At 47.6% G+C, this 235,144-nt stretch overlaps 6 protein-coding genes across 39 annotated transcripts; 4 read left to right on the plus strand and 2 right to left on the minus strand.

Annotated features, from left to right (window-relative positions):
• Window positions 1–6,382: 6,382 nt before the first annotated feature.
• On the plus strand, window positions 6,383–85,014 carry TOP6BL (TOP6B like initiator of meiotic double strand breaks). Of its 12 annotated transcripts, none has more exons than XM_060404106.1 (16): window positions 6,383–6,442; window positions 8,944–9,085; window positions 17,480–17,533; window positions 37,658–37,767; window positions 49,289–49,372; window positions 53,686–53,741; window positions 54,621–54,692; window positions 56,202–56,396; window positions 59,124–59,275; window positions 63,860–64,006; window positions 68,755–68,876; window positions 70,358–70,468; window positions 72,264–72,362; window positions 80,982–81,057; window positions 84,592–84,773; window positions 84,859–85,014. In XM_060404106.1, the coding sequence occupies exons 1-16, from the start codon at window positions 6,413–6,415 to the stop codon at window positions 84,922–84,924; spliced, it is 1,698 nt and encodes a 565-aa protein (XP_060260089.1). In that variant the 5' UTR covers window positions 6,383–6,412; the 3' UTR covers window positions 84,925–85,014. The 12 variants fall into 12 exon arrangements, with proteins under 12 accessions (XP_060260089.1, XP_060260093.1, XP_060260092.1 ...); XM_060404110.1 differs by lacking the exon at window positions 8,944–9,085 and adding an exon at window positions 11,822–11,919 and having other exon boundaries at window positions 80,979–81,057; XM_060404109.1 differs by lacking the exon at window positions 63,860–64,006 and having other exon boundaries at window positions 80,979–81,057.
• Window positions 11,188–85,047, minus strand: LOC114110099 (uncharacterized). Of its 3 annotated transcripts, none has more exons than XM_060404119.1 (7): window positions 85,016–85,047; window positions 80,963–81,095; window positions 56,184–56,402; window positions 54,896–54,940; window positions 54,688–54,808; window positions 32,194–44,463; window positions 11,188–17,596 (listed from the first exon to the last, which is right to left on the minus strand). In XM_060404119.1, the coding sequence occupies exon 6, from the start codon at window positions 43,627–43,629 to the stop codon at window positions 42,055–42,057; it is 1,575 nt and encodes a 524-aa protein (XP_060260102.1). In that variant the 5' UTR covers window positions 43,630–44,463; window positions 54,688–54,808; window positions 54,896–54,940; window positions 56,184–56,402; window positions 80,963–81,095; window positions 85,016–85,047; the 3' UTR covers window positions 11,188–17,596; window positions 32,194–42,054. The 3 variants fall into 3 exon arrangements, 2 of the variants coding, with proteins under 2 accessions (XP_060260102.1, XP_060260101.1); XM_060404118.1 differs by adding an exon at window positions 80,175–80,315 and having other exon boundaries at window positions 54,896–56,402; XR_009597855.1 differs by having other exon boundaries at window positions 54,896–56,402; window positions 84,958–85,047.
• An 83-nt stretch (window positions 85,048–85,130) lies between these two features.
• On the plus strand, window positions 85,131–88,212 carry RCE1 (Ras converting CAAX endopeptidase 1). 3 transcript variants are annotated; one of them, XM_027959703.3, is made up of 8 exons: window positions 85,131–85,338; window positions 85,474–85,576; window positions 85,669–85,752; window positions 86,006–86,084; window positions 86,573–86,740; window positions 86,869–86,940; window positions 87,199–87,261; window positions 87,559–88,212. In XM_027959703.3, exons 1-8 carry the CDS (start codon window positions 85,154–85,156, stop codon window positions 87,792–87,794), a joined length of 990 nt encoding a protein of 329 aa, XP_027815504.1. In that variant the 5' UTR covers window positions 85,131–85,153; the 3' UTR covers window positions 87,795–88,212. The 3 variants fall into 3 exon arrangements, with proteins under 3 accessions (XP_027815504.1, XP_027815506.1, XP_027815505.1); XM_027959705.3 differs by having other exon boundaries at window positions 85,673–85,752; XM_027959704.3 differs by lacking the exon at window positions 87,199–87,261.
• A 1,883-nt stretch (window positions 88,213–90,095) lies between these two features.
• PC (pyruvate carboxylase) lies at window positions 90,096–191,266 on the minus strand. Of its 17 annotated transcripts, none has more exons than XM_042237676.2 (24): window positions 191,209–191,266; window positions 190,678–190,817; window positions 186,573–186,610; window positions 116,612–116,763; window positions 111,179–111,314; window positions 110,890–111,074; window positions 110,336–110,501; window positions 110,104–110,249; window positions 109,873–109,990; window positions 109,446–109,597; window positions 107,944–108,062; window positions 105,695–105,857; window positions 103,547–103,729; window positions 94,735–94,879; window positions 94,318–94,407; window positions 94,009–94,230; window positions 93,347–93,503; window positions 92,597–92,837; window positions 92,225–92,474; window positions 91,814–92,058; window positions 91,553–91,732; window positions 91,218–91,466; window positions 90,807–90,947; window positions 90,096–90,729 (listed from the first exon to the last, which is right to left on the minus strand). In XM_042237676.2, the coding sequence occupies exons 5-24, from the start codon at window positions 111,312–111,314 to the stop codon at window positions 90,481–90,483; spliced, it is 3,537 nt and encodes a 1,178-aa protein (XP_042093610.1). In that variant the 5' UTR covers window positions 116,612–116,763; window positions 186,573–186,610; window positions 190,678–190,817; window positions 191,209–191,266; the 3' UTR covers window positions 90,096–90,480. The 17 variants fall into 17 exon arrangements, with proteins under 17 accessions (XP_042093610.1, XP_042093609.1, XP_042093619.1 ...); XM_042237675.2 differs by lacking the exon at window positions 116,612–116,763 and adding an exon at window positions 122,294–122,478; XM_042237685.2 differs by lacking the exon at window positions 116,612–116,763 and adding an exon at window positions 145,246–145,331.
• Window positions 98,246–101,687, plus strand: LRFN4 (leucine rich repeat and fibronectin type III domain containing 4). 2 transcript variants are annotated; one of them, XM_027959896.3, is made up of 3 exons: window positions 98,246–98,499; window positions 98,932–100,290; window positions 100,865–101,687. In XM_027959896.3, the coding sequence occupies exons 2-3, from the start codon at window positions 98,942–98,944 to the stop codon at window positions 101,424–101,426; spliced, it is 1,911 nt and encodes a 636-aa protein (XP_027815697.2). In that variant the 5' UTR covers window positions 98,246–98,499; window positions 98,932–98,941; the 3' UTR covers window positions 101,427–101,687. The 2 variants fall into 2 exon arrangements, with proteins under 2 accessions (XP_027815697.2, XP_042093622.1); XM_042237688.2 differs by lacking the exon at window positions 98,246–98,499 and having other exon boundaries at window positions 98,600–100,290.
• A 14,696-nt stretch (window positions 191,267–205,962) lies between the features above and the next one.
• Window positions 205,963–207,429, plus strand: C21H11orf86 (chromosome 21 C11orf86 homolog). 2 transcript variants are annotated; one of them, XM_004019711.5, is made up of 2 exons: window positions 205,963–206,290; window positions 206,849–207,429. In XM_004019711.5, the coding sequence occupies exons 1-2, from the start codon at window positions 206,021–206,023 to the stop codon at window positions 206,945–206,947; spliced, it is 369 nt and encodes a 122-aa protein (XP_004019760.2). In that variant the 5' UTR covers window positions 205,963–206,020; the 3' UTR covers window positions 206,948–207,429. The 2 variants fall into 2 exon arrangements, with proteins under 2 accessions (XP_004019760.2, XP_042093624.1); XM_042237690.1 differs by having other exon boundaries at window positions 206,852–207,429.
• Window positions 207,430–235,144: the final 27,715 nt, after the last annotated feature.

The raw sequence follows: 235,144 nt of genomic DNA on the forward strand, positions 1-235,144 counted from the left end.
CTCCGTGCATGGGATTTCCCAGGCAAGAATACTGGAGTGGGTTGCCATTTCCTTCTCCAGGATATCTTCCTGACCCAGGGATTGAACCCATGTCTCTTGCATTGGCAGGTGAATGCTTTACCAACTGAGCCACCTGGGAACAAAACTAGTAGAGGTGATATAATTCCAGCTGAGCTATTTCAAATCCTAAAAGATTATGATGTTAAAGTGCTGCATTCAGTAAGTCAATACATTTGCAAAACTTTGTGGTCACAAGACTGGAAAAGGTCAGTTTTCATTCCAATACCAAAGAAAGGCAATGGCAAAAAATGTTCAAACTACTGGATAATCGCACTCATTTCACATGCTAGCAAGTTAATGCTCAAAACCCTTCAAGCTAGGCTTCAGCAGTATGTGAACTGAGTGTGTCCAGATGTACAAGCTGAGTTTAGAAAAGGCAGAGGAACCAGAGATCAAATTGCCAACATCTGTTGGATCATAGAAAAAGCAAGAGAATTTCAGAAAAGCATCTACTTCTGTTTCATTGACTATGCTAAAGCCTTTGACTGTGTGGATCACAACAAACAATGAAAAATTCTTAAAGAGATGGGAATACCAGACCATCTTACCTGCCTCTTGAGAAATCTGTATGCAGGTCAAGAAGCAACAGGTAGAACCAGACATGAAACAATGGACTGGTTCAAAATTGAGAAAGGAGTACGTCAAGGCTGTATATTGTCACCCTGTTTATTTAACTTATATACAGAGAACATCATGTGGAATGCTGGGCTGGATGAAGCACAAGCTGGAACCAAGATTGCCAGGAGAAATAGCAATAACCTCGGGTATGCAGATGATACCACCCTTATGGCAGAAAGTGAAGAGAAACTAAAGAGCCTCTTGATCAAGGTGAATGAGGAGAGTGAAAAAGCTGGCTGAAAACTCAACATTCAAAAAACTAAGATCGTGGCATCTGGTCCCATCACTTCGTGGCAACATATGGGGAAAAAATGGAAACAGCAACAGACTTTATTTTCTCGGGCTCCAAACTCACTGCAGATGGGGATTGCAGCCATGAAATTAAAAGACACTTGCTCCTTGGAAGGAAAGCTATGACCCACCTAGCTGCTAAGTCGCTTCAGTAGTATCCGACTCTGTGCGACCCCAAAGACAGCAGCCACCAGGCTCCCCTGTCCCTGGGATTCTCCAGGCAAGAACACTGGAGTGGGTTGCCATTGCCTTCTCCGATGACCAACCTAGACAGCATATTAAAAAGCAGAGCTGTCACTTGCTGACAAAGGGCCATACAGTCAAAGCCGTAGTTTTTGCAGTAGTCATGTACAGATGTGCAGTCCATGGGGTTGCAGAGTTGAACATGACTGAGTGACTGAACAACAATTGTAATCATACAACTAAACCAAGACTGAACATATGGAATCAGTGTCCTCTTTTAACGAAGTGCCTAGAAGAAGAATCTTTGACCTGGTCAACCTACACGTCTTTCAAATAAAGCTGATCATCTGGCCTTTGAACCAATAAGTTTACTTTGGCCATACGTGACCAGATCACATGGCTGTTTCCATTCCGAAGTCTTCTGTTATACAAAGACTACTTCCCTTGCAGTGGACACCAGCTGGCAGGACAAAGGCAGCCTTGCCTAGAGAGAAAGTAAAAAGCCAGTTACTAGAGGAGAACTACTTTGTGACATAGATTTCATTGGTTACCTAGGAAGTGGAGAAACTGGACACTAACAGGAAAGGAATGCTACCTCCTGGGCTGGCCACAGAACCTGCTACTAGTAGATGAGAAATCAGTGCTAAGGGTGATTGTCAGCCAGAAAAAGCAGGAAGCTACCTAGTATCACAGTCAGTCATTCTAGGAAGGAGAGGAAGAAAACATAAGGGTGGGGGGTGAAGAAATACTCTAGTTATACAAACACTGATACTGTCTTGGGGGGAGAATCTTTCCTTTGCTGTAGTCCAAGAATTGGCACAAAAGGCAGCATGCCTATGGCCTCCAGTGCCCTCCATAACCTAACCTGCCTCTGCAAGAACATCCCTGTGTGACCCCTGAGAGGGAAGCAGAGGGAGGTGAGTCGTGAAGCTGCCCCAGATTCTGTGCTCCGGGTGGAGAAGGCCTCAAGAAGGTGAAGGGATGAGCTAATCTGAGCTTCCTGGCCCCATTTCCAAGGAAGTGATTAGTGGAGAGGCACCTGGGACCTGCTCCATTTCAGGAAACCCGGTTATGGGAACTGGTGGGGCACAGACTTGACTCAGGACCCGAGAGAAGCAGTTAACCCTTCTCTATTGCCTGCATGAGAAATAGGCTTTCTTAACTGTTTCCCTGGGGGAAAGAAACTGTTCAAGGGGGTTTAGTTTTGCAACAGCCTGAGAAGGAGGACCTCAGGGACATTTTGCACTTAAGCGCCCAGGGTCATTCCTTTAGGGGAGCCTGGGAACAAGGTGGTTGCCGTTCAGTCCATAAGTCATGTCTGATTCTTTGCAACCCCATGGACTTCAGCACGTGAGCCTTCCCCATCCTTTGCTATCTCCTGGAGTTTGCTCAGACTCATGTCCATTGAGTTGGTGATGCCATCCAAGAGGGTGGGAACAAGTTAGTTCCTAAGTATCCAGGAATGATATACCCAGAGAGGGCACACTCAAAAGGGAAAGGCAGCGCCACAGTTCCTGAAATATCACTGTCCACCTGGTAGCATTTCCTTGGGTGTTCTGGCTCTACTCAAATCCTTGGGTTTGGGTCCGAATCAATCCAGGGCTCTTCAGATGGGGTCTCTTTGGCCAGACTGGGGATTTCTTCTCAGAATAAACAGCATGTGTAAAGTGGGCATGCAACAGTGATCCAAATCCTGAGGTAAGTAGATGAATGCACGCAGTCAATATGCCACTAAGTCTAAGGACTGATTGTTGCTGGGTCATAAAGAAGACTGAGTGCTGAAGAATCGATGCTTTCAAATTGTAGTGCTGACGAAGACTCTTAAGAGTCCCTTGAACTGCAAGGAGATCCAATCAGTCAATCATAAAGGAAGTCAATCCTGAATATTCATTAAAAGGACTGATGCTGAAGCTGAAGCTCCAATACATTGGTCATCTGATTCAAAGAGCTGACTCACTGGAAAAGACCCTGATGCTGGGAAAGATTGAAGGCAAAAGGAGAAGAGGGGTGGGCAGAAGATGAGATGGTTGGATGGCATCACCTACTCAATGGACACGAATTTGAGCAAACTCCAGGAGATAGTGAAGGACAGAGGAGCCTGGTGTGCTGCAGGCCATGGGGTTGCAAAGAGTTGGACACAACTTAGCCACTTAAAGACAACAACGACTAAGGACTGGGGAGAACTGGCCCCCTGGAGACACTGCTCATAAGACTGAGCATGTTCAGAGCAGCATCCAAAAGCTCCTTCATTGACCTGGTTGACTCAAATGAACTTAACCTCACACAGACAATTTCATTTCTTTGGGCTTCAATTTTTTCATCTGTTGGGTATCACTGATAACCTCTACAATCCTTTCTGGCTCTAAAACTCCACTAGTTTGAGGATGAATTGAATTTTTGAATTGAAGTTGCTCAGTCATGTCCAACTCTTTGCGACGCCATGGGCTGTAGCCTATCAGGCCCCTCCATCCATGGGATTCTCCAGACAAGAGTACTGGAGTGGGTTGCCATTTCCTTCTCTAGTTTGAGGATGGGCTCTGAGTGAATACAGTTTTAATAATGTGGAGTCAGTCCAATAGTATGTAAGGTTCTAGACCCCAAACGGAATGGGGGCACACACTGACGGGTGACATAAGGGTGGAAGCTGTGGCTTATTCAAGCCTTAGTTTGTAGGGAGCTGAATGTATCTGAGGTCATTGTCTTAGCTTTTGCACAGAGGGGGTTGGCTTCTCCTGGTCGTGTTGATGTCCCTATACTGCAGAACCCTGAGACAAGCAGTTAGGCAGGTCACATCCATGTGAGAGATGCACTGCATAGCTGTACGGAAGTGGAAGGAGTGGTTAAGAGATTTTTATTTCAGGGGTTTCCCCGGTGGTCCAGTGGTTAAGAAACTGCTTTGCAATGCAGGGGATGCACGTGCAACCCCTGGTTGAGGAACTAAGAGTCCACATGCCATGGATGATGCAACTAAGACCCAATGCAGCCAATAAATAAATAGTTTATTATTTCATATTCTGGCTCTGCCATTTACAAACTCAGTGTCATACAACCTCCTCTTGGAACCTCAGTTTCATCATTTGTAAAACAACTATAACAATATCTCCCTTACAAGGTTGGGAGGACTACTGAAGATAAATGAAAGGGGAAGGCCACTTAGCACAGCAAGTCCCCATCAAACTTTGCTGACTACAGTGGTTTATATGGCAGCAATCCTGATGGCAGGCCCTCAGATCACAGGCTCCCTTCCCCACTTCTGCCTGTGTCTGGTCCCTGGCTACCTCTGTTAGGCATTCGTTAACTCTAGGATGATGCTGGATGTTCCAGTGCCTGTTTACCCCTGAAGTTCACTCCAAGGACAAGGGCTTGAAGACCAACTCATCTGAAGTACTTCTACACTGGCACTGTTTCTCCACCCTTCCTGAGAATCCCAGTATCATTCTCAAGGTGGGGCATTTTCTGCCGAGCCAACACTTGCCATAGGATATATTTTAAATAGCCATCTTGCCATAGGAAATATTTTAAATAGCCATCTTCAGTACCTTGGTTTCTCACCCATCAAATAGTGAAGATAACAATGATCTCACAAGGTACTTGTGAGAGTAAAATAAAAATGTATGTAAAGAGCCAGTGCTATCTGACAACAGGCTGTCCTGCCAGTCATTCAATCTTAGCTCCCTTCCCCTTGCAATCACCTTCCTAAAGGGGACACCTGAGAGAGAAGAGAGTGAGGGAGAGGAAGGCACCAATGATTTCCCAAATGTCAGCTCTCTTAGCAAGTCCCAGACAGTATTATGATGAACTTTCCATAAATATAATGAAAGCCATTTTTCTCCAGTAAGTCTACCTGTGAGCAATAGAGGTGGGGAGCATGGTCCACAGCACTGAACAAAGATGAAGAAGGCTATGATCCAGGTCTCAGTAGACATACACTTTGGAGCAGCACCAAAGCTGTGTATGGGACAGGCACTCTGCCAGCTCCTCTGCCGGTTTTGCCCAGTCCTGGCTTCTTGGAGCTGGGGTGGAAGAATTTTCCAAGGAAAGCAGCCAACACCCTGCCCCACCCTCCTTCTTGGGCAACTCTGCCAGGCAGGACTCTCTCACGAGTTTTCTTTTGGATGTCTGAGGAACCAGCTGCCAAATTATCAGTTTGGGCTCAAGCCCCTCTTACCTGCCCCTCCCTGACCAGCCCTGAGCTCACTGGCTAGAGTCTGGAGGACTACCTTCTTTCCCATCAGCTGGGAATGCTCTCCCGGAGCTTCTCCCGTGAGCTAGAGACTAAGAAACACTGGTCCTGTCATTGGCATATTTAATGCACAAACATGGGGGGCTTGTTCCTTTCCAAATCCTGACTATCGCTGGCTGGGCACCCCGGGATTAAGCTGGGGACCTGCTCGGGACAGGTTGCCAGACAAAATACAAGTCTTGAATTTCAAAAGTCCAGTTTTGAATTTCAGATGAACCAATGACCCCATGGCTCCTCCCTCCATGGGATTCTCTAGGCAAGAGTACTGGAGTGGGTTGCCATTTCCTTCTCCAGGGGATCTTCCCGACCCAGGGATCGAACCTAGTCTCCCGCATTCCAGGCAGACGCTTTAACCTCTGAGCCACCAGGAAAGCCCTTTTTAGTACATTTATGTCCCAAATGTTGCATAGGATACAGGTATGATTAAAATATTTTTAAAACCTGAAATTAACATGTAACTTTTTTATTTGCTAAAGTCTGGGAATCAGAGGCTGGCTTGGGGCACCTGGAGCAGCCCCACCAGGAGGTAAGACTGTTCGGAGGTCAGGCACCGGCTTGGGTATCCCGTATCCGGCACTTCAGTCCCTCTCCAGGCGGAGGCAAACGGCTGAGGGCTGCACCTCGCGGCGGGACCGTGGGAAAGTTCTTTCGGGAGAAAGGAGTCGTGGCCTGGCCTCATTCCTGCTCGCCCACAGCCTCGGCTGCCACCCGCGGGCTCTCCCCATCGCCGGCGCGCGCCCAGCCATCCGCCCACGGCCCGCCGCCGCCACTGCAGGGCCCTCCCGGCCACGCCAGGCAGGTCCCGGCGGCTCTCCGTGTCTGGGGGAAGGGGCCCGAGTGCGCAGGCGCAGCGGGCCGGTGGGCGGGGCGCGCGCGCGCGGGGGCGGGGGAAGGGGAAGGGACAGCGTCCGGCTGCCAGCCGAGGGTGTGGGCGTGGGCGTGGGCGTGGGCGTGGGCGGAGGTCGTAGCCCCCGCGGGCGCCCGGCCACTGGGCGTGGTTGCTGCTCCCGGTGCGGAATGGAGGGGCCGGCCGTGGCAGTTTGCGAGGTGATGCCGGGAAGGGAGAGAAAACAAAGGAGGACACTCTGAGGAGACGGGTCTTGTGAGGAGGCCGAGAAGTTTGGGCAGAGGGGTCTGGCGTTGCCTGAGGGAGAAGGAAGGTTCGGGAATGGTAGGATTCGGTTCAAGTCAGCCTGTCCCTCGCGGGGTTGTGAGGTGCAGATGAGACGCGAGGCGTGGGAGCGCCTGGGCAGTCAAACCTGGGGGGCGCTCAGAAGTATTTAGTCAGTGTGTGTGGGGAGGGGCATGGCCGTCCGCTGAGCGCGGGTGTCGCCCCCGTCTGACGCCCAAGAAAGCTGCTCAGGAAGCTCAAGGGTTTGCCACACCTCAGCGGACGCTAGGGTTCGAGCTCGGATGGCATCCCGCGCCGGGAGAGCGCGCGGACAACAGGGATGGGCGCGCTGGGCGGGGGGCAGGGGGAGTCGACGCCAACTTGTGCTAAAGTGGGGGCGAGGGAAAGCCGGGTCAGGCCCGCGGGTCACCAGAGGTGTGAAGGGGATTCCTGGGTCAGGGCCCGGAGCAGCGAGGTGATGAGAACCTGAGGTTCGAACGCCTCAGTAACCCAGTTCAGATTACCGTGGACCCGAGATGCTCTGGAGGGTGGGACTGAACACCTCGCACAGAGTGGCCGCTTTCGTTCATTCGTGACAGTTTCCACAGCCTTACCTGATTGAATTCTTAACTACTGACCTGGTAGTTAACTGTAAACCGTAGACGGATTAATTACTAGGCATTCAGTTCAGTCGCTCAGTCGCTCAGTCGTGTCCGACTCTGCGACCCATGGACTGCAGCAGCCAGGCCTCCCTGTTCATCGCCAAGTCCCGGAGCTTGCTGAAACTTCATGTTCATCCGGTCGGTGATGCCATCCAACCATCTCATCCTCTGTCGTCCCCTTTTCCTCCTGCCTTCGCTCTTTCCCAGCATCAGGATCTTATTCCAATGAGTCAGTTATTCACAGAAGCAGAACTCATAAGGTGTGGGTTCTGTCCTAGATTCTGTCATCTGTAAAATCTAAACCTCCAACTTTCTTTGACAACAAAGAAGGCAGGAAGATTGGGAAAACTTCTACTACTAGCTAGTACTTAATTACTTGTTTGTTGTTTAATCACTGAGTCATTTCGGGCTCTCTTGCGACCCTATGGACTGTGGCCAGCCAGGCTCCTCTGTCCATGGAATTTCCCAGGCAAGAATACTGAAGTGGGTTGCCATGCCTTCCTTCAGGGGATCTTCCTGACCCGGAGGTGGAACCCAGGTCTCCTGCCTTGGCAGGCGGATTCTTTACCACAGAAACAGATCAAATAGAACCATAGGCTACAAGAGGTTAACCTAAAGGCACCTTGAGTTTTCCCAATTTTCCTGCCTTTGTTGTCAAAGTTGGAGGTTTAGATTTTACAGATGACAGAACCTTGGATAGAACCCAGAGCTTCTGACTCACAGGCTAGTGTTCTTTTCCCTACTGCTCTCTCATTATGGATAAAGAAACTGCGGGAAAATCTGAATAGAGGGAGCACAGTAAGTCAGAGGATGTGTGAGGGAAAGTGTTAGACTGTAGAAAAGCCTGAAAACCATCCTTACAAACTGGTACAAATTAGGATCTTAGTTCCCATGTTCTCATGCTGAGTTCTTTCTGCCTTTAAAAAAGGGGGGGTAATAATTTTTGCTACAGGTACCTCAGTTTGGAAGTGAGAGTCTACTTTCATAAATAATCATGGAAATTAAATACAATATATGTTATTTTAAAATTATCAAGATTGAATGTTTTACCAAGATACCTTGGAGACCTGTTCAACTTAGAATATTGTGTGCAGATGACTTTATTAGAAATAATAGCTAATATTTATTAAGCATTTACTATCTGCCAGGCACTGTGTTAAACATTTTGAATGTATTGTTTTGCTTACGTTCAGCAGCCGTCATATGTGGTAATTTGTCCTCATTTTTATAAGTGAGGAAGCAGTGCTACAGAGAAGTTAAGCAACTTGCACAAGGTCACGTGATAGTATTTGACTCATCAGGGTTTCAAACCCAGGTATCTGCTTCCAAAGTCAGTGCTCTTAACTAGTATTCTGACCCTGGGAAATGTTGATACAATGAAAAGTAAAGATTCACAAGCAGATGCCATTATTATTCATAATCTTCATGTTGACTTATATTTGGAAAGAAAAAAAGAAACAGGAGAAACAAACTCCCACTTAATTTTTCCAACTTATTATTTCCAGATGAATTTATCCTTTGAATAAAGCAATTTGTTGTCTTCATTTCCTGTTTTGGACATTGTGTTGAATTTCACTGTCCCTTTTTATGTCACTCATTTAGCTATTTCTTCTGTTTAGACACAATGCTTTGTTCTTAACAAATGTAAATCTGACATTTTGCAAGAAAGAATATTATTTTTTTGGATATCAGAATTATTAACTGTATCATACAAGTTTATTATTACCATGATTTTTAAAGAAGATTGTGGTTTCTTTGAATTGTGCCCTTTCCAGATTTTGAAATATTTAATAATTTACCAGAGGTGTGAAACAGCAGGAGTATCAAAGGGAGCGTTGCTAGAAGGACAGCTAGTGATTTCCATAGAAGCATTAAATTCTAAGCACCAAGCAAATACTCTTCACTGTGTAACAACTAGTAAGTGGAGGAAGAAAAAATATTAATTTCAATCTGTTTTGTCATATTTTATGTTATATTTTATTTAAAATTTTCAATTACTGTTTTATCAGCTCCAGTATTGTTCCATAATTAAACTCAAATTGTTCCATAATTAAACTTAAATGATTATGAAATAAGTATCTGGTGATAGATTTACAAATCTGTCATACAGGAAAGGTGAGTAGAATGACTTATCAGAAGATTATTTATTTTACTGGTTTAAATTCCAATTACTCAGAAACCATCTGACTCTTGCTCTTGGTTTTAACTTCCTTTTTCACAGCTAAATTACATTACGTTGAATTTTATCTCTTTTATACCCAGCTTTTGGTAGTTGGAAAAGAGCCAAAAAACGAAAAGAAATGAAATGATGAATGGTGCATACTTTGATAATCCTAACTTGCAGTTAATTTGAAAATATATGTTTCTTCCATTTGCCTCTTATTGTCATTTTTTGCCTGTATTCTTGGAAAGCTGATGCGTTGAGTGTCCCTGATAACTAATTTTCTTGAATTTGTGAAGTGGAAACTTTTTTGTCTTGCTTTTTTGGTGTGTGTGTATAAGTTTATTGAAGGATATTTTGGAATTAAGTTGTCCTGTTAGCCTTAGAGAAGTCACCCTGAGTCCCAGTTGAGATTGGATAGTAGGTTAGGCACTACAAGACATTTCACACTTGAACCGAATGACCTGTCTTCTCTTTGTGTACCTAGCAGTAAACATCTTTAAGAAGGGTGTGATAGTTTGGTTTGCTGTTAACTCTGCGTGAACTCCCTTCTGACTGGACAGAGTCCCCACCATTCCTGAAGGAGGTAGTTAGCTACACGGCGAGAGTGATGTTTTTCTGCATATGGTTGTATTAGCTTGTGCACTGATCATGATCAAATAAACTGTGGTCAGAGTGGCAGGGTGATTTCACTCCAAGCAAAGGACTTGAGCCACACAGCTTTTGGCAAGAAACTGAATTACATAGACATTTTGAGCCTAATGGACCGCTTCAGTCCATCTAGTATAAGGAGCATTTCTCTTCTGTTTATTGTCTCTGATCTTTATATTTTTATTCTTTTTGGCAGGAGGAAAGGTGATATGTGCTTGTCATGAAACATTATAACATTATAGAAACATATACTATGGATGGGGGCTTCCCTCATAGCTCAGTTGGTAAAGAATCCACCTGCAATGCAGGAGACTCCAGTTCGATTCCTGGATTGGGAAGATCCACTGGAGAAGGGATAGGCTACCCACTTCAGTATTCTTGGGCTCTCCTTGTGGTTCAGCTGGTAAAGAATCTGCCTGCAGTACGGGAGACCTGGGTTTGATCCCTGGGTTGGGAAGATTCCCTGGAGAACGGAAAGGCTACTCACTCTAGTATTCTGGCCTGGAGAATTCCATGGACTATATAGTCCATGGGATCGCAAAGAGTCAGACATGACTGAATGATTTTCACTTCACTTCAGTTCATATTATGGAAAGTGAGACTCTTCAGTAATCTCACTGCATGAGATAATGATTAACATGCAATATGTATTCTTCCAGATTTTTCTATGCATATGTTCAGAGTCTCTCACCAAGTGGATAAAAACCAGATTGCCAGCATTCTGGAATTTGAGAGATCGGGGATGGGAGGTTGTGTCTTAGCATTTAGTGTTTATGTTCACTCAGTCCATTTGTTTTTAATAGTACAACTTAAGTTCCCAGCCCAGAGACCCTCGCTTCTATCTTTTCACAGAATAACTTCTCCCCAACCCCTTACCAAATTTAGGAGGGACCAGTCCTTAGAAGGCTGAGTGGAGAAGGGAATTTAAAGATTTGCCTACTTCTTAAATTCATTTTTTCACCTGACTCCTTATTATGGATCCCACCTCTACTTCTAGAGGTTCCTGATACAGCCAGTTTTGAGTTTGGGGGGATTTTTTTGTATATTTGGTATTGTTTCTTCATCTTCGCCTTTTTTTGCTTATAACTCAGTTTTTTGATTCTTGAGACCTAAGTCCTTTCCCACTAGTTCTCTGGCTTTTCTGTTTCTATTAGGTTGGTGCAAGTGTAATTGCAGTTTTGGACCATGAATTTTAAATCCTTACAACTAGGCTCAAACATCTTTATTAATCGAAATCGGAACCATTACAATCAACAGATTTCTGCCAAATGAGAAATAAGTTTGTTTATTCCTATAGTGTAAAAATCTGTGCTTCGGGCTTCGATTAACTTTTGGAAAGCATTTTCTTCCTCCTGATGGTTGTGGAGGCGTTTTCCCTGCAAAAACTTGTCAAGATGCTTGAAGAGGTGGTAGTTGATTGGCAAGAGGTCAGGTGAATATGGTTGGAGAAGGCACCCCACTCCAGTACTCTTGCCTGGAGAATCCCAGGGACGGGGGAACCTGGTGGGCTGTAGTGCATGGGGTTGCACAGAGTCGGACATGACTGAAGCAACTTAGCAGCAGCAGCAGCAGGTGAATATGGTGGATGAGGCAAAATGTGGTGGCCCAGTTCATTCACCTTTTGAAGCATTTGTTGTGAGACGTGTAGTTGGGCTTTGTCATGGAGAAGAATTGGGCCCTTTTTGTTGACCAATGTGGGCTGCAGGTGTTGCAGTTTTCAGTGCATCTCATTGGTTTGCTGAGCATACTTCTCAGATGTAAGGGTTTTTGCTGGGGTTCAGAAGGGATTGTCCCAACCCAGGGATCAAACCAATGTCTCTTAATGTCTCCTTCATTGGCAGGCGGATTCTTTACCACTAGCACCACCTGGGAAGCCCCAAGAAAGCTGCCGTGGATCAGATCGGCAGCAGACCACCGGTGACTGTGACCTTTTTTTGTTGTAAGTTTAGCTTTGGGAAGTGCTTTGGAGCTTCTCAGTTCAGACACTGAGCTGGTTGTCATATAAAATCCATTTTTCGTTGCACATCACAATTTGATCGAGAAATGATTCATTGTTGCATAGAATAAGAGAAGACGACCCTTCAAAATGACAATTTTTAAAAATTTTGGTCAGCTCATGAAGCACCCATTTATCAAGCTGCTTCTTTGTTCCAATTTGCTTCAAATGCCAAGCAATCATAGAATGGATGACATTGAGTTCTTTGGCAACTTCTGTAGTTGTAAGAGGATCAGCTTTGATGATGACTCTCAATTGGTTGTTGTCAACTTCTGATGGCCGGCCACTATAGTCCTTTTCTTCAAGGCTCTTGTCTCCTTTGCAGAACTTCTTGAACCACCACTGCACTGTCCATTCATTTGCAGTTCCTGGGCCACATGCATTGTTGATGTCGTGAGTTGTCTTCATTGCTTTACAATCCATTTTGAACTCAAGAAAATCGCTTGAATTTGCTTTTTGTCTAACATCATTTCCATAGTCTCAAATAAATATAAAATAAACAGCAAGTAATGTCATTAGGAAAAAACCAAACCAAGAAATGAGCATTAAAACAATGTATAACATAACTTCATTTATTTAAAAATGTATCCCAGTATCAGATGGTAAAGAATCTGCCTGCAATGCAGAAGACTCAGGTTGATTCCTGGGTCCAGAAGATTCCCTGGAGAAGGGAATAGCTACCAATCCAGTATTCTTGCCCGGAAAATTCTATGGACAGAGGAGCCTGGTGGGCTACATCTGTGGGGTCGCAAAGGGTTGTTGGATATGACCAAGCAACTAACATTTTCACTTTTTTTTCCTTTCCAATATCAAATGACAAATGGCAACAGTGCAAACCTGCAATAGCTTTTGCACCAACCTAATACAATTTCATTAAAGTCATCTCTCTTTTTCTGTATCTTTGTAGGTTTATTACTTCTAAAAATATTCCTTTTCTATTGTTTTACTGAGATTTCAGGAGGGAGTGAAAGTAGATATGTATGTTCAATCTGCCATCTTTATCTGAAAGTGAGTGATGTCATTGGCCTGAAATCTCTGATGATGAAGAATAACATATTCATTACCTAGTGTTGCTGTAACAAAGTACCACAAACTGGGTGGCTTAAATTTATTGTCTTATAGTTATGAAGGCCAGAAGTCCACAGTCAAGATAGCAGTAGGGTTGATTCCTTCTGGAGGCTCTGAGGGAGAAATCGATTGCTTAGCTCCCTCCTACCTTCTGGTAGTTGCCAGCAAGCCCTCGGTGTTCCTTGACTTGCAGATACATTGCTCCAGCCTCCATCTCTGTCTTCATGTAATGTTCTCCCTTGTGTATATCTGTGTTTTCACGTGGCCTTCTTATAAGGACATCAGTTGGATTTAGAGCCACCTTAATCCAGTATGACTTCATCTTAAGTTGATAACGTCTATGAAGACCCTCACCCCACTCCAGTACTCTTGCCTGGAAAATCCCATGGATGGAGGAGCCTAGTAGGCTGCAGTCCATGGGGTCGCTAAGAGTCAGATACAACTGAGCAACTTCACTTTCACTTTTCACTTTCATGCATTGGAGAAGGAAATGGCAACCCACTCCAGTGTTTTTGCCTGGAAAATCCCAGGGACAGGGGAGCCTGGTGGGCTCCTGTCTATGGGGTTGCACAGAGTCGGACCCGACTAAAGTGGCTTAGCAGCAGCGTGAAGACTCTATTTCCAAATAAGGTCATATTCACAAGTGTTGGGCCTTAGGTCTTCAAAATCTCTTTCAGAGGCACATCATGAAACTCACAACAAATCAGAAAATTTCATTGCTGGAATGATCCATCTGTGAGAAGCTGAGAAATGACTATATATAGTTTTTCCTGTCATTGTTGAAGGCTTTAACAATTCCAGTGTTTTCCAAAATGTGTGTTACAGGATGTTTATATGAATTTTGAGAAAGAAGTTATGCAGTTCTCTAAACTTGGGGTTGCTGGTTAAAATCAAATGAATTTTGTTATTTTAGATCTCAGAACTTTTAATATGCCAGCACGGACTGTGAATCTTTAAAAATGGGCTCTAGTATATAGCATTTCCCAAACATATGTAACCTTGTAGTTTTTTTAATCATCTTTTTTTGTTTGTTTTTATAACCTGACTTTAAAAAAAAGTTTTCTTTAATTTTTTGATGTTCTGGGTCTTCATTGCTGCGTGGGCTTTTCTCTAGTTGCAGAAGGCGGAGGCTACTCTCCAGTTGCAGTACACGGGCTTCTTGCAGTGGCTTCTTTTGTTGTGGAGCATGGGCTCTAGGGTGCGCAGGCTTCAGCAATGAGCTCGGTAGTTGCAGCTGCCAGGCTCTAGAGCACAGGCTCAATAGGTGTGGTGCGTAGGCTTAGTTGCTCCAAGCCAGGTGGGATCTTCCCAGATCAGGGATTGAATCTGTGTGTTCTGCATTGGCAGGCGGATTCTTTACCACTGAACCACCAGGGAAGCCCTTAAGTCATCTTGTGTTCTATAAAGAGAATTTGGGGCAATGTTGTTACTTAAAAATACCTGTTCTGTCATCTTTGCATTTGAAGGATAGCACTTTATTACTTTAGTACAGAAAGATTGGAAGCATAGCTGAAAATCTGTGAAGCAGGCAGGATGATTGTTCTCCCTGCACGTGTTCACCCCAGGTGATCTGTTTCCAACAATTTGTTGATAGGATACTCGTTAAAACTAAGAAAGGATGTTAGAGGATACTGAGATGTGCAGTGAAGAAGCATCATGGGCACACTGTGAGGCACGCAGCTTGTGGTTTGTTTCTTGTAAATGTCCTAGCCCCTCACTGATCTCTAGTGCCAGCCTGCCAGCAGCTTCCCAATCCCCGTCCCAGTGGCAAGTCACCCACTCCTTTAAGTCAGAACTAGCGTATGCCTGTGTAGAACACTAAGTTTAAAAATGCTTTTTGTTAAATCAAAAAATTGTTAAATTTTTGTTAAAGGAATTTTTCATTTAACTAAATTGAAATAGCCTCATGTAGTAATAGCTAGTAGCTACTGTATTGGGCTTCCCAGGTGGCGCTAGTGATAAAAAGCTAGCAGGAGACTTAAGCCGCTGGATTTGATCCCTGGGTTGAGAAGATCCTTTGGAGGAGGGCACAGCAGCCCACTCCAGGATTCTTGCCTGGAGAATCCCATGGACAGAGGAGCCTGGCGGGCTGCAGTCCATACGGTTGCAAAGAGTTGGACACAACTGAGTGACTTAGCATGCATGCACGCACAGCTACTGTATTGGACAGCACACATTTGGAGAATGATATTGCCTCTTACTCTAGATCTAGATTCTCAACCTTTTTTCCCTGCCAGAAGAATACATATTTCTTGAGGTATAGATACATTTCCATTGGTTCTTACGGCAGTGATTCTTAGATTCTTAACTATGGGGTCACATCACTTGGGAAAAAAGCCTCCAGGTGGTTGTGATCTTCCTCACCCTCTTAGGGGCCTGTTTCCTCACTTACCTTCTTTCCCTGAAGAATTATTGTTCTAGGTGTTCTAATGTTCTGATTTAGAACTCTGAGTACAGAAAATTCTTACCTGATAGGCTGGTAAAGAGTAAATTTACTAAAGACTGAATTGGTTAAAAGAAAGACCAAAAATGTTAATTGAATCTTATACTGGAATATGACTTATTGGCATGAGATACTCTGGTTATTAGCCACAGTTCGCAGTCTTCCTGTGATTTTTTTTTCTATCAGGAATAGTAATATCCAAGAGGCAGCCCTGGTATTTAATATGGGTAAAGGAGTTGCTGTTTGGTTCTCCTCTCTAAGAAGTTATTCTGCCCCTGAACAGTTGGAGCCTCCAGTACTTCTTTGGTGCTTTTTGTTAGTTGTTCAGTCACTAAGTCGTGGCCAACTCTTTGCGACCCCATGGACTGCGGCATGCCAGGCTTCCCTGTCCTTCACTATCTCCCAAAGTTTGCTCAGATTCATGTCTATTGAGTTGGTAATGCCATCTAACCATCTTATCCTCTGCTGCCGCCTTCTTCTTTTGCCTTCAATCTTCCCCAGCATCAGGGTCTTTTCCAATGAGTCAGCTCTTTGCCTCAGGTAACTAGAGTATTGGAGCTTCAGCTTCAGCCCTTTCAATGAATATTCAGGATTGATTTCCTTGCAGTCCTAGGGACCCTCAAGAGTCTTCTCCAGCACCACAATTTGAAAGCATCAGTTCTTCAGCATTCAGTCTTCTTTTGGTCCAACTCTCACATCCATACTTGACTACTGGAAAAACTATAGCTTTGACTGTACGGACCTTTGTCGACAAAGTAATATCTTTGCTTTTTAATACACTGTCTAGGTTTGTTACAGCTTTTATTGCAAGGAGCAAGCGTCTTTTAATTTCACAACTGCAGTCATCGTCTGCAATGACTTTGGAGCCCAAGGAAATCTGTCATGGTTTCCACTTTTCCCCTTTCTATTTGCCATGAAATGGTGGGACCTGTAGGGAAAGAGCAAATTAGCCAAGAAAGCGATGGTCAAGCCCTCTGCCCCATGGACTCTCCTGCTCCCCACCCCACGTTCTCTAAATACATGGTTACGTAACAGCTGAGATCACTTGTAAGAGCTCTGCGCATGCACGTCACAATGTACTGGCTTGGCCACAGGCCACTTTTGTTCTGTAAACATATATAAGCCCCATCTGAAACACCATTGTGTCCACATTATGGCTGTGTCGTGGCCCAGTTACGCTGTGTCCGCTGGGTCAACTGTGAGTGACCGCAGCATGTCTGCTGCTGCCATGGCTGCCGTGCCAGTCAGGAGAGAATAAACATGGTTGCAGTTCCTACGGCTCCTTGAGTTTTCTTGCAGCTTCCTGGCTCATGCCTCAGCGAACAGTGAGATACAGCAAGACAGGACCTGATGCCAGGATCTTAGTTTTTTGAATATTCAGTTTTAATCAGCCTTTTCACTCCTCTTTCACCCTCATCAAGAGGCTCTTTAGTTTCTCTTCACTTCCTGCCATTAGAGTGGTATCATCTGCATATCTGAGGTTGTTGTTATTTCTCCCGGCAATCCTGCTTGATTCTAGTTGGTGAGTCATCCAGGCCAGCATTCTGCATGATGTACTCTGCAAAGAAGTTAAATAAGCAGGGTGACAATATACAGCCTTGACGTATTCCTTTCTCAATTTTGAACTGGTCAGTTGTTCCATGTCCTGTTCTAATTGTTGCTTCTTGGCCCAAATATTAGTTTCTCAGGAGACAGCTAAGGTGGTCTAATAGTCCTGTGTCTTTTAAGAATTTTCCACCGTTAGTTGTGATTCACACAGTCAAGGGCTTTAGTGTAGTCAGTGAAGCAGATGTAGATGTTTTTCAGGAATTCCCTTGCTTTCTTTGTAATCCATGAAATTCCCTTGCTTTCTCTATGATGGTCATTATTAGTGACCATCTTTTAAATATTCTGTATCTATCAATAGTGATTTCAGGCTCCCATATGATTCTTTAGATAAAATCCATTTACTTGCTTCATTTGTGATACTTCTTTGTGTTCTGTTTCTTGCAGTTGCTGCTGCAGGAAGCATTTATGGTGGTTTGGTCCTCAAGAAGCTCCTTAAAGGTAAAGAATTATACCCAGCTTCCACAAGATTAAATCTCTTCCAGTCAATAAATTTGGTATTTTCTGAAACAAACAATATATACTGAAAGATAGGGTTGTCAGATACAGCAAATAAAACTATGACTCCCACTTAAATTAGAATTTCAGATAAACAGTGAATACCTTTTTAGTATACAAATGTTTTATGCAATAGTTTATCCTGTAGTTTATCTGGAATACTACTGAAAGATCTATAAAATTGTATAGATACAGGAAAAAAATTGTCTAGGCCTAAGACAAGATACCTAGGTCACTGTTCTCTGAATACTTTCCATACAACCTCAAGCAAAGTTTTCTCAGATGTGAAATACAATCTTTAGTAAAGTATTTGTTTCCATCTATCTCAGAGAAATAGTATATGGAAAATGCTTTACTATAAATCATTTTGGCCAGTTTTAACATTGTTTTACACATGTCAAAGTTGGTATGGTTTAGGCATTTTCAGTGACCTTGATTTTAGAAGTTTTTTTTCCTTTGACTTGAGAATAATCTACAACCAAAGGACATGCATTAGTTTAAGGAGACCAGAATGATTGGAGAACCACTGTGCTTCCCCTTTTATCTTTTATGGCTGTGTGGTTTGTAACTATTATCCAATGGGCTTGTCTTTTCCTAATGAGTGCTAAATTTACAACTTTTACAAAATAATTTTTTAAAAGAAACTTTTCCCAGTTAAATCTGAAGTATAAGTAGATTGTAGTGTTTTTTTAAGCTTATGTTGTCATTCTTTAAGAAAATATGCCGTGTATTAAATATAGAAACAACCCAAAAGCTACATTAGAAGGATATAATGTTATAAAATAAATGTTTGTGAAATGTATAACCATTGGACTTTTTAAAATGGAATGGTTTCTTAATGCTTTTTAAGATACAATCAATTTAAAATTTTAATTTATACCTAGATTTCCAGCAGTTCAATCACCTAAAACCAAAGTACCTGCCTTAATCTTGGTCATATCAAAGAAAAAAAAATACCATATGTATTTTTTGTAACTCACAGTATGAAAGACTAAAGACATAAACATATAGGAAACAGTTCTGCCTTTTGAAACTTCTTTTTTGAAGTAATTTTTAGTTTAACCATGGGGATTTAAAAGTGTTTGCTTATTAATTTAAGGGTCATCAGGTATATTCCCATTTGCCTTTGAAATTTTCTTGGCCCTCTGAATCTATTGATATTTTCCAGCTGTCTGTATCCTTCAGCTTTTTGCTGTGTGGTTTTAATTTGTTTATATTCTGCTTGGTGTACACACATTTAAAAGCAGTAATTATTAAGGACATGTAATAAAACAAAAAATAAATTGAGACTTGTTCTTCACTCTGTAGGAGATATTCTGTGGGAGCTTGGGTAGAATTTTCTCCCTGTGGTGACAATCAAAACGATGATTTCTTGAGTATTTACTGTTTACTTAGCTTTGTGCTTGACATAGAGGGGTTGCACTGGTAAACATGATATATTTGGTTTCTCCCCTTAATCCCGAATTTAAGATATCTTAATTATTTAATTATACTGCCTCCCAAAGCCAGTGCCTGGAAGAAAGAGAGAATTGGCTTACTGTCCTGGAGAGTTTGCTGCAATTCTAAGACTTTTAGAAAATCTGAATTCAACTTTAAGAATCATGAATTGACTGCCTCAAAATCATCCAGTCCATTTATCAATCTTTTAGTTCTCTGCTTTTTTGGATTATGCCATTGAGATGATGCAAAGAGTGGAAAGATCATTCTTAATGCTGCTGCTCCATTTAAGTGTGTGAAAGTGCTTTGAAAGAAATGAAAATTCATAAAAATAAAAGAGAATATGTCATTAACACCAGGGAGGAGAAAGACTATTTCCTGCAACATAAACCTGTATGGCACAATGAGTGGTTAGATCATACATAATGTATGGTCTTTGACTAATCTTTGACTAATATTTGTGAAAGTGCTTTGAAAAAAGTGAAGAGCCATCTAAGTACAAGGAAGTGGTTAACACTAGGGAGAAGGTGTTGAGCATAGTTTATGGAATAACCGTCTATTTATTATGCTAATACAAACTTTGGACAGTTTGTGTCTTTTTGACTTAATTTGTTATTTTAACAAATTTTGTGCATATTTATTTAAACTATTTTCATATCCTTGTGATAAAGTCGAGGTGGCTAACATTTGTATAAAGAGGAAGTACTGCACATCAAGTACACAATAAAAGTTGAGTCATTTGCTCATTGTCAGTCACATTTAGTGGCCAACTTTAGCCCGTCTTCTCTCCAGCTGTTAGGCCTCATAATATTAGCTTCCACTTGATAATGCTATTTATTCTTACTAATTAGTAACAAAAATAACTCAGTAAAGCTCACAAAGGAAATTGTCCAAGATGATTTGAATCCCTTAGCTCTCTGGTTTATGTACCATTAATTATGCCTTTATTACTATTGTTATTCAGCATTCCTATAACATTAGCAAACTGCTTTAAATTGGTCCTTTCGCAAATCTTTTCATTATTAATTAACTTCATCAGTATGTCTCTGGTGGCTGATGGATTAACCATCAAATTTCCTGGTGATAAAGAATCACATACCTGTACAAAATTAATAGTATGCCTCTGAATTCAATTTGTTAGCTGTTAAATCTTTTTCATTGCTCAGATGATTTCTATCCGTGTCCAAAATAAGGACTCCCCTCTCTCTAGGGGAACTTTTCCTCTGGCTCTTGAATACTTCAGATCAATTCCTATACAAACAGCCTTATATTTCTGGGTGTTTTCTTTATGCTGGATTAATAAACAACAGATGAGATGATTAGATAGCATCACTGACTCAATGGACATGAATTTGAGCAAGCTCCAGGAGATAGTGGAAGACAGAGGAGCCTGATGTGCTGCAATCCACGGGGTTGCGAAGAGTCGGACACAGCTTAGTGACTGAACAACAGCAACAGCAATAAACCAAGATACTCTCCCTGGTTCCCTACATCTCTAATAGTTTACATTCTTTTAAAATTTTCTTTCTTCTCTGTCCCTAATGATCTATCTGAACTTTTGTCCAGTAAACCTTTATTGAATCTCGGCCTTGCCACAAGGACAAGTGAAAATACACATTGTGTGGTGAGTACTATGTAGTGCTTCTCTGGTAACACAGAGGGTATTCCCTAAAGTTCAGTCACCAATATGCCTTTCTTCCCTTCATTATTATTCATCATTATTCTACGTTTACTTCAGATATCTTCTACTTTTAAGGCTTTAACTGTCATTTCTGTGTTGATGAGGCTTATTTTTTCTCTCTCTCTAATGTGTTTCCAACTTTGATTATCAATTAAATTATTCCGTTTGAGGGTTCCTCTGAAATATCATATGCAGCATATCTAAAACAGGGTTCATTTTCTTTCACTTGCTGTGTAATCTCCATTGATGTTAGTATCTCCAGTGATACTAATATTTTCATGATTCTCCAGGCTGAAAATTTTCAGCTTTTTGTTTTTGAGGGGTGGGGGAGGCTTCTCCTTTTCTTTTGTCCATTATCTAACATAATTGAATTTTGGTTAATTCTGCTTTTATAGTGTAGCATTATTTATTAAATTATATATTAATTTAAACATAGCTTTATGTCCCTCCCTTGTGCTGTTCTGTGCCCAATTGCTCAGTCAGTGTCTTTGGGATCCTTTGGACTGTAGCTTGACAGGCTCCTCTGCCCATGGGATTTTTCGGGAAAGAATACTGGAGTACGTAGCCATTTCCTCTTCCAGGGGATCTTCCTGACTCAGGGATCTAACCCACATCTCCTGTGTCTTCTGCATTGTAGGTAGATTCTTTACTGCTGAGCCATCAGGGAAGCCCCGTGTTCCTCTCTTAATGACTCCCAATTGCTTATTAAAATAAAATACGTCAGACTCTATTTGAGGTTCTCTGTCAATTAGAATAATCTTCTGTACTTTGAAGGATGATGCTCATTACGATAAATTCTTATGTGTTTAAAAATTCATATCCTTTCATATCAATATATGTACTACTATTCTTCATAGTTATCCATTTATGTAGAAATCATTTATATATTCCTTTATGAGTATACTTATCCATGTATGTAGAATTAATTCTATCATAAATATCTATTTTGTGAAACATGATAGTTTTAACTCATTCTTGCCCAGATCTAGAAACTACTTCCTAACAAGTCCTTAGTGAAGAAAAGAAGGAAAAGAAAGGTAGAAGAAAATGATGAGATGGAGGAATAGGAAAAAAAGGCATATAAAAAGTTATTTATTTCACTGTCTCTTCTAAGCATATTATTTTTACTTGTTTTTTAATCTTATTTTAAATATTTTATCACTCTTATGTTTATTGACATAATTTAGCTTTTTGCTAAAATATAGTTTGGCCAGTTATTTTTAAAAAAAGTTCATATATTTTTCCCAGGTAAGAAAATTTACAGCTGTTTTTTTTTCCCCCTTTCAAAAGACTAGATAGGAATACCAGCTCTTGAAAGCAGGGAAGATGACTTTGCTGTTGATGTATGGTTATATGGTTATGATAGTTCAGCTTTTGCCTCTTTACTGCATTCCACCATTTGGGCATCAGGGAGAAGACTTCAGTTTTGTCTTCTTTTGTTAATTTGTTGGGAATGGAGGTGAGGAGTTGTGCTTTTCATACATTAGAGATGCTGATGTGTCCAGGCTTGCTCAATGTTGAGTGAGAAACTCACAGTGGTGAACTCTTAAATGTCTGGCTTAATATATATTTTTAAAATCCAAGGTTCCCATATTCAAAAATTTAAAGTCTATTATAATTTTATATCTTACAAGATATATAATTTTATATCTTACAACAGCTCTAAATATCACTACTTATCTAACACTTTTTCTCCCACATATGTGTTCTGTAGACATGACCTCATTCTCGAGAGACACGTCAGACATAAGTTGTCACCATTTCTATTTCAGAGATGAGGAAACTGCGACTTACCTCAGTCTCTGATATTAAGTTTAGAAGTCAGGGAAGGGTTTGTGGACTTAGGTCATTGTTTATCCTGTGAGTCCACACTTAATCTTCAAGTTTTTGATACATTCTAAATAGTCTCTTGATGCTAAATTTGCATAACACATGGCAAGATTTTATAAAGAAAAGATTGAAGATCAAAAGAAGTTAGAATAAATGAATTTCTCTTGTTTCTTTAATATTTAAATATGCCCTTTAATTGGCTTGAGGAAGTTCTCTTTTAGTCCTAGCTTGCTGAGTTTTTATTAGGAATGGATGTGGGCCTTTATCAAATATTTGTATGCATTTATTGAGAAGATCATATGATTTTTCTTCTAGAGTGTTGATATGCTGAATTACATTGATTTTCAAATGTTAAACCAACTTTGCATTTCTGGGATACATCCCAGTTGGCCATGATGCATTATGTATCCTTTTTATGTATTGTTGGATTTGATTTGCTGACATTTTAAAAATAATTTTTCCATCTGTGTTCATAAGAGATACTTGTGGTCTTCTTGTAATGACCTTGTCTTATTTTGGTATCAGAGTAATAATGACTTCATGGAGTCAGTTGAGATTTATTCTCTGGTCTTCAATTGTCTAGAAGAATTTGTGTGGAAAGTATTATTTCTTCTTTAAGTATTTGGGACAATTCATCAAATGAAGCTATCTGAGCTTGATTTTTCCTTTGTGGGAAACATTTTAACTACAAATTCAATTTCTTAGATAATTCTAGGTCTATGGAGGTTATTTATTTATTTTGAGTCAGTGTGGGTAGTGTTTACCTTTCAAGGAATTTGCTCATTTCATCTAAGTTGTTATATTTATTGGCATAAAATTGTTCATGAAATACCCTTATTATCCTTCTATCCTTCTAACACTTATAGAATATCACCTTTCTTACTTCTGGCGTTGGTATTTTATTTTTGTTCTCTCTCTTCCTCGTTTTCTCTTTCCTTAGCCAGTCTGGCTAGAACCATATTCTTTCTGTTGTGCTCTGTTTCATTGATTTTCACTCTGATCTTTTATTCTTTCCTTTCTTCTGCTTGTTTTGGATTTCTTTTGCTTTTCTGTTACTTGTTTTTTAAAGTGGAAGCTGTAATCATTGATTTGAGATAATTGCTTTTTACACTGAAGTCATGATACTCCAAAATTCAAAGTTTAAATAGTTCCAAAGTTTTAAAATTGTATTTTTTATTATTATTATGGTTAATCTGGAGTTTATTTTAATTTATGATACAAGTTAAGAATCTAATTTAAATCTTTTCCTTTCCCCAATAATTTGTGTTATTTTTCTGTCATAAACCAGGGCTCTGTATATGCTTGGATTTGTTTCTGGGTGTTCTAGTGTTTATGTCTGTCCCTAGGGAGAAATATCAATAACCTCAGATATGCAGATGACACCACCCTTATCGCAGAAAGTGAAGAGGAACTAAAAAGCCTCTCGATGAAAGTGAAAGTGGAGAGTGAAAAAGTTGGCTTAAAGCTCAACATTCAGAAAACGAAGATCATGGCATCTGGTCCCATCACTTCATGGCAAATAGATGGGGAAACAGTGTCAGACTTTGTTTTTTGGGGCTCCAAAATCATTGCAGATGGTGACTGCAGCCATGAAATTAAAAGACGCTTACTCCTTGGAAGAAAAGTTATGACTAACCTAGATAGCATATTCAAAAGCAGAGACATTACTTTGCCAACAAAGGTCCATCTAGTCAAGGCTACGGTTTTTCCAGTGGTCATGTATGGATGTGAGAGTTGGACTGTGAAGAAAGCTGAGTGCCGAAGAGTTGATGTTTTTGAACTGTGGTGTTGGAGAAGACTCTTGAGAGTCCCTTGGACTGCAAGGAGATCCAACCAGTCCATCCTATAGGAGATCAGTCCGGGGTGTTCATTGGAAGGAATGATGCTGAAGCTGAAACTCTAGTACTTTGGCCACCTCATGCAAAGAGTTGACTCATTGGAAAAGACTCTGATGCTAGCAGGGATTGGGGGCAGGAGGAGAAGGGGATGACAGAGGATGAGATGGCTGGATGGCATCACCGACTCAATGGACATGGGTTTGGGTGAACTCCTGGAGTTGGTAATGGACAGGGAGGCCTGGCGTGCTGCAATTCATGGGGTCACAAAGAGCTGGACATGACTGAGTGACTGAACTGAACTGAACCCTGTAAAAAAAATTTGAACCTGGTATTTTGGGGTGGGAAGAGGCGAAAAAGGAATTCCTTTTGATAATGAACATGTTTTCATGTTGCTGCTAAGTTACTTCAGTTGTTTCTGACTTTGTGCCACCCCATAGATGGCAGCCCACCAGGCTCCTCCATCCCTGGGATTCTCCAGGTAAGAATACTGAAGTGGGTTGCCATTTCCTTCTCCAGTGCGTGAAAGTGAAAAATGAGAGTGAAGTCACTCAGTCGTGTCTGACTCGTAGCGACCCCATGGACTGCAGCCCACCAGGCTACTAGGGTGGGTTGCCATTTGCCTTCTCTGGTTTTCAGGATAAGTTTTCTCTTTCTCCCAGAGTCAATTTTGGAGGTATAGTTGGTCCTTGAACAACGTGGAGGTTGTGGTGCCTTCATACTATTATCTCTGCTTCAAAAACAGATGAATGGATAAATGACTCATTCAAGGACAGGAAGCTGAAACGGTTTAGATAGAATTAGGACTCAAACCCTAGTTCTTCTGATTCCACATATTGCAATTGCTAGTCAGATACAGTCTTTTCCCCACACTTAAGTAATGACCTGTAAAATGACAATGCAGATACTATAGTTATTGAAAAAAATAGGTGTGTGAGTGGGCCCACACAGTTCAAATGCATGTTGTTCAATGATCAACTGTGTATATATTTCTTTTTAAAAATGCATGCTTGCACACATATATTTTATTCTTTTCATTCATTATTCATTCATTCATCCAGTACATATTTATTGAGCACCTGCTATGCTTGAGAAACCTATATGCAGGTCAGGAAGCAACAGTTAGAACTGGACATGGAACAACAGACTGGTTCCAAATAGGAAAAGGAGTACGTCAAGGCTGTATATTGTCCCCCTGCTTATTTAACTTATATGCAGAGTACATTATGAGAAACGCTGGGCTGGAAGAAGCACAAGCTGGAATCAAGATTGCCGGGAGAAATATCAATAACTTCAGATATGCAGATGACACCACCCTTATGGCAGAGAGTGAAGAGGAACTAAAAGCCTCTTGATGAAAGTGAAAGTGGAGAGCGAGAAAGTTGGCTTAAATCTCAACATTTAGAAACGAAGATCATGGCATCTGGTCCCATCACTTCATGGCAAATAGATGGGGAAACAGTGGAAACAGTGTCAGACTTCATTTTTGGGGGCTCCAAAATCACTGCAGATGGTGACTGCAGCCATGAAATTAAAAGACGCTTACTCCTTGGAAGAAAAGTTATGACTAACCTAAATAGCATATTCAAAAGCAGAGACATTACTTTGCCAACAAAGGTCCATCTAGTCAAGGCTACGGTTTTTCCAGTGGTCATGTATGGATGTGAGAGTTGGACTGTGAAGAAGGCTGAGCACCGAAGAATTGATGTTTTTGAACTGTGGTGTTGGAGCAGTCTCTTGAGAGTCCCTTGGACTGCAAGGAGATCCAGCCAGTCCATTCTGAAAGAGATCAGCCCTGGGATTTCTTTGGAAGGAATGATGCTGAAGCTGAAACTCCAGTACTTTGGCCACCTCATGCAAAGAGTTGACTCATTGGAAAAGACTCTGATGCTGGGAGGGATTAGGGGAAGGAGTAGAAGGGGACGGCAGAAGATGAGATGGCTGGATGGCATCACTGACTCGATGGACGTGAGTCTGAGTGAACTCCTGGAGTTGGTGATGGACAGGGAGGCCTGGCGTGCTGCGATTCTTGGGGTTGCAAAGAGTTGGGCACGACTGAGTGACTGAACTGACTGACTGACTGACTGCTATATGTTAGGTATTTCATCTTAATTTTCAAATTAATTGATATTATTTATAGTATTCCTTTTTTATTTAAAAATGTGTACTCATCTCTTTGGGGTTCTTATCTTGGTTTTTGTGGGGTTTTTGCCTTCTCTTTCTCTTGATGGTGGTAATATAACACTGCTGCTGCTGCTGCTAAGTCGCTTCAGTCATGTCCTACTCTGTGCGACCCCATAGACGGCAGCCCACCAGGCTCCCCCGTCCCTGGGATTCTCCAGGCAAGAACTCTGGAGTGGGTTGCCATTTCCTTCTCCAATGCATGAAAGTGAAAAGTGAAAGTGAAGTCGCTCAGTCCTGTCCGACTCTTAGTGACCCCATGGACTGCAGCCCACCAGGCTCCTCCATCCATAGGATTTTCCAGGCAAGAGTACTGGAGTGGGGTGCCATTGCCTTCTCTGAATATAACGCTAATAGCAAATATTTCAAGACCTGTTCAAAGTCACAAATCAAGTAAGTGATTGAGTGGGATATATGAGCCTAGACAGACTGGGTCCAGAGGCTTTGTCTTAGGCACTGTTCTGTAGTATTTTGGTCTGTTTTACAGTATACTGTTTTGCTAGAAGTTTGACTACTATATTAGCTTTTCAGATAATCAACTCTGTTTATGCTCAACAAATGAATAGATATTAATTTCTCTTTTCCTTTGACAACTTCTCACTTCATTCTCATATCACTTGAAATCTACAGCTTGGGTCATATTTGGTGGTTGAGTTTTCAAGGTTATGTGAAGAGGCACGTGTAAGCTTGGAAGAATGATCATGTTTTCCTCCCATTTTCAATCTGCATCTTTTTGTTTGGAGTAGTGTGAGGCTTAGGTGCATATTCTTTTGCTAAGGACTTGAGTGAGCACATCCTTGTTGACTCATTTGCTTGTTGGTGAGCCAACAGGTTATGCTGCGACAGCTCTTCATCTCTGCTTTTTGAGGGAGTTAATGAAGATTTGACACTATTTCTGAAAGTTTGCTGATTCTCTGTTAAAGTGTCCTGCTTTCCATTTCCTTCTTTAAAGCATGTCCGGAATTGTTTCCCAATGTGGAAATAATTAGCCAATTTAACTAATGACAAGCCACAGAGCCAACCAAAGAACTTTTCATCTTTTGGCTTAATTCACCTAATTTCTTTAAAATGTTTGGTATTACTACTTTGTTCATTGGTTAAAGGCGAGAAAACCAAATAGTTACTCGTCTGCTGAGTCTCTTGGGAAATAACAATGATAAACAACCAAATCTTAACTTTTGCCATCATCAGAGAAATTATTTTTAAGTGGAACTTTTTGTTACAGAGCAACATAGCCCATTTTAGAAAATTAGGGGAAAATAGGGAAAAGGTAAAAACTTCTCATAAACTTCCATCGCATGCATTTTTAATACAGCTGTCATCACAATACATACACAATTTTGTCCTACTACTTTTTTCCACTTAACATGTAAGCATTTTTCATGTTATGACAGTCTCCTAGTAATTATTTTTAGTGGATAAGTTGTCCATAAGAAGATAAATCATTAATTAATTAACCATTTTATACTTTTAAGCTTTTAGGCTTGTTCTTTCTTTTTTACCATTATTATGAATATCTGTATATTGTCATGATTAAGAACTGATACTGTATGTCCTTGAGCAAGTTATTTGATCTTTGAAAGTACCTACCTCATAAAGCTGTTTTGAGGATTACATGAGATAATATACATAATGCATGTAACATAGTGATTATTCTGAGTACATAGTTTTCAATAAGTGATAATTAATGTTAATGTCCCTGGGATAAGCATCTTAATGCATACAGCTTTTTGCTTAATTGAAAAATTTAGGATTAATTTCCCAAAGTAGATTTAACTTGATCAAAGTCTTTATTTTTATGGCTCTTGAAATGGCTTTTAAAAGGGTTGCATCATGTAATAGCATTTGTAAATGAGATACTGGGCTTCCCCAGTATCTCAGTAGTAAAGAATCTGCCTGTAATGCAGGAGACGTGGGTTTGATCCCTGGGTTGGGAAGATTTCCTAGAGAAGGAACTGGCTACCCACTCCAGTATTCTTGCCTGGGAAATTCCATGGACAGAAGAGCTTGGTGGGCTGCAGTTCATAGGGTCACAAAAGAGTCCAACACAACTTAGCAACTAAACAGCAGCAATATGAGATATTAACTTCCTGTACTTTGCTAGCATTAGGAATTTCAATGACTTAAAACTATTTTAGCCAGTTTACTAGTTAATGAACAAGTATATAGTTTTGTAAAATATTTACTTGGTTGTGCCACATCTTATTTGAGGCATGCAGGATCTTTTAGTTGGGGCATGTGGGATGTGTTCCCTGACCAGGGATCGAACAGAGGCCCCCTGCATTGGGAATGCAAAGTCTTAGCTACTGGACCATCAGAGAAATCTCTATAGTTTTAATTTGTATATTTTTTGAAACTTTTTATGTGTTTACTATCTATTCTTTCTTTTTTTCTGAACTTTTCCCATATTTTTAGGGAAAAACTTCTAGTCTAAAATAAATTCAGTCATTGTCTGTGTGCTATGGTTTGAATGTTTGTGTCCCCCTTAAATTCATTTGTTGAAATCCTAATGGCCAATGTGATGGTATTAGGAGATGTGACCTATGGGAGTAGCTTAAGTCATGAGAGTGGAGCCCTCACAAATGGGATTAGTGCACTTAGAAAAAAGACTTGATAGAATTCCCTAGGTTCTTCTGCCATGTAAGAATACAATGAGAAGTCTGCAATCCAAAAAAGAAAGCCCAGAACCTGCCCATGCTGGTGCTATGATCTTGGACTTCCAGACTCCAGAACTGTGAGAAATAAATTTTTGTTGTTTATAAGCCATTCAGTCTGTGGCATTTCATTATAGCAGCACAAATGGAATAAGATACTGTGTAAGTTGTATTTTTAGGCTTGACACCATACTGTACAAATCATTCAGATTCACTGTTATATTGCCATTTTGCACAGTTGGCTATGGAATAATAGAGCTAATGTAATGACTTCCTAAATCTCATTTTCTTCTAATACTTTACTGATATATGAATATCACTGTGGATGTTCTTGAAGAATCGGAATATTATCTAAAAATGTCCTTTAAATCAGCGGTCCCCAGCCTTTTTGGCACCAGGGACTGGTTTCATGAAAGACAGTTTTTCCATGGACCAGGGGAGAGGAGATGGTTTCAGGATGATTCACATGCATTACGTTTATTATGTACTTTATTTCTCTTATTATTATATCAGCACCACCTCAGATCATCAGACATTAGATCCTCGAGGTTGGGGACCCCTGCTTTAAACAAAGCTATTTGTTTGATGATGTTCTTTTCCAAATGAAAACTGTCTATACATATATACTGAATGTCTCTCTCTACATAATATTCATAGAATTTAATTCACTCTAAATAGGCATATATATAGTGATTAAAAACAAAAGCTTTAGACTCAGGCAGCCTTATTCTTAAATCTCAACTTTTACACACTATTTAAAATAGTTCTGTTTGTAATAGCATCAAAATACATGAAACACATAGGGATAGATTTAACATTAAAAATAAAGAATCTCTGCTGAGAACTGTAAAACATTGCTAAGAGAAATTAAACAGTATTTGGAGAGATATATCATGTTTATAGATTGGAAAGTTCAGTATTGCTAAGATGTCAGGCATAGGAGAAAGGGAAAGATATACCCAGTTGAATGCAGAGTTCCAAAGAATAGCAAGGAGAGGCAAAACCTTCTGCCGTAAGTGAACAATGTGAAGAAATAAAGGAAAACAATAGAATGGGAAAGACTAGAGATCTCTTCATGAAAATTAAAGATACCAAGGGAACATTTCATGCGAAGATATGCACAATAAAGGACAGAAACACTAACGACCTAACAGAACCAGAAGAGATTAAGAAGAGGTGGCAAGAATACACAAAAGTGTACAAAAAAGGCCTTAATGACTTGGTCAACTGCAGTAGTGTGGCCGCTTACCTGGAGCCAGACATCCTGGAGTGTGAAGTCAAGTGGGCCTTACTACGAACAAAGCTAATGCAGGTGATGGAATTCCAGCTGAGCCATTTCAGATCCAAAAAGATGATGCCCTTAAAACTGCTCTTAATATGCTAGTGAATTTGGAAAACTCAGCAGTGGCCACAGGACTGGAAAAGGTCAGTTTTCATTTCAATCCCAAAGAAGATCAGTGCCAAAGAATGTTCAGACTGCCATACTGTTGTGCTCATTTCACATGCTAGCAAAATACTGCTCAAAATCCTTCAGGGTAGGCTTCAACAGTACATGAATTGAGAACTTCCAGATGTAGAGACTGGATTTAGAAAAGGCAGAGGAACCAGAAATTAAATTGTCAGCATCCGTTGGATCATAGAAAAAGCAAGAGAATTCCAGAAAAACATTTGCTTCATTGACTATGCTAAAGCCTTTGTGTGGATCTCAACAAACTGGAAAATTCTTAGAGATGGAAGTACCAGACCACCTTACCTGCCTTCTGAGAAACCTGTATTTGGGTCAAGAAGCAACAGTTAGAAACGGATGTGAAACACTGGACTGGTTCAAAACTGGAAAGAGTATGTCAAGGCTGTATACTGTCACTCTGCTTATTTAACTTATATGCAGAGTACATCATGCATAATGCCAGACTGGATGAATCACAAGTGGGAATCAAGATTGCCAAGGGAAATATCAATAACCTCAGATATACAGATGACACCACCCTTATGGCAAAGCAAAGAGAAATTAAAGAGCTTCTTGATAAAGGTGAAAGAGGAGAATGAAAAAACTGGCTTAAAACTCAACATTCAAAAAATGAAAATCATGGCATCTGGTCCTATCACTTCATGGAAAATGGAAAAAATGGAAACGGTGACTTGGGGAAAAAATGGAAACAGTGACAGATTTTATTTTCTTGGGCTCCAAAATCAGTGCAGACGGTGACTGCAGCCATGAAATTAAAAGATGCTTGCTCCTTGGAAGACAAATTATGACAAAACTAGACAGGGTATTAAAAACCAGAGAAATCACTTTGCTGACAAATGTCCGTTCAAAGCTATGGGTTTTCTAGTAGTCATGCACAGATGTGGAGAAGGAAATGGCAACCCACTCCAGTACTCTTGCCTGGAAAATCCCATGGACAGAGGAGCCTGGTAGGCTACAGTCCCTGGGGTCTCGAAGAGTCAGACATGACTGAGCAACTTCACTTTCACTTTTCACTTTCATGCATTGGAGAAGGAAATGGCAACCCACTCCAGTATTCTTGCCTGGAGAATCCCAGGGATGGAGGAGTGTGGTGGACTGCCGTCTGTGGGGTCGGACACGACTGAAGCGACATAGCAGCAGCAGCAGCATGCATAGATGTAAGAGCTGGACCATAAAGAAGGCTGAGCACTGAAGAATTGATGCTTTTGAACTGTGGTGCTGGAGAAGACTCTTGAGAGTCTCTTCCACAGCAAGGAGATCAAACCAGTCACTCCTAAAGGAAATCAACCTTGAATGTGCATTAGAAGGACTGATGTTGAAGCTGAAGCTCCAATACTTTGGCCACCTGATGTGAAGAGCCAACTCATTGGAAAAGACCCTCATGCACGGCTTCCCAGGTGGCTCAGTGGGTAAATAATCTGCCTGCCAATACAGGACACATAAGAGACACTGGTTCAATGCCTGGGTCCCGAAGATCCCCTGGAGAAGGAAATGGCAACCCACTCGAGTATTCTTACCTGGAGAATTCCATGGACAAAGGAGCCTGTTGGTCTGCATTCCACGGGGTCACTAAGAGTCAGACACAGCTGAGCAACCAACAACAACTGATGCTGGAAAAGATTAAAGGCAGGAGGAGAAGGGGTGACAGAGTATGAGATGGCTGGATGGCATCATCGACTCAGTGGAAATGAGTTTGAGCAAACTCCAGGAGATTGTGAAGGGCAGGGAAGCCTAATGTGCTGCAGTCCATGGGATCACAAAGAATCGGACACAACTGAGTGACTGAACAACAATAACAGCTGGTGGCTCAGATAGTAAAGAATCTACCTGCAGTGTGAAAGACCCAGGTTTGATCCCTGGATCAGGAAGATCCCCTGGATAAGGGAATGGCTACCTACTCCAGTATTCTTGCCTGGAGAAGTCCATGGACACAGGAGCCTGGCAGGCTACATAGTCCATGGGGTCGTGAAGAGTCAGATGTAACTGGGTGACCAACACTTAGTGTAAATAGAATTTTTATATGCCCTGGGAAGGCAAAAAATTTGTGTGACTCACTTATTGAGATTTTTTTTAATTGACATTTTCTGAAACCAAACTTGCAAAATATCCAAGGTATGCCTGTAATTCGTTTCTTTTTATATCTGGTGGGCTGCCACCTATGGGGTCACACAAAGTCGGACAGGACTGAAGTGACTTAGCAGCAGCAGCAGCAGCATTCCATTACATGTATACACTCATCTTATCCATTCTGTTGTTGGCATTTGGATTTTTCCAGTTTTTGTCTATTTTTAATAAAGCTGCTATGAACAGCTGTTGTAAATCTTGTTTTGGACACATACTTTCATTTCTCTTGGGTAAATACCTGGAAATGAAATTGATGGGTCATGGCATAGGTGTGACCTGTGTCATGGGTTTCTTATGACAGTTTCATAAGAAGCTGTCAGTTTTCCAAAGTAGTTGCACCATTTTATACTCCCACCAGCATTATATCAGAGTTCTGATTGTTCTGTATCTTTGCTAACTAACATCTGGTGTTTTTTAATTTTAGCTATTCTGATGGATTGTGAATTTAATTTACATTCTCTGGTGACTGATGATGTTAAGCACTTCTTCATGTGCTTAATGGCCACTCAGATATCTTCTTTTGTGAAGTGTCTATTCAAGTCTTTGGCCCACTAAGAAAATAATGGCTTTATTGAAATCTAATTCATGTTTCATACAATTTATTCATTTAAAATACAAAATTCAGTGGCTTGGGGGTATATTATTAGTTTTTAAGTTGTGGCAAAATACACATCTGACATAAATTTGCCACTTTAACTATCTTAAAGTATACAATTCAGCGTCACTAATTATACTCACAAGGTTGTACAACCAACACCATTATTTCTAAAACACTTCATCATTCCAAACGGAAACTCTGCAACTATTCTCTGGTAACCTCTAATCTACTTTCTGTTGCTGTGAACTTGCCTAGTCTAGATAGTTCATATTTGTAGAGTCATATAATATTTGTCCTTTATATGGCATATTTCACTTAGCATAATGTTTTCAAGGTTGATCCATGTTATAACATATCAGAACTTTATTACTTTTCATAGCTGAATAATATTCACATATATATCACAGGCTTCCCTGGTGGCTCATCAATAAAGAGTCCACCTGCAATGCATGAGATGCAAGTTTGATCCCTGGGTCAGAAATTTCCCCTGGAGGAGGGCATGGCATCTCACTCTAGTATTCTTGCTGGGAAAACCGCATGGACAGGAGCCTGGCAGGCTACAGTCAGTCCATGGGGTCACAAAGAGTCAGACATGACTGAAGCAGCTGAACAGGCATATCACAGTTTGTTTATTTATTCATAAGTTGATGGACACTGGGTTGCTTCCACTGTTGGATTATTGTGAATAATGCTGCAGTGAAAATTGGTGTACAAGTATTTTAAATCTCTGCTTTCAACACCTTTAGGCATATCTGTAGAAGTCAAATTGTTGTATGGCAATTCTGTGTTTAGCTTTTTGAGGAACTCAAACTTTTTTCCATTATTTTACATTCCCATCAAAAACGTTCAGGGGTTCCAGTTTCACCACATACTTGTCAACCTTTGCTATTTTCATTATTATTTCATTGAAGGATAGTTGACATACAGTTATTAGTTTCAGGCATACAACATAGTGATTTGAATTTATATACATTACAAATTGATCACAATATGTCTACTAATATTCTGTTACCATACAAAGTTATTACAATATTTTAACTATTTTCCTATACTGTGCATTACATTCCTGTGACTTATCTTATAAGTAAGGCTTGTATTTCTTAATCCCCTTCACTTATTCCACCCACTTCCCATCCTCCTCCCATCATCATCATCACCATCCTAGTACGTGTGTAATGTTTGGCCCTCCTTGTCTTTTTTCTAAATCAGGATGTTTTTTATTATTAGGCTTTAGAAGCCGTTTTTATATTAAGGATGAAATCCTGTTGCCCAACATATTTTGCAAGTATTTTCTTACAGCCTGGCTAAGTTACTCATTTCCTAACAATCTTTTGATGAGCAAAAGTTTGTTTTTTTTTAAATTTTGATGAAGTTTATAAAATTTTTTCTTTTATAGTTACTTATTTATATGCCCTAAGATCTTTGCTTGCTCCTAAGTTAAAGGATATTCTCCTTTCTTCAAGAATCTTCTTAGCTTTTATTTTTAGGTCTATCTTCCATCTCTAATTTTTGTGTGGGATCTATAAGAGATGTCAAGATTCCTTTTCTTCCTTTATAGACATCTGGTCATTCTAGGAACATTTTTTGGAGATTTTCTTTTCCTCATTGGATTGTTTTCTTGCTTTTATTTAAAAAAACACAAATGACCATGTAAGTGTGAACCTGTTTCTGACTCCTTCTCATTTCCATATATTTTCCTATTAAAAAAAAAAACACCATTATTTTCTAAAGTGGTTTGAGGGGAAAGTTGAGGGGAAGTACAAAAAATTCTCATAAGCCCGTATTCCCATTTTTGGACTTAAGTTTTCAATTCATTTGGGTAAGTACCAAGAAGCATGATTATTGGATCATATATTTTCATATAAAAATGCAAAACTGTTTTCCATAGTGGTTGCAGCAGTGAATGAGAGTTCCTATTGCTCCACATCTTTGTCAGCATTTGTTGTCAATGTCGTCAGTGGGTTTCGGCTCTTCTGATAGATGTGCAGTGGTACTTTGTTTTAACTTCCATGTCTCTAATGACATTATAATGTGAAGCATTTTTTCATATGCTTACTTGCCCTCTGTATATCTTCTTTGGTGAGGTGCCTGTTCATGTCTTCTACTCATTTTTTAAAAACGGGGGTGTTTTCTTATTGTTGAATTTTAAGAGCTTGTATATTTTAGATAAGTCCTTTATCAGATAACGTCTTTCGCAAATATTTCCACTCTGACTTGCCTTGAGATTGTCTTCCATAGAGCAGAACTTTTTAATTTTAATGAGGCCCAGTTTATCAATTATTTCTTTCATGGATCATGTCTTTGATGTTGTAGCTAACATGTTATTCTGTTACATTGATCTATTTCTCTATTTTTTCAGCAACACCACACTGTCCTGATTACTATAGATTTATAATCTTTACATCAAGTAGTGTCAGTCTTCTGACTTTGTTCTTCTCCTTTAATATGGATTTGGCTACTTTAGTTCTTCTGCTGCTCCACATAAACTTCAGAGTAAGCTTGTTGATATTCACAAAATAACTTGCTGGAATTTTTATTCAGATTGTATTGGATCTAAAGATCAAGTTGGGAAGGACTGACATCTTGACAACATTTATTTAATCTTCCTATCCATGACATGGAACATCTCTCCATTCAGTTCTACTCTCTTTCATCAGAGCTTTATAGTTTTCCTCATATAGCTCTTACACATAGGTTTTGTGTTGTTTTTTTTTTGTTTTGTTTTGTTTTTGCCTTATATCTAAGTATTAATATTTTGGTTTTTTATAGTGCTAATGTAAATGGTAATGTGTTTTTAATTTAAAATTCCACTTGTTCATTGCTTGCATACAGAAAACCAATTGATTTCTGTGTATTGTGTCCTGCAAGCTTGCTATAACTGCTTATTAGTTCATGTAAATTTTTTAAACCAGTTTGCTAATATCTACAAAAAGTCTCCTGATATTATGATTATGTTGACTCCAAAGGTCAATTTAGGGAGAATGGTTTTGTTGTTGTTGTTCAGTTGCTCAGTCCTGTCTGATTCTTTGTGACCCCATGGACTGCAGCACACCAGGCTTCCCTGTCCTTCACTGTCTCCTGGAAGTTGCTCAAACTCATGTCCATTGATTTGGTGATGCATCCAACCATCTCATACTTTGTTGCCCCCTTCTTCTCCTGCCCTTAATCTTTCCCAGCTTTTCCAATGAGTCAGCTCTTCGCATCAGGTGGCCAAAGTATTAGAGCTTCAGCTTCAGCATCAGTCCTTCCAATGCACATTCAAGGTTGATTTCCTTTAGGAGTGACTGGTTTGATCTCCTTGCTGTGCAAGGGACTCTCAAGAGTCTTCTCTAACACTACAGTTCAAAAGCATCAATTCTTTGGCACTCAACCTTCTTTATGGTCCAGCTCTCACATCCGTACACGACTACTGGAAAAACCATAGCTTTGACTATATGCACCTTTGTTGGCAAAGTAATGTCTCTGCTTTTTAATACCCTGTCTGGGTTTGTCATGTATGGATGTGAGAGTTGGACTGTGAAGAAAGCTAAGCACCAGAGAATTGATGCTTTTGAACTGTGGTGTTGGAGAAGACTCTTGAGAGTCCCTTGGACTGCAAGGAGATCCAGCCAGTCCATTCTAAAGGAGATCAGCCCTGGGATTTCTTTGGAAGGAATGATGCTGAACCTTAAACTCCAGTACTTTGGCCACCTCATGCAAAGAGTTGACTCATTGGAAAAGACTCTGATGCTGGGAGGGATTGGGGGCAGGAGGAAAAGGGGACAACAGAGGATGAGATGGCTGGATGGCATCAGCGACTTGATGGACATGAGTTTGGGTGAACTCCTGGAGTTGGTGATGGACAGGGAGGCCTGGCGTGCTGTGATTCATGGGGTCGCAAAGAGTTGGACACGACTGAGCAACTGAACTGAACTGATTTATTAAAAACTATAAGATCATCAGTTAGAACTAGCAGCTCAGAAGATTTCTGGCATTGGATATGACCTTGTGGAAATGAACTGAAAATAAATTGATTTAGTGAATTTTCAATTGGTGTAAAATTGAAAACATGAGATTAAATGTCTTAACCCCGTAAGGTAATTCTAAATGTTCCTCAGTTTGCTGATTCATAGCCATTTCCAGTTGTATTTAAAATTCTGCAGATTATCTTGTCATCAGGGAAAAGCCTACTTGGTTCATCAGTTTAATGGACAACTCCAGTATCTCTGGTGCTTATCCAAACTGCTTGTTCTCTGTTGTTGCCATTTGTCTTCATACAGATATGCAATCCATACTGCCTGGATTCTTTGCGAACCTGAATTGGACTTCAGAGGAGGCCGGCCATTCTCAGGATGCATCAGGGCTAAGACCCTTCCAGATGATTTTTGAGGCAAGTTTTGCTGTGGTTCTATAAATTAATGGTGTTTTGATTCTTATTTTTCTACAAATGTAATAACAGGAAAGAAAAGCTTAGGTCCTTTATAGAACAAAGTTGAAATAAGGCGTTGGTTCCCAGACTTCCCTGAACAGATTTTAAATCACTTGGAAGCTTTGAAAATAGTGATGTTTGTGTTCTACTCTAAGAGGTTGTGATGTAATTGGTCTTGGCTGTTGCATTAGTCTGCTTGGGCTGCCATAAAAAAAAAATACCACGTGTTGGGTGGCTTAAACAACAGAAACTTATTTTCTCATGCTTCTTCATGAAGTTAGAAGTCCAAGTTCAAGGTATCGTGTCACCATTTGCTCACATGATCTTTCCTCTGTACATATGTGGAGCGAGAGCTTTCTGGTGTCTCTTCCTCTTCTTACATGGACAGTCCTACCAGATTAGAGGTCCGCACTTATGACCTCATTTAACCTTATGACATCCCTAAGGCCCTGTCTCCAAATAAGTCAAAATGGTGGCTAAGGCTGCAATAGATGAATTTAGGGGAATACAATCTGGTCCATAAGAGGTGTGGCCTGGGCTTTGGAATATTTTTAGAATCCCGGATAATTCCTAATGTGCAGGTGAATTTGAGAACCACTGAAATAAACCATTGTTTGATTTTGGACCTCCTGAAGAAGAAAGCAAGAATGGATGCCCAGTGCGGATCCTATTTAAATATTTTTATTAGGTTGGTTTAAAGATTTTTATTGATTTATTTGTAGCCCAGATTTGTGAGAGTGACAATTGAGTCCTCCATTCCCATTATCAATTCTCTGATCTTCCCTTTCTTTGAACTGGTGGAGACAAAGAATACATTAAACACTCTCCCCAAAAGCACGTGGGAGGCTGTTCTCCATGTTGGAACAATTATATCCTTCTTCTAAAAGGAAATGAACATGGTATCAGGACAATAGATATCCCTGGATGTGCCATATCGTGTTTAGGGGAATGAAGGGTAAACAATTTGGAGCAGTTAATGGTTAGTCAAACAGAGGCAAAAGGAGAATGGGGCAGCAGAGGATGGGATGATTGACTAGCATCACTGACTCAATGGACATGTTGTTGTCCAGTCCCTCAGTCGTGTCCAACTCTTTGCAGTCCCATGGACTGCAGCATTCTAGGTTTCTCTTTCCTTCACTTCCTCCTGGAGTTTGCTCAAACTCATGTCCATTGAGTCAGTGATGCCATCCAACCATCTCATCCTCTGTCACCCCCTTCTTCTCCTGCTTCCAGTCTTTCCCAGCATCAGGGTCTTTCTCAGTGAGTCAGTTCTTCCCATCAGGTGACCAAAGTATTGGAGCTTCAGCATCAGTCCTTCCAATGCATATTCAGGTTTGATTTCCTCTAGGATTGACTGGGTTGATCTCCTTGCTGTCCAAGAGACTCTCAAGAGTCTTCTCCAGCACCACAGTTCAAAAGCATCAGCTCAGCCTTTTTTATGGTCCAACTCTCACATACATACATGACTGCTGGAAAAACCATTGCTTTGCCTATATGGACCTGTGTTGGCAAAGTGATGTCTCTGCTTTTTCGCACACTGTATAGATTTGTCATAGCTCTTCTTCCAAGGAGCTTTTAATTTCTCTTAATTTCATGGCTGCAGTCACCATCTGCAGTGGTTTTGGAGCGCAAGAAAATAAAGTCTATGTTTCCCCATCTATTTGCCATGAAGTGATGGGACTGGATGCCATGATCTTTGTTTTTTTGAATATTGAGTTTTAAGTCACCTTTTTTACTCCCTTTCACTTTCATCAAGAGGCTCTTTAGTCCCTTTTCACTTTCTGCCATTAGGGTGGTGTTATCTGCATATCTGAGGTTGTTGGTATTTCTCCTGGCAGTCTTGATTCCAGTTTGTGATTCATCCAGCCCCGCATTTCATGTGATATCCTCTGCCTGTAAGTTAAATAAGCAGGATGACAGCAGACAGTCTTGACATACTCCTTTCCCAATTTGAACCAGTCCATTGTTCCATGTCTGGTTCTAACTGTTGCTTCTTGACCCAAATACAGGTTTCTCAGGAGATAGGTAAGGTGGTCTGGTATTCCCATCTCTTTAAGAATTTTCCACAGTTTGTTGTGATTTAGCATAGTCTTTAGCATAGTCAATGAAGCAGAAGTAGATGTTTTTCTGGAATTCCCTTGCTCTCTCCGTGTTCCAAAGGATGTTGGCAGTTTGATCTCTGATTCCTCTGCCTTTTCTAAATCCAGCTTGTACATCTAGAAGTTCTCAGTTCATGTACTGTTGAAGCCTAGCTTGAAGGATTTTGAGCATTACCTTGCTAGCATGTGAAATGAGCACAATTGTATGGTAGTTCAAACATTCTTGGGTTTCCCTTGTGACTCAGGTGGTGAAGAATCTGCCTGCAATGCGGGAGACCTGGGTTCGATCCCTGGGTTGGGACGATCCCCTGGAGAAGGTAAAGGCTACTGCTCCAGTATTCTGACTTGGAGAATTCCATGGACTGTATAGTCCATGGGGTGGCAGAGTCAGGGACTTTCACTGTAACTTTTGCTTGAACATTCTTTGGCATTGTCCTTCTTTGGGAGTGGAATGAAAACCGACCTTTTCAGTCCAGTGGCCACTGCTTAGTTTTCCAAACTTGCTAGCATATTGAGTGTAGCACTTTAGCAGTGTCATCTTTTAGGATCTGAAATATCTCAGCTGGAATTCCATCACCTCCACTAGCTTTGTTTGTAGTAACGCTTCCTAAGGCCTGCTTGACCTCACACTGCAGATGAATGACCACACCATCGTAGTCATCCAGGTCATTAAGACCTTTTCTGTACTGTTCTTCTGTGTTTTCTTGCCACCTCTTAATATCTTCTGCTTCTGTTAAGTCCTTGATGTTTCTGTCCTTTTTTGTGCCCATATTTGCATGAAATATTCCCTTGGTATCTGTAGTTTTCTTGAAGAGATCCCTCGTCTTTCCCATTCTATTGTTTTCCTCTATTTCTTTGCACTGTTCACTTAAGAAGGCTTTTTATCTCTCCTTGCTATTCTTTGGAACTCTGCATTCAGATGAATATATCTTTCTCTTTCTCCTTTGCATTTTGATTCTCTTCTTTTCTCGGCTATTTGTAAGGCCCCCTCAGAAAACTACTTTGCCTTATTGCATTTCTTGAATCTGAGCAAATTCTGGGAGATAGTGGAGGACAGAGGAACCTGGCATGATGCAGTCCATGGGGTTGCAAAGAATCGGAGAGGACTTAGTGACTGAAGAAGGACAACAACAGTTATAAAACTATTATTGTCAGTTCAGTTCAGTTCAGTCGCTCAGTCGTGTCCGACTCTTTGCGACCCCATGAATCGCAGCACGCCAGGCCTCCCTGTCCATCACCATCTCCCAGAGTTCACCCAGACTCACATCCATCGAGTCCGTGATGCCATCCAGCCATCTCATCCTCGGTCGTTCCCTTCTCCTGCCCCCAATCCCTCCCAGCATCAGAGTCTTTTCCAATGAGTCAACTCTTTGCATGAGGTGGCCAGAGTACTGGAGTTTCAGCTTTAGCATCATTCCCTCCAAAGAAATCCCAGGGTTGATCTCTTTCAGAATGGACTGGTTGGATCTCCTTGCAGTCCAAGGGACTCTCAAGAGTCTTCTCCAACACCACAGTTCAAAAACATCAATTCTTCGGCGCTCAGCCTTCTTCACAGTCCAACTCTCACATCCATACATGACCACTGGAAAAACCATAGCCTTGACTCGTCGAACCTTAGTCGGCAAAGTAATGTCTCTGCTTTTGAATATTCTATTTAGGTTGGTCATAACTTTTCTCCCAAGGAGTAAGCATCTTTTAATTTCATGGCTGCAATCACCATCTGTAGTGATTTTGGAGCCCCCCAAAATAAAGTCTGACACTGTTTCCACTGTTTCCTCATCTATTTGCCGTGAAGTGATGGGACCAGATGCCATGATCTTCGTTTTCTGAATGTTGAGCTTTAGGCCAACTTTTTCGCTCTCCTCTTTCACTTTCATCAAGAGGCTTTTTAGTTCCTCTTCACTTTCTGCCATAAGGGTGGTGTCATCTGCATATCTGAAGTTATTGATATTTCTCCCGGCAATCTTGATTCCAGCTTGTGTTTCTTCCAGTCCAGTGTTTCTCGTGATGTACTCTGCATATAAGTTAAAGCAGGGGGACAATATATAGCCTTGACGTACTCCTTTTCCTATTTGGAACCAGTCTGTTGTTCCATGTCCAGTTCTAACTGTTGCTTCCTGACCTGCATACAGATTTCTTAAGAGGCAGGTCAGGTGGCCTGTATTCCCATCTCTTTCAGAATTTTCCACAGTTTATTGTGATCCACACAGTCAAAGGCTTTGGCATAGTCAATAAAGCAGAAATAGATGTTTTTCTGGAACGCTCTTGCTTTTTCCATGATCCAGTGGATGTTGGCAATTTGATCTCTGGTTCCTCTGCCTTTTCTAAAACCAGCTTGAACATCAGGGAGTTCACAGTTCATGTATTGCTGAAGCCTGGCTTGGAGAATTTTCAGCATTACTTTACTAGCATGTGGGATGAGTGCAATTGTGTGGTAGTTTGAGCATTCTTTGGCATTGCCTTTCTTTGGGATTGGAATGAAAACTGACCTTTTCCAGTCTTGTGGCCACTGCTGAGTTTTCCATATTTGCTGGCATATTGAGTGCAGCACTTTCACAGCATCATCTTTCAGGATTTGAAACAGCTCAATTGGAATTCCATCACCTCCACTAGCTTTGTTCGTAGTGATGCTTTCTAAGGCCCACTTGACTTCACATTCCAAGATGTCTAGATTAGTGATCACATCATCATGATTATCTGAGTCGTGAAGATCTTTTTTGTACAGTTCTTCCGTGTATTCTTGGCACCTCTTCTTAATATCTTCTGCTTCTGTTAGGTCCATACCATTTCTGTCCCTTATCGAGCCCATCTTTGCATGAAATGTTCCCTTGGTATCTCTGATTTTCTTGAAGAGATCTCTAGTCTTTCCCAATCTGTTGTTTTCGTCTATTTCTTTGCATTGATCGCTGAAGAAGGCTTTCTTATCTCTTCTTGCTATTCTTTGGAACTCTGCTTTTAGATGCCTGTATCTTTCCTTTCCTCCTTTGCTTTTGGCCTCTCTTCTCTTCACAGGTATTTGTAAGGCCTCCCCAGACAGCCATTTTGCTTTTTTGCATTTCTTTTCCATGGGGATGGTCTTGATCCCTGTCTCCTGCACAGTGTCACGAACTTCATTCCATAGTTCATTAGGCACTCTGTCTATCAGATCTAGGCCCTTAAATCTATTTCTCACTTCCACTGTATAATCATAAGGGATTTGATTTAGGTCATACCTGAATGGTCTAGCGGTTTTCCCTACTTTCTTCAATTTAAGTCTGAATTTGGCAATAAGGAGTTCATGATCTGAGCCACAGTCAGCTCCTGGTCTTGTTTTTGTTGACTGTATAGAGCTTTTCCATCTTTTGCTGCATAGAATATAATCAATCTGATTTTGGTGTTGACCGTCTGGTGATGTCCATGTGTAGAGTCTTCTCTTGTATTGTTGGAAGAGAGTGTTTGCTATGACCAGTGCATTTTCTTGGCAAAACTCTTTTAGTCTTTGCCCTGCTTCATTCCACATTCCAATGCCAAATTTGCCTGTTACTCCAGGTGTTTCTTGACTTCCTACTTTTGCATTCCAGTCCTCTATAATGAAAAGGACATCTTTTTTGGGTGTTAGTTCTAAAAGGTCTTGTAGGTCTTCATAAAACCATTCAACTTCAGCTTCTTCAGCATTACTGGTTGGGGCATAGACTTGGATAACTGTGATATTGAATGGTTTGCCTTGGAGATGAACAGAGATCATTCTGTCATTTTGTTATTGCATCCTAGTACTGCATTTTGGACTCTTTTGTTGACCATGATGGCTACTCCATTTCGTCTGAGGGATTCCTGCCCGCAGAAGTAGATATAATGGTCATCTGAGTTAAATTCACCCATTCCAGTCCATTTTAGTTCTCTGATTCTTAGAATGTCAACGTTCACCCTTACCATCTCTTGTTTGACCACTTCCAATTTGCCTTGATTCATGGACCTGACATTCCAGGTTCCTATGCAATATTGCTCTTTACAGCATCGGATCTTGCTTCTATCACCAGTCACATCCACAACTGGGTATTGTTTTTGCTTTGGCTCCATCCCTTCGTTCTTCCTGTAGTTATTTCTCCTCTGATCTCCAGTAGCATATTGGGCACCTAATGACCTGGGGAGTTCCTCTTTTGGTATCCTATCATATTGCCTTTTCATACTGTTCATGGGGTTCTCAAGGCAAGAACACTGAAGTGGCTTGCCATTCCCTTCTCCAGTGGACCACTTTCTGTCAGACCTCTCCACCATGACCCGCCCATCTTGGGTTGCCCTGCAGGCATGGCTTGGTTTCATTGAGTTAGACAAGGCTGTGGTCCTAGTGTGATTAGATTGACTAGTTTTCTGTGAGTATGGTTTCAGTGTGTCTGCCCTCTGATGCCCTCTTGCAACACCTACCATCTTACTTGGGTTTCTCTTACCTTGGACGTGGGGGTATCTCTTCACGGCTGCTCCAGCAAAGCACAGCCGCTGCTCCTTACCTTGGATGAGGGGTATCTCCTTACCACCACCGTTCCTGACCTTCAATGTGGGATAGCTCCTCTAGGCCCTCCTCCTGCGCAGCCAGGAGTTCAGAGATGAAAGAATAAAAAATTATCATCAGAGTGATAAAATTTCTTTCTTTTTTTTTTCCCTATTGCAAAAGCAGTGTTTCTCTCAAGAAAGTCAAAGTGTACATTGAGAGCACAGATAATTTGACTTAATCAAGGTGCATGTCTGGGTTCATATCTTTCCACATAAGAGTGGGACGTTTCAGTTTAAGGTTTCCAGAATGGTACACCTCCAGTCTGGCTGTGGAAATTGGTGATTGGAAATAAGTAGAGGTCAAGGTCATTGGAGTTGAGGAGGTCAGAGAATTTTGGAACTAAGTTCTCACTTAGACTGGTCATCTGCTTGGATGTGGAAGTCAACCAAGATGATGACAGGACTTAGAGTACAGAGGACAGTTGCGCTTAGTGCCAGTTAATCAGTCGGTGGGGAGAAGTAAGAGTAGTATAACCTCGGAGGACCAAGGATTCCTGAAAGCATTTGTTCTGTTCTGTCTCATTGTCTTCGATACTGTGCAGCTTTTAGACAGATACCAGAATGAAGAGAATGGGGAGAGGAAAAGGGGAGGTCGTGAAAAGATTTCATCATACGTGTATACTTCAGGTGGGGAGAAGGGTCAGGTAGCAAGGTTTACAGCAAAGGCTGGTGAATGGAGACATCTGTGAAAAGGCAGCAACAAGTGATCCACTGCTTTGGGCATGTGGGGAAAGCTAATTCCAGGGAAGACTGAGGGAAAACTTCATTTAAGAAAGATGCTGGACTTCCCTGGTGGTCCAGTGGTGAAAACGCTGCACTTCCAGTGCTCCCACTGCAGGGGCCGTGCATTGAATCCCTGGTCTGGAAACTGAGATCCCACATGCAGTGCCAGGTGGTCAAAAAAAAGGTTGCTGGGTTTTGTGTTTGTGCTCAGTCCTGCACCTTGGAGTCCATTAGGCTGGGTAATACGTCCTTCCAAAAACAATTTGATTTTGCATGGTCTTGACAGATTTATCCATTTTTGTATTCATTTTTGTTATAATAGTAAATGATACAATGACTATATATATATATATATATATATATATATACATAAAAACATATCTATCTCTTTTTTTCTTATTATCCATCATCTGAGTACTTACCTATTTAAGCAAAGAAAGAGACACTGACATTCTCTTATAAAGTCATATAGAGCCCATAACTGCATCAGTTCAGTTCAGTCACTCAGTCGTGTCCGACTCTTTGCCACCCCATGAATCACAGCACGCCAGGCCTCCCTGTCCATCACCATCTCCCGGAGTTCACTCAAACTCATGTCCATCGAGTCCCTGATGCCATCCATCCGTCTTATCCTCTGTCGTCCCCTTCTCCTCCTGCCCCCAATCCCTCCCAGCATCAGGGTCTTTTCCAATGAGTCAACTCTTCGCACGAGGTGGCCAAAGTACTGGAGTTTCAGCTTCAGCATCAGTCCTTCCAATGAACACCCAGGACTGGTCTCCTTTAGGATGGACTGGTTGGATCTCCTTGCAGCCCAAGGGACTCTCAAGAGTCTTCTCCAACACCACAGTTCAAAAACATCAATTCTTCGGCATGCAGCTTTCTTCACAGTCCAACTCTCACATCAATACATGACCACTGGAAAAACCATAGCCTTGACTAGAAGGACCTTTGTTGGCAAAGTAGTATCTCGGCTTTTCAACACGCTATCTAGGTTGGTCATAACTTTCCTTCCAAGGAGTAAGTGTCTTTTAATTTCATGGCTGCAGTCACCATCTGCAGTGATTTTGGAGCCCCAAAAAGTAAAGTCTGACACTGTTTCCACTGTTTGCCCATCTATTTGCCATGAAGTGATGGGACCAGATGCCATGATCTTCGTTTTCTGAATGTTGAGCTTTAAGCCAACTTTTTCACTCTCCATTTTCACTTTCATCAAGAGGCTTTTAGTTCCTCTTCACTTTCTGCGATAAGGGTGGTGTCATCTGCATATCTGAGGTTATTGGTATTTCTCCCGGCAGTCTTGATTCCAGATTGTGTTTCTTCCAGTCTAGTGTTTCTCATGATGTACTCTGCATATAAGTTAAATAAGCAGGGGGACAATATACAGCCTTGATGTACTCCTTTTCCTGTTTGGAACCAGTCTGTTGTTCCATGCCCAGTTCTAACTGTTGCTTCCTGACCTGCATTTAGGTTTCTCAAGAGGCAGGTCAGGTGGTCTGGCATTCCCATCTCGTTCAGAATTTTCCACAGTTTATTGTGATAAGTGTATATTTAAAAATATAAAATACCTCCCATAATCTATCATATGATTAGACTTGTCATTTACGGGTAATGACTGAAACATGACTCAGTGGTAATTTCTGCTGCCCAGGACTGGCAGCATATGTTTTTTCCTGATAACATATAAGTTCACTGTTTCTGAGGCACATTAGGCCTGGGGTACTGGCTGTAAAAGACTGTGTAGAGTCTCTTCCTCCCTCCTCCCATCTCTCTTTCTCTCAATAATTTATGAGTAGGTCTTAAAAGGAGCTATTTGTTTTGTGTTAACTATCCTCTGCTGACCTGACATTATTTCACTTTATATTCTCAGTCTGGATTAGGTGCCAATCATTCCTGTGTATTTTTTTAGCTTGTCTTATATGTTTAAATCATAAAGCTTCTTCACGTTATCACATAAATTATTTATTTCATCTTTTTCTTCTACTTAAGTGTAACCTCTTCAAATTTAGAGATGGTTTTACTTATCTCTATAAACCTAGGCACATAATAAACATTAAGTATTTTATCAATGAATACATACATATACATATTCAGTAATCATAATGTAAGCATTGCCCATAAGGTTCCATAAGAAATAATGATAGATTACATAATATCTGATTCAGATAGCTATGTACAGAAAATGAGCTTTCTTGGAGAGGTAGCATTGTATAGTGAAAGGTGGGCTTTGGAGTTCTCAGATCTAGGTTTGACTCCCAATTCTGCCAGTTAATTAGCTATGTGTGACCTTGGACAAATTAATTAGCTTCTTTAGTCTCATTATCCTCCCCATGAAATGGGGATATATTCTACTTGTATGTAAACTGCTTGGGATGTAGCAGGTGTTCAGTAAATGATAGTTCCCATCATTATTAATTGTAGACCCTCCCTGGTAGCTTTTCAAGGAACTTTCACTTGTTTGGTTGCCTTACTGCTAGATATAATTAAGCCCTTTATATGATACACGCTATAATCACTAAGGTTACAGAAGTTTGAAACTGTTCCAAGAAGTTGTTTTTGAAGTGTTAAGTATGGAAAATGCTTTAAAGAGACCATTGCTTTTCTGCATTTGAACATTTTATAATAAACATTTTAAAAATAAGGATATGACTGTGGTATGTATGCTACAGTTAGTGTTTAACTACTGCTACTTACACGTTAATAATCCTAGATTTGTTTATAGATTTTCTAATAATCCCCATCCATTTTTCTAATATTTTCAAATATTTTTATAATATTATTCTAATCATCCCCACCCATTGCACAGTTATTGATCTTTTTTTTCAGTGAACTTATAACAAAGCATTATAGTAGTTTATTCTTCTTTATTAGCTATTTGCATGTTTTTTTCTTTATTGTGTTGAGATTTTGAGATCTGGGACCTTTTTTCTCCCTTAATATTTACCTAGTATATGAGTCTGTATTATCTGAGCCACTAATAAAAACTTACTGATTTCTGACTCTATTTCCTCTTCTTTAACTTATCTAGTTTTTAGGAGATACCTTCTAACTATGGTTTTAAGGACATTATATTAAATGTAAAGAGCTTCCCTGATAGCTCAGTTGGTAAAGAATCCGCCTGCAATGCAGGAGACCCCAGTTCAATTCCTGGGTCAGGAAGATCTTCTGGAGAAGGGATAGGATACCCTCTCCAGTGTTCTTGGGCTTCCCTTGTGGCTCAGCTGGTAAAGAATCCTCCTGCAATGTGGGAGATCCGAATTCGATCACTGGGTTGTAGTACAGGAAAGTGGTTAAAGCTAAAGCTTTCAAGCCAGATCAGCAAGAACTTGGCAAGGTTGTTTAATCTCTTTGAACCTTTTTTTTTTTTTTTTTAAATGGAGGGCTTCCCTTGTGGCTCAATCCATCTTCTATGCATGGGAGACCTGGGTTCAATCTCACTTTCATTCACTTTCACAGAACACAGACCTTCTCACTTTTGAGCTTCTGCTTTACAGCTTTTCCTTAAAAATAAATGTTTGGATGAACAGATTAAGGTTTAAAAATAGGTTCTCTTTAATGTCTGCTCCTTTGACTCCATTGAGATTCTTTGGTTTTAAAAATTTTATTTATTTAATTTTGGCTGTGCTGAGTCTTCATTGCTGATATGGGCTTCTCTCCAGTAGTGGCAAGCAAGGGCTACTCTCTAATTGTGGTGCGTGGGCTAATTGCGGTGACTTCTGTTGGAGTGGAGTGCAGGCTCTAAAGCACATGAGCTTCAGGAGTGGCAGTGCTCTAGACAGGCTCAGCAGTCATGGTGCTCGGGCTTATTTGCTCCATGGCCTGTGGGATATTCCCGGATCAGGGATTGAACCCATTTCTTCTGCATTGGCAGGTGGATTCTTTACCACTGAGCCTCCAGGAAAGCCCCACTGAAATTCTTTTTTTTTTTTTTGAAATTCTTAATACAGATTGACCCTTATTAGGATAGTAGACTTAAGCTAGGATTACTCTTCTCAGCTCCAATCTAAATTACTTTTTTCCCCCTGGATGTCTGAAAAGCTTTCTGAGGTGTAGTTAGTTTTATAAGAAGAAATATCATAATTTAATTCATTTGTGCCCTTGAGTTTGTGCTTATATGGTGGATGTTTTTGTTATAGGCTGATGTAAAGCCCAGGACTTTGATGACAGATAGTCTGGTTATAAAGAATTTTTTACGCAAAATCATCACTGTGCTCCCCAAGGTAAGCGGTTCTTTTTGCACAATAATGACTCTCTTGTTTAAGTCATGTGTTTTTAAAAGATCTCTACTCTGTAGGGCATGGGAGCATCTGATTGGTTCTCTTTCTTTTTATGACAGTGATTAAAAGTTTTAATATTGAATTGGTTTGGTTCCTTTATCTCTAAGGCAGGCTTGGTATTGGCCATGTGACATCTTTGAGAGCCTGTGGATATAGAGAGAACTTTGTTTTAGATTCATATTTTCACTGCCTTACTGTTTTATTGTATCACTTTGAATACCTCGTTTCCCTCCTCTGTGCTTCTTCTTTCTTTTAAACCTGGATAATAAACTGCTGATTATCTCCTTCTTTTCTAAAGTGACTATAAGAGTAAATAAGGAAATTCTGACTTTAAACTCAGGAGAGCTAAAGTTTTTGTTATTACCTGTAGTTAGAAATGCTTATAAAGTCACAGCAATAAAGTGTGCTGTGTAACTTCCCCTGTTTTTCTTGCAGGTTTCCTCCTATTTCTGTCTTAAGCAAGATTCAGTATTTATTTTTAGCCAATTTCTAGTCCAAGTGTTCACCACATATTCATTCAGCTCTCCCAGTACCCCTTGTGGAGTAGGTTTTATCATCATCATTCCCATTTTACAGCCCAGGAAACTGTGGCACAGATGTTAAATAACTTGCAGAGCCACAATTTGAAAGGAGACAGTCTGGCTCTAGAGTCTCTTATTACCCATGATATTATGGAGAAAGAAAAAATATAGGTTGAAGGTAGAAAATAATTACAACAGTAAAGTAAACTGGAGGGAGAACATAAGAGTCTGATGGGGATAGGAGAAGGAAAAACAAAGAAAAAAGCATGGAGTTTCCATATATGAAAACAATGGAAGCAATAGAGAGAAAAACGGATAGTTCTTTAAGAAGGGGAGAAGAGAAACATTAGGACAACAGTAGAGGACAAAGGGTAATATTTCCTCATCAGTTCAGTTCAATTCAGTCGCTCAGTCATGTCCGACTCTTTGCGACCCCATGAATCGCAGCACGCCAGGCCTCCGTGTCCATCACCAACTCCCAGAATTCACTCAGACTCGCGTCCATCAAGTCAGTGATGCCATCCAGCCATCTCATCCTCGGTCGTCCCCTTCTCCTCCTGCCCCCAATCCCTCCCAGCATCAGAGTTTTTTCCAATGAGTCAACTCTTTGCATGAGGTGGCCAAAGTACTGGAGTTTCAGCTTTAGCATCATTCCCTCCAAAGAAATCCCAGGGCTGATCTCTTTCAGAATGGACTGGTTGGATCTCCTTGCAGTCCAAGGGACTCTCAAGAGTCTTCTCCAACACCACAGTTCAAAAGCATCAATTCTTCGGCGCTCGGCCTTCTTCACAGTCCAACTCCAACATCCATACATGACCACAGGAAAAACCATAGCCTTGACTCATCGGACCTTAGTCGGCAAAGTAATGTCTCTGCTTCTGAATATGCTATCTAGGTTGGTCATAACTTTCCTTCCAAGGAGTAAGCGTCTTTTAATTTCATGGCTGCAGTCACCATCTGCAGTGATTTTGGAGCCCCCCAAAATAAAGTCTGACACTGTTTCCACTGTTTCCCCATCTATTTGCCATGAAGTGATGGGACCAGATGCCATGATCTTCGTTTTCTGAATGTTGAGCTTTAAGCCAACTTTTTCACTCTCCACTTTCACTTTCATCAAGAGGCTTTTTAGTTCCTCTTCACTTTCTGCCATAAGGGTGGTGTCATCTGCATATCTGAGGTTATTGGTATTTCTCCCAGCAATCTTGATTCCAGCTTGTATTTCTTCCAGTCCAGTGTTTCTCATGATGTACTCTGCATATAAGTTAAATAAGCAGGGGGACAATATACAGCCTTGACGTACTCCTTTTCCTATTTGGAACCAGTCTGTTGTTCCATGTCCAGTTCTAACTGTTGCTTCCTGACCTGCATACAGATTTCTCAAGAGGCAGGTCAGGTGGCCTGATATTCCCATCTCTTTCAGAATTTTCCACAGTTTATTGTGATCCACACAGTCAAAGGCTTTGGCATAGTCAATAAAGCAGAAATAGATGTTTTTCTGGAATGCTCTTGCTTTTTCCATGATCCAGTGGATGTTGGCAATTTGATCTCTGGTTCCTCTGCCTTTTCTAAAACCAGCTTGAACATCAGGGAGTTCACAGTTCATGTATTGCTGAAGCCTGGCTTGGAGAATTTTCAGCATTACTTTACTAGCATGTGAGATGAGTGCAATTGTGCGGTAGTTTGAGCATTCTTTGGCATTGCCTTTCTTTGGGATTGGAATGAAAACTGACCTTTTCCAGTCCTGTGGCCACTGCTGAGTTTTCCAAATTTGCTAGCATATTGAGTGCAGCACTTTCACAGCATCATCTTTCAGATTTGAAATAGCTCTACTGGAATTTCATCACCTCCACTAGCTTTGTTCGTAGTGATGCTTTCTAAGGTCCACTTGACTTCACATTCCAGGATGTCTGGCTCTAGATGAGTGATCACATCATCATGATTATCTGGGTTATGAAGATATTTTTTGTACAGTTCTTCTGTGTATTCTTGCCACCTCTTCTCAATAATATCTTCTGCTTCTGTTAGGTCCATACCATTTCTGTCCCTTATCGAGCCCATCTTTGCATGAAATGTTTCCTTGGTATCTCTAATTTTTTTGAAAAGATCTCTAGTCTTTCCCATTCTGTTTTTTTCCTCTATTTCTTTGCATTGATCGCTGAAGAAGGCTTTCTTATCTCTTCTTGCTATTCTTTGGAACTCTGCATTTGGAGGCTTATATCTTTCCTTTTCTCCTTTGTTTTTCACCTCTCTTCTTTCCACAGCTATTTGTAAGGCCTCCCCAGACAGCCATTTTGCTTTTTTGCATTTCTGTACAATGTCACGAACCTCATTCCATAGTTCATCAGGCACTCTATCGATCAGATCTAGGCCCTTAAATCTATTTCTCACTTCCACTGTATAATCATAAATTGTTCAATAGGGTTCGACTCTGCAACCCCAAGGACGGCAGCATGACAGACTTCCCTGTCTATTACCAACTCCTGGAGCTTAATCAAACTCATGTCCATCGAGTTGGTGATGCCATACAACCATCTCATCCTCTATCATCCCCTTCTCCTCCCGCCTTAAGTCTTTCCCAGCATCAGGGTCTTTTTAAATGAGTCAGCTCTTTGCATCAAGTGGCCAGGTGGCCAAAGTTTGGAGTTTTAGCTTCAGCATCAGTCCCTCCAGTGAATATTCAGGATTGATTTCCTTTAGGATGGACTGGTTGGATTTTCTTGCAGTTCAAGGGACTCTCAAGAGACTGCTCCAACCCCACAGTTCAAAAGCATCAATTCTTCTGCGTTCAGCTTTCTTTATAGTCCAACTCTCACATCCATACATGACTACTGGATAAACCATAGCTTTGACTAGATGGACCTTTGTTGGCAAAGTATTGTCTCTGCTTTTTAATATGTTGTGTAGGTTGGTCATGATGCTAAAGCTGAAACTCCAGTACTTTGGCCACCTCATGCAAAGTGTTGACTCATTGGAAAAGACTCTGATGCTGGGAAGGATTGGGGGCAGGAGGAGAAGGGGACGACCGAGGATGAGATGGCTGGATGGCATCACTGATTTGATAGACGTGAGTCTGAGTGAACTCCGGGAGTTGGTGATGGACAGGGAGGCCTGGTGTGCTGTCATTCATGGGGTCACAAAGAGTCGGACACGACTGAGCAACTGAACTGAACTAGATCGGTCATAGCTTTTCTTCCAAGGAGCAAGCATCTTTTAATTTCATGGCTGCAGTCACCATCTGCAGTGATTTTGGAGCCCCCCAAAATAAAGTTTCTCACTGTTTCCAATGTTTCCCCATCTCTTTGTCATAAAGTGATGGGGCTGGATGTCATGATCTTAGTTTTGTGAATGTTGAGTTTTAAGCCAACTTTTCACTCTCCTCTTTCACTTTCATCAAGAGGCTCTTTAGTTCTTCCTCACTTTCTGCCTTAAGGGTGGTGTCATCTGCATATCTGAGGTTATTGATATTTCTCCTAGCAGTCTTGATTCCAACTTGTGCTTCATCCAGCCCAGCGTTTTGCATGATGTACATAATCTGTGACTAATTAGAATTCTAAGGTAGAACTCAGTGTATTTAGGATTCAGAATTTGAACACAGGCAGATGTTAACTATGTTTAGGGAAATTGCAGTGGAGGAGGGGAAGATGATATAAAGAGTATCTTCTTTAGGAATTGAGTATGGAAGTTTTAATCCTTGTTCTGGTTCATGTTAAATATCACACCCCATTTATTTTTCAGATTAGATTTAATTTCAGTGTAAAGGTAAATGGAATCCTCTCTGTGGAGATCTTTGGGTAAGTCCTTAATCCCTGACTTAAGTTTATGCAATGGTTCTACAGTTTTTCTGTTATTATTGTCCTATTTCCAGTGGGTTCACAGTTTGATTTCTTGACTCAAAGTCACTTTGAAACTTATTTTCCAAGACCCCCACATTTTCTTATTCTAGATTAGTTTTTAATGAATAAGTAGATTAACCCTTTCATGCCTTTCCCTTTCACTGGACCATTTTCCTCTTGGTTGTGTGTGCTCAGTCACTCAGTTGTATCCAGCTCTTTGTGACCTCATGGACTGTAGCCAGCCAGACTTCTTTGTACATGGAATTTCCCAGGCGAGAATACTGTAGTGGGTTGCCATTTCCTATTCCAGGGGATCTTCCTGACCCAGGGATCAAACTTGTATCTCTTGAGTCTCCTACATTGGCAGACCGCTGTGCCATTCCCCTTGGTTAGTGAAGTGAAAGTCACTCAGTTGTGTCCAACTCTTTGCAACCCCATGGACTATGCAGTCCATGGAATTCTCTAGGCCAGAATACTGGAATGGGCAGCCTTTCCCTTCTCCAGGGGATCTTCCCAACCCAGGGATTGAACCCAGGTCTCTCGCATTGCAGGTGGATTCTTTACCAGTTGAGACATAAGGGAAGCCCAGGAATACTGGAGTGGGTAGCCTATCCCTTCTCCAGGGGATCTTCCTGACCCAGGAATCAAACCATGGTCTCCTGCGTTGCAGGCAGATTCTTTACCAACTGAGCTATCAGGGAAGCCCGTTCCCCTTGGTTAATTGGTTACCAAATTTCAATCATCTCTGGAATTGGTGCTAATGGGCCAAAATTTGTATCAGGCAGAAATTGGTCTTAGAGTCTTTAAGATATGGCTTAGCTTTTCTTTACTTTGCAGGGCAGAGAGTGAACCTGCTTTGAACCTGTCGAATGGAATTGCTCTTGTCGTAAACTGTCAACATTACCTGAGGTGAAGGGGAAGCCTTGTTGTCACGCTCCATGTTTTACTCTTATTATGAGTATGAATGTGGGCAGAAATTGAAAATGGTCTCAGTTGTCAATTCTTTGTGCCAAGTGTCAGATTCTCTGTAAGAAAAGTGAAAGTAAAAAAATTTAAGCTATCTGTATTGAAAACTATTATTATTCCTGGCTCCGGGATGTATTCTTATTTACCTGAGGGCAGGCATGTTCCTTCATCTCTCCATGCCTTAATTTCTTCTGTGAATGAATCAAAACAAACTCTGCTAATTCTGATTCCATTAGGCATGAGAAGAGAGAAATGACTTTAAAAGGTTACTTGCACTCTTGGGTAGAGAGATACTGTGAATACAAAGGAATTCTTTGTATATTATTGTTTGTGTATTAGCATTTTACATAGGCTTAGAAATCATCTTTGTTCCTGCCTCCACCTTTTTCAGACTACAAAAAAAAAGAAAAAATCCATGGAGGAGGTGGAAAATAAATGGAATAGAACCCTGTGCTTTGCCTTCCTGTGCTATCCAATTACTGCAGAATCCAAAGTGAACATGAATTATAGCAAGACAACGCCTAACTTATGTTTAAGTCCAACTAATTTATTCTTTCTTTAGTAGTTTCTGCCTCTGCTTATATGCCCTGGATCAATACTGGCAGCCATAGGGCCTTAAGGCTTGAAGAGGCTGCCTGTGGTTTCTCAATCTGTTTTCTTACTCTTGCTCAAAATTACCTCTCCAGTTAGAATATGTTTATTCTTTAATATTTGCAGGAAATAAAACCCTCATCCCATATCTTTCTTTAGTAATCTTCTAGCATCATACAATCCCTGCAGGTAGACAGCTTGCTATCATAGATTTACTGAAAGAGGTTAAGCCTCTAAGCCAGTGTTTATGGACATATTTCCCCGGGTGACCTGATTAGTTTACAGAAAGGGGGAAAGGTTTATTAATATTTCTTTTCTGTTTATAAAAGAGCTCTCAGAAAGTAAACAAATACCAGATTTCACAAGATTCTTTCTAGGAGTGGAAGATGTTTCAATTTTTTCTCATCACTCCTACCAAATAGTAACCTCAGACTTCTTCAGGGGAAAGCGCAGCATATGTAAAAGCAGACATCTAAGAATCACTAGGCCAGTTTTAGGCCATTTGACTGACCCATACCCCACCTCCACCATGCTGGTCTTTGAATTATCTTAGAAACTTCTGCTCAGAACCACAGAGTAGTTTTAGTAGAGGAAATAGACTTTTGAGAATATAAAACTGCCATTAACGGGAACAAAAGCAGGAGCCATGCTGCAACTCCTGAAATGCCAATTTGTCTACTTTTTCCATTGCCTGTGATTCACTGAGTGGGACACAAGTTACTTATTCCAGCAAAATTTATGTGGTGGATTATATGGTTATGCATATGCTAGAGGTTATAAAAAGAATCTTGAATGCCCTTTAAAATAATTTCTTAAGAAGGAAAAAGGCTAAATTTGTCTTACCTGCTTTTTTTTTGACAGTACACCAAAATTTGACACAACTGAATTACCCTGCAGCAGAATCCATCCTGTGCTGGGACATCCAGTAATGCTCTTCATCCCTGATGATGTGGTGGGAATGGGCTTGTTGGGAGAGCTGACGCTGACTCCAGCCGTGGCTCTGTGTCCTTGCCCAAAGGTCTTTTCCAACCAGCTGAACAGGATCTCTTCCATTTCCATATCCTTTTGATGACAGAGTCCATCAAAATTTTCAAATTCCTTGTCTTTGAAAATGGATTTTTATATTTTAATCCTAGGAAAGCCGCTAGCGTATAAACTCTGTATGTAGAAGCTGGTATGATTTGTATAAAAACAAAAACCCGATATGAAAGCTAAGCTTGCAAATTTGTTCAAGAAACTGAAAACTATAAAATATGACCCACGTGCCACCTGGTTTTCATATGGTCCAGTGTGACTGGAGCAGGAGTGAATGATGCAAATAGGAGCAGTGAGGCTGGAAAAGTAGTTTGGAGTTGAATATTTTGGATCTTGAGTGCCACACTAAGGAATGTGAATTTTATTGTGTGTATAATGGGAAACCGGTTAATGTTTTAGGACTCGCCAGCAGCCTTGTACAGGGTGGGTGGGAGAGAAAAGTCAGTAATCGCTAAGTACATAAGTAAGTGAACTGGGTGAGAGATATTAAGTGCATGAATTAAAGGTGTGATGAGCATGGAAAGGAGAGTTATCACTGGAAGGAATCAACAAAACGAGGTAACCAGTTCACTGTTTGGCGAGGGAGAGGTTAGGGGCAAGAAGTAGCTAAAGTTGCTGTCAACAGCCCTATATGCAGAAGATACAGGGTGGATATAGATATATGGAGATATAGATATATGGAGATATAGATATATGGAAACAGAAAATAGATGGGGAAGGATTCTTTTGGGGGTGATAAAAAATATCCTAAAACTGATGGTGGTGATGGTTGCACAACTTTTTGAATATACTGAAACCAATTTAATTGTACACTTTAAATGGGTGATTTGTATGATATGTAAATTAAATCTCAGTAAATCTGTTGGAAAAGATTTCCATGGATGGCTGACAGAATAATGATGCTGGCAACAAGATGAAACTTATAAATAGCAGATCTGAGGAGTGAAGAAGATTAGTTTAGCTTTACATATGTTGCATTTATGTTGCCCGCAGAACATGTTTTAAAAATAGCCATATAGAAATTTTGGCCTGGAATTTGGAAGTGGTCAGATTTTTTAGAGATATAGAGCCTCAGTGTTTTTTCCATAGGTGAGTGAGTATGGTATAGTATATGCTATGGCTAGAATATGACACAGGAGTAAACAAGTATATTGTTTGAAGGATTCTCACACTATATGTGTGTGAACTTTAAGTGATATTTACATTTACTATGAATACTGTTATGGTTGAGTTTAAATCTATCTCCTTCTTACCCATTTTCTGCTTGTTCCTTGTATTTTATTTTCTTTCCTTGAAGGCAGACTGGATAAGGTATAGTTGTATACTATAAAACCTAAAGCAATCCCTAAGTTAATACCACAAAGAGTTATAACTAGTAATTCAAAAGGGGGATAAAAATGGAATTATTAAAAATACCCAATCCAAAATAGAATCTAAAAATAGAAAAGAAGAAAAAGGAAATAAAATACAGGGAACAAACAAAATACATAACAAGATGATAGATTTAAATGCAACCATAACAAGAATTCATATTAAATGTAAATAGTTTAAACAACCCAATTAATTAAAAGACATTCACACATCCTGACTCTTCAGATACGCCACTCTTATTCTGAGTTTGCAGCACTTCAAAGCTCCCTGGCTCTAAACAGCGAATGTGTTGGCCTCAGCTCATGTGTTAACGCCTTCTTGAGTTTGTGACGGAGACTTCACTTATAGACACTGCCTCCCTTTGCTCTGTTGTGACTTTCAGTAATGTCCCCGTGCCCCCTGGATTTTAATCTTCATACTTACTGCCTCCTGTTTACCTTATGAAAAAGAGGATTAAAACAGAAAGATGAAGGAAAATATATATTCTGGGCTTATTAGCTTTGGTCCAGGGGGACTAAAAAAGCTTACGCAGTGGTTCTTAACTGGGTACTTTTGCCCTCAGAGGACATCTGGCAATGTCTGGAGACATTTTGATCCTTATGACTGGAGGCAGAGGTGATACTGGCATCTAGTGGGAGTGGGTAGAAGCCAGGGATGCTGCTTTAGCATCCTGTAGTGCACAGGACAGCCCCACAGTAAAGAAGTGTCTGGCCCAGACTGTCAGTGTGCCAAGATCGAGAAACACTGGGTTATAGGGAGGGTGTGGGTGGGACTGGAAAGTCAAGGGGAGGAAACCATTTTAGGGGCCTATCTTTCTTAGTCCTGGTTAGAGAGTAGGTTGGAGAAGGTGAAGCATTTCCTTATCAATCTGAACGTACTCATACTCACTGGAAAATATTCTTTGGTATATGCTTTTTTTTGGTATATGTTTTTAATCTAGCATGCATCACTTAGCATTACAGTTTATTGGTTTTTATGTGTATCTCCCATACTGTAAATCTGACTTGAAGATAGGTATTAAATCTGTATGTTCATGTTTGCATCCCCAGAATTTAGTACAGTACAGTGTTTAGCCCGTGTTATTAATACCATTCAAACCTATGATTTAATGAATAGGATCAATAAATAAACAAATTGTCCCAACACTATACTTGTAGCTCACACTCATTAAATGTGGGATAGATTTCTGAAGATTCTAGTGGTTCAGTCTTTGGTGACTCACACCTATCCTTAATGTGGAAAGGGCTTAATATGTAATTGCCTAGCATGCTAGTTTATTTCTGAGAGTGTGAACCAGGTCATTGTTGCATTTGTTTTTTGCAAATGAATACATAATCTCAAAAAACTAACATTTTGGAGTTTTCTTTAGCCACTATACATATTTCTGTATGGACCTTCAGGTCTGCCTCTGATATTTCCAAATTCAGAGCAGCCAACTACTGCTGTCTTCAAAGACGCCTCTTATTTCATTGACTGGAAGAAATACCGCTTGAGTATGGTGCCCAATTTGGATCTCAGTTTAGACAGCGGTAAATCTCTCTCTCTCTCTCTTTCTCTCTCTCTGTTTGCATAGGAATAAAGAACTCTGTAAAATATTAGAGAAATGCAAGAAAATATAAATAGCAAATATATATAAGAATAGGACCTAGTGATCTGATGGCTTAGGTTGAGGGTATAGGTAAGAGTCTGGCTAAGTCTGAGAGTCCACGTGAAGTGAGTCATACAGGTGTCAACAGGCAAAGCCCCACCAGAGCCTAACTGTTTTGGTATTATGTGTTAATGCTGGCTCCCCTCTCATTTCTACTGCCTCCTCTATTCCTGGTCTCTTTGAAGTAGTCAGTGGGCCTTTACTTTCTAGGGATTTGTTCAGAAGGTTTCTGTTGTACCTGGAGTTTTAAAAAGATTATTAAAGTTGCAGTCGCATCTTTGACTCTATTGTGGAAGAGAAACATTTCCCAATGGAATGAGAAAAATCCATATAAAATTACTTAGAAAAAATATAATACTACATAAAAGCAAGGCAGAAGTATCAACCATATAGTAATAAACCTGGGAAACTGACTGTGCTGTTCGTATAGAGCCTAACCACATTGGCTTTGGGTGAATTATGCTGAAAATTGGATGCTTAATAATTCAACCAACAAATGAAACTGAGAGATAGGCATATGCAACCATAAGCTGATGTCTAGGAGCTTTATATTCTTGAACTTGACTGTTGTTAGCTAGAATCCTTTGATATTTAAAAGATAGTCTGTTCAACTGGATCCTGAGGAAGTTTACCAGTAGGGAGGAGGTATTCAGGGAGGAGGTATTCTAGAGTTATAACTGGTATGAGAAGATTGACGCCTCCTGATACAGGGATGTATCTCTGAGAGAATCTTCATCTAGGAAGAAGGCCTCATGCTGAGGCTTTTTTTTCTTGAGTAGGTAGTTTTTCCAGAGGGTGGAATGGAAGGAGGTATCCTTGGACTCCTGTAGGTAAGTGGTTTCGTGAGGAAAGAATGTTTGGTCTTAATAAGGCTGTGGCCACAACTGTGGGCTGGCTCTTGTTTTTTATATTAAGAAAGGCCACAGACACTGAGCTAACAGTGGAGGTGAAGATTAGGTGCCCAGGCGTTGAGGAAGACATTATGTTTAACTGGCCAAGAAATGTCAATGATGGCCTTTGTCACTAGCCACTCACACCTCTGGCAGCACTTACATAACACCATCAGTGGGGGCGAAGGGTTTTCCCCGCTGTCTTGGTATCTGAGTCCAAATTCCATTTTCTCTTCCTGGCTTTGACCCTTGTTAGGGGGTCTTAGTAACTTGAATGGTGATTCATGTTCCTCTGAAAGTGAGGCAGCTGAATGAATGACATGTAATATTGTCTATTAATGGTTTGGTTTAAACTGAATTGGACCACATGGATTGTACTTAAAAAGATTAAGGTGCTAGAAAGTGACTGTAGGGATCAGATGACATGGGAATACAAATATCAGATAGCATTGTGGTTCAGTTCAGTTCAGTTCAGTCACTCAGTCGTGTCCGACTCTTTGCGACCCCATGAATCGCAGCATGCCAGGCCTCCCTGTCCATCACCAACTCCCAGAGTTCACTCAGACTCACATCCATCGAGTCAGTGATGCCATCCAGACATCTCATCCTCGGTCGTCCCCTTCTCCTCCTGCCCCCAATCTCTCCCAGCATCAGAGTCTTTTCCAATGAGTCAACTCTTTGCATGAGGTGGCCAAAGTACTGGAGTTTCAGCTTCAGCATCATTCCTTCCAAAGAAATCCCAGGGCTGATCTCCTTCAGAATGGACCGGTTGGATCTCTTTGCAGTCCAAGGGACTCTCAAGAGTCTTCTCCAACACCACAGTTCAAAAGCATCAATTCTTCGGCGCTCAGCCTTCTTCACAGTCCAACTCTCACATCCATACATGACCACAGGAAAAACCATAACCTTGACTAGATGGACCTTAGTCAGCAAAGTAATGTCTCTGCTTCTGAATATGCTATCTAGGTTGGTCATAACTTTCCTTCCAAGGAGTAAGCATCTTTTAATTTCATGGCTGCAATCACCATATGCAGTGATTTTGGAGCCCCCCAAAATGAAGTCTGACACTGTTTCCACTGTTTCCCCATCTATTTGCCATGAAGTGATGGAACCAGATGCCATGATCTTCGTTTTCTGAATGTTGAGCTTTAAGCCAACTTTTTCACTCTCCACTTTCACTTTCATCAAGAGGCTTTTTAGTTCCTCTTCACTTTCTGCGATAAGGGTGGTGTCATCTGCATATCTGAGGTTATTGATATTTCTCCTGGCAATCTTGATTCCAGCTTGTGTTTCTTCCAGTCCAGTGTTTCTCATGATGTACTCTGCATATAAGTTAAATAAGCAGGGGGACGATATACAGCCTTGATGTACTCCTTTTCCTATTTGGAACCAGTCTGTTGTTCCATGTCCAGTTCTAACTGTTGCTTCCTGACCTGCATACAGATTTCTCAAGAGGCAGGTCAGGTGGTCTGGTACTCCCATCTCTTTCAGAATTTTCCACAGTTTATTGTGATCCACACAGTCAAAGGCTTTGGCATAGTCAATAAAGCAGAAATAGATGTTTTTCTGGAACGCTCTTGCTTTTCCATGATCCAGTGGATGTTGGCAATTTGATCTCTGGTTCCTCTGCCTTTTCTAAAACCAGCTTGAACATCAGGAAGTTCACAATTCACGTATTGCTGAAGCCTGCCTTGGAGAATTTTGAGAATTACTTTACTAGCATGTGAGATGAGTACAATTGTGTGGTAGTTTGAGCATTCTTTGGCATTGCCTTTCTTTGGGATTGGAAAGAAAACTGACCTTTTCCAGTCCTGTGGCCACTGCTGAGTTTTCCATATTTGCTGGCATATTGAGTGCAGCACTTTCACAGCATCATCTTTCAGGATTTGAAAGATGTTTGTTTCCAAGGCAAACCATTCAATATCACAGTAATCCAAGTCTATGCCCCAACCAGTAATGCTGAAGAAGCTGAAGTTGAACAGTTCTGTGAAGACCTACAAGACCTTTTAGAACTAACACCCAAAAAAGATGTCCTTTTCATTATAGAGGACTGGAATGCAAAAGTAGGAAGTCAAGAAACACAAGGCAAATTTGGCCTTGGAATGTGGAATGAAGCAGGGCAAAGACTAATAGAGTTTTGCCAAGAAAATGCACTGGTCATAGCAAACACTCTCTTCCAACAACACAAGAGAAGACTCTACACATGGACATCACCAGATGGTCAACACCGAAATCAGATTGATTGTATTCTTTGCAGCCAAAGATGGAGAAGCTCTATACAGTCAACAAACAAGACCGGGAGCTGACTGTGGCTTAGATCATGAATTCCTTATTACCAAATTCAGACTTAACTTGAAGAAAGTAGGAAAACCGCTAGACCATTCAGGTATGACCTAAATCAAATCCCTTATAATTATACAGTGGAAGTGAGAAATAGATTTAAGGGCCTAGATCTGATCGATAGAGTGCCTGATGAACTATGGAATGAGGTTCGTGACATTGTACAGGAGACAGGAATCAAGACCATCCCCATGGAAAAGAAATGCAAAAAAGCAAAATGGCTGTCTGGGGAGGCCTTACAAATAGCTGTGGAAAGAAGAGAGGCGAAAAACAAAGGAGAAAAGGAAAGATATAGGCATCTAAATGCAGAGTTCCAAAGAATAGCAAGAAGAGATAAGAAAGCCTTCTTCAGCGATCAATGCAATGAAATAGAGGAAAACAACAGAATGGGAACGACTAGGGATCTCTTCAAGAAAATTAGAGATACCAAGGGAACATTTCATGCAAAGATGGGCTCGATAAAGGACAGTAATGGTATGGACCTAACAGAAGCAGAAGATATTAAGAAGAGGTGGCAAGAATACACAGAAGAACTGTACAAAAAAGATCTTCAGGACCTAGATAATCACAATGGTGTGATCACTCATCTAGAGCCAGACATCCTGGAATGTGAAGTCAAGAGGGCTTTAGAAAGCATCACTATGAACAAAGCATTGTGGTTAAGAGCACAGATTTTGGGATTAATCTAAACAGTTCCATCACCTACTGTGTCATATTGGGCAATATATTTAACCTATCTGTGCCTCTTTTCTTGTCCGTAAAAGAACCTAAGACTAGGTCCCATACCATTGTGTGGTGAAATCTAAATGTTGAGATAGTTCAATTTCATGTGGTACATGGCATGTAGTCAGCATTCAATACAAGTTAGCTCTTATTGTGACCGTTACTCTTTTACTAGTGATACCCACATCTTATTATTAGCCTCTTACTGCTGATACCTACCTTAAAAAGTAACTTGAGGAATGAATGAATTTATTGTATAATGCTTCTCAGTAAATTCTAAGGAATGCTGTTTGAGTTGGATTTTACACACCCAGTTGTTATTTTGATGTTCTTCCTGTGAGTCACTATTATTTGCTTCCATCATGTGGGTAGAGAAACAGATTGAGGAGGAGAAGAGAGAGTTCAAATTTAGATCTATCTCAGGTCCCTCTTTGAAGCATAGGTTGTTTATTCACTTAGCTTTTTGAGGGCTTTACCTATCTTAGGATATTCTGTAATATCTCATCCTCTAGGTTCGGTGCTTCCAGATGTGAGTTATCAGGTGGAATCCGGTGAGGGAGATCAGTCTCAGAATATGGGCCCCCAGGGACAAACTGTGCTGCTTTTTCTCTTTGTGGATTTCCACAGAGGATTTCCAGGCCAGAAAATGGAACTTTGGGGTAGGTATAGAAGAATGGGGCTGCCAGCTTGGATGTGCTTAAATGTTAAGAGAATAAAGAAGAGAGACTTGGGGACTTCCCTGGTGGTCCGGTGGCTAAGACTCGATGCTCCTAAACTCTCCAATGAAATCACCGAGTTTCAGTCCCTGGTTGGGGAACTAGATCCCACATGTGTCAATTAAGAGTTCACATGCTATGACTAAAGATCCCACAGCAAAGATCAAAGATCCCATGTGCTGCAGCTAAGACCTGGTGCAGCCAAATAAATTTAAAAAAATATTTTTAAAAGAAAGGAGACTTTACATGAAGCATAAATCTGAATAGATGTGCTTCTGTAGAATAACACATCTCAGTGCAGACCTTGCTTAAATAAATGATAGGCTCTTTGAGGAATATCTACATCTTGAAGCGTCACTTAGATGGTGACAGTCCCAGATTTGGTTGACCAGAAATCAGCAGACACTTCCTGTTGGTCCCTACAGAGTATATTACCTTAGATGGGTAGTTCTCAACCTCAGTTGCACAATGTATTACCTGAGGAGCTTCTAAAAAATGCCCACACCTCATCCCTAGAGATTGGATTTCCTTGGACTGAAGTGGGCCTCAGGTATCAGTATGTTTTTAAAGCTTCTCAGGTTGGAGTACTATTCACCATCCTCCTGCTTTTCCAAGTACAATCAAGAAAAGCTATCAGTCTTACTTGGCGTTAACGCAACATCTCAAATTCAACACAAGGAGGTATGGGAGTGCATTGGTATGAATGGCTTTGTGGGATTGCCACATCAACTTCTGGAACAGGACAAAGAGTCCTTGTTCAGGCGTACCGTTGCCTTTGGCATTTATCTAACAGATAGGCAATAACCTGCTATCAGAAGGTTCTCTCTGTTAAAGCTGTGATTTACATCCTGTTTTGTGCTGCATGAAACACGTGCATAATCAGAATCACCTGGAGTATTTGAAAATGTGCAGCGTCCTGGGCAAGGATTTACTCAGTTTTGCTAATGTAAACATCTGTATGGCTCAGGAATATGCTTTTTTAACAAAATTCTCAGGTGATTCCTAAACATGGTACAATTTGAAAACCACTGAATGTAAGAGTTGATGCTTTTGAATTGTGATGCTGGAGAAGGCTCTTGAGAGTCCCTTGGGCTGCAAGGAAATCAAACCAGTCAATCCTAAAGGAAATCAACCCTGAATACTCATTGGAACGACTGATGCTGAAGCTGAAGCTCCAATACTTTGGCCACCTGATGTGAACAGCCAGCTCATTGGAAAAGACCCTGATGCTGGGAAAGATTGAGGGCAGGAGGCAAAGGGGACGACAGAGTGTGAGATGATTGGATGGCATCAGTAACTCAGTGGACATGAGTTTGAGCAAACTCTGGGAGATAGTGAAGGACAGAAACCTGGCATGCTGTAGTCCATGGGGTTGCAAAGTCGGACATGACTTAGTGACTGAGCAAATAAGAGTGGCTTATGCATTTTAATCCAATAAAGTCTGTGACATAAATTTAAGTGTTTCTCAGTGCCCTCTGAAACTCTGAAGGAAGTACCAAGAAGTGGAACTTCTAAGTGTCTGGGGAAATGTTCACAAACCTCCCTTTTGGGGCTCCTGACGTGTTTCTATGTTATTCTTCCTTTGTGGGCCACTGTTTTTTCTTGAGACTTTACTCTCTAGGCATTCCAGTGCTGTTTGGTGTGGCCCTGTTCCCACTGAGTCATAAGAGAAATGAGACAGCTTACAACCTCAGATCAAAAGAGCTGACATTGACTGTGCCAGTTATTTGTTGAACTTGTGGGATTCTTCCTGCTGCCAAGCTTCCATGCCTCTCCTACTTTTCCCCACCATGTGATATTCTTTAGGAGAGAAGCACTGCTTTCCTGGGCTCTGGCTTGCAGCTCTTTGAAGAGCTGGTGTTCCCTGGTGCCCCACTGTTCCATTCATTAAGATGCTGGAATGGGAACGTAGAAGAGAGACAATCTGTGAGGCTTCCAACTAGGAGGTCAAACGTGAAAATGCCTAGGGCTGTTTGTTACCTGCTTCTGCTCACCTGGACAGAAGCTCTTAAAAGAAGCAGCTTAGTATGGTGGAAAGGACTTCAGGATACAATCAAGAGATCTGGGGTTAATTTTTAGTTCTGCTAGCAAATTCCTTAATGACTTTTGGGAAGCAAGTCACATGAATTATCTGATCCTTCCTTTTCATATATTTAACATGAGATTGTTGGATGAGAAGCTATCAAAGCCCTTCCAAGTCTAAAGACCCTCTTCAGGTGTAAGATCTAGTATTTTTAGGCTTTTTTTTTTTTTTTTAGGTCTGCTATGTTCAGTCTTCCCTGCTGCTGCTGCTAAGTCACTTCAGTCGTGTCCGACTCTGTGTGACCCCATAGACGGCAGCCCACCAGGCTCCCCCGTCCCTGGGATTCTCCAGGCAGGAGTACTGGAGTGGGGTGCCATTTCCTTCTCCAATGCATGAAAGTGAAAAGTGAAAGTGAAGTCACTCAGTCGTGTCCAACCCTCAGCGACCCCATGGACTGCAGCCCACCAGGCTCCTCCGTCCATGGGATTCTCCAGGCAGGAGTACTGGAGTGGGGTGCCATTGCCTTCTCCGTCAGTCTTCCCTAGGATTACATAAAGTCTGGTACCCCATTCTGAATCCTATTACACATACTTCCTCAGAAACCAGGGTTACTTATCATTCTTCTAGAACTGTACTAGTTTGCATACCTGTTTAGTTTGACTCTGAAGGCCTGCGGCATTTCAGGTAGTTGTACTAAGTATTAGATTAAATTGAAATTCATCACTGCATCAGTAAGCAGAGAGTTATTATCTTAAAATTTCTGGGGCTTCCCTGGTGGTCCAGTGGTTCAGATTCTGTGCTTCCACTGCAGCAGGTTGGGGTTCAGTCCCTGGTCAGGGAAGTTCTGCATGCCGTGAGGTGCAGCAAAAGATAAATAAATTTTTAAAAATAAATAAAATTTCCTTAGACAGGAAATAAAATTTCCTGAGAGTTTAGGACTAGCTTTTGAAGAAGATGCACTATAAGGGTAGGTAGATATAGACACATGTAGTAATTTTATAGATTATGTAGTGATTTTTTCTTTTTCCCCTCTTTTTCATATCCTTGAAAGCTTTCTCCAGAGCTCCTTTTAGGAAACAGATTGTGCAGAACTACAGTCTGTTTCCATGTGTCTTAAAAAAAAATCACTGAATTGGCCTTCTGCCTACCTTGTCATGGTAACTTTTCTATGATTAACTCCTTATTTTGCCACAGTTTTAAAGGCATCTGGTGGTATAAGCAGTTTTAGGAATGAAACTATAGCTTTTCAATTAAATGACTGCTTTCAAAGGAGGTCTAACTGATTTCTTAAGGCTATTCTTAGGACCAAACTATAGAAAATAGTAATCCAAATGATATTGTCATAGCAATAGTGATATTTTCTGAGTATTGCAATGTACATCCCAAAACACTTCCTATGTATTATCCCAGTTTATCTGCACAGAATACCCATGATAGCAAGTGGTAAAAGCCACTTTCTGCAATAAAATGAGAAACGTTTGAAGTGACGTGGTCACTATTAGTTGGTAGTAGAATTGACCGTGGAATCTATGTTGACTCCAGTTCCAGACCCCTTTTGAGCAGAGCACATATTACCTTCCCCTCCAGGAAAGCATCATGGTGCCTTGTGGTAGAAAATGTCTCTTCTGACTTCCATTTTAAATACAGCCCTGAGAAAAGCATGCCAGCCTTACCTTTGAACAGACCATCCAGAGTAGAAAAGCACCAAAAAAGAAAGATTAAGAAGCATTTTCTCCAGGTACCCTGAAAAGTAAATTTGTCTTCCTCTATTGGTTGTATTAGGATCATCATTGCTAACGTATTGTTTAATGATGTGTTTTCCCATCAATCTCACGTGTTAGCTTTTCTGAAGGATGCTGAGCAGTGGTGCCTGTGGTTACTTTATCAGAGATAATCCCCCATTTGAAAAGACTATACCAGAACTTCCCTGGTGGTCCAGTGGTTAAAAATCTGCCTGCCAATGCAGGGGACACAGGTTTGATCCCTGGTTGGGGAGGATCCCACTTGCTGTGGAGCCGCTGAGCCCGTGCACCACGACTACTGAGCCTGTGCCAAGGAGCCTGGGAGCCACAACTGCTGAGCCCACGTGCTGCAACCGCTGAAGCCTGTGCCTAGAGCCGGTGCACTGCACCGAAGAGTAGCCCCCACGCACCACAACTAGAGAAAAACCAGCGCATCAGTGATGACCCAGTGCAGCTCCAAACAGATAAAAATAAATAAGTAAAAAGACTATACCAGCAGTTCTGAGGCATCTTTGATACCCTGACAGTAACAGTCGTGCTCACCAGCAGTGACACTCTAAATAGAGTTAGACATACTCTCCAGGAGGCGTTTCCTTTCCTTCTGGAGTCACTGGTATCACTGTTTAGAGTATGTTGTGTATATTTCTGTTTCTGATGTGAATTAAAGAGGATCCTTCATCTGATTCTTCAAACATAATATTCTGCACTTTTAGTGAGCTTTCTGTCCTTTGTAAGTGGAAACTGGGTAGGTTTGTAAGTTGTGGGGTTTTTTTTGTCTAAAAAAGCAATTATTTGTGGATGGGTGGAAGTGGCCTCTTCTGTCAAGAGGCCTCTTTCCCATCCTCAGCCCTGACTCAGAGCACATGAACAGCAGTCTTGAAGTGGTCATTCTCACTCAAGGTTACCAACATTCTCCCTCTCCTCAGGAGTCCACACTTTGCTCTCAGCTCATCTCCGGGCCATCCTCAGGGAGAGCCACAGCGTGGTGCAAGGGTGCATCCAGGCCGCTGTGGCCCGGGCCTTGGAGCAGCATCGCCAGGCAGTCAAGGTAAGAGATTCACCGCTCCCTTTACCCTCCTCTCTCTCAGAGAAAGACAGGGTATCTGGCAGGTGGGGGCTGAGAGCCCTTCCTCCCTTAATGCTTCTTCCTCTTCTCTTTCATCACCTGGGTGGATCTTATAAACTGCCTCTAGCCTTGGAACTCAGGCTTTAGCTTAGATGGATCACTGTAACCACTTGCTTAGTCTTACCTCCTTGTAGGTGAGTTTGAGTAAAGAGGGGCAAAATAATAGGCGGGGAAAATGACTGATAACAAACCTTTTTTTTTTTTGAGAGCAAGTTTTATTTTCTTTTTGGAACATGTGACTGACTGTCATTGTGTTTTTTCACAAGCATAATGGGCTATAATGGGCTTGGTTCTGCTTGCCCATCAGTTGGTTTTCACCACTCCTATATACCAGGGGATAGGAAAACATTTATAAAAGAGGAACAGTACACACTGAACTCAGGACTCTATATTAATTCTAGGGAGATTTACACCTTGAACTATCTTTGTTTTTTTTTTTTGTTTGCTTTTTTTTTAATTTTTTAATTTTTTTATTTTTATTTTTTTTTAATTTTAGTTTTTTATTTTTTAAATTTTAAAATCTTTAATTCTTACATGCATTCCCATTGAACTATCTTTGTATATTAACTTACAGTGCCATTAATGTCTTCTTTCTCTCACACACTGAAGTGCTTTATTATTCTGACCATAAGTTCTAGACAAATTGATAGCACATGCACTTAGCCTGAAATTTTTTAATTGAAGTATAGTTAATTTATAAGGTTGTATTAATTACTGCTGTACAGCAGAATGATTCAGTTATACATACATATACATGCTTTTTTAAAGAAAAATTCTATTCCATTGTTTATCACAGGATATTAAATATAGTTCTCTAGATTATACAGTAGGACCTCTTTATTTATCTATTCTATGCATAGAAGTTTCTATCAGTGCACCTCTGTCTTATCTATGTGTTTCCCCTTCTCACACATGCTTCTACAGCTACTGTTTCAGTGCATCTTAAATTCTCTCTCCATTTGCTAATCCTTTATAGCAGCACTTTGTCTTCATATCTGGCTTTCTGAATTCCTCCATCTTGTATACTTTTGGTAACACATTTATTACTTAATATGGCCTCCTTTTCAAGCAGAAAACCACCACACTAAAAGAGTAAAGCTTGAAACGTTTTGTTTTTAATGGTAAGTATATCTGCTTCATTGCCCAGTGTCTTACTGCTTGTCTTTTCTGAATGTATCTGTCAGTAAGTCACCTCTGTGAAAGGAGATAACATTTTTAATGTATTTAAATTCCTTAAGTGTCCTTTATATGTCACGATCTCAGTAAGTATTGTTGGTGGAAGGGGAAGCATTGTTGAAATCCTGCTCTGACTCAGATATTTGGTCCTTTTAGGATTCGCTGAACCAGCAGTTTGGGATTGTTATAAACTATATGGTCTCCCTCTGCCTTGTTTCGTTCCCTAGGCTCATCAGAAACTACAAGCCTCACTGTCAGTGGCTGTGGATTCCATCATGAGTATTATGACTGGAAGCACAAACAGCAGCTTCCGAAAGACCTGCCTTCAGACGCTTCAGGTTGGTAAGGATTGGAGATGCTTACAGGTGTGGCATTTTAATGACATTCTGCTACCTTTCTTAGTAATACGTGCAGTGCTCTTAGAAACATTATTTAATTTGATCCTACTATGATTCTACCTAAGTAAGTGTTTTATGATGTGTTCATTGGATAGACAGTGATGTATGTACTATTTTATAAATGAGAAAACAAGTTATTTAGGATTTCTGTTTCCTTTAGGTCACAGATAGTTACAAGCAGAGCTAGGATTAGGTCACAAGTCCCAGTTTCTTACTGAAGAGTGTTCTATTACATCGTGGTGACAGACTACACTGGAAATAACTGAGCAGCCATAAGCATACATATGTTTGGCAGTTTGGAATAGTGTAATAAGGTCTGGAATCAGAGGCCTGAGTTCAGATCTTGACTCATTTACTTATTAGCTATATGTCAGTAGGGGAATGGTTTGGCCTGTACTATATGGACTTAGGCCTGTACTGAGCTTTTCTGTGGTTCCTCTACAAATTAGAAAAAATAGTAGTATGTCACAGGGCCATTATGAAGTTGAGGGCTAAATGTGAATGTGTAACACATGGTAGATCCTTTAATAAATGTTGGTTTCTTCCCTCCCTTCCCCCCTTCCAATGTGTGTTGACCAACTGGTATCAGTGGGGTAACACATTCATTCCATGTCAGTTGCTTCATTTGGTGTACTTTTCTCTTGAGGAAATTGTGTAATATACACAAAATTTTAAATAATTAATAAACTTCATCACTTAAATTTTGCATATTTATCTCATATATTATATAATTATAGCCAAAGTATTCTATATTAATATATAATTTGACTTTTTCCCTTGTTTCAACAGTCTTAAAATACTGGTTAACCAATATTCCACTGTGTTGGTTTAATATAATTTAATAAACCATTCCCCTACTGACAGATATTTAAGCTGTTTACATTCTTTCTGCCAATAAATAGTTCAGTTAATACCTGTATGTGATATCTTGCTTCTTTTGAATCATTTCCTAGAAAAAAATTCTGTAAATGGAGTTAATGGGTCAAAATGTATAACACCTTAATAATCTAGTGCATCTTCTCACAGCTTCACCTTTCTGGGTCATGTGGGTAGCACAAGGTATTGAGAAGGATACTATACTGGCGATCCTAAAGTTAGCCCTGACTTTCATACTAACTGGCTGTGAGATCTTAGGTAGGTCACCTCTCCTGTTTGAATTTTAGTTTTCTCATCTGTAACAGTGTGTTGTATTAGGAGACTACTCAGGTCCCCTTTAACTCTAGTATCCTACAATTCTACACTAAAGTTGAGGCTGTTACCCATTCCTTATAGATGCAAACTATATTACTGTTCTTTCCTCCCTGAAAGATTTATCTGGGGGGAAAAAGTTCCTATAACAGCCTTAGTTGTTCAGTAGACACCTTTGCTCTCTTGGAACTTGTTTTAGAGGAAAGCAGTTTATGTAACCTCTTCACAGACAGATGGCTCTCTGGGATATATAATCTCCTATAGAGATAGAAGAACAAAGACCTTGTGTGATCGATCTCACTTAGGTAACAGAATCTGGAAGATATATAGGACCCATAACTGCCTGTCTCATGTCAAGTATCCCCGACCTTCCTTCTGCTTACCCTGTGTCCATTGGAACTAGGGAAACTTCTAATACAACATGAAGGATGTCATTGGTTTGCCTTTCTATCTGTCTCATCCTCTCCCCATATAAACTTCCTGTGGGTACTCACCCTTTGGTTGCCAGTCCTGGAACTCAGCATGTTCTATCTCTGGCCCTTTTTAGGCAGCTGACACACAGGAATTTGGGACCAAGCTGCATAAATCATTTCAGGAGGTCACCCAGCACCGATTTCTTTACCACTGCTCACATGAGGTGAAGCAGGTAAGTGTAAAGTAATAACCAGTACTTTGGTGAAAATCTCCCACATTGATATATGAGAAACCTGAATACACAGGGGTTAGGTATACTGCTTTAGACTGCACAGTCTGAGGGTAGCCGTTCAGCAGGGTAGCCTGTGGTTTAGAAAAACTTCACAGAACGTAATATTACATAGAGGTTAAGAGCATGATTAGCAATGTCACTTGAATTCCATTTCTGCCACTGCCTAGTTGCATGGTATTATTATAGAAGCTATTTATTCCAACTCTCAGCTTCTGTAGCAGTAAAATGAAAAGGATGCATACCCAGAATGACTGCTGTAGGGTCTGAATAAGAGAATTATGTGAACTGCTAGCACATAGCTACCTTTATGATGATGATGATATGATGGAATTCTTATGTTTAGTTTTGCCAAATAAAAAACATACTTTTATCTGTTCACCTTTTTGGATACCAGAGATATAGAATTATATTAGTTGGCGTCTCTGCCCTCATGGGGGTCAGATAGTTACCGGCTCCTCTAATGAGTGAAGAGAAATCATATTTGGGATATTTTATATGTTTCCTGATTCTCGGTGTAGGTAGTAATAGTGTTCAAGCTGAAGCATACCTTTCTGACTTTCTTGGCAATAATCAGCAGTATTGACTTTTTTGGAATTGAAGTATAAGATGAGTAAATAAAAGAGATTAACAGGGAAATTATTATGCTGTGGCGTTTGGCCAAGATAGAGTAACAGGGACCAGATTTACCCTCTTGCCTGAAACAACCAAAAATCTGGACAATAACGAAAAGTAAAACATATGAAACAATGGTTCTGAAGACACTGGACCTCAGAAAATGGATGGGATAGTCATTCTTGAGAGACGGAAAGCAAATGAATTGAGCTTTATGATTGCCCTCACACACCACCTAGAGAAAGTACAGAGGCCGTGGAACAGGGAGAGGGAATCCAGGCAGAGCCCAGTGGTCTCCCTGAATTGAGTATATGAAGCTGGGAATCCAGGGATGCCAATGCAGCTCAAGTTTTCAGGGCAGAGTAGCAGAGAAGAGAGAGCTCACTGAGGTTCCTGTCTTTAGTATTCAGTTGAATACTGATCAGTTCATTCATGTGAAAAAACTGTCCAGGTAAAGAACCACTCAGAAGGATGAAAGGGAACAATAAGCAAAGCTTACACAGGGCTAGGAATAGTGCTTATTCCCGTGAACCAGAGAAGAAAGTCTTATAATTTATGGAGCACCAGGTAAGATAGTGGGCTTCCCTGGTGGCTCAGTGGTAAAGAAAACTCCTGCAGTGCAGGAGACACAGAAGATGTGGGTTCTCTCCCAGGAGATTGCTGGACGGGAAAGTCCCCTGGAGAAGGGCGTGGCAACCCACTCCAGTATTCTTGTCTGGGAAATCCTATGGACAGAGGAGCCTAGCAGGCTACAATCCATGGGTCACAAAGAGTTGGACACAACTGAAGCAAGACTCTTGAGAGTCCCTTGGACTGCCAGGAGATCCAACCAGTCCATTCTGAAGGAGATCAACCCTGGGATTTCTTTGGAAGGAATGATGCTAAAGCTGAAACTCCAGTACTTTGGCCACCTCATGCAAAGAGTTGACTCATTGGAAAAGACTCTGATGCTGGGAGGGATTGGGGGCAGGAGGAGAAGGGAACGACTGAGGATGAGATGGCTGGATGGCATCACGGACTCGATGGACGTGAGTCTGAGTGAACTCCGGGAGATGGTGATGGACAGGGAGGCCTGGTGTGCTGCAATTCATGGGGTCGCAAAGAATCGGACACGACTGAGCAACTGAACTGAACTAAACTGAAAATGCCAATAGTCTTGCCTCAGAAATGGAAAGAAATTACATCTACAATAAACACTCCTTGGTTCTGCTTAACAAAGCTCAAAAGCAGAAGCAAGACCTAAAAGGATCAAGTGATTTCCAACTAATTCAGTGGCATTTCAGAGAAAAGTTCAAAAATATTTATAAGGGGGACTTCCCTGATGGTCCAGTGGTTAAGAATCTGCCTTGTCATGCAGGGAACATGGGTTCAATCCCTGGTCAGGGAGCTCAGAACCCTCATGCCACAGAGCAAATAACCCCCTGGTGCAGCTGTCAAGCCCATGTGTGCTCCAGAGCTTGTGCCACACTAGAGAGCACAAGCGCCACCACTGCTGAGGCCCATGTGCTCCGGAGCCCACGCGCCACAACTGCTGAGAGAGCCCATGTGCCGCAGGAAGACCCCACGTCCCGCCATGCGGACCCCACGCAGCCAAGTGAATATATTTTCAAAGAAAGAATATAAGAATACAAAATTATACAGCACCCACCAAGATAATGTTCATACCGCCTTGAATCTAATAAAAAAATTCACAAGCATGCTATGAAGCTGGAAAATACAGCCCACAATGAAGAGAAAACTCAGCTGATTGATCAGTCAAAACTGATCCAGAACTGACATGCAAGATAAAATTAGTAAAAAACCAGTTATTCTCATAATTGTATTCCATATGTTCAGGAAGCTAGATAAAAGGTTGGACATATTAGTTAGAGATATGAATGGTATAAAAAAGGCCCCAAACAAATTCTAAGGTGAAAGCAAATGTCTCCAAGGTGAAAATTATACTGACTCCACCACTAGCATCAGTGGCACATTGCTTAGGGAAAAACATAAGGCAGTAGAAACTGAAGCTGAACACAGGGGTTAGAATAAGCAGAATAGAGCACTAAGCCTCTGTGAGGTGTAGGATAGCTTTGAAAAGCCTAACCCATGTACAGTTAGAGAATCTGAAGAAGCAGCAGAGGCAGAAAACATGTTTGAAGAAATAATGGCAGAAATGTTTCCAAATTTGATGGAATGTATAAATTATACACATCCAAGAATCTTAAACCAGCCCAAGAAACAAGGAAAACCACACCAAGGTACATCATAATTAAATTGGTTAAAACCAGTGGTGGTAGAAATAAAACAGAGACCAGAAAAACCCCAACAAGAACAAAACACCAAAACCCTTCTTTTGTTACAAAGATAAGGTTTACAGCAAGTTTCTCATCATAAGCTATATAAGCTAGAAGAAAACGGAGTTATAATACTGAAAAAAAATAACCTGTCAATCTAGGATTCTTTATCCAACAAAAGTGTCCCAAAAATCAAATATGAAAAAAAAATGTGTCCTTAAAAACAAATAAAAAACAATGACATACAGTGAAGCTTCCAACTTCAACTAGAGTAAGAAGAGCAAATTAAACATAAAGAGAAATATGAAATAATAAAGATTAGAGTGGAAGTCAGTAAAACAGAAAAACAATAGAGAAAAAAATCAATGAAACATAAAGGTGATTCATTGAGAAAGATGATTAATGAGAGAAGACACAAATTGCCACTAATATCAGAAATTAGAGAAGTGGCATCAAATATTAAAAGATTATCAGGGAATATTATGAATATTACACTAAATTTGACAATTTAGATTAAATGGAAATTTCCTTGAAAGACATAAATTACCAAAGTTCACGCAAGAAGAAATAGCTTCTATACCTGCAGCTTTATACTATTAAAGAAGTTGAATTTTTAGTTAAAAATTTTACCATCATATTCAGATTATTTTAAAACTCTCAAAGCTCACTGGTAAGAAAATAAACAACCCAATTTGTTTAATTGGCAAAACATTTGAACACACATTTTACAAAAGAAGATATACAACAGCAAATAAACATACAGAAATATGCTCAACATCATTAGTCATTAGGGACGTACAAATGAAATCCACAATCAAGTAACATTTCACATGTACTTAGAATAAGAAGACTAACCATACCAGGTGCTGGCAAGGATGTGCAGGAACAGGAACTGGAACTGTTATAGCCTAACTGTAGGAATGAAAAATGATACCACCACTTTGAAGAACAGTTTGGCAGTTTCTTAAAAAGGTATATAAACACTTACCACACAACCTAGCCATTCTACTTCTAGGTGTTTACCCAAGAGAAATGAAAGCATATGTCCACACAGAAATGTCTGCACCGGTGTTCATGGCACATCTACCATATCTGTAATCCCCAAACTGGGAACAACCCAGTGTCAACAGGTAAATGAATATACAAACTGTGGCATATCCATTCAATGGAATACTACTCAGCAATGAAAGGAATGAACTTGTGATACACAATAGGTTGGATGAATCTCTAAACAGCCATGCTGAATGAGAAAACCTGAAAATACAAGAGTACATGGTGCTTCACTGAATTTATATACAATTCTATAAAATGCCAGTTACTGTATAGTTACAGACCAGTGGTTGTTTACAGATGGGAGGTATAGGAGTTGGAGTGAGGAGTTATGAAGGGCAGAAGAAACTTTTCAGGGTGATGGATATGCTCATTATCTTGATATAGTGATGTTTCACATGTATTAATACATATGCCAGAACTTATCAAATTGTATTTTATAAAGATGCAATTTATTATTTGTATGCAAGTTATATCTCAGTAAAGCTGCTGTAAAAAAATTACAGTGTTTCATGGATTTGCCCGTCCTCCTCTGCTTTGTAACAGGGAGGCCCCTTTAAGTGCCACCTTCACCACACTGTGCATCCCGGCTAGGAAGCACCTTCCTGGGAAAGCATCAGCTGGCTCACTGAAAATACTCTTTCTGCTTTCCCTGCAACCTGGGAAACTGCTGCCCACAACTTGAGCAAATAAAGGCTATTACCCATTATATCAGTTTCCCATGGATATTGTAACAAATTACCATAAATCTGGGAACTTAAAAACAAAAGGAATTTATTATCTCTCAGTTCTGGAGTCCAGAAGTCTGAAACAAGGTGTTGGCAGGACCACGCTCCCTCCACTGGCTCAAGGGGAGAATCCTTCCTTACCCCTTCCAGCCCTGGTGGCCCCAGCTGTTCCTTGACTTGTGGTCACACAACTCCATATGGCTGTTCCTCTTTGTCTCTCAAATATCCCTCTGCTTTTCTCTGATAAGGACACCTGTCATTGGACTTGGGGCCCTCTGTAAATCCACAATGATCTTGTCTTGAGATCCTAAATTATGTCAAAGACCCTTTTCCCAAATAAAGTCACATTCACAAGTACTGGTGGTCAAGACCTGAACATATCTTTGGGGGAGCCACTGCTCAATTCACTACAGCCATCCACAGCTTCAAGTTTCTAGGCATAGGTCGAGGGTAAGGCGTGTAGCATTATCACGGCGCCTGGGAAATGGGCAGGATCTAAAAGTGTTCCAGCCTGGGAAGTCCTCTTGCTTGGGCCTCTCTGATAACCGAGCGAGATCTGAAAAGGAGATGATCTGACCTCCTTTGCCCCTTTGTGTTGCTGTAGTGATGGCTCATAGCCTCAGGGCCATTTATAGCCCAATAAACTTGGCAGATGGCTAGTCTTACACAGTAGTGATAGGTCTTGGAAGGAGGGATCATTTATTGAATCCCTAATCTGTGCCAAGATTTCCACTTTAGTCTCCACAAAAATCCTATGAGGTAGGTTGTAGTTTTCCCATTTTATAGATGAAGAAACTGGTTAGACAACTTTTCTAATTTGCCCAGAATCACACAGTCAGTAAATGGCAAGTCTAGGATTTATAATGAGGGCTCCTAGATCTGAAGCCTAGTAACATTTTTACCATATAGGACTGGGTCACAAGCCTGGGAAGATAACAGTGACCAAAGGCATCAAGTAGAATGCATACTTCTTTACTCAAGATCATTACGAGCTCCCTCTGATAATGGCCATTTAGTGATAGCTTGTTACTGGCACATGAGTGGCACCTAGTGGCTATAGCTAAAAACTACAAGAACAATGATGCTAGGTCCAATTCTTTTACCTCTGGACCAGTCCCTCAGTTTCCACTTCTAAGCAGGCGAAGTAGAATAGCTGACCTCTTGAGTAATATAGAATAAAACCATCTACAGCTATTGTATAGTTTATAGAGAAATGGAAGAAATGAAAGAATATTTAGAGTTTTATAGAAGATATTTGTGGAAAGGTCACTCCAGGAGTGGAGATTTTAAGCCTCAGTGTTGTAACAGAGGACAGTGGGCCATGAGACAAGACAGTAATCTTGGGCTAACTGTCACATTTGAGTGTGGGGACTAAAAACTTAAATCCAGAATAAGTAGGAGCAGTAGCAGGAAGAACTTTCTAAGGAAAGGTATCATTTCCTGGTGGTAGATCAGAATAATGTCTGATAGAGTGTTAAATTCAAGGAGGTCTACCCTGTGGAGAGGGCTGCCTCACCTGGGGAACTGATGATGAATGGGGGGTTTTCAAGATCCCCCTGGAACTCTGAGATTTATATCTGAATTTAGATATTTCTTTGGTGTGACCAGTTTCAAGATAAGGTAAAGGTTTGTCTATTACATGAGATTTTCTAGGATGGAGTGAAGTAGAATAAGCTTTCTTTCAAAGAAGGAAAAAAATGTTTGGAAATTTTCCTAATACTATTTCTTTTTTCACAGCTTTAAGGGCATCTTTAACTCTTCTATGTTCCTTGGAGTATAATTACTTAAAAATCAAAACTTGCTTTAGTAAACAACATATGATGGAATGCATTTTTATTGAATTATAGTTCACATACTATAAAATTTACCATTTATACAAATTCAGTGGTTCAGTGGTTTTAAGTATATTCACTGTGTTTTCCAACCATCACCACTAAATTCCACATCTCCATCATACCAAAAAAAAAACAAACTGTACCTAAGTTGCAGTCAGCCTCAGTTCTCCTATCTCCTGTCCCCTGGCAACCACTAATTTACTTTTCTCTCAATGGGTTTGCCTATACTGGGTATTTCGTACAAATAGGATTGTACAATGAGTGGATTTTTGTGTCTGGCTTTTTTCACTTAGTGTAATGTTTTCAAGGCTCATCATCCACGTTATAACAGATAATAGTACTTCATTCCTTTTTACAGTTGAGTAATAGTCCATTGCTCATTTTAGTAATAGTCCATACCACATTTTAAAATCCATTCATCAGCTGATGGACATGTTATTTCCACTTTTTGGCTATTATGACTAATGCTGCTGTAAACATTTTTTGTGTGTAGACATATGTTTATAATTGTTTGGCAGATAGCTAGGAGGAGAATTGCTGGGTCATATGATATAATCTGGTGGCTCAGACAATAAAGAATCTGCCTGCAGTGCAGGAGACGTGGGTTTGATCCCTGGCTCAGGAAGATCCCCTGGAGAACGAAATGGCTACCCACTCCAGTATTCTTGCCTGGATAATTCCATGGACCATGGAGCCTGGCAGGTCACAGTTCATGCAGTTGCAAAGAGTCAAGACACGACTGAACGACTAACACTTTTTTCACTTTTTCATGATAACTCAAAACTGTTTTCCAAACTGGCTGCATTACTTTACTTTCCCACCAGCACTGTATAATGGTTCCAACTTTTCCCCATCCTTATCAACAGTTATTATCTATTATTACCACTACCACCATCACACTGGGTATGAAGTAGTACCTCATAGTGGCTTTGATCTGCATATCCCTAAAGAACAATGATGTTGAGCATCTTTTCATGTGCTTATTGGCCATTTACCTCTCTGGAGAAATGTCTATTCAAATTGTGTCAAACCCATTTTTAAATTAGGTTGTTATTTTACAGTTGAACTACGAGTTCTTTATTCTGGATACAAGTCCTTTATCAGATACGATCTTCTAATATTTTTTCCCATTCTTGTGTGCTGACTTTTCACTTCCCTTGAAGCACAAAAGTTTTTAATTTTGATGCAGAGGATACCTGTTTTTATATACTTGTATTGAAAAACAAATAGCTCAGAGGATTGGGTTCTGACCTTTGTTTCTCTGTCCAAATTGAACCAAACAGCAGGGCTCTGAAAGGCTATGGTGGTGGTGGTGGTGGTGGTGGTGTCGTGTCCGACTCTTGCGACCCTGTGGATTGCAGCCTGTCAGCCTCTTCTGTCCATGGGGATTCTCTAGGGAAGAATACTGGTGTGGGTTGCCAGTTCCTTCTCCAGGGAATCTTCCCAACCCAGGAATCGAGCCCAGGTCTCCTGGATTGCAGGATATATAAGACTCTACAATGTGCCCTGTGGCTTCCCATGTTTGACCTCAGTCAGTCATTTGTTTAGCACTTACCCTGTGCAAGGCACTGTGCTAGCTTTAAAAGAGATACAGACATGATGAAAGTGAAGTCGCTCAGTCGTGTCCGACTCTTTGCGACCCCATGGACTGTAGCCTACCAGGCTCCTCCGTCCATGGGATTTTCCAGGCAAGAATACTGGAGTGAGGTGCCATTTCCTTACTCTTCAAGGAATTTAAGATGTAGAAAATGGACATAAATACATAAAATGATGAAAGGGGCGTGCAGTGCCTATCTCAGAACCCAAGGAGCAGAGCAGATAGTAGATGAGCGACCGGACCTCAGAGAGGAAGGAACTGCCTGGAGTCAGCTGCAAGAGCTCGGAAGGAAGAAGGAAGCCTTGAGGGTGGGAGCTGGGGAGGGGGCTCATGAGCCAGGAGGCAGAGAGGGTCCAGGTGAGGGAGGAAAGCCGCGGAGGGTCCACAAAGCCACCAGGCATGTGGCCTCACTGGGGCTTGTTCGTGCTTCTGCAGAACTCACCTTCTCATTTTTTAAGCAGCTGCTCCCAGAGAGAAATGAGGCAGAGCAGAACACGGACAAGGCACATGAGAACGGCAGCCTGGAGCTCCTTGCAGGTAGGATTTCAGCTTTTCAGGGGAGCCCCGGATCAAAGCTGGGAAGTAAAAACCGTGACTTCAGAATTTCAGACTGCGCCTTACACCAACAGCAGTGTCCTTCCAGGATCTGGCTGGCTCCCACAAGTAGGGTGTTCTGGGGCAGTGGCTATTGTACCAAAAGCTGGTACAATAGGTCTAGAAATTTCTGTTTGTATAGTTACAGATAGCTGCACATGATGGGGTGAGGCCCTCAGTTCAGTCAGTTCTTTTGTGTCTTTTCTCAGTCATCCCTATTGACACTGTGGCTGTCCCTGGTTGGGTTACTGCTCTGTATAGGGCTATGGAATCTGCTCCTGCGTGCAGACACCCCCTCAACCTCCATGAACGTTATAGGGGAGGTGAGAGTGTGTGTGACGTAGCAGCGATTCTACTGTCTGTACCCCCTCCCTCCAACACTTGAACCACCTTCAGGGCCTGCAGCAGCACGTGTGCACGTGAAAAGAATCATCGCCACTGGTGCCTGAACCTGTATGGTGCAAGAGCCAGGCACTAGTCTGAATTCCAAAAGTATTATATATAGTAATGCTCTTAATTCTCAAAACGATACTATGGTACTAGTATTATCCTCGTTTTACAGATGAGGAAACCGAGGCCCAGAGATGTCAGTAAACCTACCTGAGTTCGCACAGCTCGTAAATGACAGAGCCAGAACTCGAACCCAGGGAGCCTAGTCTGGCTAACAGGCCAGACCAGTGGGGATGTACTGTCAGACAAAACAGTGCCCAGGCTTGAGGGAACTGGGGGACTGATTTCAGCATCATGCTTGGTTGGTGAAACTCTTTCCAGGCTAACAGCTATGTGCTGCATGGTGTCTATGCTAAGGTCTAAGATGTGTTTCTGAATCATTCTGCTGAATTATATTTTAAATGTGGGGGCTGTTCCTCCTGAAAAGAACCCTGCAGTGAAAGCTTGTATAAATTTAGATTTGGAGATTTAAAAGAATGGAAGTGTATCACCAAACACAATTCAGTATTCACCACACACAATTCAGTATTTGTGCAGTGAAAAGACAAAAGAGTAAGTACTTTCCTTAGAAGAAAGAGGGCTTCCCTGGTGGCTCAGATGGTAAAGAATCTGCCTGCAATTCTGGAGACCAGGGTTCAATCCCTGGGTCAGGAAGATCCCCTGGAAGAGGAAATGGCAACTCACTCCAGTACTCTTGCCTGGAGAATCCCACGGACAGAGCCTGGCGGGCTACAGTCCATGGGGTCGCACAGTGGGACACGACTGAGCGACACTTTCACTTTCTTTAGAAGAAAGAAATTAACATTTTATTCAGCACCTTCTGTGGACCCAGGGAGATGCTAAGCTTTTAGTGACCAGTCTTTCACAGTGACGCTTTGGGGTGGGGAACACTGATGTACTTAGCAGGAGGAAGATCTGAATTTCAGCCTACTGCCCTTAAAGCCCATGCTTTCTCTCTACTGAATATTTATGATCTGGTGGACGCCCCCCAGAAGAGTGTTTGAGCCGCTCTGCCTTACAAAGCTGCACCTCGAGTTGTCATCAGTCCTGTGTCCCACACTGGCAGCCATGCTGAAGAAAATCAACAGTGTATGACGCCTCAGATCCATTCCCTGAAGAGCCTTCAGTTTGCCAGTTCTTCCCAGTCTTCCTGGCTTTCTCCTCAGTGGCTACTCCATTCTGTTAAAAATCTACCCAACCTCCTGATTTAGCCTCCTACTTCACTTACTAATCTCTTTTTTTCCATAAACTCACCCAACTTGTACTCCGCCCACTGCCAGACCCTTATCAGCACAGGACCCACCCCTCCAGGGGGCATTACCCCGTCCATTTTCTCCGTGCCATCAGTTATTCCTTCTGTACCTTCAACTCTTTTTCTGAGTTCTTCCCGTCAGGAGGTCCATCTTCAGAAGGACAGCGCCATGATCTTGAACTCCTCCCATCATCTCCCTCACACCGCGATTAGGATTCTCAAAGCAGCAAGCTGCACTCCGTTTGTCTCTCTTTTGTTTCCTCTCTAATCCAGGGCACTGCTTTTCCTGTGCCTCAGAACTGCACGGCTCTTGTGTGGGAGGGCCTCTTAATTACCAAATTGATTGTGCATTTATCTGTACCATGGCTGGACTGTCTGCAGCACTTGGCACTGTGAGGCTGTGATGCACCAGGTTCTCCTCATCTCTTACCTTCTCTCTTCGACTAGCTTCCTCTGGCCACCCCCAAACAGTGCTCACACCGCACCCCCTTCCTCGCTGCTCTTTTCCATCCCAGGCGCTGACCCCTGCCTCTGGGAACAAGACTCCTCAGTTGGTATGACGAGTCCAGGTCTCTTCTGAGATGGAGACCTGTCTGCTCACTTGGCTGCTCCATATGGTGGGCCCATATGGTCAGCTTCCTCTCTCCTGGTATCTTGCCCTCTGCACACACACCCAAGATCAGCTCTTCTTTCTTTAGTCTGTGTCAGGGTTAGCAGCACCACAGTCGACATATCTAGTTTTTCACATCAGAATCCTGAGATTCATGTGAGATGGCCCTCATTCTAATGATTCACATCCAGTCTACCACCAAGGCCTGTCAGTTCAGTCTTATGAATACTTCCGACTCCTCCATCCTCACTGCCTTCACTTCTGGGCTCTTGAGGGCTTCCCTCCTCTAACTTGACTCTAAACCACATGTTTGATGAATGATCATTCTGAAATACAAAAGTAACTATCTACCTCATGTTTATTCACTGCCTTCCAGTTTCCTATAAATAAAAATCCATTTCTTAGCCTGCCCTGATTCCCACTAACCCATTCAGATTCATCTCCTTGAATCCCCATCTTGCATTTTATGTAGGATACTGCTTAATGCCTTTGCGTGTTTGCCTAACTCTTTCAGCCTGGAATTCCCTTCTTCTACCTTGTGAGTCCAGTGTATTTCTGTTCATTCTTCAAAACCCAGCTCAGACATCTCAAGGAAACCATTCTTCACTTACAGAGATGGTTAACAGCTTCTTTCTGTTTTACCCCCTGGACTTTGTACACACTACGGCACCCTTCCTAGTATCTGTGAGCTGCACCTAGGGAACAGCTTGTTGATCTACGTTCCCAGGACCTGCTCAGGAAAAAGCTATAGACCCAAAAGTAAAGTCTGCACTGCCAAATGAAGCCTCAGCAACAAAGGGGGAGAGAGGTGAGGCCTGGCTTTCCGGCAGGTAGGGAGGAGCTGGATGGTGCAGACTCCACGAGGAACGTGTCAAGTGACCGCCTTGGCGCGAGACCCAAGTAAGGGCTTGGTTCAATCCCAGGTGTCTTCCCGGGCCCAGCTCTGTGGGGACAGGGAGACCCCGAAGCCAATGTGCAGCCTCAGCCTGATCCTGTAGACCCGGTGCTGCCCAGTTTTAATGCGGACAGGACCAGCTGAAAGGTTTCTGAGGTGGGAGGGCTAAGAGAGTCTGACTCTTAACTCCTTCCTTTCTCCCAGGCTTTCCCCAAGGGTCTTTCCAGCACAGGACAGGGGAGTGAGATGAGCGGGCTTGTTTTCTCCTAGGGACCGGCGAGCAAACAGAAAACAAGAGGCTCAAGAGAGGCAGCCTAGGCGTGGAGGAGACGGGGGCCTCCCGCTCTGCTGGGGCCCTGAGCCCGTCAGAGGCCGCCTCGCGCCGCGCCGAGCCCACCGCGGCCCCGCTGACCTTTAGCAGAAGCAGGACGGGCCCCGGGAGCGGCCTGGAGGTAACCGAGCTAAGGCCGAGTCGGCAGGGCGGGGACACGGCCACGGCCGAGGGGTCCTCACCCCAGGTCCCCTTTCCTCCCGCAGGACGCGGTATGGCTGCAGGAAATTTCCAATCTGTCCGAGTGGCTGAGTTCTGGGCCTGGGCCCTGAACCTGGCGCCCTTCCCGGCGCTTCCACACCCACCCAGCCGCCTCCGGGGTCGCCTGTTCCGTTTTTCAATAAACCTGCTCCGCACGCGCACCTTCTGCTTCAGTGTCGGGACGGGACGGGGGCGGGGACGGGGACCGCGCCGTCGGATGACGTCAGCCACGCTTCCGGCAGGCGCGGGCCGGGCGGCAGCGGGATCGCGTCACTGCGGCGCGCCGCGGGTCCGGGCGCGATGGCGGCGCTGGGCGGGGACGGGCTTCGCCTGCTGTCGGTGTCGCGGCCAGAGCGGCAGCCCGAGGCGGCGGCTCTGGGCGGTCCAGGCCCCGGACTGTGCTGCTGGGTGTCTGTGTTCTCTTGTCTCAGCCTCGCCTGCTCCTACGTGGGCAGCCTCTACGTCTGGAAGAGCGAGCTGCCCAGGTGCGGGGGCTGCGCGCGCGGCCGGAACCCGCGCCTCCGCGGGGCGGGGCTGTGGGCGGGACTTGGCGAAGAGAGGGCGGGCCCGCGCCCTCAAGGGTGGCCGTGGGCCCCCTGAACTTACTGCCTCCTCCTTAGGGACCATCCTGCAGTCATAAAGCGGCGCTTCACCAGTGTCCTGGTGGTGTCAAGTCTCTCGCCCCTCTGCGTGCTACTCTGGAGGGAACTTACAGGCATCCAGGTGCGAAGGAGGCGGGGCAGAGGGCGGCGGGCGAGCGATCTCAGGACTCCAGGGGAGGGAGAGAGACTGATGCCCCCTTTCCTGTGGCTCAGCCAGGCACATCCCTGCTTACCCTGATGGGATTCAGGCTGGAGGGCATTTTCCCAGCAGCGCTGCTGCCCCTGCTGCTGACCATGGTGAGTGCTCCTGCTGTGTCTTTCCTTCTCTGCTCTTCGTCGTTAGTGAGACCCTCCTTTTTTTCCTAATCCTGGTTGTGCCCAGCTGTTGACTGGTGAGAGACAAGAATTGTGAGATGGCCCAGGGCCCTCGGGTATGCATAGGTGGGAAATCCTGGCAGAAAACGGGAAGCCTGAAATCTGATGCCGTGTCAGGGCAAGAGCAGAGGATTGTGAGCCTTTCCTTTGATTGCTCCTGTTTTTCTGTCCTCAGATCCTTTTCTTGGGCCCACTGATGCAGCTTTCCATGGATTGCCCCTGTGACCTGGCAGATGGCCTGAAGGTTGTCCTAGGTGAGTCCTCAGGGCCAAGGGAAAAAAGTAGGCAGTCCGGGATAATGAGAAGGGATCAGTGTGCTATGGTAAGACCTGAGATGTTCTGTTTCTCAGCAGTAAAATGGGAACACATATCGGGTGGCCTCTAGTCGTCCGTTCCTAATGTCCAGTGAAGCCTGTAGGAACCCCTAGCAGTATTTGGGGTGGACAGGAGAGCTTGTCCGTTGCTTCCCTTGACCTTGGTTTCCTAGAAGAGAACTGGTCCTGGGCAAGTTTTGATGTTTCCAGAATTTACTGTCAGGATACTTTGCCTCAGCTACTATTGCTTTTCCCTTTTAGTCCCCTTGGGATATTGTTTTATACTAGGTCTGATAAACTTTGAATCTTAATCTGTTCTCCCAAGTATTTATGGCCAGGGGAGGTTGTGGGAGAGGGGCCCTTGAGGCCTCTGGGTCACTTTGTTCAACAGCTAGTCTCTCATGGCTTGTCTTGAATCCCCTCCCTAGCCCCTCGCTCCTGGGCCCGCTGCCTCACAGATATGCGTTGGCTGAGAAACCAAGTGATCGCCCCCCTGACAGAGGAGCTGGTGTTCCGGGCCTGCATGCTGCCCATGTTAGCGCCGTGCACGGGCCTGGGCCCTGCTGTGTTCACCTGCCCACTCTTCTTTGGAGTTGGTGAGTTTGTCATGCCTGGTCCTGTTGAGATGGTCCTGGCAGGGAACCAAGAATGGGAAATGGGGGCCAGGGGAGGGCCTGTCCAGCAGGCTGGGAGGAGTGTGACCTGCTTCTCATCTTCCTCTCAGCCCATTTTCACCACATTTTTGAGCAGCTTCGTTTCCGCCAGAGCAGTGTGGGGAGCATCTTTCTGTCTGCAGGTGAGTCCTAGAGAGCTGGCCTGGGGCAGTCCTGGGTTGGGTGCGTGAGGGTGTCCCTGATAGTTGCTCTGGAGGAAGAGTTGGGAACTGAGGGCTCTAGTATCGGAGGGGCTGCTGACCACGGGCTTGGGGTGTAGAGAACAGCCTAGGTGTTGGGGCAGGCAGCCAGGGGAAGGGGGTGTCTCTGGCTGATGGGTGTGCAGTGCTGGGGCAGGAAGGGCATGCAGGTGTGGTCACTCGAGGCCTCCCCGTCTCCAGCGTTCCAGTTCTCCTACACAGCTGTCTTCGGTGCCTACACTGCTTTCCTCTTCATCCGCACAGGTTGGTCCTCAGTCTCTCACGGGTCCCCTGGGGCTCAAGGGCCCACAGGAGTGGGTGGGAAAATGGGAATCTGTGTTTGTTCTAGGAGCAACAAGTTTCTTCTCCCACAGTCCTTGAGACAGGCTGAGCCAGGGTCCTCTGCCTGGTGCGGTTTGAGAGGTGGAAGGAAGCAGAGGCTGTGTGTGAGGGTGGATGGGTGGCCGTTGATCTCCTGTTTCGGGGGATGAGGGTCTTAGCCCTGGAAGGGCCTGGGAGGTAGCGGGGCTGCTCCATGGACTCCTCTGTCTCCCTCCCCAGGTCACCTGATTGGGCCGGTTCTCTGCCACTCCTTCTGCAATTACATGGGCTTTCCTGCCGTGTGTGCAGCCCTGGAGCATCCGCAGAGGCGGCCCCTGCTGGCAGGCTATGCCCTGGGTGTGGGACTCTTCCTGCTTCTGCTCCAGCCCCTCACGGACCCTAAGCTCTACGGCAGCCTTCCCCTTTGTGTCCTTTTGGAGCGGGCAGGGGACTCAGAGGCTCCCCTGTGCTCCTGACCCACGCTCCGGACACACTCCTATGAACTCTCATGGGCTTCCCAGCCCCTCCCCGTCAAGGAGTACTTCAGGGGAGGAGCTGATGGGAGGCCCCGAGAACTCAGGAATTTTTGTAGGGGATTGAAGCCAGAGCTAGTTGAATCCCAGGGACCAAGAGAAAGGAGCAGACATCCCAGGACGTGGCCCCTCCTGAAAGGGTCGAGGAGCAGCCGGGAGTGAGGGACGCGGGGCCCCGGAGCCGAGCACTCCTGCCTCGCCGGGGCCTGCTGCTTCCCTGAGCTGCTCTGTGCCCCCTGCCTCTGAAAAGCTGCTCGGGGGTGGAATTTACAGAACCCCCCCCAAACTTCCCAGGGTTTTCTCATTGTCTTTTTGCATCAGGACTTTGTATTGGGATATTAAAGAGATTTAACTTGGGTAACATGGCCTTGGACCTTTGGGGATTAGTCTGTTTGGGGTCTTGAGAACATGCTCCGTGCCCCCAACCTGCCCTGAACACTAACCTCTAGGCAGGTCTGCCTGTGCCCAGGTCCCCGGAGCACTGGACAGGATGGGGCCTCTGGCTGCCCTAAGTCTTCAGTGTGCTTCCTGAGCCGGGCCCCAGGTCCTCACCAGGCGGGACTAGGTGGCACGTGCAGGCTCAGCTCATCTGGGCCCCCTGCCTGCAGCGATGGAGCCTCCAGCCTCTGAGAGGGTGGATAGTCCACTGCGGGCCTTCCACCAGGACCTCCCGGTGTCTGCCAGCCTCACGCCACAGAGGAAGCAAGTTTAACCCGAAGAGGAGTCAGCCCAGGCACTGGGGAGGGGCGGCTGTTCTGGGGCTCACCACCTCTGCCACGCGCTGTGCTCATTTGGCCCCTAGAAGAACCCAGAGCAAAGGCCCAGAGAGCATGTGCAGCCTGGCCCAGCAACACTGTAACTCAGGGTTCTTTCTAGAACCTGGCAGTATTCTATTTGCTCTTCCTCTTGTTTTTAGAATGGTCCTTATGTTCTCATTCCTCTGCCCCTAGGACACCTCTCCCTGCCACACACACTTTCTAAAAACATTAATCAAAGAGTATTATCCCTTTAGGTCCCATTCTAGACTTGAGGTTGTCATGAATCCCCTTCCCTGAGGCTGGCGGTTGAAGAAAAGGATTCACTCCCCAGGGTGCCCCCAGGTTGGCTACGACTAAACTATACTGGCTCATGAACGGGCCTTGTGACAGGTGTGTACTGACCTTGCTGGTGAATTTTTCTCTCCCCAAGCCTGTGTAACCACTGTCGAGGATGCCAAGGAATTGTGCACAGGCGGGTTTCAGAGGGTATGTTTGGGATCTGAGAGTCAGAAGAGGTAGTCCGGGCCCACCCCAGAGCCTCGGGGTGGCCCTCAGCACTAGGCCGGCAGGTGCTGGCAGGTGCCAGGCCCCGAGGTCAGGCTGGGGCTATCCCTCCACGTCCTTCCATGCCTGCTCAGGAACCACCTGGGCCCCACCCCACCCCTTCCTCGTGTCCTGACCTCCCTGCAGGGGGCACATCAGTGACCCAGGCAGGCAGGGCTGCTGTCCCCCCACAGGTGAGGGCACTGCGGGGCAGGCTTGGGGGTCTCCTGAGGCCTGGTTGTGGCGGGTGTGGACAGGGCTAGACCCTGGAGCTCCATCCAGTGCTCCTGAGCTTCCCACACCCAAGGGTCTTGTCTGTCTCTAGAAGGTGGTATCTGCATCTAATTCTGAATTGGGTGGGAAGGTCGTCCCTGCTTCCCAGGGGAATAAAGCCATGTGTAGTTGAGAAGCAAGCCTCCCAACAGCCTGAATGCTGCCTCTTACCAGCTCTGTGTCCTAGACAAGTTATTTAACCTGCCTGTGATTCCATTTCTGCGTCTATAAAATGGGCAAAAGTTGACTCCTTGAGTTAATAGGTGTTAAGTGTGTAGAACAACCCCTCAACCCCTTGCCCAGCCCAGGCTCTTCGTAATTAGCTAACCCTATTTGGGATGTGTATACAACAGACAGTTAAGAATCCCCCTGCAATGCAGGAGACCTGATTCGATCGAGACTAGGGTTAGATCCCTAGGTCGGGAAGATCCCCTGGAGAAGGGACTGGCAACCCACTCCATTCTTGCCTGGAGAATCCCATGGACAGAGGAGCCCGGTGGGCTACGGTCTGTGGGGTCAGAGAGGCGGACATGACTGAGCAGCTGACAGTCACCACCAGTGTCCTCCTCGGCGCCTTCCTAGGAGGAGGGGACAGCCCCCCCTCCCAACTCCTGCCGGGGGTGTCTGGGGCAGCCCTGCTGCCTGTGCTGAGTGGCACTAGGACTCAGAGTGGAGGGCAGGGGAAAGCCAGTTTTTATTGAGCGAAGTTCTGCGACCTGGGCCTCAGGTCTCCCCTGCAGGAGGTAGCACCCCTAAGTCTGCTCCCACGGGCCCCAGGCCCACCTGCACGCCCACCTGCAGTCTTCAGCAAGGAGGGGACCCTTATTTGGCAGGAGATGAATACGTGAGTGACTGTCGGCTGCAGGGAAAGGAGAGACAGTGGGAGATGGGAATGGACCGCCACAGGCAGTCTCTCCTGCCATGAAGAGCCGTGGACAGGAGCTCCAGGGCCAGGCCTTCCTGGCCTCGGGCACTGGCCAGCCTGGGCCTGCCCTGGCAGCGCAGTGTCCTGAAGGCAAGGGCGGGGATGGTCAGGCTGCCGGTCTCGGGCACGGTCACTCGATCTCCAGGATGAGGTCGTCACCCTCCAGTGTCATGTCCTTAGTCACGTGGACCTTGCGGACAGTGCCCTCCACGGGCGAGGTCACTACAGTCTCCATCTTCATGGCGCTGAGCACACACAGGGGTTGGCCCTTGGTCACCCTGGCCCCTGCTGCCACCTTGATGTCTATCACCTTCCCGGGCATGGGTGCCCCGATCTGGCCCTTGACGTCCTTCAGGGCCTTGGGGTGGAAGTGCATTTCCTGCAGGCAGGGTGGACAGCACGTGAGGCCCCAGCCCTGCCCGTCCCCACCGCCTGGCTGGCCCAGGGCAGCTGTACCTTCATGGCCTGGGTGTCCTTGACCAGGATGGACCGCAGCTGTCCGTTGAGCTCGAAGAAGACCTGCCTCTGGCCCGCGCGGTTGAGGTCACTTATGGCCAAGGCTTTGATGTGCAGCGTCTTGCCTCGTTCCAGCTCCACCTGCAGGGAGGCCACCGGGAGGCTCAGCCAGGCGGGGCGAGGGCCAAGCAGGGAGAGCAGCCCCTGCCAGTCCCAGGCAGGGCACCCTACCTCCCCGGGGCTCAGCTCCACACTTGTAAAGACCTAGCTCCCGGGTCTCTTAAGGGTACTGTGTGAACCCCCAGCTCACGAGGCTGGGGGACAGGCACATCAGAGCCCTGGCACCCTGGAAGTGCTGGGGTCCCTTGGGGGGGCCGCTGTGCAGCGCAGGTAGGTGCCAGAGGCACTGACCTCAAACTCCTCTGCAATCTTGGGTCCCTGCAGGAAGAGGCGCGTATTGAGGCTGTCCAGGGGGCCGAAGGTGGCGGTGAAGTCCTTGAAGTGGGCAAAGACATCGGGGTACATGGCGGCTGAGAGCACGTCCTCTGGGGTCACCTCCTCCCCGTGCCGTTCTGTCAGCTCCTTCTCCAGCGCCTGCAGGTCCAGGGGTGGGAGGGAGGCTCCCGGCCGACCCTCCACCCTCGGCAGGTCTTTCAGCACCTGGGATGCAGAGCAGACGGTCAGGCCTGGTTCCCAGACGCCCTTGCACTGGCCCCCCACCCACCATGGCACCAGGCCTTCCTGACCTTGGAGCGAAGGGGCTCTGGGAAGCCCCCATGGGGGATGCCGATGTAGCCCTGCAGGAACTCCACCACCGAGCGGGGGAAGGACAGCTCCTCTGCCTGCGCTTCGGCCTCGGCTCGGGTCAGCCCGTTCTGCACCATGAACTGGGCCAGGTCCCCCACGATCTTGGAGGAGGGCGTCACCTGAGGAGAGGGGACCCCTGGGTTTAGGGTGCCAGGCACCTTACAGAGGCCCCGAGGCAAGGGTGGGAGCGCCTGGCTCACCTTGATGAGATCGCCCAGCATCTGGTTGGCCTCCACGTAGGCCTTCTTGACCTCCTTGAACTTGGAGCCAAGCCCCATGCTGTGCGCCTGGAAGTGTAGGTTGGTGTACTGGCCCCCTGGGATCTCGTTCTCGTACACGTCCGAGTTGCCAGACTTCATGGTGGCCGTGCAGTCAAAGGCCGCGTACAGCCCCCGGGCCCCCTCCCAGTACTCACTGTAGTCGAACACACGCTCCAGGGGCACACCTGCAGGGACACCAGAGGCGGGAGGCTTGGAAATGTGCTGAGTCCCAGAGGCCCCTCCCGGGACCCCAGGTCCAATCAGGCACCACCGCAGACGTGGGTGATGGAAGGCCCGGCCTGGAGAGGCCACCCCGACTGCCAGGACGGGCAGGGCTGTGGCTGTGCCTACCTGTGTCCAGGGCCGTCCCTCGGGTACAGGCCACCAGGGCCCCCATGCTGGGTTGTGACGTCATTCCAGACATGGAGTCAGCTGCCACGTCCACCACGTCAGCCCCCGCGTGGGCACAGGCCAGCATGGCTGCCACACCCGCCCCTGACGTGTCGTGGGTGTGGATGTGCAGCGGGAGGTCAGGGAAGCGGTCCCGGAGGGAGCTTACCAGCATGGTGCAGGCCATGGGCTTCAGCAGCCCGGCCATGTCCTGAGAGAAGCAGGGAGGAGACAGTGAGGGGTGGGCACGCGGTGTGCCCAGCGGGGGTGAGGTGCATCACAGCGGGGAGGCGGGGCGGGGGGCAGACTCCCGGGGGTGGGCTGGGCGGGCACCTTGATGCACAGGATGTGGGTGCCGGCTCGCACCAGCTCCTCGGCCAAGCCCAGGTAGTACTGCAGTGAGTACTTGGTGCGGCTGGGGTCGGACACGTCCCCCGTGTAGGAGATGGCGGCCTCCACCACGCCACCGGCACTGCCGGCTGCCTCCATGCCCAGCAGCAGGTTGGGCAGGTAGTTGAGGGAGTCAAAGACCCGGAAGATGTCCATGCCATTCTCCTTGGCCACCTCGCAGAACCTGAGTGGTTAGGAGCGCTCAGGGTTAGCTCCAGCCCACCCCCTCAGCACATCCTTTGCTGGCTCCTGGCCCTCTTGCAACCCCTGGAGAGTGAGATCTGAGGGCCGGGTCTGGCGGGGGCACCATGGCATGTCCATGGCGTGGATAAGCCTCTCTGGGGCAGCCTAGGTCGGGCGGGGTCACCCCAGCAGCATCTGACGAGCAGCAGAGCCGCCCGACGCCAGTCGCGTGCAGTGCGGCTCCGTCTGCCCCAGTCAGAAGGATCGCTGGGGATCGTTTGCTTTGCCAAGGCGTGGCAGGCTGAGGAGACGGAGGCCTGGCTTCCAGCTGCAGCTCTGCACACGTGTGCTGGGGCTCATCTGCCCTCCGGGGGCCTCCCCTGGAAGCCCTCCCAGTTCTCTCATTTGCCGCCCTGGCTGGGCACAGCTACTGAGGGTTGGTTTCCGGCCCACTGTGGGGCACGCAGGCCTCACACTGGGGCCCAAACGGCGCACCCCACCCAGGCTCACTTGAAGACCACGTTGTCGGGGTAGTTGGTGTAGCCCACGGCATTGGCCCCCCGCAGCAGCATCTGGAATGGGATGTTGGGGACGAGCTCCCGGAGCTCCTGCAGCCGTCGCCAGGGGCACTCGTATAGGAAGCGCATGGCGACGTCAAAGGTGGCTCCTGCACCGGGACCAAGGGGCCCAGGTCAGCCCCTCGCGTCCCAGGGGCCCTGCCACACCCCGAAGCCTGCACCTCCAGTCCTAACAGCGCCCTGCTCATCAGGGTCCCTTGCGTCCCGGGGGCCCTGCCACTCCCCGCAGCCTGCACCTCTGGTCCTAACAGCGCCCCACTCATCAGGGTCCATCGCGTCCTGGCACTAACCCCTGCACACTTTCCTTTGCTGGCCCCTCGGGGTCACGGTGTCCTCTCTGTGTCCCCCTCACGGCCCTCACCCCTCTTCTCTGTGCCACAGCACGCTAACAGGTTGGCATCTCCTCTCTCACCCCGAGCTGCCAGGGTCTCAGCTCCGCGACCTCAGGTCCGGGAGAAAGGACACCGGTCACTATTTGCTAAACCCGTGAACGCCTTGCCTTGTTCAGTTCTCATGGGTTCCCACCTCCAGCTTGTCCCAGAGAGCAACCCGCCTGCACTGTGGGGCCCACGCTCCCTCCCTCTCCCAGCCTACCTCCCCAGTTCTCTATGCTGAAGAGTTTGTTGAAGCTGTGGGCAACGTAGGGGGAGATCTTTTTGAGATCATGGGTGCGCACGCGCGTGGCCAGCAGTGACTGGTGGGCATCCCTGAAGGTCGTGTCCATCAGCAGCAGCCCCTCATGGTTCCGCACTGCTCGAGCAAAGCCCTCAGGCCCCTCCCGCAGCAGGATGTCTCTGAAACCCGTTGGGGGTGGGCCTAGGGCAGAGCGGGGCATTAGCACCCACCCTGCAAGTGGCAGCCTCCATGTCACCGCTGTGAGGTGGCAGAAGGGATCTCACCTACCGATGGGCACCACAGGGACGATGGGGTCTGTGGGGCTGGGGTTGGCCTTGACGGGGATCGGGGTGGTTGGGCCATTCACCATGACGTGTCCTGGGAAGAGAGTGGGCGAGGGTCAGGGCAGGCTGGGCCAAGCCTGAGTCGAGGGCAGAAGTGAGAGTGGCTGGGCCTGGGGCTGGGGGTACTCCTCCAGGACCCCGGGTCTTCCAGCTGGCCCCTGTCCTCTCCAGAGCCAGGGCCTCCTGGGTCAAGGCAGTGGGGACCTGGTGACGGCCACACGGAGGAAGAAGCAGCCTCTGAGATCAGGGGCGGGGGGTCAGGGGCGGGGGGTGAAGCAAAAGAAGAGGTGCGTGGCCAGGCCGAGGACGGGGCAGAAGCAAGGCATCCAGGGTGGGGAAGAGAAGGGAGACTCGGGCAAACCAAGGTAGTGCAGCAGCTTCTGGGCCCGGTTCTGTGCGGGCCGCAGCTGGAACAGCTCCGGGTTCTCGTCGATGAACTGCGTGTCCACGGTGCCTGCCAGGAACTGCTGGTTGTTGAGTACGTTCTGCAGGAAGGGGATGTTGGTCTGCAGGACAGAGGCAGGTAGGAGGGTGTCACTGTGCAGTCTGGCCAGGGACAGGAGTGGCTGGACGTGCTGCCGGGGACTGCGATGCAAGCCTCCCCGTGAAATGGCGGTCCCGCCCGCTTCACCACCCCCACCCCGGTCCTGGCTGAGCCCCCAGGCTGTCAGGGGCCTGAGCCCACCCCCCTACCCTGCTCGCCCTGGAGCCTGTGCTGAGTCCCGCCTCCCCACTCCTTCCAGCCAGACTGAAGACGGATTTGGCCTTTCCTGCAGCACCGCCCCTCCCCACCATGCTTCCTCAAAGGGGCCTCAACATCCAGGGACCCCACCACTGCACGCAGCATGCGCTCTGACAGTCTGAGGTCCCTCCTTCCAGTTAAATCCACCCTCCTCCTGCCAGCAACTCCCGCCGGGATGCCCTCTCCTTGGGCTTCCAAGACTTTTCGCTCCCCTCTGCCTCCTCCCTCGTTCCACGTTCCACGGGGGTTCCTCCCACCCCTGCAGGAAGGAGGCTGTCACCCAGCCTCTCCTTCTCGCCCAGCACTCTCTCCCAGGGTGGCCTGTCCTGGCCACTAGCTCCAGACCCCACATGGAAGTGCCTCCTGGGCACCTCTTCCTGAGCGCCCCTCACACAAGCTCATCCAATCCCATGTCGGCCTGTCTCCCCCAGGCCTCCCCTACCTTCCGTGGCATGCCTCACCACCCACCTGGCTCCCAAAACCTGAGCTCATCACCTTCACCACTCACTCCTGTGCCAACAGGCACACTGGACGACTCTACCACAGCCATCTCTGGACTCCGTGTCCCCTCGGCCTCAGGCCGGGCTTCCCAGTCACGGCCACCTCTAGTCACTCCAGACTTGCCCTGTGCGCTCACATCGCCACGCCTGCTGGCTGAGCTCCTCCTGAGGCCTGAACTCAAAGACCTTCCCGGTCCTCATCTCCTGCCCTCATGGCAGAGCCGTCCCTTTCTAGGACTCCATGGGACCAGCCGTGGGAAAGCCTTGCTCAGCCTCATCATCTTGTCTGCAATCTTCTCAGACCCGGGAGCACTTTAGAGGCAAGGGTGCCGTCTGAGGGGCTGGTGCCCACGTGCTCTGTGCACAAGGGCCCTCTGTTCTGCTTATTAAACAGCTGGGTGACAGCATGAAGCCGCGGCAGGGCTGAGTCCACCCTGGGGGCCAAGGAGGGGTCGGGTGGGAGTGCCTGGGAGCCCGTGCTACAGGAGCTGCCCCAGGACACGCTGCAAGGCCTAGTGGACGCGACTCCAGTGTGCGTGCACCTGTGGCTGTGTGGCTACGGCCCGGCTGTCACTTCAGAGAAGGCAACTTTGTGGGTTGCACATGCGCGATCCTCTCGCACCTTCAATAGGAAACCCAGGCCCACCAGGCCCTGGGCCCTGAGGCTGCTCTGAAAGATTCTTCCTGTCCCCAGGGCTCTCGTCACCTCCCCCACCAGCACCCACGGCGGCCACCGCAGAGTGGGGCCAGCCAACATTGCCTCATGCCTGCCGGGTGTAACCAGCTTGCCTGTCTGTCCCTGAGACTAGTCCGTGCTCCTCCTAAAATGGGGACCTTTCAGCTGGGCCAAGGCATGGAATCTGAGACAAGAAAACCAATTCAACCAGCTAAAGAACCTAGCGCATCATAGGGGTGGCAAGGATGCTAAGAGGCCTCCACGTCCCACCCTGTGTTTCCCTTGGGCAGACCCTTCCTCCTCTGTAATTTCTGGAGGATGTCACCCAATCCATCCTCCATGGGGGAGTAAGCTCCATGCAGGCAGGCAGGCCCCTCTGGTTTCCGATCTATCCCAGCTCCCCTCGGAGCAGCACGTGGTGGATGCCAGTAACTTGTACGTTGAGAGTGAATGAAAACGTTCTTGATAGGGAGAAGAAAAGGGAGTATCCGATGCCACTGAGCAAGAGGTGACCTGGGCAAGGATCCAGCGCCCTCATTTTACAAATTCAACAGCCGCAGAGGCCCGAGGAGTGGCACCAAAAAGAATGCTTTCCAGCTGCCTGAGCCCCTCACAAGTCACCTCCTCTCTTCTCTCAACCCATGAAGCACCAACAATCAACACTCCTTAGCCTGAATAAGAAAACTGTCTCAGTGGTTAAGAACTTGCCCAAGGTTACCGGGTGTACCAGGCAAGATTAGAAATCCAAGGAAACGGCAACCCACTCCAGTATTCTTGCCTGGGAAATCCCATGGACAGGGAAGCCTGGCGGAGTACAGTCCATAGGGTCTCAAGAGCTGCACAAGACTTAGCGACTAAACCACCACCGTTTCCTTGAGGAGCCTGAGGGCTAGAAAATACTTGGGGGAGGTGGTAACTTCCCTTGTTTCCCTGCTGGGCCCAGACGAAAGACCAGGGTCCGCGTTCAGCCTCAGAGCGCTCAGCGCTCCCAGCCGAGCCCGGATCTCAGAGGCAAAAGCCGGGAACTCAACCCCGCCGACACATCGCGGGACCCCCGTCTCAGCCGGGCCGACTCGTTCTGGGCCACTCTTTCAGGGAAATGCCCGGTAGGAACAGAAGGGGGAGGGAGGGGCCGCCGGGCAGGCCAGGAACCCTGACGCACAGCTTCAAACGGCGTGCCACTGCCGGCCTGCCGGGAAAGCGCGCCGCGCAGACCAATCGGGCCGGAGGCGGAGACCGGTTGGTTCCCGTGCGCGCCCGGCGGGGCGGGGAGCCTGGGACGAGGAGGGAGGGGCCGGCAGCGGGGGCGGGGCGCGGCGCCAGCCCGAGGCCGAGCCCTCTCCGCCCCACCCCGCTGGAGCCCGGCCGGGGGGCATCGCCCCAGCCCTCCCCTCCCCCCGCAGGGCCCGTGCCTGTTGGGGACCCTCCACGTGACTTGGTGATGCAGAACGGTTATGACCTTCACCGTGTGTCTGTGAACGCGAGGGTCCCAGCAACAGTGCGGGTTTGCACCCGGCCCTGCCGGTGGGTGCGGGGACGTGTGGGAGTGTGGGCATGTGTGGGTGTGTTGGGGAGGGTGCCCAACGACATGTGACAAAGACTCTCGTCTCTGGGAGATGGTGAAGGGGCCCGCGAGCTGGCGCTTTGTCTGCCTGTCTGCAGAGTGACGGTTCGCGCAGCGGCAGCAGGCGCCCGTGCGGTGCAGGATGCCGGGGCGCCAGGGTGGCCGGGGGCGCGCGCGCCTATGCCCGGGTGAGTGCGCTGCGGCAGCGCCGGGGGGCTGCGCGGCGGGTCCGCGCCGGCCCGGGCCTCGGGCGTGACCAGGAGCCACCCGTGGGCGCTGCAGTGGCCGCGTGTCCGGGTGACCTCGGGAGCCGGCCGGAGCCCGGGTGGATCCCCGCGCGCCCCTCCCCGTCCGCTCTCCACGTGCGTGTCCGCGGTGCGCGTGCTCGCTGGCGCGCACCCGCCTGCCTGTCGCTGCTGCTGCTGCTGCTGCCGCCGCCGCCGCCGCCGCGAATCGCTCCGGGAAAAGGTGCCGCGAACCGAGTGAGCTGGGGCCGCGGGCCCGAGCGCCATGGGCCGGAAGGCGCGCGGAACGCGGCTGGTCAGCCCCGGGCCTCATCCCCGCGGGAGAGGCGCCTGGAGTCGGCAAGGGCCGGCCGGGCCCACGGGGAGGCCGGCCCGCGCCCCCTGAGCTACGGACACCAGGTGAGGGGGCCGTGGGGGGCAGTGTGGGGAGCGGCCAGGGAGGGGCGGGGGCCCCAGGAGGGCTTGGGGAGGCACCTTAGCCGGCGGGGGAGGGGATGGCGCCGAAGGGATGCTGGCGAGTCCAGGGGACGCCAGGGGAAGGAAGTTCCGGGACCCTCCCTGCGCTCCCGGCCACCTCCGCTTCCTGCTCACGCCTCACCTTGTCCCCAGAGCCTGGGCTCCCTCTCACGGCTTGGGAAATGTGACCTTTATTCCGGGGGCCTGGCTCTGCAGGCCCCAGCCTTATCTCAGCTTTGGGGGACCCCTTGGGCCTTTGACCCTGACCCCACCCCCAGGCCGGGCTCTGGAAGCTGCCCCCCCCCAAGATCTGCCCGGGGCAAGTGGGCAGCGGTGCCAACCCCACCTGTGCCTGGGCTGTGGCCCTTCCTACAGGGCGCTCGCCATGGCCCCGCCGCTCCTGCTGCTGCTGCTGGCCAGTGGAGCGGCCGCCTGCCCACTGCCCTGCATCTGCCAGAACCTGTCGGAGTCGCTCAGCACCCTGTGTGCCCACCGAGGCCTGCTGTTCGTGCCGCCCAACGTGGACCGGCGCACGGTGGAGCTGCGGCTGGCTGACAACTTCATCCAGGCCCTGGGGCCGCCGGACTTCCGCAACATGACCGGGCTGGTGGACCTGACGCTGTCCCGCAACGCCATCACCCGCATCGGGGCCCGCGCCTTCGGGGACCTGGAGAGCCTGCGCTCCCTGCACCTGGACGGCAACAGGTTGGCGGAGCTGGGCGCAGGCAGCCTGCGGGGCCCTGCCAACCTGCAGCACCTCATCCTCAGTGGCAACCAGCTGGGCCGCATCGCGCCAGGCGCCTTCGACGACTTCCTGGGCAGCTTGGAGGACCTGGACCTGTCCTACAACAATCTGCGGCAAGTGCCCTGGGCCGGTATCGGCGCCATGCCCGCCCTGCACACCCTCAACCTGGACCACAACCTCATCGACGCGCTGCCCCCAGGCGCCTTTGCCCAGCTCAGCCAGCTCTCCCGCCTTGACCTCACTTCCAACCGCCTGGCCACGCTGGCGCCCGACCCGCTCTTCTCCCGGGGCCGCCACGCCGAGGCCTCGCCCACGCCACTGGTGCTGAGCTTCAGCGGGAACCCTCTGCACTGCAACTGCGAGCTGCTCTGGCTGCGGCGGCTGGCACGGCCCGACGACCTGGAGACCTGCGCCTCCCCGCCCGGCCTAGCCGGCCGCTACTTCTGGACGGTGCCCGAGGGCGAGTTCTCCTGTGAGCCGCCCCTCATCGCCCGCCACACACAGCGCCTCTGGGTGCTGGAGGGCCAGCGGGCCACGCTGCGGTGCCGGGCCCTCGGCGACCCCGCGCCCACCATGCACTGGGTCGGCCCCGATGACCGGCTGGTGGGCAACTCCTCCCGGGCTCGGGCTTTTCCCAATGGGACCCTGGAGATTGGGGTGACGGGCTCCGGGGACGCGGGGGCCTACACCTGTATTGCCACCAACCCGGCCGGCGAGGCCACGGCCCGCGTTGAACTGCGGGTGCTGGCTCTGCCCCACGGGGGGAACGGCAGCACCGAGGGGGGCCGCCCGGGGCCCTCGGACATCGCGGCTTCAGCCCGCACGGCTGCGGAGGGCGAGGGCACGCCTGAGTTGGAGCCGGCTGTGCAGGTGACGGAGGTGACAGCCACCTCCGGGCTGGTGAGCTGGGGGCCAGGGCGGCCAGCAGACCCCGTGTGGATGTTCCAGCTCCAGTACAACAGCAGCGAGGACGAGACCCTCATCTACCGGTGAGGGGGCGATCTGCAGTCCAGAGCCCCCAGCTTGGGAGCCGCCCTCCTCTGAGCCAGCTCTGCCCCCTCTGGGGAGGGCTGGCCACCTCTCCTGCCCCTGCTCTCTCCTGGGGCTTCCATGCACCCCTTCTCAGTTTCCGAGCTGGGGGGTCGTGGGGGCTGCAGGGGGAGGGGAGGGGAGGAGTCTGTGCCCCACGAGGTCCCAGGCGAGGCTGGCAGGCGGAGCCCGGGGTGCTGGCGTCTGTGTTCAGGCACTGGCTTAGCCTCACGGGCACTGCTGTGTGAGTCTCTGCAGCCTCTGAGGCCCGGGGCGGGCCTGGGTGTCGATGGGCACACCTGTCTGCCCTGCACCATCTCCAGGGCCACACGCGCCTGCTTGTTTCCTCCGCCTTCTGAAGTGAACACACAGGCTCCTGTGGGCCTGGGGAAGGGGCTTCTCAGAGCTGGGACCTGAGAGCGTGTGTGTGTGGGGGGGTGGGCTGCGAAGGGAGCTTCAAGGCCTTGTGGCCCTGGGCAGGGGGCGGGGGCCTGGACCCCAGGCCTGCGCTCTGACCCCTGCCCTTGCCCGCAGGATCGTCCCGGCCTCCAGCCATCGCTTCCTGTTGAAGCACCTGGTCCCGGGCGCCGACTACGACCTCTGCCTGCTGGCGCTGTCACCCGCTGCTGGGCCCTCTGACCTCACTGCCACCCGGCTGCTGGGCTGCGCCCACTTCTCCACGCTGCCAGCCACGCCCCTGTGCCACGCCCTGCAGGCCCACGTGCTGGGCGGGACCCTGACTGTGGCCGTAGGGGGCGTGCTGGTGGCTGCCTTACTGGTCTTCACTGTGGCCTTGCTGGTTCGGGGCCGGGGGGCCGGGAACGGCCGTCTCCCCCTCAAGCTCAGCCACGTGCAGTCGCAGACCAACGGAGGCCCCAGCCCCACGCCCAAGGCGCACCCCCCACGCAGCCCGCCGCCTCGCCCCCAGCGCAGCTGCTCCCTGGACCTGGGGGACAGCGGCGGGTGCTACGGTTACGCCAGGCGCCTCGGAGGGGCCTGGGCCCGACGGAGCCACTCTGTGCACGGGGGGCTGCTCGGGGCTGGGGGCCGGGGGGCGGGGGGCAGCGCCGAGCGGCTGGAGGAGAGCGTGGTCTGAGGGCTGGGAGACCTCCCGGGAGGCAGAGGGTGCAGGCGGGCGGCCTCCTGGCCTGGTGGGTCAGCGTGGCTGGAGAGCACCCGCCCCGGCCCTCCCCTCAGTGCCTCTGGCAGGACAGGGGCCCTTGCCCTGGTTCTGGCCTCCAGTCGGGCAAAACGGGACAGGCCCCTGTGATAGGTGCTCACGGCCTCCGAGCGGGGGCTGCAGCTGCCAAGTGGAAGTCTTGTCTTTCTTTATAATAAAATTATTGGGGCCACCTCAGTGCTAGTCTCTGGCCTGGTCCTGCCCGGCTCCCTGAGGGGCCTGTGGAAGCACAGACAAGGGGGTCAGGCTGGGGTTCCCAGCCCTGTGGAGGCGGCCCCAGCAGCCTGGGTGCCCTGGAGAGCAGGCGGCTCTGTGCCCACATCTATATGCAGAGGGCGCCCCTGCCTGGAGTGTGCGGCCAGGACGCTCGCCTGGCACAGACATCAGAGCGCACAGGGCAGCAGCGGGAGTCGGTGGGGGATGGCCCGGCTCTTCCGGGCAACGGGACCTGGGCTGGTAACTCAGAAAGTCCCCACTGACCCCTGCTGGTGACAGTGTCTTTCCCCATTGGCCAAGGTGCCTTCAGGATTTGTAACATCAAACCAAAGGGCCTAGAACCGCATCGCCCTGCTCTTGGTCTGGGACCCCCGGAGGGCTCCCGTCGGAAGTGCGGGCCCCGAGTGGGGTCTCGGCTCTCAGCTGCTCCCGACGCCCCTCAAGGCTTTGCTCTTGCTGGACATCCTGGGGCAAACACCAGGGGGCACCAGGCCCCCATGGCCACGGCTCTGGTTCCCACCTCGAGAACCAGGCTCGGGGCAGCATGCCCTGCCCTGTCCCACCCCCTCCAGCTCATGTCCCCACCAGCCCATGGCCCAGACGGCCTCCTCCAGCCTTCAAACAACCACTGCTCCCAAGTGTCGGCTGGGAGGAAGCTGCAAACACACCCCAGGCATGCGTGGTTCTCTGGTGGTGCCAGGAGCACCCATGCAGGTACCCGGGCCCCGCTGTGGAGGCAGGTGTGGCACCCCTGCCCGTGGGGCTGTACCTGTGCTGAGGGGTGGTGCGCCCTTCTGCCTAAGCCCTGCTGTGCCTCTGATGGCAGCCTGGTGAGAGCTGGTGTGGTAAGGTGCGTGTGTACGCGTGTGCCGGCTGAGCTCACACACGTGTGCGTGGCGTTGACACACACATGTGCCTGCCCACCCAGCCCCGGAACACATACCTGGATGTGGCCCAAGAGAGATCCTGGTTTAAATAAAGTGAAACAAGGGGTTCAGCCAAGAGAAGCAGGAGAATGTGAGCCGTGCCAGGGCAGCACGGAAGGCGGCGGGGCCGGTGCCCGGTCTGGGCATGCACCGGGGGGCACTGGGGCCCTCCTCCACCTTCTGGCGCGAAGGCAGTGGGAGCTTGGGAGCCCCCAGCCTGTCGGACGGGTGGACAGTACTATGGCCCAGGGTCACCAGCAGGACAAGAGCACAGGGGTGGGCAGGCGGGGGGTGGGGTGACCGGGCCCCCTGCTCACCAGTCCCCCGGCCCAGAGCAGCCCCGGACATGGCCTGCCACCATGCCACATCCCGGCCATGTGTGCAGGGAACGGCCCCTGACCAGGTGCCCTGAGGCTCTTCACGGAAGCGCAGATACCCCCAGCACGGGGGACAGCCCTGTCCTGTGAGGTGGGCTGAGAGCGGAGAGTGGCCACTGCCCCGCAGGCTCCTCCGTCCCGCCTGCTTTTTGAAAAGGTGATGGGGATGGAGCAGGGCTGAGCGAGGACAGCGCTGCCCACGTGGCCCAGACCCAGCGCCCAGCCTGGACCCAGCAGGGCGGGAGCCACTGAGAAGGCGGGGGCTGCGGAGTGCCGTGTGCGGTGTAGGGACTCGGGGGCAGCTCCCCCACCGTGGGCTGGGCCACTAGTGTGGTCCCCTGCCCCTGGCCCTGCAGCAGGTCTAAAGTGGCATGTGCCCAGGGCAGGCCCACGGGTACGCAGAGGCACTGGCCTCGGACACAAGACAGCCTGCGGCAATGACTTCACCTCTGGCTATGGACACAGGTGACAGAGATGACCCAGAGGCCAGGGGCATCTCGGGGCTGCAGCCTCTCACCTTCACGCCTCGGACTCGGAACTCGGCCAGGGCTCTGCTCATCTTGGTGGCAGCCGTGGGGTGGTCCTTGCCGTGGGCGATGACCTTGACCAGCAGGGAGTCGTAGTGGGGGGAGATGACAGCGCCTTGGAAGGCAGAGGCGTTGTCCAGGCGGATGCCCATGCCCTCCCCGCTCCGGAACACCTGCGGGCAGAGGTGGCCCAGTCAGGCCAAGGTCTGAAGCTGGAGTCGAGACATGGCACCCCCGTGGCCCCAGGCTGGACCAGCATGGGCCGGCAGGGCTCCAAGAGTCACGCACAGATGACCCCCAACTCTGGTTTGAGAACTTCTGCTTCATTTCTGCCAGCAAACCGAGGGGCACCCCACCGGCTCTAAGGGCCACAGTCACGGTTTCCTCCTCCCTGAGAGGAGCTGGCAGGGGAAGAGGGCAGGACGAAGGGTGGGGAGCATGGGCCCCGCCAGCCCCAGGCTCGGGGCCCCACTCTCAGGGCCGACGCGGAGTCAGCAGGGCACGGAGGGGCCAGACCTGCCACCCGCCTGCTTGACCAGCCCCCTTGCCTTTCAGATTCATTTGTTCACTCATTCAGTCCGCAGCGCGTGTGCCCACCTCACGCCAGGCACTGGGGACAGAGCAGCTAAAACAGAGGCCCCGCTCAAGCAGGGGTCCCAGCCTGCGGGGCGAGGGGACAGACAGAGGAGGAAACACAGACGAGCGGCAAGGGCGCTGCAGGACGGAGCCAGGCAGGGGAGGCAGGCCGAGGGGGTCCCTAACACCCAGCGACAGGGAAGGCCTCGGGGTCCCCCGCCTTCCCTCCCTGTCAAGTGGGAGAGGAAGGAGCAGTGAGCTGATGAGAAACGCTGGGACCAGATGCAACGAGATGCACGTGAGCCCACAGGCCCAGACAGGGAAGCAGAGGGCGAGGGTCAGAGAGGCGGCTCAGGGGCACAGCCGGGGCTCCCAGGAGTCACCGGTGGAGACTCAGGGCTGGGGGAGGGGCTTTGGGTGTGAATGCCCGGGGTGGGGGCCTCGTGAGCAGCACTGGCCAGGGAGACGGGGAGCGGGAGGGACAAGCGGGGGCCTGGGGACACACACTGCACTGCACTTCCGCGTCTAAGGGACACAGCCTGTGCGTGATAAAAAGGAGCTTAATAAAATATTTAAGCGTGAACGCTCAGCTGTGAGCAGGAACCGTCAGCTAAAAATATTCTGTGGTAAACCAGGCTCGGAGGAGCCAGGCCTCGGAGATGGAGCTGTAGCGGGGCTGCCCCTGCCCGCCGAGGGCAGACTCGATGGGGGCGCCCGCTGGACAGTGCTCCAGCCTGGGAGCTGGCCCCCACCTGTGGACCTGGATCCTTCCAGAAACAGTCCTGGTGGTAGCTCTGCCTCAAGCCAAGCAGCCAATGCGACTCTCAGAACCAGACTGCTCCCCACCCCACCCCGCCTGGCCACCCCAGTCTGTCCTCTCAGGCTCAGTAACGGAGAATCACCCTCCTGTCCTCCCTCAGGTCCGCTTCCCCAGACTCCTGGGCCAGAGGGGGCAGCAGGAGGGCCGCAGAGTGCTGACTTGGAGCCAGAGGTATTCTTAGCTGGGGCATGAGGCAGGGCCAGAGGCCAGGGGCCCCAGCCGGCCCAGAGGCAGGGGCCGGGGGAGTCCACCAGGCCCCCTACGCCACTGCTCGGGCTCCTCCCTGTCCCCACCATCTCCCGGACTCCCGCATGCATCCCTGACAGGTCCCCTGGCCCAGCCCAGCCCCTCCACTGAGACCTCCGGGACCTCATCCCTCATGCGCCCGGCTCCTCCCCCAGGTTGAAGGCAGGACCGAAGCCAGCAGGACCCCTCAGTGGGCAGCGAAGCTTTGGGTCCTTGTGAGATGAGTCAAGGACCTGGGCTCTGTTCCTGGGGATTCCGCACTTGGCTCCACCCAGCTGACCTCCCTGTCCCCGCTGGTGGCCTTCCCAGCCTCCATGGCAGCCTCTCCCAGGAATGCTCTCCCCTTTAGTGCTGGACAGCGCCTGGCTCCCACATACTCTTAAGCTCCAGTGAGGCGCCCCCTTCACTGCTGGGCCCACAGGCTCCCTCGTGCCCCCCGGAGAATGGCCTTCATGCAGACCGAGCCGGGCGGCGGGCTCTGGCGGAGGTGGCCTACCTCGATGCGGCCGGTGTCGGGCTGGAAGCTGCGCGCGGGGTCCTCGGTGGTGACCCGGCACTGGATGGCGCAGCCGTTGATGCGGATGTTCTCCTGCCGGAGGCCCAGGTCAGGCAGGCTCCGGCCCTCAGCCACGTGGATCTGGGCATGGACCAGGTCCACACTGCAGGTTGGGGGAGGGACGGGGAGGGGGCGGCATGAGGCAGGGGATGGCTGCGGGCAGCCCTGGCCCCCGGCCCTGCCTGCTGACCCTCACCAGCCTCGTCCTGACCACGCCCAGGCTGGGAGCCCTGCAGGGTCCGCCTGAGGAGCAGCTGAGATGTTAGCAGCACCCTGGGCTTGCCCCCCACCTCCACCCCCAACTCTGCCCTGCGCCCTCCCTGTCCCCCTGCCTCCCGCAGACCCTCCTGACATCAGACCCTCCCTCTCACAGCGGTACATGCTACTCTGTGTGTGGTGGGTGGGGTGGGGGTCAGTTTGCCAGAGAAGATCTCAGAGTACAATCTCCACATGAGCCTGGTTTTCTAAGCACACCCTCCCTGACTGCCAAGCTCTTAAGGACAGCAACAAATTCAAGTGGAACAGCTGTTTAAAAGCTCCAGGTTTTCAATTTATTGTCACTGAGGCTTGTGGTAAGGACAGCCAGGAAACATCATCGGCAGACCTTCCCCAGTGTTCTGTATTTCAGTAGCGATGATGATTACTGGGCATTGCCATGCGTCCACACCGTGGACTGTGGCTGTGCCCTTCCCAAGCTTTACCTCCACAGTAATGCTCTGAGAGCCACCAACATTCCCATCAGAGGATGAGCCCGAGGGTCAGAGAGGTTGCAGCCCAACCAAGCTCTACGTGGCTCGTGACCTGGGAGGAACCTGCGCCCGAGTCTGTGTCTCTCTGACACAGAAGAACCTCTGCTCGGGAGCAAGCAAAGAGCCCGACCCTTAGCAGAACTGGCTTAGGGCAGGCTCAAGATTGACGAAAAATTTCCAGCATCGTGAAGGGGAAAGTCTCACGGGGCCAGAGGGTGAGGCTGGAGCACGTGGTCCACTCAGCCTTTACCTGGAGACAGGGAGGACTCTGGGGGCTCTCACACCTGCCAGGTGAAGGCAGGCGCCCCAGCAGTGTCCTCAGTCTCCAGTTGGGTCAGAGGTTGAAGAAGGAACTGTCAGGAAAGTTCCATGGTGGGATGGACTGGCCCAAGGCCAGGACATAACACTTCGACGGCTCAAAATATGTTTTTTGAAACGAAGAGAGGCCATATTAATTATTTATAAATTGGGCAGGTTTTTTTGGGAAATGTCTCTACGCAATGCTTGTGGGAGAACCAATCGGTACAGGTGATCTAGAAAGCTCTTTAGGTGGTGATGGTGGTGTCCAGTTGCTAAGTAGTGCCCACTAGCTGGTCACTCTCTGTGACCCCATGAACTGCAGCATGCCAGGCTTCCCTCTCCTTCACTCTCTCTTTAGGTGAGATATTGCTTATTCATTGCTCAGGTAATCCTACTAAAGATGCGCGTCCTCAGAACTCTTCAAAGAGGTGGGCAAAGATTTAGGCCCAAAGATGTTGAGTGACACACCCTTAAAAGCCACAAAAGTAGAAAACAACCTAATTATTTAAAAATAGAGGACTATGGGGATCAGTTATAAACTAACCAGAAGATGGAACACTGTGCGGCCACTTCTAAGAATTCAGAAAGAGTAATGGGAATGCCTTAGACAAATATGACATTTGAAACGTAAAATAAAAGTCATATACAAAACATCTCAATTGTGTCAAACTACTTATACAGTTAAGTAAATAAAGATGGAAAGAAACCAAACGATTTAGCGTGGGCTTAGGAGATACAGCACAGGGCTTGAGAGGACCAGCTGTGCGATCTCGGGCAACTCTCTTAACCTCTCTGAGCCCCGGTTTTGTCAACCGAAAAATGGGGTTGATTGATGCCTTGGGGATGCGCAGCACACAGAGCCACCCGCTGGGAACCTCCCAGCATCCTGGTCCTGAGCAGCGGGGCCAGAGGCATGTTTATTGCTCCTCTGTACAAACTCTCACAATGACACGTAATGCTTGTATAATAATACTTTTCATAAAAAACTAAGTACATGGATCCCTAACGATTCTCTATCAGTGGACAGTGAGCTCCCTAGGAACCCCCCGACATGGGTTTTACACAAGATGCGGAGACGCCCTGTGGCTGGCCCCGGAGGCCGCACCCCGCCCCCCATTGCGGGGCCGACCCCATGCTCACTCGGTAATCTCCTCGGTGACAGTGTGCTCCACCTGCAGGCGCGAGTTGACCTCGATGAAGTAGTGCTTGCCGTGCTTGTCCACCAGGAACTCCACGGTGCCCGCGTTCTCGTAGCCCACCTGTGGGGCGGCCTTGTTAAGCAGGGGTCTGTGGTGAGCACCCAGTGGGGGGGCGCAGGCTCATCCACTGGGTTGCTTCCATAGTAAAACAGACTGGCCAACCCCACCCCACCCGACGGCAGGCAGAGGGCCAGCCCTGCCCCCAGGAGGTAAGTGCCCAGCCCCCACAGCTGAGCCCCAGCCTGGGCATCTCCCCAGGCCTTCTGGGAGCCTGTGAAGGCCGTGCCCAGCTTGTCCAGATGAGGCCTAAGCAGAGCTCCCACCGGCCCAGACACCGCCTTCGCCCCCAGCTTTGGGACATGGGCCCCACCCGTGTGTACCCTGGCCTCTCCTGGATCCTCCTGACGCTTACAGGGTCTTCAGAAAGCTCCCCTCTGCTTTACTCCGCCATCGCTTCTGGTTATTACCCAAAGAGACGCCATCTGAGAGGGACCTCATCGACAGATGAGGCTGTACCACAAAACACACATCTCATTTCACTCCCTCAAATCTGTTCCGGAATGAGACACTTCATAAGCCAATAAATAAGACCAAACTCAAGGCAAGAAATCTCCTATGAAGGAAGCAAAACCTCAACTATAATCAGACCCTAAACAGCACCTCACGTTAGCCATGGCTGGAGCCTCACTGGCTTTCTGTTTGGGGAAGTTCCCAGCAGCGTCTGTGGTCTGGGGCCTGGGCTGCCTGGGAGCCTGAGTGGGCTCAGCCCTGGAGGAGAGAGGCCCAGGCAGACCTGAAAATACGCGCCCTCGGGGCTCTGGGAGGGCAAGGCCGAGGCTGGGGCAGGGTCACTGGCCTCTGAGTGGGGCTGGGGTTGGGGGCACCAGAAGAAGAGAGAGCGGGGCCTCTGTTCCAGCCTGCCCAGCCCACGGGCGCTCACTCTGCACCCCACAGAGTACAGACAGGAGGCGTGGCCCTGGGGCGTGAACGGGGTGCAGGAGACAGATCCTGGGGACGGTAAGGCATGAGTGAGGAAGAAATGCCTGAACACCGTTCCTTAATCCTGACGGAAGCCCCTGCTGCCCGCCCCCGGAAGCTCTGTCTGTGCTGAGGGGCGCTGAGGCAAGGCCAGCGGCTCTCTCTCTCCCTCCTCCTCACGACTCTTCCGGTCTCCAGGCCTGGCCTCTGGGCCCAGTACCTCTGCGACCGCACAGCACGGATCCCAAGGGCCTGGCATTGGCCCTCCACCTCCTGCCCTCCTGGAGTCGGTGACCCTGGGCCTCCCTGCCCCGCAGCAGCTGGCCACCCTGGGCCCCCGTGACCGCCGGGTGTGAGGCTGTGGGAGCTCAAAGCGAGCCTGGAGCGGGCTCCTTGTCTCCACGTGGGGAGGAGGCTGCTGCGCTATGGCTCTCAGCTCTGTTCCCGGGAGCCCTTGCCCCTCACCTGCTTTGCAAGCTTGACGGAGTCACTGGTGAGCCGGGTGCGCAGCTGGGGGTCCAAGTGGGCAGCTGGGGCGATCTCCACAACTTTCTGGTGCCGCCGCTGGATGGAGCAGTCCCGCTCGTAGAGGTGAAGGATGTTCCCGTACTGGTCCCCTGGGGTGCAGGTAAGCCAGGGTCAGCCCCTCAGGGGTCCAGACACCCCCGAATCCGTGGACGAGCACCATGGCTGCTCAGCGCTGCTCCCAGGGGTGGCTTAGTGGCGGCTCAAAACAGCACACCGAGGCCTCAGGTCTGACCAGCCCAGCACCCTCAGCCCACCTTCCTGGGGAAGGTCCCTATGGAGGGAGAGCTCCGGCAGCTTTCCCAAAGCCCAGGAAGACCAGGGGCCCCACTGCCTCGTGCTGCCGCCCCCGGAACGCCCCACTCACCCAGGATCTGCACCTCGATGTGGCGTGGCTTCTCGATGAACTTTTCCACGAACAGCGCCCCGTTCCCGAAGGCGGCCAGAGCCTCCGAGTAGGCCCGGGTGTAGTTCTCCTCCAGCTCCTGGGAGGGCAGGCAGGAGCCCAGGAGACGGTGGGGCCTGAGCTCTGCTTTCCCCCAGCTCCCCTCTCCCTAGTCCCTCTGCAGGTGGCCGCCCGGCCTCAGCTTCTGCTCACCTCGTAGCTGTGCACGACCCTCATGCCGCGGCCCCCGCCCCCATAGGCGGCCTTGAAGATAATGGGGAAGCCGTAGGTGTTGGAGAACTCGTGGGCCTCATGCAGGGAAGTGATGGGGGCATCCGTGCCGGGCACCACGGGGACTCCTGTTGGCAGACAGGCAGGTCAGGCCACAGCCCGCCAGCCCCACCCAGACGGCCCCTCGCGGGGGCTAGGCGACCCCCATCCTCACCTGCGGCGATGGCGATGGCCCGGGCCTCCACCTTGTCGCCCATCTTGCGGACCACCTCGGGGCTTGGCCCAATGAAACGGACCCCAGCATCCTGGCAGGCCTGGGCAAAGTCGGCCCGCTCCGACAGGAACCCGTAGCCTGGGTGCACAGCGTCCACGTTGTTCTCCTGGTGGGCAGGCGGGGGTTGTCAGAAGGGATGAGCACCCCTCAAAGCCCTCACAGAGCCCCCCAACCCTGCGGCCCTCCCACCTGCCTCAGCTCACTGCTCCATTCAGTCACTCATTTACTCACTCACGTATTCATTTCTTAGTCCCTCATTCATTCGGTCGCTCATCTGCTCATCCATTTGCTTAGTCGCCCCTGCACGCAGTCACTCATTCACTCACTCAGCCACTCATTCAGGCTTTCTGTCACACACGCATTCAGCCACTCACTCATTCACCTTTTCACAGGGACTTTCGGCCAGGCAGCACTGGAGACGGGAGGCAGAGCGGGGCAGGCTCAGGACCCAGTCCCAGCTCTCAGGAGGCCCCCATCCCCACCTGGCCCCTCACCTTGGCGACCTTAATGATGTCTGGAATGTGCAGATAGGCCTGCACCGGGGCGAGACCCCGGCCGATGAGGTAGGCTTCGTCAGCTTTCTGTCGGTGCATCTGGCCCGTGTCCTGCTCCGAGTAGACAGCCACCGTGCGGATGCCCAGCTCCGTGCAGGCCCGGAACACGCGGATGGCAATCTCGCCTAGTGGGTGGGGACAGGGTAACAGGACAAGAAGTTAGATCCTGGGGTCCCAAGAGACACAGAAACAGGGGCAGGAAGCTAGGGCAGGCTCCCACCGTGCTCACCTCTGTTGGCCACCATGACCTTCTTGATGGGCTTGTACTCCAGGCGCCGGATGTTGGGAGAGGCAGCAGTGGCGGTGGAGGTCCAGCGGATAGCCAGGAGCCTCAGGCTCCCCCGGACAGTCTGAAACTTCAGCATCTAGGGAGGGAGGTCAGAGCCCGCTTAGAGCACGGCGGCCAGCACCACCACTGCCTCAGTTCCTGGCCAGGCCCAGCATTCCCTGCAGGCTGACCAGCTGTAGCGAAGGGAAGAAAGTCATCCCCAACTGGCATCCCAAGCTTACCCTAATACTCTCATACTCTGAATTCTAAAGCACCACACTTCAAGCTTTTACAACAATTTCAGAGGCCAGCGAGCAGCCCTGCGTGACCACAGTGTGTAAGGTCAGTGTCAGTCCAGGCTGCCCCGGGCTTTAGAACCGCCGGTCCCATACTGACCCCTTGGGCCCTCCCTCGGGGTTCTGTCTGGCTGGGCAGGGAGGGTGACAATGGAGCTCCCCAGGAAAGAATCTGCAACAATGTGCCCTCCGGAAGCGCAGCCTCTGCTCAGATAAAATGCAGATTTCTTCAAACTGCAAGAACGGTCCTTTCTACAAGGGCTACTCAGTAAATTAGTCAGGAAAGCCAGCTGAGGGCCAGTGAAACCGGCCAGTCACAAAAAGACAGATACTGCATGATTCCACTTAGATGAGGTTCCCAGAGTCACCACATTCACAGAGGCAGACAGCAGGAGGGTGGGGGCCAGGGGTGAGCGGTGGGGGAGTTAGTGTTGGGGGAGTTAGTGTTTAAAGGGTTCAGAGCTTCCGCGCCGCAGGACAGCTAAGCCCAAGCGCCACACCCGCTGAGCCCGCGCTCGGGAGCCCGTGAGCTGCTGCTCCTGAAGTCCACGCGTGCTACAGCCCGTGCTCGGCAACAAGAGAAGCCACCACAATGAGAAGCCTGCGCAACACAACGCAGAGCCCCGGCTCACCTCAACTGGAAAGGGCCCACACGCAGCGAAGAAGACCTAGTGTAGCCACAAATTCATTCATTCATTCATTAAAAAATATAAAGGGGACAGAGTTTCCATTCTGTGAGATTTAGAAATTCTGGAAATGGCCAGAGGTGACGGTTGCACAGTGACATCAGTGGATGTAATGCCACTGGCCTAACTATACACTTTAGGAGAGCCAATTACGTCACACACAGTTTTTCAGAATGAAAAGAATTTTTAAAAAGCCAACAGGGCAATTTCCCTCCCAGAATGCAAAACATCTTCGGAGATCGACCATCCCCCTCATTTCACAAATGAAGAAAACCAAGGCCCTGAAAAGCTTTAAAAGATGTGATCAGAGTCAGAGCCCAAACTGGCATTCGGTCCTTTACGCCTGATGCAGGGCCTCCACCCAGCCAATCCTGTCATCTATTTCTCCACAAAGTTTAAACGCCTGACTCATCCACTTCAAGTAAGAAACGTCATAGGCAACCCTGGTAGCTCAGGCAGTAAACAATCCACCTGCAATGCGATGCAGGAGACATAAGAGTTTGATGCCTGGGTTGGGAAGACCTCTGGAGAAGGAAATGGCAACCCACTGCAGTATTCTTGCCAGGAGAACCCCCATGGACAGAGCCCGGCGGGCTATGGTCCTCGGGGTCACTAAAGAGTCGGACACAATCGAGCGACTAAACCACCACCAAGGGACATAAAAATATATTCAATAAATCAGTACTGCTAAAACCTCACAGTGTCATATTGTGGCCCACAAGACGGAGAAGGGGAAATAAAGACCAAGTAGAAAGCAAAGAGGAGAAAGAAATAAGGAGATAAATAGAATAAAAAGAAAAAGAGGGAAGCCCTTCAACCAGGGGGAGAGAAGGCAGCCCTTCAAGCACCAACCGCACCAGGCACAGCACCAGGCCAGGCAGGAGCGCCTCAGCTCTCATAGGAGGCCGACCCGGGAAGGAGAAAAGAAAAGGGGAAAACAGACAGAAATAGGTCCTTTCAGATCACGATCAGTGCCTCATGGGCAAGAAAACAGGTAATTTTTTGGCGAATTACTGGGCAGGAACCTGAATGGGGGAAGCAGCAGCCACGTCCAGATCTGAGCTGCAGGGCACGCACCTCAGGAGAGGAACAGCTCCGGCCAAGGACTCGAGGGCCGCCTCTGCAACCTGTCTGTGGGTCCGAGGGAAATAAGCCATGGTCCAGCTGACACCAGTGGAGGGGATCACAGCAGGAGCCCCCAGGACCTGCTCACAGTCAGTGCCAAAGTACCAGCTGGGCCTTGGCCATGTGACTGCCACACCTTCCGGAAAACCACTGAGCTTCCCACGCTCTCCTGTCACCCTCCCCTCACAGGTCTACCAGCAGCACCGGCTGCACCGGCTTCCGGCTTCAGCCGCCCACCCAGCTGGAGGGAAGTGCTTTCCTGGCAGAGCAGCCTGGAGTAGGCAGGCCCTGGTGGTCAGTGGCGCACACCCCGGGGAGCCAGTGTGGGGATGGATGTTGCCCCCATCCTGGGCACCAGATGCCTGCTCTGCTCAGGGCTGCAGGCGGGAATTTGTGGGACGAGGCAGAGTAGAAAGAGCCTAAATGGCCACAAGGGTCAAGTGAAGAAAGGCAAAGTGTTCTCCGGGACAAGCATGAACAGTAGATACAAGTGGCTAACGAACTGCTGACAGTCCCACCTCACCAGAAATCACCACGATCAAAGGGGAACAGGGGGTGTTGTTTGTGCCTATGAAACTAGCAACAGAGTTGTGAACAATCAGATTTAGCGCTGCTAAGGCCTCTGGGCCTTATTTTCTTGGGCTTCAAGAAATCACTGTGGACAGTGACATAGCCATGAAATTAAAAGATGCCTGCTTCTTGGAAGGAAAGCTATGACAAACCTAGACAGTGTATTAAAAACAGAGATGTTACTTTGCCAACAAAGGTCCGTCTAGTCAAAACTATGGTTTTTCCAATAGTCATGTACGGATGTGAGAGTTGGGCCATAAAGAAGGCTGAGTGCCGAAGAAACAATGCTTTCAAACTGTGGTGCTGGAGAAGATTCTTGGAGTCCCTTGGATTGCAAGGAGATCAAACCGTTAATCCTAAAGGAAATCAACCCTGAATATTCGTTGGAAGGACTGATGTTGAAGTTGAAGCTCCAATACTTTGGCCACCTGATTCGAAGAGCTGACTCACTGGAAAAGACCCTGATGTTGGGAAAGATTGAAGGCAGGAAGAGACGGGGATGGCAGAGGATTAGATGGTTAGATAGCATCACTGACTCAATGGACATGAATCTGAGCAAACTCTGGGAGACAGCAGAGGACAGAGGAGTCTGGTGTGCCGCCGTCCACGGGGTAGCAAAGAGTTGGACACAACTTAGCGGCTGAACAACAAGAAGCCCTCTGGGAAGCAGGCCCACAGGCGAGGTCTAGAGATTAGGGCAGCTCTGAAAGCAGTTCACAAAGCCTATCAAGAGGCTTTAAAGTATTTATGCCCCTTGGTCAGGCCATCACCAATCTAGGAATCCAACCCCAAGATACTCTAAAATGGGAACCAAGATGGATGCAGAAAGATGTTCAGATCAGCATTATTTACAATAGCAAATGACTAGAAGCCACTTAAAGAGCCAATATTAGGGCATCAATACAAACGGACATTATATAACCATGAAAAATGGTGGCAGAGTTTTGATGACATGGGAAATGCTTATGATGTAATATGATGCTTTTAAAAAAAGACAAATAATATGATCTCATGAAGCTTTATTTACAGCAAGAAAAATAACTAGCAAGAACTCAGCATTCACTTACTCCTATGTTCCAGAATTGGCAAGGCGCTGCTTTTCCCCTTATTTCTTCTCTTTCTCTACATGTTCTATGCAACAGTTGTTCCAGTAGTCATGTACGGATGCAAGAATTGGACCATAAGGAAGGCTGAGTGCTAAAGAATAGATGCTTTCAAACTGTGGTGTTGAAGAAGACTCTTGAGAGTCCCTCAGACTGTAAGGAGATCAAACCAGTCAATCCTAAAGGAAATCAGTCCTGAACATTGATTGAAAGGACTAATGCTAAAGCTAAACTCAAATACTTTGGTCATCTGATGCGAAGAGCTGACTCACTGGAAAAGACCCTGATGCTGGGAAAGACCGAAAGCAGGAGGAGAAGGGGACGGCAGAGGATGAGACGGTTGGATGGCGTCACTGATTCAATGGACATGAGTTTGAGCAAGCTCTGGGAGACAGTGGACAGGGAAGCCTGGCGTGCTGTAGTCCATGGGGTTGGACACGACTTAACAACTGAACCAAACTGATACGTTCTGTATTTTCTCCAGTGGGGATTATTATTTATAATCAGAAAAGAAAATAAAGAAATATACAGGGGGAACAGGAAGACCTTTACAGACAAAAGCCAAGAGGAGTTCCTAAAGGGTCCTTCTCAGTGAGGTGACTGGCCTTGGCTTCCATCCTGTGAAATAACCCCTTCTAGGGGGGCCAGCCTCCCAGAAGGCTCATCCCACTGCCCACTGCATCTTCCTCACCGGTTGGCCAGGGAAGCCTGCTACAGGTCTTCCTCAGGACTCCCTCCTGCAGGTGAGCAGCCTCACAGCAGGTTCCACTGGCACGGAGACTCTCCACCCCCAGGGACATGTCATCCTGGGCAGGGAGGCCTGCTCTTTTCTTCCGTGTGGGTGGGTTTACCCCTTCGGACCCTCAGGCACTTACGCATTGTCTTCTGGGTAAATAGGTCATATCTGTCCCCACCCCCACCACACACACTCCCCAATCCCTTTTCTAATGAAAAGAGAGATCCCTGGAGGCTCTGCTCAGAGGGCAGGGGTGGTGAGGGAGGACCAACAGCCTCCCCAGCTCAGTCAGGAAGCAAGGAAGTCTGAATCACCCAGCCCAAGATTCTCCTACTTTTTTGCATTTGACCTCACCCTTGCTCTAGACAGCAAGGATTTATTGGCGTCCAGGCCTGGACTTGACCTGGGGTTCGAGGGCAAGCAGGCAGATGTTTGCAGAAGGGGAAAGTTCACAATCGTTCGCTGAAGTCAGAGCGGGCAGAGAGTGGGCAGAGGGCAGCCATGTCCACTGGCGGTGGCCCAGCATGAACCCGGGGTCAGCGGGCTGGGCCTGCCCCCGCGCCACCTGACCTTGGGAGACCTAGGCACCCCAATTCGTCCTCTGTGAAAGAGGGCAACACCACCCCCAACCTGGGCATGTCGTCCTGGGGTCACTGACAGGGGCTGCCATCACCATCTCCCCACTGGTCCTTCCTCCCAGATGAGTGTGGGGTGCATGAAGGAACCCCCTCTGTTGCCCACCCTACAGGGTGCTCATTCCCATCCAGATCAGCAAGGCAGCACCAGCCCAGGGGGTCTTGCTGGACAAGGGCAGGCACGAGCGCACGCAGGCAGCAGACGGAAGACCGCCAGCCGACAAGGGGGCCCAGGGCACTCACCCCTCACCAGCCAGGCTCCCGGTGCTGCTTCTGCTCTGCCTGAGGTGGTCACTGGCCCAGGATACAAACTCCTGCCCAGGCTGCCAGAGGCTGGGGCGGCTGCCAAGGCTGAAACTGGGGGAAGGGGCGCCCAGAGCAGGGGCGTCAGACGCCTGGGAGAGCAGGGGAGGCAGAGAGGCTGGGTCACGTGGGCCGCAGGAGCTTTGCAGCCTGGAGCCCAGCTCCTCTATCCCCAGGGACCCGGACAGATCGAGGAGGAGGCATCCGGAGGCCAGCGGCGGGGGTTAGCCTGCAGGCGGAGCAGGTCTGGGTGGCTGGCCGGACGGGGCTCTCATGGACGACAGAGGGCATGGGTTACAGGCCCCTAACAGAGGGCATGGGTCACAGCCCCTTGCAGCCTGGATGTAGCCCCGCAGCTCAGTTCTTGGCTCAGCCACATGCGACCCCACCCCCACCAGCAAAGCCAGGCCTGGGTCTCGAGGACACAACGGTGACCAAAAGCGCCGCTGCGTTCCCAGGACATCTCAGAACTTGGTCAACCCAGTGCCCAGCCTTCTCTTGCATCAAATCCCCCTCGCCTCCCAGACCTGAGGCCCAGGAGGTCCGGCTGCCTGGTGGCTCTGAAGGCCTCTCCTGAACCAGCTCCAGTTGGGAGAAAACCTCAGGACGAGAGGACTCCCTTCCAGGAAGCAGGGCCCTCGTGGGTCGAGCGTGTGACGGTTCACTTGGGGTGTGCTGAGTCTGGGGGTGTAGGCTGGGCTTACGGGAGGAGCAGGGTGGGCAGAGCTCAAGGTGGCAAGGCAGGAAGCCAGGCACCTGCTGAAACCCGACACCTGGCAAGACCCGCATGGAGGCAGAGGGCCTGTGGGGGGAACGGTGGGGAAGGACTCAGGGCACCGACTCCCTTCCCCCAGTTCTAGAGGCGGGAGCTGCCTCTGGTGTTCAGAGGAGCCCCCAGCCTGAGATCAGGCTCTGGCACCCTGGAGGGACCTGGTACCAGGCTCTCCTCATAGCGCCCCTTTCTCAGTGCATCGGCCTCCCCTCGAGCACCACTCCGAGCGCATCCTCGTCACCTCACTAAAGGGTAGGGACCCGGTGACGGCCCCCGTCACAGGAAAGCGGTGTGGGCAGGGCCAGGCGCTCACTGCAGGGCCACACGGCACCTTGCTTTGGGGTTTTGGTTGTGGGATGGGAACCCAGAAGTCCTCAAGGTCGTTGACAGTTTAGTGGAGAACTGTCCTTAAAAAACTCTGAGGCCTCCATTAACCAAACTTGACGCCTCGGGAAGCCCTCGTGTTCCATCACGTCGGCGGACCCTCCCCGGGGGAGCCACAGGGTGGCTGCTGCAGACGGGACTCCCTCACGGGCTGGGTCTCCCAGGGGGAGAGGACCCTCGGAGGCGGCCAGAAACCAGCCAGCCTCAGGTCACCTGCCTCAGGGACACCATGTGGCCTCGGTCAGTGCTGAGGACACACGTGAATGAAAAATCTCCCTTTCTGATCTCAGAGGTGGGAGAGTGACAAGCAAGAGAAGGCCACAGCCACGGCCCCAAGATCCCTTACCTGGCTGCCGCTCCAGAGAGCTGACAGGCCCAGAGCGGCCCGTCTGCTATTTTTGCAAATGCCAGCTGACAGATCCCTTTCCTTGGCCCCGGGTTGTGTGTTAGAGACAGGGAATGAGGCGGCTTTGACTCTCACTTGGGACGCATAAACAACGCCTCGCCAGCGAGAGTGAGCGGGGAGCTGGGAACACCTGTCTCTCCCCTGCTGCCTCTCAGCGTGACTCCCCAGAGAGTCGACTTTGCTTCCAGCTCAGTGTTCCAGCTCCCCGGCACTGGGAGGATCAGCTCAGTGTTCTCCTTCCAGAACGGAACGGCGACAATCCATCCGACGGTCTGGTCAGGAGCGTGCTGACAACCTGCGGCTCGAGGCGGGGGAGGTCTCGACCTCGTGGGCCGGCCTGCTGACCTGCCCTGCGCTGACCTGCCCCTGCGGCTTCCACCGCCTCCAACGCTGCCCAAGCTCCACCTCCCCGAGTGGCGCGGGGACCAGCACAGCTGGAAGGGTCTCTACTCTTTCCCAGGCCCTGGGATCTGCAGGTACTCACTCAGGTCGTCCTCACAGCTTTAACAGAAGGAACCAGACATCGTGAGGTCAAGTCACGCTCCAGGTCACCCAGCAAGGCCAGTTCTGACCCCGATCTGTACACCTCCCTCCAGATCAAGAGTGCTGACTCTTTAGGGCAGGGGTCCCCAGCTTCCAGGATGGGATGCCTGATGATCTGAGGTAAAGCGGACTTAATAATAATAGAAATAAGGTGCACGATAAATGTCATGGGCTTGAATCATCCTGAAACCAGCCCCTGACACCCCCGTCCATGGAAAAACTGTCTTCCGTGAAACAGGTCCCTGGTGCCAGAAACGCTGGGGACCGCAGGGCAGAGGGAGTCCTCACCTCGCTATGGGAGACAGTCGTGGCTTTCATCAGCAGCGCAGCCTGCGGGCGCTTGAAAACCAAAAGCCAAAACCCTGCTCCTGATGAGAAGGTATCGCTGCCTCAACTTGGGCAGGGAGCCCAGGGGTCTCGGCACTTCCCACCAGGCAGCAGGCTAACGGCACTGGCGACTGCGGGTCCCCGCTGAGCTAGGGCAGTTTCAATTTCTCCAATAAATCATCAAGATGTCTCTAGAAGTCCCACTACGTTGTGACCTAAACTACATCTCCCAGGCTGCCTCTTGCAACCAGGAGCAGCACAAAACTCTGCTGTTGAGCCATCACCACCCAAATGGTGGTCCAGACAATACGGACGCGGGGCCAGGGCAGCCGTGCTGGGGTCAGGGTCGGCGGCCACCTGAATGACCAAGCGGCGCGCCCGGGAATGCTCCTCGCAGGGGTTGTATTACTTCCGCCCTAAATACCCCTGTTCTTTACACAGCATCTCCTGCAGATGCAGTGGGCAACTGTGGGCAGCAGACACAGAGGAAGGGAGAGCCACAGTCCTGCTTCGGGAGTGACTAGCTGGTGTGTCAGCTTTGGAAGCCCACAGCCTGCACTGCCCAGCCCCAGGCCCCAAGTCGTTTGGCATATCCACCTCAGACGGGGGCTGGAGCCACCACAGCGGGGGTGAGGAGGGGGCAGAGGGGAGAGCGGGTCAGAAGCAGACCCTGGAATCTCCAAATTAACTAAGGAGGCGCCTTCCCCCGCAGTGACTTCCTACCCCCTGCCCCCTACACCGGCACCCACACTGGGCTCTGTCCCCAGCCGGCCCCCAGAGGCCCCCAGTGGCTGGCTGCCAGCAAAAAAGCAAGTCAGAACCGGAAAGAGAAAGTTCTTGGCAGAGGGCTCCACGCTGTGGCAGAAGCGAGCTGCTGCCGGATGGGGCCCACTCTCGGGGAGCCTTCCTTCCAAGCAGCTCCGTGCTGTCCTAACAGTGTCCGATGGAGGCCCCAGGCTGGCGGCCAGCGGGACAGATGCAAGGGGAAGACCGCCTGAGTTGCCAGGCTGCAGCAGCTGACATCAAAGCACCCGCGAGAAGACAGACCGAGGCTGCGATTTCGGAGTAGGGCAGTTGAAGGGAGGATACGAGAAACAGGGAAGGCGATGGAAGAAGAAGAAGAAAGGGGCATGGGGATACCAAAGGCGGGAGCAGACGCGGAGCGGAAACCCACGGGGCCCCGGGCAGCACGGCCCGGTGCCCACCCTGAGAGGCAGTTCCAAGCTGCCTGCCACTGTGTCTCTGCATTGCCCTGGCCAATCTTCAAGTCAGGCGGCAGGCAGAGGGGAGAGGGCGGCACAGCGGCAACTGAAACCATGGGCCCTGTCTGAGCCAAGGGGACCTGTGGACGGGGAAGCGGGGAGGTTCAGGGAAAGAGGCTGTGAGGATCCTGGCAGGCGGGCGAGGGCGAGGAGAGGGCTTGTGGGCACAGCAGCTGCGGCCCGTCCCAGCCTCATCTGTGGGTGCTAGTGGTAAAGAACCTGCCTGCCAGTGCAGGAGGCTAGAGACGCGGGTTCAACCCCAAGGTCAGGACGATCCCTCAGAGGAGAGCATGGCAACCCGCCCCAGCATTCTTGCCTGGAGAATCCCAGGGACAGAGGAGCCTGGTGGGCAACAGTCCATAGGGTCACAAAGTCACACACAACTGAAGAGACTTAGCACGCACACGTGCAGACTTGCAGGGAAAACACTGCCCCCTGGTGCAAAAGGAGCGCTACTGCCGCCCTGCGCAGCACCTGAACGCCGGCTCGCTCACGGAGGGACGGCAGTCCCTGGAATGCTCCACGTCCTTCAAGCCCACACAGGAAGGCCTTCCTGCACACCCCAGCTCCCCAAGCTGCTCAGATACTCTCCTTCAGGCTGCCATTCGTCTTGAGCAAAGCTCTGTCACTCCCTGCCACAATCTACTGTCCTCTGGCTTGTGCGGGCTCTCGGCGAGGTTGTGTCTGTGAACTTGATGCTGCAACAATTCACTGACCGTCTTACCAGATGCCGTGAGGACTCCCTGGACGGGATTCTCTGTCTATCTTGCCCCTCACTGTCTCCCTAGCACTCTGTCCAGTGCCCACCACCAAAATGAGCTGTCTGGGAAATGAATGAGTGAGTGAATGAATGAGTACTCCAGGCCACACGAGCTTGCAGAGTACTGTGAGCACCTAGACAAAGAGAAATAAAGCATGGCCCCTCCTGGGAGCAGCACATGCAAGCCACTGGGACTGTCCCTGACACAGAGATAAGAGCCCAAAGCGCTGACAAGGAAGGTCAAAGGGACAAGGTCAGCAAACAAAATACCTCCCAGACAGACGGTGGAAACCAGGACAGTGTTTCAGGGCCGAGTGGGGTGACAGGCGCTAAAGCCTAGATTCTGAAGATGGCTGGACAATGCTCTGCAGGGAGACAGACACCTAAACACAGGCATACAGGTGGTCCAGAAAGCTCCCCAACACCTCCACGGCACACTCACCCCAGCTGGAGAGTCACAGAGGACCTTGTCCCCCCTCGCTCACCCAGGTCACCCCAGTTTCAAGGTGGAGGAAAATGGACACCAGCGTTTGAGTTGAATTTTTGTCCCCCCCAAAATATGTGATAGTGCCAACCCCAGGAGTTCAGAATGTGACTGTCCTTGGAAATGTAATCCGTAACAATGAGGTTATTAGGGTGGGCCTCATCCAATCTGCTTGGTGTCCTTATAAAAAGAGGAAATGTGAACACAGAGAGACACAGGCGAGGACGTGGAGACCCAGGGAGAAGACAGCCACGTGCCTAGAGAGAACGCCAAGGGCTTCTGCAAACACCGGAAGCTGGAAGAGATAAGGAAAGATCCTCCCCTAGAACTGTCAGAGGAAGCATGGTGCTGCAGACACCTTGACTTTAGACTTCTGGTCTCCAGACTGAGAGCACACATCTCTGTTGGCAGAAGCCATTCCAGGTTTGGTACTTTGCTAAAGCAGCCCAGGGAAACAAACAGACCCATGTTGCCCACAAAAGCCTGGAACCTGCAGAGACCCTAAAGCCAGGGGCTGGGGAGCACGCTGTGTTGAAAATGCCCCCTTGGGCTTCCCCAGAGGTCCAGCGGTGAGGACTCTGCGCTTCTAGCGCAGTGGGCACGGGCTCCATCCCTGTCGGGGAATTAAGATCCCACAAGCTGAGAGGCACACAGCCAAAAAATAAAAAACAACCCTTCTCTCACCTGCTCAGCCTCAAGCAGGTCACAGCAGGGGCCTTCAGAGCATGGCGCTATTTAGGACTGTGATCAGCACACCCTCTGGGACGGGGAAGGCCGAGTGGGTGGCAGCAAAAACGAGTCTGTGCTGAACAGTGCTGATGCCAACATATGGCTGCGTGGAGAGTGGGCAGGCTCGGCAGGAAGACCTCCTGAAGAAAGACACCAAAGGGATAAACCAAAGGATAAGGAAGGAGGCAGGTCAGGCATGGGGACATCAGGAGCAAAGGCAAAGGAGCAAACAGCCTGGAAAGCGTCCACTGAGGCCAGAGGCAGGCAGTGAGCTGCCCAGGGGGAGATGAAGGACAGACACTTGGACTCCAGGTTACCAGCCTGCATGTCTAGCAAGGGGTGCAGACTCACCCTCAACGTCAGGGAATACGACCCAGGAGGCCAGGCGGGGGAGGAGGGATTTGCAATTTAGGGGGGCCCCTCTGGCTGCTCTGAGGAGCCTGAATTTGAGGAGGAAAAACTAGAGGTGGAGGAGGAACAAGGAAGATGTTCTAACACGCGTGTTAGTTGCTAAGTCACGTCTGATTCTTTGCGAGCCCATGGACTATAGCCCACCAGGCTCGTCTGTCCATGGAATTTTCCAGGCAAGAATACTGGAGTGGGTTGCCATTTCCTTCTCCAGGGGATCTTCTCAACCCAGGGATCGAACCTGGGTCTCTTGCATTACAGGCAGATTCTGTGCCGTCTGAGCCCCCAGGGAAGCCATTCTAACATAGGCAGGAGAAAATGAGGGCAAGAAACACACTGGGGTTATCACCTCTAGACCTGTTAGACAACAGTGAAGAGGCCACCGGTGAGGGTGGCTCTCGGTTCCTGTTTAAGGGGAGGGGTGAACAGGGGCAATGCCAAGTTAAGGAACATTGACATGGATATAGGCAGAGGCAAGCAAGTTCCATTCTGACCCTGATGAGCTAGAATTAACCGAGAGCTTTTCAGCCGGGGAAGCCAAACAGGCTGCTAGGCGTGAGTCTGCCATGTCCTGAGCAGGAGAAGATGGTCTGGGGGCCCCGTCTTGCTGGGAGAGAAGAGCAGGATGGATGGATGGGGCGGCCAGAAACACCCGCTAACCAGGACCAGCCAGGGCCATGGCGGTGTCGTGAGAGTCGGGGTTCCGAGGAATGTTCAGTGTCTAAGGCAGCAAGAGTCAGTGGGAGGCAAGGTGGTGTCTATTGCAAACCCTCAATGTCTGGACTGTGGTTTTGGACTGTGCTTCGAACTGTGGTGTTGGAGAAGACTCTTGAGAGTCCCTTGGACTGCAAGGAGATCCAACCAGTCCATTCTAAAGAAAAATCAGTCCTGAATATTCATTCGAAGGACTGATGCTAAAGCTGAAGCTCCCAATACTTTGGCCACCTGATTCGAAGAACTGACTCACTGGAAAAGTCCCTGTTGCTGGGAAAGACTGCAAGCAAAAGGAGAAGGGGACGACAAAGGATGAAATGGTTGGATGGCATCACCAACTCAATGGACATGAGTTTGAGTTAACTCCAGGAGTTGGTGATGGACAGGGAAGCCTTGCATGTTGCAGTCCATGGGGTCGCAAATAGTGGGACACGACTGAGCAACTGAACTGAACTGAATGTCTGGACAAAGATGTTAGGAAGGTGGAAATAAGAAGAGAGGTGTAGGATGAGCTAGAGGGTACTAGGATCAAGAGACACTTTCTTTCCCTCTTTCTTTTCTTTTATGAAACCTTTGAAAAATACAGACAATACAGCCAGTAATATGAGACCGATAACCCCAGAATAAACTGTTATCACTACACTGACTTAGTTTTATGGTAACAGTTAGGTCTGGTGAATGTATGAATCAAACACAGAGGTTCATTTCTACCCTTCTGCAATACCACTAAAACATCAGTGAAAGGGAAAGTCGCTCAGTTGTGTCCAACTCTTTGTGACCACATGGACTATACAGTTCATGGAATTCTCCAGGCCAGAATACTGGAGTATCCCCTTCTCCAGGGGATAGTCCAAACCTAGGGATCAAACCCAGGTCTCCCGCAGGGCAGGCGGATTCTCTTCCAGCTGAGCCACAAGGGAAGCTCAAGAATACTGGAGTGGGTAGCCTATCCCTTCTCCAGGGATCTTCCCGACCCAGGGATCGAACCCAGGTCTCCCGCAGGGCAGGCAGACTCTTTACCAGCCGAGCCCCCAGGGAGCCCATCAGCGAGAGGATCTTTTTTGTTGTTGTTTGTTGGCTGTACCGCATGGCTTGTGGGAAATTAAGCTTCTCGACTAGGGATCAAACCTGGGCCCTCGGCAGTGAAAGCGTGGAGTCCTAACCACTGGACCACCAGGTAAGTCCTAAAAGGATCTTTCTTTAAACAGTACAAACTCTCAAGGATAAAGAATGGGAAAGCCCAGATAAGAGAGGCCGTGAAACTGGACGAGGCACAACATGTGGGCAAGTGACAATGAGCAAGGGGGTGGGGAGCAGAGGCAGTCACAGCACAAGCGAATGTGAGTGCAGCCTCCTGGGAGACTCAGGGTGCACTGGGTCGAAGGGCTTCCCTGGTGGCTCCGTTGGTGAAGATCCACCTGCAGTGCAGGAGACCCTGGCTCGATTCCTGGGTTGGGAAGATCCCCTGGAGAAGGGATAGGCTACCCACTCCAGTATTCTTGGGCTTCCCTTATGGCTCAGCTGGTGAAGAATCCGCCTGTAATGCGGGAGACCTGGGTTCATTCCCTGGGTTGGGAAGATGCCCTGGGGAAGGGAAAGGCTACCCACTCCAGTATTCTGGCCTGGAGAATTCCACGGACTGTATAGTCCATGGGGTCGCAGAGTCGGACACGACTGAGTGACTTTCACTTTCATGTGCAGTTACCGTCTAAGGGGCTGAGGGGCCCGAACCCCCCTCCCCACCACATGCCAGCAGAGCCACAGGAGCAGCAAACGGCCTCAGCCCTGCTGAGTCTGGTACAGTCACTCTCTGAATCCTCACAACGACCCCTGCGACTGTCCACCTGCGTTCCCCGGTCTAGAGTTGTGGACACTGGGACTCAGGCAGGACAGATGGAGTCTCATGCCCAGGACATGCTGCTAGGAAGTTCAGAGCTGGGTGCAGTGGTCACAGGCATCCAGAGCCCCACTCCTGACCCACCAGGCACCAGCGCCTTTCAGAAGAAGAGACTGGGCCCCTGGAAAGGCACCCCCGCAGCATGCAATCCAGAAGGGTACCCCACAGAGCCGAGGATAGCAGGGGAGACCAGAGCTCTCACTCTACAAAGTGGTTCTCACGCAGATGGCCAGGGAGCACCCGGAGTGCTCCTCTCCAGGAGCCTGCCAGCCCAGGGTGGACGTCCATGGCTACTGACACGTACTGGGTGCCTGAAGAAAGGGTGGCCTGCAGCATTCTCTCAGGGTCAGGACCACCATGTCCAGACTTTCCAATCGGCTTTAGCATGAAGGGACAGCCCAAGTTACCAGATGTCTGAGGACAGAGCTGAAAAACCCTCCAAAACAAATTGGGAATAAAAACACAGAACTCTGAGGAGAAAGTAATAGAGAGAGAAGATACTTAGAGAGGGGGAAAAAACACAACTATAATTAATCTCAGAGAAGTAAGAGAAGTTATTGCATTAAGAGGCGGCAGCTATTTTAAAAAGGCAACGAGAAAGAGCTCTAGGGGATTAAAAATAGCATCGCAGACATTTTTAAACATAATAAATAGAAGAATCAGGAGACAGTCGAGGACATCACCCAGAAAGCATTACAAAAAGACTGACATGTGGCAAACTGGAGAAGAGGTGAGAAAATGGGAGACTGAGTCCAGGGAGCCCACTCTCGGGGAGCCCCTGGTAGGGGGTGCAGGGCAGAGTCACCCAGCAGTGCCTCCTGGAGCTGAGGGATGCACCCTTGGGTGGTGCAGACCCTCTGAGCCCCAGCCGATGCGAAAAGTCCTGCCTGCAAGTGAGATCGGGGCATCCCGTTAGCTTCCTGTATTCATTCTCGGTGGCTTAAAACAACCAAGATGTTCACTTCTGGAGGCCGGAAGTTCTGCATCTGCTCCGCTGGGCCCAGATTGAGGCGCAGGCAGACGCACCCCCTCTGAAGGCTGCAGGGCAGTGTCTTTCCTCGCCTCCTCTAGCTTCCAGGGAACCTCTGATTGTGGACGCATGACTTCTAGAACCTCTTCTGGGGACAACTGAGACGGCATTTAGGGTCCCTGGATAAGCCAGGGTCACCTTCCCATGTCAGGATCCTTCACTTCGTCATTTCTGCAAAGACCCTTCTCCTTGATAATGTGACACTTACGGGTGCCTCGGATGAAGACCTGGACATCTCTAGGGGCCATCATGCAACCCACTAGACTCCCGAAGACAAGAAGGCGGTCACGGTGATGCGGAGCCACTTCTGAGGGAAACTCTTATCAGCTACAAACTGGCACTTGCCATGGGCGTTTGTCATCTACTTCTATAAGGATTAAATCATATGCTGCTCCAGCTGGTGACCTTCAATACATCCTGAAAGGAGTTCAGAGTGGAGAGCAGGAATGAGGCATTCTGTGCTCCGGGAGAAACTGGCAGGACAGGTCTTCAGACAATTAGATATTTTCAGGAGCTGATTTTATGAGCCCAGTTCTTGTATCTCCCCAATCTGGAAAAGGGCTAACATCCTTCATGGTGACGACCGTTTCTCGTGACTAGCAAAGCTTTATGAGACAGCAGAAACCTTCTGGAAAAGTATGTGCTTCATTGCATGTAATCCCCCTTCACCAAAATCACACTTTCGCCCCAACTCTTCATGGCAGTCTCAGGGCCATCTGAGGTGCTGTCTCCAGGACTGCAGTCCTCATTTTGCTCCAAAGAAAATTTAACTCACAGTTCCCACATTATGTGTCTTTTTAAAGTTGACACACTCTCCAACCTAGAATCCTCTACCCAGTTAGACTGTCAATCAAGTGTGGGGGCAAAACAAAGGTATGTTCAGACAGGACTTGGCCAGGGAAATCTTCCCACCTGTGTGTGCATCTGTCCAGGACGCTCCTGAGGGACACGTGCTGATGAAACAAGGGAGTAAACAAACCAAGACGAGAGGCCTAGGGGCCGGCATGGAAGGAAGCCGGGGATCCTCAGGGGATGACGGGGATCCTCAGGGGATGACAGGGATCCTCAGGGGATGACGGAGGCCCTGGTAGCTGTGAGAACCACTGCTCCAGACAACAGCACAGGCCAGGAAGCTCCGAGGAGTGGGGCTCCGAGGGGAATGGGGGCTCTACACACAGACCAAAAGGCTGGATCACCTGATATCTCTGAAAGAACATGGAGGAGGTGGCAAGTTACAGCTGGTCTGGGGAGGAAGGAATGAGGTAAAAAGTAACTCACGGAAACAGAAGTTTTACAGGGAAGTGTTATCATGTATACACTTGGTGTTCTCAAGGGTCAAAATTAACTTCATTTTAATAAGGTTAAAACTGACAGTGTACTTTAAAGTGGTTACATGACCATGCAGGAAGGAGCGGGGCAGGGAAAGTGGGCCGTGGGGGTGGGAGTAAAATCGAGCTATACCTTGCAGAGGAGGAGCTCAGGAAATAGAGCCAGTGCTGTATGGAGACAAGAGGGTGGGCTGCGAGGAGTTAAAGGACGGAGCACCCCCAGGAGTTCGGCTCAGGTGAAAGACGGGCCTTGAAGAGCACCCCCTGCTCTGAGTCCCAGTGTAGAACACCCCAGTGCCAGCCATGGGCAGCCAGGAGGGTGTGGCTGGTTGGGACCCAGGGGACCAGCTGAGGCACTGACCCCGCCAAGGGCTGAAATGACCAGTGGCTTCTGTGTCCTGGCTCTCTAGGCTGAGACATCACATTCTGAGAGGTATAGCCAGGGAAGGAGCAGCCCAGGGATGGCGGACCTGCAGTGGGCTCCTCGTTCACACCCGAACTCCTGGTTAGCCACGGCTGCACCAAGAGGCAGGAAGAGACTTTAAGAAAAGTCTTTTTAATAAAGACAGGATGAGATAAGCTTTAAGAAAAATATCTGGCTGGTCAGGTCAGCAAAAGAGATTGATTAGAAAAAGCAATGACATTTCCCTCTGAAGAGGTTTAAAACTTTTTTTCTGAATGAGTCGATTTAGGTCAAGTGAGTCTTCTGGAATAACGAAACATTAGGCTGATTTATGGGCCACTGACTTCCCCGGTGGCTCAGACGGTAAAGCGTCTGCCTACAACACAGGAAACCTAGGTTCGATCCCTGGGTTGGGAAGATCTCCTGGAGAAGGAAATGGCAACCCACTCCAGTATGCTTGCCTGGAAAATCCCATGGACAGAGGAACCTGGTAGGCTACATACAGTCCATGGGGTTGCAAGTTGGACACGACTGAGCGACATTTACTTTACTTTACTAGACTGATTTATGAGATTTCTTGGGCTTTCCAGGTGACACTAGTGGTAAAGAATCTGTCTGCTAATGCAGGAAGCTTAAGAGATGTCCGCAGAGTCGGATACAACTGAGCGTCTGAGCACACACACACGAGATGTCTTAAGTCTCTCTTGTGATTTAGCTGTATCTTGGCGTGTTCCTATAACAGGTTGTGTTAATATTCTTTCTTTAAAGAAGCAAAGCAAAAGTTAGATATATTTGGAATTTAGATATTAAGTATATTTTACTGTGGGCTTCCCTGGTGGTGTGGTGGTAAAGAATCTGCCTGCCAATGCAGGAGACACAGGTTCAATCCCTGGGTAGGGAAGATCCCCCAGAAAAGGGAATGGCAACCCACTCCAGTATTCATGCCTGGTAAGTCCTATGAACAGAGGAGCTTGGTGGGCTATGGTTCCTGGGGTCACACAGAGTTGGACACACCTGAAGCACGAATGCATTTCAGTTTAAGCTGTGCCATGACAGACTTCCCTCCATCCTTCCAGTGCAGGGGCCATGGGTTCGATCCCTCATTGGGTAACCAAGAAAGATCCCATGTGTATTGCCAAGAAATTAAAAATAATACTACTAACAATTTAAATAAAGTGTACATGGGTCAGAGACTGGTAGTTCTTAGCACAACCTGGGCAGAGAAATGTGAGTGGCAAGACCGATTACTTCAATCTCCTCCTGGGCACCTGACTCTCTTCTCAACCAAGATAAAGCCACTGAGCTAAGGGCCTCCAGATTCAGCCAACTGAAATGCAAACTGTCCAGTGAGAATTTGAATTTCAACTAAACTGCATTCTTAGAAAAATGTACAAGTATATCCCATGCAATATATGGTGCATACTTATAGTACTAAGTTACTGGTTTATCTGAAATCTGAACTTAACTAGCCAGCCTGTATTTTATCTGGCAACCCCAGTCCACCAGCAGTGCTGAGGCCCTGACTGGATCTGAGAAAAAAACATGTGAAGAGAATTCCCAGATATGACGTAACAGGGCAGGGAGAACACAGCGGGAAGACCTCAGGGGTCCAACAGCCTGGGTTCCGATCGGGGCTCCACCAAGCCCACCTAGCTCTGGGCAGGCTGCACAACCTCCAGGCCTTGATTTCTTTATCTGTAAAATCAGCACTAATGACAGTCATGTGCACAGGCTGCGTACAAAGATCAAACGAGTTAATGTGTGCAGCGTGCTCAGAAGAGTGTCTGGCACATAAACTGGCCTTTATCATTCTCTGGGCGAGGACCTGTGAGCCGCCCACACCAGGTGCCGCTGGCTCTCCTGGCTCCCTGGCGCTGTCCTTTCCAACGCTGGGCTTGGTGACAGTGAGCTGGCAATGTGAAACCGACCCCAGTGGGCGTCTGCACATGACAGAAATCGGCAAATGCTACAACTAGGGCCCTTTCCTCACCTCCCTGGGACCCACAGTTCAAAGAACACCCAGACGGGCTGAGCATCCCGCAGTGACCTAAAGAAAGACATTAAGCGTGGCCTGGGTGAGGGGCACCCTTCTCCACTTTCCCTTTTGGCTACAGAACTCAAATAAAGAGGCTTCTGGGGGAAGTTGATAGCGATACAGTCTTCAAGAAACAAAAAAACTCTCAGATAAACAGTCTAACTTACACCTAAAGCAATTAGAGAAAGAAGAACAAACAAAACTCAAAGTTAGTAGAAGAAATTATAAAGATCAGAGTAAAATTAAATGAAATAGAGACAAAAAATAATAGAAAAGGTAACAATAGAAAAGGTTGATGAAACGCTAGTTCTTTGAAAAGATAAGCAAAATTGATAAGCCTTTAGCCATAAAAAGGGGGGAGGGCTCAAATCAATAAAATTAGCAATGAAAAAGGAGAAGTTACAGGTGACACCACAGAATACAGAGGATCGTAAGAGAACACTGCAAGCAACTGTATGCCAATAACACGGACAGCCTAGAAGAAACGGACAAATTCTTAGAAAAGTATATCTTCCAAGTCTGAACTGAGAAGAAATATAAAATATGAACAGACCAGTCACAAGTACTGTAACTGAAACTGAATTTTAAACTTCCAACAAACAGAAGTCCAGTACCAGATGGCTTCACAGGTGAATTCTATCAAATATTTAGAGAAGAGTTGAAATCAACTCTGAATATTCATTGGAAGGACTGATGCTGAAGCTGAGGCTCCAATACTTTGGCCACCTGATGCAAAGAGCCTACTCATTGCAAAAGACCCTGATGCTAGCAAAGATCAAAGGCAAAAGGAGAAGACAGCAGCAGTGGATGAGATGATTAGATAGGATCACTGAGTCGATGGACACGAATTTGAGCAAACTCTGGGAGACAATGGGGAACAGAGGAGCCTAGCGTGCTATAGTCCACGGGGTTGCAAAGTGTCAGACACCACTCAGCAACTGAACCACCACCACCACCTATGGTCAATTAATCTACAACAAAGGAGACAAAAGTATCCAATGGAGAAAAGAAAGTCTCTTCAATAAGTGGTGCTGGGAAAACTGGACAATTACCTGTAAAAGAATAAATTAGAACATTCTCCAGTACCATACACACACAAAAAAACTCAAGATGTATTAAAGACCCAAATATAAAATCAGATACTGTAAAACTCTTAGAGGAAAACATAGGCAGAACACTCTTAGACATAAATCACAGCAATCTCTCTTCAGACCCACCTCCTAGAATAATGAAAATAACAACAAACAAATGGGATCCAGTTAAACTTAAAAGCTTTTGCACAGCAAAGGAAATCATACAAACTAAAAAGACAGCCCCCAGAATGGGAGAAAATATTTGCAAACGAAGCTACCAATAAAGGATTAATCTCCAAAATGCACAGGCAGTTCATGCAGCTCAATATAAAAAAGTCCAGTCATAAAATTGGCTGCGTGATGTGCAGTGCTTAGTCACTCAGTCGTGTCTGACTCTGCGACCCCATGGACAGGAGCCCGCCACCCTCCTCTGTCCATGGGGATTCTCCAGGTAAGAATACTGGCATGGGTCACCATGCCCTCCTCCAGGGGATCCCCCAACCCTGGGATCGAACCCTGGTCTCCCACATTGCAGGCAGATTCTTTACCATCTGAGCCACAGGGAAGCCAGAAGATCTAAATATTTCTTCAAATAAGACATACAGGTGACCAAAAAGCACATGAAAAGATACTCAACATCACTAATCATCAGTTCAGTTCAGTCACCCAGTCGTATCCAACTCTTTGAGACCCCATGGACTGCAGCAACACCAGGCTTCCCTGTCCATCATGCTAATTATCAGAGAAATGCAAATCAAAACTACAACGAGATGCCACCTAACATTGGTCAAAATGGCCATCATCAGAAAATCTATAAACAAGAGTTAGAGAGGGTATGGAGAAAAGGCTGATTCTTTACCACTGAGTCTCCTGGGAAGCCCAAATCAACTATACTCCTATATATATATATATCTATATATATAGATATATATAGATATATATATATAGAGAGAGAGAGAGAGAGAGAGAGGCCTTTGTGTCTTTTGTTAAAAGTCTCTTGTATAGAGTGCTTAATTCGGTCAAAACATGAGGATGAGCTAAGGAAGAAATGAATCAGAAACTCTTCCTACACTCAAGGCAGTTCAGAAACCATTCTGCAACACTAATGAAACTCATTTAACAATGTGAAAATTAGTCCTTGCTTTTTAGGGAACTGATTTCCTTGTTCATATAACCTTGATATCTTTTCTCTCCCCACCCCCACTCCCCCTACCTCTCTTTCTTAAGCAACAGAGGTATTTGCAGGTTGAAATGTGAGGATTTAAAACAATAGCTGTTGGATATACATGTCAAATGTCTATTCTGTAACAGAACTTACCCTGTCCCTCGCCCATTCCAGATGACACACACTCCCCAAAACCCAATACCTCTTGTCCTCTGTCCCCAGAGAACTAGGGCTTCAGTTTGGGGGTCATTTTTGCCCTTCCCTTTCCCACATATAGTCAAGAAGGCCCATCAGCTCTTCCTCTGAAGTCACTCACATCCTCCTTCCTTTCATTTCCACTAACCCACCCCTGATAGCACCCTTTTTACTACCTGAACTACTGTAAAAGCCCCCCATCCATGACCACCCATTGCCACTGGCTGGCTTTAGCTAGCAATTCATGCTGTATACCAGGGAGAACACTACCAAATGCAGGATTCCTTTCACTCTCTTTTTAAAAAAACCTGCTATGACCTTTATTGCCCACAGGTTAGAATCTTGCCTCCCATCATTAGTCCCACCTGCCTGTCAAGCCTCACTTCCCACCACCCCTCAGCCTCCGGGGTCCTAACAGCCAAACTGCCTCCTCCTCGTTCCCAAGTAGTCCAAGCACACTCCTGTCTCCAGTCAGAGCACTCCCTCCACTGAGACGCTCCCCACCTGGATGCCCTTTTCTCTGCGCAAAGCCTGCTCCTGTCTGGGTAATTTTTTTTCTCTCCCGCCCCAAATCCCATCAAAACTGTTGTTATTCAGTTGCTAAGTCGTTTCTGACTCTTTGCAACCCCATGGACTGTAGCCCACCAGGTTTCTCCATCCTTCACTGTCTCCCAGAGTGTGTTCACATTCATGTCCATCTCATCCTCTGCCGCCCTCTTCTCGTGTTGCCCTCACTCTTTCCCAGCATCAGGGTCTTTTCCAATGAGTCTGTTCTTCGAATCAGGTGGCCAAAGTATTGGAGCCTCAGCTTCAGCATCAGTCCTTCCAATGAATATTCAGGGTTGATTTTCTTTAGGATCGACTGAGTAAAAGAGATTTTTGTTTTTACATTTTTTTTTTATTGGACCATTTGTTTTTCCAAGTCTTTAGTGAATCTGTTACAATATTGCTTCTGTTTTACATTTGGGTTTATTGACTGTGAGGTATTTTGGGTCTTGGCTCCCCAACCAGGGGTTGAACCCACACACTCCCTGCATCAGGAGGCAAAGTCTTAACCAATGGCCAACCAGGGAAGTCCCAAGAGGTTTTTGTTTTTTAAGCTGTCAATCCCCAAGAACACGGAGACCAGGAGGGGAGACCACAGGAACATCACGGCCCTACCTGGTGGTGGGAAGGCTGATCATCTACCAGTGTCCACCACAGAATCCAAGAAGGGCAGGGAACTGTGAGCCAGGTCCTGGGATGAACCAGCTGATACATACAATGGAAGCTGGTGAGAGCTTCTGAGAAGCAGTTAGTCCCTAGATCCTCATGCTGCTGGAGACCACCCTCCCCTGCCCTCTCCTGAAGAACAGAGGTCTGCTCTCTGGAGAGGGCGAAGCTCAGGGTCTGCACTGGGGGTGCGAGGCACAGCTGAGGGCCAGGGTACTCTGTCAGAAATGTGAGGGGAAGGTTAAGTGAGCCTATTCATCCTGTCCCTTCGCCCACTCAGCCCCTGGAGAGCAAGCAGCCAGCCCTTCCCCTCCTCCAATACCTGACCCAGCCCAAGAGTGAAGACCTCAGGATATTGATACTGAGGTTCCCCAACAAACAACGTGCCTCATCAACTGTGCAAGTGGGAAGCTGGACTCCCAGGCAGTTTTTAGCCCCTACTACTAATTGTGAGCAGGCAACCAAAGATCCCTGGGCAGCTGAGAACAGATTCCTTCAAAGACAGAGACCAAAGAAAAACAGCAGAAAAAAAGCCATTTGGAAGAAACAATTAATGCAAGGAGGAAAAATTTAAACACGGCACTAACATCCTCAAAGAAGCAAGAGATTACACAGGTGAGACAACAGGATGCTTGCACGTATTTTTAAAGACCTAATCAGAGAGCAAGAAAAGCTCTTGGAAATTAAAAATATGATGGGAAAGACCAAAAAAAAAAAAAAATCAATAGAAGGGTTGGAAGATTAGGTTAAGGGAATCTCCTAGAGACTGAAACCAAAGGACAAAGAAATGGAAAGTAGAAAAGAAAGGGGAAAAAATGCGAGGCCATTCAAGAGATCCAAAAATTAAATAACTGTCTCAGAAAGAGAGGACAGGGAAAACACAGGGGAAGAAATAATTCAAGACACCCCCAGGATAGGAGGTCACGTTTCCACACGGAAGTATGCATTGAGCCAACAGGAGGGACGCGTGCAGACCCACACCACGCATGGCGTGACATGTCAGATGTGGTAAGCTTTCTGAAAGTGGGGGAAAGGGGGCACAAAGAACCCCAAATCAGCAAGGTTTTGGATTTCTCAACAGCAACTTGGGAAGATAGAAAGGTACAAAGCAGTCTTCAAAACTGCAAAGGGAAAATGATTTCCAGCCTGAAACTCTCCATCCAGCGGAACCATCAATTATGTGTGAAGGTGAAATAACAAGAAAGAACAGGGCTGCTACGACTGACCTCCAGGTGATGCTTCTCAAGGAGCTACTGTGGATGAGCCCCACCCCAAACGAGGAGCGAACAGGCCGGAAGGGAGCAGGAGCCGTGAGAAGAGGAAGGCAGAGGTGCCCGCAGCGAAGCACAGAGAGGGGCACCAAGTGAGGCGTGGATGGCTCAGAGCCGCTCCCGGGCCGCTTCAGCCAGAGGCCCTGAAGGAGAACGGAGCCAGCGGGCCACTGATGGGACGCGGCCTCTGGGTGAACCTGTGATGAAGGCAGGCAGCCTGACCAACACGGGGATGCTAAATTGATTGCTCCTCTGTGACTGCTTCTTCCAATGTTCCCAAGGTCCATCCGTGTTGTTACAGGTAACAGGACTCCATTTAACTGCCCAAGAATATCCCACTGTACAGACACACCACGTTTTGTCAACCCACTCAATGGACATTTCGGTTGTTCCTGCTTTTGGGCTATTATGAATGCACTGTGGTGAACACTGGTGTACAAGCTTCAGGCGCACGTGTGTTTCCTCTCTCGGGTACATATTGCCGGATGGTATGGCAACTCTACGGTTAACCACCCAAGGAATAGGCAGATGGTTCTCCACAGCTGGGCTCCATTTTCTATTTCACCAGCAACATGTAAGGGCTCCAATTTTCTACATCCTCGCCAAAACTTGTTATCATCTGTCTTTGTGACCAGCCATTCTAGGGGGTATGAAGTGATACCTGTGTGGTTTTGATTTACATTTCCCTGATGACCACAGATGTTGAGCATACTGGCCATGTGGACATCTCCTTTGGCAAAATGTCTACTCCGAGTCCCTGCCTTTGGATTATTTATATCTCTTGTTGAGCTGTAAGAGTTTGAAAAATTACATATTCTAGACACGAGTGCCGATCAGATACATGGTTCGCAAAAACCTCCCATTCTTTGAACTGCCTTTTCACTTTGATACCATCCTTTGCTGCACAAAGGTTTTTAATATTGATGAAGCCTCATTTATCTATTTTTAAAATCTTATTGTGTGTGTTTTTGCTGTCGTATCTAAGAAACCACTGCCTAACCCAGTATCACAAAGATTTATGACTGTTTTCTTCTGAGAGTTTTATACCTTTAGCTCTTACATTTATGTCTTTGATCCACTTTGAATTTCCTGTGTGGTATGAGGTTGGGGTTCAGCTTCATTCCTTTGCATCTGGATGTCCAGTTGTTTCAGCACCATTTGTTGAAAAGACTATTCTTTCCCTATTTTAAATTATCTTGTTGAGCTCAACTGACTACAAATGTAAGGGTTTGTTTCTCAGCTCTCAACTCTAGTCCATCGATCTATGTCAGTCCTTATGTTACTGCCACGGTATCTTGATTACTGTAGCTTTGTGGTAAGCTTTGTGTGAGTTCTCTACGTTCTTTTTCAAGATTCTTTTGGCTGTCTGGTTCCCTTGCATTTCCGTGTGAATTTTAGGCACATTCTGTCATCTGCAAGTAAAGGCAGCTGGAACTGAGAAAGATATGACATTGAATCTGTAGATCAATTTAAGGAATGTTGCCATCTTAACAATATTAAGCCTTCTCACCATGAACATAGGGAGTCCATTTATTTATTCAGGTTTTCTTTCATTTTTCAACGTTTTATATGCTTAGAAGTTTTTCACTTCTGTTAAATTTATTCCTGAATATTTTATTCTTTTTGATGATACTATAAATGGAATTTTCTTCCTTTCCATTGACTGCCTCTGTATAGAAATACAATTGACTTTTGTGTATGGACCTTGTTCCTGCAACCTTGCTGAACTCCTTTATTAGCTTTAAAAGATTTTAGTGACTTCCGTAGATTTTCCTATATAAGACCGCTGTAAAGATACTTTTACTCCTTCCTTTCCAACCTGCATGCCTTTCATTTCATTATCTTTCCTAATTGCCCTTAATGATCAAAGCTGAACTGGTGACTAATTTTGATTTGGAGACAGCCTCTGCCCGAAGAGCAGCAGCTGCCATGACCCTTAGGAGGGTCACACTCTGCTTGTCACACCTGTTGATTTGTTTCCACCAGGAACGAGCCTTTGGGAGGTTTCCTGGTTGGTTCCTCTCCTCTCACCTCCCTGCATCCCCCTTCTCTGCTCCAAGCCAGGGAAGCTGAGGCCTGTGGACAGAGGCACCTGGGTCCCCCCACTGGCTGGCATCCTGCAGGTTCAGCCAATGGGAGGCCTGAAGGAGACAGGAGGCTGGGAGCGGAGAAACGTGGGTTCTGATCTTCCCCAATCTTTACTGCCCTTGATGCCACAGTCCTGACTTGCGATCCATCCGGCTGCTCTGACAGTCCCAGCTGGGCGCTTTTGCCTCCACACTCTCAACCCGCCCTGGAGGCTGGAGGAAACATTCACAATTTCCTCTCCAACCCCACCGGGCCTAGAGGTTGCAATGACTTCCCACTATGGTTCGTCCCTGGGTGTCCCAACCTCCCTTGTTGGGTTCCTGATTGTCTTGGCTGATTAATTCAGTTTATCAGAATCAATGCATGACCATCAACCATTCCCGGCAGCTTTTACTGCTATTCTGCTAAACACCCACACCCCAAACATCCCTACAGAGGAAGGCCCAGAACCTCGCTCAGTGTTAAAACCTGGTTCCCTGGTAAACTGATCACCAACATGCAGGGTCCACGAACTGAGGAGATAGTGAGGGAATTCGGTGGCAAAAACTTCCATTCCTGGAAGGAAGAAAGAAAACAGCAACCTAGACAGGACATGACCTTGACTATCACTGCTGCTGCTTTCCCTCCTTTTTCTTGATTCCCTAGAAAAGATGTTCCTTTGCGGCCCCTTGATCTGACCTTTCACTCTGCTTTGGAATTTGAGCACAAAAACTGTCCAGAGGCTTCCCAGGGACCAAGTCCTAGGCGTCCGCTACTGCTGGTTTAATGCTAATGACCACAGTCACCTGGCAAAGCGTCAGGAGCGCAGATACCGTCTGTGTGGGCTTGCTGCCGAGTGCCAGCCATGGCATTAAGAGCTTCAGGCTACCTCATTTAACCACTGAGAACCTTGTAGGGCGAGTAGCAGAGCCCCACCTATGCAAGTAAGGGAACAGAAACTCAAGATTAAGTAGGTTGGCCATGGTCTCCAAGCTCAAAGGCGCTCGCCTTCCACTCTGTCCATCATCCTAAGCTGTGTCCTGGTCGTGGCCCTGCTCCCCAAGAGTCTGCTGTGGACAGATTTAAGGTCTACCATCCTGGGACTTCCCTGGTGGTCCAGTGGCTAAGGCTCTGCACTCCCAGCGCAGGGGGCCAGGATTCAATCCCTGGTCAGGGAACCAGATCCCACATGCCTCACCTAAAGATCCTGTATGCCTCAACTGAGACCCAGCACAGCCAAATAAAAAATAATGAAAATAAAATATTTTGTAAAAAGATCTACCATCCTCCCTAGATTATCCATCACCACCCTCTCTTGCCCCTGCCTGCCACCCCCCAACTGTTCCTCCCTGACCATCACGCTTGCCTCACTGCGGGGCAGGTAGGGCTGCTTCCCCCACCAGCTGGCCCAGCGTCACATCCATGCCTCGTCCCTCCAGCACAGCTTCTCGTCCTGTCCCTCCAGCATAGGTGAACTGTGCCTACTGGTCCTGTGCCCATCCGTGGAGCAACAAACCTCCCCCGGGTTGTTTTGAAGTTTTGCAGCGATGGCCAGAGGCTCACAGCCACACACCGGCCTTTACCCACCAGGGCACGCCCGGGGAGGGGAGGGGCAGGGCAGCCACCAGCCAGTCCAGCATCTACAACCGCAGGCCCTTTCGCCTACTGGGCAGGTTCTGAGGAACCAAGACTCCCTCTCTGCCCTCCAACAGCAATGGGCGTGATCCCTTGAAGATAACAGCGTCTCCTTCAACATGTTAGATTGCTGAAAATCCTCCAGGGAGGAAGGAGCATTCCAGCTGAGGACTTTAGACTTCATGGGAAAACAGTTTGGAGACCTAAGGTAGTAAATGAATTACGAAAACCCGGGCGACAGACTGCCTTTCCCACCTTCTCAGTCCCAGCCTAAAGGTCCTTCTCCTGGAGGCCCTCACAGTGCCCCCATCCCTCTCTGAGGGAAGAGGTCATGTCTTATGATAATTACAAAAACAATAATAATAATAGCTACAAGTGTCTGCTGGGCTTCCCAGATGGCAAAGGGGTAAGGAATCCACCTGCCCATGGATTAATGCTAGAGACGCAGGAGACACGTTTTGACCCCTGGGTCAGGAAGATTCCCCTGGAGAAGGAAATGGCAACCCACTCCAGTATTCTTGCCTGAAAAATCCCATGGACAGAGGAGCCTGGCGGGCTACAGTCCATGGGGTTGCAAAGAGTTGGACGCGACTAAGCACGCACCAGCGCCAGGTCTGCACGAGGCCCCAGCTAGGTCATTCCGAACACTTAGGAGGCAGGTATTATCCCATTTGAAACTGTACTGAGTGGCAACTTTGTTGCTGTTGTTCAGCAACTTGCATACTATAATCCTATTTAACAATATTCTTACAGCTCTCTCCAGTTTATAAAGTACTTTATCTTTTTTTTAGGATTCTTTTTTGATGTGGATGATATTTTAGGCCTTTATTGAGTTTGTTATAATATTGTTTGTTTTATGGTTTTGGCTGTAAAGCACATGGGATCTATTGGAAGGTGAAGTCTTAACCAACGGACCGCCAGGCAAGTTCCTAAAGTACTTTAATGGACACTCTCATTGGGCTTCCCTGGTGGCTCATCTGGTAAAGAATCTGCCTGCAATGCGGGAAACCTGGGTTTGATCCCTGGGTTGGGAAGATCCCCTGGAGAAGGGAAAGGCTACCCACTCCCGTATTCTGGCCTGAAGAAGTCCATGGACTGTATAGTCCATGGGATCGCAAACAGTCGGACATGACTAAGGAACTTTCACTTTCAGACACTCTCATTTGCTACTAACAGGAACCTTGACTAGGCGAACGGCCAGCAGCATCTTCGCAGTTTCATTTTTGAGACAAGGAGAATGGCCTTTTTGGCCCCATCTGCCCCTACCCCAGCGCCGCCTCCTGACCTCCCTGCCGCCTCGGTGTTCTGTCCCGCAGCCCTTACCATTTTTACTCACTGCACCAGCGTCCCGGGAGCTGGAGCTTTGGCAGGATAAAGGGGAAAAGCAGCCAGGGTCTGGGGGCACGGGGGAGTGGGTGACAGTTGGGTGAAGTCAGGCAGAAGCCTCCCCGCATTGAGGGCAGAGCCCTGACGAAGTGAAGGCGGGGGCCACACACCCTCATACCACCAGCTGTGGCCCCTACACCACGTGATTCCACGGGAAGGGCAAGGCCTGACAGTCAGAAAACTCAGGTTCAATTTCCAGCTTCGCCACCATATAACCTGGAGGATCAATTGACCTCTCAGCACCTGTGTGATACTGTAATCTATAAGAATCATATAACCTTGGTGGGTTTTTTTGTTTGTTTTTTCCAGGTTCCAGAGGGCAGAGCTCCTAAAGCCCCTGGAATTTCCTGAGTGGCAGGAGAGACAGGAGCAACTTTTCTCATTCATAATTAGCTCTGCTCAATCACACCTGGGATTATGATAATGCGGTGACTCCTGGGGAGCCCCTAGACAGTGTCAGGATGGGGGCTGGTTGCCAGAGGAATCAACCCTGTGATGAGAAGTTTGGAACTTTCAGCCCCACTCCCCTACATGGAGGGGAGGGACTGGCCACCAGACCTGTGTAAGGGAACCTCCATAAAGACTCCAAGCGATGGACTTCAGAGAACTTCCAGGTTGGTGAATCCACCCATGTGCCAAGGGGTGGTACACCCCCATCCGTGGGGACGGAAGCCCCTGCACCTCGGATCCTTCCAGATCTTGCCCTATGTATGTCCTATCTACCTCTTTATCTGACTGTTCACAGTATCCCTTATAGTAAAGCTGCTAATAGCAAAGCACTTTTCTCAATTCTGTGACCAGGAACCTGAGGAGGAGTCAGGGGGCTCTGATGCACAGCAGGCTGGCGGGAAGTCCAGGAGGCCAGCCTTAGAATTAGAGTCTGAAGCAGGGGCTGCATGTGGAACTGAGCGCTTCACCTGTGGCACTGCACCAACTCTCCGTGTCAGAACTGATTCAGCGTCAGAACTGAACTGAATGGGAGGATACCTAGCTGATGTCTGCAGAGAACTGGAGAACGGTTAGTGCGGGGGAAAACCCACATAGTCAATGTCAGAAGTGTTATGAGTGAAAAGCAGTTCACACCCGTCAGCCCACCTATAAAGCAGGCTTACCTGCCCAACGAAGAGCAGACTCACATAGAAAAGACCCTGATGCCGGGAAAGATTGAAGGCAGGAGAAGGGGATGACAGAGGATGAGATGGTTGGATGGCATCATTGACTCAATGGACATGAGCTTGAGCAAGCTCTGGGAGATGGTGAAGGACAGGGAAGCCTGGCATGCTGCAGTCCATGGGGTCGCAAAGAGTCAGACACGACTGAGCGACTGAACAACAGCAATCTGCCCGACACAGAGGGCTGATGAGTGAGTGACCTGTTGTACTGGAAACTGCAGACCATCCCTGCGGTTTCATAAACTGTAAACTGCAAAACGTCCTCAATGATTAGATTTCATACAATCAGAGCCATCAAGTGTTTATCAAGCACTGATTGCCATAACACATACTTGATGAACAGAGGATAATATAGACATGACCTGTGTCTTCAAGAAACTTTCTGTCTGGCGAGAAGACAAGACCAGTACATTTGAAATATAAGAACTATTTAACACCTGGTGTACGCAAAGGAGTTGGCGGAAGGCAGCTGAGGAGAGCTGGGTATGGTGTCACGGGGGAGGGGATTTGACTCGTACTCAGAGGAAGGATCCACTTGAGAGGTCCTAGCAGGTTGCAACACCTGGCACATGGGGTGTTGGTGGGCGGATGGGCAGTGAGAGGCAGGGCCCTCCTCTTCCTGCAAGCCTGACTAGTTTAGGGTCAGGGTCAGGCGTCACCAAGTAGATGCTGATCAAGTGAAAAGTCTGGTATGGAATCAACAGAAAATGAAGTTGGAGACATTCAGTGAAATGAGAAGCAAAGAAAAGGCCCTCGTTCATCCATCCGTTCATTTGCTATTGATTGAGCGTTTGTAACACGCCAGGCACTTGGACAGAGAGAAGAGGTCCCTGCCCCCATGAAACGGACACTTCATTCCAGTCAGAAGGAGACCAAATACACAAATAAGACTGTCCCAGATCCATCCAGACTAGTAAGTACTGACAGCCTCATCTCTGACTTCCTCCTCCTGACAGGCGTCTCTTCGAGTTGCCTGACCGCGAATAAAGTCAGAGGTACCACATCCCTTCATCCCTGGTCCAGGACACTAGGGAGAAAAGGCACATTCCTTATCAACTTCTGCTCCTGGAAAGTTTGGGACAAAACAAAGGGAACTGCATGTCCGTCCCCTTCATCTGTTCCTTGAAACACAAACACAGCACGCACAGCCAGTCTCTCCCTTCGCCTTGAATCTTTATCCCGTGACCTGGAGGAGAGTTTGGCCTGTTTGCCGTTGAAGATAAGAACCAGAAGCCATCTGGGGCCCGTTTCTGTTTTTCCTCCCTGTAAACTGAGGGAAAGGTTTTCTTCTAAGCAAATGGGAGAAGTCCTCCCTGCTTACACCTGAACTGTGAGTCTGCTCAAATGCCAAAAAGCTGGCCTCCCAGGAGGCGGTGCCACCTGCTTTCCATTCACTGCTGTCTAGGATACAATCACAGACTCATGTCCGGAGGAGAGCTGATCTTTCCCAGGCTCCTAAGGGAGGGCCAGGCCTTCCGGCTCGGGGCTCCAGGGCACTTCATCCAGACCCGAGTGAGCCAAGGACGTGCATCTCAGCACATGTCCGCTTCAGGCCCCTGGCCTGGTGCTGTGCTCAGAGCAGACGCTCCCCCTGACTGCCGCCAGCTGCACCATCTCCGCAAGGGACCCCAGGCAAAGGAACCAGGTGGCCTTTCCCCTAAATGCTGCCACCACACAAAGTCATTCTGGCCCAGAGCTCCAGGACCCACGGCCCATCTTCCTCTGTCCCCAGGTCTTGGGCAGAACCCCTTCTGACCGTCAGGTAGGGTTTGTCTTCCTTGGGCTCCTCAGTTTTGCCCACCCCTGACCAGTGTCCCCACTGGCCAGTGAGCAATGGTCCAGCCCAGCCCTCCCAGGTTCCTGCCCCAGAATCCCCCTGCTGTCTCCTTTCCCAAGTATGAGAAGGCTGCCAACTTCCAGAGAGGAGAGAAACGGCGGCCACAGTGCGTGCACGCCCCCCCAGAAGAGCAAACTGGAGGCACTGAGGGTGGTCCCCTTACCGCGGCAGCTGGTCCGCAAGGCCCAGGGAGGCCACGCTGTCCTCGGTGCCGGAGCAAACACCCAAGTCTGGGCCCTCTGCCGGCTGCCTGTTTATAAGTGACGTTCTGGGTTAAGCCTCTGTCAATGACTTTCCAGAATTGCCCCCTCCCTTACGGCTCAGGGGAGAGAGAGGCTGCTTGTGAGCCAATCTCCAACTCACGACTAGACCTTGAACAGACTGTTTGAGAAAAGGCAAAAAACACAAAATCAGGTCAGGGGTGAGTTGGGAGGAGGTGGTGAAAAGCCGCTGCCCGAGGGTTCTGGCAGAAGGATTAAAGGGCAGTGTGTTTGGGTTTTACAGGGGGCGGAGGAGCAGGCCAGGGATGGAGAGCTGGGCAGGAGAGGGACCTTCTGGCCTAAGAAAAGGAGCAGAGGATCCCAAGGGAGCAGAAAAACTGAGGCATCTAATGTCCTCCTCCTGCTGAGTCCTCAGGATGTCTCAGGCTGTCCCCTGGGAACAGGTGACATCATGGGCCAGGAGACTGGACTCCTCGCAAGGGCACATGTCACCTCGTGGCTCATACGGGCTGTTGACCTGGTGTGAGCAAGGGTTTTATTTTTTTTAATTTAATTTTTGGCCACACTGTGCAGCTTGCCCCCGACCAGGGATTGAACCTGGGCAACGGCAGTGAAAGCGCCGAATCCTAACCACTAGACCACAAGGGAACTCCCTTAGCAAGGTTTTAAAAGGCTTGCCCACACTACTGAGCCCACCCAGACCAGTTCATTTAAGGTACTGTTCTCCCAAAGACTGGGCCAATCAAGAACAGGAACAGAGCGCCCACCCACTGGGCGCCACCCGCTACCAAAACAAAAGACAAACCGACCTCAGCCCTGACACGTTCTTGGAGGAAGCAGAGTCAATAACTCACTGTCCTAACACTTTGCTTAGTGTCCAGAACCCAAGGTTAATTAGTCAGAGAGGGCTTTCTCTGGCTCCACGTGTCCAACTGACATGGCAAGTGGTGCCCAGTTAAGTTGGTGTGCTGAGCCTGCTAATGAAATGGGGGCACGCCTGGCCCCTAAGTCAGGCAGAGGTCCACATCACAGGAGCCTCCGGGAGCCCACAAATTAAGTGAAAGCACAGTGGGGCAGGGAGCTTGCTCACTCCTCTAGGATCCAGATCCTGACCCACACAGGTACTTCTGTTTCCACCTCTTCTCCATCTTTCTCCAGAGCTGACAACAGGTAGCCTCGTGACTCCCCTCTGGCCCACCAAGGCAGGGGGAAACCACTCCTAGACCCTACCAATTATAGGCAGCTGGAGATCCTGGGAGATGAGGCCAGAATGACATTCCAGTGAAAGGCTCTGTCTGGGAACTGAAAAATGGTTTGTCATCTGTAAAGCGGGGATTAACAACACATACGTTGCACAGTTGTTTGTCGGGGCTCAAAGGATCTGGTTATTATGAATAGCCACGTTCTATTCAACAGCAGCAGGAAAGGGATCCAGAGACAACCCTGGAGGCTAAGGAAGAGGCTGACAGGTGGCCTGGCAGGGAAGCAGGAAGAAGTGTTCCAGGAAGAGGGAGCGTTGTGACGGGGAGGCCGCCTGGCTTTACGAGTTCACAAGCCACGCATGGCTTAGTGTGGCTGGGACACCAGTTGCCACAACAAGCCTGGAGAGAAAGGCAGGCTCCCCACCCCTCACCTGCATCACAGAGACACAAAATCATTCTCCCTGCTGTTTTCAGTCTAAGCAGAACAGAACTTCCAGCACTGGAAACTGCGGCAACTAACTTCCTATGCAGTTGTGAAACACCACCAAGGCCACCAATGACTGCTTCTTCACGGCTGTTTTCTTTAACTTAGGAAACAGAAGTGGAGGAGGGGAGGAAGGGTCTGCCTCAGGTAAACTGATGGCAAAGTTACTCACTGCTGCTCTGGTTCATAAAGGTTGCTCGGATATGGAAACAACACTGTTGCCCACAGGTGTGACAGACAGACTTCCCATCAGGGACTCTGCAGAGGAAAGACATTGGTCTGTACTCGGCTCTCTGGATGGGGAAAGGTGGGCAACGAGAGGCAGATCCTGCTTCCGTCCCAAGCCTCTTGTCCCGTACCACCAGAGCAGCTGGGCCCGTCTATGGCTAATGGCCTCAGTCCCCTGTTCTTTACCAAATCCAGCCACAGAGGCGTTGCAAGTCTGCGACTTCTACGGAGCAAAAGCAAGCAGACAGACTGTCTTCCATTTATTCAAAGAGGAAGGTCGGATCATGTACACACTGCTATTTTCAAAATGGGTAACAACAAGGACCTACTGGATAGCACAGGGAACTCTGCTTACTGTTATATGGCAGCTTGGATGGAAGGGAAGTTTGGGGGAGAATGGATACCTGTGAGTCCCTTTGCTGTTCACCTAAAACTACCACGATATAGTTAATTGGCTATACCCCAACACAAAACAAAAAGTTTAAAGTTTGGAAGAAAAAAAAAGAGAGAACTTATAAGGAATGCCCACCAGGTAACAGAAACAGTGCTACGTGCTATGGAGAAACCAAGATAGAAGGTGATGACCCTTGCACTTTAAGAATTCACCATGAGGAAGGTAGAGGCAAGACCTACACGTGGCAAACGAGCTTCCACCATTAGAGTTAATCACCACAGGATTACACCACAGGGCAAAAGATCCAGGGGCTGTTTCCAGGCCTCTGTAAGCTCTCCATCACCATCACCACTTTGAGATGTCAGTTCTAGGCCAATGAGCAAATGTTTCTGGATTGACCTAACCCACCACTAGAGCCTCACAATTTCCACGAAACCCGCATTCTCCTCCTCCTCCACTGCGCACACCATCCAGCGCCACACCCTGAGCTCTGGGAACTGTGCTGAGCTGCAACTCCAGCACGTAATTCCCGCTTTGACTTAAAAGTTGACATGACCCTTCGAACCTTAGTTTCCTCATCTATAAAACGCAGAATGTTCTGAGTCATCTTATAAAGCTGCTCTGAGAGCTTAATGAGGTCATGGGTTTTTGAAATCCCTAGAGAGCCTGGCACATTAGAGATGCCCAGAAAAGTGATCCCAAGGGTCAGTCCTTGTAATATCAGAGTTAATCCTTCTCTCCTCTCATCACGTCCTGGGGCTCAAGATAAAAGAAGCAGTGACATGGAAACAAGCCTGGGTGCCAAGAACAGAGCATCAATCTCACACAACATGATGACTGGAAGGAGCCGTGAGTGAGAAACACCCTGGTCCTCCCTCTGCTACCTTTAACAGTGTTGGGCTGAGAGTCACTTTGCATACCAGGCTTCAGTTTCTTCAACCAATTAGGCCAGGGATAGTAATAACCATGCCTCCTTCACAAAGGCAGTGTGGATTTTAAAAAATAATAAACCATAAAACCTTTACTGCAGTGCACTGTGCTATCCAGGTGCCAGGCTCTATGGAGACTCAGCCGAGCTGAGAGGAAAGCGTGGGGGTGAGGGGTAAACAAGATAAAGGCAAATCAGTACACAGTAAGACAAGTATCAGAAGAATAAAGTTCAGAGGAACAAATTTAATGAAAGAAATGCCGGCTGGTTTGCTGGAAACTAAAAAAGTATCATTGAATGGCTGTAGAGACCTAATCAAAAGGAAAAACTCCTCACGTTCATGGATCAGAGACTTAAGTGTTAAAATGGCAATACTCCCCCAGTTGATCTACAGTTTCAATGCCTGCCATCTCTATCAAAAAACAGCAGCTGACTTTACTGGAAACTGACAAGATGATTGGAAAATCTACGAAGGGACTTCCCTGGTGGCCCAGTGGTTAAGATTGCGCCTTCCAACACAGGGAATGCAAGAGTCTGACCCCTGCTTGGGAAGCTAGGATCCCACATGCTGCTTGGCCAAAAAATAAAAGACGAAAACAATATTGTAACAAATTCAAGTCTTTAAAAAAATTGTCATTGTTCAGTTTCTAAGTCATGTCTGACTCTTTGTGACTCCACAGACTGCAGCATGCCAGGCTTCCCTATCCTTCACTATCTCCCTGAGTTTGCTCAAACTCATGTCTATCGAGTCAGTGATGCCATCCAACCATCTCATCCTCTGTTGCCCCCTTCTCCTGCCCTCGATTTTTCCCAACATCAGGGTCTTTTCCAATGAGTCAGCTCTTCACATCAGGTGGCCAAAATACTGGAGCTTCAGCTTCAGCATTAGTCCTTCCAATGAATATTTAGAGTTGATTTCCTTTAGGATTGACTGGTTTGTTCTCCTTGCAGTCCAAGGAACTCTCAAGAGTCTTCTCCAACACCACAGTTCAAAAGCATCAATTCTTTGGTGCTCAGCCTTCTTTATTGTCCAACTCTCACATCCATACATGACTACTGGAAAAACCAAAGGACTATACAGACCTTCATCAGCAAAGTAATGTCTCTACTTTTTAATACATTGTCTGGGTTTGTCATAGCTTTTCTTCCAAGGAGCAAGTAAGTATCTTTTAATTTCACCGATGAAGTCACCACCTGCAGTGATTTTGGAGCCCAAGAAAATAAAATTTGCCACTGTTTCCACTTTTCCCCCATCTTTTTGCCATGAAGTGATGGGACTGGATGCCATGATCTTAGTGTTTTGAATGTTGAGTTTTAAGCCAGCTTTTTCACTCTCCTTTCACCCTCATCAAGAGTCTCTTTAGCTCCTCCTTTGCTTGATGCCATTAGAGAGGTATCATCTGCATTTCTGAGGTTAATATTTCTCCCAGCAACCTTGATTCCAGCTTGTGATTCATCCAGCCCGGCATTTTGCATGATATATTCTGTATAGAAGTTAACTAAGCAGGGAGACAATATAGAGTTTGGATGTACTCTGTTCCCAATTTGGAACCAGCCCATTGTTCCATGTCTGGTTCTAACTGTTGCTTCTTGACCTGCATACAGGTTTCTCAGGAGACAGATAAGGAGGTCTAGTATCCCTATCTCTTTAAGAATTTTCCACAGTTTGTTGTGATCCACACTGTTGAATGCTTTAGCATAGTCAATGAAATAGAAGTAGACGTTTTTCTGTGATTCCCTTGCTTTTTCTATGATCCAGCAGATGTTGGCAATTTTATCTCTGGCTCCTCTGCTCTTCCTAAATTCAGCTTGAACATCTGGTAGTTCTCAGTTCATGTACTGTTGATGCCTAACTTGAAGGATTTTGAGTATTACCTTCCTATCATGTGAAATGAGCACAACTGTATGGTAGTTTGAACATTCTTTGGCATTGCCTTTCTTTGCGATTGGGATGAAAATGGACCTTTCCTAGTCCTGTGGCCATTACTGAGTTTTCCAAATTTGCTGGCATGTTGTGTGCAGCACTTTCATGGCATCATCTTTTAAGATTTTAAATAGCTCAAATGGTCCACATAAAAAAACTCTTTAAAAAAATAAAATCCACATTTAAATGCAAAGGAACTAGAACAGCAAAAATAATACTAATAATAATGAAAAAGCACACAACTGAAGGACTCATACTTGCCAATTTCAAAACCCACTACAAGGTTACAGTAATCGAAAACAGTGTGGAACTGGGATATGGACAGACAGAGCTCAGTGGAAGGGAAATGAGGATCCAGAAAACTCTCACATTTACAGTCAACTGATCTTCAACAGGGCATCAAGACAATTCAGCAAATGGCGCTGGAAAACACCTAAATGCAAAAGAATGAAGCTGCACCCCTATCTCACACCATCTGCAGAAACTCACACAAAATGAATCAAAGACTTAAATTTAAGGTCTAAAACTGTAAAAATCTTAGAAAAAAAAATAAATCCTTGTGGCTTTGGATTAAGCAATGGTTTCTTAGCTATGACAGCAAAAGCACAAGCAATCAAAAAAAAAAAAAAAAGATAAATTGGCTTTGTCAAAATGAAACTTTTGTGCTTTCAACGACCCCAGCAAGAAAGTGAAAAAGACCACAGAATGGGAGAATAGTTTTATAAATCACATCATCTGATAAGGGTCTAATATCCAGGATATATAAAGAACTCTCATAACTCAAAACAAAAACAACACAACTAAAAACAGGCAACAGATTTGAATATACATTTCTCCAAAGAAGACATACAAATGGGCGGTAAGCATAAGAAAAGATGCTTAATATAATTAGTCTTAAGAAAATGCAAATGGGAGTAATTTCCTTTTTTAGGAAGTAATATTTTCATATTCTTGAACTAACATCAAAAAAAGATGTCCTTTTTATAAAAAGGGAACTGGAATGCAGAAGCAGGAAGGCCAGACATACCTGGAGTAACAGGCAAGTTTGGCCCTGGAGTACAAAATGAAGCAGGGCAAAGGCTAACAGAATTTCTGCCAAGAGAACACGCTAGTCGTGGCAAACACCCTCTTCCAACAACACAAAAGAGAACCCTACACGTGGATATCACCAGATAGTCAATACTGGTGAAATCAGACTGAAATCATACTGATTATATTCTTTGCAATACAGTCAGCAAAAACAAGATTGGGAGCTGACTGTGGCTCAGATCATGAACTCGTTATTGCAAAATTCAGACTTAAATTGAAGAAAGTAGGGAAAACCACTAGCCCATTCAGGTATGACCTAAATCAAATCCCTTATGATTATACAGTGAAGTGACAAATAGACTCAAGGGATTAGATAGAGTGCCTGAAGAACTATGGACAGAGGTTCGTAACATTATACAGGAGGTGGTAATCAAAGCCATTCCAAAGAAAAACAAATGCAAAAAGGCAAAATGGTTGTCTGAGGAGGCCTTACAAATAGCTGAGAAAAGAAGAGAAGCAAAAGGCAAAGGAGAAAAGGGAAGACACATCCATCTGAATACAGAGTTCAAAGAATAACAAAGATAGATAAGAAAGCCTTCCTAAGTGAACAATCCAAAGAAATAGAGGAAAACAATAGAACGGGAAAGACTAGACATCTCTTCATGAAAATTAGAGATACCATGGAACATTTAATGCAAAGATGGGCACAATAAAGGACAGAAACGGTATGGACCTAACAGATGCAGAAGAGATTAAGAAAAGTGGTAAGAACTCACAGAAGAACTATACAGAAAAGATCTTCATGACCCAGATAACCACGATGGTGTGATTACTCACCTAGAGCCAGACACCTTGGAGCACGAAGTCAAGTGGGCTTCAGGAAGCATCACTACAAACAAAGCTAGTGGAGGTGATGGAATTCCAGCTGAGTTATGTCAAATTGTAAAAGATGATGCTGTGAAGGTGCTGCACTCAACAAGCCAGCAAATTTGGAAAACTCAGCAGTGGCCACAGGACTGGAGAAGGCCAGTTTTCATTCCAATCCCAAAGAAAAGCAATGCCAAAGAATGCTGAAACTTGGTACAACTGCACTCATTTCACATACTAGCAAGGTAATGCTCAAAATTCTCCAAGCTAGGCTTCAACAGAAAGTGAACTGAGAACTCCCAGGTGTTCAAGCTGGATTTAGAAAAGGCAGAAGAACCAGAGATCCAATTGCCAACATCCGCTGGATCATAGAAAAAGCAAGAGAATTCCAAAAACATCTACTTCTGCTTCACTGACTATGCTAATAAGCCAACTCATTAGAAATGACCCTGATGCTGGGAATGATTAAAGTCAGGAGAAAGGGAGGACAGAGGATGAGATGGTTGGATGGCTTCACCGACTCAATGGACGTGAGTTTGAGCGAGCTCTGGGAGATGGTGGACAGGGAAGCCTGGTGTGCTACAGTCCATGGGGCCGCAAAGAGTTGGACATTACTGAGCGACTGAACAACAGCAGCAATATTTTCATAGCTTTTTCAGACAACTGTGGATACCACTGTTTGGTACTGTATCAAAACTTGCCAAATACTAAATTATAGTGTGAAATATGAAACCCTATGAACTTTACTGTTATGTTAAAATCCATTGGCCTTTCTTAAATTTCAAGTGGGCCTCTTCCCAACATAATTTTGTAACTTCATATCCTGGTCGTTTGGAAAATATCAGTTTACTGAATTATGCTGATCTTCAAGATGTTGACACACTTTATAATAAAATGCCAAGATGTCATAGGTGCCATATCACCAATCTCATCAGAAAACTTTTAAGTATTGAGAAGCTGTCAAGCTCAAGAGGATGGATATAAGCTTTCCAAAGTTCTAATTTTGGCTTGAAAGCTCTAATTTTACCATTAGCAACAAATACTGGTGGTTGTTTTCTTTGAAGCAACAGACTCACTACATTCATTTTCAAGAGAAAGTTTGTCAGGTACCCAAGTCTGAATAACCATGGCTACTAGTTATTTGCAAGTAAAAATAGCATCTCCTGGAAAAAGGGTTTTTTGAGTTCAGCTTGTAACTCAAAAACCCCAGAAGTGCTTTCCCTTGAGCCAGCCAATACAGTCCATTTACTTCCCATCTCAACACACAGAATGTCAAAGACCTGCACACAAGCAGAGAGTTAATAAAATGTGTTCATTTTACTGCTTCATCACGACCAGCCTTAACTGAAGCTGGCTTTTTTTTGGCCATGCCACCTTGCATGTGGGATCTTAGTTCTCTGACTAGTGATCAAACCCGCACCTCTGCATTGAAAATGCAAAGCCTTAACCACTGGATTGCCAGGGAAGTTCCGTAAGCTGGCTCTTTTGAACTGCAAGTGTGTGGAGGTGAAGAGATCCACCCCAATTCCTCTCAAGCCGCCAGCCATTTGCCCACCATTTCTTACACACCATTGGTGCAAACGTGAACACAGTGAAAAAGGCAAGTAATTTCCTAATATTATATGAAAATCTGACTTAGGGGCCCCTCTGAGGACCTGCAGGGACCCAGGGACCCCACCTGAGGAACTAGGTTTAGGAGGCCACTCCCTGTGGACTGAGAGAAGGAAAAACAACTTTAAAATCAAGCAAACAGGATTCTTCACTTTGTGACAGGGGAGGCAGCGGAGGTGAGCGCAGTGCTGTGATTCCCGCACTGGGTCAGGGCAAGGTGGACTGACCTCAGCACCCTATATTTAACAGGCTTAAAGGGCCAAAGCGTTTCAGCGGAGCAGATCACTTCCTGTGGTTTTAAAGTCTTATAGACAAACTCTCTGCTTGTTTTCTCTCGGCCCCACACCACTTTTCCATTTCTTTGCCCTTGACACAAAAGAGGCCCCTTCAGTCTCAAGATTGTTTTCCAGCTCAGCACTAGACTGGGTGAAGCAGGATGCGTGCGGCTGGGGAAGGATGGCAGGAGGCAAAGAAGAAAGCCAAGAGGGCAGCAAGTGCATCACCATGACTGCCCAGCTGCCCTCAGCCCCAGTTCACCTGGCAGGGGGCCCTTCTACCAGTTCTCTGCATTCCCACCCAGCCCCTTCCTCCAGTCAGAGCTAGCCTAGATTCCTACCAACCAGCCCCTTAGGTCAATGTGAACAGAAGGGTTTTCTCCCTTTTCCTTTCTGCAAACTAAGGTCTCTTGGTAGGAAAGGCCCCCCTCTTAGCACCTTAGCTATCAGCTCCCACCCAGCAGCGACCAACACAAGACTCCATGTTGGCTCAAAGCCTTATCCTCCCAGGATCCCAGTAAAACAATGTGAAGTCAGGGTGGGAACGGATTTCTCATTTGTGACTAGACTGTTACAACTGCAGCTGGCCTGGGAGCTGAAAGAAGAAACAGAGCGCCATTCAGGCCTGAGGGACAAACAATAGGCCTTTATCCTATTTTCCAGTCCAGGCCGAGGGCAGCTAGGCAGAGCTGGAAGCCCTGAGGGGAAACCTCTGGACAGAGCTTCCCTAGGATATGTGCAGTCCCAGGCAAATACTTGGAGCGGGGCAGGGGAAATCCCCACACCTAAGAAAAAACTTGAGTCACTCAAAAGGAGTATGTCAACACCATTTTGGACACGCAACCTAACACAATCCTACATACGAAATAACTGTGGTCAGAAGTGGAAGCTGCCCTCCTAGAATGGAGACTGGACTTCGGGCCCAGGGACAACCCCACAGGACATCTGGTTGTCCCTGCACAGCGCAGAGGGTTGAGAGCACCCCAAAGGGACTGATGTGGATCCCAGCCTGGGTTCGGAATGTTACCTCATGGAGCACAATTCCTCGAGAGGCACTGGACCAAGTACTAAGGCTTCCATGACAAATATCCCAAAATCTCTGCTAAAGGACCAGAGAAGGCCATCAGGTGGAATGGCCCCTTGCTCCTCGCTAGAGTCACAGCAGGGAACCAGAAAGACACCCTGATCTCCTGTCCTCGGGGAGACAGACAGAAGGCGAGCTCCTGTGTAACTGCAGCCTTGATGTAAGGAGAGGACCTTCACACAATACCATGGCAGTGATACTGTGAGCTGGTTAGGAGCAGTTCCATCCGGGATCCTAGGGTGCGCGGGAAGGTAAGGGGCTCACCTGGAAGACAGATCCGAAATCAGGCCAGGCAGAGAAGGGGCGTGGCTCCATAGCTCCTCCCACCCCCACTCAGGTTCACTGAGAGTTTGAGCCATGAAACCTCCCCATAGTTTCCTGCGTTCTGCGAAGATCCACAGGCAGCCGCTGCCTGCTGGGAAGCAGATAACAGCACAGCAGGGGAGGCTTCTCCTGGCCCTCTTGGGTGAAGGTGCTCTCCTTACATCCAGGCTGCAGTTACACAGCAGCTGGCCTTCTGTCTCCCTGAGGACAGGAGATCAGGGTCGTCTTTCTTGTTCCCTGCTGTGACTCCAGCAAGTACCAAGGGGCCAAGAAGAGGGTGAGCAATGGTTGGGTAGCAAGTTCAAGTGTCTCTCAGCTATACAGTGGCCCCTGCAGCTGGCGCTAGCTGCTGACAACTCAGGGCCCAGCGCAGGGGTCCTCCCCTCCATGGGGGCTGGTGGGAAAGGGGCAGTAGACCTCAGTTGGCCTCGTGGGGAACAGTTCTTTGAGAGGCACCAGCTAGGTTCTGAGGCTTTCTGTGACAAATATACTGACAGAGTCTCATGCTAAAGCAGTAGAGTGAGTGATCAGGTGGGATTTCCTGACCTTGAGGAGCGAGCACAGGGGAGGGGGAAGGATGGTTCCAACCCACCTGAGACCCCAGATTCAGCTCACTCTCCTTTCTCAGCTCTCGCCTAGGCACCAGCTATTGCTTCATCTTTCAGCATTTCAAGCTAAGTGCTAACTACCCTTCCTCCCCATAGCAGCTCAGCCACTCCCAGATGCTCTCATACCAGCAGCCATCCACCTCTGCTCCAGTCGCTCCTGCTTCTCATCCCCTAAACTAACAGAGCAACCAGCACTGCTTTTAGCCACCAATAGATTCTGCTAAAACTCCCTCTACTGCTGGTGGGACAGGCTAAAACCAATGAGCTTTCTGAGGGGCCCAGACCGCCTCCTTTGCTCTCCCAGCAGTCCCCAGGCTTTCTGTGCATAGGCCCCAGATTTCCAGGGAAGGCACCCAGATCTCATTCACTGAATCCTTCCTGAGTGCCCCCAACCATCCCAACCAGCCCACTGTCTTTCCCTGGCGATGGGCAGGCCAGGTTCATGGCTATAGATGAAACACTTGTTCTGCTGGTTGCCAAGCACATTTATTCATGCAGTCTGTACTCCAAAGACAGTTAAGTGGAGCCTGACACCCCAACTGATGTGGCTGTTCAGGGGCAACAAGTAGCTCCCTACACAGCCAGGCCTGAGACCATGGCTTACTAATCTTGGCATCCCAAGCCCAGTTCAGTTCAGTCGCTCAGTCGTGTCCAACTCTTTGCGACCCCATGAATCGCAGCACGCCAGGCCTCCCTATCCATCACCAACTCCCAGAGTTCACTCAGACTCGCGTTCATCGAGTCAGTGATGCCATCCAGCCATCTCATCCTCTGTCGTCCCCTTCTCCTCCTGCCCCCAATCCCTCCCAGCATCAGAGTCTTTTCCAATGAGTCAACTCTTTGCATGAGGTGGCCAAAGTACTGGAGTTTAAGGTTCAGCATCATTCCTTCCAAAGAAATCCCAGGGTTGATCTCCTTCAGAATGGACTGGTTGGATCTCCTTGCAGTCCAAGGGACTCTCAAGAGTCTTCTCCAACACCACAGTTCAAAAGCATCAATTCTTCGGCGCTCAGCCTTCTTCACAGTCCAACTCTCACATCCATACATGACTACTGGAAAAACCATAGCCTTGACTAGATGGAGCTTAGTCGCAAAGTAACGTCTCTGCTTTTGAATATGCTATCTAGGTTGGTCATAACTTTTCTTCCAAGGAGTAAGCGTCTTTTAATTTCATGGCTGCAATCACCATCTGCAGTGATTTTGGAGCCCCCCAAAATAAAGTCTGACACTGTTTCCACTGTTTCCCCATCTATTTCCCATGGAGTGATGGGACCGGATGCCATGATCTTTGTTTTCTGAATATTGAGCTTTAAGCCAACTTTTTCACTCTGCTCTTTCACTTTCATCAAGAGTCTTTTTAGTTCCTCTTCACTTTCTGCCATAAGGGTGGTGTCATCTGCACATCTGAGGTTATTGATATTTCTCCCGGCAATCTTGATTCCAGCTTGTGTTTCTTCCAGTCCAGCGTTTCTCATGATGTACTCTGCATATAAGTTAAATAAGCAGGGGGACAATATACAGCCTTGACGTACTCCTTTCCCTATTTGGAACCAGTCTGTTGTTCCATGTCCAGTTCTAACTGTTGCTTCCTGACCTGCATACAGATTTCTCAAGAGGCAGGTCAGGTGGTCTGTATTCCCATCTCTCTCAGAATTTTCCACAGTTTATTGTGATCCACACAGTCAAAGGCTTTGGCATAGTCAATAAAGCAAAAATAGATGTTTTTCTGGAACACTCTTGGTTTTTCCATGATCCAGTGGATGTTGGCAATTGATCTCTGGTTCCTCTGCCTTTTCTAAAACCAGCTTGAACATCAGGAAGTTCACGGTTCACGTATTGCTGAAGCCTGGCTTGGAGAATTTTGAGCATTACTTTACTAGCATGTGAGATGAGTGCAATTGTGTGGTAGTTTGAGCATTCTTTAGCATTGCCTTTCTTTGGGATTGGAATGAAAACTAACCTTTTCCAGTCCTGTGGCCACTACTGAGTTTTCCAAATTTGCTGGCATATTGAGTGCAGCACTTTCACAGCATCATCTTTCAGGATTTGAAATAGCTCTACTGGAATTCCATCACCTCCACTAGCTTTGTTCATAGTGATGCTTTCTCAGGCCCACTTGACTTCACATTCCAGGATGTCTGGCTCTAGATGAGTGATCACATCATCATGATTATCTGGGTTGTGAAGATCTTTTTTGTACAGTTCTTCCATGTATTCTTGCCACCTCTTCTTAATATCTTCTGCTTCTGTTAGGTCCAGACCATTTCTGTCCTTTATCGAGCCCATCTTTGCATGAAATGTTCCCTTGGTATCTCTAATTTTTTTGAAGAGATCTCTAGTCTTTCCCATTCTGTTGTTTCCCTCTATTTCTTTGCACTGATCGCTGAGGAAGGTTTTCTTATCTCTTCTTGCTATTCTTTGGAACTCTGCATTCAGATGCTTATATCTTTCCTTTTCTCCCTGGCTTTTCACAGCTATTTGTAAGGCTTCCCCAGACAGCCATTTTGCTTTTTTGCATTTCTTTTCCATGGGGATGGTCTTGATCCCTGTCTTCTGTACAATGTCACGAACCCCATTCCATAGTTCATCAGGCACTCTATCTATCAGATCTAGGCCCTTAAATCTATTTCTCACTTCCACTGTATAATCATAAGGGATTTGATTTAGGTCATACCTGAATGGTCTAGTGATTTTCCCTGCTTTCTTCAATTTCAGTCTGAATTTGGTAATAAGGAGTTCATGGTCTGAGCCACAGTCAGCTCCTGGTCTTGTTTTTGTTGACTGTATAGAGCTTCTCCATCTTTTGCCGCAGAGAATATAATCAATCTGATTTCGGTGTTGACCATCTGGTGACGCCCATGTGTAGAGTCTTCTCTTGTGTTGTTGGAAGAGGGTGTTTGCTATGACCAGTGCATTATCTTGGCAAAACTCTATTAGTCTTTGCCCTGCTTCATTCCGTATTTCAAGGCCAAACTTGCCTATTACTCCAGGTGTTTCTTGACTTCCTACTTTTGCATTCCAGTCCCCTATAATGAAAAGGACATCCCAAGCCCAGCAGGGCAGAAACCCGGGCAGGCACTGGCTAAATGTTTAGAGAACAAATAAACCCTGATGGAAGAGAAGCACTGCACTCCATAGGGTGGCAGAGCACCAGGGCCCCAGGCCCAGCTCTTTGTGACCTCGGGCAACCTGTCTGCAAGATGAGCTCCCTGACCCCCTGAGGACTGTAATGTCCCCTGCTTACAGTAAAGGCCAACTCAAACCAGTGTAGATTTCCAGAGAAGGCCCCTCCCCCTTTCCTACCTGGGATAAGGAGTTCCAGGATGTGGAAAATTGATAAGCCAAGAAAAGCGGTCAGGTCTGAAATTCCAGAAGTAAGCTCCAAGGAAAACAGGAACCAGGCCTGCAGGGGCTGATCCCGTTCTCCAGCGGTCGCTGTGTCTGTCGCTTTGTGCATTGTTCTCGGGCTTTGTCTGGTATGTCTGTGTTTTGCCTAAGCTAGACCTAAGCTTCAGAGCAATCTAACACCTACATTAATGCATGTCAACTGCTCTGAAATAAGGAAGTTGCTGACAAAGCGAAAGGGTCGGGAAAGCTGTTGGCATTCTGTATAACCAGGGAAAGATGATTTTTTGGCCGGAACTTGGGTGACCTGGGGCACCTCAGCCCTCACCCCCACCCCCGCCTCAGCCTTCCAGGCAACAGCAGTACTCACAGTCCAGGGTGGGCAGTGGGGAAGGTTGGTGGAAGGGCTGCCTAGAGCCTGGGACTGTCTGAGGACCTCCTGTCACAGGGAGAGGAGAAACTGGAATCCTGGCATCTCTCCCCTAAGTTAGCATGTGTTCCTGTCCACCTTTGAGTGCCCAGCCTCCTCTGAAAAATCTTGAGTCAAAATGTCCCAGTCTCTAAATCCTATGAGCTCTCTAGGTGGTAAGGAAAACAGCAAGTAAAATCTTCTTTCCTCCTCCTGAGTACTTCTCCATTAAAGGAAAATTCTCGTGAAGGCAGTCAGAACTCCTGTCTCCACCTGCAGCTCCTGCAGAAAGGAGGTAAATAAACCAGGCCTGAGTCTACAAAAGCCTGCTTTGCTGTTAATACTTCTAAGTCTCTTTGGGGGATGGAGAGATGTGATGGGTGAGAAGATGAGAGGCAAAATAACAAGTAAATAAGAGTCTGAATAAAAGCCCTCCCGGCCCCCTAAACCTCCACGTGTTCTGCTCACCCTGGCCTCAGAGCAGAGCCCCCGCCACGTGGAGAGCGCCCAGGACAAGAGGAGAGCAACACTTGGGCCTTCTTCCTGAAGCTCTCCGGTCCAGAAGTGCCTCTAAGTTCAGAGAGGAGCGAGGCCGAGCTCCACAAGCCTCCAGCACCCACATGGGCCTCCAGCGCCCACAGAAACCAGAGAGCTTCAGGAGAGTCCCTGGGAAAGACTCAGACAATGCTGGCATCATGGGTCCAAGTGGACTGTTTCAAGCCACCATGTAAAATAAATGAATGGCAGGACTTCCCCGGTGGTCCAGCGGTTAAGACTCTGAGCTCCCAATGCAGGGGCCTGGGTTCTGTTCCTGGTTGGCACACTAGATCCCACATGTGCAATGAATATCCTGTGTGCCCCAGCTAACACGGGGCACAGCCAAAACAAAAACAGAACTGCTAACCCTTCGACAGATAAATACATGGAGACTCTTTTCCTATTTTCAGACTCCCCCTTCATGAGCATCTTTGCAGAACCCTGGATGAGTCAGGGACTCTCCAGAGACCTCCAAGAGCTGGACAAGGTGGGAAGGAAGGAGGAGCCATTGCGTGGGAGGAGAAGCGAGGGGCGGGGGACACGGTAACGACAACAGCCCAGCGGGCTCCTGGCCAGAGGCAGTGGACGGGCCAATCCTGAGGACCACTGCTAGGAAAAGGAGACAGGTGAAGGCGGAGGGAGGCCCTAACTCTCACCGTGGAGAAAACAACGAGATGGCAGCGGGGGGCCTGGTCCCTGCTCCCCCTGGAGTTGAGGTCAAAATTGAAATCTAGGCCTCAGCCCTTTGGAGAAGGACTGTGTCACTCATGAGGAAAATGAGTTTATAAAACAGGCATTAGGTCAAAGACCGATAGGTGACCCAAACTTCCACATGTGATACTGAATTGATCACATCAGATACAGCCGTGAGGACATAGGTTACCACAGTGCCTGGCGATAGTTGAGTGAATAATACTATGTGGGGAATGAATTCGGATGGAGGGTGGTTCTGTCTGGAATAGTAAGAGCCTCAGAGGCAGAAAGAAGGTGTGTATGCAGAATTATCAGGGGCAACTAAGCTTATTTTACCATGGAGCCAGGACCCCCACGCCCCTAGGCCCACAGCTAGGGCACAGAGTGAAGGGGAGGAGGAGGGGGAAACGCAAGGGAGAGGTGCTCTTGGGCTCTACCTGCCAACAAGGTGAACCCCAGCTGGCTCAGGAGACACCCTGAAGAGAGGTGCCCGGCTGCACACCAGCTGGGCCGTCAGCCCCAGCTCTGGGAATATGGGGCTGGGACAAGTACGAGGGACTGGCAGGAATGGCACGGACCTAAAACCACGTGATAAAAGTGGCAGTCACCAGAAGGCCTGTCTCCCAGCTTCAGAGAAGGCACAGAGCCGCTCTAAGCAACGGCTTCCTGTCAATCCCAGCCTCTCAGAGCCCCTCCTGTCTTCATCCCACCTGCAGGCAGCCTCACCCAGCTGGGTCAGGCCTCAGGCTCACATATACTGTGCTCAGAGCAGAGAAATGAGACAGAGGAAATGTGGGCAGGAGGCCTCATACTGAGTCTTCGGCACTGCCCCCCAACTGCATCCACTTATACACCTGACTTCTCTGCTTCTGAGGAAGACGACCCCCAGGGCATCGAGGACTGTGGCCACCATGAACCTAGCTGGAAACCTCAGCTGCTTGCTAAGAAAATTTCTCCCCTCCGTTTCTTCAAGCCCTCGGGCAGGATTATCTTTATCTTGGCCTTAAAGAAGCATTCCAGAAAGGAAACAAAAGCAAAGGAGAACAGAGGTCAAGGATTATCTTGTAAAAGAGATGAGAACCAAGATGTTTGAGCAGAGAACCCTGCTTTAGGACCCCAGGCATCACTCAGAGGCTGGGGCGTCCGGGGAGGGAAAATAAGAGAAAGCCACAGGCTTTGTGAAGGACTCAAAGCACAGCAAGGGTCCAGGGACACGTACCACGAGCAGCACGCCGCGGCAGGGGGTGCTGCATCCTGCTGGCAGTGCCCAGCACCAGCACACGGCTTGGGTAATGGGCAGAGAGGCGAGGCTGAACCTGGGCTCCGCCGCTTCGTGGCTGGACAACTTTGGGCAAGTGGTTCACCCCCTGGAGCCCTAGTTTCCTGAAGGTAACACCTTCTACCTCCAGAAGAGAGCAGAGAGGAATGAACGGAGCTGCCATTACTACTTCACTGTTGTATTCTTTTATATAAATTTAGTTCTAAATGGGGAAAAAACAATCAACCTGCAGATACAAATCACCCGAGAATTCTGACCTCATTTTGCCCACACTTAGGAACTCTCCCTGAGAGTTTTAGCCTGACAAGGCTCCACAAAGAGAAAGTTACCTCCCCCTACATCACTCACAAAGGGGATTGTTCCCTAACCCCCAGCTCAGTTAAACAGGAAAAAAAGAGACCCACCATCTCCTTAATTATAATTTCTCTGTGCTTGTGAATGAGGTTGGGGGTCCTTTTGTCTGCATAAAGCCCACCCAGCATCTACAATCCCAGAATAGATTTTCTGAAGAAAAAGGACCTCAGACAGTATTAATTTAACTCAGAGGGGAGAGGACAGAAATAGGCTTTGGGGCTTGAAATCTAAATAAACAAAATAATGACAAGAAGGACAAAGAGGTGGCTATAGAGAGATGTATTTTCATTCAAAAAACAACTGCTTCATCCTACGATTAAAACGTCCTCTTGCTCACCAGCTCAGGTAGGAAGAGCAGTGGCCATCAGCTCTGGTGGCCTTGCATCTACACCTCCAGGGGGAAACGCCTGGTCTTCTCTGCTCTGTCCTCTCACCTCCTATCTCTGGCCCACATTCCCACCTGGCTGCAGGTGACATGGGCATGAGTCACTTACTGTCCCTAGGAAGCCACGAGCCGCTGGCCTCTCCATCACTGAGCCTGTTAGTTTCGCTCCAGGTCCTGGGCTCTCCCCTAACTCTGAGGAACTGTCCTGCCCAAGTTTGCTGTAATCTACAAAGGGCGTTTCAGACAAGGATGCAGAGTGCATGACAGCATCCTCACTCCTGGAAAATAACTCCCAAGAGAAAAGCAAGGCACAGGTCAATGGCATTAGCTTCACAGACAGAATGGCCAGTCACTGCTACCAGGTCTCAGCTCGAGGCTGCTGGGCTACGAGTGCAATGGGGCAAGGGGACCGGCTGCCACCGGGAAGGCAGACCGGTGAGCATCTCTGCCGTGCACAGAGGGAAAAGGAGGTGTCTTAGACGCCTACCGCTTCCTTTCCGCAAGAGCTATGTCATAGGTGAAGGTTTTACATGGGTCACAGAAAAGCACACAGTTTTGGAATTCAGAAAATGACAAGGCCAAAAAAAAAAAAAATTGAGAGAGAGACAGAAAGAAAAAAGTTAGGAATTAAAGGGGTGTTGACTTAGCAGGACAAACGGCTAACACTCTTCTCCCTTCTTATTTGCAAACAAGATAGACGAGCTATTTGGACAAGATGCATCCTAGGCTCCTGCCTTGGAGAAGGTGACCGAGAAGTTTTGGCAGGAAATGATGAAAGCCAAGCAAACTCCAGATGCGGGGAAGACGATGAAAACGACAGGGCAAAGAGACTTCGAAAACTAAGCTCCTGGGCTTCCTCAGTGGCTCAGTGGTAAAGAATCCTCCTGCAGATGCAGGAGGGCCGGGTTAGATCTCTGGTCCAGAAAGATCCCACATGCTCTGGAACAATGTTGCCCATGCGCCACAGCTACTGAGCCTGGGTGCTTCAACTACTGAAGCCGAGGCTCCTAGAGCCCGTGCTCCACAACAGGAGAAGCAAAGAGAAGCCCGTGGACCTCAGCGAGAGCAGGCCCGGCTCACCGCAGCTAGAGAAAAGCCCGCACACCAATGAAGACCCAGCACAGCCATAAATAAAGAAACAAATAACATGTTTTTAAAAAGCAGCAGCTCCTTTGCAGATATATGGCATTGTTTGGAGGCTTCTAAAAGCTAAAGGCCACAGTCCGGGCAAGACCATGATATGAATTTCTTATCGTTAGATACTACCTTTGTGATCAGAAAAGGCAAGCCAGGAAAAAAAAATATACACAGCTTACAAATGTAACATGTAGAGCTCTTACTGAAAGGCTCATACTTCAGGGAATATTATATTGTGAAACAATCTGGAACAATAGGTAATTATAGCTAACCTGCAAATGCCCACACTAATGAAGTAGGAATAGCAAGCATAGGTAATTCAATAAATATTTATAGCATACTTCTTAAGTGCCTGGCAAGGAAGGGGAAGTAGAATTTTTTTTAAAAAATTGTATTGAATCATGGTAAACTGAAATGATCAGAGACAGCACATGACCAAAGAGAACTGTTTAGCACGTGGGCCTGAAAATGTACCTAACAAGTGAGTACGAGCATGTATAAAGCGCACAGGCACACTGACAAACAGCAGGAGATCAGGCTAATGTGACGGGAATAAACTTTCAGTTTGCTACTTTAGAACTGTTCCTTAGTTTTCTGTCCCTATTGTAACCACTTTAAAGTATACACCTCGGTGGTTTTTAGTATTTTCAAAAGGTTGTGCAACCAGAACATATTCATCACCCACAAAGAAATCTGGTACCATTTACCCCATTCTCCCCAAATCCCCACCTCCTAGCAACCACCAATCTACTTGCTGTCTCTATAAATTTGCCTATTCTGGACATTTCATATACATTTCATACATTATGTAGTCTTTTGTGTCTGACCTCTTTAATGCAGCATAATGTTTACAGGTTCATCCATGGTTGTAACAAGTATCATTCCCTTCTCTGGCTGAATACCATTCCATCAGTTCTGGACAGACCACATTTATTTATCCACTCATCACCTGATAAACATCCAGGCTGTTTCCACTTTGGGGCTACTATGAATAATGCTACTATGAACGCTCGTGCATGTGACATTTTTAAATACATTTTAAAGACATTTTAACCATCCAGGCTGGCCTCCCTGCTGCTGCTGCTGCTAAGTCACTTCAGTCGTATCCGACTCTGTGCGACCCCATAGATGGTAGCCCACCAGGCTCCACCATCCTTCGGATTCTCCAGGCAGGAACACTGGAGTGGGTTGCCATTTCCTTCTCCAACGCATGAAAGTGAAAAGTGAAAGTGAAGTTGCTCAGTCATGTCCGACTCTTCGCGACCCCATGGACTGCAGTCCACCAGTCTCCTCCGTCCATGGGATTTTCCAGGCAAGAGTACTGCCTCCTTAGTTATGCTTTAATTAGTCAAGAAATTGAACCCTATAGTCACTCCAGAGTTTGGCTCCCAATCACACCACTGTACTCCTTCATTTTCATTCTCTGATGTGGAAGGTAACAGCAATCCAGAAATGGGCTAGCTGGCAGAGGAAAGCCTCGGAAATTTAAAAGCCATTGTCAACGATCTACAAACATGAAGAACCACAGCACGGCTAGAAAAGCACTTGATTGTACTCCTTCCTATCCCCACGACCCAACAGAATGGCGTTTACAGATAATCGATGGTAAACTCCACGGGCTGACCTTTTAGGTCCTCTGATAAAACAGTGTTGCTGTTCTGTGCATTCATGCTGCTGTGAGGCTAAATGAAACAAGGACTGACAGGTGGGCAAGTGCCTACTCAACCTCCAGCACACAACAGGCTGTCAGAAAAAGTTCATCTGTTCATATAATAAAGTATAGAATTTAGGGTGCTAACTTTGGGTTCTGCTCTGCCCACTTGAAAGAGTTGGATGATGTCAAACCTACTTAAGATGAAAGAGTGGTGAGGAAGGCAGGAAACCAGAGCATGAAAAAATAGAAATGTTTGTAGAATTAGGACTCAGAGAAAGAACAGAAGAAAGTTACATGAAGAAACAGAAGCGGAAAGCCTGAGGGAATGACAACAAACATGAGGATCTATGTCCAAATGGCCCAGAGAACAGACGGATGGCATGTGGTGAGCACAGCAGCCAGCACAGCAGACATCAAAGGGACCAAAGAGGATCCCTGCAGAAGGGACAGAACCGCTGAAGGGAGCTTCCAGGGCCTCTCCCCGCCAAGGGGAGTGAGCTGGAAAGCTGAGACCCAGTGAGGGAATGAGACGCTCTGCAGGCAGGACAAGGGAGAGGGAGCTGATGACGCTCCACAGCACGGAACATGCCAGAAACGTGATGCCACAACTTCGCAACTTGGAAGGCAATTTATAGAACTGAGGCAATAAAAAATGCAAAATTCATGTGAAGAAAGTGGGAGGCGGATAAAGGAGCATGAACAAAGGAGAATATGAAAAGAAACAGGTATCTCAGGGGAAAGTTGTCTTTTAATTTTTTAATGTAATTATAAAGTGGAGTTCTACAGAAATTAATATAAACGTGGGAAATAATACCTGTATACCTATGAACACACCAGTATGAGATGGGAACCTTCCCAGGATCAGGGTAAACTGCGGTTAGATTTGGTCAGACTCTTGATCATATGCGTGTGGCATGTGTGCTTAGCTGCTCAGTCATGTCTGACTCTCTGAGACTCCCATGGACTATAGTCTACCAGGCTCCTCTGTCCATGGATTTTTTCCCAGGCAAAAATATTGGAGTGGGTAGCCATTTCCTCTTCCAGGGGATCTTCCTGACCCAGGGGTCGAACCGAATCTCCTGTTGTTGTTCGGTTGCTCATCGTGTCCAGCCCATTGTGACTCCATGGACTGCAGCATGCCAGGCTTCCCTGTCGTTCACTATCTCCCAGAGTTTTCTCAAACTCATGTCCATTGAATTGGTGATTCCATTCAGCCATCTCATTTTCTGTTGCCCTCTTCTCTTGCACTCAATTTTCCGCAGCATCAGGGTCTTTTCCAATGAGACAGCTTTTTGCATCAGGTGGCCAAAGTACTGGAGCTTCAGCTTCAGTATCCAATGAATATTCAAGGTTGATTTCCTTTAGGATTGACTGGTTGGATCTCCTTGCTGTCCAAGGGACTCTTAAGAGTCTTCTCCAGCACCACAGTTTGAAGGCATCAATTCTTCGGCACTCAGCCTTTTTTGTTGTCCAGCTCTCATATCTGTATGTAACTACTGAAAAAAACCACAGCTTTGACTATAGACAATTGTCAGCAAAGTAATGTCCTTGCTTTTTAATATAATGTCTACGTTTGTCATTGCTTTTCTTCTAAGGAACAAGCATCCTTTAATTTCATGGCTGCATCTACTGTCCACAGTGATTTTGGAGCCCAAGAAAATAAAAGTCTATCACTGTTTCTATTTTTACCCCATCTATTTGCCATGAAGTGATGGGACCGGATGCCATGATCTTAAGTTTTCTGAATGTTGAGTTTTAAGCCAGCTTTTTCACTCTTCTCTTTCACCTTCATCAAGAGGCTCTTTAGTTCCTCTTCACTTTCTGCCATAAGGGTGGTATCATCTGCATATCTGAGGTTATTGATATTTCTCCTGGCAATGTTGATTCCAGCTTGTGCTTCGTCCAGCCCAGTGTTTCTCATGATGTTCTCTGCATGTAAGTTAAATAAGCAGGGTGACAACATAGAGCCTTGACGTACTCCTTTCCCAATTTGGAACCAGTCCGTGTTATATGTCCAGTTCTAACTGTTGCTTCTTGACCTGCATAGAGGATTTGCAAGAGGCAGGTAAGGTGGTCTGGTATTCCCAACTCTTTTAAGAATTTTTCACAGTTTGTTGTGATCCACAAAGGCTAAAGCGTAGTCAATGAAGCAGATGTTTTTCTGGAATTCTCTAGCTTTTCTATAATCCGATAGATGTTGGTCTTTGCTGAGCCATCGGGAAAGCCCAATTGTGGTGAATTTCAGCTCCTAGCACAGTAGCATCTACCCACCCCAAAAGCAGGCAACTGTGCCATTGTTCTTGCAGTACCTTGCACAGAGCTTGTGGAGTCAAGATGGGTAGAAAGCACTCTGTCCTCCAAATACTGAAGACAGGACAATTACGATTGCTGCTTCTTATCACAGAGGTGCAGGCTAAGAAGCAGACAGCCATTGCCGTTGCATCCCCCCTCCCACTCCCCCCAACCCTGCCCCACTGCTACAAGCCCCTCCTCTTCCAGCTGAAATGACTGCCAGGGAATTTTAAAGAGCCCACACCATCTTTTCTCCTACTTCATTTTTGGTTCTTTCTTCTTTTGGGAGCCAGACATTGAAGACTAGGAAATTTTTAAAACTGCATGTAGAGAAAAAATAGAAAGTGATTGTGCATGCCCAGGGAAAGGGCTTTTCCAGGGAAAACATCAGGAAAGAATTTTGGTTTACACCTAAGGCTGATGTTTGGCACAGAGACAGCCCACAACAATCAAACAAATACAAACAGAAAACTCTGGGAAAAGGGGAGAAAGATTTCCAGAGTTACTACATTATTAGAATCAACTGTCTGGTGTTCAACAAAAAAACCACAAGGCATACAGAGAAACAAGAAAGTATGATCCATTCAACGGGGAAAAAACTAATAAAACCCGTCCCCGAAAAAGATGTAAACATGTACATACAAACTAGACAAAGACTTTAAAACAAGTGTCTTAAAGACGCTCAAAGAACTAATAGAATATGTGGAGAAAGCCAAAAAATAAATGAAAATACCATATCAAGAAAGACAGAAAACCTTAAAAGAAACAAAAAAAAAAAGTCTGGAGCACCATAACTGAAATGAAAAATTCACTAGAGGAATCCAAAGTAGATTTCAGCAGACAGAGGACAGAATCTGAAATTGAAGGTAAAACAAAGGAAATTATCAAGCCTGATGAACAGGAAGAATAAATAAAGACTGAATAAAGGTGAACAGAGGCTAAGGAACCTGTGGGACCTCATCAAGCATACCAAAATACACACTGTAGGCATCTCAGAAGGAAAAGAGAGAAAAGGACAGAGAGACTATCTGAAGAAATAATATCTGTAAATGTCCTAAACTTGATGAAAACCATAACATTCAAGAAGCTCAACAAGCTCCAAATAAGATGAAGAAGTCAAAGAGACCTATACCAAGACACATTATAATCAAACTTTTAAAAAGCAAAGAGAACTCTGAAAGCAGCAAGAGAGAAGCAAACTGTCGCATACAAAGTATTATCAATAAGATTAACAGCAGATTTCGCATACAGAAACTTTGGATGCCAAAAAGCAGTGGTTCGATACATTCAAAGAGCTAAAAAAAAAAAAAAACGAAACAAACCTATCAACCATAAATTCTATATCCAGCAAAACTGTCCTTTAAAAATGAGGGGAAAATTAAGATATTCCCAGATAAATGAAAGCTGAAAAAGTCTGTGACCACTGGAGCTGCCTTGCAAGAAATGCTCAAGGAAATCCTACAAGATGAAATAAAAGTATACTAGACAGTAACTCAAAGTCATATGAAGAAATCAAGATCTCAATAAAGTTAAGAACACTGGCAATTATAAATCTAGTACTATTGTAACAACAGTTTGTGACTATGCTTTTCTTTTTCTACATAATTTAAGAGACTACAATGGACCCTGAACAACATGGGTTTGAACTGCATGCGTCCAGTTATATAAAAATATTTTTCAATAGTAAAAACTACAATATTACACAGTCATGGTTGGCTGAATCATGGATACAAAGGAACCAGAGATTCAAAGGGCCAGCTTTAAGCTACACATGGGTTAAATCTCCGTACTGTTCAAGGGTCAACAGTAATACATTTTAAGAAAGAAAACTATTAGCGAAAAAAAGCTAGTATTACTGTAACTTTGTAACTTCAAATCTTGTTTTCTACACAATTTAGTAGACAAATTCAATTACAAAATTATTAGTTTAAGTTGAGGGGCACACAACATATAAAAATGTAATCTTATGACAAACCAACTAAAAGTGGTAGGAAGGGAGCTATAAAGGAGCAGTTTTTGTATGGTGTTGAAGTTAAACTGGTATAAATTCAAATTAATGTTACAACTTTAGGATTTTAAATGTAATCTCCATGGTAACCATAAACAAAATAGTACAGAATATACACAAAAGCAAGTGTTAGGAATTTCAACATTTCACTACCAAAAAGCTGCTAAATACTAAACAAAACAGTAACACAGGAAATGAGGGGCAAAAAAGCTATAAGTCATGTAGAGAACAGACAGCACAATGATAGAAATTGAAGTCCCTCCTTATGAGTAATTTCTTCAAAGGTACATGGATTAAACTCTTCAATCAAAAGACTGGAATTGGCAGAATGGATTAAACACACATGATCCAACTGTATGAGGCCTATAAGAGAGTCACTTGAGATCCAAAGACACAAACATGTTCAAAGTGACAGGACAGCAACAAGATATTTCATGCATAGTAACCAAAACAGAACAGAAGGAGCTATTCTAATATCAGACAAAACAGACTCTAAATTTTAAAAACAAAAGAGACAAAGAAGGACATTGTATGTTAATAAAAAGTTCACCAACAAACTGAATCACCAGGATGACATGGATAAATTCCTAGAAACATAAAGTCATCAAGATTAAATCACAAAGAAATAGAAAATCTGCATTGACCTATAACTAGTAAGGAGATTGACTCAGTATTCCAAAATCTCCAACAAAAAAATCCTGGATCGGATGGCTTCACTGATGAATTCTACCAAACATTTAAAGAAGGAATACCAATCCTCCTAAAACTTTCCAAAAAATTGAAGAGGAGGGGACACTTCCTAAGTCATTCTATGAGGCTAGCACAATCCTAAAAACAAAGTCAGAAAAAGACCCTACAAGAAAAGATAACTACAGATCAATATCCCTTATGAACACTGATGTGAAAATCCTCAAAAAATATTAGCAAACAGAATTCAGAGGCATATTAAAAGGATTATACACCAGAACACAGTAGGATTTACTCCTGGAATGTAAGGATGGTTCAGCATATATAAAGATATATCAATGTAATATGCCACATTAACAAAAGGAAGGAAAGCCACATAATCATCTCAGTTGATGCAAAAAAGCATTTACTAAAATTCAATACCCTTTCAGAGTAAAAAACACTCAACAAAATAGTAATAGAAGTAAAATACCACCACATAATAAAATCTATTCATGTCAAAACCACAGCAATACAATACATAATGGTGAAAGACTTAAAGCTTTTCCTAAAATCAAGAAGGATGCCACTTTCTCCATCCTATTCAACATAGTTACTAGGAGTTCTAGCCACAGCATTTAGGAAAGAAAGAAAAATTAAAGGCCTCCAAATTGGAAAGGAAGAAGATCTGTTTGCAGATATGATCTTACATACAAAAATTCAAAGAATTCTACCAAAAAACTGTTAGAGCTAATAAACGAATTCTGCAAAGTATCAGGTTACAAAGTCAGCACACAAAAGACAGTTGTATTTGTATACATGAACAATTAATAATCTAAAAAGAAAATTACAAAACCAATTCCATTTACAATAGCATCCAGAAGAATTAAACACTTAGGAATTAACCAAGGAGGTGAAAGACTGGTACAATGGAAACTATAAAACATTGCTGAAAGAAATTAAAGAAGACAGAAATCAATGGAAACTCATCCCATGTTCATGCGTTGAAACACTTTTGTTGTTGTTCAGTTGCTCAGTTGTGTCCGACTCTGTGACTCCAAGGACAGCAACACACCAGGCTTCCCTGTCCTTCACCATCTCCTGGTAAAGAGACTTATGTCCACTGAGTCAGTGATGCCATCCAACCATCTCATTCTCAAGACTTAATATTGTTAAAATGTCAATACTACCCAAAGCAATCTACATATTCAAAGCAATCCCTACCAAAGTCCTAATGGCATATTTTTTGGTAAAAACAGAAAAACCCATCCTAATGGTATCTCAAGTGACCACAAATAGCCAACACAATCTTGAAAAACAAGAATAAAACTGGCCTATCACAAAAGCTATAGTAACCAATTACAGTGTGGTACTGGCATAAAGATAGACATATAGACCAATGGAAGGGAATAGAGAGCTCAGAAATAAATTCTCACATGTATGGTCAAATGATTTTTGACAAGGCTGTCCCAAGAGAGTTAATCAGGGAAAGGACAGTCTTTTCAACTAATAGTGTGAGGAAAACTGGATATCCACATCCCAAAGGATGAAGTTAGACCCTTACCCATACCATATATGGATCAAGGACCTAAATGTAAAACCCAAAACAACACAACTCTTAGAAGAAAACAGGACAAAAGCTTCATAACTTTGGACATTGGGTTCTCTGATATGACATCAAACTCACAAATAACAAAAGAAAAAACAAATTCAACTTCATGAAAATTTTAAAATTTTGTGTATCAGGAGACATTATTCACAGAATAAAGAGGCAACCCACAGAAAGGTAGACAATATTTGCAAATCATATATCTGATAAAGGGTTAATAACCAGGTGGTTCGGTGGTAAAGAATCCACCTGCCAATGCAGGAGACACAGAAGACGTGGGTTAGATCCCTGGGTCAGGAAGATCCCCGGGAGTAGGCAACTCACTCCAGTATTCTTGCCAGGAAAACTGGACCGAGGAGCCTGCAAGCTGCAATCCACGGGGTCTCAAAGAGACACGACTGGGCACGCATGCAACCAGAATACAGAGAGAAACTCCTAAAACTCAACGACAAAAAACAAAAAAGTCAATTCAAAAATGGGTAAAGGACTTGGACAGACATCTATTCAAAGTAGATGAATAAATGGCCAATGAGCACATGAAAAGACAGAAAGTATAATGATAGTTGTCAGGGCCTGGCAGGGAGGGGAAAATGAAAGTTATTGTTTAATGGAGAGAGTTTCTGTTTTACAAGATGAAAAGAGTTAATGGGGAGAGATTGTGAGGTCAGTTGCACAACAATGTGAAATGAACTTAATACCACTGAACTTTATACTTAAAAATGGGTGGGAGGGTAAAGTTTGTGTGTATTTTACCACAATAAAAAAAAAAGGAAAAATAAATAAGTAGCCTTATTCAGACAACATAGTGTGTGTTAGTCCCTCAGTCGCGTCTGACTTTGTGACCCCATGGACTGCAGCCTGGCTGTCCATGGAATTCTCCAGGTAAGAATACTAGAGTGGGTTGCCATTTCCTTCTCCATGGGATCTTCCTGACCCAGAGATAAAATCCAGGTATCCCGCACTGCAAGCAAATTCTTTACCATCTGAGCCATCAGGGAAACCCCAGGCAACAAAAGGACAATATTAAAAGGTTCTTAAGAAATACAAAAACAAACAAGAATCAGGTCAGCCAGGAAGATCAGTTTGGCAGTTGCAGAATGACAGCAGGATATTCAGTCTCCCCAGGAATGCAAAAAATGTGTGAACTATGGGCAATTTCAGAAATCGAAAGGCCAAAATATTTAGAAAAAGATCTATGTGAAAGTAGGAATCTGCAGCCAGAGTCAAAGGGGACCAAGGACTGAAATAGGATAATTTCATTTTGAAAATCACTGAACACATTGCGCTATTAATAACTGTGCTATTCTGCTCTCAAAAGCAGCTCTATCTACATAGTGAATGCTAGAGTGGACCTAGCCCCTGCAAGACCCACCTGGTACAGACGTTGCTGTCCAGTTGCTCAGTCGTATCCGACTCTCTGCAACACCATGGACTGCAGCATGCCAGGGTTCCCTGTCCATCACCAACTCCCGGAGCTTACTCAAACTCATACCCATGGAACTGGTGATGCCATCCAACCATCTCATCCTCTGTCGTCCCCTTCTCCTCCTGCTTTCAATCTTTCCCAGCATCAGGGTCTTTTCCAGTGAGTCGACTCCTGGCATCAGGTGGCCAAAGCATTGGAGCTTCAGCATCAGTCCTTCCAATGAATATTCAGGGTTGATTTCCTTTTCAGATTGACTGTTTTGATCTCCTTGCAGTCCAAGGGATTCTCAAGAGTCTTCAACAGTTCAAAAGCATCAATTCTTTAGCGCTCAGCCTTCTTTATGGTCCAACTCTCACATCTATACATGACTACTGGGAAAAACCAAAGCTTTGACTAGACAGACATTTGTTGGCAAAGTAATATCTCTGCTTTTTTAATATGCTGTCTAGGTTGGTCATAGCTTTTCTTCCAAGGAGTAAGCGTCTTTTAATTTCATAGCTGCAGTCACCTTCTGCAGTGATTTTACAGCCCAAGAAAATAAAGTCTGTCACTGTTTCCAATGTTTCCCCATCTATTTGCCATGAAGTGATGGGACCAGATGCCATGATCTTTGTTTTTTGAATGTTGAGTTTTAAGCCAACTTTTTCACTCCTCTTTACCACCTTCCTCAAGGCTCTTTACTTCCTCTTCACTTTCTGCCATAAGGGTGGTGTTATCTGTATATCTAAGGTTATTGATATTTCTCCCAGCAATGTTGATTCTGACTTAAGCTCTATCCAGCCCAGTGTTTCTCATGATGTACTGTGCATATAAGTTAAATAAGCAGGGTAACAATATACAGCCTTAATGTACTCCTTCCCAATTTTGAACCAGTCTGTTGTTCCATGTCCGGTTCTAACTTTTGCTTCTTGACCTGCATCCAGGTTTCTCAGCAGGCAGGTAAGGTGGTCTGGTATTCCCATCTCTTTAAGAATTTTCCACAGATTGTTGTGATCCACAGTCAAAGGCTTCAGTGTAGTCAATGAAGCAGAAGTAGATGTTTTTTCTGGAATCCTCTTGCTTTTTCTATGATCCAACAGATGTTGACAATTTGATCTCTGGTTCAAATGTCTACAAAAGCAGGAGGGGCAGACCCCAGGGATTCCATCGTCCATTATAAACTCACAAAGTGGCCTCTTGGACAAATCAGTGTCATGTGAGTTTGAAATGAGTGAGTCAGATTACCTGGCCGGACCCCAGCATCAGTGTACTGCAATTCTGATGAAACAGCCCAAACCACCTCCAAAATATCACTGTGATGCTGGTGGTCTTATTCTCAAATGTGAAACCCGAAGACCCACAAGAATGGAAGCCATATCCCTAGGAACTCCATCTCAGAACCACTTTAAACAATCTCTTTAAACAAGAGATTTTCTACATGGGCTAGATAACCATTCATCTCTCCTGCTAAAAACAACTAAAAATGCTAAATAAAATACCTTTTATCTAAAGGTATCTAAAATACCTTTCTGTATATAAATTTAATTTTTATTTCTTAAAAGCATAGATAAGTTAGCAAGAACCTAAGGAACACCACTTGGACCAAAATCTGAACAGAGACAGAAACCCAGACAGGCAAGTAAACACTGATATTTTGCCCTGAGGGCACTGGCAGAATCAAGGCAAACCTGTGACTCAGCTTTCAAAGCTTCAAAGGGCACATGGGCAGAGCCCAGAGCCCACCCAAGGTGGAAGGTCAAAGAAGACTACCTCCAGTGAAGTTGGGACTTCCAAGGATGCTGCCTCAGAAAATGAGTCAAGCAGAAATAAATCTGATCTACTTCTCCTCACCCCCAAAAGCTATCTGCACGAAAAATCAAGTGTCTCTCTCTTGGGCACTGAGCAGTTGGAGAAACAAAAAGCTCACCCTAAGAAGTTGCAATTACAAGGCAACCATCACAGATTTGTGGTTCAAATTCCCATCACACGGGTGGTCAGAAAACAATGCTCTATACTGTTGGTGGGAAGAAGGATAAATTAGTACAACCACATTCAAATAGAGTTTTGCATAACCAGGAAGACTTAGACACGGCAGAAATTCCACTTCTAGTTTACAACTTGGAGAAACGCATAAAAGTGTGCACATCAGGGTTATTCCTGAGAGCAAACACACGGGAGCAGTCGACAGGCTTCCCGGCAGCAGAAAGGGTAAGTACACTGTAGCGCATTCATTCAGGAAAGCTGCATGGCAGTGAAAACTGAAGGAGTCACACACGTGCTCCTGGACATGGATCCAAATGAAACGCGAAGCGAGCCACAGAAAACCAGAGTACAACTCCAGGTCTATGATGTTCCAAGCCAGGCACAGCTAAATAATACATTATCTAGAAATTGTTCGTGAGTGGCAGAACTAGCGAGATCAAAAGAACGATTAGTACAAAAGCAGAACAGTTGTGGGCGTAAGGGTACTTAGGGGACGTCTATGGTCATAACCTTTTATTCCTTAACTTGGAGGAAGGGAACATATATGTTCATTTTATTATTTTGTTGTGTGTGTGTGTGACTTGTTTAACATATGTCTTCTGGGGACTTCCCTAGTGGTCTGGTGCTTAAGGCTGTATTTCCAATGCAGGGGATGTGGGTTCCATCCCTATTTGGGGAACCAAGATCCCACATGCCCAGTGGTGCAGCCAAAAAAACAAAAAAAAAGTCTTCTGTGTGATATATTTTGCAATAAACATATGGCAAAAAGAAAAAAAAAAAAAACAACTATGGAATGCTACACAGCTGTTAAAGAATGAGGCAGACATCTGATCTGATATGGGAAGATCTCCAAGATACACTGATTAATGAAAAGCACACAGGCAAACAGAGGACATAGGAGGAAAAAAGAACAGAAATATACTCTATTTTAAATGGCCACATCATCTCTAAAAGGATAAGACACTTTACCCAGCTCTAAGGAGCTGAACCAGGTTATAAGGAAGAGAAAGCAAAAGGAGATTTTTTGTACATTTAGACATTTGTACCAGGCGTAAGTAGTACTGAGCTAAAATATATAACTCTTTAAAGTCAAGTCCTAATCCTTTGGGTTGCTGCTTGGTGACCTGTTAAAAACTCCACCAGGTTCGAGCGTGGTGGTACCTGGCTCATACCTCGGCTTCCTTCGCCTCATCAGTAACTGTTTCACCAAATCTCAGGTTTCAGAGTGGAAGGTCCTCTGTCATCTCACAAGATTTCACGGCAAGGGGACAACTCCAGCCCATCAAAGCCCAGAATCCTACAAAGACCCTGTGATGTTGTGATATAATAAGAAATACATATTTGGTCTTTGTCCTAGGTTCCTGGCGCAAGAGTTTCTAAAATCCTTGGAATTTCCTGCATGATGAGGTGAGAGGAGCATCTTTTGTTATTCGCAAAACTTCTTTCCAACCACCTGCATTTATGCTAACACACTGACTCTAGGTGAGCCCCTAGATACAGCTTCAGGATGGAGGCAGGTTGCCAGAGGAAGCAACCATGTGATTAGAGGATTGGAATTTTCCGCCCTACCTCCAGACTTCTACGAAAGGGAGAGGAACTGGAGATTGAGTTAAGCACCAACAGCTGATGATGCCCACACAATGGAATCTCCATAAATACCCTAAACAACAGGGTTCTGGCAACTTCCTGGTTGGTGACTGCCAGAAGGGTGAGGCACCCCAGCTCCGTGGGGACAGAAAACCCTATGCCTGGATCCTTCCAGACCTCACCTAAAGTACCCCTTTATCTGGCAGTTTATTTGTAACCTTTAAATTAAATCAGTGAATATAAGTAAGGTGCTTTTCTGAGTTCTATGAGCCATTACAGAGGAGAGGGGGACGACAGAGGATGAGATGGTTGAATGGCACTGAAGGAGGAAACAGGCAGAGCTGGAGCCCATTGTAGGCCAGGCTGCGAACATCAGGCTACACGCATGGACACCCTCCCAGCGGACTCTGAACTTTGTGCCTGGTGTCTATAGAAATGGCATACCAATGGAAAACCAGAACCCTAGATAAAAGAGCCTTCAGGACTTGTACTTGAACTCTCCGTTGCCTAAAAGGATACGCTAATTATCTCTGTAACAGAACAAAGTCATAAATTCCATTATGTTTATCAGGATATGAACACAGGCCTATTGATAAATATCCACTGTTTATCTAGTCTTGTGACACATGAATCATGGGTTAACTTTGATCGTATCTCTCTTTTACCTTGTCCAGACTAGTTTCAAGGAATTTGGGGAGGTGGGTTTGAGCAAGTACACTTAGGGTATATAAAGTTTTCACAAAAACTGGTCGGGATCCTTGGCTAAGAGGAGACTCTGTCTTGCGCCCACCAGTGTAATAAACTGCACTCCACTGTCTGCATTGTCCTTCTGAGCAAGTTTGTTCCCCGGAACTCCGAGCAAGCTCGGGGAGTTGGTGATGGGCAGGAAGCCTGGCATGCTGCAGTCCATGCAGTTGCAAAGAGTCGGACACGACTGAGTGACTGAACTGAACTGATGAGCCATTATAGCAAATTATCAAACCTAGGTGGGAATCCCCTATGTATAACCGGTTGGTCAGAAGTACAAGTAGTAGCAACTATACAGGCGGCTGAAGTAGGGACAGCCTTGCGGGACTGAACCCTTAACCTCTGGTACCTGCACTAACTCCAGGTGGTTAGTATCAGAACCAAACTCAAGTATAGATCACCCAGTCGAGGTCAGAGAGTTTGTTGGCATTGGAAAAAACAGCACACATTTGGTGTCTGAAATGTAGGTTAAAAACACCATCAAAGACCTCTGACTGCGATCCCATCAGCCACTTGGGTTTACTCTGTGGGGCTGGCTGATCTGGGACAAAAATCTCAAAAAGGCAGTGACTGAATCGTCCCTCTGGGGCCATGGGGCTGCTAGGAACAGCTACATTCCAAATCCAAAACCCTCTGCCCCAGAAACGTCCTTCATCCGCCCACCGGAGAGAAAGCCTCTTTAAGCTGTGTGCGCTCTCCAGCTGGAGAAGCGAGCCATGAAGGGAAAGAAAACTGACTGGGGTTGTAAAAACTTCAGAGACAGGCCAACCACAGGACTAGACCCAGGCCTTTTCTAGAGGGCAGAGCAGACCATCCCCTAACTTGTGACTTCAGGCTCCACGTACTTCCCTCTCATCAGCAGGCACGCCACTCCCCACCTGGTCTATTCTAATGTTTTCTCCAGGTAAGTTTTCTCAAGATTAACCACTCTGGTCTCAAGAAAACTCAGTCTGCTCAGGGAATTCTGAGTTGGGCTTAACAGCCCATCTCCAAAGATGGCACCCCATTCCACCTCCCTATTTCTACACCTTTCCACTTCCCCTGCAGAGGATGAGATGTTGGAGGGCATCACCGACTCCGTGGACATGAGTTTGAGCAAACTCTGGGAGACAGTAAAGGAGAGGGAAGCCTGGTGTGCTGCAATCCACAGGGTTGCAAAGAATTGAACATGACTGAGTGACTGAACCAACCACTTCCCCTGACGTCAGTCCTTTGACTGTATGAATGGGTTGCTTTTCCTGCTGAGCATTTCAGGATGGAGGCAGAGTTGCAAATTAGAGTCCTCTCTCCACTCTGCCCCACGACAACCATTCTTTTGTGTTCGCTGCCTCCTTCCCATCGCCACCCCTTCCCTGGTCCACGCACGTAGCAACAGCAGGTCTGAATTGCAGCAATGGCCTCTCAGAGCTGGTTCCCCCCGACCTCTTGCCTCTCCCATGCCAAGTCAACCAGCCCACTGCCGCCAGAGTTTTCTCAAAACCCCATTCACCTTTGGCGGGGGGTGGGGGTGGAGTGGAGGCGGGCAGGGGTCGCCAGCTCAGCATCTCCAAGGCTTCTCACCTAAAATGCCAACAGGCAGCTAGACACACACAGAACCCCCCAGCCCTGATGCTCACTACTCCCCAACAGCATCCGTTCTGTCAACTAAGTGCCAGGATCCTGCGGGTTGAGCGGAAAACAAAGCAGACACAAATCTCCATCCTCACAGATCGTCCATCACCCGCCTCCTGCCAGTGAGGCTGGGGGCATCATCCCTTCAAAGCCTGGCTTTCTCAGCACATGACTTTGCTCCATGTGCCACTGCCTGAGTGCCATGTCCTCCTCTCTACCAACCCAGATGTGACTCTGCACCAGTTCTCCCAAGACATCCTTCCTGACCAGTCCTCCTCCCACCCAGTCCCCCCAACCTCCAGGCCCCTGGCCTCACCTGTTCTGCTCTCCACGGTGAATCCTCCTGGAACTGTCCTCCACGGGCCCCATCCACAGTCACTACTAGGACGTGTCCACTAAGTGCCAGTTCACATTATTTCACTATATCCCTCCATTAAGCCCCCTGAGGAAGGTCTTTTTTTTTTTTTCCTCCAGTTTTAAACTTTTCATTTTGTTTTGGGAAATAGCTGATTAACAATGCTGTGGTACTTTCCAGGTAAACGACGAAGGGACTCATCCATACGTACACACGTACCCATTCTCCCCGAAATCCCCCTCCCATCCAGGCTGGTACATAACATTGAGCAGAGTTCTCTGTGCTATACGCTAGGTCCTTGTTGGTTATCCATTTTGAATACAGCAGTGTGTATATGACCTTCCCAAACCTCCTAACTATCCCTTCTCTTGGCAACCATAAGTTCGTTTTCTAAGTCTATGAGTTTCTTTCTGTTTCATAAGTTTATTTGCATCATTTTTTTTTAGATTCCACATATAAGGGATGTCATATATTTCTCCTTCTCTTTCTCACTTACTGGACTCAGCATGACACTCTCTAGGTCCATCCAAGTTGCTGCAAATGGCATTATTTCATCCTTTTTAAGGGCTAATGTTCTATTGTATATTTATGCGTCACATCCTCTTTATCCATTCCTCTGTCAGTGACATTTTAGGTTGCTTCCATTTCTTGGCTATTGTAAACAGTGCTGCAGTGAACAGTGGGGTGCATGTATCCTTTTGGATCATGATTTTCTCCAGATATATATGCCCAGGAGTGGGACTGCAGGGTCATATCGTAGCTCTATTTTTAGTTTTCTAAGGAATCTCCATACTGTTTTCCATAGTGGTTGTACCAATTCACATTCCCACCAACAGCCCATAAGGAAGGTCTTACTGCCCCTATTTTCTAGATGAGAAAACCAAGGCTCACAGAGCCTAAGGAACTCACCAGGAGTGACAGGCTAAGTGGTAAGAGGCTAAGCCCGAGCTCCCTGACTCAGCCACGGCTATACCACTTCCCTGGTAATTTTCTACACTCATTTTTGCACTTAGCATCTCACTGGCCACAGAAACCGTGCTCAGTAAACAGCAACCGCGACTGTTCTCCTCAACCAGTCACCACGAGAGTGAGCGTGAGTTCTGTTCCAGCACACACATCCTTGTTTCCTCAACCACGGGACAAGCCACCTCGGCCGGGGCCACATCACCAGATGCTCTGTGGCCTTACAGCATCCAGCAGCTGTGCCTGCCACAGATGCTCAGCAAAGGCTTGAGGAGGGAACAAGCGGCTCCTCGGAAGAATGCACAGTAGCAACTTTCGCCTTTCTTAAACCATTCAGTCAGTTGGAAAAAGTCAGGATTAGATCACGGGAGATTTATTCTGCCAAATACTGAAATTGCCATTTAAGAATACCGGAAGTAAAAAGGGATGGAAAAATGGTTCGGATCAGCAAAAACAAAAACAGCTGTTTAGCAACCGACTAGAATAAAATAGTCAAAATCCAGAAGGGCTGAGGAAAGCCTAAAGTCTTAGGCAACATGGCAGCGGGGAGAGCCCTGCCCTGAGTGAAGACTCCCACAAGCCCAAGTGACAACAAACGGCGTTGGGGCCAAAGCAGCCAACAGCGATCAGGAGATCAAATAGGAAGTCAGAGGGTTTCAGGTTGGTCTTTTCAGACCTGTGCACAGGGACACTGAGACATCACGCTCTGATATTCTGTTGGGACAGCAGGAAGAACTCAAGGCCAGGAATCAGAATTGCTGCTTCCCAAACATAGCTCTGCCTCTTACAGAAGTCTCTGGACACCCCCACCCCCCCAAACCTCTGATCCATCATCCCTGACAACAAAATCATGACCTTAACCCGTCCTGGGGAGAAATGTCCAATAAAGAATAAAACTATAAGGAATATTATTAACAAAAGCAACAGAACATCAGTAGTTGGTTCCATAGCATCCTGGGGTATGCTAGTTGGGATCAGACCCCAGTATTTGTTGAAACCTGATGGCCAGCAGGTAGGAGTGAGGCTGTTATTAGCAGATGATAGTAGCTGTTCCATTTTTCTAGAGGTAAAGGTTGAATTCACCTTTATGGGGAAAAAAAAAAAAACAACTTTCGTTTTCTTTCCTGTGTTGTAATTCTATTCTGCTATTCCCAAGCATTCAGTAAAACTTTGTGAAATATCTGATAGTATTTTCAAAAGATGTACTTTGAGAAGTTATGCGATAGATCTGTTTGCGTAGATCTGAAGGCAAAATATCAACAGTGTGAGGAAAGAGGCCACAGCTCTGAGACACGCAGAACTCGGTTACAGGAAGTAAACTAGGTTACATGAAGAGTAAATAGACAGCTGGCCACGAAAATAAGTAATCCAGGTAGATTTCATTCAACAAATATTTTTTGAGCCCCAACTATGTCCCAGGTTTGGTGGAATACACAACAAGCACTCCTTAGGTATTTCTAAAAGTACTTGCAGAGGGATCTTGGTAAAAGAATTCCTACAGGTTAAGTATGAAAGTAGCTTGAATAATTGTCATTTAGTGGCTCAGAGGTTAAAGCAACTGCCTGGAATGCGGGAGACCCAGGTTCGATCCCTGGGTCGGGAAGATCCCCTGGAGAAGGAAATGGCAACCCACTCCAGTATTCTTGCCTGGAGAATCCCATGGAGGGAGGAGGCTGGTAGGCTACAGTCCATGGAGAATCCCATGGATGGAGGAGCCTGGTAGGCTACAGTCCATGGGGTCGCAAAGAGTCGGACACGACAGAGCGACTTCACACCTTCACACCAGGGACTATACAGACATGCCCCATGGTCAGGAAACTAAGGTCCCACATGCTGTGGAATGACGACAAAATGGTTTTTAATTAAAGTGGTTGTATCATTAAAAAAAAAAAGCCCTTCTGATGAACTGCTTATCTCTTTCTGCTTTCAAGATTCTTTGATCATGGCATGTCTATGTGTGAATCTCTTTAATTTTATCCTACTTGGAGTTCACTGAACTTCTTGGGTATCTAAATTATTATTTTTCATCAAATTTGAGAAGTTTGGGGCTGTTATTTCTTCAAACTTCGTTCTGCTCCTTTTTCTCTACCCTCTTTCTAGGACTCCCATCACGTGTATGTTGTAGATGTCCGAGGCTCTGTTTCCCTTCACTCTTTTCCTTTTGTTCCCCAGTGTTTAATCTCAATACGCCTATCCTCAAGTTTGCTGATCCTAAGAGTTCCCTGGTGGTCCAGTGGTTAGGACTCCACGCTGAAAATTTCACTGCTAAGGGTGTGGGTTCAGTCCCTGGTCAGGGAACCAAGGTCCCACAAGCCTCATGGCAAGGCCTTTAAAAAAGAAAAAAAAAGTTGGGGGGAGGGGCGGGGCAAAACAAAGTTTGCCATTTCTTCTACTTGCCCAACTCTGCTGTTGAGCTTCTCTAGTGATTTTTTTCACATTAGTTATCATAATTTTCAACTTCAGAATTTTTTTTATAATTTCTATCACTTACTGATCATGTTTGGTGAGGCACTGTTCTCATATTTTTTTTAGTTCTTTAAACATATTTTTTAGCAGATGATTTAAAATCTTCTGCTTAAAGTCCAACATCTGAGTTTCCTCAGGCGATGGTTTCTACCGATTGCATGTTTTCCTGTTGTACATGCCATTCTTTCTTGTTTTTACATGCCTCATAATTTTTTGTTGAAAACAAGATTCAGCCATTTTTCTTGAATAAACGCACCTAGGGTTGCTGCAAGCCTTTGGTTAATTTACAGACTTCTGAACAAGTTGTTTTTGCCAGTTTTCTTTTCTTATACAGAGGAGTATCCTTCAGAAGTCCTTATTACACCATTCTGCAGGAATCTAAATCTCACATGGCATTTAAAAAGAGGTTTTCATCCCCCTAAACAATTTTGTGAAATATACATGGGGTAAAAGAATGCTGATACTTAAATACTCTGTACTTGACCTTAACCTCCAAATAGTGTTATAAATGCCACACTGCTCTAAATTTTTCAAAACTCTGATTTAAAAGACACAGCAAAATTTTTTAAACACACAATTTTATAATCCCAGCATCCAGAAAAAAAAAACTGGAATAACATTTCCAAAGAACAAATGAGGTGTTAGCATTCCCAGATAACCAAAATTAAGGTGCTTTACACCTTGTTTTACCTTTCTCGAGTAAAAGCGTCATGGCTCTCGTTCTGTGGGAACAGATCAGAGCCACAGTTTGATAAGGTATGTGGGCTATTTTTAAAGCTGCACTGTATGAGGCAATAAAAGATTACATATGTTGCAATCCTTTTCTCATGTACATTTTAGTGGCTTCACTTTTTTTAAAAGAGTTACTTATTTCCTTCATCCATGGGCTGCGCTGGGTCTCCATTGCTGCACCCGGGCTTTCTCTAGTTGTGCAGGGCAAGGGCTGCTCCCTAGTGGGAGCAGTGGGTGGGCTTCTCACTGGGGCAGGCTCCATGGCTGTGGCACACAGGCTTAACTGCTCCATAGCATGTGGAGTCTTCCCAGACCAGGGATTGAACTGGTGTCCCTTGTCACCTGCAGGCAGATTCTTGATCTCTGAGCCACCAGGGAAGCCCTTAAAGAATTTTTTTTTTTTTGGCTGCATGGCAGGTTGGATCTTCATTCCCCAACCAGGGTTTGAACCTGCAACCCCTGCATTGGAAGTGTAGTATCTTAACCACTGGACCACCAGGGAAGTACCGGTTTCACATTTCTTTTTGCCATAAAAATGCTGGTCCAAACAGCCAAGTATGTTTGTGTACGTGTCCCATTATACCTTAGCTGACATTTTTAGAGCTGAAATTGCCATGTCAAATGTCTGTTTTTAAGGCTTAGGTTTCAACTATCCTCTGCCACTTAATGCCCTGCCCTGTAGCGTAGCACATTTTCCTCTCTTAAGTTGGAATTTTACTGTTTAAAATCAGTATTAACAGATGACAAGTAAGCATATGAAAAGATGCTCAACATCATTAGTCACCAGAGAAATTCAAATTGAAACCACCATGAGATACTACTACATACCTTTTAAAATGGCTAAAATGAAAAACACTGACCATCTCCAGAGTTGGTGAGGATGGAGGGACCAGCTCACTCGCTGCAGGTAGGAATGTAAAATGACACAAGCACTTTGGAAAATGGCTCAGCAGTTTAAGTTAAACACACACTTACCATACAGCCACTTCACTCCTATGCCTGTGCCCAAGAGAAAGGAAGTATATGACCATACAAAGACTTGTACACAGCGGGTCAGAGCAGCTTTATTTAAAATTGCCAAAAACTGGAAACAACTTAAATGACCAACAACAGGTGAACAGACAAATCGTGGGCTATCCACTAACGGGATATTACTCAGCCATTGAAAGAACTGTTGATACATGCAACACGGGCAAACCTCAAAATAATTCTGCTGAGTGAATGAAGCCAGACAAAAAAGGAATATATACGATACGAGTTCACTTACATAATATTCCAGAAAGTGCCAACTAACTTATAATAACAGAAAGCAGTTAGTGATTACTTGGAGATGGGGGAAGCAGAGAAGAGTGAGTGGGAGGGATAACCAAGGGACACTTTTGGACAATCACTATCTTAACTGTGCTCATGATTTCACAAGAGTATGCATATGTCAAAATATAAATCGTACACTTCAAATACGTGCAATTTTTATGTTAAAAATATCTTGATCAAGCTGTGTAAAAAAGAGAAGATAAAACAGTATAGGAATGTATAAGAAAATTTAAGAGTCGGTTTATTAGATTTACAGGACTACGGAAGATTTTGTTAATCAGAAAACTGCAGTAACTGAAGGAAGCTGAATATAATTCATAAACTCAATTTAAAATCTTCATATGAGTTAAGATTGCAAATGGATCAAGTGTTAATCCAAATGATTAATCATTAAAATGTTAAAGTGTTAATCATTAAAATGATTGTGAACATTTCCTAGAATCACAAATAGAACAGAAAGATTTGTAGGCTACACTTAAAAGTTAGATGTAAAAGACTGGCCCTTAAAGGAAGAATGAGATTTTTGAGTCTGTGACTTAAACAAACTGAAACTCAATTTTTCAACCAAAGTTACTTCTGAAAAATCTTTGCATTACACAGAAATCCAGGGTAAGGGGATAAAAAAAATCTCACCCCAAAACTCAACAAGTCACTTAGTCTCTCCAAACCTCAGTTTCCTCATTCATGAGAGGAATGTTTTCCAGGATAGAGAATCTACTTGTTATGAATGATTTGAGATTAATAAATTTTGCATTGGTAAAACAGCACGTTAGAAAAAGCACTCAGAGAAGCATACAGTGATGGGCAAATCGAAAAGATTAGCAACACAGATCGCAGTCTGTAGTAACTGCAGCCAGACCCTGGGCTGACCAGTGACAGGCGTTGCAAAGGTGACGTACACCTCCTCCGAGACAAACCATGACTCAGCACAGCCAGACCGTGGAATTTTCCCCAGGCTGTCAGGAATTTTCAGCCAGGATGTCAATAAGGAGAGGAGCTGCGGCATGTGGCATCTGGCCCCACTGCAACACACAGCTGGTGGAAATGTACTTGAAGCAGCCCCACCCTCCCCCTGGCCTGCCGGCAAATCAGGATGAGTGGGTGAGGAATGGCAGCAATGTGGCAAGTTGAGATGACCAGGAATTATGCCTTCTGGCATTAAAAAAAAAAAAAAAAAGCTACATCCACCTTCCTCCAGGATCACCAAGGAGATGGAGAGGAGGACAGGGGAGGGCAGGAAGCTTCAGTGGCAGAGTCTTAGTTACGGTAACTAAGCAAAGCTCTGGGGACTCAGGAAGGATGCAGGAACTGAGAAGCCAAGCAAGCTTGAACAAATCAGATGATCAGGGAGAAGAAGGCCCTTCCTGGCGACTAACTTTCCTCTCCAACGGATGGATTTGGGGAAGACACATGATAAAACATGACACTCTGGTAGGGGTTGGGAAGGGGAGGAAAGGGGTCAGAATCTTGGATTTTGCTCATTAGCTTCCTCGGGGCCCCAGTTTCTCAGTTTCAGAAGGGAGGTGGTTTGGGACCGTCACCCAACTGCCCCTCTTCTCCTCACAGGGATGCCAGTAAGAGTGGCAACATTCAACTCTGTCAGCCAAGACGGGAGGCTGAGAGCAGAGAGGATAGGCCAGTGGAAGTTTGTGGAGGGTGGAGTCTGTCAAAGGCCCAGGGGCATTTCCACTCATACCGTCTGCCTGTACGCTCGGCCAGCTTTCCCAAGCAAATGCCATCTCAGGGTGAAAAACAGCCACTGTGCTGGCCCACAACCTAGGACATGTGAGGACATGGGAAAATCTCAGGATGGAGAACAGCTCATGGGTCTTGAAGGGTCATCTGAGAAAAATCCCCGGGCTAAGGAATCCCCGCGCTGAGCACTGGCCTGAGCTCTGGGCAATGCGGTCCCTGAGCCAGGAACCTGGCTGTGAAACAGGGGCAGCGGCTGGCCGGGCTCTGGGTGGAGCGGGGAGGCATATCAGCGTCTGAATGCAGGCAGGCGGCTGCACGGAGCCAGGACCATGCCCGGCCAGGGCGCCCTCTCAGACCATCAGGGGCGCCCCCGCGGAATTCAGGCTGAGGAGAGGAGCCAGGGTCGGTGCAATCAGTGGCGTTTCCTGCGGGAGGGGCAACCTCAAGAGCAGGAGGCTGTCCAGGGCCATGCTGCCACATGGAGGGCCACCGGGGGAAGAGGGGCAAGTCTACTGCCCCTGCCTGCATCATTTTGGGGACACGCATCCGGTGCTGTTTCAGCCAACAGACAGAGCCACCCCCTGTGCTAGGTTGCAGCCTCCCCAGGTCCCTCCGCTCAGCTGCCTGCCCTCCACACGGACTGGAAGGGGTCTCCTCAGAGGCTGCCTGGCCCTACAGGGGGCCTTCCTGAGGTCCTGAGGAGCCACACCCCTTTCCCCCTGACAGGCCTCCCAAGCCACACCCTTCCAAAGTTGGGCCTCCTGCTGAGGCGGGCTAGCTGCCAACTGGGGCCAGCAGGGAGCGACACCACGGTCTTGTGAAAACCAAGAGCGCTGGGAACAGACAAAGACTGCTTATAGTTTCCAAAAATCGGACTGCTTGGCCTTTTTTATTGATTGAGCTTGATCACTGACACACCAGGGCTGCTAAAATCTACAGCAGCTGCTCCTGGAGACGACCCACGCATATCCCACTGACCTGGATCCAGGCACAGGACTTACCCTCAGTGTTTTGTCGGCTCTCGGGAGGTAGGCACTATCTAAATAAAAGAAGAAGACAGTGTTACCCCATTTCTCTCCAAGTGCTCCCCAGAGAACCCAGGAGAGACAGGAGCACACACTTAGAACCCAGAGCAGACCTGCTGTGGCTCCGCACCTCCCCAGGCCCGCCCCCTGATCTCAGGGAGGGGTACCTGGGGGCGGGCGGGGTTGGGGGGAACACCAGGCCACACAGGGCTGAGAGCACCCGCACTCTGCCGTCCAACTGCCTGGGCTCCACTGCTTGGCCACCCACTCCCAGGACCACTCAAGGCTTGTCTCCTCCTCCGTGAAATGGAAGTGACACCTCCACCAGGTCGGAGGGTTGCTGAGGAGGCCATACATGCTCCAAGAGCTGGCACCCCGCCTGGTACAGAGGACATGCTCAGACCTTAGCCAATGGGCCCAGTAAGAAGCATTTAAGTAAAGCTCTTTTCTGGCACCCCCTACACAAGAACAAGAAGTTCTAGAAACTTCTCTTCTTTGATCTGAAGTGCCTGGTCCTCCTGCCCACTCCATCTAGCCCCAGGCCTATCTTCTCTGCAGAGCCTTCTCTAATCCTTAGGTGCTGCCTCCTGTCCGGTTCTCTGAGCCTGGTTCCTGTCTCTCTCTGCAACCTGACCCACAAACGAAGAAGCTATCCCGTCTCCTATTTCACTGACTACGTCCTCAGATCCTTTCCTGCAGACAGCAGCACCCCTCCCCCGCCCACTCCACACACCCTGTGTTTGGGCCCATGGGAGCCCAGACAGTGGCTCCTGACCACTTTCTGGAGTTTACAGACTGACCACTTGATTTTGAATGACCACACCTGCCTGTCAGCTTTAACCACTGGTCAGGAAAGAGCAATATGCAGACACAGGCCAACGCACCATCAGATGAACTAAGTCCGTATTCTGAGAAAAGCAATTGCCTTGGTAGATTAGGTCAAGACTGAAAATGAATGTTCGGGGCATTCAATTCATTAAAATACTTCTTGAGCACATACCCTGCATAGGCACCATGCCAGAAGGCACAGGCTCTGCTCCCCAAGTGCCAAAAAGCAGGTTGTTGGGGGCGAGCTAAGAGAGGTTAACAACAGGATAATACACAAGAGGGACCCAAGCAGGTACCCTGAGCCTGACAGTATGCGGCAGACCCCAGCTGCGCCCTCTGCCAGCTGTGTGACTCTGGGGGAGTTATGCACCCACAGTTCCTCATCTGTAAACAAGGAGCTAACAGTACTTTTGTTGTAGGGTTGTTGTGATAAATAATACATAAAAGGGGCTTAGCAAGGTCCCTGTCACCTCATAGTAGTTCAGTTCAGTTCAGTTGCTCAGTTGTGTCCGACTCTTTGGAACCCCATGAATCGCAGCACGCCAGGCCTCCCTGTCCATCACCATCTCTCGGAGTTCACTCAGACTCACATTCATCGAGTCCGTGATGCCATCCAGCCATCTCATCCTGGGTTGTCCCCTTCTCCTCCTGCCCCCAATCTCTCCCAGCCTCACAGTAAGAGCTCAACAAAGGCTGGCTTTTATTATAACAAGAAATCACTATTTACAATCACTATGATTAAAAGAGAGAACCCAGGTCCAACTCAATAGATTCAGCAAGGCTTAATGCAGAAAAGTCTGAAGAGTAATTTCGCCAGGACAAGATAAGAGGAAAAGGCCTGCAGAGAACAAGGTCACGAGGAATAAGAGCAAAGGAGGGGGCAACAGCGAGTCGTCTCAGATGAAGCTGAGGCAGAAGAGGGTACTGCGGGGCCAAGTGGAAGAAAAAGCCCAGGAGTTGGGGTCCCACCTTTCCCTTCAGTAAGAGGACATGGTTTTCTCTTTTCGTCATCTTCCCATCCATCACTATCAGGCCCCACTCCTTTGACAGTTTGGCAAAGTTTCCAGAGCTGAGACTAGAGGCAGTTAGGACAGAAGGGAAGACAGGGTCAAGCGGGCCTAGGTGAAGCTTCAAAGAGAGCAGGCAAAACGCCCCACTTCCATGAAGGACGTCTCCGGAAGAGAAACTAGCCCTCGAACAGGCACACTTTCCAGACGGGGGGAAGAGGCCTCGCTCAGAAGAGTAAGATGCTCCTGAGAGGCAGCCAGAGAGACGGCCCATACTAGTCCTCAAGGGCAACACCGAAGTGCATGAGGTGTCCCGCTCACACAGAAGGGTGCTGGAAAGGGATGTGGATGGCCCGGGGCTGCCCGGGCCCTCCGCCCAGATCCTCTGATTTGTGACAATCATCCTTGCAGCACCGGATCGGGCTGCAACTTGGAACGAGACCTCGGTCTGCAGTCCCGCAGAGCCCTAGTCCCCACGCCCCGGGGAGCAGTGTCAGGACAGACACCTAGCACAGCACCCAGGGCTCTGGAAGTGAGACAGAAGAAAACAAGGCAGCGGACCACAAAGAAAGGAAAAGGCAAGCCGCCTGTACAGGCGCATCAAAGGCAGGAGGGAGCCATCGGGCTCACGGCCCCATGGCAGACCCCTCTGAGGGGCGATGCCGGTGGTGGAGCAGGCTTCAGTAGAGAGAGAGAGAGATAAGGCACAGAGGGGACTTGGGGTAAACTGGGGAAGTATGAATGGCCGCCTAATTTAAACAACAGATATTGAGCAACTACAGTGAACAAAGCCCTTTCCTTCAGGACAGGCAGAGCAGCCACTAAGAAACTTCTCACAAGGACACCTGCTCACAGGTTTCTTATTAGGATACAAACACAGCCAACTGTAGCTCAGGCCCGCTGCTTCTGGGCCCTCAGAGCCCAGCCAAGCCCCCTGGGGCCTCTAGACCCAACCTCACTTCTGACTTAGCGAGCGCCCTCGCCTTGTTCCGTCTCCTGCAGAGGTCTCTGTTCGGGGACCAACCGAACATCTCACTCTACTTGGAACCCCTACCTGTTTCCTCTACATTCTCCTTCCACCTTCCTCAGCCTTTCTCCGGTAGGCTCTAGTTACTTAAAACTCACCTCTACTTCATCGTAAAACCCTGGCCATTCGAATCCATCACTGCTTCTTCACTGCTGGCCCCAGCGAAATCAAAAGGCTTGCAATTCATCTCTTCCATGGAGCTTTCCCCAATCTATGCCCATCCAGCCCCCAGCCAGTCCAGTTCTCCTCTCCCTGGCCTTGCTGTCTCTCACCCTGATGTGCCAGCCTCTACAAAACTTCCTCCTCCATGTCCTCCTTGGGCCATACCTCACCCACACCCGCTCTACACAAACATCTACGGCATGCTGACTGGCTGCTTACGTTCTGTTTCTTTTCCTCTCCCCCAACCAGTTTGTTGGCAGTCTGGGGCACCTCATCTCCCAGGTCTTGGTTCATGCAGCACCCAGTCTAGGGCTCTGAACATGACAAGTGTTCAGAGAATGTGAGCAAGGGTTCACGAGTTTAGATGAAGAGCGGGCAAGCAGAAAAGCCGTAGCTGCGAGCAGATAGAAATGCTGAGCACATCCATCCCAGCGCAAGTGTTTGCAACACAGGCAGGGGAAGAGTGAGGGGAAGCCAAGGCTGCAGGTGCAGGGGGTAAGGGAGCAAGGGGAAGGCTGACCTCTTGGTAAAGACTGGGCAGGCTCTGGTTATGATCTGGCAAATATTGGCACCTCTGTGAGCCTCCGTTTTCTCAGCTAAAGAATGGGGATCCCTGGCCTACTCTTTCTCTCTTAAAAATCAGATTTTTAAGAATTTCAAAGGTGCCAGGGGCCGAGGGACCTGACCTGGCCCCAGCACTTGTGAAATGAGGAAAGGAATCCCCAGAAGTGAAAAGAACTCACTCAGAGTACACAATTCAAGACAAGCTGGGAGAAACCTGTATGGCAGGTCCTCCCCGACTGGGCTTCAGCCTGCATGCCCAGGAGGACATTTCCCCAGGCCCAGCTGCTACTCACTGCACTTCGTAAACTGCTAAAAGCTGTAGAAATAACGGACTGAGCCCAGACCCACCTCCTCCTAATCACTGCTCTTGGGCGCCCCAGGCTTTCACCTCTGCAACTAAGTGGAATTATAAGAATGTCCCCCAGGGGTTACTAGCAGGATCCTACGGGAAGCAGAGTGCAGGCACTCGGAACACGGAAAACCCTCTCCTTACACGCCGCGGCTTTCTTCGGAGCTGAGCAACTTCCAGTATGATGGGGGACACTTGGGCTCCGGACTCTGACAGACCTGGGTTCGAACCCTCAGGGACCTCGCGCGAGGCATCTGAGGGCTCCGTGCCCTCAGCTTCTCCATCTGCAAAATGGGCCCGAGAGCAGGAATAAGGCCGCCAGCAGCCCCCCTGGGCGCGGGGCGGATGAGGCCGGGCGGTGGCCGCGCGGGGAGGATGCTCGCCGGCGGGCGGGCCGGGAGGAGTGGGCCGAGGGATCCGCGAGGAGGGGTCCCAGGGCGGGGCGGAGGGCTCGCGCAGGCAGTCCCCCGCCAGAGGGGGAGGGGAGGGGCGGCGCACGTCGCGCCGCGTCGCGCGCCGCCCGCCGCCGTCTCCTACAGCCGTCACTCGCGGAGCCCGCGCCGCCTTGGCGCGCGCGACCCTTACATAAGCGTCCCCCGCGGCAGCGCCGGCGCACGCCCACCCGCTCCGACCCGCTGCGAGAAGCGGGAGATGCACAGCGCCGGCGGCACTCACCTCCTCGCTGCCGCCGCAAGTCGTCGCCACCGCCTCTACGGCCGCTGTCTCCACTGACAGGGAACAGCTGCGGTCTCCGCGCAACCGAACTTGCTGCAGTCCCAGTCCCGCCTTACGGACTTCCTATTGGCTCAGGCAGCCCAACCCCTCCTGTTATTGGACAGCTCCCTCCGTCACTCACCGCTCCCTGCCCAGGACTCCTCCCTACGCCCGCCCGCCCGTCACGTTTAAGCCTTGGCGCCCCACGTTAGCCCCGCCCCCCTCGTCCCCGGCGGGCCACTTGATTGGTGACAAGGCTGGGGAAGTCTGCCCCTTGTACACCACCGCCTACTCCCTTGTCTCCAGAGCCCCACGTGGGCCGCAAGGCCCCCGCCTTGTCCCGCAATAGGCGGAAGTGGCCGTGCTTTGACTGGCTGTGATTGGCTGTCGGCGGGGGTGGGGCCATGCGATTCATTCACTCGAGTAGCACGTGTCTCCCAAAGCCGCAAGCATAACAGATAGCAACCTGGCTCGGGGTTCGGGTACACTCAGATATGCGCTAGTGGGTGGAGGAGAAGTCGGACAAAAAGGGTTTGCGAAGGGCAGGAGGAAGGAAATGGCGCTTGTGCCACACGGCTTGATGTGATTGTGTCTTTTAGCAGCTGAGGTGGGCGGGGTGGGGAGTGATGGTGATGGGGAGGAATCTTGGTGTGACCTTAGACAAGAGACTTCCCTTCTCTGAGCCTCAGTTTCCTAGTCTGCAAATCGAGGCCACTCAGGACCTAGAGAGTTTAGAAGGCTTGGTTGAACGGAACGTTTCCAAAATGGGGCTCTGTGCCAACCAGAGGATGCAGAAGTGACCAAAACAAACCAAAATTACTGCCTCCCAGTGAAAGAAGATAGATGATTAAAACAAAAAAAAAACAATGCGGCCCTGAACAGGTCTCAGCAATGATGCTCTTAAGGGTGCAAACACTGTTATCAGGTAAAAGAATTAAAAACAGCAAAGATAATAAATCAGTTGTAAACTTCCACTTTTGTTTCAGTGATAAAGATTAGCATAAAGCACTTTCCTGAGCTATTTTGCAGGATTTAACACCTCACCGCCTCCCCCCACCCCACCCCAGGTGCTCAACTAATAGATCAACTGAAAGCTGTCAACCTTTGCCCCAATTCTATGCTGAATTCCCCTCCATTCAAGCCCCTTCATGAACATGCATATACGACCCAGGCCAGTTCATGAATATGTATGTACCCTTAGCTTAAAACTTCCCCAATTTTGCTGTTCGGGGATACACCACTCTGAGAAAAATCCCCAGTGTTCTCGTTACTTGCTGCAAGGAATAAATTCTTCCTTCTGATTTTTTGGCTGAACCAAGAGATGGACCCCGTTTTCAGGAACATGGGCTCAGTGCTGGCTAGTCCCTGTGAAATTGAGTCTGGTGGCTTCACTCAGGTTCAGGTGAATCTCATGTCAGTACCACCAGGTGGAGGTCTGAACAAAGAAACTAATTGAGAACTAGATATGGACCGCTGTGAACAAAGTGAAAGTGTTAATTACTCAGTCGTGTCTGATTCGTTGCAACCCCATGGACCTGCCAGGCTCCTCTGGAATTCTCCAAGCAAGAATACTGGAGTGGGTTGCCATTCCCTTCTCCAGGGGTATCTTCCCGACCCAGGGATTGAACCCAGTTTCCTGCCTTGTAGGCTAGATTCTTTACCATCTGAGCCCCCAGGAAAGCACCATTTTCAGAAAATGGACTGCTGTGAACAAAGGTAGTATGGATTTTGGACAGTTAGCTCAGACATATAAATTAGTTGAAGTCTGATTAGGAAGCAAGACATTCCTCCATCCAGGCTCTCTCCTACCTCCAGGCTGAGTTCCCCTGGAGGCCGAAGGGGTATTCTACCCTACATAGAGAATACTGCCCAGCCAAAAGCCTGGGTGGGAAGTCCAAAGTGGCTAGAAAATGCATTCCTCTGTGCAGGCGTCTGTAATACTAGAGACAGAGTCTAACTGGGACAAGGCTCTGGTGGGAACACAGATTGCTGAACCCCCACCTCCCCTCCCACCCCAGACTGTTCTTATGTGTATTAACCACCAACTCAGAGGTCTTAGAACCACCAGCACGATATTACTGTCAACCGAAAAAAGATGCACAGACTGAGAGTTGCATGTGAAGTTTTATTTGGAGCAAAATGAGGACTGCAGCCCAGAAGACAGCACCCCACACAGCTCTGAGAAACTGCTCCAAAGAATTAGTAGGGGAAGGTCAATATATAAGTATCAACTACAAACTGGCACTTACCAAGAGCACTGCCAAGAACTGAACAACAAAGGCCTTTGCCATCTGCCTCTACGGAGATTGAACCCCACTCTGCTCTAGCTGTTGACCTTCAATAACCCCTGAGGGAGTTCAGAGTGGAGTGAGGCACTCTGTGCTCCAGGGAATCTGGTGGACAGGTCTTTAGATAGTTGGATGTTTTTAGAAACAGATTTTATGACCTCAATCCTTGCATCTCTTCATATCTAGAGAAGCACTAAATCCCTTCATGAGGACATCAGATCCTCAGGACTAACAAAAAACCTTTTGTAAATTGAGTGCTTCATGGTGTCTTCACCAAAACCTTATATGTTGACTTTCCCCCACTGCCGCTTCGGAGCAGTCTCTCAGAGCTATCTGAGACACTGCCTCCTGGGCTCCAGTCCTCATTTTGCCCCAAATAAAACTTAACTCACAACTCTCAAGTTATACATCTTTTTTTTTAGTCAACTTAAGATTTTGGTGAATGGGGAGTTCAATGCAATCAAGCACTTATCTTACAAAAAGTTTTCTGCTTGTCATGAAGAGCTGATGTCTTCATGAAGGGATTTAGTGCTTTTCTAGATATGGTAAGCTCCCCTGCAGGCTCAGACAGTAAAGAATCTGCCTGCAATGCAGGAGACCTTGGTTTGATCCCTGGGTTGGCAAGATCCCCTGGAGGGGGGAATGACTACCCATCCAGATTCTTGCCTGGAGAATTCCATGGACAGAAGATTCTGGTGGGCGATAGTCCATGGGGTTACAAAAAGTCAGACACAGCTGAGTGACCAACACACACAGATATGAGGAGATGCAAGGATTGGGATCATGAAATCACTTCCTGAAAGTATCTATCTAAAGACCTGTTTATTAGATCTGATAGAGTGCATGAAGAACTAGGGACAGAGGTTTGTGACATTGTACAAGGAGGCAGGGATCAAGACTATCCCCAAGAAAAAGAAATGCAAAAAAGCAAAATGGTTGTCTGAGGAGGCCTTACAAATAACTGTGAAAAGAAGAGAAGCAAAAGGCAAAGAAGAAAAGGAAAGATATACCCATTTGAATGCAGAGTTCCAAAAGAATAGCAAGGAGAGATAAGAAAGCCTTCCTCAATGATCAATGCAAAGTAATAGAGGAAAATAATAGAATGGGAAAGACTAGAGATCTCTTCAAGAAAATCAGAGATACCAAGGGAACATTTCATGCAAAGATGGGCTCAATAAAGGACAGAAATGGCATGGACCTAACAGAAAGAAGATACTAAGAAGAGGTGGCAAGAATACGCAGAAGAACTATACAAAAAAAGATCTTCACGACCCAGATAATCACGATGGTGTGATCAGTCACCTAGAGCCAGACATCCTGGAATGTGAAGTCAAGTGGGCCTTAGGAAGCATCACTACAAAAAAAAACTAGTTGGAGGTGCTGGAATTCCAGTTGAGCTATTTCAAATCTTAAAAGATGATGCTGTGAAGGTGCTGCACTCAATATGCCAGCAAATTTGAAAAACTCAGCAGTGGCTAAAGGACTGGAAAAGGTCAGTTTTCATTCCAATCGCTAAGAAAGGCAATGCCAAAGAATGCCCAAACTACCACACAATTGCACTCATCTCACATGCTAGCGAAGTAATGCTCAAAATTCTCCAAGCCAGGCTGCAACAGTACATGAACCGTGAACTTCAAGATGTTCATGCTAGATTTAGAAAAGGCAGAGGAACCAGAGATCAAATTGCCAACATCCACTTGACCATCGAAAAAGCAAGAGAATACCAGAAAAACATCTACTTCTGCTTTATTGTCTATGCCAAAGCCTTTAACTGTGTGGATCACAACAAACTGTGGAAAATTCTTCAAGAGATGGGAATACCAGACCACCTGACATGCCTCCTGAGACATCTGTATGGAGGTCAAGAAGCAACAGTTAGACAACTTGACATGGAACAACAGACTGATTCCAAATCAGAGAGGAATACGTCAAGGCTGTATATTGTCACCCTGCTTATTTGGGCTTCCCTGGTGGCTCAGATGGTAAAGCGTCTGCCCGCAATGCAGGAGGCCCGGGTTCAATTCCTGGGTCAGGAAGATCCTGGAGAAGGAAATGGCAATCCACTCCAGCACTCTTGCCTGGAAAATCCCATGGATGGAGGAGCCTGATAGGCTACAGTCCATGGGGTCACAAAGAGTCGGACACGACTGAGCGACTTTACTTTACTGCTTATTTAACTTATATGCAGAGTACATCATAAGAAATGCTGGACTGGAAGAAACACAAGCTGGAATCAAGACTGCCGGGAGAAATCAATAACCTCAGATATGCAGATGACACCACTCTTATGGCAGAAACCGAAGAAGAATTAAAGACTATCTTGATGAAAGTGAAAGAGGAAAGTGAAAAAGTTGGCATTAAACTTAACATTCAGAAAACTAAGATCATGACATCTGGTTCCATCACTTCATGGCAAATAGATGGGGAAACAATGGAAACAGTGACAGACTTTATTTTGGGGGGCTCCAAAATCACTGCAGATGGTGACTGCAGCCATGAAATTAAGACGCTTGCTCCTTGGAAGAAAAGTTATGACCAACCTAGACAGCATATTAAAAAGCAGAGACATTACTTTGCCAACAAAGGTCCATCTAGTCAAAGCTATGATTTTGCCAGTAGTCATGTATGGATGTGAGAGTTGGACTATAAAGAAAGTTGAGTGCCAAAGAATTGATGCTTTTGAAGTGCGGTGTTGGAGAAAACTCTTGAGAGTCCCTTGGACAGCAAGAAGATCAAACCAGTCCATCCTAAAGGAACTCAATCCTGAATATTCATTGGAAGTACTGATGCTGAAGCTGAAACTCCAGTACTTTGGCCACCTGATTCGAAGAACTGACTCATTTGAAAAAACTCTGAATGCCAAAGAATCCTCAAACTACCTCACAATCGCACTCATCTCACATGCTAGTAAAGTAATGCTGAAAATTCTCCAAGCCAGGCTTCAGCAATACGTGGACCGTGAACTTCCTGATGTTCAAGCTGGTTTTAGAAAAGGCAAAGGAACCAGAGATCAAATTGCCAGCATCCGCTGGATCATGGAAAAAGCAAGAGAGTTCCAGAAAAACATCTATTTCTGCTTTATTGACTATGCCAAAGCCTTTGACTGTGTGGATCACAATAAACTGTGGAAAATTCTGAGAGAGATGGGAATACCAGACCACCTGACTTGCCTCTTGAGAAATCTGTATGCAGGTCAAGAAGCAACAGTTAGAACTGGACATGGAACAGCAGACTGGTTCCAAATAGGAAAAGGAGTGCATCAAGGCTGTATATTGTCACCCTGCTTATTTAACTTATATGCAAAGTACATCATGAGAAACGCTGGACTGGAAGAAACACAAGCTGGAATCAAGATTGCCAGGAGAAATATCAATAACCTTAGATATGCAGATGACACCACCCTTATGGCAGAAAGTGAAGAGGAACTAAAAGCCTCTTGATGAAAGTGAAAGAGGAGAGTAAAAAAGTTGGCTTAAAGCTCAACATTCAGAAATGAAGATCATGGCATCCGGTCCCATCACTTCATGGGAAATAGATGGGGAAACAGTGGAAACAGTGTCAGGCTTTATTTTTGGGGGCTCCAAAATCACTGCAGATGGTGACTGCAGCCATGAAATTAAAAGACGCTTACTCCTTGGAAGAAAAGTTATGACCAACCTAGATAGCATATTCAAAAGCAGAGACATTACTTTGCCGACTAAGGTCCATCTAGCCAAGGCTATGGTTTTTCCTGTGGTCATGTATGGATGTGAGAGTTGGACTGTGAAGAAGGCTGAGCGCCGAAGAATTGATGCTTTTGAACTGTGGTGTTGGAGAAGACTCTTGAGAGTCCCTTGGACTGCAAGGAGATCCAACCAGTCCATTCTGAAGGAGATCAGCCCTGGGATTTCTTTTGGAAGGAATGATGCTAAAGCTGGAACTCCAGTACTTTGGCCACCTCATGTGAAGAATTGACTCATTGGAAAAGACTCTGATGCTGGGAGGGATTGGGGGCAGGAGGAGAAGGAGACGACAGAAGATGAGATGGCTAGATGGCATCATGGACTCGATGGATGTGACTCTGAGTGAACTCCAGGAGTTGGTGATAGACAGGGAGGCCTGGCGTGCTGCAATTCATGGGGTTGCAATGAGTCGGACATGACTGAGCGACTGAACTGAACTGAACTGAACCGATGCTGGGAAAGATTGAAGGCAGGAGGAGAGGGGGACGACAGAGGATGAGATGGCTGGATGGCATCACCGACTCAATGGACATGAGTTTGAGTAAGCTCAGGGAATTGGTGATGGACTGGGAAGCCTGGCATGCTACAGTCCATAGGGTCACAAATTGTCAGACACGACTGAGCGACTGAACTGAACTGAACTGAACTGAAAGACCTGTTACACCAGTTTCCCTGGAGCACAAAGTGCCTTATTCTCCACACTGAACTCCTTTCAGGGCATGTCGATGGTCAACAGCTGCAGCCACATGGGATTCCGTCTCCTCCGAGGCAGATGGCAAATGCCCTTGGCAAGCACCAGTCTGTAGTTGACACCACTTAAGTCCCTCTCTAGGGAATGGAATCCTCTATTTTGCATTGCTAGTATTAGAAGCTCTGCAAATGGCTCTAATGTGGGTCAGTGTTGAGACTCGCAGAGAGACCTAGAGAAGTTATTACCCAGGCTTCCCTGGTGATAAGAATCCCCTGGGGCTCTTTAAAAATAAAAGGGATTCCTGGACCCCAGGCCTCTCTGGATTCTGAGTCACAGGGTGGGACCCAAGAATCTATTTAGTTTATTTTTTTAAACAAACCTCAACCTGTGAAATTGATTCTTGAGGCCCAGGAAGCTTGGGGAACTTGGCTGAGTTCCTGGGAGATGCAGGGAAAGATGATGTGGGAGAGACAGGCTGAGACCAGCCTGTGGAGTGCTGGCCAGGAGGTGCACAGGCCTCTGGAGGGAGTGGTCCCGGGGCAACTGCAGAGCAGCTCAAGGCTTCTATTAGTCTGGGAGTATGTCTGCTTCGGTGTTTGTTTGTTTTTAATTTAAATTTTATTTTTTTATTAATTTATGGCTGCGCTGGGTCTTCATTGCCGCAGGGGCTTTCTCTAGTTGCAGTGCGTGGGTTTCTCATTGCAGTGCTTTCTCTTGTTGCATGGACTCTAAGGGCACAGGCTTAGTTGCTCCCTTCATGTGGGATCTTCCTGGATCAAGGATCGAACCCATGTCCCTGGCATTGGCAGGCAGATTCTTAACCAGCGAACCACCAGGAAATTGCTTGCTTTAGTGTTCCTAAGTAACTGTTACTTTGGGGAAAGTTCTTGGTTTTTATCTTCGGTACTCCCATCCCCTCCTCACACTTGAACATCACTTCTACAAAAGATGAGTTTGGCACACTGTAGATGCTTAATATATAGCTTGCAAATGAAGGAATGGAAATCATCAGCCCAGCTCTGTAGTGTTTGAAACTACAGAGTGAGTGGGACCATCTCCAGAGGCTGAGTAGGGTCAGGTAGAGAGGGGAGTCCAGACAGCACCACACTTTAAGGGGAAGGGGAAGGTTAAAGAGAGGGAGGCACGGGCTGACAGGGAGGACGGAGGTGTCAACAGGGCCAGGAAGGAAAATGAGGTGATGGGGATAGCGCGATTCCTTCACTCCACAGTCATTTTAGCTGCACCAAGAGACATACAGTGAGAACAAGGTATTTTCCCGTTCCCTGGCTGCTCCCAGACCAGTGAAGGTACACAAAACTCAAAGCACTCCATTTCAGAACAGAGTGGTGCTATGCTAGAGATAATGGTCAGAGTGCCCATCCAAAGAACTCCTTACTCCATGAGAGGGGGCTTGGAGGACTTCCTGGGGGAGGCAAAGTTGATAGCTAGACAGATACATACACACATAAACCAAGCATTTATCAGGTGAAGATATTGATAAAAAGGACTCCACACATGGCCCAAGCAAAGGTGAGGGACAGCATGATGGGGTCAAGGCATGGAGAGGGTCAGCGAGGACAGCTCACCAGCAAATGCAACCTGAGAGGGGCTGTTGGGGAAGGCCAAGAGAAGGACTGAGAAGGCTTGGGTAAGCAGAAGCATCCAGGTCAGTGGGGGCTCCCAGATTAAGCCATGAACCCTTGTAGCAGTCACTGTAAACCCAGAGACAGCCCACCCCTCTGTGTTGTCTATTCAGAAAGCCAGAGTTGCCCTGAGAGCTCACAAGGACAACCTAGATGTCCCAGATCTCCTGTCCTGAGATGACACAAGAAAATCACTTTTTTTTTTTTATTAATAAAATTCTAGCAGTTCGAGCTGAAACCCAGCCTCACAGCTGGTGAGATCTCAGGATAAACTCTTACTGATGGAAAGACAGGGTAGGGCGCTAGGCTGTGGTGAACATGCCCCCTCACTGCCTGAAGAACACCCTTCTCTGCAGGCTGGATCGTGTCTTCTTTCTAAGCAGCAGGGAACCCTCAATGGGCTGGGGACGGTTCAGGAGTAGCTCTTCTGTTCTTCTTTGTAAGTTTCCCTCCCCTCCCCACCCCCACATCCTCGAGGGGTCCAGGCCACTCCACCCAGGCTTTTGTGATGAATCCCCCAGACACAAGTCCATCCCATCATAGGGTCTCTACAAGTCGGGCAGACCTTCCACCTGCCAAGGTAGATCCAGGTCTAGCAACTCTCCAGGTCCATATCAAGGGCTCTGCCCATAGGTTGAGACAGAGAAGGGTAAGGTCCTCCTCCTAGCTCTGAGCCATAGCTCCCCTGGACCTCCCACCATCCCTGAATAGGTACACTGTACCCATTTTTCAGGTGTGGATACTGAGGCTCAGAGAAACAAACTGATGCCTCTCTGGATCACAGAGTTATTCAGGGGCAGAGCTGGGACTGAACCTCCAGTTCACTGACCCCAAGATTGTGCTCTTTCTGCTCCACTGGCCACCTCGGTATAAAACAGAAGACAGGAATGTTTAGACTTCAGATTTCAGAGGAAGAACTTTGGTTTGAAATTTGACTCCTAAGATCACAGTCCTCAGAGGTGGGAGGGCCTTGAGCAATAATGTTTCCAAGACTTCCCAGGAGAAACAGATCTCCTGGAACCTGATTGTACAGACAGCTTTTCAGGCCACTGCCCAGACCTGTCTATGCCAGGGGCTTGTGATGGGGCTCAGCAAGTGGTGGTTTTTTAACAAAGGAAGTTTGGGGTACCCTAGCTAGACCCGCCCAGCTCCATTTTACAGACCAGGAGACAGGCTCAGACAGGAAAAGGGGCAGATCCACCACTGATAGTCATCATGTCCTACATATTTGGAGAAAAAAAGTGCAAGAGCACCCGTGTGACCAGCGCTGGGACCCTGCAAAATTATTGATACATGCTTTGTCTAAACTGAGCCTCCCTGGTGGCTCAGTGGTAAAGAATCCACCTGGCAATTCAGGAGACACAGGTACCATCCCTGATCCGGGAAGACCCCCCACTGCAGAGCAACTAAGGCTGTGCGCCACCACTCAGCCTGCGCTCAGCGCCCGGGATCCACAGCTACTGAGCCCACGTGTTCCAGAGCCTGCACCAAGAGAAGCCACCGCAGTGAGCAAATGCCCTGCAGCTAGAGAGTAGCCCCTGCTCACCGCAACTAGGGAAAAGCTTACCCAGCAATGAAGACCCAGCACAGACAAAATAAATAAATAAAACTGTAAACTGAGATTAATCCTCCCCTGATTCCTCAGAGTGCTGCCAGGACCACATACACGAAGCCCTAAGGGCGATGCCTGGCTCAGAGCGTGGGAGCTTTTGTAAGCGTTTTTACTGTTAGGTAAGATGGTACGGAGAATCCCAAATGAACTTTTTGGCCAACCTAACATTTATCCTTCCCTTTCTCTGATTTCTCCAAGTGCTAAGTTGACCAGAATCTCTTGTTGAACCTGACACCCTGGCATTTCAGCTTCCTCTGGAGAAATAAAGACCAAAACAATAGACCATTGTTCTGAAGTAAAAGAACTAGTTCCCCCTCAAATGTACTGTATTACAAGACCTGCTTGGGCAAAGAAATAATTTATATTATCAGTTGAAATACGTACAAACACTTAAAATTAAATATGTATATCTGTGGGCTTCCCAGATGGCTCAGTGGTAAAGAATTTGCCTACCAGTGCAGGCGTCACAGTTCGGTCCCTGGGTCAAGAAGATGCCCTTGGAGAAGGAAATGTATTCCTTCTAATTCTTCTTGTCTGGGAAATCCCATGGACAGAGGAGCCTGGCAGGCTGTAATCCATGGGGTCGCAAAAGAGTCGGACATGGCTTAGCGACTAAAACAACAAGCAAACAACAAGTGTATATCTCCACAGCCCCTGCCCTGTTTCTTGTGGGCATCATCTTTTCAAGGAAAATTCTGGTGGCACTGACCACTAGGCTCACGGTTCTGTCTGATCACCCTGAAGGGTGCCTGAAGACTGGGGTGAAAAGTGGGGGCGGATGGGGGTGGAACACACATTTGCTGAGGACTCTGTTTGCTGACCTGACTCTGCGGCACTGCACTCAAGGCCCACTGCTGACTGTGTCTCACTGGGTAAGTTTCTTCACCTCTCTGAGCCTTGTTATTTCATCTGAAAACATCATCACAGAGGTAAGGCTCCCAGAGGAGGGCCCACTCCATCCCCGTTGTCTTCAGGATCAGTCAGATTCTTCTTCCTGGCCCTGGAAGGAAGAGCGACAGCCAGTCTGCCTTTCCAGTCTTTTCCCACCCAAAGTGTAACTCTTTCTTCTGTTCCCAGGCTTTGGTCACCCACAGGAGCCTGCCCCCATATCTACTGCAACAGTCCTCCACGCCCTTGAGGCTGGGCTCCAATGCCATCTCCTCCAGGGAGCCTGCCGGGATTCTCCCAAACCAGATAGGGTCTCCCATTCTCTTCTGTGCTCCCTCAGCACTGGGTGTCTGTTTTCAGGTACCTTCTTTGATGTACAGAAGAATTCCTCCTTTTCTAGGGATGGAGGTTCTACCCTGCTCCCTTGGCCTAGATATCATCAAAACAAGATCTTGCTCACAGTGTGTAGGTTTGGAGCAATTTCATTGGATCCGGAGTAAGAAAGAACTGGGCAGCCTGCCCCAGTTTACAGCCTTCCGTGTAAGCAGCCTTAAATGACACCAGACATTGAAGTCTCAGACCACCTTAGGGAAGACTGTGTTTCATTCATGTTAAGGCATACATTCTGCACCACCACCCCAGTACACACGCACTTCAACCTCTGAAACGGGGCTATATCTTCAATGAATGGACAGTAGATATCCTTTCTTACTGATGTATAAGATAATGCTACCTTTCCATCAACACCTTCTTAGATTTGATGAGATAAAATAGCATCCCTTTTAATAGCTGAGTAAGTCTAGGCGCATGAGGTTAAGCTGCTCACTCCAAGCACCTAGCAGGACTTTCCTGGTGGTTGAGAATCTGCCTTCCAATGCAAGGGACATGAGTTTGACCCCTAGTCGGGGAAGTAAGATCCAACATGCCAAGGGCGACGAAACCCCTGTGCCTCAAGGAAGAGTCCATGTATCGCAACTAAGACCCAACGCAGCCAAATAAATACACGGTTTTTTAAAAAAGCACATAGCTGTCACAGCCACTGTGATGACCCCCAATGACCCAGCCTCCTTGTGTTCATGCCCTTGTGGGTCCCCTCCCTGGGGTACCGACTGGACTTGGTGACTCGCCTTGGAGGAGCAGAATACGGCAAAAGTGATGGGAGGTTATTTCCAAGATTTAATTTCTGCAAAGAATCTGACCTCTGCCCATCTGCCATCTCTAGCCCTCTCACTTGCTGGCTCCCACTGAAGCCAGCTGCCATGATATGAGTTGTCCTCGGTAACTGAAAACAATCAGCAAGAAACTAAGACCCTCAGTACAACAACTCACAAAGAAGTAGATCCATCCTCAATCAAACCTGGACGTGACTGTAGCCTCCTGACTGAAGCCTGTGAAGGACCCTGGGTCAGAGGCCCCTGCTAAGCCGTGCCTGGATCCCAGACCTATAGGAAGTGAGGTCATACCTGAGTGCTGCTTTAAGCCACCAATTTTGGGGGTAAATAGTTACAGAGCAATAGATGCATAATAATGTCCAATACTGAAGGCCAAGCATTGACTCTATCATGTCTTGGGGACAGAGGTAAAAGAGATGTTGTTCTAGCTGTCAAAGGATATCAAGTGTACCAGGGTATAATATTCTGGTGTGACTGCTGCTACCATGTGTATTGGGAGGGCCAGAAAGGGGGCTGCCTCCCTAACCCAGCTGAAGGGTCAGGCCCACTTCCAGGGAGCTGCAGCCCAGCAGGTTCTGGAAAGGTGAGAGCTAACCCACCCAGTGACAAAGGCAGGGAGGCAGTGGGGAGGGAAGGAAAAGAACATATTTTCTCCTGGTCCTTCACGGATTTGTGGATTTGGGAAATTGTTGTAAGATTACACACTTGGCAAGAAGGTATTTGGCAGCTAGAGGCGTGACGCAAGAGCAAGTGATTCACCCTGACACGTCTCAGAAGCCTGTGAGTCATCAGCAAGCTCTTCCCAGCCCTGACTGGGATGAGCGGGAGGATCTGACCTAACTGCACTGCAGGGAAGGCATTGATGATTGTGTAATGGTTCTGTTGCTTTTTAACCAGGGTCAGGGTTGGTCTGTGGCTCAGGTGCTAGAGGTGTGGTTAGAGTTGGAGGGATGGTCACAGTCCACCTCTAAGACAGGCTGGGGCAGAGGGTCAGGGTCCGTTTTATGAATTCCCTTCTTCACATTGGCCCTCCCTTGGCTCCTCTGGCGGGCAGTGGGGGTGAAAGGGGGAGTGAACCTGGCAGATAGCAAGAGATCCTGAATGCAAGGAAGGCCTAGAAATTCTGAGAAAGGAGAAAGAAGGAGCAAGATCAGGGGTATGGGATGAGCCAACAAGAGGTCTTGCAGCCAGCACTTCCCTGACCCCAGACAGGGCACCCTGTGCATCACCCCAGACACAGAGGACGCAGGACTTCTGCCTCTGCTACCAACACCAGGACAGGAGGGCAGAGTGGTTGGAGCACAGGCTCTAAAGCCAGGCTGGCCAGAGCAGGAGTCCCAGCTCTGCTGAGTACAGAGTGTGCTTAATCTGAGCCTCAGTTTGCCAATCTACAAAATGGGGAGCTATCAAATGAAGATAATAATTCCCATTTTGTAGGACTATCATAAGGTTTAAAGGAAATATAGGGAGGAATTAGCTCCAGAACCAGTAAAAATGCTCAAAAAATAGTGGTAAAAGCAAAAAGGAGCATGGACCAGATGTGTGAGGTCCCTTATAATCTTGAAATTCTAGGATTCGAAGGATTGGCTGGCCCAGCCCAAGTCCCTTTCTCCTCCTTGCAATCTTAGGAGAAAGAGCTGCTCCTGGTAGTCTTGCCCTTGGAGGGACCTGCATTCATGATTTCATTTACTGTTCACAACAACCCACTTTACAGATGAGAAGACTGACAAAGGGGGGAAAGGATTTGCCTCAAGTACTGATTAACACCGGCTCACTTTTATTGAGCACTTGCTGCAGGCCAAGCCCTGGGCTTGGCACAGCGTCATCGCATTTAGTCCTCCTGACAACACATGAGTTATCCATCACTGTTACAGACTAGAAACCAGGGGGAGAAGGCACCCGGCATTGCACAGCTGTGGGTGATGGAACCACAGTTTACCTAGGAGCAGCTGGTCCTCAGAGCCTGAGCTCGTAGCCCTATCAGATCGTAGACAATTATGGGCAGAGTTAGACCTGCAAAACACCTCACACTCTGAACTTTCAGCCCCAGAACTAGCTTCTTTTTTTTTTTCTTTCTTTTTTTAAATTTCTGATTGTAGTAAAAATATACAGAAACAAAAAATGTACCATCTTGGCGATTTTTACATGTACAATTCGGGAGTGTTATATACATTCACATTGTTGTACAACCAAACTCCAGAAGTTTCTCACCTTGCAAAACTGAAGCCTTGTAGCCATTAAACAACTTACCACCGCCCTCTATCCCCTCAATCCTCCCACCTCCCCACCCCACCAGGCCCTGGCAACCACCATGCTACTTTCTGTCCCTGTGAATTTGACCATTCTAGGTTTGAGCTGTCCTGTTTCTTAAAAGCCTGTCTCTGTTTTGCTGTTGGGCCACCCGTTCTCACTGTCAACAAAATGTTTGGACAGCCAGAGCTACAAAGAGTTCAGGGGAGGATAAGATCTTTGGGATGGGTTAGTCAGGGAAGGCTGCCTGGAGGAGGAAGAGGGGAGGAGGAGAGGAAGCCTGTACCCACTTCCCTGGGCGGTGGAGAGGCAGTTCTGTGCTGCATGGGTGACTCAGGGATGCTTGATCCTGGTGGCCTGCCCTTTGGTTTACGACAGCCACCTCAGCAGCACCAACCTTTGTCCCCAAGGGAGCTCCTGTCAGGTGGGTGGGGGCACCAGGCCATCTCAGAAGGCCAGTGGCTTGCTGAAGGGTGAAGCAGTCCCGCTCCTGCAGCCTCCAGAACCATGGGGACAGGGCTACGCAGTCAGTCCTTGCGAGGACCACGGCCCTCTTATGGCAAGCTCCAGGAGTCCTGGGGGAGGCCCACGGAAGGCCGACTGCGCCGGGCGCTGAGCCTCAGGCAGGGCCGTAAGAGGTCCCGGTCCTCAGATGGAGGCCCAGAACGGCTGGATACCCCCGGTCAGGAGCGGCTGCCCGGGAGCCTGGGGGACACGGAGCAGCTGATCCAAGCGGAGCAAGAAGGCAGCCAGAGGTGGCTGCGGCAGTATCAGCAGGTTTGGCTGAGAGCTGGTGGGTGGAGGGGTGCGACAGGGAGGGTCAAGATCCCAAGCAGAGGGACCCAGGGGAGCAAAGGCTCAGACGCAGAAATGGATGGGGCTATAGACCAAGAAGACAGAGAGCTGTTGGGGCAGGGGCTGCAGAGAGAGGTATTCCAGAGGGGCCTGAAGGTATTTGGGATTTATCCTGCGGCACTGGGGAGTCAGGGAAGGTTTTGGAGCTGATGGGTGATATAGTCAAAGCTGTTCTGAGATGACCAGTCTGTCAGTGTGTTGGACGGTGGATTTTGCTGGAGGCAAGAGATAAGTCAGTACAGCTTCCCCAGGGTTACATCTCATGGTCCCTTCTCCCCCAAGAAAAGAGAGGATCAGGACCCCCTGGGTGGGTGCTGCCCGCTGGGCTCCTGCCTTCCGGGAGAAAGGGTGCCTAGCGAAGGGGCTTCTGTCTCTGGGGTCTACCACCCCCTCCTGGCTGTAGGTGGAACAGCACCTGAAGCCCACCCCCCTCAGCGGAGGGACCTGGGCTCTGATCGCAACCCTTCCTCTTTCTTCCAGAAGATCAGGAGAAGGTGGGAGAGCTTTGTCACCAGCTTCCCCAACGTGACCCTGAGCCGGTCAGCCTCCCCACAGCCCCCGCTGGGCACCACCAGCTAAGGAGGCCATGAGCGGTGGGGACCTCGCTGCACCCGGATGAGACGGCACGCCTGCTGCGCCTCTCCGTGGCCCTCTGGACTGTGAATGGGGTGACCGCCTCTCTGTGGACTGTTCCCGCCTTCCCTAATGGCGCGCCCAGGTCTCCGCCACCAGGACAGAGCTGGGTGAAGCCAGACCCACGGCTGAGCGGCTCTGGCACATAGCCTGGTCACTGGGCCACGCCCAACCCGCCCTTCTCAGCGGCTGCCAGCGGACGGTGAGCCCATCCCCAGGGCAAGGACCACGTCTGGCCTGTGTCTTGTCGCTTGTTGTCGCTCTCCTCACAGTCTCCCAATGAAGGAAGTCCCTCCCTGCTCGACAGAGGGGAGAACTAAGGCCCAGAGGGGGAAGGGATTGCTGCCGTTGGCATCTCGGGCCGCACCCACACCCAATGCCCAACACTGCGTTGAACACAGGAATAAAGGTTGCCGAGCTGAAGTAAATTATTTTCCTGCTGAGGAACTGGCCCCCAGTGCTCTCCCAACCCCCTGGGGCCAGGTGGTGTCCAGAGCTTCCCAGATAATGGAGCAGAAGCCCTGGGGGTGGGGGTGGGGGGGGGGGGGGAGGGGTGGGTCTCCAGGAGGCTGGGCTTTACCTGCCACTTGTCTTAACCTGATTCCCCCTGTGCTGACCTCAGGCCAGCTTCGGAGGGCCTAGATCTCGCCAGCTCCCTGTCTTCCTGCTCACCCCCGAGGCAGGGCTCACCTTGAGGATCAGAGAGGGCAAGGGGCCCACTCAGGGCCACACCGAGGGGAGGGTCTGACCCCAAAGAGCCTGAGCTCCTTGAGAGACACTGGTACTTCCTGTGGGGTCCCTGGGGCTCTCCCACGTCAAGCAGATCCAAGGCGAGGGAGCAGCTGTAAGCAGCCTGGGTGTGTTCTGGGGTGGAGGGGGAACCTGAGGGTCCAAGAGACAGAGGGGAGGCTTCGCTGTTCCCCAGAGCCTGGAACCCTGCAGGGCCATTCAGGAACAAGACCGCTCCTGGCAAAATTTTGTCCCAGAAAGTCCCACCCTTCCAGACCAAGCCTCCAAGCTCTCCGTCCTTCCTCATCAGCCGGCCTGATGCAGAGCATCCAATGGGACCCCAGCCAAGGCTCAGGGTGGCAGGTGGCACTGAAGTAGAGCCCCCTTACCACTCATTTGGACCGTGTTATGAAAGCAAAATAAACCTTCATTGGGTTAAGCCACTGATTTGGCCACTTGTTACAGTCATGCCTATTAGCATCCCCTGGAAACTCAGAGAAGGCAGGACTATTCACTCACCGCCAACAGCTACACCTTATTGTAGGTCTCATGAAGCAGTTGTCGGATTATGAAACAGAGACCTGGAGGATGGGTAGGAGTTACCCCAGCCAAGAGAGGGCATGAGTGTTTCCACGGAGGAAGGGGGCTGGGCGAAGGCCTCACGGTCAGCGGGAATGCAGGGCATCTGGGGGTGCCGACCATGTGAACGGGCCAGGGCACAGCAGATGCCCCTGGCTTCGGCTCTACACGTGTTTACAGCAAGTGGTCCCCCTCCATGGCAACCCATTCCAGTATTCTTGCCAGGAAAATTCCCCAGACAGAAGAGCCTGGCAGGCTGTGGTCCATGGGGTCAGGCACGATTGAGCCACCCACTCCCATCTCCCCATCTCCCTGCTTCCCCTGATGTACCAGGCCTTGCCCATCCTGGTTTCATCAGCACAGAAGGCTTCACTATCATGGGCTGGGCAGGCCATTGGCAAGCAGACTCCAGAGGACGTTGTCCACATCATGGTTATTCGTGGCGTGATGTGGCTCCTCACGGAGCCCTTCCGACATGGGCAGTCAATGTGGCCCAAGCAGAGAGGGGACTCCAGAAGGGCAGAAGCCCCAGGGGCTCCGAGTCTATCCACCCTCAGGCCAGCATCTGCCCAAAGATCACAGAAAGTCGTCCTCACCGAGGGACTTTCCTGGTGGCCCAGTGCATTGCAAGCTGATGTGGGTCCAGTCCCTTGTCTGGGAACTAAGATCCCACAAGCCTTGGAGCAGCTAAGCCCACCCGCCCTAACAAAAGATCTTGCACATTGCAACGAAGACTGGAGGCAGTCAAATAATTTTTTTTTAATAAAAATTTTAAAAAATATACAATATGGAAATTTTACATGGGAAAAAAAAAAAGACATCCTTGTTGAGTCAATTTCATGCTTCTTTGTTCTGTTCCCACTGCCCCCAGAGGGCAGAGCCTCCAGGCCTCTCCCGTGCTCACAGGGTCTCAGAGCCTGAACCTGGAACGGGAGGGGTCTGATTTCCTTCACCTCTATGCCCAGCCCCATTCCCTTTCCTGTTCGACATCCCTGCCACACGCAGCCTCTCTGTGCCTGCTCCCAGAACTGGAAGTCTCACTGCTTGTCAAGCTCTGCTCTCTCCACGTGACTTCTGCCCTCAAGGGGCTCACAGTCCTGCGGCAGAGGGAAACAGACAGACGACCGGCTGAGTAAGCGCTCCCTGGGCTGGGTGGTGAGGCAGATTGAGCAGGAGGCCCTGATTCCTGAACCAGTGTGAAGCACTCTGGGCTTGGCCGGACGTCTGTCCCTCAGCTTCCTGAGGCCTGCAGCCACACCAGATGGGAGGAGGCTGCAAGCAGGTGGGAAAAATTACCTTTCAGTGAAAATGGGGCGGCCGCTGCACTAACGGGGAAAGCAGGGGACACTGTATCCCCAGGCACTTCTCAGAGCAAGGGCAGCGAATTCAGGCTGGAAAGGCCCTCGGGTGCACAGACATCCAGGCTGTTTACTTAACAGATGAGGAAACCGAGGGCCCCCCACAGCAAGCTGGAGGCCAGACTTAGGTTCCCCTCTAGAACTCCCAGGCAGGAATTCTGCACCCACCTGCCCTTTGTGCTCCAAACCCCCTTCATCAGGGTCTCCAAACTCAGTGTGTCCAGCCAGTCAAGGGGCCAGGGAAGGCCCAGGCCTTGGTGTCAAACCTGGGACCCAAGCCCCTATCCAGCAACTAACTTCCTCTGTGACCTTACTCCAGTCCTCCTCTGGCCTTGATTTTCTCCTCTGCAAAATGGGGATGATGATCTCTGTGCATTTCCTTGGGGTGAATGGCAGGTGAGGTGGCAAGTGTGCAAAATCTTTGCAAACTGGAGTGTGTAGTTCCTGAGAGGAAATGCCAGCATCACCCTCCTCCTCAGCACCCTCATCGTCAGGCTGAGAGCAAAGCGTGTAAACGCTCTGTGGCTAAATGCCCGAGTTCTGCCACTTGCTAGCAGTGTGACTTTGGGCAAGTGGCTTAACCTCTCTGTGCTTTGGTTTCTTCATCTGTTCCACAGAAATAATAACGGTCCCGCCTCACCCAAGTTACTGCATGTAAAGCGCTTGGGGCAGGTAGCCCTCGGTTCTTAGTAGCAAATTCCAGGACATTCTTCCAGTGTGACTCTTGGCAGGTCCCTTTTCTGAGCCTCAGCAGTCTCCTCTGGGAAATGAGGATGCTAATAATAGCACCTGGCTCAAGGTGTCTTGGGGATGAGATGGGTCAGAGCACACACACCCTGAGCCCAGGGCCAGGCATGGAAGCATCCTCTCCAGGAGAGTCCACGGAGCCTGGCGTGTCCTCAGCTCACCTTGGCTGAGATGGACCTTGGCAGGCCTGCCGGCGTCAGGATCCAGGAACGTGGGCTCGACCGCAGACCAGACGGCTGCCCTGGGGCCTCCCAGGAGGTGGGCTCTCCTTTAGCGCCAGGGCTGAGATGGGCGTGGGAGGAGGCCCTGTCTCCTTACACACTGCACCCCATCCGCTACTGTGGCTGTTGCTGAACCCTTCCTGCCCCCACCCACCACCAGGCTGTGGCTTCCAGCTCTGAGCACCAGGGATAAGCGATCCATTCAACCAACACTCAGCAAGGCTTACTCGGAGCCCTGCTCCCACGAGGACTTCAGAGAGGATGACATGCATCGCCCTCCACGCCCCCTGGGGTAACAGTCCAGCAGTGATCCAGCACTCCAGAACCAGCTAGGGAGCAGAAGTGCCCAGAGAAGGGCGAGGTTAGCTGTTGGAAAGTGGGCATCACAGTCGGCTTCCTGAGTAGGGGACAGAAGAGCTGAGTGTGGTTCACCCCCGTGGAGGGTTGGACAGGGCGTGTCAGGAAGAGGGAACAGCGCGTGTGAGGCATGAAGACCTAGGCCAGATGGAGCCTTTGGAGATCAAGGCATGACTCAGTTTTGCTGGGGAGAAAAAGGGGAGTCGGGGAGGTGAGAAGAGACAGACAAGGGGGAGGGCTCAAAGGATCTGGGACAGCGCTTCCCCTGAGGAGCCCCAGGGAGCCATGACAGGCTTCTCAGGAGAGGAGAGGAGATACTATAGAGACATTCCCCTGCAGTCCTGGGAGGATGGGGAAGGGAGCAGACCAAATATTCCCACATTACAGCTTAGAATCTCAGGGGTGTAGGAGGGAGGGAGGTGGCCCAGATGTGGACACTATTGACATAGTCAACACAATGTAACCAGGACTTACCCGGGAGTCCAGTGGCAACGGCTCTGGGCTCCCAACGCAGGGGGCCTGGGTTTTAGGGAATTAGATCCTACAAGCCATAACTAAGAGTTCGCCTGCCGAAACTAAAGATTCTGCAGGCTGCAACAAAGATCAAGTTTCCACGTGCTGCAACCAAAGACCCCGCAGCACAGCCAAATAAAGAAAGAAATGTTACAAAATAAAAACAGTGCAATCAACGCATATCTAACCACAGTTCGGCTCTAACTCTATTGGGAGGGTGTTTGAGGAGGGATCAAGAAGGGCTCCTCCTCCACTGTAGAAAGCGCATGGATGATGTCTACACTTGAAAAACCAAGAAACTGCCAGGAAAGCAATCCCAGACGAAACACCTACTCGAGCTGAAGCTGTGTGTGTGTGTATGTGGAGGGGTGGAGGGTGGAGTGGGAGAAAGCAAAGGAATGCTCGTGTCCTCATAGGCGTGTTGTTCGGTCACTCAGTCGTGTCCAACTCTTTGTGACCCCAAGGACTGCGGCATGTCAGGCTTCCCTGTGCTTCACCATCTCCCAGAGTTTGCTCAAACTCATGTCCATTGAGCCAGTGATGCTATCTAACCATCTCATCCTCTGCTGCACTCTTCTCCTTAATCTTTCCCAGCATCAGGGTCTTTTCCAATGAGTTGACTCTGCATCAGATGACCAAACGATTGGAGCTTCAACTTCAGCATCAGTCCTTCCAATGAATATTCAGGGTTGATTTCCTTTAGGATTAAGTGGTTTGAACTCCTTGCTCTCCAAGGGACTCTCAAGAGTCTTCTCCAGCACCACAGTTCAAAAGCATCAATTCTTCAGCGATCAGCCTTCTTTATGGTCCAACTCTCTTCATAAATATAGACTTCTATTTTTTGAACTAAGTACATTTATTGCTTCAATAATAAAAAAATGAAATAAATGAAAAAATACATTTAATGTAGATTTCTCTTTTGACCACAGATTGAACTTGAGCCCTCAGCAGTGAAAGCTCAGAGTCCTAACTACTGGACTGCCAGGGAATTCCCTAAAATCACTTTAAAAAGTAACACAGGACAATTGGTAAATTTGGAGTATGGTCAAGATACTAGATAATAGAATGCCATCTTTGTAACACTCCCTGAATTTAATGGTGTGGCATTAGAAATATATATTTGGTCTCTGTCCCTATTTCCTGGCACAGAGCTCCTAAAACCCTAGGAATTTCCTGAGTGATAGAGGTGTTAGGAGCATCTTTGTTATTTTTCATAAGCCCTTTTCAACCAGATTCTTTACCACTGAGCCAGGTGGGAAGTCCCATATTCACTTTATTTGGATACTAATTCAAACTATACAGAAAGAAAAGATTTATGAAGCATCTGGAACTTTGAATATTGACCAAATGTTTAATGACATTAGAGAACAATTCCTTTTTTGGCAGTGAAAATGATACTATAGTTATACTGATAAAAGACTTTCCATCTTTAAGATTACTCTTACCTTTTGTGGATAAAATGATACATTACTTACTTTAAAGGTGAGGGAAGTGGACAGGAATGAAGAAGATGAAGATGAAGCAAGATCAGCCCTCAGCTGCTAATTGTGAATCGGGGTGATAGGGACTGGGTGAGGGTGGTCGTTCTGCTTAATTCTGTATATTTCAAGAGTCTTCATAGTCAAGTTTTTGAAAAGCAGTCCTCTGTGTAAGTGGTGACCACATGGAGATGGTTAACGTACCTGAACAGCTCTGGACCCCAATTCACCCACCTGGATGTGAGGCTGGGGGCACGGTGCTAGTGACAGCTTGGTAGATGACTCTCAAAAGGGCTATGCTGGTGACAAAGACGCTGTTGTCCAAGATGTTTGGGGAGATTGTTCCCAAGTGTTTCATCAAATGCAAACGTTAAAAAAGGTATCCAAAGCAGGATGTGACTGTTAGCTACTCTGCTATTGTTGGTGATGATGGTGATACCCACGGCACAGGCTGGGTACAGGCTTCCCCTCCCCCACGTGGTGGAAGACACATGCTACTTTCCACTAGGATTGAGACCCTGAACCTGACACCAGGAGGAGCAGTAGAGAAGGGCTGGATGTGTGGAGCTCGAGACTGTCCTGGCCAAGGCAGGAGGGACCACTTATCTCTGTATTTTTGGAAATCTGTGGGAGGTGTTTATTTGCTGGGAAGTCTGGGTCCCTTCCGCTGGGGGTGCTAGAAGCCACAGGAGCCAAAGAATACAAACTGGAGGTGGGTCTAGAGTTGGCAGCGTGGGGGGGACTGAGACCAGGGCAGGTCGTGGTGGGTGAGAAACAGTCGCAGACTCAGTGGGGTCGGAAATGGCTCAGGCAGTGTGGGAGGGCCTGGGCAGCGCCACCGACTTGCTGTGTGGACTCAGATAAACGTCCCCCCTCGGGACCTCAGCTTCTACATCTAAGCAGTTCTGTGCAGGGTCAGACAGACCAGGTAGGAATCCTGGTTTTGCTACTTGCTCGCTCTGGTGTGGTCTTCCTAGGTGGCACTAGTGGCAAAGAACCCACTCACCAAGGCAGGAGACGCCTGAGACAAGGGTTCGATCCCTGGGTTGGGAAGATCCCTTGGAGGAGGGCATGGCAATCCAGTGGGGCTCATTGCAGGGATGATTCTGCTTTCTCATCCATGAAATGGAGACAATAAGGGGGCCAGCACGACAGTTTGTCCTCAGAAATTGGGGAGGTGACCTGCAGAAGCTCTTGGGATGGGCTGAGTGCTCCAGGAATGCTTGCTACATAACTATAGGCACCATAAACACGGTTCACAAACAAAAGTGTGTTCAGTCTCTCGTCGTGTCTGGCTGTTTGTGACTCCCACTAGGGTCCTCTGTCCATGGGATTCTCCAGGTGAGGATACTGGAGTGGGTTGCCATTTTCTACTCCAGGGGATCCTCCCAGCCCAGGGATCTTACATCTCCTGCATTGGCAGGTGGGTCCTTTACCTCGAGGGCTACAAGAGATGCCACAGGAGATGTGGAAATAAAAAGCAACTCGACAGTGGAGAAGCCTGCCCAGTGCCTCGTCACCCTCTCACCTGTCGCACAGATGGTGCCCAGTGTTGATGAGAGTGTAGGGGTACATGTGGTGCTGGCAGGAGTATAAATTGGTACAAGCTTTGGAGCAGGCAATTGGGCTGTAACTTTTCATTTATTTATTTGGCTGCACTGGATCTTCACTGCAGAGTGAGGACTCTTCTCTGCAGTACACATGCTCTCTACTTGCAGCACACACATTTACTTGAGACATGTGGGATCTTCGTTTTCTGACCAGGGATTGAACCTGGGCCCCCTTCACTGGAAGCACAGTCTCAACCCCTGGACCACCAGGGAAGTCCCTCGGGCTGTAACTTTTAAAATAAAAATGCCGGTGTCCAGTGGGTTCACTGTAACATTATTTGTAATAATGAAACTTAAGAATAAATTTGACCCTTCAATAGGAGGCTATGGTGCACCCATACAATGGAATATTCTGCAATAAAGAAAAAGTGTGGGAATTTCCCTGGTGGTCCAATGGTTAAGACTCTTCACTTCTAGTGCAGGGGGCTTGGGTTGGATCCCTGGTCAGAGAACTAAGATCCCACATGCCGCAACTAAGAACCCAGCACAGCCAGACAAATAAATAAATGTTTGTTTGTTTGTTTTAAGAAAAAGCATGAAGTAGACCAATTGCACATTGAGTGTAAACAGTCACTGTACCAACACTGTATAGTTCATTGCATATTTGACTCTCTTAAATGTCTGTAGCCTGCCAGGCTTCTCTGTCTGCGGGATTCTTCAGGCAAGAATCCTGGAGTGGGCTGCCACACCCTCCTCCAGGGATGGAAGCCGCGCCTCTTAAGCCTTCTGCACTGGCAGGCGCTAGAGCCACGTGGGAATCCTGTGCATATATGTATATGCAAACGCATAAACAAACACGTGATGGAGAGACTTACCTTCAGACAGCAGCACGGGGGATGGGGCGAGGGAGGGATCCACTCCATCTGTGTAGCAGAGTGTATTTTGATCCTGCTGTTGTTTTTGTTTCCCTTTTCATAAAGCTCTTCCCTCCCCCCTCCTCCACCACCTCCGCACTGACCTCTGGAATTGGCTCCTTGGCACCAATTCCTGGGGGGGGTTGGGAGAGGGAGGCGGGTGCAGAGGAACAAAGAAATCCTTGATCAGCTTTGGGTTTCAAATTAGACTTTTCAAAACTCACAACAGAAATAATACAAGCATCTCCCCAAAGGGGCTTTCTATTGTGGAGCTTTCTGTGGGAGAAGAGGTTTGTTGAGAAAAGAAGGGCTTCAGGCCTTGGAGGACTCACAGTAAAGTTTTCTGCAGTGGGAAAGAGGGGCATGGGGGGTGTTCCACGTGCCCAGCAGGTAGAAAGAGCAGACCTAGGGGCCTGAGACAGGCCCCAACCCCACACACACCTCCATCGCTGCCCACCTCCCCAGCACCTGCCCCCCATCCCCGCCCCCCAGGAGAGATGTGAGGCCTCAGGTGAAACCAGGGGGCTTCCCAGGTGGTGCAAGTGGTAAAGAACCCACCTGCCAATGCAGAAGACGTAAGAAACTCAGGTTGGACCCTTGGGTCAGGAAGATCCCCTGAGGGAGGGCCTGGCAACCCACTCTAGTATTCTTGCCTGGAGAATTCCATGGACAGAGGAGTCTGGCGGGCTGTGGTCCATAGGGTCTCAAAGAATCAAACATGACTGAAGCCATTTAGCATGCACACAGGCATAAGACCAGCAAGGAGGTTGGCCTGAGCCCCTGGACCCCTTGACAGGGGCCTGGTCAGGCCCTGGTCAGAGGCAGGCCGAGACAGAGGCCGAGATCCAGGAGCTGAGGGGGAAGCCTCCCTCAAGTGGAGAGAGAAGAGTGCAAGAGGGGACCTGGCCTACTTTTCCTGGCTCTGGAGCCGTACCCAAACCCAGAGCTTCGCTCTGCCCTGGCGTAAGCAGATAGGGTAGAGGGTCCCCAGGGAAAGAGAACCAGTCATGGCTTTCTTGACATAAGAGAAGCCAATTTTGGCCTAAGCCATTTTGCAATGTAAACCTGGCCACAGTGCTTGCCCTTGAGCAGCTCTCGGGCTCTCGGTAATTACTGCTCTTGCAGGAACCAAGGAATGCAGAAACGGAGGAAAAGCAGTCAAAGCAGTCAAGAAACAACAGCTCAGCAATAAAAGGGTCCCAGTTCCTTCCTAAGGGCTACACAGAACAATCTGACGCTGACCTCAGGCGCCCTGGGCCTGCAGCGGCTTGGAGAGGGACTTGGGTTTCCAGCCAGAGACTGGGGCCAGGTGGTGGCGGTGTGAACGCCAGATCCTAGCCTCTAGGCCAGTGGTCAGTGACAAAGATCCTGGCTCTGCAGCTTTGCAGAAAAGAATCCCCGCAAAGATGGAAAGTAGTGAAACAAGTGAAGTATTTGTTATAAGGAAAAAAGTACAGTACGTGTGTATAGACACACGCAGACTCAGGGAGAGAGAGTTGCTGAGTCACGCCTTCATGGCAGTTTGAACTTCTTTTATGCGATATTTCTTCCTGGTTTCCTTTGGCCAATAATTTTGATTTGCCTGGTTCACAGTCCATACTTGGTATAACTCAGGATCCTCCCATGGTGCACAGGCATCTCTTAGCCAAGATGGATTCTACCGAAGAGGCCTGTGGGTAGCCTGGCATTAGTTAACATCACTGCCCTTTGACCCCCAAGGAGCCTTTCCATGCATGTGTGGTCGGGGAGTTGTCCTGACTTCAGGAATGAAAAATATGTGGTCTGGGCAGGGGATAGCCTCCTGTCTTAATTCTGCTATTCTCATCTTGGAGTTTCAATCCACAGGGAATGAACCTCCAATCCCTTTACATGGGGGATGGGGGGGCATCTGTCTCCTTCCTCAATATATACTACTGTATGGCACAGGGAACTATATACAATATCCTGTGATAAACCACACTGGAAAGGAATATATAAAAGACTATATGTTTATTTTGTAAAACTGAATCACTTTGCTGTACAGCAGAAATTAACACAATATTGTAGATCAATCATACTTTAATCAAAACAAAAAAGAAAGAAAAGCAACTCTCTGATACACATCTTCGAGTTGTGAACTACACGCTAATACCCCAGACACCAGACTAGTGGGAACCTAAAGAATGATGACATTGACCTTCCAGCAGTCAACTAAGGCTTGGACTCTGTCAACCTTTGCCTTAATTCTGTATTGAATTCTCCTCTATTCAAATGCATTCATGAATATGCATATGCCTTTCAAGCCCTCTTCATGAATATGCATATATGCTTAGCTTACAACTTCCCTAATTTTGCTGTTCAGGGAGATAATGCTTTGGAAAAGATTTCTCGCGTTCTCCTCATTTGGTGCAAGTGATAAATCCTTCCTTCTCCTGATCTTTGGCTTGGCTGTGTCTTTTGACTCAATCCCCGCCAAGAGGCAAACTTGGTTTTCAGGAAACATTAGAAGAAGAGGGAAAAGGCAGGGGGAGAAACTGGCTTATTACCCGTCAGTGGTTCTTAAAATTCAGTGAGTCACACAAGACTAGAAACAAATAAAACAACACAGAATAGAATAGAAAATAGAAACAGGATAGAAAATATCAGAGAGTATCAAATCAGGTTTTATCTTATGAAACTTTTGCTCTTGATTATTGATCCAACGTTGCACTGGGTTCCAAAGTGCAATGAGTTTCCTACTGTTGACCAAGGTCAAAGATAGTAGAGAAACTTTCTCAAAGATAACAAAATCTAAGTATACATGGAAAGTGCCCAGTGGTAAACTTGACACTATTGGGGACTTTGCTGCTATTGATCAGAATTGTGAGCTAGGGAAGTGAGTTCAGTTATTGCAGGGTTTTTTTGTACCAATTTTCAACTGGTACGAATTTTCCAAATTCCAATTTTCAAATCTTTTTTAAAATATTTATTTATTTATTTAACCCTACCAGGGGTCTTAGTTGAGGCAGGCGGGATCTTCAAGCTTCATTGCAGCATGTAGGATCTTCAGTTGCAGCTGGCAAACTCTTAGTTGCAGCATGCAGGATCTAGTTCCCTGACGAGGGATCAAACCTGGGGCCCCTGCATTGGGATCTGCATTGTGAAGTCCTAGCCACTGAAGTCCCTTCAAATCTTAAACTACAGCCATTTGTTTGATTTTTGTACAGGGAGGATTTGATTTTATGTCTTCCTTAATTAAAAAAAAATTAATGCATCTATTTCTTAAAGGCTATCATGACTGGAAATAAAAAGAAAAAAGGACCAAATTCTGTAGATTATCTGGGGTTTTGACTGATTGAGTTTTTTAAAAGACACATGATTGAGAAGCCAAAAGATCAGTCTCTCATCTGACCTAGAAGTGGCCAACTCCGTTCCAGCACGTGATCCTTCTTACATACCTCCTGGGTACAGTCAGAAAGGATCTGGGGGAAAACCATCCAAGGTGACAGGCCTAAGCCTTTCATTCAATGGAGCTTATCATTTATTGTACCTGCTCTGTGACAACCTGTGCAAGGCACCAGGGTGAAGATGATGACAAGAGTCCCTGTCATTGCAAAGACACCTGATAGGGACTGATAGGTACCTGATAGGGACTGAAAGTTTTGACCACTGTGACGCGAGATGGTAGGAACTACAATGGGGTCTGAACTCCAATCAGATGCCAGCCATGGGGACCGAGAGAGGTGGACAGAAATAGCATGCAAGGAGAGGAGGGCTCTCGGCACATTCTGAAGGTTGAGCATGAGTTAGGCAAGTAGGAGAGCACTGTCCAGGCAGTTGACTAAGTCCTTGAAGCGTGTGTGTGCCCCCCACCTGGTGGAGGAGACTGACTCCACCTTCCTCCAGGCCTGGGGAGTCCCCTGGCCCTAAAGGGTGGTAACATACAAGATCAGGAGTAGGCTGAAAATAAAGGGACTTTCCTGGAGATCCAGTGAGCAAGACTCCACACTTCTAATGCAGGGGGCATGGGTGCCATCCCTGGTTGGAGAACTAAGAGCCTACTTGGTAGGGCCAAAAAAGGAGTAGACTGGGTAGGGCCCAGTGCTGTCCCAGGGTGAGGAATCCAAGAGAAGGTGGCCCATCACTAAGGAGGAAAGCCAGAGCCAACTCCAAGGGACAGTGTCACCAAGCAGGTCCAAGGAACAGGCATGAGGCTGTGCTCAGGCGAAGGGGCCAGGACGCAAGAAGCTCAGTGTTAGACGTGTCAGAAGGCTGTGTTAGAAAACTGAGTCTCCCAACAAGTCATATGTGGAAGCTCTAACCCCCCAGTGTGACTGTATTCGGAGGTAACTAAGGTTAAATGAGGTCGCTAGGGTGGACCCTAATCCAAGAGGCTGGAAACCTACACTATAGTAGCTAATATTTAACATCTATTTATTTACTTGGCTGTGCTAGGTCTTATTGGCAGCATACAGGATCTTTACTTGTAGCATGTGGAATCTAGTTCCCTGATGTGGGGTCAACCGTGGACCCTTGAATTGGGAGTGTGGAGCCTTAGCCACTTAACTGCCAGGAAAGTCTCTGGCAACTTTACAAGACACTAGCACATACGGTCTCTCCATAGGCACAAGGCCACTAACGACATAGCTAGAAGGCAGCTCTAACCATGCCAGAAAGAGGAGTTTCACCAGAAACCAACCCTGCCAACTCTTTGGTTTGAACTTAACATCTCCAGACATATGACAAAGCCAATTTCTGTTGTTTAAGTCACGCAGTCTGTTGCATTTTATTATTGCAGCCCAAGAAGACGTAGATGGATTGGGAGGAAGAGCTCAAGGTGGGGCAAGGAGAGACACAGTCCCAGCAACTTAATTTGCAAGGCCTTATGCAACACGAAAACCCTGGACTCAATCCAAAAACTATCATGAAAAAAAAAAAAAAGTTATTGAGCATTTCAAGAGGGCAAAAGCTGGGCATTATACCAGGCACAAGTTATACACCCATGAAGTTGGGCCTGAAGAGAGGACCAGCATGGAGGCCTTAAAGTAACACAGGGGTGGAGGGTCAGCCTACACTGCATGCTGGCGCCTTCCTGTGGGTTTTTACACAGAGACAGCTACACACGTACCAACTCAGCAAGCAGAAAAACGTGATCGGAGCTTAAATGGAATTACAGAGAAGTGCAGGAAGCACAGTCAGAGAGAGATTAATTCCTCAGGAAGAGTGAGAGTGATGAGTGAGCTTGCAGCAGAGACACCTCTGCTGCTTGCCCAACACCCTTGGCTCCTCCCCTCATTCTCTGAGGGCAGGCCTCCAGCCACCATATTTGTACCATGTGTCGGCACTCCTGACCAAAGGGATTGTAGTAGGGCTGATCACCTGATCCACAGCAGCCAATCAGAGCTCTTCCCTGAGACTGTGGCCCAGATAGAAATTCTAAAGATTCAGTTAACCGGGTAGGTGTGGGTGGGTCTTCTCCCCCATAAATGGGCTGAGAAAAGGAAGAAGAGGAAGACAGATGCTGAGCCACAGAGGGGAGCTATTAGGACTCGTGAGAAGTGTTTCAGTCTCTGATTCTTGTTCTTTATGGACTTCTGGCACCATTGATGCCCTGAGATGCCTTGAAACACTGGATCTTTTTCTTAAATTCACCTTTCTTGCTTCCAGTAATTTTCTTGAGTTTCTGTTGCTTGCTGGGAAAGGCTTCACAGAGGAGGGGGAAGTATTCAGCTCAGCCCTGAAGGTTGAGCAAGAAGTAGGGAGTGGATGACATGATAGGAGAGTGGAGTTCCTGGTGGGGTGTTCTGCTGAGCAGTTCCTTCACACTCCTTCAGGTTTGCTATTTTTACATGAGAGTTCTCAGTTCCGGAGTGGGAGGCAATAATAGGAGGGAGTCAGAGAAGGAAGAATATATTTCTTTATTAAAAGATTTGGATCAAAAGGTTTCTCTGCATGTCTGAAGGGGACTACTTCGCCCGGATCCTGAGGACATCCTCTTATTTGATTTTCTCCTCCTTTGCATCCTTTTACTCGGTGTGTTCATTCATCAACTCATGACTTATTGTAATATTATTGCAACTTGTTACTCTTTGGAATCCCACCTCTGCCTCTTGCTAGTGTTTGTTCTTGGTCACATTTCTTCTTTCTTTCTTTCTTCCTTCCTTTCTTTCTTTTGGTAGAAAAATTATTGTGTTAGCCCCCCCCCCCCCCAGATAAAAGTAGAATCTAATTATAGGAGCATCAGATACATGAATGCTTTCATCAGGTCTCATTTATATTTGTCAGAAACCATTCTGTTTCTTTAAAAATAGCTTTTCCCCAGCTTTCCTGAAGTATAATTGACATATAACATTGTGTAAATTTAAGGTGTTGATTTAATACACTCATGTATTGCCAGTGATCCACAAAGTTAGCTGACAACTCCATCACATCAGGTAATTGCCATTTCTTTTTTGTGGTTAGAATGCCGAAGATTTATTCTCATAGCAGCTTTCAAGTATAGAATACAGTAGTATTACCTATCATCACCATGTTGTGTGTTAGACTCCCCAGAGCTTACTCATCTGTAACCAAAAGTGTGTACCCTTTGACCAACATCTGCTCATCCCCACCTTCCCCCAGGCCCTGGTAATCAGCACTGTATGCTCTGTTTCTATGAGTTTGACTATTTTAATTCCACACATGGTGATACCATAAAGTAGTTGTCTTTCTCTGTCTGACTCATTTCACTTAGCATAATGCCCTTGGGTTTCATACGTGTTGTCACAAATGACAGGATTTCCTTCCTTTTCATGGTTGAATAACATTCCATTGTGTATAGGTATCACATTTCTATTCATTTATTCCTTGGCAAACACTTAGCTTATTTCCGTATCTTGCTGGCCACATTTCTTAACCTCTCTATGCCTATGTTTCTGAATACACTGAGTTGGGACTGCTAAAGTAGTCCTCACTGTAGGGCAGTTCTGTGCTCAGTCACTCAGTTGTGTCCAACTCTTTGTGACCCCATGGACTGTAGCCCACCAGGATGTTCTGTCCATGGAATTTTCCAGGCAGAAATACTAGAGTGGTTGCTCCCACTCCTTCATGCCTACTCCCAAGGGATCTTCTAGGCCCAAGGATAGAACCCATGTCTCTTGCACCTCCTGTATTGGCACGTGGATTCTTTACCACTAAAACCACACGGGAAGCTCCCTGTAGAGGTGCTGGAAGCTTAAATGAGTAGACACGTGTAATGCTCCAAAATCTGTGCCTGGTGCCTGCTGCTGAAGACCTTCTTTAATGTGGGTTCTTGGGACTTCCTGGTAGCCCATTGGTTAAGGCTTCACCTTCTTTTTTTTTTTTTTTTAATTTTTATTTTTACTTTATTTTACTTTACAATACTGTATTGGTTTTGCCATACATTGACATGAATCCACCACGGGTGTACATGCGTTCCCAAACATGAACCCCCTCCCGCCTCCCTCCCCATAACATCTCTCTGGGTCATCACCGTGCACCAGCCCCAAGCATGCTGTATCCTGAGTCGGACGTAGACTGGCAATTCGATTCTTACATGATAGTATACATGTTACAATGCCATTCTCCCAAATCATCCCACCCTCTCCCTCTCCCTCTGAGTCCAAAAGTCCGTTATACACATCTGTGTCTTTTTTGCTGTCTTGCATACAGGGTCGTCATTGCCATCTTTCTAAATTCCATATATATGTGTTAGTATACTGTATTGGTGTTTTTCTTTCTGGCTTACTTCACTCTGTATAATTGGCTCCAGTTTCATCCATCTCATCAGAACTGATTCAAATGTATTCTTTTTAACGGCTGAGTAATACTCCATTGTGTATATGTACCACAGCTTTCTTATCCATTCATCTGCTGATGGACATCTAGGTTGTTTCCATGTCCTGGCTATTATAAACAGTGCTGTGATGAACATTGGGGTACATGTGTCTCTTTCAATTCTGGTTACCTCGGTGTGTATGCCCAGCAGTGGGATTGCTGGGTCATAAGGCTTCACCTTCTAATGCAAGGAGTGTGAGTTAGATCCCTGTTGGGGGAGCTAAAATTCCACATGCCTTGCAGCAAAAATAATAATAATAATAATAATAATAAATAAATAAATAAATAAAAAGCAATATTGTAACAAAATCAATAAAGACTTTTAAAATGGTCCACATCAAGACATGTTTTAGAAAATATATGAGTTCTTGATTTTTAAATATTGGCAAGATTTAGGGTTAGGGTTATAGGCTGGGCCTGAAGGATTGAGAAATTACTAAGAAATGGCTTCTACTCTTATAGTGGCCTTCATCCAGTAGGGACAGGCATGGAAAGAAATACTTCCAGGAAAGACAGTCTATGTGATGTGCTAGAGGGAGGGTCCAGGCACTGTGGGCAAGGAGACTGACTGACCTGCTGGCACAATCATAGAAGGCTTCACAGGACAGGGTTTTGAAGGATGAAGAGGAGTTCACATGGAGCAAAGCAAATAGAGGGCATTTCAGGGAAAAGGAATTGGATTGAGCAAAAGCTTGGAATCAAGAAAGGGCTTGGTGTGTTTGGGAAATAGTAGGACATCATGGATGAAGCTTAAAGTGTGTGGCCTGAGGGGACAATGAGGACTAGACAAGAGGCTGAAGAGATGGGTGAGAAAATACAATGAAAATATCTGACCTGATTTCTGCCTTACTGAGACACTTAGAGAAAATACTCTGCCACCTCCCAGGCTAAAAAAAAAGAAAAATCTTAAGAATTACCCTGAAGAAGAATCTTCAGTCATTCATTCCTCCCCCATGGAAGCATCCATGCCAGCTCTCTCCCAGGCTGCCTTGAGGGGGAGGGCATGGCATAGTTTTGGAGCTCTGATGTGCTGGTCTCTGAGGGGTGGGCAGGACAGGTTATAGCAAGGTGGGGAGTGGGAGCCAGTGTCCAGACAGGAGGTTTCGTGATGGAGCTGGAGGTAGACAGTGAGTGTCCAGCCCCACCTGACGCCTTCCTGGGCTCCGTGCCCAACCCTGAGCTCATCCCCTTTCGTCTCACCAGGGCGGTTCCAGTTCTCTGTTAGCTTCTGCCCAGTATCCCCCTGGTGACACTTGCCACCACCTCCAAAGGCTTTCCGCAGCTGCCTCACACCCTGCTCACTCTCATAAGGCCCTGATGCCCCTCGCTGGGTGTTCCTCGGGGAAGGCAGCCTTGGCCGCATCTCAGGGTCCTGGGGGTGGGGAGGAGCAGTGATCAAGAGATGCATTCCTGTGGTTCTTCTGCCCTATTTTTTCTTTTCTTTTCTTTTTTGGCTATGCTTGTGGGATCTGCGTTCCGGGACTTGGGATCAAACCCATGCCCGCTGCACTGAAAGTGCAGAGCCCTAACCAGTGGACCGCCAGAGAATTCCCTCTTTTGCCCTGCATTAGCAGGGGCCTCTTGGCAATGGGCCCATACTTTTCTGGTCTCAATCCCCAAAAGAGGCTGTAAAAGCAAAAGTGAAAGTCGCTCAGTCGTGTCTGACTCTTTGCAACCCCATGGACTGTATGGAATTCTCCAGGCCAGAATGCTAGAGTGGGTAGCCTTTCCCTTCTCCAGGGGATCTTCCTAACCCAGGGATTGAACCCAGGTCTCCTGCATTGCAGGCGGATTCTTTACCAACTGAGCTATGAGGGAAGCTGTGAGGGAAGCCTCAGAAGAGGCTGAGCCAAGACAATTCCAGGCCTGGGGAAGTGGGAAGGAGTTTGAGGACCAGGCCCATTTAAGACTCTCCTAGGACCCAGGACCTGGTTCTCCTGAAAGCCACATACCAACACATCATACAAAATGGGTCCACTCTTGACAGTAAACAGAATTCTTTATCCTGTTATATTGACCTGCAGTTTACTAGTTGACAAAATATTTCTGTGAGATCAAATATTAGCTTCGATTTTCTTTCCTTATTTTGAAGGGAGTAATTTTCCCAGGTGTCAGATGTTGTAAGGCCCTTGCCAAACTAGGTTGGAGGCAATAGGTTTTTTTCCCTATCTGTTTGGTTTCTCCGCTTGCAGCATGCCAGATCTTAGTCCCCTGCCCAGGGACTGAACTTGTGCCTCCTGCAGTGGAAACACAGAGTCTCAACCACTGCACCTCCAGGGAAGTACCAACCCAGGCTGTTTTTGAAGAGCCTCTCAAAGAAGCTCCCAACCCCTCAGCCTTCTGGAGCCTCCCGCCCTGAGCTTCCCAGTGTCCCCTGGCACAATCCCACCCTTAGTGACCAACTTGGGAAATCAACATTCTCACTAAAAATGAGGGACTTGTCTCCCAGTCTAACCCAGCACACAGTGGGTGCTTAATAAATGTACTTTGCCTGGCTTCCCTGTACCCTTTCCTCCTGGAAGAAGGTCTAGAGATGGGGAATACCTGACCCTGAGCTGGGAGGGCTGGCCTGACCTGCCCCATGCTTCCCCGGGGCTGGGTCCTCCTTCAGAATGGTCACAACACACACTCGAGGCAGAAACCAAGATGTTCCCCTTGGGTAACAGGACTTCAGGGAATCGTGTTTGGTTTTCTTTTCATGTTTACTAGCGTTTTACAATTTTTCTCTCATGAACATGTCTGACTGCTCTAATGGTGAGAGGGGGGAAAAATGAAAACCGTGTATAATTAGTGTGGTTTCGTTCCATTTCAGATGCGCCATCTCACTGCTCCTCGTGGCGAGCCTATGAGAGACAGGACGAGGAACACCCATTGTACAGATGGGAGCACCGAGGTTCTTAGGTCAGATCCCTAGTGACAAGAAATTTATTACAGGACTTCCCTGGTGGTACAGTGGATAAGACTCTGCCTGCCAATGCAGAGGACACGGGTTCAATCCTTGGTCCGGGAAGATCCCACATGCCTCTGAGTAACTAAAGCCCATGGGCTGCAACCACTGCTGGAGTTCTAGAACCCGAGAGTTACAACCACCAGAGTCCATACACCTGAAGCCTGTGTTTCACTACAAGAGAAGCCACCACAATGAAAAGCTGCTGCACCGCAGTGGAGTAGCCCCCACTCGTCACAACTAGCGAAAGCCCGTGTGAAACAACGAAGACCCAGCACAAAGATACATAAATAACTAATTGTTTATAAACACTTTCATGGATTTTCAGAGGGTGACAACAGCAAAAACAAACAAACAAAAAATATTAAGAATAATAAGAAGAAAGAAATCTATTGCAAAAGACAGAGGGAGCCCGCGCTGCCTCAGCAGCAAGACTGACAGTAGGGCCAAAGGCTCAGGGTCTGGGGTCTTGCTGAGAGATGGGCGCAGCACCTGGAAGGGCGCAGAGTTTCAGGGACAGGACGGGCTGAGGGGAAGCCTGGGCCCTGGGAAGGAGGACCTCGGGCTGGACAGGTCAGCAGGCTAGGGACTTGGACCTGGGGCCCAGGGACCCATGCGGGTGGCAAAGTCCCTAGATCTCCTTCCCACACCCCTCTGCTTCCACCGTCTCACCCCGCCGAAGGGACACTTCTGACTTGCATTTAAGCCCTCAGGATAAAGTCCGAACTCTGGGACCTACAAGATCCTGCTTGGCCCTTCCCCTCCTCCGCAAACCCATCTGGCTCCTTTCCCTCCCCAAGTGAACTTCATTCCTTCAACAAGCATTTATGGGCACCTCCCAGGTGCTGGACATGCAAGGTTGGTCAGGTCAGACGCCCTCCCTGCTCTTCCAGAGTTTACCGCCTACCAAGCTGCAGTTCCTTGGTATCTTCGGCTTCTCCCGCTTGGGATGCCTTCTCTAGCCCCCTTTGCCTAGCCTCTACCTGATCATCTTTCAGGTTTTGGCTTAAAAGGTCACCTCCTCCAGGAAGCCCTCCCCACTCAGACTGGATGAGCCACTCTTCTTTTCAGCCCCTACAGTGCTCTCTACTCCCTTCACCACATCATCTTGTAGGTTGGTCTTAAGTTGGCCTCCTCTACCAGACTGTGATTTCCTCGAGGAAATCAACCCTGAACAGTCATTGGAAGGACTGACGCTGAAGCTCCAATATTTTGGCCACCTGATGCGAAGAGCCGACTCATTGGAAAAGACCCTGATGCTGGGAAAGATTGAGGGCAGGAGGAGAAGGGGGTGGTAGAGGATGAGAGAGTTGGATGGCATCACTGACTCAGTGAATATGAGTTTGAGCAAACTCCGGGAGACGGTGAAGGACAGGGAAGCCTGGTGTGCTGCAGTCCATGGGGTCGCAAAGAGTCGGACAGGACTGAGCCACTGAACAACAGTAACTATATCCAATGTGGTCTCATCTTGAGGTCCTTAATTACCTCAGAAAATATATTTCCTTATTTTTCCAAATAAGGTTACCATCACAGGTACCAGGATAAGGACTTGGATATATTTCGGGTATTCTTTGGAGGGGGCACAATTCATCCCATCACATCATCCCATCAAGGGTCAGTGACGGTGTCAAGCCCACCTACACATCTCCAGAGAAGATACTCATTGGAACAGAAAAGGTGTTGGTTACAGGACTCAGTGACTGGGGATCCAAACAACGTACCCAGAACAGAAGCCTGAGGGGCTCGGCGGATGGAGTGGATGAAAAGGGGGACCAGAGATACTGCAGGCCAGCATCCCTGCCTCCCGCAGCACCAGCTTCTCTGTAGAAGACTGAGGAAAGGCCTGGCTGCCCTCTGTCTAGGCGCTGAGGCTGGGCTGTGAGCATAGCCTGGTCCCCAGCAACTGGGACCTGGTAAGAATGAGGGGCCTTGTGGGCAACACCCAGGCTGGAGAATAAAGGGCTGAGCGAGTACAGCAAGGGGTGGGGGAGGAGAGAGTATGGGGGGGCGGCAGCAACAAGGCTTTTGACCTGTGATTCTAAGAACACGCATGGGCGTAGTGTCCTCTCCCGGCCCCCACGGGCAGCTGGGACCCTCGTGGCCTCCCGGCATTCCCTGGAGGCTGGGACTGCCAAAAGCAGTGATGGGAGCAATGGAGGGACCGTCTCAGCCCTTGAATGTGGACCCAGAGAGCTGATGGGCCTGGGAGTGAGGTGGGGACAGTCCCAGCACCCCTGGACCTCTGAGCCTCAGGGGCAGGTGGACAGGTTGAGACCCAGAAGCAGAGAAGGGGCTGGCAGACAGGTCGCCCTGAGCACCTGCTGGGTGGGGGCCCCTCCATCCAGAGCTGCAGCTCCTTCTGAGGTTTCCTCTGCCCTATTGCCAGTGGCAGCTTTCTCCCCAAGCAAGGAGCTCTTAGTTGCAGGTGAAGGAGGCAACCCAACTGGACCATAGAGGAGGTTGAGCCCCAAAGAATTGATGCTTTCAAATTGTGGTGCTAGAGAAAACTCTTACGAGTCCCTTGGACAGCAAGGAGATCAAACCAGTTAATCCTAAAGGGAATCAACCTTGAATATTCACTGGAAGGACTGATGCTGAAGCTGAAGCTCCAATACTTCTGCCATTGGATTCAAAGAACTAACTCATTGGAAAAGACCCTGATGCGGGGAAAGATTGAAGGAGGAGGAGAAGGGGACGACAGAGGATGAGATGGTTAGATAGCATCACTGATCAATGGACATGAATCTGAGCAACTCTGGGAGATGGTGAAGGACAGGAGAGCCTGACGTGCTACAGTCCATGGGGTCACAAAGACTTAAACATGACTTAGTGGCTGAACAACAACGAGGCACCCCACAAGACTGCCCTCGTCAACACTTGCCCAGCCTCTTGCCTGAGTCCCAGCCTCTTGCCTCTTGCTCTCCGCATCTCAGTTGGCAACTCTCCAAGGAACTCTGTTGGTAGCAATTGATCAAGGGGCCACTTCCTTAGCTGTCATAGATCAGGGAGGCAGGTAGGATCAGGCAAGGTGGGTGCCCTCAAGTGATGGGGTGATGGGAGTCCCAACTGGGAGCGAAGAGAAGTTAAAGGGCTCCTTGGAGAGAGAGAAAGAGCTTGGGATTTGGGGCCAGGACTCGTGGGCTTGACATGGCCCATGATTTCAGCTCTCCTGGACTTGAATTCCTCACCAGCAAAAGAATGGCGGCAGCAGCAGCCTGGCAGGATCAAAGGGGATAATGAATATAAAGAGGTTTTGGAACACGCCTGACAGATCTCAGCTGTGCGGCTTTGCTGCTAGAATCCCTTTGTGTCTAATGTTCTGATCTTTAAAAAGTCCCTTCCTGTACGTCACCAGGAAAAAAAAAAAAAACTGTGAACACAGTAGTGTCCAGTGGTCCCGGCCTCCTTTGCTGGCAAGAAGGGCTCTGGACCTCTAGAGGGTGGGAGGAGAAGGGAGCTGGGTGGGGAGAGACCAGAGGGAGGCCAGAGAGCTCATGGCTGGAGAACAAGTGTGAAGGCAGAAGAGGGGAAGCCTGAACAGAGAGCTCGAGAAAGAGCGGGTAGTAGCGGCAGCTCCCTTTTGCTGACTTGCTGTGCACCGGCCACCAGCTCCTTTAATACTCCTCCAAGCTTGTGAGTTGTCATATATGGATGTGATAGTTGGACCATAAAGAAAGCTGAGCACTGAAGAATTGATGCTTTCAAATAGTGGTGTTGGAGAAGACTCTTGAGAGTCCCTTGGAGAGCAAGGAGAACAAACCAGTCCATCCTAAAGGAAGTCCACCCTGAATATTCACTGGAAGGGCTGGTGCTGAAGCTGGAGCTCCAGTACTTTGGCCACCTGATGCAAAGAGCTGACTCACTGAAAAAAAAAAAAATCTTTCCCTGATGCTGGGAAAGATTGAAGACAGGAAGAGAAGGGGGCAACAGAGGATGAGATGGTTGGATGGTATCATTGACTAAATGGACATGAGTTTGAGTAAGCTCCAGGAGATGGTGAAGGACAGGGAAGCCTGGTATGCTGCAGTCCATGGGGTCACAAAGTGTCAGATATGACTGAACAACTGGACAACAACAAAGCTTGTGAGCTGAGAGCAGCTTCATCCCCATTTTACTGACCAGGACATTTTGCTCAGAGATGTGAAACCACTTGTCAGGGATGGAAATTCAGGTTCAATTCTGCCTGACCTCAGAGCTCATGCCTACGAGACTTAGGCTGAGCCTCTCCAAACACAGAAGAGTTGGGCCTGCAGGTGGAACAAGCCTCAAGACGCAGAGCAGACAAGCTCCTGGCCAGGGCCTGGAGAATGTAGAGTTGGCGCTGGAGCACTGGCCTCGGGGCCCAGGTTTCCAACTTGTCTCTGAAGCTCCCCCACTGAGCAGCCTGGGCCAGTCCTCCCTTTCTCTGGGTCTTAGCTCTTTGATCTGTAGATGGGCTGACTCCACACACAACATCCCAGAGGTGGAGCATCCTTTGGGCCAGACAGACCTCAGGGTGATTCCTCAACTAAGGCGCCCTTGGATCTTCTGGAACTGGTTACAGTTGTCCCAGGGGCTGATGAAGAATGTGGAGGGTCCCTGCTGGGAGACAGGGTGAGCAAGCCCGCAGCCATGACAGTTCCTTCAGGACCGGGTGGTGGAGAAGGTGGTGGAGAACAGTGATGCAGCTGGCTCCAGTTACTAGGGTGCAGGGACTTCATGACAGGCTCAAGGGAAGTGACCTCTTTAGGGAGATGTGCAAAGGGAGGATAAAGCAGGATGTGGCCTTCACCAACTGGCCCCGTAGCCATACCTTAGACTCTGAGTCACACAGGACCTTCTCGTTCCTGGGGAGGTTCTAAGGTCCAGAGAGTTTCCGGTCAGAGGCAGGTGATTTATGTGAGCCATGTCCCTCTCCCCAGGGCCACCCCAGCCCGGGCACCTGGTGGGTCATCACCCACTGTGGGGCTTACATCTTGCAAGGGGCCCCAGGTAGGTGTATGCCCTCAAGGCAGACCCCTCATAGGGTTTATAGGGGGCGCTGAAGGTGGGCTGCCCTTGAGCAGGATATGTGTCCAGACCCAGGTAAGACGTGGGCCCTGACTGCAGCTTGCAGTTAATTCCAGCTGTCTGGGAACCTCCACCTGCTGTCAGTTCCCCAGTTATCTTGATACTGGGACTCCCGATTCTGTGACACGACCCCTCCCCTCAACACCCACGCTGGGATCCACCCGTCCCTCCGCCACCGCCTCTCCCTAGCACTCCATTCACTCAGTCACTCACAGAACATCTTTTTTTGGCTGCACCGGGTGTTCGTTGTGGCACGCAGGCTTCTCCTGTTTCAGCATATGTGCGCTCCAACAAGCACAGGCTTGTTGCTCCAAGGCATGTGGAATCTTCCCCGGCCAGGGATCGAACCCATGTCCCCTGCATTGGAAGGTGGATCATTAACCACTGGACCACTCCACACATTTATTAAGTACCTACTGTGTGCCATGTACTGTATCAGATATACTACAAGGGTAAAAAACAGATCTGTCAAAGTGTAAAGTTAAAAGAAAGGACTCTGGAGCCAGGGGGTTCAAGCCCTGGCTCTGCTACTTTCCAGCTGTGTGACCATGAACAAGTATTACAAACTCCAATTGCCTCAACTGTAAAATAGTGCTAAGAATAGTATCTCCCCATGGAGTTGGGGTGAAGATTTGATGCCTTAATACAACGTTCGAAGAGCACTTGGCTCATGGTAAGTATGCCGAGTGTTTGTGGTTATTAGTCTCATGGTAGATGCATAAAGTGAACTGTAAACAAAGAAAATAATTGCCAATTATGGCTGGTATTCTGCAGGGAATAAACAGTGTGCTGTGGGTGGAGGGGTAGGTGGGGTGGTCAAGAGGGTCTCTCTGAAGAGGTGATTTCTTTGGGGTGCCAACGGAGGAGGAAACAGTCTTGGCAAAAGCAAGGCAAGTGCTTTCCAGGCAGAGAGACCAGCAAGTGAGAATCCCTGAGGTGGCAACAGTTTGGCAGGTGTTGGGAGCAGCAGAAGGTGGAGAGGCAGGCGATCTGGGAGTGAGGAGAGCGCGGCAGGTCCTTGTAAACCACAGAAAGGAGTTTGGCTTTTATCCCAGTGCAGTCGGCAGCCACACCAGGTTTTCAGGTGTTTCTGTAAGTCGTACTGGAGTGTATCACACGTGCAGAAAAGTACATGGATCAGGGCCTTCCCTGGTGGTCCAGTGTCAAAGACTCCAGGCTCCCAATTCAGGGGATTTGGGTTCGATCCCTAGTCAGGGAACTAGGTCCCACATGCTGCAACTAAAGACACCTCATGCCCCAGAGAAGATCCTGCAGGCCACAACTAAGACCTGGCAAAGCCAGATAAATATTTTTAAAAAGAAAGAAATGCATACTAATCAGAAGTATGCAGTGCCACAAATTTTCACACACACACACGACTGAGCAGAAGTGGGGGATGGGGGTGTGGAACCAGATCTGAGATCAAAAGCAGAACACAAGCAGCACCCTGGAATCCCCCTTCCAGGCACCACCACCCCCGGGGTAACCTCCACGCTGACTTTCAACAGCAGAGGGTAGTTCTCCCCGCTTTTTGAGCTCTCTGTGTGTGGAACCATACACCATGTGATCTGTGACTGGTTTCTTTCGCTCAACATTGCAAGTAACATTCACCCACCCATTGCAAATGGTGGTAGCTCTCTTTGCTGGGCAGTGCATCACCGTGGCTGTCCCACCGCACACTTAGATGCTCGCCTGTGGGCAGGCACCTGTTACCCCTGACTTTGGTGTCTGTACTTCTGTTTTTTTCTGGTCACTGAAGGGTTTTTTAACATGAAATTGACAAGATCTCCTTTCAACTTCACTCCAGACTCCAGTTCCCACATCAGCCTGCCACACTGACTCCAGAAGCAGACCAGCTTCAACCTCACCTTTTGTTATTTTTTAAATCTTTGGCTGTGCTGGGTCTTCACTACTGCGTGCATACTTTTGGTGAGTGGAGGCTACTCTCTAGGTGTGGTGTGTGGGCTTCTCGTTGCGGTGGCTTCCCTTGTTTTGGAGCACGGGCTCTTGGGCACTCGGACTTCAGTAGTTGTGATGTGTGGGTTCAGTTGCCTGGAAGCATGTGGGATCTTCCTGCACCAGGGATTGAGCTGGTGTCCCAGGCATTGCAAGGTGAATTCTTAACCACTCAACCACCAGGGAAGCCCCTTCATCTTTTTTAAAAAATTTATTTTTATTGAAGTATAGTTGATTTACAATGTTGTGCTAATTTCTGCTATACAGCAAAGTGACTCAGATATACACATGAATATATTCTTTTTTAACATTCTTTGCTGCTATGGTTTATCCCAGGAGATTAGATATATTTCCCTGTGCTATACAGTAGGATTTTGTTGTTTATCCATTCTAAATGTAATCATTTTCATCTCCTAAGCCCAAACTCTCAGTCCATCCTTCTCCCTCCCCACTCTCTCTTTGCAGCCCACAAGTCTGTTCTGTATGTCTGTGAGTCTGTTCCTGTTTCTTAGATACGTTCATTTGTGCCATATTTCAGATTCCACAGATAAGTCATATCATAGGCTATTTGTCTTTCTCTTTCTGACTGACTTCATTCAGTATGATAATCTCTAGTTGCATCCATACTGCTGCAAATACCATTATTTCAGTCTTTTTTTAAGGCTGAATAGTATTCCATTGTATATATGTACCATGTCTCTGGGAGTTGGTGATGGACAAGGAGGCCTGGCGTGCTGCAGTTCATGCGGTCGCAAAGAGTCGGACACAACCGAGGGACTGAACTGAACTGAACTGAACTGAACCATAGCTTTTTTATCCATTTGTCCGTCAATGGACTTTCAGGAGTTTCCCTGTCTTGGCTATTGTCAATAATGTTGCTATGAACACAGGGGTGCCTGCATTTTTTTGAGTTATAGTTTTGTTCAGGTATATGCTCAGGAGTGAGACTGCAGGCTCATATGGTAGTCCTAGTTTTGGTTTTCTGAGGAACCTCCATACTGCTTTTCACAGTGGCTGTACCAACTTGCATTCCCTACCAACATCCTCCTACCAACAGTGTAGGAGGGTCCCCTTTTCTCTGCCCCTTCTCCAGCATCTGTTACTTGTAGACTTTTTAAATGATGGCCATTCTGACTGGTGTGAGATATTGGTAGTACCTCACTGTAGTTTTGACTTGCATTTCTCTAATAATTAGTGATGCTGAGCATCTTTTCATGTGTCTACTGGCCATCCGTGTGTTTTCTTTGGAGAAAAGTCTAATAATGTCTTCTGCCCGTTTTTCATTTGGGTTATTTGGATTTTTTTGTTGTTGACCAACCTCACCTTTTTGCTGCTCCAACAGAAGCCAGTATCAGAGTATACCATTTCATGTGCTGATAGTGTGTTTAATTCAATGCTCCCTCCTAACCGGGAACCCTTTAGTGGCTCAGTGTCTTCATGTGGAAAATGGGTCAGTCATCCAGAACTGCAGGTGGCTGGCTATGAAGATTAAGTTAAATGAGAAATGTCAGTGAGAGCCCATGGCCCTTCCTCCTTCCAAGGAGCATAATTAATGCCCTTTGTCTCCTTTTTCTTCAGAATCCATAAAATGAACTGAAAAAGGGGTGCCCCTGTGAGTGAGAGTGAAACTGCCTCCCTGGCTTCCCGGGGTCCTCCTGCCTTCTAGATCAAGGGTGCCCCCTCCCTGCCCCAAGACCAGCACAGACCCAGCTCCTGGACCCCACAGGTTGCTCTCAGTCTCTAAGTCCCAGAGGGTAGATGATCCAGAAACCACTCCTGCCTTAGCATTCTGGCTCGCCACCTGAGAACCTTGCCCCTCCCCACCCCATCCCACCCCAGTTCCTGCAGATCCCCTGAGACACCCCACCAGGGACGCACCCAGCCTGCTCTCAGGGTTACTGCGCCCACAGCATGTGGCACCTTCCAGCGCACATTCCAGCCCTTCCTAATA

This window comes from Ovis aries, chromosome 21 (assembly GCF_016772045.2).
Source record: "Ovis aries strain OAR_USU_Benz2616 breed Rambouillet chromosome 21, ARS-UI_Ramb_v3.0, whole genome shotgun sequence".
In the NCBI taxonomy this organism is placed as follows: domain Eukaryota; kingdom Metazoa; phylum Chordata; class Mammalia; order Artiodactyla; family Bovidae; genus Ovis; species Ovis aries.

Coding starts and splice junctions, on each gene's coding strand:
- LRFN4 (XM_042237688.2), top strand. CDS start 98,609: ATGCTGGCGAGTCCAGGGGACGCCAGGGGAAGGAAGTTCCGGGACCCT. Junction 100,291..100,864: donor GACGAGACCCTCATCTACCG/GTGAGGGGGCGA, acceptor CCTTGCCCGCAG/GATCGTCCCGGCCTCCAGCC.
- C21H11orf86 (XM_004019711.5), top strand. CDS start 206,021: ATGGGGACAGGGCTACGCAGTCAGTCCTTGCGAGGACCACGGCCCTCT. Junction 206,291..206,848: donor GGCTGCGGCAGTATCAGCAG/GTTTGGCTGAGA, acceptor TCTTTCTTCCAG/AAGATCAGGAGAAGGTGGGA.
- RCE1 (XM_027959703.3), top strand. CDS start 85,154: ATGGCGGCGCTGGGCGGGGACGGGCTTCGCCTGCTGTCGGTGTCGCGG. Junction 85,753..86,005: donor TGCCCCTGCTGCTGACCATG/GTGAGTGCTCCT, acceptor TTCTGTCCTCAG/ATCCTTTTCTTGGGCCCACT. Junction 86,741..86,868: donor CCCACTCTTCTTTGGAGTTG/GTGAGTTTGTCA, acceptor TCTTCCTCTCAG/CCCATTTTCACCACATTTTT.
- TOP6BL (XM_060404106.1), top strand. CDS start 6,413: ATGGAGGGGCCGGCCGTGGCAGTTTGCGAG. Junction 9,086..17,479: donor TCTTCACTGTGTAACAACTA/GTAAGTGGAGGA, acceptor TGTTTCTTGCAG/TTGCTGCTGCAGGAAGCATT. Junction 64,007..68,754: donor CCAGAAAATGGAACTTTGGG/GTAGGTATAGAA, acceptor CCCTCTCCTCAG/GAGTCCACACTTTGCTCTCA.
- PC (XM_042237684.2), bottom strand. CDS start 111,314: ATGCTGAAGTTTCAGACTGTCCGGGGGAGCCTGAGGCTCCTGGCTATC. Junction 110,502..110,889: donor ACATCATTAAGGTCGCCAAG/GTGAGGGGCCAG, acceptor CCTGCCCACCAG/GAGAACAACGTGGACGCTGT. Junction 105,858..107,943: donor GTCACCGAGGAGATTACCGA/GTGAGCATGGGG, acceptor CCCAACCTGCAG/TGTGGACCTGGTCCATGCCC.
- LOC114110099 (XM_060404119.1), bottom strand. CDS start 43,629: ATGATCTCTGTTCATCTCCAAGGCAAACCATTCAATATCACAGTTATC.